Source organism: Onychostruthus taczanowskii, unplaced genomic scaffold (assembly GCF_017590055.1).
Source record: "Onychostruthus taczanowskii isolate IOZ18803 unplaced genomic scaffold, ASM1759005v1 scaffold37, whole genome shotgun sequence".
In the NCBI taxonomy this organism is placed as follows: Eukaryota; Metazoa; Chordata; class Aves; order Passeriformes; family Passeridae; genus Onychostruthus; species Onychostruthus taczanowskii.
The window spans coordinates 6,128,769-6,409,188 of record NW_024501126.1 but is presented as its reverse complement, the minus strand read 5'-3'; the positions used below and the strand labels follow the sequence as shown (position 1 = coordinate 6,409,188).

Here is a 280,420-nt window from a genome sequence, read left to right as displayed (position 1 = left end):
GGGGGAGGCTCCGCGGGGCCGGTCACCGCCGCCGGCCCGGCCCGGGGGAGCTGCCGCCGCCGCGGGGAGCGGGGCGAGGCTGCGGGCGGGCAGGGCGGCTCTGGGGAGCGCAGGCAGCTGTCAAAGTGCCGGCCCGTAATCCGCTCAGCATCGCTGTGAGCAGATTGGGGCTGGGGTTTAGCGGCGGGGCGCGGTGTGCGGGGGGAGCTGCCGCGGCTGCTCCCTGCGGGCACCGAGCTGCAGGTGCGGGACCCAGCGCCCTCAGCACCCCTGGGCTGGGCTGGAGGGGCCCCGGCGAGCCCGCCCGCGGGGGCAGAGCGGGAGTGGCCCCGGCTGGCCGGTCCCTCAGCACCAACTGCGGCGTCCCGAGAGCCGCCACTGCAGCGATGTGCGCAAAAACTTTTCAGGAATACAGCCAGCCCGTGCGGAATTCGTCTTTTGAAATAAATACTGAAACTAGGGGGAATGGCTGCTCGGAATTTCCGTGCTTCGAAACAGAGCTTTAAAAGCAAGTAATTCATTAAATCAGCGCTGACGCTTTACCAGCTGTAGAGATATCAGGCACTTACTTTTTGTGGAAGGCATTGGAGATTAGGTTGAGAGGAATAATGCTTGTATAAATTGAGTTCCTGCTTTGTCACAGTTCCTCTAAAATCTCTTTTCCCTTTCAAATGCCAGGGATTAGCACTGTTCTCTGGCAAGAAAACAGTGGGGAGAAGTCCTTTGGCCAACAAAATAGGATATTTGCTTTCTTCAACATCTTTTTGAAGTGAATCTCATATTTGACATTCTTCAGCAAGTGAATGTCCAAGGTCCAAGTCCCTGTCTGTCTGATGGGAGAGAAAGGAGGTGGTATTTCTGCACGAGGTGAGGCAGAGTATGAGACACATCTTTTACACTAAAAGAACATAGGAAGGAAAAGTAAAATGTAACTGTGAGTTAAGGGGCCCCAAATAGTGGGTGTTTACAAGAAATCATTTGTGTAAACCAGACATGATGGGTGATACAAAGCCCAGCAGCTTCTTGCTGAATCCTAACTGGCAGGGTTATCCCAGTGCCCAGCAGGAGGATATCTGTAAGCAGAATTAGTATTAAATAGTTCCCTGATTGGCTGCTTCTGCAAAGGAGCTAAACTGGGAAAGAAGGAGATTAAACTGTCCCCTCACCTCCAGACACCTCTGAGATCACAGTGTAGATTACCAGCTATGCTCATGCTGCCTGTCTCCCATTATTTGCTTGGGTAAATACAAGCCCTTTCTCCACTGCTGCTGGGGGTGTCTGCTCCCAAATCAAACACTTCTGAGCTGTCTTCAGCTGCAGCATGGCAGTGCTGTAGCATTCACTTTCTACACTTGTTGCCTATCCATTTGTTATGTATTTGCATTCACAGACTTTAAGGGCTCCATTCATTCAACTTTTTGTTTTCTTCTCCGTAAGTGTGGCCAACGAGCTGCTTAACAGAATGCAACCTCTCAGAACAGCACTTGTATTTTGAGAAAACTTCATTTTTGCCTGAGATCCTGCAGCTGGTGGCGAGCATTTGAGTTTTCTCAACCTGAACACATCAGAAAAGCCCAGAAAGGCTCATGGCTCTAGTAACTTCAAATGGCAGAAAAAAGCCCCAAAATAATTCTACTACATGGGCACAAAGGGTTTTTTTTTAATGAAGATTCAGCTCATCTGTAAGAATTCATTAATCAAATATACTTGCTTTGTTTCTTTCTTATAAAATCAATTCAGAAGAATAAATATTTACTATATTACCAGACTGTTTTTTAAAATGTTATGTGGAATTTATTAGCAAAGAGGCAGGGACCAGTAACTTTGAATATAAAGAAAACCAAAACCAAGAAAAAACAACCTTGAAAAACCTTAAGGCTAACTAGAGGGAAAACAGTTATACAGGAAAAAAAAGTTTGACTCTGGAAAGTCATCCTTTTTTTTTTTTCCCCTCTGTGTTCAGTTTACCTTATCAGCTTATTAACAGAGGAGAAATGAATCAGTTTTCTCCCACAGCTGTAGTAGTTCTGCAGGGACCTTGGAGATGAAAACTGTTTTCTCTTACCTCAGCCTGTCACTTTCATCTCTTCTCTCAAAAAGCAGTGCTATACTGCTTGAGCTTTCAAAGCAAGGTGTCAGGCTGGAACAGGACAGACATGGTGTTTCCCCTTGAATTTTTCACTTTTACAACGGGTATTGAGGCTGTATGTCAAATTATTTAACCTGCATGCATCTTGACAAAAAAGCTGGTGCAGTTAATAGGGTGTAAACTGTTACCTGACTCCTTAAGATGCTGATGCAGCCATTTATTTTGTCACACACAGGTGCCCACCAAGGCTGCTCTGCTTGGGCATGGTCACAGATGTAAAGCAGATGATGTCTGGTTTCTTGGTTCTTTCAGTGACACAGCTTGTATGTGACAAACAGGGCTTCTTGTCACTTGTGCTTCAGTGTGTAAATCAAAGCAAAAAAATGTGAGGAAAGGCCATAGAGTAAGTATGTGGATTCTTTCAAATTATCCAAAAAAACCCCTGTTTTCATGGCGTTTGTAAGAGGACAGCCTCAACCTTTCACCTAGAAAAGAAACCACTTAATATAATTGAATTTAAATGCTAGTATTTCTAAATTTTGTATCAAAAGCAAAGCAAAACTAAGCTTTGTATCAAAATCTCTAAACAAATAGCCCAGAATTATGAGTCATTATCATCACCATCCGTAACTCATTAAAATCTATTGCTGGGAATTACCAAGGCAAGAAATTAAAATACTCAGAGCAGATACCTGGCCCTGTGCAGACAAAGCTTCCCTTGAAGAAAACCAATTTTTGGAATGACTATATCATGGGATCCCCCCTGTTTGCCTTACTAATATTTGTAAGCCATTGCATTTATAAAACATTCTGAAATTAAGATTTAATGAGATTTATATGCAATATTAAAGACAAGAGTAAGATAAATAGTGAGACTCAATGTGTTTCATATCTTCTTCTTAAATTCAACAATTTAACTTAAGGAAAAATTTCATAACACACTGAAAGCTATTTCAGTATTCTTAAAAGATGAAATCTAGTCATTTCAAAAGCATTGGTTATAAAATAAAATAAAATAAAATAAAATAAAATAAAATAAAATAAAATAAAATAAAATAAAATAAAATAAAATAAAATCTGTTTTCATGGCGTTTGTAAGAGGACAGCCTCAACCTTTCATCTAGAAAAGAAACCACTTAATATAATTGAATTTAAATGCTAGTATTTCTAAATTTTGTATCAAAAGCAAAGCAAAACTAAGCTTTGTATCAAAATCTCTAAACAAATAGCCCAGAATTATGAGTCATTATCATCACCATCCGTAACTCATTAAAATCTATTGCTGGGAATTACCAAGGCAGGAAATTAAAATACTCAGAGCAGATACCTGGCCCTGTGCAGACAAAGCTTCCCTTGAAGAAAACCAATTTTTGGAATGACTATATCATGGGATCCCCCCTGTTTGCCTTACTAATATTTGTAAGCCATTGCATTTATAAAACATTCTGAAATTAAGATTTAATGAGATTTATATGCAATAATAAAGACAAGAGTAAGATAAATAGTGAGACTCAATGTGTTTCATATCTTCTTCTTAAATTCAACAATTTAACTTAAGGAAAAATTTCATAACACACTGAAAGCTATTCCAGTATTCTTAAAAGATGAAATCTAGTCATTTCAAAAGCATTGGTTATAAAATAAAATAAAATAAAATAAAATAAAATAAAATAAAATAAAATAAAATAAAATAAAATAAAATAAAATAAAAATGTATGGTTTTGGTTGTTTCCATTACTGAGGTGTCTAAAATTTCTGAATAACAAGAAGTCTGGTTGTTTAAGGTTTTTTACCCATCTAACATCGAAGCACTCAGTTTTGAAATTCAGGGTGTATTTTTCTCTTCCTTAGTTGATCTGCCTGTAAAAATCTCCTAGGTAATCTGAGGCTGAGTGGGCATTTGTTGGTAAGACATTTAGGCTGTTTAGGCACCTTGCTGGTGTATTTCCACCAACTGGCAACTTCAGCCACTTCAGTGATCCAAGGGTTTTACAAACTCTTGGTGGCACACCAGGCAGGTTTTTTCTCACTCGTTGCTTTGTAGGTTTGTGCTGGGAGCAGGTGAAAGGATGGAGCAGCATCTCGTTACCTGTCAGCACCTGCAGTAGCAGCAATACCACAGTGTTAAACATGACAGCCAGCTCACTTACCCCCTTCTCTCTGTAGCATCTTGTAAAAACTCTGAGATGCACAGAAGGAGTTTCTGTGGACGCTGCAGCTCTCTTCCACAGCATTTCCGCCAGCACCACTAAAGGAAGCACTCAGAGTGCAAGGAAACCTCTCTTGAGCAGCCTCCTACCTTCACCGATGGGAGAGGAGCTGAAGCCCCCAAAAGGCCAGCGTGGGGAGTGGGTTTGGTAGCATGACCTAAGTCAGCATCATCCCAGTGCCGACCTGGTCCATGCCAAAGGCCACCACAGGTGGTCCATGGAGGAAATGTGGGCACTGAGGGAAACAAGGTGCTAAAAGAGATAAGATACTGCTTTTTACTGACAGCATCCTTTGGAATTTTGGGGAGAGACTTGCAGAATTACTGCCTCCAAGCCTTGCATTGGTCCTCAAAACAGCATCTTCAAAAACTGTCTGCTTGGAGTTAATCTCAAGAGAGTTTATAGGCATGGATGTAAGCAAACTGGTTCCTGGGGTTGCTGAGTTCTTGGCTAGCAGGCTAATAAATCCAACCTCTTGTTTATTATGCCTAATAATAATATATTTTTGATTGGGGTGATTTGCTAGGGCTCTAGCAGGAGTAAGCAGGCTAGCTGCTGTGAGGCATCAAAGTGCAATTAACCTAGTCAAAAAACATCAGGTGGTGTACTGTTGGCAAGGTATGTGTGGAAAAGGCATTCAAGGTAAAGAATTAAGCTGAGGAAATTATCAAGAAAATGTTCCTTCTCAACTATAAAGAGCCAAAGAGAGATAGAGTTGTTTTCATATTTACCTGATTCGAGGCGTTGGAGAGAGCATTTATAAACAGATTCAGCAGCACTTGCTAAGACTTCCCCACTTAAAAAGTCCTTTGGAATTAGAAAGGTTGGAGTCTCAGTTTTCCTAAACTCTGGCCAAAACTTGATCCAGGTTGATCTGAATAGTAACAGCTGGTAAGGAGCAATGAGTAGAACTTGCAATATGTTTCCTAGAAACCAAAGGCTTGGGCTGAATGATAAGAGCAGAGCCAGAGAATAAAAAATACTAGCAACAATCTTGTTAAATGTTAGTGTTTTCTCAGTTGCTCGTGTTTTCCAGCACTTGTTCAGTCAAATTAAATGCTGCTTAAAGCATCTGTAGTACCAGCTTATTGGTATCTCTGTGCAGTTAATACAATAAAGGGACATAAGGGTATAAATGTAATACCAGTTCATTTAATTTCATTTACTAGCTATGACTGCAAATAATCGATGTTCTGCTTTCAGTATGAACCTGTATTTTGTTTGCACTGAAATCTAAAGCACAGCCCTTTCCAGAAAAGGAAAACTTCCTCAAGGCACGTTCTTGGGTTTAGCTAATCTCAATTTAGTTGTAGTCAAAGCTTGCAAGCCCTGTCGGTGCTGAGCTCCCCGGGGACAGCAGTGGCTAGTTGCAGGTAGGTCTGTCAGGGTAAGCTCTGCTAGTTCTGGGCAGGTAGGGCAGTTTCCTGATAGTCAGGGGCACCTGGAAGGTGGGCACCTACCACCTAAGCACTGCCTGGTGGGGTTCAGCTTCACTGGAGAAATATGGAAGCTACTTAAATATTTTTGGATTATTTCCTCAAGACTGTAAAGAACAAGCAATGTAGCATTAGTAAGGCACACCAAATATGCTAATGGTCTGCTTTTATGTGTGGTTTGATATTTTTGAATGTAGTAGGTAGAAGTGGAGGAGGCTGTGCAAGTGAAGAAGGGAGAGATGGAGAGTACTCTAGTTCCCATAGAGCTGCTCTTTTCAAATATATGCTGCTGTAGACTGTGATGCAGAAGATCCTTGAGGATTCTCAATAATTCTTCAGCATGGAAAATCTTTTTTCATATTTGTCTCAATTTCTGCCTTAAGGAATTTCTTGGGAGAAAATCTGTTGTTGTTCAGATGTTGCTTTATTGATGAAAACCAGACATTTACATAAAATCTTTGTCTGGGAGTCTTCCATCTCTGAAGAGCAGATTTTAAAAATCACATCTTCAAAATAATTCTTTTTCCTTTTAGCTTTGCATATTATTTCCTAAAATGCCACAAAAACCACATAATAATGGGGAAACAGCCATGGCTTGGAATATCAGTGGATTTCTTTTTCTTGGAGGAAGGCTAACAAAGATTGAGAGAATGAGAGAAAAATGTTTCTCAAACCAAAAGTTCAGTTTTATTTTTCTGTATTTTTATATCTTTTACCAAAATAACACAATACTAGATACTAATACATGTATAAAAATTATTAGGGAAAATATTCCCATATATATTCCATTGCTAGGTTATAAAATTATCAGGTCATTGGGACTGGGGGTGGGGGTTGACAGGATTAGTGTACATGAGAATGTATTTCTGAATAGTTATCTTATTTTTGCACTCTACTGCAACAGAAGACTCCCCACATGTATATATGAAAACGTGTCCCTCAGTTGTGTATCTGGAATAAATAAGTAATGTTATTTTTATACCAAAATCTTTTGTTCCTCCCTAAAGGAATTCTTTCTACATACAAGGGATAAACCATGTATCTGCTTCACATTTTTCTAAAATTATTCCTCTTCCTTTATTGTGAAATTATGCACCCAAAAATAAGCTGGTTTGATGCTGGTATGAGTAAGCCTGCTGCTGCCATTCCATATGGAGAAAGCATGTAGCACGTCTAAGCTTCCACTTCTGATCAGTTCATTCCTCTTCTACACGGATTTCCTGTGTGCCTGTGAGAGCTTTAAGCCTCTCCATCCCTGAGGTTTTGCTCCTGAATAACAATAATGGTGTTTCTCTCTACTTCTGGTAAGTTTGGGACCTGAGGACATTGCTGTTTGATAGAGTTTCTGATGGTGTTTGAATTCAAGTCTTGAAAGTAGCCCAGATACGTGATCATCTATCCCTACTGTTGCCCTGCATCAGGGAACTGTAAAGAAGTCAGTGATAAATTCATCCTCATTTTAATCTTTCTGACAAACCCCAGAGAAAGCCTTAATATGTGACCCAGTTTCTATTTCTGAAATATTATGGGTTTAATCCTCTTTCCATTTCAGTTTTGTCTAGTTCAAACTGGGGATTGGACACTGCTATCGAATGCAGTCCAGTACTGGAAAAACATTGGTACAAAAGCAGAAACAGAAATATTTTCAAAAAGCAAAGAAATTAAAGGGAAAATCTAGAATTTGCTGCCATAATTTATTAATGTATACCATTTTATTTTATTATCCGCTCTCCTGTGAGAATTGGGAGTTCTTTAGACTTTAGCTTGCATTGAATGACAGGTTTCAGCAAAATATCTCATGCTGTAAAAGTGAATGTCATAGCCATTTTATAGATGCTGAAATTGAATTGCAGACTACTCAAATGCAGCAGAGCATTGTGTAATATAATATCAAACATACAGATGTCTTATTTTGGCATTACTCAAATGCTTTAAATGACTTGTGGTTCAAATGACTTACCCATATACCTATATAATTAGGCAAATGGGGTATATAGGGTGTGGTTACCAACAGGGACCATTAGAGAAATCCATCTCAGTCCATGTGGTGTAGCTCCATCAAGGGCCACAAATGGTCATCTTGGAACTATTTCTCTTTTTAGAACATAATGAACACTGGCCAGAAAATTACAAGTAGCACTTTAGGACAAAGAATTATTGTAATCAATGCATTGAATTTTTCTCCACCTGTTTCTTCTACACTCTAAAATATAAACCAGGACACTGAGATACAAAGTGGTCTCCAGCAAGGCTGTGTGGATACAAATCCAGTTTATTGCCTTAGTATGGGATTTCAGAGATTGTATTTGTGTCTTTGTACAGTATCAAAATAATAACATCCCATATTAGGAAATGTGATTCCTTGTATGTGCAATGAGTCATGCTAAGAGGATTTCTTATTTTTCCTCTCCCACCCCTTCCTGAGATAATTGGTCTCTCTGGTGTTAACTGATGCTTCACCAGACTATATAACATGTGAATAACCAGAGGCTTTCATTGAAATACAAATATACTTACATATTCTGGAAAAAGCTTTGTGCTTGTATTTAAGTGATTTAAATAATTAGTATCCTGATAAGATGTGTGTGGTTTGAAAACATGTTAGAAACTCACAGAATAACTGTGGGGCTATTATTGTTTCCCTATTGTGTGCATTATCTATTAGGTTTCCTTGTCTCTAATAGGATCATAATCATTCTCATCTTTGCAGAAATGCAATGTTCTCCAATGAGATTATTTAATATTATTCTGAAATCATTAAAATTGCCACACTGCCAAGTTAAAATAAACAGATGCTTATCGAGCCCAATGGTTCCATTGTTTCTTGGTGTTTTCATAATGTGATTTTCACAAATCACAAACATCAGGGGATTCATCCCAGGAGATGTTCAAGTGAAAGTAGATTATCAGTAAAACGTTTCCCTTTAGAAATCATACCTCCCATGTGATAGTCATTTAAGCAATTTTAAATATCCTGCTCCCTCTGTTTCATCCATTTTTATTAGAATTCTTCCACTTAAGAAAATATATTCCCATTAATTTGCTAGAGAAGGAATTAGTGGGGTAAGTAAGTACCTAACTCTGACTGCATTGTGGTGGTAAATCCTCTGCAGTTCCATTTCAGTTCTGTTAGTGCCCTTACCCCCCTCTGTGCATATAGAATATGGAACTGAAGAGCTGCCCCTGCTCAGAGCATGTTCTGCCACAGAGGGCAGGTATGGCGGGTCCTGCTGACCCCCTCTAGAGTGTTAGCTAACAAGCAGTGCCAAATGGAGAGGGCAGTATCTCCTTCCTGTGATGTTCTCATTGCCTGCATTTTCTTTACAACTCTGTGTAGTCTGTTACTGATTCAGTAAAGGACACAGATGTTTCTGTGTGGTTGGATTTTCTTTGGAAATGTCCTATGGGTCCAGCATGACTTCTTTTTGATGGCTTCTTGCATGTCCAGCAACAAGTACATTTTTTAACTTCCCCTGTAAGAAGGATGGCATCAAGGGATGACATTTCCATAGTCAAGCCACTTCAGAAGCAGCAATTAACAATCAGAAGACACTGAGATAGGTAAATATTGTTATCTCAGCTTTTCAGCTGGTGAAATTGAAATAAGGAGGTCAAGGTCAACATCTTCCAATTTAAAATTTATAGTTGGACTTCGGTGGCTAAATTAATGACATGAATTGCAAACTTTTGAAGCGTACAAAATCAAAAAGTCTGCATATTTTCAGGAATCATGGAAATCTGAACACTTATTTATATGCCACAAGTGTTGCGACCATGTTAAAAGTTCTTGTTTCAATTATTAGGGCAATGTTAAGTCATGGTCAAAGATATCTTAAATCTTTTTAGATTTTAGAGTTTTGTCTGATGTACAGCTGCCAATAACTGCATTTGCATTTCCCCCCTCTGTTTATTTGCACTTAGGCAGTACCAAAATCTCATGATGAAATGTTCCTTAAATACCGTGGCTTCTCTTAAAGTTAAGCTGTACTTAGATTTCTCTGGTTTGCTTCACTACAGTCTGTCTCACATTCATAAAGGAACTTGCACACTAAGTGAAAGAAAAATTACCATCTATTCCGTGGGTGGTTGTGGAAAAGATGAAAATAGGCACTTTCCTCATGAAAAGGGGAAGGAAAGAAAGAGCATCTTGCTTTCCCAGAGGAGAGTAGTAGGGAAGGGACAGGGCCAGAGGAGGTATTTCTCTAGAAGAGGGTTTACACTTGACTCTTCTCCACATCCATGCAGTCCTGTTTGAAGGGGACTCCAGCTGTGGTGGCAAGTGCTGATGCAGCCCACGAGCTGTATGGTGTGCTTGCACCACATACGGGTAATTTGTTAGTGAAGTGCTGACCAGACGGCCCCCCAATGGCATCAATGCATCGATTTTGTACTCATCAACTCTTAAAAGTTGAGAAGGGGGAAGTTAACTGCAACACTTTAATGTTTTGCACCGATTGGCCCTTTTGGTTCTCTCCCTCACATTAAGGCACATGGCCAAAGCAGAGGTTTTTTCCATTTTCAGCACACATGGCACAGAAAATACAGATATGCTGCCTAATTTAATAATCAGCAGTGGAAGAAGACATGTGCTCTAACCTAGCACATGATCTGACTCCCTCTCATGCTGTACATTTCTTCTCCTGGCAGAGGAGTGGAGGAGTCAGGTCAGGTATCTCCTTTCTCATTAGTGCCTGGAGGAGGCACATCCCGCCTGGAGGCACTGATCATCCTGATCATGTACTGCCCCACAGGTGGCCAGTCGATGAGGGGAAGCACAAGCTGGGGAATGCTGCTGAGGCAGATAACTCTCACATCAGAAGCCTGGAGATGGTGTTTTGGCAGCCTGGGAAAGGTACACGCTTTGCCTTAATTATGAGCACAGTTAGTTATATTGCTCGTGAAAGTTTCATTACACTAGTTAGCATATTAGCATTACAAGCAACATAATGAGGCATAATTGGTACAAGGGTTCAGTGTGAACTAATTGATCTGGAAAAAAATGACATTTCAGAATACAAACAAGAAAAATAAACCTTGATGTTTCCTAGAAATTTCCAGGAGGGATTTTATCTATAAAATATTGAGATAGAATTGAGAACTTGCTAGCAAGCTGATTTAATTTTTTTGTTGATTGGTTTATAAAAATGGCATCTTGCTTATCGCCCAGCAAGGAGATTTACCTGCAGGGACCTCTATACTGAGCCTTGTTTGATTGGAAACTGCTGAAAATGTTGGTTTGGGAATAAGAGGATACATCATGTTTATAAAAGATAAGTTGCTGCTAGTTTTTATTGTAAAGATAAGTACATTCAAGTAAGGTTACTGAGAGAGGGAAAACCATTCTAGTTACAAAATAACTGTCAGCACAGATATAAGGTCTTGTTGTACACTTTGCTAACTGCAATAGATAAGTTTTTGCCAATCAAAAATAGTGACATGGCATTCAACTTAAACCCCCTTCTGTTGCACCTCTCTCTTGTTCTTAGCTGCATTAAAAATATCTTTTCCAATACTGAAAAAAACCCCATGGAGATCTAATATTTAGTTTTGCAAATTATCTTTTTAGTTACCCATCTCAAACCTACCCTTGGAACCTATAAACTTTTCCTTGTGTCAGAGCCAAAACCAGCTCCTGTGCTTCTGTAAAAAAAAAAAAATCAGGGTTTACAATTATAGTTGTGAAAGTTAATGAAATGTCCTTTAAAGAGCTAAGAAATATTGTCATTTAAATGAGCCTTGCTACTAGCAATTTTGGTGAGAGTGAATTGTTTTTATGTGTGCAAGCACCAACATTTTTCTGAGGAGAAAATCCTTTGCTGATGCCGTTGGGATGACTTCTGTAGCAAGAGGCAAAGGTATAAAATGAGCAGAGTCTTGTTTAATGAATACAGCTTGGATCAAATGCATGTTCTCAGCAGGTGCCACTGGTTTTATACCACACAAGGCAGTGGTAAATATTTGAATAGCAGGGCCCTGACACTCATATAGGGAGCAGAGTGAATGAGCTTTCCAGGTGATTTCACAGCTGGGAGGCTGAGGAGTGAGGCCAGCACCATTCCTCTGCGGATGGGGAGGAAGGCTGGGGGCTGGCCTGGGTGAGGGGCACTGAGAGGAGCAGAGCACATGCACCAGAGGGGAGAGCTACATCACCTCACTGGTCTGTGCCCATCCTCCTTCTCTCCTGGAGTGACAGCAGCCAGCATTTCCTGGGATTCAGAGTTCTTTCCAGTGACATCCTGCATGCTCTTCACCCCATTTTATTTACCTCTGCCTAGTAAATCCCTAGTCAGGTAAGACAAATGTATTAATAACACTTTAAACCACTTCAGCACTGCAAGAAACACAGAGCTGAGAGCTGTGACAGCCAAGTTCAACACATAATTTGCCCATTTGAAGGTTTTGCAGTGAGTCATTTTCGGGTGTGTGTGCCAAGTGCACCAGCATCAGTGCTGCAAAAGAGGCAGTGTTTCTTCCTGCGGGGTGGTGTCAGCTCAGCACAGATGGTGCAAATTCCCAGCAGAATCACCAGGTTTCTGCAACAGGTGGGTTTGCTTCCTTCAGGGAGGAAGGATGAGCAGGAGGGCAGGCTGAGTAAGATCTCCCCTGGCCAGCACTGCAGCTCAAAACCACACCAGGCAGTGACTCCCAGCAGGGTATGAGAGAAAAGGAATTTGAACTTTTCATTAAGTCAATAGCTACATGCTGTTTAAATTACATTTTGATATTACATCAGCATTTGAGCTAATTACAAATGTGGAGCAGGGGCACATTTCTCTGGTGGTGCTCCTCTGGTCTGACTGGGAAGCAAGGCACGGTGTGAGCAAAGTTCCTCATTCCTCTGGAGAGTGTGAGGAAGATCAGTGCCAACAATGTGCCCAGGCCAGAGACCATGGAATAGAGATTACCTCCCAGGTCCACATCGCCAGGGCAGCTGCTGACACAACTGGAGGGTTACAGTGGAAGTTTTAGCAAAGGCTGCTGAAGACACATTAAAGGGCTTGGAACTGCTTTGAGATGCACTGGGAGCCGCTTTTGAGAAAAAGGTGTATACTGGTGGGAAAACATGCTATGAATAACAAGAATAGACCATGACCCTGAGTAACCAACTGTCTTGTTTTTTCTCATGATGTCTCATAATGTTCCCATTTTTGCTGAAAGTCAGAGCTCCTGAAATCATCTGCTTAGTTCTAAATGTCACTTCTAAACTAGAAAGATGAGTAAAAGTAATGGTGAGTCTGTTACTTTGCATAGCTCATGATTTTGAAGGTAAACTAGTGATTTATGTTGCTGAATACAGGATCTTTGAAAATTTGAGTGTGGCAGTCCTTGAAATCTGTAAATCCACTGTCATGCATTTTCTACAAAACGCTACACAAATTGGGAGCAGTCCCCAGGCTCATCACCTGTCTGAACTAATTTTTCTGCAATCTGGGGTACAGATCCCACTTTCCCAATGCTTGTTGGTGGATGAAGTGCAATAATATCTCAATAACTTTACAAGCTAGCAAATAACTAGTAAAAACTCTGCCTAATTAGAAATTTTCTAGTTTGGGATCAGTGTTTTGGAACCTCACTGATAAGTGAGGAACCTGTGAAGTACATGGCAGTACACCTAACATGGCAGGAACATGTTAGCAGTACAAGAGGCACTCCCACATTTTATTGCCCTATTATTCTTATACATAGTCAAAATAATCTTTCAGAAATAATGGACAATCCAGTCCATAATCCAACAAGTTCTTGGCTACTTTTCTGCATGTGCTTTTAAATTTCTTTCCTGTATTGGAAGCTTTTCGTGTGTGATTCGAGGACATAATAAACTGATTTCATACAAGAAGTCTCTCATTAGTGAAGAGCCAGCATCATTAGCTGTAGGCCTGTGCTGGACTTTAGGAGAGAAGTTTCTGCAGTTTGTGATCAGTATCAATCTTCCCATGACAGAGGTTCAGCCACTTGGGGCCTGATGTAATTAAGTCCGATTAACACTTTCCCATTAAATGGAACCCTGTACTGTTACTTAAAAGTTCATGACACTTAGAAAAACTTCCTTAGATTTTTAGGAAGGGTGCTTCTATGAGTTTGGTTTTGTCTTTTTAACTAATTCATTTTGCTACATTCAAGAAGGGAAAAAACAGAACAATTGTGTGTCACTATCATAGTTTCTGGAAAAAATCCCTTCGCCAGGATTTTTCTGCTGAGAAGCCTCAGAGAAAAATGTAAACAATAATTATCTGATTTGCTTCTCCTGTGTTTTACTGCTTTAAAAAGTAGTAGGTGATTGTTTCGTTGGTTGCATGTGAATTGTTTTTACTTATTGGCCAATCAGGGGCCAAACTGTGTCAGACTGAAGAAAAAGTCATGAGTTTTTCTTTAGTATCCTTCAACCTTCTGTCTGTATCCTTTCTCTATTATTTAATATAGCTTTAGTATAGCATTCTTTAATATAATAAAATAATAAATAAGCCTTCTAAAAACAAGGAGTCAAATCCAATCATTCCTCCTTTGTCCTGAAGACCCCAAAAATACCACAATTGTGCTGTTGTGGCATGTTAAAAAAAAATGGAGTCATCTCTGAATGTGGTTATTCTGTAAATATTATGATAAATTCTTTTTTTTTCCAGCAATATCATATTTCAGCCCTTTGAACAAAGCTGACTAGTGATCACCAGCTGTGTGTTTCTGGTTTTCAGAGAGCCTTGATTTCTTCTTTTCAAAGTCCTTGATCCTTTTTTCAAAAATGCTGATCATTCACTACTGCAGCTGAAACATACCTATGCTGGACAGAGAGAGCACCTGTGAAATTAATAAGAGAAAAGTGCAGGTAAATAGGCACGTGTATTAGGTATCTGAATACATTCAAATTGTTTGCCTGCTGTGAATTGGCACCTCCTGTGGTGTGCTCTAAATTAGTAAACACTCACAACTGTGCATCTCCTTTGAAAAAGCTTTTTTAGTGTGCAAAAAGAATTATTTCACAGTGTAGTATTCTCTTTAAAAAGTCAGATTTCACTTCTACTTTTTTTTTTTTTAAGCCAGGAAATATGAAAGTTAAGTAGAGAAGAGTAGTAAAGCAGTTTCTGGACTATCTTAAAAAAATCTGAATTTCTTCCTGACCGCCTTTACTTTTAGCAGACTCTAGTTTTTAACAGCACCCCTGCCCTTCAAAAGTGTTGCTTGAAACATTTTTTTAATCATGATTCCTCATGTGCTTGGCATTCTGCTGTGGTACCTGATGAGGCAGTGACACGCCATAGCTTTTCCTACCTGTGCTGTGTGCAGCAGAGATGGGGCACTGCCAGGGCTCAGCTGATGGAGGACAAGCTAAGTAAAGTCTTACCCTCTGTGCAAAGCAGCTTCTTGGGGAGGAGGCAAGCAGGCACCACCCCTCCCTCTCCGTTACACAAGAATTGGTGAGACATCTGTAGTTCACATAATGGTAGCCAGCGTCCAGGCAGCGTTTCTCTTCAGTAGATAATAAAATGCTCTTTGAAAAAAAAAAAAAAAAAGAAAAAAAAAAAAAAAGTCAGTATTATCATCCTCGATTTATGTATTCTGAGTCTGACTTTGAAGAAAGGGCATTTTTCTCCTGGTCAGAACAATGGTAAAAGACAAGGCAGCTTGTGCAAAGATTTAAAACACTTGAGCAATGTGCCTGAATGAGCAAGGCTTATCTATTTGGTGCTTAAGGCCTGTGGCTGAATCCAAAACATACATCAATTATCCTTGTGTAACTTTGCAGTCATAAAATTAAATACTGCTAATTACCTTCCTGTCTCTGATGTGTTATGTTTTGGGTTGCAGAACAAGCAGTACATATAGATTGATTTGCTTAACACTTCACACTAAGACCTTATCTTTAGTTGCATGTAGTCTGTGTGTGTGCACAGCTGTGCAGGTTAGGATTTTCTGTCTGAACAGCTTTATCTTTAAAGACAGCTGATCTTGAAAAATCTTTTAAAGAAGTGCTTCTGTAAAAAAAATTCAGCACAAATTGAAGTTTGGGGGAAAATATTTTTAGGCACATCATGGAGGATTTTCAGTCTCACCCTGACACTGCATGCAGGCTTTAAAATTGCCACTCTTATTTCTGTGCCTGCAATCCTTGCATACCCCATTTGCACAAGCCCTCTGCTTTGGTTCTGCCCCTGTAAAAGGAAACAATAGCACCTTCTTTTTGCCTTTTTGGCCTGCAAATTCTTGAGTCCAGAATGCCTACCTTAAATATACTGTCTGGCTTTTCCGGACCCAAATGTTATTCAAGAAACTTGCTGTAGCTTCACTGCAAGAAATTTGTACTAATATAATATTATTATAGGCTTTTCGATCAGAATTTCACAACATAATAAAAGAAAAAAATACATTTAGGAAGAGAAGTGTATATTGTAGGAATGATCATTTGTTTGACCTTAATCTGTCATTGACAAAGCTTCCAGGCTGCACTGTATTAGCAGATGGATAATGGGCTCCAGCTGAAATTACTTGCACAGTTAAGTACTTTATTTTCTCATTTTTCCTACAGTGAGAGTCTCTAAGAACTGGGCTGGCATATAAACACACCCATACATTCCTGCATAAACATGTTGGCCTCATTGTTTACACTGTTTCATGAGAAGCTGAGCTGCTGCCATCTCTTCTCCAGTGCTTTGTGTGAGGAACAAAAGCTGGAGCCAGGTAGTCACTCTTGTTTCCCTTGGGGACAGTGGGGCGCCTGGCACAATAGTGAAGCACCTCATTTGGGACAGATTCCAAAGGACAGGGGGAGGGATGTTTTTCACAGACTTCACTGGATTTTGGATCGTCTTCAGACTTTTTATCTTGGAATAGCTTGCAAAGCTTCTCTGTATTGAGCTTTTCAGTGATGTCTTTGTGCTGTGTAGAGAGAAAGTAATTAAAAGAGAAAATTTACCTCAGCAGTAAACAAAATTAGAAATCACGAAGTTCAGAGGAAATAGGATTCAGGGGATAAACCAGAGAAAACAATAGAATGAGCACTCATTTTGCATGCATACGATCTTATTGCCTATAACTTTTGTTAACAGGTTAAGGAGAACTCTTGCAAAGATTTTTATTAAAGTGTAAGCAACATGAAGAACAAAAATGATCAAGGCTGCTAATTACACGTCTTCTGATGACTTTGACATCTCTAGAAAGGAATTCCTCTCACCATGACAGGATAAGATTTGCATAGTTTTTGTCAAGATGACTACTCCCCTAAATGATTCAAATATTATTAGAGCAGAATTAAGTGATGTGCAATTCCTGCCTGTGAGCCAAAAATAGTTTCTCATTTGAACACCAAGATGTAGAGGGTTATTGATTATAAATTAAAATATTATGAGCAAACCGTGCACAAAGAAAGGGGTGCATCCAAGGGTTTTGTTCAGGAATACTGCATTTATTTATTCCGGAATGATATAAAGAAATTTGCATCCATAAGAAATTTGCATGAATGATAATAAAGATGCTTAGTAGTTACCGAAATGTATTCTTGTTTTCATGTGGTAGGAAATTGTCATTTGAAGATGGCTTCTTTCCTTAGCATATAAACCTGACATAACTGTTCCCAATGACACAGGGTAATTTTAATGAAACTTAATTGAAAGAAATTGAAAGGCAGGTTGGATTTGGTACTCCCATTTCAATTATATTAATTCTGCTTATATTAAACAGAGACAAAAGAAATTCATTTAACTATGCTTTACTCCTAACAGAATCATGGGCAAATGACATTCAAAGAAAATTGAAAAAAAGAGCTGCTTTGAGTTGTAGAAGCTGAACAGAAAAGGTTTGTTTTTTGTTTGTTGGGGTTTTTTTTGGTTTTGTTGTTTTTTGTTTTTTTTTTTTAAATAAAGAAAATATGTAGCAACCAGTGAAATAGCCATAGATTTTGCAGGTCAGATGGGGGTTTAGTGATGTCTGGCACGTCCCTGGTGGGGTTAACTGTGGGAGCACTACGGCCAAGTATCCAGTGGCCAGTCTAGAGGCAAATAAATCTGGAAAGAACTGAGCCTTGTGGATGTAGAGCAGAAGCAAGTAAGCTTTTGCATGAAGTCAGAAGGAGCTACAATGAATGCTGAATAAAAAACTTATTAGATCAGGAGCTACAGGTTTTTCAAAAAGAGACACAAAGCTTTGATCAGTTTGATACCCCTAAAAGACTTCCTACCCCTCAGGTGGCAGAACCTGCAAACATAGAAGCCTGGAGTCTTGCTTGGCCAGTGGCTTGCCCACACCTTTGTCACTCAGTTACTCCAGGCCTGAAACAGCGTGGTGCTGTGCCTGACCTAGTGGAACCTGTTAAATTGGGACTGGGATACAGGGCTAGAGCAGGAGTTTAAAATTTGCTCTGAGGTTGTTTTCTCTGCTTGCAAATATGTATGTTTTAGTGAGGGCAGGGCATCTGCAACATTTCTGCTACTGCCATGCAGTGCACACAAATCAGCTCCAATGACAGGTGTGGCAAATCCTTCTAGATTGCTTGTGCTACACAAGCAATTGTTGATAATACAGCAGAGGCAGATGGGATATTTTTTATTTAACTTAGGGAAGCAATATGGGTTATGTCAGCTTTAAAAATTACATACTGTCTTGGAACAACCCTAAATGTTGATGAGCTCCCTAAATCTGTGTTGCATGAAGCTTTGGATGACACAAGGCCTACAGCATTCCTGTACCCTTCTGACACAGGGAGGGAGGTGGGGTGCTCTCTGTCCACATCAAAAAACACCAGGGGTGTGAGATCCTTACATGTACCTGAGACAGTTGTGTGGCCTCCAGCTGCGGTCAGTGGAGACTGGGTGTGTCTGCTGTCCACTGACAGCATTGGATGGATCCTACACCTGGCCCAGATAGAGCTACTGCATTGTGGCCACCCAAAATTCAGGAATAAAAGCCCTACCCAGCTTGTTAGCAGTTAGCCTGAACATTAAAGCTCTACCAAGGCTGCAGAACTCATTGGCACAAAAGAGGGATAGTTACATATTTCTTGTACAATTGGACATTGTCTTATTTGAACACTACTGTTGGTCTGAGCTGGTCAGAACTCATTAAAGGGTAGAGAGAAAAGGTGCTAAAGATTACACATGTGAGCTGTGAGTGAATAAGAGGTGGTGAAGCTGTAGAGGCACATGGAATTTAATTTTATTTTGAAAGGTTATTTTTTTATCTTCTAGCAACCTTCTAGTGTGACATCTGTTGACCCAGTGTAGATAGTTCTATTCTGAGTTCAGGTGCTGAATCAGGTGTGAAATCATGAAATTATTTTTGTTTGTTCTAAGCTAACGTGTGTGAATGACAAAATTAATTGCAAAAACTGTATAAAACTGCAGTTTTGTTGGACTTCATATTTACAGGGAATGTTTTCTCTAGTTCTGAAGAGTTCCCAGACTTTGTATAAATCAGCAAGCGTTGGTATTTTCTTAATGTCACTAATGACATTTTGGCCAAGAGGGTCTCAGCTGACTTTATTTACTACAGAATAACACAAGGCATGTCCTGGGGGGAATTACTGCATCACTGGGTTTGTTTACATTACTCTTTAAGCTGTCATCCCCAGCAAGTGTAATTAGCTGCCCAGTGAAACAAGATCTTTCATTACCATCTTTCCTAATGCTTAATGTAGGAATAATTCTCTGGGATGTTTGTTTTATATGGAATAAACAAAACATTTCCTTCTCAGTGGGGTGAATAAAGTTACCATTGTCAAATGCTGAATGACGAAAGACAGAGTTTGCCCAAAGGCACTGTTTTGGGGGAATAACTGAGGAAAACCAACATTGATCTGATGCAATGCTGCCAAGGTTATTATATGGCAAATTTAGCAAAGAACATATTATTCCAGGCCCTTACAAAATTATATTCACCAAGGGGCCAGTTAAGAAAGTGAAAATCTCTTTCCAGGAGAAAGAGGACCACACTGAATATTTGATAACAGCTGTGCTGTTACTCAAGTGATGGTGATGGATTAAGCCAAGGTTAATGCAACATAGCTGAACTCAGAGCTACTGATACAAAGAGGAGGGAGGTCTGGTGACAAGGCTACCCACTGTACTGCTCTCTGGAGAACAAGCAGAGTGTGCTTACTGGAAGAGCTGTATGCCTTAATCACAGCATCCCGACAAGCTGATTGCTTTTGGTGTCAGTATTCAGTGTTTTGGGGATAGCAAAAGAGTATAAAGTGCTCCCACAGAGTCAGAGAGGTTTTAACAAAATACCTAAATCACTTATGAACCAGATTTGCATTATTACTTGTGGGCATAGACCACTTCAGGAGTGCTGTGAACTTGCACTCAGGATATCTGGCCTCCTACTAGCAGGGCAGTTCAGCCACAACTCTGAATGTGAGCAGCATTTTAAGACAGTGTCATAGTGTTAAATATTCCACCTTAATTACTTTTTTCCAATGAATGTATATTGTCCTCTTTCTTCTGATCAAGTCAGTCTCAGCCCAACTGTGCTGCTACACAATGGTGTCTTTTGCCACATTGTACTCCTAAGATGTTGACATCTTATTTCTTCACAGCACAGGCTGTGTTAGGGCAAGGTTGTGTTAGCCCTGATATCCCATTGGTCTCAGAATAGCATCATTAGAGGGCTCAACATAATAAAATGTGCTAAGAGCCAAGGGATGTAAAAAAAAAAAAAGTATCTGACATGTGAGCAAGGCTTCAGTGCATACAACCTGTGCTTTCCATGCTCCATAGAGGTTAATTATTTGTCTGGCACAAATATTGTCTCAAATGACATGCTCCCAGGAGGTTAAAATTCTCCCCTCTTCAACAGGGTTACTGATTCCCTTTTCCATTATGAAAAATTGCATCAAGTTTCACTGGAGAATAAGGTAGTGGTAGAGGGGATGAAACTGCTCATCAGTACAGGGACCATGACCATGATTCAGCTTCCACAGGCAGTGAAGGTGGAAGAGACAGTAAAAACTGAGGAGGGGTGTCAGAAAAAAAGGAAAAGCAATCCTGACATTTCTTTTCAAATCCAGATGGTGAGCCAGTTCTCCATGTGAGAGTTGTTTGACTTAGAAAACATACAGCTTTGTTAATATTTTTGGGCAAATGAGTAACAGGGATGGCTCTGTTGTTTTTTTTGGTTTGGTATTTTTTTTTATGGTTTTTGTTTGTTTGTTTGTTTTGGGGGGTTTTTTTGGGTTTTTTTGTTTTTTTTTTTTTTTTGTATTTTTCTATGGTTTTTGTTTGTTTGGTTGTTTTGGGGGGTTTTTTTGGGTTTTTTTTGGGGGGTTTTTTTTTTTGGTTTATTTGATCAAAAAGAAAGTTATAGAAGAACAAGTAAACAAACCATGACTTTTATCAGGCTGACACCAGTGCAAAGAAAGGTGGCAATTAGATGCTGACACAAACAGATTACACCAGAAGAGAGGTCAGTACAATGCTCCTTTGAAATGCTCATCCCTTCTTGTCTGAACCTAGTTGCCTGGTTTTCCTTTGAACTGTTCAAGAAGTGTATGGCAGTTGGAAGAGACTGGAGGAAAGACAAGTCATCCCACCACTTGAACTGTTCATCTGCAGTGGTAGAACCCATGGCATCCAGAGGTGTCACTGTGATATTTTATGAAAATCCTTTGCTAGGATTTTTCTCCTGAGAAGCTTCAGAAAAGAAATATAAACAATAACTATCTGATGGCTGTGGAATGTGGTCTGGAGATGGTTTACCCACAGGTGCATCTTTGATTGGTCTCATGTGAATTGTTTTTACTTGATGACCAATCATGGTCCAGCTGTGTTGAGGCTCTGAACAGTCAGGAGTTTTTATTATTCATTCCTTTCCTAGCCTTCTGATGTATTGTTTTCTCTATATAGTTTAGTATAGCTTTAGTATAGCATTTTTAATATAATATAATATAATATAATATAATATAATATAATATAATATAATATAATATAATATAATATATCAGCCTTCTAAGAAATAAGAAGTCAGATTCATCTCTTCTCTTGTCCTGGGACCTGCAAACACATTGACACAGAGGTGCAGCCTGGCCAATGGCACTTGGTAGAAAGAGAGAAAAATTTGCCTTGAATTGTGCATCACATAAAAGTAAAGCAGTCCCTGGAATGTTGGTGTAACATAGAGAAGAAACTAAATAATTCTAGACCAAAAACAGTTTAAACATGCTTCAGAGGTATTAATTAACTATATGTTAATTAATAGTACAGGTATGCAGAGCAATTGTTCTATAGAAACACAGAATTGTTTAGGTTGGAAGAGAGCTCAAAGATCATCAAGTTCAACAATTAACCAGGACTGCAAAGCCCTCTGCTAAACCATTTTACACATTTTTTTTTTTAAATGCTTCTAGGAATGATTTCACCACATCCCTGGGCACACTGTTCCAATGCCTGACCACCCTTTCCATGAATAACGTTTTTCCTAATAACCACTCTAAACCTCTTCTGGTGCATCTTGAGGCAGTTCCCCCTCATTCTGTCCCTTGTTAATTTTCAGAAGAGACCAACCCCCACCTGGCTACAGCCTCCTTTCAGGCAGTTGTAGAGAGCAACAAGGTCCCTCCTGAGCCTCCTTTCCTGCAGGCTAAACATCTTCAGCTCCCTCAGCTGCTCCTTAAGATTTGTGCTCTAGTTTCTAGTTCCAGCCAAAAAGAGATTAAATAAGTGACTCATGGTCCTGCTCACTGCTTGTTTTCCTGAAGCCCCTGGCATTTGTGTTTCTTTTCTACAGGATGAGTATCTTGCCTTGAATAGCAGAGGTGGAGGTCAGTCTCAGCATTTGCATGTCCTTCATGCCATCTCAGGATTTTGTCTTAGCTGGAGAGCCTCTTGTGAGGAAGGGCTGGGCATGGTGCTAGCCTGACACCAGGGGAATTTTCAGAAGACCTTAGATGAGCAGTAATCTAAGACCTTTCCAATTACTTATATCTGTTCAATATTGAAACCTACATGTGGAACTGAAAAGGTGCACCAAAAGAGAAAAAGCTCTTTTTAGCTTGTCCCATGTTATCTCAGATACTTCTTCCTGATCAGGGGAAAGATTCCTCACACTCTTCCCCTGCTCCAGCCTTGGATCCATCTCTATGGTGCTTTTAATGTTTTAGTTAAGAAAGCTTAATAAAAATCAAAAAGACTCTGACATGCACAATAAGTTAGAGTTGCTTTTTTTAACCCTGTTTTCAAGAAAATGACTGATGATTCAATGTTAACCTGGTCAAAACAGCCCCGCATGAGAGCCAGGATCCTGATTTTTGCATTTATAAAGAAGTAAAAATTTTTTTTTGCAAATTCTTGTCAAATAATCTTAAAACACTATATAGAGAGAGAGAAAAAAAACAACCATCCACAGGTATGGTCCTTTGTTTCTTGGCAGAATACCTGGAATGTGAAGGAAAAGGGTTTTTATAATAGAACATGCTATGTGATGTCTTTCCCAAGCAATTATATCCTTTCACAGTAATGCTTTCATGAAAGATAATCTGATGAAATACCTTTGGTCAGGAGCCTATTTTTAATTAAATACCCTAAGGATAGCTCTTTTAGCTATTTAACTTTGAGCTATTTAACTCACTTGGGTTTAATGGCTGTCAGTAAACCCTGAGTAATTCACATGTTCAAAGAAGCTGAATTTATGACTAAATCCTAACTCACCTCAGCCTGAATCTGTGCTTTGACAGCGGGTCATAAAGGGAGTTAAGGAGTCCCTCTGTGGTACACAGACCTCTGGAGACTGGGGAAGCACCTAGCTATCCAGTATGGGACACATTCAGGTGAGCCACTGGTCTGATGCCATGCAGCTATTCTGATGCCTCTATGCCTAAACTCACTAGTTTCACCTTTTGCATACTCAGCCATCTTGGAGCTCAGATGTGCATTCCAGAATTGTTTATGCACAGTTCCAACAATAAGCAGTCAAACACATCAGGGAGACCAATCAGTGAGTAAGGCTGATAACATCTCAAATACAAAGGGGAATGAAATTTATACAATAAAATTGAAGGCTATTCACAGATTAAATGCATACTTAGGTGCAGCCAACAGAGGCAGCTGTTTGGGCAGCAGTCTCTGCATTCTGCTTTGGGAGGTTCTGGACCTTCCAGGGACAAGGTCCAGGATCACTGGATACACCTGGGAAATGCTGAGACACTACAGAGTGCCTGCTGCTGCCAGGCAAGAACAAGGGAAGGGGAGCTACCAAGGGTGGGCTAAAGGAAGCTCTGGCAACTTCTAATGATCATGATCAGCTGCCCTTAACCCAGCATGACTGGAGCCTTTGTGGCAGCTGCCCATCCTTAGAAGGGTGAAGCACATTTAGCCAGTGCTCGGGTGAGCACTACACAAGAGTCCTGGCTTGGAGCACAGATCCAATTTTTAGTGTTGTGACAGTCTCGGCTATGGCAGTGATGAGTCACAGGGCAGCCTGCCTGGCAGGTGTTGGAGCAGCTGTTCCTGGCAGGGCAGTGGCCTGAGGCAGATTCTGGATAGCAGATGAAGGCCTCCAAGCCCTGGGCTGCAGCTTCTCTCTGATGCCTGAAAGGGCAGTGGCCTGAGGCAGATTCTGGATAGCAGATGAAGGCCGCCAAGCCCTGGGCTGCAGGGAGTACCTGAAGCTTCTCTCTGATGGCTTGAGAGATGGCCTGCTGTCCTGCCAGATGTGTGCAATCTTGGAAGATGTGCAAACCAAATGGAGGAGTTACAGGTGGGAGTGAGCAAGCTGTGCCACATCAGAGATACCAAAAAAGGAGATAGATTAAAATTTCTATTAAAAAAAAAAAAAAAAGGAAAGATTCTTCTCAGTAGTGTGAAGAACCCTAGATTGCAAACACAGCAGAGAAGCAGGCAGTATCCACCACTAATATTGAGGTAAGTGTGACTGCTGGAGAATGGGAAGGATGGAAGTTCATGACTTCTATCACTTAGGAAATGTTCCTGCCCCCATCTAAGCACTTAAAACTGGGAGATGCCTTCTCTGCCCTCAAAGCTGATGAGGAATCAGGTATGCCTTCAGGCAAAGAATCTGTTCCCTCTGACTCTAAACCATGCAAGACTATGGGGATGAAATGGTGAGCCCCGCTGCAGGGGACAGAGGCTGCCATGTGCTGACCTGACCATCACCTAGAGTGGTCTGACGCCTGTGCCATGACTGGGGATGCCATGGATGGAGTGCTGAAACTCCTCCAGCCCTCTGGCCACTATCCTTTGCAGACCAAGGGAGGTGATTCTTCCCATCTGCTCAGCGCTGGTGAGGCCACACCTGGCACACTGTTGGTCTGAGCTCCTCAGTGTAAGAGGGATGAGACATTGGTGCATTGGAGAAAGTCCATATAAGGTCCAGGAACAAAGATGATGGGCTAGAGCATCTCTTAGGAAAGGCTGAGTGAGCTGGGACTCATTAGCCTGGAGGGGAGAAGGCTCATGGTTGAATTTATCAATATGTGCATATAAATACCTGGAGGAAGGGTGTTAAGAAGGTGAAGTGAAACATTTTACAGTGGTGCCTGGTGAGAGAGTCAGAGCAAAGCATAAAAACTGAAACACAGTATGTTTCCTCTAAAGATCAAAAAACACATTTTAATAGTGAGGGTGGCTGAGTGCTGGCAGAGGTTGCCCAAAGAGGTGGTGGAGTTCCTGGAGATATTCAAAAGCTGCTTGGAAATAGTCCTGGCCAGCTGGGTCTAGCTGATCCTGTCTTCATAGGGGTGGGGAAAAGTTGGATGAAATTATCCTCAGAGGTCCCTTTCAGTCTCAGCCCTTCTGTGATTCTCCCTATTATTGCCACAGGGCTTTCTGATGGCAACACTAGAAACATCTAAATATTACTGTGATATTTCACTTCAAGTTTTTCACTGCATCAGAAAAGTAAATTTGCAGAGTGGTACCTTGAGACAATACTCTAATGAGAATATGCTCATTACAGATGGAGCTGTCTGAACCCATTAATTGCAGAGAAGAGCGTGTCTGAAAAACAGTCCTTAGAGTATTTAAAAAACCTTTGCCTAATTATGGCACAAGCTCAGAGACAAACCCAGAGGGTCAGCCTCCCATGTAACATGCTATAGATGGCCACACCACATCAGATGGGCAGCCACTCAGCAGCCCCAGTGGCCTGGCCGTGGTTAGTAGAGGGATGAACTCTATCTTACTGTGGTACACATGTAATTTTGATTAATTCAGCAGCTGGAAAGGAGGCTGCGTTGTATGGCACTGAGAATGCTGGCTGTGCACACAGTCAGCCTAAAAATAGAGGTGGCCATATTGTCAGTGGTACAGTGAGTTTACTTTAATTTTGGGCTGACACCTGGGGCCAATATTAGCAAATGGAGCCATGTTAGAAAAATATACTTGATTCAGAAGTAAAATGACACATTTTATCTGTTTAAAAGTTAGTTTCATATCATTATGCTCCAAAATCTTTCTAAAGAGGAAGGAAATAGCGCTTGAGTAATCTACCGAAGATTTCTTTTGTATACAGGTATTGATTAAATAACCCCCACTGTAAATAAAATATTTATTTAATTTCTTTGAGGAAAGCAAAGCAACTTACAGCATAATGTGCTCATCAGGTCATACAATATATCAATTTTCTTCTCAGAAATACAGATAAAACCTATCCACTAGCTACAAGCCCCCCTTTCCTGAAAGTTCCTTGAAAAAATAATGTCTGGATTGGAGTCAAGCATTTTTTTTAATCTACCAAAGCAAAGCTTGTAACACCAACACAGGCAAGGTTTGAATGCTGCTAATAAGCTAATCAGTAAATCCCCATTTCTCCTGATCTTTGATGCATTAAAACAATTGACATGAAGTTTCTGATTAAAAAGTACTTGTTGGAATCCTCACTTCAATCAAGCCCACTTGTTTTTTACTAAGCTTGAACAAATGTTCTGATCACTGTCAGTTAACATGCTTTTATGTAAAAAGAATGTAAAAGACTTAATTTAGGATACTATTGAAAATATAACTAATTAATCTTAAACATTTTAACAATTTATTTTTATTATCTGTGGTATGATATTTCTTTACCAATATTAAGAAGAATAAATGAGGATTAGGATTTAACCTACAGTGTTAAAAAACCCCACTTATTACAACCAGCCACACCCTGAAAATGGTCACAACCAGCAGACTGACAGTCAAATTGGGTTGTTTGGTTGAACTGCTGCAGTATTGCCATATTGTTAATCACCAATTTCCACAGCAGCAAGTTTTCTTTCTGGTACTGTTAATGTTTCCCTTGATTGTTTCATAGTACTCTGGTTGTCTTTTAGGCATAATACTGTCTTGTTAAACTGTGCTTAACAGTCTATAATGGCTGTTTCAAGCATTTTTTCCTCTCCATAATTTTTGCAATGTGTTTAGGAATAGAATACAGTGCAGTGGTTACAAAATGCATTTATGTCCAGCTTGGGTATTAATTAGGAGTCTCAATACTTACCCTGTTTCAAACCACAGTTTCTCTTTGAAAAGCAGTCCTTTGCCTAATCCATCCTTTTACTCTGTGCTTGGGGGTGGGGGGCTCAAAATGCTTGCCTAAATATAAATCTTTGGTCTGGATGTTTGGGAAGTTGTCCCAGATTTGAACATCTGGGAAGCTGAGGGCTCCAGTCAGGGTTTGTGTGCTCGTATGTGATGAGCTGAAAGGAGGGAGTGCTACTGTGCATTGAGACCCACAAGCAACATCTGTGAAGCCACTAAAACAGGTCAAGTCCTGTTTTCTGAGCTGAGCTGCCAGGCACACGCTTCTCCCCTCCAACACCCAGAACCACGTGGCTGCATCCAGAATGACACGAGCAGCCCCCACTTGTACCTGTCCAGTGCCTGGCAGCGCTTTGGATAAGTGATGTGCAGGAGCTTTGCAGGGCTGGTGGCTGGCACTGAGTAGGGAAAATCATAGCTCCAGATGCTGTGGATGCTGAGAGGCTGTGTGGAGCTGGCAGTTTGGGAGCAGGCACAGCAGCCCAGAGCAGCCAGCTGCAGAAGAAATACCAAGCAGAGTGGGTTGATGAGGTGAATTAAACTGCTTGCTAAATAATTAAGCTCCCCCCAGAAAGTACCTTTTAGTAAGAGGATGAAGAATGCTAGTATTTGGGGGTGTTTTCTGTGTTTGTTTTGATTGGTTTTTTAACAGGGTTTTAGTGTTCTGTATTTGTGCCACAAATTAGGATGGCAAAATAAAGCTTTTTAGGAACTTTAACAACCAAGATATTTTCTGAGGAAATTTTGGCATAAATTATTAATAATACTGTAATGTGACCATAATAATAATGCATATTAGGCTATTTTATAATATGCCTCGAATTTTTATTATATACTGTATATAACTCCTGCTAAAAAGGGCATTCTATCCTGGAGAATTTAAAGTCTAAGGTTCTAGTCCTGTGATTTGCAGTATATGAGTGCATTTCTTAATCTGTATGCACTGCCAATGCAGTCAGTTGCAGGGGAGCAGTCAGCCACAGGCTATGGTTTTCCTAGAGCAGAACTCAAAATTGTTTGGGAGGACTCAGTGGGTTTTTTTTGGTGTTTTTGTTTTTTGTTTTTTGTGGGGTTTTTTTGGTTTTTTTTGTTGTTTTTTTTTTTTTTTTTAGTTTAACTAATTCATCTTATTTTCTTGTGAAGTTGAGGCAGCTTTCACTTTAGGAAGTGCAGGGCAGTATAGGGCAGCTCCCACTGTGATTGCCAAGTGAATACTGTTGTGATGGGTCTCTGTAAATCCCAGAAGGTTTCTGGGATACACTATGCCTTTCCCTTAATATGGAAACAGTTATTTACAGCCAGCAACCACACTAAGTACAAAGAAATGAGCAACTCACCAAAAGTGCCTGTAGTTTCTGCCCTCTGACTGGACAGACAGAAGCCCCTAAAATATTGACCTTACTAGTAGTCCAAAACCTGTCATTAGCAAATATTTACCATAATTTAGTTGTACCAACTTTACTGCAGGATAAATGTCTAACAGAAGTCATGCATTTTGTTTGTTCATAGTGGTTAATGCTTTTGGAGGCCCAGCACTCTGCATTATTTTATGCTAACGAGCCAGTGGCAGTAGAATTTCGTCATGTGTGACCTGATGTTTTATTTGTCAGGTTTTAAATTTGCAATAGCACTTTGCTAGACTGTCACCCCAACTTGACACCAGCTGAATGAAGCCTCCCTTGGAAAGGACAAAGAGTGAGCCAGTGAGGATGGTGTCTTTCAGGGCTTTCAGTGGCAGACAAAACCCAAGTAGTCCCATTCAGCAGTGGTGTTTATGGCCCAGCCTCGTGGTCCCTCAGTTCATTCCCTTGTTTTCCTGCCTGTGTGAAAACTGTGCAGTCAAGTCCCACAAGAACCATGAGCACTTCCTTGTGTATTTTGGGATACAGAGCACATATGCACAAGAAACTTTCTTTCCCAGATGCCTAGTCAAATAGTTTATGACATGGAAGAATAAATTCTATTTATTGCTGCTGTTGTAGATAGCACCAATTACAATATCCCTTGGGAATCCCGATCTTTCATCACTCAAAAGTCCACCCTGTTTACTTATTTTCTTGTTCTTTTAAAAGAGATTGCTTGCACATTCTTCTTTCCTCCCCCACCAGGAAAACTTGACTTCAGTAAATGGTATTTCCACCATACTAAGTATCTCATGCAGCTATCATGTGAAAATAAAAATTACTTTCTGGGATTTTCCACTAGCTCTGAATGTACATAGCTTAAAACATAAGACGTGTGAGGAGAAGAAAATAGTGTCTTTATTTCTCACAGAGTTTTTTGTTAATCTACTATGTATTGTAAGGGTTTCTGCTGTTCTAGATGTGTGTGAGATGCAACAACACATCTTATTGACTCTTTCTTTTAACATCGGGTATCATAAGACTTCTTCAAAACTGAATTGCTGCCAGCTAACCTAAATTAGGACTCTACTTTGAGGAAACTGATTCCCTAGCAAGCGTGGGTGTAGCCTGTTGAAGGATGGCAGTTCTTCCTCTCTGTCCATCTGCCACCTGCCTCAGCCCACAGTCTGCTTTATTTTCAACAGGCAAGTAAGGAGCTTCAAAACTTGGACAGCAAAAAGTCAAATGTATTTTGAAATAAGTAAGCCATTAAAGCAGCAATTTAGAAAAAGCCATCACCTTGGTCATCACAGCTTTAAAAGTGCAAAAAATTTTGTATTTCTTGTGCTATTTACAGGTGAGATAATAATTCCAGGGCAATTTTCCTTCCAACATGACCAGTGAAAAGTACACAAAGCAACATACATAGTAGCTTAAACTATGGGCATTCAAAAGAAAATAAAGAGTTAAGATGAGCATGAAGAATGGTGAAACAGTTTGTTCCTCCATGGTCTTTTCATACAAGTGTAGGTATAATACCAATCTCTGTTTCCTCTGAAAAATCTACTGCAATTTACTTTGTACTACATGGTGATGTTGTATCTCATTCTTTCTAGGCACATATATATGAACGAGGGATAAAAATATTCTTTCATACATTGACTTTTTTCCTCTTTTTCATAACTTAGAAGTTATTTGTACTGCTAAATACGTAGGAGACAAGATCTGAGTACTACTTGTACTGTGCAATATTTTGCTTTCTTCTCTGACTGGTTTTCTCATTTCCCTAAGTCAATTCACCCCGTCTCTTTTGCTACCAAAATATCTCCTTTTCAGTGTGAGATAGCCAGAGTGTCGCTCTGTGTGGAGCAGCATGGGAGGAATAGACTTTGACAGCACTTTAACTCTGTATGAATGACTCATTTGCAAAACTGATAAGGATATTTATTGTCTATGTTGGTGGCAAATGTTGACCAAGAACTGAAAAAGCATGTGATTTTTACAGGCACTCATGGTGGTTTTACTCAGAGCTGCAAAGGGAGGTGTAACTCACCTGCACTGGAGGCAATGCCCCCCAGGAGAGCTCCACTCAGTTCAGACTGAATTCTGATCCCAGCTCTGCTGCCCACCTTCATCACTGCTGTCAGCACACTCTGCTGTCTCTTTGGATTTCCTCTCCATTTGTCAAGTAATATTAATTGCAGTCATATTTTCTTTCCTGCTATGAAGATTAGAAGGATAAAGCTAAGCCTATCAGTGAGTGACTCGGCTGGCAAGTTGTTAAGAAACCATTTTGATGGCTTTGTGGCAGTCTTCTTTAGCAATGCACGGTCAGATAGGTATGTCCCTGGTCTCCCATGACCCTTCCCCAAGGGCATAATCTCATTGGCTAATCCATGTGGGGGCTTCTTTGCATTTCACTTGCAGTATTTTGCAGAAGATCAAGGAACCCTGTCATCAATGTCTGCACAGAGGAGCAGCACAGTTATCTTCCTCGTTACAAACCACATGTGAAATAAAGTAAGGAGAACAGACAGTGGTTGATCACAAGCATTCTGTTACCCTCTAAAGGGGTTACCCTCTAAAGGGTTTCCATTTTTAAAAAATCCCACCCGATTTAAAGCATTGCTTTCCCACCCCCGCCCCCCGCCACCACCACCCCATCCCCTCCAGAAGTTTATTCCCTGATGCTACTCTCAGATTTCTACAATACATGTTTTTTGTCACTTTCCTTTTTAACCTCTTGCAGTATTTTGCAGAAGATCAAGGAACCCTGTCATCAATGTCTGCACAGAGGAGCAGCACAGTTATCTTCCTCCTTACAAACCACATGTGAAATAAAGTAAGGAGAACAGACACTGGTTGATCACAAGCATTCTGTTACCCTCTAAAGGGTTTACCCTCTAAAGGGTTTCCATTTTAAAAAAATCCCACCCGAGTGATTTAAAGCATTGCTTTCCCTGGGGTTTTTTTTTTTTTTTTTTTTTTTTTTGCAGTTAAGGGATTCTCTGACCCCCTTAAAATAGGCACAGTGGTGCTATCCAGTTACCTGAATAACACTGTGCTGAAGCAGAAACACAGATCTACAAAGACACTGCGCTCTGACTACCAGCTAAAAGCAAGAATTTCCATGCATAGCTTGGAATGTTGTCACCCTGTTGGTTGGTTGGTTAGGAGGTATCATGAACTCCAGGATATCATCTGCCTGAGTACAGAAGAAAACATTACTGATAAAAGTTTAGTATTGAGCTAAATTTTACTTACCAGTTTCTAGCACTGGAGTTTCCACAGCCTCTCTGAATTCAGTTTATTAGGATCCATTTTGTTTTTGAAAGACAGTGTTCAATCTAAGCATATGTCTCCTGCAGAGGCCTTAAAAATGCTCAACAGAATGCAAGAAATACTTGCAGGATTACTTGTCAGTCTTGTTCACTTATCTCCAATTTGCATGGTCCTGTATTGCACAGCAGTCTGCCACAGGCTTGTGTTCAGCTCATGGTCCACTATAAACTCCAGAAACTGTTCTCCAACACTTCCTAACTATTTGGTCCTGATTTGGTCCTGAAATTAATTACTCTTGTCCAAGGGAAGTGTTTTTTACTTGTCTTGACAAAATTTCATAATATTTTTTCTCTGTTCCTCTAGTTTCTCAACTTCAAATTCTGCCTCTGGTATATTTGTGGGAAGGAGGTAAAACCAGTGATGTACTGAACAGGATGACATTAACACCACATCCTTAGGAATCTGGTAACAATTTCAACAAGAAGAGAATTCAAGACTTGGCATTTTGCACTGACTGTCCTACATCGGCAGTAGGAGAGAAAAGCTGTGACTACAAACTTCATCTAAAAGTTGTGTCCTCCACCACAGTCAGTCATAGCTGAGTCCTGCTTTTGTTCTTGGTTTCCATGCAGCTCAAAGCTCTCCCAAGAATCTTGGAACATGAGAGCTTGGTGGGCTACACCCACATGTGCTCCAGCCTCTGCTGTTAGTGTGTGGTTCTTCCCAATGATTTGAACTATAAAGCCAGGTCTGCTGGAAGCTAGTGCTCATTTCTGCTTTGCTAGATCAGGGCCTTAATCTTTAGATGAGGTGTGCACACAGGAATATAAGTAAGATGAACTGCAACCAGATTTTCCTACCTTCTAGCAAGAACAAACCAAGCATTTCTTGTTTTCACACCTGTGCTGAAAGGTCAAACTAATATGTTACAAAACTCACTATTGGTGCTTGAACAGGAATGCATGCTTTTCATAAAGGCACTCATGGTAAATTTGCACAATAAGGAGGTTGTACTTTTTAGCCTTGCTTTTAGCAGAAACATTGTGTCATTTACAGATACAATTGTATCTTTGATAGTGATTCCAGTATTTAGCAGCAGCTATTTTTGCCTGTTTGTTTGGAAGCCTCTAATGACTTAGTCCAGTTGAGCTCATTTCATAGCTTCCCCTATCTGTGGGCCATCTGTTATCCACTCACTTTTTTTTCTTTCGCTGATTGGTTTCACACAAGCCCTTTAGTTCATTTTAATTAGGGTAGTTTGTAGAAGATCATACTATAATCTGTAGTTGTGTCATGTGTACATTGTCCCTGTCCCACCCCACTCATTCCCCACAATTAGATGAAAAACATTCCATGAGGAAGAATGGTGTTGAATTTACCAGGCCTGGTGGAAAAAGACTCTGTGGGGATTTTCTCCAGAGCTTGAGGATTTCTACAGGTAAGCCTATAAAACCTGCAGAAGAGGGTAATGACAAAAATCTAAAAATAGAAAAAAGGAATAGAAAAAAAGCTAAAAATTTTGACACTTTCTTTAATCATACTGTTGACCTTTTATGTATATCTATGCATATAAATAAGTATATATAAACACTGTTGACCTTTCAAATTTATACATAAATAATACATTGTTTATAAATATACGTTATATATTTGCATGTAATATAAAAATATCTATCTCACTTCCTTGGGGAATTTTTCTTTAATTTAAAATTTTTTGGCTTCCAATTCATACAGATCATGAGTGAGGCTGGAGAAGTATAAGGGGAATGAAGAGATATTAGAAAATTCTTAGAAGCCTCTTGAAATATATCTCGAGACAGATGAACCTGAAGGCCTCTTTTGCTTCTGGAAATTGTGTTGTAGGTTGTTTTGGTGTTTTTTTTTTTTTTGGGGGGGGGGGGGTTTTTGGGTTTTTTTGGGTTTTTTAATGCATAATTTCAGACTCTGAGCAAGAGTTAGAGAATGGTGGAATGGAGAATTGCTGCTGTAGGGAATATTTTGGAAGCAATAGTTCAGAACCAGAAGGGCAATGTCAGGTTGGAGGAACCCTGTCTCGCTTCCCATGTCTGTTTTGTCATAATGAAGAGAATCCTGTGCAATCCCCTGGGTTTCAAACAATTCTCATTTCAGATTGAAATGGGCAAACATCAAGGAATAGCTGACAAGTTCTAATATCATCTGTGTTTTTGCAACAGACTTGCAATAGGCCACACCATTGTGAAGCATAGGAGCAATCTTTATTTGAGATATTACCTTTGAAAGCACAAACTCCTCCCGCTGGCGGCAGGAAACAGGGATTTTGCAGAACTGCTCATGGCATGTTATTGCTGTGGGCTTTGTCTGAGCAATAGCTCTGCCTGCCTTGTAGTGCTTTCAGTCTGGGCTCAGCACAAGCTTCTCCAGTTGAAATTTTCTTCTATCTTTATTTTGTAGCCCCAGGGAGGAAAAATGCAGACAAAATATCAGCCTGGAAGCCTTTCCACTTTGGCTGGGAGTGGAGCACTGCACGGCTTGGGCTGGCAGGGGGCTCAGGAGAGTTGCTCTGTCTCCCCTGCCCACACTCTTGCAGATGGATCAGAGGCATCAGCCTGCAGCCCTGGCCTCTGCCATCCTTGCCTGCTCCTGGAGCCCATGCGAGCACCCGGGACAGTGGAGAATGAGAGAACTGAGCTGCCGATGGGGGAGGAAAGAAGGCGAAGGTTCACAGGATTCCTTGTGGGGTTGGTAAAGAAAATCCCTAAATAAAACTGGGAAAAGGCACTGTGAAGGATGTGCTCCAGGTCTACAACGGGAGGACTGTGAGGGCTTCCCCTGGTGATGTAAAGACACCAGCCCGCTCTAGGAGCTAAGGAAAGGCTTCGTGCAGCCGTTCCATTACTGAAATATCACGGCGTCCGTGCTGCTTGCTATCCCCGGCAGCGGGGCGGAAGATCCCGAATCGCTACCCGCAGCGGGCGTGGGTGCGACAAGGAAGAGCCGGGGTCGCACGGCAAAGCTGTGGACTGCGTCTGTCTGGGGACAGGGAGCCCCTCCGTGTTCCCGGTGCCGGCCGGTGTACGGGACTTCAATGCTTTCCATAGCACCACCTGGTGTCGGGCGGCAGGGAAGAGCTTCCAAAGCTGCTCCTATCCCAAAACCTCCCTCTGCCCAACTCTCTGTGCTTAACAAAACTGCTTCCCCGGCAGGCCTCCCGGGGTGCCTGGTGAGTACCACCGCCTCCTGCCTGCCGTGGCTCTGCCCCAAGAGCAGCGTTGGTACCCGCCACCTTTTACCTTTGCAGCTGCCCTGTTCTAGAGTGGATTTCTAAGAAAGGATAGATTGGCATTCGGGTATTTTATGCCAAGTATCACTTACTGGGATAAACTGTTGATGGCCTTCTCATTTATCAGCATGACCAGGCTGTGAGCAGTGACAAACCCCTGGTACCACCTGGAGCATGCAGCTGCACTGCTGGCTCACGTGGTAAAACAAATGCACCAATGCAGCCAACCAGGCTCGCTTTCTGTGGGCAAGAGCAGTCACAGCTGAAGGCTTTTATTAGTTACTGTGTGTTTACAGCTTGTTGCCCTGCTGCCCCTGCAGATTCCAGGCTGAGGAGACAGGAGGTAGTCAAGGAGCTCTCTGAATCCCACCCTGCAGCTCCTGCCTGCGTGATTGCACCTGAGCAACCCCATGAGAAGCCAGGGGGAAACCTAGGTATCAGGGAATGGGTTCCTGACTCTTCAGCTCTGGGGTACATGTCTGCAACCAGAAAATAAAGCCTAGTGTGGAGGATGCTGCTTTTTTCATTGGTACACAGTAGCCATTGTTTTTGTTTTTTTTTCAATACTGAGTGAGGAACTTTCAGAGCAGAGATAATGCTACTATACCTTGCACTAGTATCTGTTTCTAAATCAGTGATTCTACCCAACTTCTCATCTGGTTCCCTGTGTAGCCACCTACAGACAGGGAAAGGCAAGACTGAGCTGAGGTGTTCTGACTTTCCTGGTTGCATCTCCATTCCTGTACGTTGTGTAAATAGCCTTCCTCTTTCTCTTTAGCAGGACAGGTTTAGGGTGGGAGGTATGGCTTACAGAACAGCCTCAAATCCCCCATGGTTGCCCCGCAGAGGCAGCCATGAAGATCTTCAGAGGAAGCCCTTTCAGCTGTAGGCTCCTGCTTATCCTGTTTCTAATCATGGCTGTACCCATTAAGACTCTGCTGCAGGAGCCAGGAATAGACCCGAGTAATCCTGGTGCCCAGCATCCTTAGAGAGAGTTTTGTAATTCCCAGCCATGTGTGTGCCATCTTCACTCAGCTCATTCTGCAGGCATTGCCTTGTGCAATATGCACAGGTACGATCTGCTGCCCACCCACCAGGCAGTGTTCTTCTCCACGTGTGCTGGAAGTGTGAGAGGCATCAGCACCGCCTGCGGGCTCAGCTGCAGATAGAGCTTTTCCTACACTGGGGTTTGCAGCTTCACCCATGTAGTTTTAAACCAGCTCTTTTTACACAGCTTATGACTCTGTGTGTGTATTAGGTTGACTCTGGATTGATTATTGACATGCTTTGATTTTGCTAACAGCTTTTTGCTGATGGGAGTGGAGCTGTTTGCCTCCTATGTAAGATATGTGCTATTAGTGCTTCTGTACTGCTTCTGCTCTGGTGGGCAAGTGATAGATCTGAGGCGAGGCACTTCACTGCACAGTAGTTTGACAGGCACAGAGAACAACACACACAAAGTTCTGCCTGAAAGTCTGGAAAGTGAAATAAACAAGTGCTCAAAGAAAATAACCTAATTCTTCATGCACACTTGCAGGGAGGTATGTGCCAGGCTGCTGTGTGCACTGGGATGGGAGATGCACCTGGAGAAGTGGGTGAGGGTCGGTGCTTTTCCTCTGCACTGCAGCCAGGCTGCTCTCTGCCTTGCAAGGCTGAGCAGACAAAGCATGTGCTGGGGACAGGCAGCAGGATGGGTCAGATCTGCAGACACACTCCTGAGCAAAATGGTTTTCAGTGAAGGTTTTGGGCTTCAGTGAACAAAGTCAGAAAGACCTGGGATTGTGCAGCTTCTGACATAATGGGTGGGGATGCCTGCAAAACCACAGATCTGACTGGGGAGGAAATGGGGGAAAGCCTGCAAAGAAATAACAGGATGGAAGGAAGCCTGCACCAGGGGACAGCAGGATGTGGAAACCACAGTGTCTGTGGTGAGTGCAGTACTTCAACTGCAAAACTGTAATGACTTGTGTGTGTGCAGAGTTGAGAGAAACTGGCCAAGGGGTAGAATTTGACATTGTAATTGTGGCATTCACAAGTGCATGAGGACCACTTCTGACCGCAAGCAAGCAGCACTTTTGCTTTGTGTCTCAGATGAGAGGCTGAGCTTCCAAATGTGATGACACTGGGATACATGGAGTTGTGCTGATGAAACGCTATCACTGATGAGCTCAGCAAATATGCTGATCTTGAATTATGAGTCCCTGTGAGAGCTAAAGCCATCATGTGTTCTCCCCATTGGCAATTACTGAGCAGGATCTGTTTCTCCCCTGCACTTGCCTTCTCCTCCCTGCCCCCATGAGCTTGGGAAGCTGCAGTGTGTGACCACTTGAGCATATGCCAATCTCTTCAAAGATTCTCTGTAATCCCCTATGCTAATCCTCCTGGAAGAGGAAGGATGCTCGTAGGCAGCACTTGCAGATCCACACCCAGAATATTAAGCTTGTTATAACACCTGGCCTGTCCTTGCATCTGCTGACTTGTTTCCAAGGAAATTGTTGTGCATAAGTTCCTCCTTACTTTGAAATGTTCAGGTAAAAGTAATATTATTTGTTTTGCGTATGAGAAGAAATGGCAGCATCCAGGGACAGCCATCATTATTCACTGCACTAACAGTGCTGAACATGAGAGGCCACATTTTTGAAGTGACCTCTAAGGCTGCACAAGTCTGCAGTTACAGCAAAAGCAGGTGGTTTGATCCATGTGTCCAAACACTGACCATGAGCCTCGTGCCAAGGATTCACCTTAAGGGATACACTGGGGCCCCAACAGAGGAGAGGAAGTTCCCTGGACTGGTGCAAAATGAGGTACATTTAAGACATGCCCACATGATAAATCCAACAGGAACTTTAGCACAAGCTGAAACATGAAGTTAGCACAGGACTTCTGTGCTGCTCTAAAGCTTCCCAAGTAGTGCAAGTGCTGAGAGCATGGCAAGGTCTGGGCTGTTTCAGCTCCCTTGCGTGGCAGGCATCAATTCAAGCAGGCATCAATTAGAAATCAATAGCATGCTTTTAAAAGAAAACCACAGTCTCCTCTGTGCTTCCTGGCAAAGAACAAGGAGTCCTGTGCTGGAAAGGATCTCCACATCTGTGGCAAGCAGGGCACTGGCACAGCTAAGAACAAGCAGGGGCCAAGTCACCTGCCAGAAATTGCCACTTTTCACAGTCATGGCCACATGTTAGTTTAGCTGGTTTCCTTCTCAGCAGTATTTGTGACAAAAAGTATGGAAAAGGCTTTCATTCTTCACAGGGATTATGTTTAATCACAACAGGTGTTAATGATAAAATAATTACATAAATAATGATGCCCACCAGACCACTAACAACCAAGGAGGAAAAGGCAAGGGACAAACCTTGACTCCAAGCAGGTGGCAGGCACTAGCTTGTTGGAAAGCTCACAGCAAGGGAAGGGCAGAGAAGGGAGTGGGCAAAGAATCAAGGGTTGCAGGGCAGCAGCTGTGAAGGGCTTAAAGAAAAAAAAAAACCATGAAGGCTTCAAAATACGCGTTAAAACTTGAGTGTGGAAGAGTGCATTGGATTTACTTCAGGTTTTTTAACAGTGAACTCCTAGCTCCATCAAGTGAGAACACCATGCTTTATCTTTAGAGATGAGAATGATACCAGCCTGATTAAACTGATCTAAATCTGATGAATCCATGAGAGATCACAGAGAGATACAGAGAGAAGAATCAATAAGGCATTAATAGATGCTAGAGCTGCTGCCTGTAAATCAATTTGGAATTGTCCGGTGCACTGCAGTTCATAAAATACACCACAGGCTGTAATTGTGAACTGGACTAAATTACAAAGGAATAAACATCCAGGAGCTAAGGAGTTGCAGCAGGCTCTGAGTGCTACACAGCTGAAGCAATAAATCAGCTGCACTCCCCCAGCAGAGAAAGCATTGAGGTCTGGGCATTATCTGAGTTCTCTGCTTGCCATCAGCACCTGTACTGCTCCACACTGGCACTTTTGGATGAGCTGGAGGGCAACAAAATTAGAACTTGGACAGCAAAAGGTGAAAATTAAACTCTTGTCAGTGGTCTGGTAAAGGCAATTTTGGAAAATATGCCTATGGCATAAATGATACTTCTATAAATTGATTCTTATGTGCTAGAGAAGCTCACCTCATGTCCCTGTAGATAAAAAGGCTGGTTCAGCTGAACTGAGGCTACAGATTTTGAATATGGCATCTTTGCTGAAGTCTAAGGTAAAAGTGAATAAAACCAACAGTGACCAAAAAAGAATGAAATTTAAGCATCTGAAATTCAAACTTCATCTTCACCAAATGTCTCTCATTTTTGCAGAGTGACACAGATGCTACCAGCCTGGATGGATATCACAACTCCTTCCCTGGAGAAAATGAGGTTGACATGCGGGCTCCAGGGGCAAGGGAGAAGAAGTGGCAGCTGCCAGAGCTGCTCTGAGGTGAGTCCAGTCAATCTTAGCACCAGGGTGGGACCCCCAACCTTCCTGTTCAACATCTCCTGCTCCTGCAGTCCAAGGAGTGAATGTTAATGGAGTGGCTGCAGTTTAAACTGCCCTAGGGATCTGCATGGCATCTGTCCTGGCAGAGTCATTCCCTGCTGCAGGTCAGACTGTGGTCTGCCAGGTGCTGGCTGATTACTCCATATCCTTCACAAAGATGCACAGATCTTGTTGTAAATTTGCCAAACGTGTTGGGGTGGGTCCAGCAAAAATCTGTCACAGCTGGAGGTCAAGAGCTGTTTTTTCTATCTCCCAGGCCTGCATGGGCTGTCTGGGCCCACAAGCCAGGCTGCTTCCATTTTAGTTTTTGGGTAGTCCCATGAGGTTTCTATTCATTCTACAGCTTCTTTTGCCTAGCTCCATGGCCCTTTTCCCACCCAGAATTGTGCATGCTGAATGTGGTAAGGATTGAGACAACTGTTACAAAGCTTATTTTATTTCTCTTTACCCAAAGCATGTTTTAAAAAATTAATAAATTGAGCTTTCACATTTTTTTCCTTGTTTCTAGAGGAAACAGTGAACACACAATAAAACTGTTAAGTAGTGCTTTGAATCTAAGGAATAGAAGGAATGCTAAATATGAAAAATGTCTTTCTTTCATGTTAGAGAAAAATTCAGTATACTTCTAAATAAATATCAGAAAGTCTGCAAGATTTTTTTAGTAGTGGAGGAAAAAACTAACACAAGCCATGGAATGCTCTTCCCTGTGTCAGCTGTGTGGGGAAGGGTTTTGCTGCTCAGGAGGAGCTTCCCACTCCTCCTGCACATCCATTAGGAAGATTTAGGCCTTAAGAGCAGTGCAATTTCAGTGTGGTTTCAACCTGGCACTCTTGGAGGTACCAACTTTGTTGGGTTGGGATCATTCAACCTAGGTTAAGCTTTGTGCCCCAGGGTATGGTCCTGAACTAGGTGGTTCCTGATGTGCCAACAGCTGGAGAATCTAGCAATATAAATTCCATCTGAAGGAAGGCACAAGGTGGTAGGTACATTTCAGGAGTTCTCCAACAGCACTGTATGGTCTTTATGATGGCTTAATGTATACAATTCCCTGCTGTACCTTCTGCTTGTCCAGCAGTTTAGGACTGTTCTGCTGCGCTGTGAGGATATTTGGGGCTGATTTCCATAGAGACTTTCTCCATAGGTCAGTGCTGTCCAGAAAGAGCATCTACAAAAGCACCACTACTACTTGCCATGAATTGCAGCTCTGCAGAGGTGCTGGACTGTATTCAAGTACCCCTGCTGCAGGATGCTGCAGTGAGGCAGCATTCCTGTCTCAGGAAATGCAGCTGTGGAGTTTCCTCTCTCCTTCTCAGAAGGGACCGTGAGACTGAGTGTTAAATTTACTTTATTGTTACATTTACATTATTAACCATATGTTAATGTTTGATGACAAAGTCACAGCACTGTTGGCAGCAGCAGCACAGTGCTGGGTGCAGAAGGAGGGTGTGCCACAGACTGGAGACAACAGCTGGGATAAGAGTTTTAGATGAAAGACTGTGACAATCCCACTCTTTGCTTGATGGAAAGCCAACCTAAGTGTGATTTTGCCTGGAAGGAAAAGTGACGCTATGAACTTTTGTAAGCTGATGATCTTTTTCTCCCATCCAGTCAGTTTGCTCCTGGAAAGTCTGTAGCCATGATTGTTCCATGATAACAGGAACTGGGGTTTTATACGGGAAAAGAAGGCCCTAAGATAATTCTGAATCATTCAAAATGTTGTTGTTTAGCCGAACAAAACATTTATCCTAATTCTTATCAATTTAATTTATAAGTAAACAAAATCAATTTTTTGTTTAATCTTTAGTCTTAAAACAAATCTGCTTGGATACTTTGTTGAACTTGACTTTCATAATTTTGAGTATTTTTTTTTTCCAGTGGAGATGGTCAAAACAGTTTTGCACTGATTTTCTCAGTACTCTTTTGATAAAGGTGTTAATGCTAGTTAGTGAGTGCACTTCAGTACAGCATGGACGAAAATGCAAGGGCAGCTGGGAAGTCTTCACAACAAGTATTCTGTATCATGTGATGTCAAAGATCCCCAGGCAAAGGTAGCTAGAGGCACCAAATCTCTCAAAGGGCTAAAATCCCAGCTGAGTCTCAAATTCACTGTGCAGTAAGGGCTGTAATCTGCTAATGAAAAGCAGATGTACAAAAGTCATTCTGGCAGCTGCATCTGTCATGCTGCTTCTCCCCCATCCACTCTTCCATCCAGTCGTGTGCTTTTCAGAGACAACAAATAGGCAAGCACAAACATCAATCAGGTGAAATCTATCCCTTAAGACAGTCATTCTTTCCTCATCCTGCCTTACAGTCTGATTGAGCCCTATTGCACCTATTCAGCCATGCAGCTCCCCAACACTGGCAACACCCCCGTGCTCCACGAGGGGACAAACCCATCCTGGTTCTGCACTGCATATCCTGCTCCTTGGGGATCCTCTCACGATCCTGCGGCAGGAGCCTGCTGTCGGGCCTGCTGTCATCTCGCACCACATTCCTCCTGTTCCAAGAGGGAATCGGGCCTCAGGGCCTGGATGGCGATACGGGGGCTGATGCTCCTCCTTCCCCGCCACGATCAGGGGGAGCTCTGGGGCACCCAGGCAGGCAGGGCCGGCGCCCAGGCGAGCAGCCCTCGATGAGGCCAGCGGCACGCAGGCCTGTGCGCAGGGAGGGCAAAGCCCGCTGCCCCTCAGGGCCGGGCACGGCGGGGGTGTCCTGCGGCCTCCGGCCGGCAGGCGGCACCGCGGCATTCCCGGGGTTTGTTCCCGTTGGCGCCAGGCAGTCAGCTGGGGGTGAGCAGCACGCGGCTGCCTCACCGAGCGCCGGAACTGCACGCTATTTACACATTTCAGCAAGCAGGGGCAGCAGCAGTCACTGGTTGCAAACTACGCAACTTTTGTGTTAATTGCTACTCAAGCCCCATCTGCTGGCTGTGTCTCCCGCTGCTCATGTCGACCAGTCCGCGGCGCGGACTCATCTGAGCCCGGCGTCCGTTCTCGGTGAGATGTGGCCAGTGAGTCGGTGGTCGCGATCGCCCACTGCCGGGATTACCATTCCCCAGTTGCTGCTCAGCCCCGCCGACTTTGCTCCTGGTGGCTCTCGTCCGGACAGCCCATCCAACTTGGGATTGTCTGCCCTATTCCTTAAAATTCTAACCAAGCATCCGCTGCTCGCAATGCAACTGATTAATGGTAGTCGTCCACCTACCGGATGCTAATTTAGAAGGATAAGGTTGTAAGCTTGACCCAGATCCCTCGGCACGCCCTGCAGGGCCGGCTGCCGCCCGCTCTGAGGCGGGGCCGCCCCTCCGCGGTCACGGGGCCGCGCGCGCGGCGATGGCGGCGCCCGGCGCAGCGGGGCTGACCCGTGTCCCCTCGCAGGTGGAGTGGGTGCTGTGCCCCTACGACGTCCATCACCGTGTCCCCCGCGCGTCGCTGGAGAGGCACGCGGCGTCCTGCCGGCTGCGCAGGATGGGATACTCCGCCGAGGAGGAGGTGGGAGCGCGGCTCGGGAAGAGGGGCGCGGGGCTGGCGCTGCTGCCCTGGGCTGCCACCACCGCTCGGCAGCCCCGGGCCGGGCCTTGACCGAGCCCTTTGGTCCCGCAGGCCGAGATGTACGACTCCAGCTTTTTCTACGAAAACCTGAAGGTTCCCGCCATCGCCATGGGTGAGCGGGGCAGCGGGCGGCACACAGGGCTGGGGCTGAGGAGGGACACGCGGGGAAGTGCAGAGAATGAGGGGCTAAGGGGAGATCGCGGGGAAAGAGCGAGATGTGGGACCAAGGAGTCCGGGTCCTCACGGTAGCACAACTCCGCTGCCTTGGCAGCTGTAAACTCCTCAAGACCTCCTGAAAATCTTGAGTGTTTCAATCAGTAGGTTAGTTATCTCAAATTGTGGTTTGCAATTTGCCTTATTTTACTGTTTTTATGCTTCTATCACTGTGTAATTTTACTCTGTAGATCACTCTTATATTTTCATCTTAAAATCCAAGGAGGATCAGTTTTGTCCTCTTAGGATTTTCTTCCTGTGTTCTTAGTCCTCACTCTTGCATCAAATCCAGAAAGTGTATTAAAATGAATGCTTAGAAGGTCAGGAAGCTCTCTGTAGAATTTGGAGATAAAGCAGTGGTACAGAGAACAATGTACGTATATCCATTTCTTTTTCCATATCCTTGTAACCCAGGAATATGTATTTTTTTCCTTAATTTTCTCCCCTCATTTCAAATATGTAATAAATGAAAATTACATTTTTAGTTCAAATGTCCACTTGTACATGAATGAAATATGATGTTCTGTACCGTATCATAAGTCTCATAATAGAGGCCGGGGAGTAAAGAGTAATCCAATCAAGTACTCAAGAACTTGATGTAAAAGTGGTTTGATTTTATTTTCTTCTCTGCCTGCAGATAAAGATCTACAGTTTCACATTGTTAAGCAGGCTAGAGCCCAAAGTGCAAAGGAAGGTGCAGGCTATAGTGAAGGTAAGGAGCAAACAGATACTGACGTGATTTCACCAGCCTCCTGTGGAGAGCTGCCCTCGTTTCCCTCCTTGCTGCTTCCTTCATTCCACTGAGAACTGCTGTGAGGAATTTAATTTATTTTGAATATTTCCCCATGCATATCTTGGAGCATGAGTTCTTTCTATACTTGGGGCAACTAAGTAAAGATGAGAGACTTTGAATCTGTTGTGCCCATATCTCTTATTGTCTTCAGGACTGAAAAAACTAAACAACATGTGTGTTACTGTGTTGGACTGTTTCAAGACTGAACTAAAAAGTTGTACAAGAACTATGCTGGCACATTTGCAAATGTGATGTTGTCCTTTGTCACTGCTCCGAGCTCACTAATTCCTTTATGTTTCATTTTTCAGTGGGTTTTGTGACCACACAGGGGACCAGGCTAGGATGGAATCTTCAAAGGTTCAGACTTAGATCAGGTAGAAAAATAGGGCTCCCTCTGGAATCTGTAGAGCTTTAGTGTATGGTTGAGAAATTACTGCAACACCTGAAAGAACACTTGCTCTCTGTAGACTTTGGTTTGTTAAACACGTATAGACAGAAGGAAAAGTAACACTGAAACTTCTGACAGTGAAATACAGCAGCACTTGCTCAGACAGCTTTTCATGTTTTCTTTGTTTCTCTGGCATAGCAAATAGAGGCTTAATGGACAGTTGCTTGGAAAGGGCATGTCCTGGGATGAGCACTGTGTTTTGAGCATGTCAGGTGCATTGTCTCTGAAGGGAAGTGGGAACTCATTAATTTGACATAACCACATGCAAGTAGAGAAGCAGCAGATGAAACCTTTGTGGAGTGGTTCATTGCAAAGGTGCATCAGTGAGCCACTAGATGCCAGTGTTCACTGCCCAATTTCCCTGCAATTTTGCCTTTCTCTGAGGATAACACTGAAACTGGATCAGTGGTTTTCATTGTTGTTGTAAGATTTACTGACTTGTTCAATTTAAAGTCTTTGGCAGCAGAAACAAATGAAAAATAATTTTTCATTGTAAATTTCCTTGCTGATTCCCGGGGTGAGTTTTTCTTTGTTTTCTTTCTTTTTTTTTTTTTTTCAATTCTAACCATATTTAGAATATTAGCATAGCTACATTGTTGAACACAAAAATTTGTCTCAATCACAAGTTGTGTAATTCTTCTAAAATCACAAGCTTGTAATTATCAGTGCATTTTTATGGACTTCTGTGACACTGTAAGAACAGGACATTTTAAAAAGAGACTTCTAGTTTTTGTGTTTAAATTCATTTGTTCATGTTAGAACAGTTCTGGTTTAGGTTCCAAGTACAGTAATGATGAAGTCTTGTATTTTAGGTTTGTAAAGTTACTGTGGTTTCTCTTCCTCTTCTTTGGTGTCTTTAGTGATAGTAGGATGTGAAAGATTGCCCAGTTTCCATTAAGAGCTGAATAATCTGGAGAAGCTCTAGGTTTGCTGTTGTTGTGCATACACCCTTCTTATGTGTTGGCTTTGCTGTCTGCCTGGGGATGTGTGGGATTGTGCTGGGGGAAGCAGGATTATGGAGGTCAGATGAATGGTTGCTGGAAAATTGAAAGTTTTTTACTAAAATGGTTTTTTGCTGTCCATGTCCTAGAGTATTGCATCCTGTATCTTTGTGCAAGTCACTTAACTGCTGTTGCAATGGATTGAGAATGGATTAATTTGTTTGGAGGCATGTGTGTTTTAACTGGGGAATGGGAAAGAGGAGTGTTCAGGCAGTGTGTTTGTTTCCACAGCTTTAAGACAGTAATCTGAACCGATCTGCAGCACTTTGAAAGTGCCTTTGTAGTCCTTTTGGCTATAAATTCCTGTGTCAGTCTATTGTAAAAGCTCTGAAGAGAAGGTGACAGTGTGAGTGAGACTGATTTACACAGTCCTTGGTTATCTAGTGTCCTAGAAGCTTTCATTCTTGTTGGCAGAACAGGTATTTTGCAGCTAGCACTTTATGTAACATTTTAGGAGTAAGATAAACCCACAAGTTAGAGCTGCACCCTCTCTTGATTTAGCTTGTAAGTCAAGAGCTGAAACTCATGGGAAATTACAGAGGTCATTTTGATCTAATCTAGTACAATTCCTTCATAGCATATGAAAACTGTATCTGTGTAAGCAATCAGGAGGGGTTTTACAGCCTTAGAGGGGCTTGGGAGGGATCTTTGAGCAGTTTTTATCTTTTCAAATTACAAAGGTTGAAACTTCTTACAGATACATAGGGGAAGGATGAAAACAGCCTGGGAATTTACTGCATTGTTTGTTTGTTGAGCTTCTTGGTATTTTCCTGCATAGTTATGCTACTTTACAAGTAACAGCTCTCTGTCCAACCTCCAGGATCTTACTCATTACTGCCCGTAGAAGTTCCTCAAAACCACAAGCGTTTCACGTGTGACCTGACCCAGGCTGACCGCCTTGCTCTTTACGATTACATTGTTGAGGAGACAAAGAAACAGAAGTCCAGATCCCAGATAACGGAAAATGACAGTGATCTCTTTGTGGATTTAGCAGCAAAAATCACCCAAGGTTTGAAGAATGACCTGTTGTTGAATTTATGGCTCAGAACTTTCAGTTTGTCCAGTTACATAAGTTTTGTTGATAGCCAAGCAGGCTGTGCAGCTTGGAACAGTTATTTGCTGTGGGACATGATGAGATTAAAGATTGCTTAAGAGCAAAAGCTGAACAGGAGAGGTTGACAGTCATCCAGGTGGAGCTCTTGAGCAACATACTTTGGTGTTGGTCTGGGACCTCTCATCCCTGTTGAGTCATGCCAGTTTGTAACTACCAAGTGCAGCGAAAGCATTTGTGTCACCCCGCAGGCCCTGCTGTGCCTAGGAGGTGTGACAGTGCTTGTCATCTATGTAGATAACTTTCTAACAGAGTCTGGCTTTCTCCTTCTGTACCTTACTGTAATACTGGCTTTGAAAACATGACTCATACTTAGAAGGCGTTTGACCAAATCACAAGCCTGTATACTGGTGTGGATCACAGTTTGGAGACTGAGATCACATAACAGCGTTTGCTTGCTGCCTTTTTACTTGTGTGTAAACAGCCAGCAAGAAGGTTGGAGGAGGAAGCTTGAGATAAATTCACCATAGTTACTAAATACAGGAGGAACTTGAGACAGAGCACGATTGTTTTATGTTCCTGAATGTACAGGCCTGCATACCTGCAGGTGCTAACATCCTGCTAATGACTGTTTGTTTTACTCCCAATTTTTTGCTAGATGATAGTCAGAAAGGTCCGAAGTCCCATCTTGAAATTCTGGCTGAAATGCGAGATTACAAAAGGCGGCGGCAGTCATACAGAGCTAAGAATGTTCATATAACAAAGAAGTCCTACACTGAGGTGAGATTGGGGAAAAAAAAGGCTTTTTTGGACAAAAGTGCTTGCTATATATCAGCATAAACAATTATATACTTTTTCAAAGACAAATCATGTGTCTTTCTCTGCCTCTTGTATCCTGCTTTGTTATTGTTGCAAACTATAGAGGATTGGATTTGGTTTGTTGCAGCAAGTTACAAATAATGAGCATTTCTAACTGCTAAGTTTTGAATGTGAAAATGTCAGCAACATATAGCTCACTATCATAAAATGGTGCTATTTAAATTTATGCTGAAAGATTTTTCTGCAAATAAGACTTTCAAACATCTGATGTACAGTGTTTGGGGGAGATTTTTGTGAGGTTAGAGTTTTTTTGAGATGTTTACACTTTGTTTAGTGCTTGTTCAGGCACTACCATGACATGTTTATTTTTAACATATCTTAATCTCCAGGTGATTCGGGATGTGATTGGTGTGCATATGGAAGAACTCAGCAATCAGTGGCAAGAGGAGAACAGGTTGGATAATGCAGAGATATGTGAAGGAGGGAAGTCAAAGTCTTCAGGAAGGTATGCCACAGCTGACAGCTTCTTCAGGCATGAAGCAGATTGTAATTTTATCTTACCACCTTCTTCTAATAGCACACACCAACATTATCTGAGTCATGTGCACGGTTTATTTTATACTAATTCTGTTAAGTCTTGCTTGAGAAACTATGTGTGCGTGAAGGATGGAGAAACATTAATAAGTATCTTTCTTTCAGAGGCAGGTAGGTTAGTTGCAAGTGATTCAGCTGAACAGGTAGTTTCTAGTGGAGCTGGGGGATGAATAGTGCTCCCTCTGTGCCCAAATATATATATATATATATATATATATGTTGTAGCTGGTTACAGAAGGACACTTGGAAATACAAGTACACAATTTCTTACCCTTCCCTACCACATGACATATGCTAGATATATTACACCTCAGAGTAAAGGTTTCCAAAACATAGTAAATGTGGGGAGGCTTTACAGTTCTTATCCCTGCAAATGCTGCTGTGCTAATTGGGAGGGTGTTTTAGCTATACATATTTTTGCTGTGTCAAGCAACACTGCACACCCTTCCAAATGTTTGTCACTGAAGTAAACATGGAGTCATGACCTAGTGGTTTCCTATTTGTGCCTCTTCAGCAGGTCTTTGAGAGGAGAATATTTTTGAAGCACACTATTAAGTGACACTCTGTACCCAGCATTAAAATGAATATGTCTTCTGTCTTACATCAGTAGTAAGTCACTGGAAACAGTAGTGTGAAACAGTAGTATGATACTGGAAACAGTGAGTGTGAAACTGTTTTTACTGATTAAAATCACTTAAGTTTATTTTCAGAAGGGAAGACAGGCGGTCAGCTTCGGTGGACTCACGGCAGTCTGGGGGAAGCAGTAAGGATACGGAGTGCACGAGACACAGGAGAGACACCAGCAGGAGTCCAAGTAAACGAAGGAGGAGTCGGGAGAGAGGCAAAGACAGAGACTCTCGGAGAAAAAGAGAGAGGTGAGCAGAAACAGTGACAGCTGACTCCTGCTTCCCAATCAGGCATCTGTAGCCATTTTGTATGAGAATTTAGTGCAGAGGTTGAGCATGTCTAGTCCAGTTAAAAAGCTAGGCTAACCTCACGTGCAGTATGATAAGCCAGTGGTATGAGGCTACTAAACAGAACATTCTGTGAGATCACAAACTGTGATCCAGACTTCAGAATTTACAGTCTCATCTGAAGGGTGGCACTTTCTGCAGCATGCTTGCAGGGCTGCAACAGTTCTGTAACAGGCTGTTGATTTTACTCCTTGATCAATATGGTTAAAGGGACAGTATGTTTCTCATCACAACTACGTGCCTGTCATGTCTAATGCTGATTTCTGCTCTAGTTTGCTCTAGATCTTAATAAATAGTATGATTTGTTTCACTAGTATGCAAACATTAACTTTTCCATATTAGATGCTTCAAAACAATGCTGTTGCTCTTCAGTACTTCTGGACATACAATTTAGCAAAAGAAAACAAATCTAGGCCACACCTTGTAATACCATCAACAAAGACATTTACATCTGCAGGACCACAGGTGTGTGGGACCCTGTGTTTGAGCAGACACGAGGACTGTTGTGCACAAGAAATGCTGCCTTGCCCCTTGTGTTTGGGTAAATGCATTACATAACTGCATGGATGGCAGTGATGGCTTGTCTCAAAGCTGGCTTCATTTCTCTGTGATGCCATTCATCCTAAACTAATTGGCACTCTGGCACTGCATGGCAAGACTTGATTAAAGCAGCACAGAAAAGAAACTGTCTAAAAGCAGTTTACTTTCTTTCCTTAGAGGAGGACATGACTACATTTAATGAGAGCTTTCCATTTTCCAAGTTGTTTTTTTCTCTTCAGACTCTCACTCCGAGCCTAACAGCCCACACAATGTTTATGTTTTTGTTTCAGGGATGAAGACAAGTATTACAATCACAAAAGAAGAAAGTAGGAACAAGAACCTGATGATTTTGTTTGTCAGCTGTTCAGAACATAACTTCCACAAGAACTATTGTTACTGCTGTTTTGCCCAAGACAGTAAAGGTGTGCACATAATATTGGTGTTGCATCACAGCTGTGCTGCTTGGAGACAAAAAAGTGCTACAGTTTGTCAGGATGGAAGCAGTATATTCCAGGTAATGTGTACATCTGGAACATTTATACATCTGTTAATAAATTATATTGATCTCTCATGTATTTGAGTTATTCTGACAAGGCTGAATAATAAAATTTATGAGAGGTTGTACTTTTGGCCTTCCTGGCCTGTAAGTAGTGGATATAGAACAGAGCTAATCCCTGGAGTCCAGATCAGTTACACAGAGGGAATGCACAAAGAGAGCTCCCCCTCCTACCTAACGTTGTTACCCCTAGTTGACATTGCCTACTTACAGCATGTACCAGAGGGCAGATTTCAGAGTTCTCCAACAGGATAAAACATCGTCAACTGTAGCTGGTGTTAAATGGACAATAACACAGAAGTTACTGTGCCCAGGCTCATGCTCAAAGAAAATTTGGATCAATACAATCTGGAAAAGGTGATGAGAATGTAGCTCTCCACAGAAGCTAGGGGGAAGGCACCAAGGACACTTGGAATATTGCTGAGTACCATATTCAAACAGCAGGTGATTTTCCTTCCAGCAATAACCAGGAAGGCTTCCCATCCTGTGGACTAACATACAAATGTTTGTGATAGAGGTTGATAAAACAGACTTAAAACATGCAGATAGATATTAAGGATGTACAGTTTGTTAATTCCTCACACAATCTACTTCAGCAAGGTCAGTCATCATCAGCCAAGCTTCTTGATTCAACAAAGTAAACAATTATAAAAGAATCCATCTTTCCTAAAATACTTCTGTTTGTTCAGTGTGCCAAGAGAGGGCATTTTGTGTTGCTCCTGGTTGTGGCCTTCTCAGTCAAAGGGAATCTTTCCAGTTTTACTGTAGCCTCTAGTACCCTTTCATACCTCAGTTGTTTCTGTAATTAAGTGTGATTATCTGTCACTAAATATTTGGTCTAGTTTTCATGGATTTAGGCTTCTATACCTGCTACAGCAGTCTAACCAAGCAACTCTGTGTCAGGTATTCCTCACCTATGTGACAAATGCAGTAGCTTTACCTGTCAGAAAACAAGATATATTTTAAAACATCTTTATTTAGACAAGTTTATCCAAAAATGAAAAAAGGTATTTAAGTTCTGAAAGGGTTCTAATTAGAGGGAAAACAATATGGAACCGCTGCAGTCCTTGCATTGGTTTTGTCTCCCAGCTCAGCCACAGGGTTCTCATTAAGTTCTTTCAGTAGGGCCTGGTACAACAGTTCAAACAGTGCATGTCCAGGCAGACAAGGTACTCCAAGGATCAGCTGTATTTGTGCCAGAGTCAAAACGAATTCAGAGCTACCAGAAGCATAATGAGAAATGCTCCAGTTACAGCTGCTCTGGCTTAACTCAGTCCCATGTTTTACTTAATCAGTTATCAAATGTAGTTAGGAAGCTCAGTAACAAAACAACTTTTGCTCAATTCAATATAAGCAGATGAGTGAAGGGGTCTTCCCTAGGGGTGTCTGAGAGGCTGGAGAACAATAAAACCATGTATTATTCAATGAATAATCCCCTGAAGGACCATCTCAAGAGCAGGACAAAGAAAAGGAAATGCCAGCGAAGAGGCTCATGTTGTTCTGAAATGTGCAAATTATGGTACTTTGAACACAAATTATTTTCTTGAACTTATTTATTCCTTCTTTTATTTTTCCTCTCACCTCATGCTGAAGAGTAGGACTGATCAATAAAATATGAAGGAGTATGGCAGGAAGTGTCTGATCAGCACCATGCCAGAGTGTTTGTCCCTGGAAAGGAATAAACCAAATTTTTGAAATGTCACTTTCACAACATAGTGTGTTGGAAAAGATACAGTTTAGGGCTATATGAAATGCAAGAAAAAGAGGCAATGATTAAAAAGTGGTTCTTACTAAAAACTGTCAATCTTATAACTAATGATGAAAAAGTTCATTTCTATACTCTTGTTTTGGAGCTCCCATGAACTTGGAGCTGGTGGCAATCTAAGGCAGTGTATGGAGTTTGCATGGCAATGTTTTTTGGGGGGCAGGTGGGGGTCACAGTGGTGCCCTCTGTGAACTTCTGAGAGAAGCTTCCCCCATGTTCTAGAGAGCCAGTGCCAGACAGCTCCAGGACAGACGCGCCGCTGGCCAGGGCTGAGCCCAGCAGCGATGATGGTAGTGCCTCTGAGGCTGTGTCAGCCACCAGGCACAGAAAGAACAGTTCCAGAGAGATGGTGGGAACAGTTAAGTGTCTGTATGCAAACATGCTACACAGGCAACACGTGGAGGACAAGCCTGTTACAGATATTTTTTATTTGGTGTAGTGCATTTTGTGTGACCTATGTGTGACTATGGATACAATTGAGAGAGCTCCCAGTCTCTCTCTCTGATTTATGATCTATGTTCAATCAAAGAAACAGCCCAGAAGACGCTGCTGGTTCCAGAAGCAGAAATATGCAGATGTTACAAGCCTGTATATAATAGCTTCCTACACAGAAAATTATACCACCCTACAGAGACTTCAGTATTTCAGAGAAAGATGGATAAATAACAATTTGTCTTTTAATACTGCAAACGCTCAAGTTGACAAAAAATAACTCTGCATATTTTTGATACAATCTTAGTCAATCCTTACTCCTGCCATCATGGCTATGCCCAAAAGAAAATGGACTATTCACCTGAAATTAAAGGTTTATGGAGAACCCAGAGGCAATTGATACGTTAAAATTCCTTGCACAGATTTTTACTTACGCTTGTTCTTTAATTCCATCGAGGAATGCATTAGTTTCCATCTCTGATATCTCTCCATCAATACTGGCCAAATACGAATAAAGGAATGAGAATGTTTCAAAGGGAATTCGAGCTGCACCGCCTTCTGGGTCTCTTGTTAAGATCTCACAGGCCTGTTTCATTGAACTCAGTAAGGACTGCAGGGGGTTCCAGCAAGAAATGAAAGGAAAAGTGTCAGAGCCATGAACATCCTTGCATATCATGGCAAAATCCACACTGTGAGCCATTAAAAAGGAGGGTAAATGAGATGAAGGTGTTAATCATCATTGCCTAGCTTTAAACCCCAAATTTACTCTCTAATGCAAGCCCAAGGATGAAAACAATAATGTAGTTCTAGTAGAAACAGGAGTAAAAAACTACCAGAATCTTGTGATGGTTAACGATTGCACAGGGTAATCTGAGCTCTCTCTCCATTAGGGCCAAATTGCTCTGTTCTGCTACTGTAAAAGCTGCAACATCACTGTATCTAGTAACAGATCTTTTTGTGTGTGTATATTACCTCAATGGTTCTAAATGAATTCTCAGCAGCAGTTAAGACACATAAGTCTACAACGCCCAGCAAATAAATAGAGATTTGGTGATTTTATTATGCTATTCTATTATATAATTTTTGGATTATAGTTTGGCTGATATTTACTGTTTCCGCTATCTCTATGCAAGTTCCATTTTAACAGACAGCAGAAAAAGCACTGAGGCAAAAAGCATGTAAAGAATATTTCAGTTGAGTCAAAGGCCAATAACATCCGAGTTGCCTTTAAAACACATGCCGCAAATTATTAGTTCCAAATATACTTTGAAAAAATCCTTCCTTTAATATGGTATTGACAATCCAGTGCCCTATGCATTCTGAGCTATACCAGGTAAAGTGTGGAAAAATTCAGCATAAAGTTTCATTCAGTTAAAGAATGAATTGGATGCCATTAAAGAAACAAACAAATAAAACCACACGCACCATATATATCCAAAATATAAAAGCACAAAACCAAACCCACACAGGCTTTCTTTAACCTAAGCCTTAATATTTTTCACTGCAACTTTTTCAAAATTTACTCTTACATTTTCATTAACAAGAAAGCAATGTCTGTGTAAAAAGACAGTATTTGATAACAGTAGAATAGCAATACTTAAATAAATTATCTGTTTAAGATCTAGAACACAGGCCAGAGAAGTGTCATCTTATAATCCTTTAACTGTTTTACTTAATGTATCTCCTCCCCTGGAAGGCTTCTCAGGGAAAAGAGAGGCAGCTGACTCTATGTTGGCCAACTCTACATTTTGCATTTGGCTGCCCCTCTACTGCCTTTTCTGGTCCTGCCACCCCAAACTGCCACGGTCTCTCTCTCTCACAACACAGCAAAGTTATTCATATCCATTTTGCCAGCTGTGACAGACAATTTAGCAGGCTGCCTGTGTGGTCATTTCTCCTTTTGTAAAGGCTTTTGTAAAAATGCATTGATGCTTTACAAGAAAGATACTTCAGACTGGTGCTCTTAGTTCGTATTTGTCTACTCTTATATCTCAACCATGACCCTACTTGACTGTGAACACAATTTACAGCTGCAGGAAATGAATGTAAATTTCTCATGTCTGTCTTTCTCTCTGGTTTAGGAAACTGAGATCTAGGTTTCATTATATAGGACTGAAATCAAATAATTCACTTAATATCCAAAAGGAAGGTGAGATGGTGAAATTTAATCTGTCTAGCTCCATCAGAATGATGTTCCTGTGACCCTGATTTTGGTTTTGGTTTATTTGGGGTTTTTTTGCAGGACAGAGGGGTTGTTGTTTTTTAGATAAGTAATGTTGCTGTTACTATTTTCAAATTAAGAAAAGAGCCCAAATGACAAGATCATTTTGGGAGGAAAACTCGAATCAAGAAATATGAATTTGAAATAAAGACATAAAGACAGACAGATGGACAGACAGATGGACAGACAGATGGATAGACAGACAGACAGTTGCACAATTGCATCACCAGGCCACGTTAACATTCAGGACTTCCAGATACTGCAACATTCACAAAATATTATTTCACATATATTTTCTTTTTAGTACCTCTTCTTCCCTACTGTAGAAATCATTAGAAGTATTATACTTTATAAGAACATCAGCTTAATGCATTTTATAATCTTTCATTCTGTTAAAATGCTCTGCTGAGATTTTATTACTGACATTAAAAAAATTAAGTGCAGCTGTAGTAACATTAAGTGCTGCTGAGAAAATTTAATTGGCTACACAATCAATTAAAAATTGGTTCTTTAATTTCTCCCTTCAGTTCTCCTCCATGGACATTTACACTGATGCCATCAGATTCATTCCTCCATCACCCTCTCTCACACAGTACAAGCTCCCTGCAGACACACTTCTCTTCTACCGAGGACTTAGCCATCCTTCTGGTTAAGCTCCCCAGACCAAAATCTGATGGACAACTGAAGTAAACACACATGCCACTTTACCAGCTGCTGCAAAAGCAATCACTATTCCCCAAATCCATCTGCATTAATTGTTCTATGGTCTGTCTTGGATATATACAGATCCTAAGCAACCACTTGTGTTTGGATATGAGGGCTCCTGCTGTGAACGTACCCCACCAAGCATGCTGCACCCAAGTGCCAGAAACTTCATCCATTCCACCTGCTTGCCAAAACTGTCCAATTGCAGGATAGCTTCCAGCTGCTCCTCTGGCAAGCCCAAATGCTTCCATTTTTCCCTCAGTTCTGCAATGGTCACCGTGCCTTTGGAAGAAAGCTTTGAACAAAATCATGGTACCACAATAAGAATTCCAAAAACCAGAACAAATTTAAGAACACAGTGTCTCCCCAAAATACTTCAAATACTTGACAGTCTCTCTCCCCAGCCATTCCCAACACATCAGCATTCCTCAATAGCATTGTGCATTTGATAAAGAACAGCTTGTACCTGTTTGTGCAAGACCTTAAGGAGTCCTGGGGTCAAACCAGCATCTTTTTTCCCTGTTGTTAATGGCACTTCAAGCCTTTCCTTCACAGGAAGGGGTTCACCTTTAGATAAGGCTGAAAAATACCTAAGTGAATGGGAAGAGCAACACACCTCAATGCCCATGGCCATTACAAACTGCTCAGAAGTAAATGCTCTTACAGTTCAGTGTAAGAATCTGCAGGCTCCCCCACAGGAGCAGCTGGTAAGCTGCCTACAGTGCACAACTCCCATATTCCTGAGCCCAAATCCCACAGTCTTTAGACTTCACTTGCTCCTTTTCATTACACTCTAATAATTCCTAAGGCATTTAACTTATTTTGTGCATGATATATTCAGCTCTTTTGATTGATGAACATGAGGACTTACCTGTTTAACACTCCCCTCGTGCACTACCCAAAATGTACATCTGCCTATTCACACTGCAACTCTCTCCTCAGCATTTCTGCTATTTCTGCCCACTCAAAATAAAATTTAAGAGCAGAGCATAAAGGGCATTGGATGCACATCCTTTTAATTATAAGGCTGCCTTAAGAGCTGCCTCTGCCTTAACTGGCCAGCAATTGAATTGTGCAAGAAAAACTCAGTTTTTATTCAGGTGCATCTAATTTACAAGTTTTTCCACTTGTCCTGCCTCATCTGCCCTGGTCATCCCTGTCCATGTCCAGGCTATCCCATGCTGTGCAAATACTTGCTAAAATACACAGCAGGCAGCACTCCAGAACTCAATTAGTGTGACTATAAAAACAGATGCACAGTATGCATGTACAGATAACACCAGGGCTATTTTTCAGCCAGATCCAGTTCCTCATCTGATTATTCACAGGCACAAACACTACAACACTGACAGAATGTGTGAAGCTGGCTTTCTCCAACACTGCAGTGGCAACAATTCAGCCTCAGATTATTTTCTTTTTAATAGACAAGCCGGACTCTAGCCTGGCTTGTGTTAACAGCCTCCCCTCCCTCACACAGTACAGACGTTTTCCAGTCCCACCAGCTGAGAACAACTCACAGATACCTTTCAAGAGCTTGCCCACACAAATCATAGGGCAGGAAAAAATTATAGTCAGCAGCTGAGGTAAAAGAAAAAAAATGTTAAAGGCGAAACACTTAAACATCTAAATCAACTTTATGGCAAGAGATTTATTATGCTGATTATCACTTCAAAGGTGCAATTTTTCAGGCACTTTTCCCAGAAAGAAAGAAGAGAAACCTAACCAGGCTTAAGAATTAGAAAGCTGATGTCTATTTTTTCCTTTAAATTCCAAGAACTGAATCTCAGATGAGAGAAGAAAAAGAGGCAATGATTAAAAAGTGGTTCTTACTAAAAACTGTCAATCTTATAACTAATGAAAACCAAACCAAACCAAAAGGAAAAAGAGCTGGTCTTTCAGACAGAAAAACTAATAACAAAATCAAATTAAGATGCATTTTTCTGTATGGAAATCCAGCTATTTCAGAAGTAAGCCAGCCTTAAACCTCAAGTAAACAGAAAATAAATAAAATACCATACTATTTTTAAAAGGCTTACATGCTGCATTAGTATACAAAAGTGTATATGCAATGTATATGCTGATGCAATATTCAAAGCTATGTCCAGTATACAATAGAGAGTGAGGTTTTGAGGGTCCCTATACACAGCTCTCTGTTGTTAGGTGAACATCATACTTACGCAGCTGCCCACTGCAAAACATCAAAAGGCTGAGTCCTAATAGCAGCTTTAGTAAATTGCTTCAAAATATCAGGAAGCTCTGGAGGTATTTTGATCTGCTGAGCACAGAACATGGTTTCTGGAAGAGGCATGGTGTCCAGTCACAAGGACCTGAAAGAAATAAACCAGCAATTCACAGAAGCAGAATGAGAATGAAAAACTGTGTGTGCACATGGGAGTGAACAGTGCCTGTCCCCAGATTCCCTCCTGTCCTACTCAATAGCTGAGGCTGCTGGAGACCTGACAGACTTGGAAGGGTAAACAGACAAGCCCTGCATGGCTCTAAAAAACTTCGTGGCTACACCAAGTAAAACACATCAGCTTGGGCACCGATACCAGCTGGGTAAGAGCTACTACTTTAATGGGTGACTTCAGCTAGTTTTAAACTGATTTTTCTCCTCAAACCTACCACAACAAAAATTTGTAAAATGGGCAGTCCTGACAAGTCACATCACACGTGCCAACACGAAAGGTATCTACATTGACAACTCACTACTGCACACCAAGGAAAATCTTGGCATTTTTGTACAGATGCCAGAGTATGCAGATGACCAAGCTTCTACTGTGTTTATGTATTGAAAAATGCTGTAGCAAAAAGTTACTAATTTGTCCTCATGACAGACTTTACATCAAACAATTACAGTGACAAACAAAACATTCATGTGTGCTGCAAGCACATATTGCACTTTGCTCATACAGCTGTGTATGCAGCAGCTACAGGTGTGTCTGTCTCAGTCAGGATGTAACTCATCTGTTACAAGGAATCCTGTTCCCCAGGATCCAAAATAAGGGACAGAGATAGGCTATTGTATGGTTCTTCTCCCATAGTGATGGAGCGCATTCGGTGGGAAACTCTTCTTATCATTTCCAGGACAAACTATTGCATGCTTAAGTTGATTTAGCAACAAGAACCTAAAATGGTTAGTTATTTGCAGAAAGGAGGAGCAGTAAAAGCAACAGCATTAAGAAAGTAATCAGGAATCATGTAGCAGAATCCTTGATCACTTTAGATTTTTTAAAGTTAAGAGTACCTGGTGGTGGCTTTCTCACATGAATTTTCCTGTAGTGGAAAAGAAAAAAATTAAAAGTCAGCAATAGAGCAATGGAACTGCTGTGACTCAAGGCTCCTTTGAGGATCAAACCATATTTAGAACTTTATTTATGGAGAAATGCAGACAGGGCAGAGCATCTTCATCACTCCAATGCAGCCAATTTGCATCAGGAACAGACTTCAAGGTGCACATTTAATTACCAGATTGGTCACGAGCTTTCAGTAATGATTCAAAAACATAGCTCTAGCCAAGGAATAAAGCTGAAGGCGAAAAAGCTGAGGATTTCAGGACAACAGAAAAACTCTGAGGAAGGAATACAGCTGTGTGTGCATGTACTCTTGGGAAGTACTCAAATAAAAGAATAAAAATAAAATCGGGAAAAAAGTGCAGTGCAAGACCTGCTTTTCCACAGTAAGCCATTAATCACAGAGTCTCACAGAAGTACAGAGGTGGCCAGAGACTTCTTGGAGGTCAGCTGGTCTGACCCCCGGCACTGCCTGTGAGCAGGGTGCCAAAAATCCATGTCCAAGTGTGTTCAAAGAATCTCCAAGAATGGAGACTCCACACCCTGCTGGGCAACCTGTGCCACTGCTTGGTCACCCTCACAGGGAAAAAAAGTTTCATGATGTTCAGAGGGAACCTTCTCTACATACATACACACACACCTAATGGTCAAAGAAAAGCACAGCTAGGTCAGGCAGCCTCTGCACCCCTTCACCATCGTCACTTTCTCATGGTTTACTCTCGCTAGAGACAAATATCAGCTCATCAATTTCACTTCCTCTAGTTAGTTCTAATGTTCTATTCTTTTCCTTCCACGCACCCCAAGCCAGCCCCAGGTGTTCGGGAAACAAGGCCAAGGCGTGTCCGCACACAGACGGGACTGGCCGAGCCCCGGGCGCCCGCGGCCCACCCGCCCCGAGCTGCGGGCAGGCAGAGCCGGCAGGCAGAGCCGGCGGGCAGCGGCCCCGGCGCGGCCCCTCGTAGGCCGGAGGGAGCCCCAGGGCCGCCCACGGCCCCGGCCACCCCCACGGCGGCCGCCCCGGGGCTCGGGGAAGCCCGGACACCGCCCCCCTCACCTGCCCCGCTCCGCGGCTCCGCTGCCACGGCAACGCGCAGGGACGGGCCGGGGCGGGCGCTGGGCGGGGGAAAACTTAATGGCGGCGAGGTTTAAAGGGCAAGAGCAGCGCCTGCTTTGTACAAACTTCCGAAAAGGCCCAAACCACGGATGAGGGGATCGAGTCTACCATTCGTAAATTCACAGACGCAGCCTGCAAGGTGGGTCGGAGTAGGCTGGAGGGTACAGCGGCTGGACACGAGCCAGCAGTGGGCCCAGGTGGCATCCTGGCCTGGAAGAGCAGGAGCATGGGGAGCAGGATGAGGGAAGTGATTCTGCCCCTGTACGCGGCCCAGGTGAGGCTCCACCTCGAATCCTGTGTCCTCTCAATTCAGGGAGGAACTGGAGGGCGACAAAGCTGGACAAGGGCCTGGAGCACAAGAGCTATGAGGAACAGCTGGGGAAGGGAGGGGTGTTTAGCCTGGAGGAGTCTCAGGGGTAACCTTATTGCTCTCTTCAGCTGCCTGAAAGGAGGCTGTGGGCAGGTGAGAGTTGGCATCTTCTCCCAGACAACCAGTGGCAGAGTAAGGGAGCATAGCCTTAAGCTGTGGCAGGGGACATTAAGACGTTTTGCTTGGATATTAAGAAGAATTTCTTCACAGAAGGGGCAATTAGACAGTGGAAGGGTTGATCCAGGGAGGTGGTAGAATTACTGTCCCTGGTGGTGTTCAAGGAAAGGCTACATGTGGCACTTCGCACCATGGTCTAGTTGCTAGGCTGGTCTTGATCTCAGACATCTTTTCCAACTTGATTAATTCTGTGAACATCTTGGCACCATGTAAGTGCCAAGTGGCAGAGCCCATGGCGGGGAGGCTGGTTCCTGCAGGTGCCTGGGTTCCCTGTAGCCTGCTGGTCCCTGCATGGCCACAAGGATGCTCTAGTGGGTTAGCAGTGTTAGGGTGGCATGTCCATCTTGCCTCTGGCATTCTTGCACCTCTTTTCCTGGCTTGGATGAAATAAGAAGAAATGCTGAGTGAGCTGAAAATGAGATGGGGCAATGTATCCCCAAAAATTCCCTTTACTCACAACAGCTCTTGCTTCCAAGGACAGTTCAGCCACAAGCAACCTCTGGTTGACCAGTACTGTTGGTCAGGCTCCACAGTCCTGGACAATCAGGACAGCAGCACCACTGAGAGTCTGTCACCACCAAGAGCAGCACAGCCAGTGCCCGCTGCTTCTCAGCAGTTGCTGGTCCAAACTGACATCATGAGGAAGTGTGGGCACTCCCACTGCTCCAGAATGTGAGGAACCAAAGTGCCCTCTCTGCCACAAAGTCTTCTTTCCACTGCAGATAAAGACAGCACCAGAGGTAACCTGACCGGCATCAGGTAAAGACACCAGGACATCTCTTGGTTACAAAGCAATACCCCTCCTGTACCTTCTAACATGGACTGTACACAGCCTGAGCACTCAAATCAACTTGGTAATAGGATTATTCACTTCAGAAAGCCTTCACAAGCCGTTGCTCCAAAGAAACTTGGGTGCTGCATGCTCCAAACAGGCCAAGTAGTTACTGCAGAAGCACACAACCTTATTTGAAGCCAGGCCTTTTTAATCCACATTATGTCCCTGCTGATGAACATGCAAGGCCATGCAGGACAAAGATAAAATGGTGTGCTCTGGAAAGCAATAAGCACACATTTTAACAACTGTTTAATCTTTCATAAAACAGGAATACTTAGCATTAACTACAGGCTAATTATTTGGCCTCAAAATACTTTGCAGATTCCTCTAACTAATGAAAACAGCAAACTTCTGACATACAATGACATTCATTTCTATCCTTTAGTTGTTTTAAAGCATCTACTCACTTAAGAATACTACAGCAAGAAAAACATGAAGAAAACATTATCCTGCAGGAGTTTACAGAATGTAATTCAATTAAACTGACTTCACAGTGCAGTTTTTCAAAGTGATAGTGATAACAGATAAACAGCAAGATGCATATTATCTCTCATCTGTGGTCATTGCACACACTCAAAACTATCCCTAAAACGCTCCAAAAGTAGATGCCATACTCTTAATTCTTCCAGCAATTTGGTCCAGTGCAGTGAACTCATGCATAAAGCTGCCACACTGTATTATGGGAAACAGCAGCATGTAGGTAGAAAATTTTTTTCTGTATTAAATGAAATATATTTTCATAGAATCACAGACTGGGCTGGGTTGGACCTTAGAGATCACCTAGTTCCAACCCTCCTGCCACAGGCACCAGCACTTTCACTAGACCAGGTTACCCAGAGCTCCATCCAACCTAGCCTTGAACATTTCCAGTGATGGGACATCCACATCTTTTCAGGGTAACATCACCCTGTCTGACAGCATTCCAGTGTCTCATCACCCTCACAGTAAGGAATGTCTTCCTAACATCTAATTAAACCTACTCTCTTTCAGTTTGAAGTCACTCCCCCCTTGTCCTGTCACTACATGCTCTTGTAAATACTCTCTTTATATGAATCTATGCTGCTTCCTAGAAGTATTTCCTCCCACTGCATAATACCGAGTCTTGTATATAAAGAACATTTAAAAGCATATCCATGGATGCAATTGTTGCTTTACAGCAGCACTGCCAGAAATGCTGCTATAAAGCAGCATACCTTAGAATTTCTGCTGCTTCCTACTTCCATGACTCCTACTAACAGCTAGTCAAAATATCCCATGGACTCTCCATTCTAATCCAGCAGTATTTTTTAGATCCATCACCATTCCTTACCTAACCCTAGCAAGCCACTTAGGCAATTTGTATCTGCTGAACAGGCACACCAGTGCAGCTCTGCACTATTGAGGTTCTAATACAGAAACTCTAGCCAATATAAATAAAAGAGCTTTGCAGTATTCTCTGGCTTGGTAAGCAACAAGGAATTCTAAGTAAAACTAGTGTCCTTTTCCAGGAATACAAACAGCTCTTGAAAGGCAAGTAATGTTAAATACCATCCCCTCTTCCCACACCTGATGTAGACATCTCCAGATGTTTGACTTCACCTTATATAGGGGAAAATGCCTCTGCAGCTTTGATGTTGGCCAGTACTCAACAGGTAAGAGATAATAGCAGGTAAGCAGATAAGCAGAAAAACTGATATGCAGGGCTGTGAAATAATTTTGCCATTGCTCCATCTCTTGGTATTATACTGAACTCAAAACATTCAGTTTATTTTGAAATTGTATTTGACCTCTAGAAATACAATCTTTAAAAATTTTCCATTATTGAGTAACTTTGATTTCTGCATATAATTTCTCAATTTATGGTTACTTCTTAATGAAGAAATTAAAACCAGATGCACAGTTTAAAAAAATTGCTGTTAACTATGCAATTCTTTAGTTCCAGCTACTAATTACGAGAGCTCTAACTTACCATTATGCTTTGTAAAAGCTGTTTCCTCATCTGTTTCAGAAAACAGCTTCTTTTATTTTGCACCCTGAACTTCATTACACTACCAAGATTCAATTCCTTGTTTAATGTTTTTATTATTTGTATCATCATTTCTGCCAAGAACCTCACTCATTGCCCAGGCTGTACAGTGGCCATTATTCCCAAGGCAAGCAGAACAAGAACACTGATCCTACCACAAAACCTTTCCAATCTGGATGTAAAAACATGGACAGTGACGTCCAAGGAAACAAAATGATGCTGATCAGCATGCCAGGCAATCAAACCCGAGTCATTTGTGCTTTGTGAGGTACAGGCCTTTGTGAAGCTTTTAGAGTTCTGAAGAACACTGTGGCTGCTGTGAAGATTTTTATGAAAACCTTTACACAAGCATAGGGGAGGGCAAGGAAAGAATTAATGCACTCAGCAGAAAAGTGATGTGAGCGCTGTAATAGGTTGGAGTTGGCATCTTACTGAGGAAGTCACTGACACAAAGCAGTACAGGTACTGAAGGGCCCTCAGAAACAAACTCAAGTAACTTTGGCTTCACTCAATAGAGAAGGGGCAGACAGAAAAGATGCAGAGTTTTAACTATTTTTAATCAATATAAAATAACCTGTGTAAAAACAGTCAAAGCTATGCTGCAATTAACTTTTTTCCATATGCACAAGGTAGCTACAGAGCCATCTGACAGTTCTTGGATGAAGGCCTGTGGAACTAACAGTATCAATTCTCAACATACAAAGGGGATACAATTGAGCCAGTACACACCTCCAAGCCCTCCAGTCAAGACCAGGGTCAACACAAATTGTGGTGGAAGAGTGCACACACACACACACACTTTCCCACTTGAAAAGTAACAGGAGCACACAGCACTCTGCATCACTCCAGCACAGATGGAAGCCACTGGGACAGTGCTCATCAGCTGTGTCAGAATCAGCCACTTAACTTACAAGCTTACTTAACAAGTTCTATGCCAGGGGAGTACACAGCACACAATAAGGCAAACCAGTGAAATTTAAAACAATTTGTAAAGTACTGTTATTTAATTCCTGTTCTCTACAACCTCCATATTCTTTTGAAAAATAAAATGAAGAGATGAGATTTCTGAGAAGTTCACAATGGACAGTTCTGGAAACAAACTTCACCTGGGATCTGTAAAGCAGTGCAAATGCCAGCACAACAGTTGGATTCGAAACCAGTTTTCCATTAAAAAAAAAAAAAAAAAAAGAGGAAATACAGATACTGTAAGCTACATCAAAATAGCTGCAGTTCACATTGCATGACTGGCCTGATTTGCTATTTTCTTTCATGACTTGTAAAATACCAGTAGTAAGAAACAGCACAAAGGCTTTTTCTTAATAAATTTTAATATTAAGACCAGTTTGTCTGGATAAAAACACAGTTACAAGTACCATACTACTGCAAATTCTGTGTGATGCATAGTAGTGCTTGCAACATTTGAGTGGCAAGACCATTTTGCAACTGTTTGTGAAAGGTATGTCAAAAACAGAATCTTGGCGTAAGTAAGAATGTATGTTACCAGTCAATTTATTATTGTGAAAATATATCTGTCCCACAATGTACACCACTGTAAATAATCAAATGCAATATTTATGCACATCAAAAATATATGGGGCGAATATATACTCAGTTCCGCATTAAATCAGCAACAATAAATGAAAAAAAATATTTTGGCTATTTTTCTATGATTTCATTTCACTGGAAATTTTCTAATAAATCACTCCAAAGGGTAATATTTGTGGTTCAAAACCATCAGGACAACAGTAATTCTGAAAAATAGTACAGATCTGAGAGTGACAGCCCAATCCTCCTGCCACTAGATTCAGATGCATTTGGCTTGTGCTCGCTGCCTTAGAACATGAGTCCAGACACCAAGAGAACGAACTACCCCCATCACAGCCTGGACCGCACTAGCTCATACCACGTCAGATCAGAGATGCAACATCAATAAAAGGAGATGACACTTTAAAAGCACCTGCCAGATTCTCAAGTATTCATTATATACACACATGGTAAAGTACAGAATACTGAAGGAGAGTGAACTGAATAGCAAGTTAAATGTTCCATCCATTTTCTCATTACTGCAATGGATATTCACATTTACCACATTGGTCCAGGAAAGATACTGCAATCTAAGCATGTGATTTGATGCTACTTAAAGCTTTGAGATACTGTTACGTGTTTTCTTTATCTACATAACCCCCACCCCCAAATATTACTGCAAAAGAACTCTATCTACATATAGAAATAACACAGACTTGGTTTGGTGGCTCTTGTTTGACTGTGTTCTTGCAAAGAAATCTGCTAACTTTTCCTTGCCTGTTTAATAGCATATGTATTTCCCTGCCCCTCAGGCCATAAATGGTACATGATAAATCACTTCTTCAGTATTATTCCTGTAAAAATTCACAGTGACCAATTCTGAGAGAATTTTTTTTGGTTGGGTTTTGTTTTTTTTTTAAAAGTAATTGTGCAATATAAAATTCATACTACAATTTTCAACTTTGGTAACTTGCAGAAAAAAAGATTTCACACTGTTTAACTAAGGATCAGGTCAGGACGTTGCTTACACTACACTCTTTGTGCTGTGCAAGCACATCAGTTAAGGTTAATCCCTTTTCTTGAGATCCTGAAAAATTCTAATATTGATAAGAAACTGGCTACAGTTTAAGCTGTGAACCTATTTAATTTTTCTTGGTACCTTTAAATACTTCCATCACCTAGCCTTAGTAAATTTTTCCTTACTGTTTCAATTAATGGAATCCTGATCCCAAAGCAAACACCCACCTAACCCCTTCAACCAAACAGAAAAATCCAGCTGAGCCTCAACAAGTACATCTGAATTCTCAGAAGAGGAAATATTTTCTTGATTTAACATCAACTGTACAATATTACAAACTCTGACACATGAAAAACAATCAGGCAATAGAAAAATGTACAACAGCTTTGGTGTTATACAAAATAATAAAAAAGACTGGACAGCAAGATACATAGTTCATTATGTTCTCAACATAGCAACTTCATTGCTGACTGTAAGACAGTTATTTACTTTTGATATTCTCTACGTGGCCTTTCCACTCATGAAAAATCATACTGTATTACTACAATAAGAACTGTTATGAACACCATAAAGTAAGCTCCAAATTTTATAAAAACATCTTGCCTCTTTGCACTATTGCTTTGTGGCACATTGTCGACAGAACAGCAGTCCAAAATAAAGTGACAACTAGATTTAATAAATTAATATACTTTTTAAAGATGTACAATGCACATTCTTTTTAATCCAAGGTTTTAGGGTGTCAGGACACTTCTATATACACATATACAGACCTCAGACAGCATTTACAACATCAGAAAATGCAGATAAGAAACAGAGCCTTAACTGCTATCTGGATGCTACCAATAGAAGCCAAAACACTGCTGAGAGTATTATTGGGAGAGATATCCAAAGACGAGAAGAGTCTATGAAAAAAGGACATGTAAAGGCAAAGGGAAGGTCAAGATGTTTAATATGACCATCTATTCTTGTGAAGACTGAGGTGGAGTTGTTGATGTGCCTGGTTTACCAGACTTCCGTTCGTAATTCACAAGTCGCTGTCCAACAAGGTACCTGGGATCGCAGTAAAAACAGAAATGAACATAAGGTAATGCTATTTGGTAACACAAATCCGCTCTATCTCCTTTGCTGCTGAAGTAATTGTTTCATTTAAATAGAAAGTTATTCTATAAATTGTAAAGGAACAACTTTAGCTAGTCCTTAAGCTTTCTTGAAGGGAAAGAAAGTACCCTGATGCTACTCCATGGAAAGCTTAAGGGCTGCAAGATTCCTTTAGTGTGATATTGAAACAAAGTTAACTATCTCAGCAGCTTAACTTTTCATACCTTTCACATTATTCCTTTCTTCCTCTAGATCATTGTTCCACACTTTTTGCCACCTAAATTCCTTTTCATGCTTCCTATTTGCATGCTAGTTCTGCGTGTAGAAGAGCTCTACACCATGAATTAGCTGCTAAGATTAGTTGCTGATCTTCTTAATAACCCATAAAAAAGGTAATTAGGGTAACACCACAAATAATGTAATAATGCAAAAAAAAAAAAAGGTTCAACTAAGCAAGATAACCAGAAAACAATAGGAAAATAATTATTGTTATCAGGCATGTGAGTAATACAGAGTAATAATAACTGAAAACATCAGAAAACCACACAAAATTTGCTAAGGACAAACTATCAAAACAACTGAACATTCTTTAACAGGTTAGCTGGACTAATAAGTAGAAAGAGTAAGAAAAACAGTTATGCAGAAAAAGTAAAAGAAATGGTTTTATAAGCAGCAGCTTGAGACATGATTTTAACTTCCAGGTATGTTGTAATTCATCACATGCATTTGTCATTCAAGACTACAGAAGTCATGTTAGATTCAAGACTTAGATTCATGTTAGACATAGGCGTGTGTCTTCCCTTTATAAAGACCGTCTATTCCTGTGTTTGTCTACCTGAACCACAGATTAAACATCTGCCAAGAACAGTCTGTCTGTCTTAAAGAGTCATCTGTCTAGAAAACTTCTTAAAAACCCTTGTCCTAAGTATCTACAACACCTGAATTCCACCTGAAGTACTCACATATATAGATATATATATAAAGGGAAAAAATTTAAAAAACCCCACTATATACTCACTTGTCATTTTTAATATGTTCATAAAGGCGCTTGAACTGGCGGACTTGGAAGGACAGAATTCCCATCAAAACCACCACCATAAGCAAAAAAGGATAAATACGTCGCTGAACAAGATTCTGCATTTCAGCAGTAACTCCTACAAAACAAGACACAATCCTTAGACATTGTAATATTGCTGAACTAACTCACATATTTCTGCTTCTCTACTTGCTTCCATACTTTTTGTTATACTGTAACTTCAGTAGAAGGGCTGTGAAATAAATGACACATCCATTTACTTCAAAGATTCAATGTGACAGCTGCTGTTCTTTTTAATCTGAAGCACGATGAGTGGAAAGTTTTCCATTAACAGAGTGAAAATCCACAGTAGAAAAATAAAAGAGCTTATCAGTTCTTTTTGCCTATTAGCTTCTGTTTATCTGCTCACTGACTTCTCCTTATGTCAGAAAAGTCAACACAATAAAAGTCGGCATTCAAGTGAGACTGAAGAATAAAATGGGATTTCTTGAACATGTTACATCAAAACTAACTAGTACAAGACAATTTTGATGAAAAAACTTATCTACCCTGGTTCTAATCAAATTATTCACCTCAATTTATGTGGAGATAGGAAATCTGAAAAAACCCCATGTATTTAAAATTTACATTTTAACACTATTAAAACCTTAAAACAAACCCAGGATTTTCACCTGTTCTAAGCTTCATTTACAATCTGACAAGTCAGAAAAAGATGGCCTCAGCTCAGTATACCTCCTAGAGGAACTAAAATCAAAGGCTGATTGTACAAAGAAGAAATTAATTAATCATTCATTTCCCAAACTAGCGAGATACCTAAAATGCACAGAGAAGAAATCAGTGTCTGCCCCTCCTCTTGAGTAAGAGGAGGGGCAGACACTCATTTCTTCGTTGTGGTGACCAGTGACAGGATCCAAGGACCAGCCTGAAGTTGTGTTAGGGAAGGGGTTGGGTATTAGAAAAAGGTTCTTCGTCTAGAGAGTGGCTGGGCACTGGCACAGGCTTCTCAGGGAAGAGGTCACAGCACCAAACTTGAAAGAGTTCAAGAAGCATTTGGACAATATTCCTGGAACATGGTGTGATTCTTGGAAGTCCTTAAACATTTACATTTGTCAGCAGAAAAGGAGTTTTTTGTTTGGGTTTTGTGGTGTGGGGTTTTTTTATTTATTTATTTTTTTAAAAATAAACTAAAGCTTGAAGTTTTATTTCCACAAACATATTTACACTGCTGTAAACCACGAGATGACAAATAGTCCTGAATGCATACATACCTAGTAAAGGTACAACACCAGAAGCTATGATGTACGGCACACACAGGGAAAGTAAGAGGACAGAGATTACGGGTGCTGCCAGTTTACGGATGATGAAGTGCAAGTCAATGTTACGAATCCCATTTGCATATACCTAAAATTGAACAAGTTTAGAAGTAGAACAGATCAATTAAGAAAGCCTTGCTTTGCACTTACAGTAATAATTAGAAGGTTTTACACAATTCTTCTTATGAAAGGAAATGGGTGTTCCCATGGCCACAGATGAAGAAAAAACCCTACCAATTTACATCATGAAGGTTCCAGGAAATAATTTAAATAATGTCCAAGAGACCAACTTAATCTGGAACAGAGTCGTGATTCAGTTGCAGGAATACAAGAGACCATCTGAAAGATCATTTAATAGAGCTGTGGACAATGGTTCTGTGGGTGACCTGGGATCACTTTGTGCTGTTAACTTACTAGAAGAGGATCCTGGATATGCTAATAGAATAAATGATTGAATTTTGTAATGGGCAGAAAATAGCATCCTATTTTGTACTTGGTGGGGCAGACCAGAGCCTCTGTACATAAGAGTCTGTGCCTGAAAAAAAGGCCTCCACAATTCTTAAGCTTCTGCAGTTACTACCAGAAGCTAAGGTCAAAGTGTAACCAGATTAAGCATGGGAAAAAACCAGTTTTGAATTGCTACCAGCTACAGCTAAACAATGGCCTTCGTCCCACAGCCTGGAAAGCTCAGGAGAGTGTGTAAACTTCCCATGGAGAGTGTTCAGAAAGGAAGAGGGAGCTGTGGTATGCCATCAAAACATACTCCCAGACTATATATTTCTGCAGCGTGACAGCTGAAGTGATTTAATAATGGACTATGTGCTAGACTTACTCATGAGAGGCACCTTGAGTACAGAGGTAGGGACATGCACCACAGGCATCACATACAGTGCAGGGCTGAAAAATTACCTTCTGACAAACAACTGAGATACTTCATCGAATGACATCTATGGAATTTTAACAGTTATAACCAAGAAAAGAATACTTCTAACAAAACAAGAAGCCATGTAACTCTGAACTGCTCAGAGATACTGTTCTGTGTTGCTTAATAATCAAAAGGGAACAGAAATTGTGTCTTTCATGTCTACTGATCTATGAGTGGGGTAATCCCTACAGCTGCAGAGAAAGCAAACTTCTGTGTTCTTGTAATGTAGATGTAAATACTGTCCAATATTTGGACAAGTATTTGGACACACAGACTTCATCTGAAGAAATACTCACATTTCTTTGTCACTTAATTACAAACCTGAGAAAAACGCATACATGTATACAAAGCATTTTCTTGATTTTGGATTTCTGATATTTTGTTACTGTTTTATTTTTTGTACTGTTAAGTGTACCTTAATGGATTAGGCTATACAATTTAAAAGGTTTTCACTCGACTAGTTGAATTCTACTCAATTACTCCATTACTGCAAGAGCAACACTGTTTTCTGACACACAATGAGAAACACAAAAAATATATTATACAGATAATTCACATGAACAATTTTTCCCTACCTGTTCAATAACAGTTTTCAGCCACCACTGGGGACCCATCAGTGTTATGGCAGCTATTATTTTGGCATGCAGTACTCCAAGAGCCCAGTCCTAATTTTGTAAAAATGTATAGTGTTAGCATTAACATATCTTTAAAAAGTCTGACAACCAAAACTTTAAGAGCAATGTGTTAATATTACTTATAAGTGAAAATATAATTACTTTTCCATTTACATGGGACATTGATCCAAAGAGATGACATCATCTACAAATTCCTATGAAAAAGAGGATGGTCTCAAGATTAACTGACATCTGTAAATTTAGCTCCCTGGGACCAGGAATATCACTATTTCTATATCCCTGGGACCAGGAATATCACTATTTCTAAACCAAAGGCAAATAAAAAATAAAAGCATTAGACTTAAAGCAATTGACTAATATTCTGCTTAAAAACTAATTTACATAAAAGGAAATTAATTTCCTTTCTATACAGAAGAACAGAAAAAAAGATACAAAGATGTTCACATGCATCAGGAAACAAGTTCTTTTGAAGTTTAATTATTCCCAAAACCCTACCGAATGTAAGAAAGCTTAAAGCAAGACAATGCTCTTAACAAAAGAAGTCATACTCTTTGGTGGAAAATTTATGTTTTAACATAAACTGAAATTATTATGGCATGGAATTAGGACACTGTAACTACTGGCTTCTAGTAAACACTTCACATCATAAGTTGATACTTTCTGGATTACAGATATTTGTAAGAGATTTTCAATAAAACCCGCTGAAAATAGAATGCAAAACATAGGCTGATAAAGTAGAATAAACAGCTAAGAACTGGTCAGACTTGGGACATCATAGACTAAATTAACTTTCTTAGCATGCTGAGGAAATACATTTTATTTAACTGATTATTTAAAAAGACTACTTTTGTTAATGTCAATTCTAAAGGACTTTAAAAAATTGTTACAAAAAAGCACCAGTGTTAAAGTTGATTCATGTTTATTTAAGGATATAACCTCAGCATAACTCTTTTGGGAAAAATGGAAATGAGTCTCAATTTAGATAGCTCCTTGTTGATTTAGAACAAGTCTCAAATCCCACTTATCCTGTATTTTGAAGTTCTGCTACATGAAAATAAAGCTTTTCAGTATACTGCTTTTAAAACTTTTAAAGAACGAATATGCAAGAGTAAAGAATTTTTATAATCTCTAGCATTACAAATTCTTTCCAAAATTGTTTGGAAACCATGATCATCTACCACTGTAATTATATGATGCCCTGATTTTCTGGTCATCCTCTCAGCTCAAAAACATACTTGGATTTAAAAAAAATGGCCTAATTAAATTAGTACTCGAATTCTTATTTGTATTACAGCTTTCAGACATTTGGATATTGAAAGTAAGTGAAAGCTTAGGCCAGCTTAGAAAGTCACTGTCCCTGAACACGTTCTTGTTATTTAGTAATGGCATTCTAGATGCTCTGAGTTACGGTCCCCTCAGTTGGGTTTCTTTGAGTTATGACTTCTTTCATAATTCAGCCTAGGTGATGGTAGGATTTGTCATTCAATCCATTGTATCTTCATTTTGTCTCCCAACTTGCAGGACAGAAATTTGCATTTAGCCTGTGAGACTTCACTGAAGAGCAGTAAACCATAACTACCTCAAAATTTTGTATTAATGATTTGACAACTCAGGCCAAAATCAGCATGACCCTAAATAATTTAAAAATTACATTGATAACGTGCCTCATCACTGAATTAAAATCTTACAATGAAAAAAAAAATTACCAGAACCTCTTGCTGCATAACTGTATGCAGAAAGCTTTCCAGAAGGATTAGAGTATGTACATCTGTGCATATATACATATTGACACACTAACTTCTTACATAACTTTACAATTATGCTACTGGAAAAAGAGCTGATCACTGAAATGCAACCTTTGATGTCATCTCACAACAGTTCATCTTTTCATAGTTTAAATTCCTCAGCATATCCTTTTGGTTCAAATAATTCTCATGTCCAGACTGGCTGCCTTTTCTCTGCCACATACAAACATACTTGTGGAAAATGCTCTGAAGCACCGAATCCACTGACACAAGGCAGCCCATACTCCTTACAACAGCAAAAGAATGGGAGCAACTGACCTGCCAAGGATAGAAGAGAGGTGTTTGATCCAAAGGAACTCTCAAAGGTGCGACGATGACCAGTTCAAACAAAAGACCAAGCAAAAGTGGAACCACACCAGCGAGCAGTATAGCCACTATCAGTGTCTTCATTATCTAAAAAACCCAAGGCATTTAATTAACATGCTTACCAAAGGATTCTTTGTTTAAACTCAAAAATGTCACTTGAACTACATAAACACAATCCTGGTAAAAAAACCCCCAAAGCTACATAGTCCTGTATTTCCCACATATACATCCCCTAGAAACAATTTTTATGACATGAACAGTTTTGCAATGCAAGTTTTCAAGATTGGGTCCTATTCCATAGGAATAGGAATTCCAGAAAAAAACATGACTGTGCCTACTAGTATTCATATAGTTCTAAGCCATAAAATCACATTGACTGTTATCAACATGGAATACTATCCAATGGCACTTCAATACATTGCATATGCTCATATATTGGGAAATTGAAAAATTTTCCCAAAACTGCTAATTTTTCTCTGGAGCAAAATAAACCTTAAAAATTCAGTCATTATGGAATATTTACTTAAAACGGAGAACTCAAAACACTGTGCTTGAATCTTTATTTAATATAAAATTCTCTTAATTTAACTGCATCACACAAAACTAGCCTGACAATTAACATGATAAGGAGAAGGAGCAAAGAACAAGTAGAAATGATGCTTTAGCTCTGAATTTTCTTGAAGAAGCTAAAATCAAAATGATGGATGACGTATTTGGGAAACATGGTAGTACCTGAAGAACACATACAGTGTAGAAGTTCAGTAAGCACATTAAAATGTTTGTAACAAGATACCATTTATGCTGTCAATGTTTAAAGGAGCTAGCTAGAAATCTGCTACAGAAATCCTCAATATCAAAACCAAAATAAAAAGGTGGGGCAAATATATTTATTTGCTTTCATAATGAGAATCTCAACTCCTCATAATTAATATTTTTTGGGAAAATATATTTTATTTGAAAAACAAGTTCAACAGCTGGTAAAGATCTTTCTGAAAATATGCATCAAGCTACTTTGTAGAGACATGGTCATCATCATCTATCAGCTTTATTAGGTTTTTCCATTTGAGAATTTCATGTAACTAAACAAGTAAACAGTTAAGCTTCCAGGTTTACGTGAAAATGTAAATGTCTTTGAGAGCGTAACACATAGGATAGTAATGCAATATATTGACTTTTAAAGTAAAACAGAAAAATATAGACATATATATATATTTAAAAATATATACACACAAGTATATTTACACTGATTGCCTTCCAAAAATACTTAGCCTATGCAATGGGAATGTAAGCTGCAAAAGCTTCAAAAGGGTCTGAAAAGCAAAATGCAGTACACATGAGAGAGTAAAGCCTGCAAGCAAAAAATGAAACAAGCCACATTAGCTAATTTTTTGATTATTCAGTAGAACTTTTTCTCAAGACTTACCATGAGAGACCATTCTCTGACCTTCTGGAAAATGACTCTACGACCCTGCGGCATCCAGGCAACCAGCACTGTCACAGCTCGGATAGTCAGCCAACAGACATAGAGACCACAGGCAGCTGTGTACAGTTCGTGGATTTTGGCAGTCCCCGTCCAAAAGGACATTAACCACCGGCCAGCAAACACTGAAAACACAAGCACTGTTACATACAGTAATGCTTCTGGATGTATTAGCGAAGGACACTTACCACGAAAGTACTTATCAAATTTATCTGAAATATCCCTGCATAAATATTATTCACCATAAAATAGTTATTTTGGTACTATATCCATAATGCATAAATGTGTGAAGCACTATGCAAACAGTTTCAAAAATGATGCCAAATAAGCACAGAGAAATCCCTTTTCACCTAAATTTTCATTATGACAGCACTGTGACCTGAGCTACAGCAAAACAAAGCACTGTTCAGAGCCTAAGCACTGATCTTCAGAACTGCAACAGCGATCATGCATTAGTGTGCAAGCTTGAACTTAAATTATATGAGCTACCTTTGGGTTGTTTCACTGCCTCATGCAATTTTTTACTTGACTTACTGATGGGGCTTCTGAACTTCTCTGACAGAAATGGGAGACTGATTTGCTACAGTTCATTTTTTAACAGTGTTTTAAGTTCCCTACTATTACAGTGGGGATTATTTTATGTCCTACTACTAAGAACAATTGCAGAATGTGTAACTTTGATCTCAACACATTATTGACTTTAGGATCATTAATATAATTCCATGGTATTACAGCAGACAGGCTATGAAATTTACGCTTTCACATGGCTTCATTTACTCCAAATTATTTTGAAAAACACCAAGTGTTTTTGAAATACTTATTCAGACATTTTAAAGTGATATACATGCCACTTCACAAAATCTTTTAGTGACATTCCAGATCACAGAATCATAGAGTATCTCAAGTTGGAAGGAGACCCTAAGGATCATTGAGTCCAACTCCCTGCTCCTCACAGTACTCAATGACACCTTCAGAATATTTAATTAAAGAAAATACTGTAGAAGACCTGGAAAAAAAATCTACATATTTTCCTTCTTGAAACAGTAAAATAGGTTCAAGAGTTCCAATTCTATTTTTCACTCAATACTACCAAGACTGAAGCACCTGAAGCCCTGTCCTCAGAGGAAAAATATTCCACAACAAAAAGGGAATGGCAATCTGTCATTTAGATTTTTAGATTATTATGATTTGATGCCAAATTATTAAAAATTATACTAGTTTTCATATTTTTGCCTTTTGACTTCAAACAATGGTTTCAAAACATCTGCCATGGTTGGGCATGGCAACAATACCGAGTTGTTTTTAATGACAGTTTACCATAATAGACTCACCTGGTAAGGTAAGGCAGATGAGACTAGCAATCAGTAATGTTATGCACATGAAAACAATCAAAAGAAATATCTGAAAAAGGGGAAAAAAAAAGAAGGGGAAGTTTGTAAGAAAGTTATTTAACCAAAGCCCAAGAAACCCCAGTATAAAAAAATACATCATCCTGGAAAGGCAGTTAAACTAGGATGTTCAAATAATAACTGATGTTTCACTGTATAAATAAATCAGCAAAAAGAAACTTAACCACAGTACATGCAGAACACCTGCAGTGTTGTGTATTTCTGAGACTTTGCATCAGCTGTTCCTACAGTAAAAAATAACATTTGAATCCAGAATGACTTAAGTTCTTTGTTATGTTACATAAAAAAGGACCATCTCTTAATTTCTGCACTGAGCAGGATGACTCCCATATAATCCTAAAAGATTTCTAGCTCTGTATGCCATATGTGCAAGACAGTGGTTTCATAAGGAAAACCTTGCTGACAAAGTTCTTCTAGATATGCTCAGGTTCTTTGTGATCAGAAGCTGACAGTGGAGCTGGTTACTCCTCAGTCAGATTTTCATCTTAAAATTACCAGGAATTCATCTTAGAATTACCAGGAACTTGACTTTAAATATTTCTCAAGCACCAGGTGCTATGAAGTTCTGCTTCACTAATCATCAAAGCCACACAACAAGCAAGCTTGCCATGGGAAAGCTAACACCTTATCCCAACAGACTACTGAAAGAAAGTTAAATCTGGAACACGCTTTCCTTGACGAGACATTTGGGTATAAAGGAAGGAACCTTCAGATGCAATACCACAGTGACCTAATGTTAGCCACTACTTCCATTCTTCAGCTATACCTGAAACCACAGTATGTGAGCTGTGGTGAAGTTTATATTTAACTCAGAGTTCTGCTTACAACAAAACAGTTATCTAGTTTAAGCTGTTTATTATTCTAGAAATGTAAGTATTTGCCAATAAAATTTCCTTTCTAATTTTAGGGATTTAGAACTTTCAAGTATTATGTAATGCCTTTCTATGTTTAATACAGATGCAGGAAGAACAGAAATTCTCTGTTTACTTTCTTAATAAAGCAAAATAGTTTTAAATACACTTCAGCTACAAGACCAAAGTATGTCCCCTTGAAAGCCATGTCTTGTTAGAGGCACACCTGAACTACCTGTTTGAGAAGGGCTTATTGTCTTTCTCTCCATTACTTAAAGAAAATAAGATATCAACTGACACATAATACTCAACATATATGGGATCTATAAATAAAATTGTAATTGAAGGTCTTACCTTACAGGTTGAAAAAAGCCTTATATGACTTAGAGTTATGAGTTGCAGTTATGTCATATAACTGCAACATAGAGTTGCAGTTATATGACATAACTGCAACTCTATGTTTTTGAAAACTGCGAACCATGTAAAACAGGACCCACCATGTGACTTCTGACAACGTGGGCCAAATCTTTCTTAGAAAAAACCAACTTCTCAAATGCCTTTTTCTTTTCTCTTGATGTGTTAGGTATACATACCCTGAGTGGGAATTTTAAAGGCCTACGATAAGGCTGGAAACCCACAGGTCCTCCTTGCTGAAGTATGGCTTGATGGGCCGCATGGAGACCTTCTCCCACAACTGGAATGGCGTTATTATTGCGAGCATGCTGGTTGTTAGGTTGCTGATTTGCATTGTTTTCATTCTCTTCCTGATCACCAAGTAGGTAAGAATGAAGATCCCTGTAACAATCAAAATTTCAGTTTTGTTCTGTTTGATATAAATGAGAAACTTATAGAAATATAGGCCTACTCAGAATCCATACAGGTTGTACAAAACTAACACAGGAGTACTGGCAGTATCTTGATTAAGTAAAATAAGCCTTTTTTGGTAACATACTCAATGTCATCATAAATACAATTTAGAAGAAAAATGCTGGTGTGGATGCAGTTAGAATACAATCACAAGGAAAGATCACTTATCTGTTTGACTGCTTTAAAAATACCACGTGGTATTAAAGGTGTTGTGCACATGAAAGGAAAATTACATGGATATTTCAGTTCATGTAAGCACACGGCTCTACTGACAGCTTTTATGTCACTGTCACTAAGCTCTACAGGAAACAAGGGCCTTCAAACCTAATCTGTACAAGGACGGTGCTGCATTGCTATGGACCTGCTGTCAGAAGTACAGAGGCAGGCAGAGTCTTTCAAGAAGATTCTAAATTGCTCAAAACCTGTTCAAAACTTTTTAAGAATATCAATCATAGGAAAAAAACAATTTACTTTAAAATTATTCTGATGATGTTTTCCACACATACAATTAGCACAATGTGAGTCTGATTAAAAATGAGCATTTAGAACTTAATTTTCCTCAGCTTTAGCAGAGTAAGATTTGTGCAGATATTCTATTAGCAATGAAATTTACCCAACAGTTTGCTTTTTGGGAACAACAGAGCAGAAGATTTTCATCCGTGCTAACTAAAATTGCTGAAGAGGTAATTTGCAATTGTCCTAAAGGGCTGCAACAGTGGAGTGAGAAAAGCCATTTCTATCATCATCTCTAAAACTGTCTTGTTACACTATACTTAAACACAATTAAAACTTGGAAAATAATTGAAAACTTCTTCAAAATGCAAAGAGCAGAGTTTCCTTATGAGAAACTAAAACAAATATTTTGGGTTACAGTGAAGAAAAAATCTTTCAATTCATTCACTCACTTTCTCAGACATAACTTGGCAAAGAATAATTCTTAATCTTAAGAGTGCAACATGGTGGGAGAATGCCAATGTACTTTCAAGTAAAACTGAAAACTGTACAGAAACAAAATCAACCATACTTTTTTCTTGACTAATTTGGTAAACAACAGATGAACTAAGAAATAATTTCAAGTGCTAGAACTCTGCCTTATCACTACAATAATTTACTTTATTTAACAAGAAATTGTTTTATCCTTCTCTAAAGTCTGTACTTTTAACTTGAAAACGCCTAATTTAAGTTGCTTCCTTCTTCAGCTCAACATCCTAAATGATTTTTCTTTTTTTTTTTTCCTCTTCTAGTAAGAAATCCACGAAATGCACATGAATTTTATTTAGATGATTCATAGAAACACACTGCTGACATTTATCTCCTTATTTTTATATAATAGGGAGTTAAAAAGATGTCAGTCATACTTTTACAGATTTCTTTCACTAAGCAAATGCTGTAATGGTGTACCAAAAGAATTACTTGTCAAAGGCTTGTCCAGAAGTACATACATCTACTGCTTAGAAAAAAGCAATCACTATAGAAGTTTTTTATAATGTATTTACCCATAGAAGAGCTATTAAACCTGCTTGTTGGGATAACCTTCTGGAAAGCTGCCTTCATGTTTAAAGGCCAAACTGGGCACAGCGTTGTAGCTGATTTTGGATTTCTGTACTTACAGCAAGTATCCAGCAGTAACAGTCCATGCTCGTACAAGACCTTTCAACCACTGTCTTGTATGTCCTTGCTCTAGCAAAGCTGGAAGCACCACCTGAAGCAAAAGCAGCTCTAGGGAAAGTTCACTTACTGGAGCATCACTGGAAACAAGAGGAAGAGCACAAAATCAAACATAAAGAACATTCTAAGAGAAATCTTTTACACTGAATCTTATTAATGCCACCACAATACAAAAATACATTGGATGCCAAAAAGGAAAATTCTTAGTTTTTTGCTAAGGTTTTTCCCTATATACTACCCCGAGCAGAGAGGTTAGGCACTTTGGCATATAATAAAATTAGGAAAAAACATTGAGAAAGACTATATCTAAGAATACAGTATGCATCTCTATTTGCATCTATCATTATTGTTTGAATTATTATTCAGAAATAGGAAAAAACTGCCATAATTTAAAAAAATGCAGTTACAGATATTATTTTAGTCCTGAAGCAATGACAATCAGGAATGAGTGTGTTAAAAAAGCAAACACAAAAGGAACTTCACTATGAGAAAGTTGAAATGGGAAGTGTTTTGAGGGCATAAAGCCCTGAATGGTTATCTTTATGGAAGGAATACAAAATGCTTAATTTTTTCAAGTAGCTTTTAATTTGTCACATTGTATGTTGTAACCACGTCCTTTACCCTTTACTTCTCTTAGAACAATGAAGATTAGATTAATTAAAAACAAAATAACATAAAAAGTGACACTTTAATGTTCAGAGAGTGCAAATACATTTTTTCCAGTTATAGAAACACTGAAAAAACCCTGTATCTTTTTAAAAATAAATGCTTACCTGTAAAGCATAACATTATATGGAAGAAAGTTAGGCAGGAGATACTTAATAATGCGTATAGGAAGCCAGAGCATGAGCAGTACAATTGATCCAAAGACAATCTGCAATTATAAAGTAAACAAGTTAGTCCAAATATTAGAAACTACCAAACCTAGGTTCCCACCCACCTCTGACATGTTCCCTCGGTGTGGTGGGCTAGCCCTGGCTAACAGCTAAATACCTACCCAGCTGCTTGCTAATTCCCCCCTCCAGCTGAAGGGGAAGGCGAAACAGAAGGCAGGCAAGACTGGAATAACAGCAATTTAATAGAGAAAGCACCAAGTATGCACTCAAAACAGTAAGAAGAATTCACTCTCTACTTCCCAGCAGCTGACAATCAGCAATTTCCTGGGAAGTCAGGAAGACAAACACCATAGCCATGAACATGCCCGCCCCCAGCCTCCTTTCTCACAGCTTTTAATGCTGAGCATGATGTCATATCCCTTTGGTCAGTTTGGGGCAGCAGTTCCAGGAATACCCTCCTTCCAGCCTCTAGCTTATTCAGTGGAGGTGAGGGAACAGGGCAGAGCAGCAAAGAAAGTGCCTGGATGCTGTGCAAGCACTGTCCAGCCATATCCAACAGCTAAACAGTGTTAGCAACACTGTTTCAGCTGCCCATTCACGGTGCAGAAGGACATTTGAAGACACCATGAAGAAAATCAATTCCATCCCAGGCAGACCAGTTGGCTACAATGCCCTCACCAAATACAACTGCAGCTGATTAAGCACCAGAATAATCCTGCTGACAGCTAGAGCAACGTCAGAGGGTTCTTTCTTCCCCCTTCCCCAACACTAGGACTGCTTATTTTGTATTCCTCTCTTTTCTAAGTGGCTGACTTCTTAAGCAACTTGCTGAAGCGTCAAAAGACTTTTCAGTTCCTATTTCTTCACATTTCAAATTGACTGAAAGACCAAAATTCAGCAGGGGACATCAAGTGCCTGAAGACAATACACTTTTATGAATCCTGTTTCCTTAAGGAACCACATGAAAAATTAAGTAAATTTTAAACACATTCTTACATTTCATATAAATGAAATAGAGACTAAAGATGTGAAAAAAAACTTTGTTTAACTATGTCAAAAAGAAAAACTGAATCCCATTCTTCCTGAAAAATAATAGTTTATGTCATACACAAGACATTTCTTTAAAATACAGAAAGATAAACAGAACTTGAAAGGTGTGATTTATTCTTTGAAATGGTAAATGATTACCATTCTGGATCTCATATTCTAGCATGAGGCTAGTGAAAATTCTGAATTAATTGAGCAAGTCCAACACAGTGTGACAACGTGAGACCATGAGCAACCAGTAGATCTTGGCTTGTATTTGGGCCACCTGATGTACCATGAAATTTCAAGCAGCTGAAGAATGACCATTATGTAAGGACAGAACACTCAAAAAGGTGGAAAGGTCAACTCCACTCAGATACTGAAGGGCTCTCCAACAGAAACAGGATCTCTCTGAGCTTTCAGTGCTCAAAGCACCTCTGGGGTAACAATACAGTACATCAAAGAATGTTTCTGGTGTGTCCGTTTACACAGTTCATGTAACATTTATGCCAAGACAGTCTGTGACCCTTCCTTCACTGCATGCTCAGCAGTGCTCAGCAAACCTCAGAGAAACAACTACAGGGAAAAAACTCAATGTTTTCACTATCTAACAATGATAATCTGGAAACAGACACCACTGGCTACAGCAGCAAAATCCAATCCAAAATCTATCTAGAAAATGACTCTCCCCTGCTACACTACTTGGGCTGAACTGGACACTCAAAGTTTACTGCAGTAACTGAGTGCATCATGAAAGTTATGGGATTTACAATATCCATTAAAACAAACACTTGTTTATAAGTGTTTGTGTATAATTATATTATAATTAATATACAGTTTCTTGGACTTTGCACAAGATACTTGGTTTAGAAGAGAGCTCTGAAGTCCAACCAATTCTCCCCAAACCCCTGTTCTGAGCAGACCCAGATACATCAGGCTGTTCAGAACCTCATCCAGCTGAGTGTGAGTATCGAAAGGTGCAGATTCTGTTGGTAACCTGTTTCAACAGCAGTTCACTTCCATGGTGAAAATGTTTTTCTTGAAATACACAGTACATATGAAGCTTTATCTCCAGATAAAGAAATCTTTCTGGTAAGTCCTTACCACTGATAAGATAAACCTCCTGAGATGTCTATAGATGGGCAAGTGAATCATTTCCTGCACAGGATTGAAGTCTGGATCATTCAAATTCCTGAGAAACCATAAGACACCAGGTCTCAATACCTGAAGTAGGAAATAGGAAACAATTTTGAGGACAATATAGTCTTTGTATTTATTTTTCATTTTGAACAACACTGCTGCAGAAAATAAGTTTTACCGTAATAGGGATATTGGTTGAACAAGATTCACCAAGATCGCACAGAAATAGAACAAAGAAAGTATTATCACAGAAAACTAGAGAACCAATAACCAAATACAAGCTTAATTTTCAGGTACTGATTGCTCTTAAACAACTAAAACATATTTGGATTAATTTGAAGGCAATGCTCAGATTTAACAGCTAAACAAAAATCTCTAAGTAAAATGTACTTAAAATCATGATTTTTCCACTGCAGTACGTACCAATATGGCCCTTTTTACATAAAACTGGATCCAATATACACACAAAAAATAGTAGCAGCAATACTCACTCATGAAAGATTTAACAGCTCTGTATGTAAGCCTCTGTGTTACATACCAATCTTGTTCTTACAGACTCACCTCTCTTAGCAAAAGGATGAAGGATGCAAAATAGAAGACGTAAACCATTCCAACCAACCAATGCAGAAACATCGTGGTGCCTGGGGCAGACTGAAAGCTCAATTCTCTGTCTTTCAGAGTGGCATCAAACATCTCCTACAGGAAGGTAAGTAGTAAACAAATTTGAATAAAGTTTGGCAAACATCCACAAGTACTCATTTCGTTTACCATAGTTCATATAATACTAAGCATAATTGAAATGTTTTCTTTAACACATAAATACACCATTTAATTACAGAAAAAAGGGATTACTTATGATAAGAACAGCAAATAAAGATCAATATCTGATCAATTTATTTTTTCTGACAGAAAGAAGAAATATGTCAACTCAATCACTAACGGACTCTAGGTAAGTTATAAATCAATTCAAACAAAGTGGCACTATGATGGAAGCAAATAATTCCTAACTAAAATTCTATTTCCACCAAGGCTGAAAAAATCTAATTTTGTCCATTTCAAATTTAGCACTCAGTATTTTTCAGGACAGAAAAACTGTCTTCAATTCCAAGCAAAAACTGTCCTCAATTCAACAAAATGCAGCAAAGATCTTTTTCAAAAAAGAAAGAGACTGGACAACTTAAAATATGAAGTCATTACCATTCCACAGAAGATGGCTACGTAAAGAAGTTGTTCAGCACTCAAGTTTGCCTATAAGTAAGCTCATTATCACAGTGGTCTTGTAACAGCACTAAAAAGGATTAGGATCTTGTTATTTTAGTAATAGCATGTTAACTTGTATTTAGTAACATAAAAAACCCCAAAATTAGCATTAGGCAGCACCTAAAAAACCATGGAAATTTCCCTCTAGAAATGTTGTTTATGAAAACAGAAGAGTGCTGTCAAACTCATATTAACAGCTCTCTTCTCATCAGAACTTTTTTTTTCTTCAAATAGGAAGAGTTACAAAAGATTTCATCGTTATTTGTTTCTGTTCTTACCAAGGAGCATATATCCAACCACCAGCCACAGATGAGAGGAAACACACCAATTTCAACCACCACTAACAAGGAAACCTTTAGGAAAAGAGAGAAAATAACATCTCACTAGTTTACCAAAAATTGTCAAGAAAGTTATAATGTCAGTTTAAATTGAGAGGGTTTTTTTCCCCACACAAAAAATTAGGATTACCTTGACAACAATATAGCAAACTCCTAGTAAACGACGTGATCGCTGAAACTTAACAAGAGCTGCCAAACCCTGAATAGCTTTGTCAAGAAAATAACACTGGAAAGCACTTTGTAACAGTCTAATATCAAACACTATATTATGCTGCCTTTAGCAGTAGGAAATTTTATAAAAGACAAAAATTAAATACTAAGTATGTGTATTATCAGGCTTCTATTTTCAAAATTGGCTGTGACTCCAGTAGTCACAATCTGGTGTGCTGAGTAACATCCTCAAACATGCATCTAAAGTAAATAAATATTTACTAAAACATCTGCCACAAATAAGTAAGTTAAAAACTGCAGGCCTACTTTAAATAGTAGCTCTCCCTTCCCTGCTGTCTAAATCAAATTCTCACCTTTTCCAAGGAAAGACAGATGCAATTGCACTTTGGGAGTTTATTTTGGGATTTTTTTTCAGGAGGCAAAACCTACATGCTAATCTACTAATGTGTTACACTTGCACTGCACACTGGTATACTGATGTAGAAAGTCGATGTTAACTTCATTTACTTTTCAACAGAAAACTGGGAACAAGTACACATTCTTTCAAATTGAAGCTCATGTAAAGAAATATGCAGCTTGAATGCATATAAGCCTTCTTACTTGTGACCAAATAAATCCTTCCAGCTTCCAGTACTTTATTTTCCATCACTATGAGAAAGTAGTTTTCTCTGAAAGAGTAATAAGGAGAAAGAAATTCTTGCTGCAAACTGTCAGTAGTTCAGAGACGTAACAAAGAAACTAAAATAATTCTTATTCAAAAAATCTGGCAGGATCAAAAATATTTGAATAAATTTCCTGTCCTACCTCCTTTTATAATCTCTCTGCTGCAACTACAGTCCACAGCAGAAGCCTATGGATAGTGAGGAAAAATTATTCTACACCCTTCTCCTCAGACAGACCTTCAAGCAAACATAAAAGCCTTTGATTGTTGTTAAGCATGTGAAGTATTTGAAAGTAGGCAGTCACACTGACAACTTCTGAATCTCCAAGAGAACAGCAGAGACCTTTCCTTCTAATTTCACCAAAAGAGCAGAGAAAAATGGTGAGTTAAGGGCACCTGCATCACGTCTGCACCTCCACAAAGCACAGCCAGAAAAAATTATTTACACATAAATCTGAACCAGGTAACTACTGACAAAAGGATACATGACAAACAATTAGAGTCACTGCTAGAAGAACATATCCCACGATAGTTGTAATCAGGCCTTCAAAGTGAGATGCTTGGACCTGGAGCAAAGAGGAAAAAAGGTGGAAGTTTATCAGTCTCTTAGAAGACTACATCTCCATTTTGTGTTACTAAGATAAATTCCAAATTTCAACTCTTCAAGAAGAATGACAAGTTTCTCTAGTTTTTACATACTATTTTTACTACTATTTTTTTACTCATCAAAAATAATGTTTACATTTACATTACAACTACTTTCTTCAAACTCAAAACAATCTCAATATATGAAACAAAAAGTGCCACCTTACACTGTTTTGTTTATCCCCTAGTTTCCCCTACTTAGCATCATCCACTATGAAAATTAGTAAACAAGTTTAAAATGTACACAGGGAACAAGAGGCTGTTAAAAACCCCTGAAGACACACACAGTTTTTACAAACAGTAAAAACCTTACTTGAGATGTAAATAATTTAGGAAGTGGAAAAGAGTGTGACAACATTTTTAATCATATACTCAAAAAGGTTGAAAGACTAGCAAGAAGACATACTCAAAGTTACTTTTTCAACCTCAAACGGAAGTGGAAAGATGCTACAAAAATGTTGTGATTGAATAAACAGTGGTAGTTTATTTTTCATTTTGAAATTATAAAACAGTACTCACATATTCCTCAAAGCCCAGGCCAACAATGGAGAAGTGACCAATGTGGTATGGACAAAATGCTGAATAATGTAAGCAGAAAGGAGAAAAAAAGGCCATGAAAACTGGTAATGAAGCCTTATTTGCAGGATGAATATTGCACCATGGTATTATTCGGCCTCTCATAAATTTTATGAAAAAAATACAAAAATTAATTTATGTGCAAATATTTGCAAGAGTTAGATTCCTATAATTTTATGAACACTGAAAATCAGAACAGAATTTGTGCTTAAAAACTAAAACAATATAAAACTACACAGAATAAGAGGACAGCCTTTTCCTTCTTACTTCATCTTGTACTCTGTAAATTAATTCCATTTCTCAGTGTTATGTACTAGGCTGGCATCTGCCCCAGACTCCTGTAGCAACCTATGCTGTCTATTCATTCTTTCCCGTGCACTAAAAGACTTCAGTAGCCATTTTACAGCCTGGTGAGATGGGACTTGCTTTAGCAAGGCTTCAGTTCTAGTGCTTTAATTCTTAGGAAAACTTAAAATATTGTGGAAAATGCAAGCCCTGCAGAAATTTTCAGAGGGAAGAGGAGGGGGAGAAAAATGACACCCAGTGAAGCGATGAGGAGCAAAAGAGAAATCTTTTACTTTGAACTGATGTACTGAAAACTGCTCATTATTCCTAAGAACCCACTCCTGACCATTCTGAGGTTTCAGGAGAAATGCATTAGAAAACACAGCACTTCCCCATTTTTAGAAACCTGCATACTTGCAACAAAATCAATTTTTTAGTTATTCTATCTTGCTCTGTTGTTGTCTTCCAACCAAGTTATGAAGGACTACAGAATTCAACATCCATTTTTTATAGGAGTGGAGTGCATCACTATAAAGTGAAGGGGCTGCAGAAGTGGCAAGCTTTTATTTTCACTTATATTGTCTTCACTACATCATGGTAGCCCACCCTGGGAACTACTACAGGCTAAAAATTCCCTCAAATGAAAAGTGTGATGATTTTCTCTCTCCTCATTTCCGTATGACCAACATTAAAAAAAAATCCAACTTCAAAACCCAAGAAGCAAACAAACAAACCAACAAAAAAAAAAAAAAAACTACAGGAAAAGATTTAGCAGGATTCATATTACCCTAATCAATGATAAGAAAAGTTTTCATGTCTCTTTTAGGAAAACCAGCAGTTATTGGGAAAAGCAAACATGTAAAAGATAAAGGGAGGAACTGAACTCTCCCTGCCCAGTAAGAACAAGAGACAGAAAAGTGAGATGAAAAAGATCACAACTCCTACAGATATCAGACTAATAACTTAAAAGTTGCATTTTTGTAATTTTATGAAATTATAGTGCACAGTTTGTCATGTTTTTTAAATAACATTATTTAAAACATTTTCTAATGGATTCCTTAAAAAAAAAAAGCACAAAAGAGTACAAACTCCTCTGTGAGTACTAGAATGAGCTATAGAAAATATTAATTATGTTGAAACGAATTAATTTGTCCAAAGAGAATTTCTGGACCACTAATTAATGTTACAAATACTTTCCTTCTGTTTTATATTTTAGCAAGTACTATAATTACAAATTACTAGAGATTTGGCAATTGCAAATTAAGCAGTGTTACTTAATGGGAAAGATACTAAAAATAGGCTTGAGAGGCACATATTAAATTCCCAGACCTCTTGCTTACTTAGGAAAGTCATTCTCTTCTCCATTTGCGAGTTCCCCCTAGGCAAGGCAGCTACTGAAAATGTTTCTATACGACAGCCTTATTAAGCATTCTTATTACTTCCTTATTATTGAATTTTAATCTATGGTTTAGAAATTCCATGGTTATTATCTACTTAGTAAAAAAGCTTACTTATTATAGCAGCTAAAAAAATCCAATTATCTTATGATAACTACGTGTTAAAATAGAATAATTATCAGAAAAAAATAATTCAAGTATTTCCCACCTCTTATTTTAGAGCAGTTACAGTTTCTTGAGAATTAAACATACAAGGTACTTATGTTTATTTTCTTTTGATTTGCTGTGCTGTTTCAGTATCTAAATGCTCAAATCACTGGTTCAGTGTCATGAGCTTTAACTTTGTAAAAACTTATCTACAGTACAACTTCAGCTTGGCAACCTCAAACCCTTCTGCCAAGAAAGACCACTGAAAAAACACCAAAGCAACATGAAAAATTCTTTTCTAAACTGGTCATTCAGAGCAAGTGAAAGTTTGTGGTATCTTTGTCTGGTATTTTTTGAAGTGTAAAATGTTTTATTTGTCACTAAAATGCTACATTCTTGCACACCTGCCTCCCTTTCAGTCTGAGCTCCAAGAATGGATTTTTAATGGAAAAATTTGTATAACTCTATCTAGTAAAAACTATGAAGAGAAAAAAAAAATCTTAGCTATTCTGCAAAGTACTGCTTTTCCTCGCAAATTAAATTCCCTAAGATTCCTCCTTTAATTCAACAATATTAGAAATAAATATTTTCTGTGCTTTAGTTGACATGGTTAAGGTTCTGCTAGGTTTCCTACTTTAAATCTCATCACTTAAAGAAATGAAAATGACGAAACTAGAAAATAATAAATATTTATTATTCATATTGCCAGTTCATTTTTGGTTGTTTTTAGAGGTCACATCTTCATTTTTCTAGAACAGCCTTAAAATAGACCTGCACTACCAATTCACAAAGAAGGATAATTTTAAAACCTAAGAGCAAACAATACTTACCAAAGACAAGTATGAACAGTGTATTTAAAGACACCACCCAAAAGACATGTTCCTGTAAGGAGTACAGGGGAAAGAGGAAGGAAGATGACAAGAAATATATAAATGTCAGTCTTTTAAATAAGTGACTTGACTTTTATATCAACTTCTTATTTCAATAGTCTATTATCACCAGAACTTGCACATTTCACATTAGAGCCAGGAAGTTTGTGCTCCAACATACAGCTCAGTTACATTCATGAACATTTATCTAGATAAGTACACTTACTCTTGCTTACATTTTATAAAAGTAAGCTTTTATTTTAAAATCTATACAAATAGTTCCATCTTTTAAAAAAATTACATTAAATGTGTGTGGATACTTTTTTTATAAATGAGAAAATGCTCATCTGAACTTTTAACAATTAGTCTTTGTCACAACAAACACATTAACAAAACTGACAGCTCTGACTCCAGAAATGACAGCATTTTTTAATATTACTTTTAGCTAATATGTGACCTCAGACACAAGTACCCTGGATTTTTACTTCTTTTGATATTAATATTTAAGGTAAATGACTAATAACATAATTATAAACCTAAGGCATCACATTTAAGGAAGAGACATTAATGACCTTTGAGGTATTTTTCAAACTTAATGATTCTAAGATGGAGTATTTTGAAAATAGAGTCAACTGAAGATCTTAGATTTTAAAATCTAGGCTACACTAGATGTAGTGGTGTTATGGTGGTATTACGACAAAAAATATATTTGAATGAGAACTGTATTTTAATTATAACTAAGATCAAAACATAAGGTTAGAACACGTATGTCTTTTCAGTGTGTGCTTTTTAAAAGGTCTAGTTTTTATTTACAGTGGAGTAAGTGATCCAAAGTTATCTACGTCTTTTAAGAAATTCCACTTTTATGCCACACACACACCACTAATTTGTGAAACTCCTAAAAACCCAGTTTGCTTGAACATGACATCATATGAAACTCTCTTTAAAGACATGTATATATGATATGAAAAAAAAGGACTTCAAATACAATTATGCATATTAAAAAAATACAGGTACTTCAAAAAATCCTTCTGTACAAATTCTTGAAAAGCAAGATTGTACTTACTAGGAAAACCAGAGATCCATCAAGTCCAAGCATCTGTGAAGATAAGAAAGTGATTTTTACTTATTAGAAAAACTAACCCGAATCTAAAATAAGCCTCTTTCACATTGACCTTTATTGTCCAATGCAGTCAAGATTTTTTTAATGGCTCAACCAACAGTACCAGCACATAAACTCTTACCGATAAAGAGAGAAACAAAGTTCTCATTCAACACAGTAAACTCAGGTGTTCAAAGGCAGTGATATACATGTGGAATATCTGAATACACATGTATCTATGTGTCAAACCAAACACAGAATCAATTAACTTATAAGCTGTTTCTCTCCAGGACTTGGAAGACTTTGACAAAGATTTTGTATTTACAAAATATTGCAGTGACTGAATGGCTATTTAAGTACATGTTTAATCAACTCAGTATTTAAATAGAAGAACAAATTTTTGTTTCATCCTACTTGCAAAATACCAGTTTATGCTGCACTGAGAAAAGTTAGTATTTTACCCTCGATGTATAAAAGCAACAACTAACAGGGTAATTTGCTATACTGTATGCTATTAACTTTTGAAAAGAATTGTTTTACATCTAGGGAAGATGGGAAACAAATTCTTCATCACTCAGCACAGCTGTTAAGGGAAGTATCCACAAAGCAGTCAAAAATAAAGCATCCATTACACTCAAAGTGGGGGGGGGAGATTTTTTTTTTCTTTGTATCTTACTATTTCAATCCAGACACTCCTACTCCACAATTACTGCTGTAAAGTTCCACGTTCAAGGCTCTTTTGTACGAGGACTTTGCACTAAGTTCCAAGATAGAAGAGTAGCACATATTTTACAAATCAAACTGAGATGCAAAAATGTTTGAAAATTCAGAAAATTTGCATGGTATTTTTACAAGATGACATAATAGAAGAGCCTACCCCCATTTTGATACTAAATGTCAACTACACATCTATTGCCTATGTCAGCACATAACACTGGAAGTGGTTATGAAACTGACTTGTATATTCATGGAAAAGCATCAAAATATCATCAGTTAGGAATATATCAGCACTTTCTAGCAAATAAATTTGGTTCAGAAATACAGCACTTCCATCCTGAAATAAACAACAGAGTGATTCAGGAACCTGAATTTATGCATGTCCTTTTTGATGAAATATCTTTCAAAACACTCCAAGAAGCTTTCGGTAGATACAAAACAAATATCAAGATGTGCCACTCATGATGAAAACTGTATTTCTGCTCCCCTGCAATCAAGGCAACAACTCTACCACAGCCTAGTAGTGATGCTGGTGAATCACATGAAGCTGCTGCACCTACCATCAGGCAGATTTTGCTGCATGTGGTGAGCTTTGAACTCAGAAGTTGGCTACTTCTAGACCAGCTACAAAAACCTAATTTTCAAGTCTCTACACTACTCCATGATTACAGTATACATGCATGTCATGCTCTAATTATGGAATTTGTGATCCAAAAACAATGTTACAGAAACATTGTAACATTAACAGAAACCATGTTACATTAAAATGCTTCACCATTTTTAGAGAAACACATTTGCTTTTTGCAAAGAAACCTAAACTTCCATTTCCCTTCTCTTTAGTCTAATGCTTCCATGAATACAAAGATTAAGCATTGAAGTGCATCTAATGCAACACCTTTGCACTCCTAATCTGGCCCAGTGTCCTCAAAGCAAGCTACAAGTCAGCTCTATACCTCACCAAGTGGAAGACTTCAGAAAAGTCTGCTAAAACATGTTTTAAGCTACTACTATATACTTATAAACTGCTACCACACTTAAAATAAAAAAAAAAAAGCTTTCTTTAATGGTTAAGAAGGAACATAATAACATTTTGTTTATAATGTAACAACTTTTCTGGGTCACTAAAGGCTCTTGCAAAAGAATGATTTCCAAATCTATCCCAAATGCATTTTACCACACCAATACTACAAATCACTTCAAGTATGAGCCTAAATTATTAAATTCAAGAAAATTATTCTTACTCACTCGCTCCCAAGTAAGCTCTTCTGCTGCTCGATCCCATTCCAAAGCATTCCAGTTCATGTCATCTGAGGAGACAATGGCCATTTTTAGAGCTGTTAGATCACTCAAAACAAGATGTAACCACTCCACATCATGTTCTAAATGAACAAAAAGACTTGAGTGCATAATATTCATCTTGTAACTGCTGACAGCTTTTCAGCAAGCAGATGCTTCAGCACTTAAAATGCATGAAATTTGCAAAGGCAAGATAAATAAGCTGAAGTGGGAATTTACACAGCTTCCTTCCATTACGACAGTTTGATATTCAATTAATTTATATTTAGTAAGAACTAGAACATTAATGTTTTGAGTCACCTGTTACCTTGTGCTCCATTGTTTGCATCTGCTGCATCTTCTACTACAGCATCCTCTTCATCTTCATTATCTTCCTCCTCTTCATCTACTTGTTCCTCTTGAATTTCAGGGTTCTCACCTACAACTACATTCTCAGCAGCTGGGTTAGCAGGTTGATCAAGCACAGCATTTTCAACACCTCCATTTACAGCAGCCTGAGCCTGCAGAAACAGGATTTAGTACTAGATTAAATTGATCAAGCTCTCTTCATGCTTTTATCCTGTATATATATGAAGCCAAACAGTATTAAAAAAAAGTCAATAATATATTTTCTAGATAAGAATTACACTTGGGAACACTAAACCTTTAAAAACAGGAAAAGAAATATTCAGATAACTTTACAGAGTAGCTGAGGTAGCAAAGGGCCTCTAGAGATCATCTAGCCAACCTGACTACTCAAAACAGGGTCAGCTATGGCAAGGTCAGTGCTGTTTCCACTTGGCTTTTGAGCCACCTTTTCCTGAGGTGGACATTTTACAACCTCTCTAAGCAACCTGTTCCAGTAAGTGATCACAGTAGTAGTACATGAAAAAAAAAAAAAAAAAAGCAAAACCCCCCCTTTTTTTTTTTTTTTTTTTTTAATCTAAATGGAATTTCTTGCATTTTAATTTAATCCTACTGCCTGTGGTCCTGTCACTCAACACCACAAGACAGCCCTGGCTCTGCCTTCTTTACAGCCCTTCATCAGGCTCTCATACAGACTGGAAAGGTCCACCCTGAGCATTCCCATTTTCAAATTAAATCCAGTTCTCTTAGCCTCTCATCATGTCAGATGTTCCAGTCCTTTAATCATTTTTGTTGGCCCTTCACTACACTCATCCCAGTCTGTACATGCCTCTTTTGTACTGGGGGACCCTAAAACTGGATACAGCACTCCAGATGTGGTTTTACCAGTGCTTAATAGAGGGGAACTCTCTCATGGAAATTATCATTATATGACAAAGATGATAATTCAAGGCCAACTCAGTCAGTCACCAAGATGAGAATCTCTGTCTTTTAAAAACTGACAGTTACTAAAACGAAAACAACATTTTGAATTATTTCTTCCCTATGTGTGGATTGCTTATATGATCACTTCTTCACCTAAGAGGCTCCTGAAAGCACTGAAGGAGTGCACACGCATGTGTGGGGAGTGGGAGGAGGGCAGAGAAGCTCCAACTTCAGTGATGTCAACAGAACTTCCAATTGCTTTGAGAACAGTGAATTGTTACCTCATGAACTACCTGCATACTTATGAAAAAGACGAAATAAAAGCAAGCTGCGTCTTCATTGACTATGCCTGAGAATTCAGCTTTATGTGCATAAAATTATCTTAAAAATGGTAAAGATACAGAGCTAAGAATCTATGCAATGCTACACAATAAAACAACTTTAAAAGCATAACAGTGGTGTCAGTGAGTTTATACAGGAAAAAGTGTTCAACTTCTACTAGCAAATAAAGGTACCATGAAGTAAAATAACATCACTGCATTCTGATAAAGTATTTACTCCCAGAAGTACATTTTCTAAATTAATTGTGAACTAATGAACAGTAAGTTTTACCTCATTTTGTTGACCAACACCATTGAGTGGCTGTTGTTGATTTTGTTCCAACCACTGTGGTGCTCCTCCATGGACGATCTGTTCACGTAACCATACAAGGCTGATAAATGCACACAGAGTGCATGTCACCACAAAACAGCCCTGCAAACAGTCAGCCAGTAAGTTCTCCCTGTTAAAAAAAATTAATAAAAACAACATTTTGCTGGTAACACTAGAGAGTAGCCCAGAAAAAAACAATCTTCCAGAACAGCAAAGGAATCACAATAGTCACTAAGTAAATGGTTTGATACAGTAAGAGGTTTGCTTAAATGGCTAAATATCCAGTCCACCTCAGCATTTTATCTGCTGAGCTACCTGAACCAGAAGAATGGAACTGTAGGGTTTCCCTTCAACTGCTCTACACTTCAGGTAGCATTTTACCTCATATATTATCTCTACACCTTAAAAATCTTAATCATTCAGATCATACATAAGTGTATAGCCGCAGCAAATCAAAGTTCAGCCAGCCAACCAAAACTAGGGTTTCATGCATTATAAGAGGTACTTAAATAATCCTAAGCAATTCTCATCCCTAATTTCAGGTACCTCCTTGTAAAACATACTGTAAAACTACAATATCTTCTTAAAAATAAGTAAGAAACACGGCACCATAGTACTCTGCCATCTCCAAACAAGTCTCAGTCTGGTCTCCCTTACACACTTGTGCCTGCACAGCACAGTGAGTACCATGGGGACATGAAGTCCAAAATGAAAAAATGACACAAGAAGCTACTGTAATTGGCTCTGCGAAGAAACAAATGTCAAAACACAGTTTCACACATCATTAAAATCTGACAAATAATGAGTCCCTTATTTTCTCCCTAGACTGTAATAGACATGAGGTACTCTAGGTTCAATTGTTTCAAATTCTTCTCTGAAAAATAAAAATAGAATCTACACCACAGACATAATCGGAAATACACTGCTATTAGACTGAAACAAGCATTTCTTTCCAATAATGAAAATAAGTTAAATGCAACTTGACCTGATTTCTCAAATCAAATAGCCCAATTGAGATGACTTAGCTGAACCATAGAGAACATTAAATCCAAATTTGCTTGATGTGCAGATGATTCTACTTAAACTCAGTTTCAGTTCCTTGTGTTCAACATAATGAGAAAGTAAGAGGCTTGAATTTAAGTAAGCATGGAATTCTGTTGTTTGGTATTTACTAATTCTTTAGGCAAAATTGATTTAAAAAGGACAAGGACAGACAATGTGCAATAGCAGATGTTGATTGAAGCATTAAAAATCCAAGTATCAGCTAGAAGGAAATCTGATAAAAAATAATCCCTCTCACATAAGAGACTCAGAATAGATAAAATTAAATTCAAAATATAAAAATGCAACAAAGAAAACAGAAAGTGACATTATTAGCAACACATTTCATAATATTCTACTAGGTATCTGATTTAAACCATAAGAAATTGATTTTTTTTTTAGTTATTAAGTGTAATTTTGCATAAGTTTTCCTGACATCAAATACAAATTTTCATTAACCAGGGCCTGCTTTGTGAAGTCAGTTTTCCAGCTCCAAAGATCTTGAATAATGGAACTCCAAAGTGAAATGATTTCTATCGTAATGGTGTTGTCCATACACCTGGTTGTGCAAAGGGTAATGGGTAGTTGCTTATTATGATGGTAGAAGATAACAAATGTAACTGGATGAAAGAGACATTAGGTTCAAAAGTTACTGTTTTCAGGATAATCTGACTAAAACAGGTTTTTGTATCAAACTGCTGAAGCACTTACGTGGACAGAATATCTAATGGCAGTGTCAGTAGTGAGCTCACAGAGCCAGTAAACAAGCACTTGTAGATACGACCTGCATGAGTAAAGAGAAGTTTGATATAAATTCAATTTTGGCTATAGCTTCACTTGGAAAGAACCCCCCAGGTACCCTCATTCTACCGGGTGTCTAACTAAATTTATGACACGGAAGAAAATCTCAACTTTCAATGCATGAACAGAACTCAAGATCATACACAACCACATGAAACAAAGCTGTATTTTAGCTGCACATCTTTAAAAGTACACACACAAATACTGACACAAATGCCATACTAGATTAGACCCAAGATTCACTGGTCACGCTAATGGATGCCTAAGGAAGAATATGGAAGAAGGTTAAAGATATTTGCTGTGATACTTCTTCAGTACATTCTCATATGCTTCACTTCCTATTCCAAAATATCTCACAGCTGATTAATCCTTGATGCAATTTTCCCCCTTTAATTTGCTCAATCGTATTTTGAATGTGTATAAACTTCTAGTGCTATGATATCATGTTGCAAGGACCATCACCATTTCATCATCTGTTTTAAGTAAATATTTTATGAATTAATAGTTGATGCTCATAAACATCAGCTTTTTATCATGATGTGTATTTAAAAAGTAGGTCATCAGTATATGTGGTCTACTTCAGAAAATTAGGTGATGCCAATATTGTGCTATTCTCAAACTACAGCCAGCTGCATTTATTTTATTTGTGCCAGCTACAAATAAAAACATAGAACATACCTAGAAACTGTTTGGGGAGATGCATTTATTCCCTTGCTCTTTTGTTCAAGGGACATATTATGGTTTGTAAAGATGCACTTCTAATTATTGCCTTGACTGAACACTATATTCTTTCTGCCTTTCTCCATTTTCTGAGTATTCTTAGCTTGTTGAAACATCCATAGTTCCTTTTCCATCTCTATATGGAAAGTAAATTTCAAACTGGGTACTAGAGTAATTTAAATGTGCGCTCTCTTTTCTACTGAATTCCTTTACTACTTACGTGACTTTGAGATTTAAGAGTTTCACAAATCAACTTGACCATGATTGTAAAGGAATTTTACTTCTCATATAAAAACCCCCTGCACTTTCATTTAGAGATGGTTAATAAAAATAGGACAACCCTTCTATCCTAATATTAATAAATAAAACCTTTCATGTAGATTTTAAAGAAAATAATTGAGAAGAGGCATTTTATTGGAGTAAGACATTTAAAAGCTCTTTCATGCATTCTCTCCTATGTCTTAAGATCTTTTTGCATTGCACTACTGGCTTAAGAGTCAAACAGGTAGAATTTCTCAGTGAAAATAAATGAAATAGCATCTTTGATTTTTTTTTTTTTTTAATGAACAATAATGGTCTCATAAAACTTTGTTTCAGGAAGTGGCACATTTCCCTGTGTATAAGAGCGTTATGTACAGAAAATCAATACTTACATGCAGTAAGAGGTACTACTCCCAACCATGCAAAGGCCACAAGTGTATAATGAAACCAGTATCGTATTGCTGTGCCAATACTTGTAACCAGTCCAGCAAAGATGTCTTGGATTGGAAGCCGTGAAGGCATATCTGGGGAATAAACTGTGTAGAAAAGGCACTTAGGAAACAGTTTGTCCTTTAGAGAAGCATTTATGTAAAAGTCCTGCCAACTACAAACTGCATCTGACAAAAGCTTACTAGAAGAATAAGCATATTTTATATTCTCAAGAGACAACTCCAAACAAACAACAAAAAAAATTCACATAATACATTTGTTTCATTGTGTACTGAGAGGAATAGGAAAATTAATAAGCTCCATGCCAGTTGTTGACCTAAGAGAAGTTTTTTTAATAGTTTTATTTGTTAACTGTAAACTCCAATTACCTAAAAATAAGCTCAAAAAAAAGCAGATTCTAAAATCAGTATCACTCTCACTCAACACTACCTCAAAGATTCCTCTGTCTGTTATTTATAAACCTAGTTCATGGACGTGGCATGAGGAGCAACAGCAATTAGCAATTTTGCACACTATCCCTTTGCTTGTGCTAGATATTTAGATCCTACTTGCCATCCAACAGACCAAAAAAAAACCCCAGCAAAATAAAAGCAGCACACAGGGAGGAAAATTGAAGAAAACTGATTAAGTATCCACAGACATTGAAATTTACACACCATGACTGACTTTCAACAGATATCTGTTTCATATCTGGCAGAATTTCTTGTAAGGACGCTCCTATTACACAGCACAATCCAAATCTCTCATCCTGCACAGATATTCTCATATACTAAATTTTCTTGACTTTTTAAACTCAACACCTGTATGTTGCATAGGCCCATCCCTACTCAAAAGCCAAGAAAAACAGTTGTGAGGTCTTCTTTTGCAAACAAGTAGAAAACATGCAACAATTTCATTACTAGTACTTAGTTTCTACACATTTACATGGATACTAAGAAGCGGTAATGCACAGTTATCAATAACAGATTTGAAAAAATAAGATAATTTGGGAGCTGCACAAAGACATTTCTGCCTGGATGTTTGTTATGTTGGAAACATCTGTGCTTGAAGACTTCAACATTATGGACTATCTTTTAAAACTTTACCTACTTCTAACTACATAAGGAAACTCAATTTTTATAAGAACAAATAGAAAGAAGTTTTCAATTCCTCTCATGAGCAATCCTTTAAGAGTCTAATACATACTGCTTTATGCTATCTACCTGCAGCCCTTCACCTACATTCCCAATCATCCTTTTACTAGTCTCAGAGAAGAAGCCTCTACAGGAAAAAGAAATTCTCTTCTCTCCAGGGCTATTTCCCTCAGATTCTGTACTGTAAAGAGAATTCAAGAACACACACAAACAGTATCAACATCCAGAAACAGTCAAAGAATGGGGAGAGACTGGTGCATTTCAGCAATATGTGGATTATAACTGACACAAAGTAACAACAATACAGCACCCCTGAGACAAGTAGTGACTGGTTTGAAATTTCAAAGCTTGTTATTCACCAGGTATCTGGCAGGGAACTGGAATTCATGAAACAAAGGACTAAAAGTATAACACTGGGGAACTGTAGCTGTGAGAACACAGAGCAGTGAATTGAAAGCAGGACACAAGCATACTTCGACATCATCTTACAATTTTCTTGTTACAGAAACAGATTTAGTAAACAATTTGGAACCATAGAAAATGCCACCCGAAGTCTAACTAATGATCTCAGCTCACAATGAACAAACATTCTGGAAAATTTCTGCCACAGGAGACAAAAAAGCTTTGTCAAGGGTGCAAAAGAATATCTATTTAGAGTATATCTGTTAAATATTTATGGTACCACTCATACACAATTCAGCAGATACTTTGAGAGCTTTCTTGTTTTCAAAAAATGTATTTTGATCAATATTTTTCAACAAGGACTACACAGAAAATATTAACTATGTATTAATGATTTATTTTTTAGGGACAAGTTGTTCAGTTGGAAAGATTTGAAATTAAAAAAATTTAAAAATGCACCTTCCAGGAATTACTGAACACACACAACGAGCTACAAGAAAGAATGCCCATCCTAACTTAAAGCAGAAAGTGCTTATAAAAGTTGGCATTTTTGCATGCTCACTTTTCTAAAGGCTTTAGAATTACAACAGAGGTTTTTCAAATAAAAGCACAATGTAGCTACTAAGAGAACACAAGCTATATTCCCCAAATTTTAACAATTTGGCAATTTTTGATGATATCAGAAGCTGAGGGTGGAAAGAAAGCTGTTTTACCTGTGCACTGTCCTGTGCACACCTCAAAATTTGTACAGCTTTTTCCATGAGGAGCTTTATGATGATAAGGTAAAATCCTTCTATGTCCTGCAACACTCAGGTGCATGAAATGCAGGAATTCCTAGTATGACAGGAACCCCTGGTGTTCAAGCACCCTGCACCACTGAAGCTTGCTGCCAGTGATTTTCACAGCTTATCTCCCCACCTGTGTCCTTCACCCAGCGCCATTTTCTGTCCACACAGCTCCCTGTACCCCCTCCCCACTACCACTTTGAGGCCTGAGACCTTGACCCTGCACCACAGCATCCATCCATCCCATTCGCTTCCGCACACGCATCTTCCTCACTGCACCTCCATCCCTTACTTTCCATCCCAGTAATCTTTCCTAACTCAGTTTGAGAAAGCAAATTCCTGCATTATTTACCACAGTTTCTCCAAATGAAAATCTTTCTACTAGAGACCAACTGAAACAATATCTTGTTTTTTTTTTCCTATTACAGCATGAAATCCAAACAGACTTTGGGTGAGTTTTTCATAGGTTTAGCTCAACTTCTTTGAGCTGTACAGGTCATAAAAAACTACTAGAAAGCTTTTTGGATACTTAGGTCACACCTATGCAGTGTAACTGCTAATTTAGTTGTGAATCCTAAATTTAGGTGGGATTTTTTTGTTTGGTTGGTTGTTTTCAGGAGGAGGGGTTTTGTTCTACCCTCCCCTCCCCTCCTGTAAGCCTAACTTTTCCAGGAACACAATTACTAATTTTCCTTCTCCAAAACAGATAATATGACAAAAAATCTGCTATTACACTGACACAAATAAGGTAGGGAAAACACAAGCCTACCTTCAGAAGCTGCCATTTAACCTACTTCACAGAATCATCACACTTGCAACCCTCTTACCCATAGATTCTTTATTTACTACTACATTTGCAAGCCATTTATATGCCACCTCAGTCACCCTCGTGCACTGATTGTGCAATAAGACTGTGTAACTTATAAGTAAAAACCATATACTTGATAGCTCCTGAGTGTTTTACACCCTCCAAACACATGCAGGCTTTGCTTCAGACCACTAAGGTAAAAGGAGAAAAACTCCACTCCTTCTCAGGCAAGTACAGCTCTAACATATATATGAAACAACATTCATATAAATCTCAGCTGTGTGTATACTCTGCACACTCGAGATGGCAGAAGACACACTGAATTCTGTGTCAGCACGTAGTATTTTGTTCCAGAAGTTTATTTTTTGAAATTAGCCTTTCTAGAAATTCTGAAGGTATGGACTACTGTGTTAAAAGTTTATCAAAACAAACAGGTAAAGAAATCAGTTTAATATATCCCTCAATAATGTAAATCCAAATTACATGATAAGGAACACCCTACTCATATGGCTTCCTTTAGTTTTACAGCCTGTTTTAACTAAGCTTGTGACATTGCATGAATCACATACCAGCAATGAAGCTGCATAGGAAGTGCAGAAATGAGCAAGTACCTTGACAATCAAAAATTGTCAAAAGCTATTTTTTTCATAGTTGTATTAATTCTTAACCTGTAGAACTGCAGAAAAGGAATTAATTTTAAAACATTAAAAATTTAGCTTTAAAGAATGCATTCGAAATTGAGTAATGTACCTACATGACTAAACACATTTAGAGAATGATGCTATTATTCAAAAGAAAAATTTGTTCCTTTGTAGTCCAGCCAAAATACAAGTTGAATCTTCTCCTTTTTCCTTCCTTCCAAGCAATAACTAAGCTAGCAGTTCAGGTGCTAAAAAAAAATCCCAAAATGTTACAGAACTTAGAGAATAATGCACTAGAAATAGTTTATAAATTCTCCATACATGAGAAGTTACACTAGCAATGGTGCATTTTTAACAGAATGACAGCAACAGCCTTAGCAAGCAAACCAAGCTAAATAAGAGAGGAGTTGCTGGTATTACTGCACTAATACTCTATTACACTATTAGTGCTTGTCTGCTGGAGCACAGATATTAATTACATGCAAGTGTTTATGTGACCACATCCTGTGGTGAATCGACTTATCTGGAAATGTGTTAGACCTACAGGCCAGATCCAACTTTGCTTGAGATGACTGGCACATACATAAGTCCCTTTTTTTTCTGCCTTATCATTCTCTCTCTAGCACCTGTGACTCCTTCCCTGCTCCTACAAGCAGATCCAGTTCCCACACTGGACAGCCACATTACCTTCCAAAGAAAGAAGGATAAGAGAAATTAAGGAAACCATAACTGCATGAGTATTGGGTACAAGGGAAACAATGAAACAAGACCCAGTGGGTAGGGAGGGCACCAGGAATCTGTGCAGGGTACCTGACCTGCTACCATTGTGTGAAGCCTGGTAGGAAAAAGCACACTGCAACGTGGAAAGCTGAGAAGGACACCTTATCAGCTGAGCCTGCTCAGTCAGGGGAGTGACAAGTGTGTGGCAGAGGATAAGCAGACCTTTACTAGAGGCTGAATGTGGAGGACACACTCCATGAGGACACATGCTTGAGTAAGAAAGAGGTTCCTTATTACCAATTTCAAAGCTCCTATGGAAAATGGTATTTTTTTGAGCCACAATAACTTAACTAAGTTTTCTCCCCTGTCCATAACCGGCAAGTACATTACAAGCTGTGCTGGCAACAGCAGTGTCAGTAAAGAATTAACTTCTGCAGGAATACTTCTGTCGATAAGGGCAGTAACTAAGCTTCCTCTTATCAACAGTAACATACATATAAAGTGTATTTAGTTTAGAATCGCTCATCCTCTTTTCCTAGATCCCAAGGAAAACACTATAAACTTTTTTGATCTGCTTTCTTATTTTCATACAAAACTAGGAAGTCTTCTTTCTTAACTAATAAATCACTGAAATGCCATTTTCTGGTCCTGCATGCTGAATTCTGTAGAGGACCTAGTCACAGTATGCAATTTTGAAAGTGGCTAATTAGCTTGCAGGGAGATTCAGAACTGCATATTACTTTTAGTTTGTGAAAGTTCCATACAGAAGTAATAGAATGCCTTTATAAAAATATATAACAAATAAAACCTGCAAGCAAATGATCTCTAACATTCCTCATGCAGGCCACTGCAGCATTTAAGAATAACTGGAAAGCTCTGCTGTGTTCAACACAAAACACACTATTACCCTCCCAAGACAGAGTTAATATTACATATTTCACTGATGGTCTAATGTGTTCAATTAACTGTTGGCAGAAATACATTATACCAAGGTTCAACATATAGAAAGAAGGTGCATTAAGGGATTTTTGGAACAGAAAATACATGAACTAAACCACCTTAGCCTCAGTTTTCTCTACCACAGCACAAAACTAGGAGGAAAAAAAACCCAACACACAAAAAAGGTGAGAGGAGAGCAGGAATAAATCCGTAAATTTAAAGAGAAAAATGTAGCATAAAACCCACTTTACCTGCTCAACAGGCAATAAACTGACAACACTAAATAATACTAGCCTGCCACCTCACCTATTCCCACTACAATCAGTTAAAATGTAATTAAAAATCCTTTCAGAACTATATAAATATTCTTCATCATAAGTTGCCTAACCTATTTAGTTGTATCTAACATAAAAGGCAATTTAATATGCTAACCAGCTAGTTAGCATATCTTGACTGAAATGTAAGTGGAATAATCATAATTTGTATTATCTGTCAAGATCCCTTGAACTGAAACTGACAGAAGCCAAGTATTAGTGCTGCAGGTAGATCCTTTGAAGGTAACTGAAAACTGCCTTTCAAATACAAATTTTGCCATGGTTTTACTTTACCATTCAGACTTCCAAAAACTCAAATTTATCAATGAAGCTGAAAACATGCAACACACTGTAATGTTGGCAGCAAAAGAATGGGACCAAGGCTGTCAGAAAAAGGCACAGAATAATACTTCTTTTATGTCTCACTTAAGATTATGAAGGAACCAAATTATCCATTACTTAAGCAACTCACAGTCTGCAATAACATGCGTAAAAACTGCAATTAAAACAAGAACACAGAAGTTATACCCCAAGTTTGTATCTACTACACTGAATGAAAAAGTAATCACTTCACAGATATTACATGAGAAAAATTCTGAAAAAAATATGAGCAAGTAAAACATACTTACTTGGTGTGAAAGCAAATCTGTGCTTACATAATTCACAGTATTCTTTTCTGCTGTGTTTAAGCCACTGAACTAAGCTGCAATAAAAAGTGATCACATTAACACACGCTATACATCTCTCAGCCCTATCCCTCCTTTAAGGAAAACACACCAATTCTCTGCTTTCACACTTAAATCAGGGTATTTGTACTGTCAAGCAGGACTTAAATTAGCATGATTATCAAGTCCATTTAGGCCATGAACTAAGTTTCAAACAGTAGAAAAAGGTAAACTGACATGTGTCACAGTGTTGATAAAGAACATTCTTTGTGTACATTATTGATCAGACATTGTGGCACAGACATCCACCAGTGACACCAGTTCTTATAAATACTTCATGTTATGACATATAGATGCACACAGCTAAGATTTAGAACTGCTGTATTTGTGAAAGAAGGACTATTACAATACCATCAGAAATGACCATATAGACCAGAACTACAGTTTTTACTTTAGCACTTCCTGATCAAACACACCTCAAAATGACAAAAAAGCAGAAATGACCATATAGACCAGAACTACAGTTTTTACTTTAGCACTTCCTGATCAAACACACCTCAAAATGACTAAAATGGTGTTGTTTTTTTTTTTTTTTTTCCTGTGAGGTTTGATGTTCCTTCCGTTCACAACTATAAGTGGGCAAAAAAACCCCAACATACCGATTTTTCTACTTAGTTTTCATAAATCTGACATACAATCAGAACTGCAGTCCCAAACACAAATAATTATCAGTGGTTTCTTTCCATATATAATTACTAATTTTTTCCTGAATTGTAATGAATCATCATGTAAACAACATCAAAACCCCAAACACGTTTCCACTGAAAATTGAGGTTTTTTTTCCACTAGTTAACCTGAAGACTTGAAGTATTTTTAGAAACATGCTAATATGTTTTCATCAGAAAAAAAAAATTAAGAAACACACATACACAGAACTCACCATTCCTGATGAATAAATTTAATACTGCCAGTACACACACATGGATGATAAAGGGGTTTCTCGGGAGTTCCTTCCGACCGACAGACTCTGCAGATATCTGCTGACAAGGACAAAAAGCTTATTACACTGCTGCTTAAAGAACTCGAATTTTCAAGACAAATTACACAATTACACTCTAGAAACTTCACCATGTAGCAAAATGAAGCCAGAATAAATTGAAAAGAGGATGAAAGACAGATTTCATCTGATGCAAGACAGAGACTGGCTTCACCATGTAGCAAAATGAAGCCAGAATAAATTGAAAAGAGGATGAAAGACAGAGACTGAGAGATCACCAAAAAGAGCAACAAGAACATTATCTGCCTGATCATGTTACATAAACTCAAAACACGTCTTATAAAATTTTAGGATTTCTAGGAAATAGACACAGTAAAACTAGAGGAGGATGTGTTTTCTGCCTAAAGAGTTATCACTAAAACAACATAAGAACTGTTAAAGGGTAATTTTCTTGAATGTCGATACTTTGAAATAGAAAATTTCCATCTCAGTTTGGAAAAAGTTAAACAGAGGCTGAACAGAGGATGTTTAATAATGTCCAACAATGACTCAATAATTTGCTACTATTTCCTTGGTGCTCTTGATGGAAGGAAAAAAAATCCAAAATAACAGACACAGGTATTTTGCAATTTGCTCCCCAACTTGGAGATTGCCTATTGTCTACTAAGAAAAACCACTTTCTATTTCTCATTTCATCATTTCAGTAATGCTTCCATATTCCCACGCCTTCTTTATTTCCTCTTTTTGACATTTTCTTGCAACTAATGGTTGCAAGAGGTTTTGTGAATAAAGAAATGAACATAAACCTTTCCCTCTAAAAACCAGATGTCTATTTTAAATACCATTCAGTTAGCCAGAGCTCTAAACACACAATTAAATACAAAAAAAAAAAAAAAAATAATCGAGTTTTATCTGTTTATTGACAGATGCATGATATCTTCCCTTGACTCTTCCTTTTACACCTATTAGGGAAGTGAACATAAAATGTTGATTTTTATAGAATATATGAGTTTGAGATTTTATCTTTTGTTAATTATTTCTCTATCAACCACTATCTGGCAAACATGCATATTTGTTCCAGTAGAACACATGCATATCAGAGATCTTTGTCAGAAAAAATACCAGCTGATGTGAGAATACTGAAAATATGCAATTCCAAGTCTGGATCACCTATCTTTGTTCTTGGCCAAAATCTTCAAAAGTTAATGCTTCTCTAGAAAAACTTCCAAAAGGCACCAAAGACTGATTTTTTTTTTCTATAAAGAAGTCACATTATGACCATATCCATAGTTTATAGACCATTAGGACAGTTTCTACACATAAAGCATAAGAATTCAAATTATTAAATTCGAACAATTTCCTATCTATGAAAGTGTTGTTTGAGTGAATTCATTATGCAGCATGAAAACCCAGAACTAACAGAAACAGGTATTCAATATCACATCAGTGATGCTACACAGAGACATAAAGAGCGCTTCCATCACTGCCATGTGTAGCAGCAATGATTTGCAGTACTGCTGCAAACATCAGGAGTCTCTGCTGACCAGAATGATCAGAACTGCTACTTCACTTAAAAAAGGATTCTTTTATCCCAGAGCACTTCCAGATGGCCGCACAGGACAGGACTCCCACTGACAGGCAGGCCCTGCCCTACCCACTCGCTGTGGCATGCCCACCTCCCACCACATTCTTTCCAACAGAGCTGTTTCACTGCAGCAAGAGGACAGCTTTGTAGGCTGGATCAGCCTCACAAGGGGTCAGACAAGCATGAGACAGCACATGAAACCAACACTGCTTTAAGGATCCTCTGGCACCAATGCAAGCAAGCTAAAAGCACACTGTTCCCTGAAGGGTGCCCACTGCTCTCTGAATCTGTCCATTTAATGGCCTGTTGACTCTCACAGCAAACTGTTCACTTATAGTCAAAACGTTTGGGAAAAAGCAATTTGCATTCCTGTGAGCAAAAGAATTCTTTACTTGAGAAAAGAGTGCCTGTTACCTTACTAAAATAAACCTAAATTTTATTTTTTCAAAGCTATGATAATTTCTAGATATTTCCACTTGTCTTATAAAGCCAAATAAACATATTATGAGTGTAGTTGTTTGGACTGTTAAGCAACTGATAGCTTCAAATCAATAAACTCTGCTGAGGGTCAATGTGTTAAGCTATGCACTTTATAACCTACAGCCATGGTCAAAGAGAATTGCACAGTGCAAGAGCCACTATTTTTCTATGTGCACACACACTTCGCATCCTGTTCTTCAGGCACATGTTTTGGAAAAAATGACCTTGAATAATAAGTTCTTTCCTGTTCCCCACAAGAATGATTCACTGCCTATTATCTCTCCAATTGAATCCAACACTGGAATATCAAAAAGTGAAGATTACGTTATTTAGCAACAAGCTGATTTATCTAGAAAGAACCAGAATTACCTCTCTTCAGCAAAACCTGGTATCTGGTGCTTTCAGGTGCTGCAGAGAAGCAACTTTCACATTCGTTCTGAGGTGAAGCAGCTTCCACTGAGGTCTGACCATGACCCCAGACTGCCTCTCTTATCTAAGCTCTCACCATGCCGTTCAGTTTTCTAGCTCCACAATACAGCTCAGTCAAGCACAAAGCCCATCAGAACCACAACAGCTGTAGTACTGTTATCAGACAATCACCAGCTCAGAAAGTCCACCTGACACTCTGCAGCAGAAGCTCAAGCACACAATAATATCATATTTCCTCTTCCTCAAGGCACTAGGACAGTCTTTGCCGCTGGTGTTCAGAGCTTTCTAACCTTGGGAAGTCTCTTCAGCGTTCTGGCAAGCTGCATGAAGTTCTAATAGTAGGATCTGGGGTTTGAAACTGTAGAAGAAGTTGTAACATTCTAGTGGTATTTATGGAAAGTGCGTATATAGACCGGTTACTCTCATGCTACCACTGGGAGCTTTTGAGGGCAACATTGATAAGGCCACAATATAATATCTAAGGCTGCATATGTATCTGCCTTTGTGTGTGCTTGTATATAAAACCAGAAAAGTCAAAATTTCAAGTGTGGAATTTAACACAAAGATTTAGTTAAAGAAGACAATGCTTTAAAGATGTAACTAAAAACCTCCTTTTCTTGGCCTTGCTGATCTGTTCACCTACTTAAGTCAGGTATGATCAAAGTCTACCACTGGTAACAGCCTGTAACAAATTATCAACTATGCTGTTTGAATTAAATCCACTGAGATGGATTTACCAGCTACTGGAGTGTTGGAAAATCAGGAGGTCATTTCTGAGTATCCACTTCACAGCTTGCAAAAAAACCAGTTTTTCTGGGCAACCAGAGGACAAGCGATCAAAGTTTCACTTTGTTGTTGATTTTATCACTGTAAGTGACTTGGTCTACAGAGCTGCAGCAAGCAATTTTAATGTTAGACTTAAGAAACACTAATATTTTGATAAACCATCAGTGATCGTGGGTATTAAAGATGTCTACAGCACAACCCAAAGGACACTACTACAAAGGCGTTGTCTTATTTCATCCAGTGGTTCATGTTTTTCCAGCGTTTTTTGTTTAATCCTCTCAAGCAGGAAAATAAAGTGACATCTGATAAAAAGCTACATTCAAAATACTGCCAAAGTAACAAAAGCCAAGATGCAAAATGCTTTCCTTGGAACTGCTTTGCTACTGCAATATGTATTTGCACTCATTGTTTGAGGCAACAAACAAAGCTCAAATACTGCAAGAAACAGCACAACAAACATGCTTTATTTAGTTTGGTTTACGCTCCAATATGAAGTCCTGATCTGTCGAAGTTCTTCAGTACCTGCTTGAACTACACAGTCCCTCTCCCTCTCTGGAGACATTCAAAACCCACCTGGACACATTCTCGTGTCAGCTGCTCTAGGTGACCCTGCCTTGGCAGGGGTCTTTGAGTAGATGAACTCCAAAGGTCCCTCCCAACCTTAAAGATTCCGTGATTTTGTGATGATCTAAGCATAACAAAAGCGCTGACAAAACATATCCATGCTTGATCTCAAATAAAGCAATACCCTTAGAAATGGATACTACACATACAACCGACCTCATGACTATGATATCTTTGACAATTCTTTTTTTTAAAGTTAGATAAGTGACTATGTATTACTCTGTTGTAAAAGAGACACATGTCAGCTGCTGCGTATTTCAATTTTTCAAGCAGGCTGCCCAGCACACGTAACAAAGTCGGCTTTGCGAAAGGAGCAGCTATTACTATTCAGCTAAACGCGGAAATGTAAGGCTCCCTGGGCTACAGGGCCGTGTCCGACAGGGTGACCGGCCAGGAGGGAGCAGGGGGCAGTGCCCTCCTCGCCGCCTCTCCCGCCGCCCCGCCTGCTGCTTTTCGCCCCGGGCTCTCATTTCTCCCCCGAGCCCCCGCTTTCCCAGGCAAAGCCGCAGCCAGCGGAAGGTTCCGGCGGGCCCAGGTGTCCCGGCACGGCCCATGCCAGCCCCGCTCCGGGTGTTGCCAGCACCGCCCCCCTTTCCCCCCCCGCTCCCCGTTCCCCGTGGTTATGTAAGGGGCACCCGCGCGCGCCGCCTCACACGGGTCCCCCCTCGCTCCGGCCCGGCCCGGCCCCCGCGGCACGGCGGGCCCGGTGCGGTGGGGGGGGCGCGGGGCCCGGGCACCTGCAGCTCCGGTGCGAGAAGCCCCTCCGGGCGCGCACAGCCCCCAGCCCGCCCAGCGGGCCCGCTGACATTCTCCTCCTCCCCCGCGCCCCTCCACCCTCCGAGGCTGCCCCGGCAGAGCCCCTCTCGGGGGCTGGCGGCGGGCGCGGGGCGAGCGCCGTACCTTCCTCAGCGGTCTCCATCTTGCCGGGCTGACGCAGCGCCGGCCGGGCGGGTGGTGTGACCGCGGGGGGCGGGGCCGCGCGGGGGACGGAGCGCCGCCCGCCCGCCGCGAGCGCCGCCTGCCGGGCACACGGTCTGGGAGGCCCGGGAGGGGGCCGGGCCGGGCCGGGCGCTGCTGTGGGTCTGGCCCTCTCTCATCTACAGAAACACGGGGTCAGCTGTGCTGGGAAAGACCTCCGAGATCATCGGGTCAACCTACATGTCAACTAGACCATGGCACTAAGCCACATACAGCTTTTCCTTAAGTACTTCCAGGCACGGTGACTCCACCACCTCCCTGGGCAGCCCATTCCAATGCGCAATTCCTCTTTTTGTGAAGATATTCCTCATAATGTCCAATCTGAACCTTCCCTGCTGCATCTTGCGACTGTGCCCTCGCTCCTGTCATTAGTTGTCTGGGAAGAAGGTGCCGACCCTGACCCGGCTACGTGTGGTTGCACAGAGTGATAATGTCCTCCCTCCCCTGAGCTTCCTTCACTCCAGGCTAAACAACCCCGGCTGCCTCAGCCGTTCCTCAGGGGACTGGTGTTCCAGACCAGTCACCGGCTTCGCTGTTTCTCTCCGGACACTTTCCACCACCTCAGTGTCCTGAATCGAGGGGCTCGGAGCTGGACACAGCACTCGAGTTGTGGCCGCATGGATGCCGAGTACAGGGGGACAATCACTGCCCTACTCCTGCTAGGCACACTGTTCCTGATCCGAGCCGGGATGCCACTGGCCACCTGGACACATGCTGGCTCATGCTCAGCCAGCTGTTGACCACCACCCCCAGGTCCTGTTCCAATGGGCAGCTTTCCAGACACTCTTCCCCCAGCCTGTAGCGCTGCCTGCGGTTGTTGTGACCCAAGTTCAGGACCCGGCACTTGTCCCTGCAGCTCTGCCAGGGCCCGGCCCCGCTGCTCGGGCCGGAAGCGGGTCCGTGCCGAGGGCAGCGGCCGGGCGGGGAAAGAGCCCCGGAGCCGGACAAAATGTAGCTAAAACCGGTTCCAAGTTCTACTCCAAACCGGAGAGAAACGCTGCATCCCTAGGTGAAGCCGGCCAGATTTTAAGCGGGTCAGTGTTCCAGGGATCAGGGATGTGTAAGCCCTGGGAACAGCCGTCCTTCTCAAGCGGCTACCTGTGTGTTCGTCAAATCTCACCGCCCCTTCCAGAGCCGGGGCTTTCCAGCAGAGCTAATAAACCGCTCAGCAAAGCACAAAATTCTCTCTTAGCTTAATCATTTATGTTTCCATGTCTTGCTGCCCTACATAGCCGGGGCAGCACACATTAAAACTTTGTACTCTGCCACGTGCGCTGAGAGCTGTCGCTCGGGCCCTGCTGAGTTGGCAGGAATATTGTTGAGGAAGAAAACAATTTAATTTTATTCAGGGTAGAGAGGAATTCCATCCTGATGAAATGTATGCGTGCATTGTTTTGTTTTAGTGTTCCATTGTGGCAGCTGTTTCAACCCCTGTAGTTGATCAATGAGTCGTAGCATCCCTCAGCTCTCTTTACCGTATGACCTTTTGTGTCCAGGGAGTCATTAAATCCTTTGCATTCAGCCTTTGGGCTCGGTGTCAGCAGCAGAGAGGCTGGTAGTTCAAGTCTGCACTTAAAGAGCAGAGGTGGCACGTGCCCAATTTGCAATTTTATAACTCTATTTTCCCAAACTGCAACCATGTTAGTTCCTTCAAAATTACATTTTTCAAGCTGGTGGAGTGTATGATACTGGCCTGCATAACCAAAACAAAACAAAAAAAAAAACCAAAAAAAAAAAAAATAAAAAAAAAAAGGAAAAAGTGAAGGCTTCATATGGCTCTCCAATAGCTGAAAAAGTACAGTAAAGTCCTGCAATAAATACACTTGGGCTAGACTACCATACTCAGCTCTTCCTGTGTCCCTCTGCTCTGAAAGGCAAGGTGGAAAAATTCCCACTTAAAAAAAAAAAAAACAAACCTGTTTTTTTTTTAAAATAAGCTCATTTCTGAGCTTCACTTTGCTCAGTGTCAGCAAATTATCTTGGCCTATTAAAAATCTGCCAGCATAGTACTGAGGATGTGAGAAATGCTGTAATACTAATTTTGCCAAAGCAAGGAAAAATCAATGGAAAAAAAATAGGAGAAAAAGCCAATAAAGGGAGAGTTTCAATTTCCAAGTATATTCCTAATTCCCACTCTTTATTTTCCAAACATGTAACCATTCTTTGTTACAATATTGTTACTCTGATGTGATAAATGTGAATTAAATGTCAATAAAAGTGTTTAAATTATAATTCACATTCAGAGACTGTGGCAAGATTAATGTATATAACTCTTCAATTTCAGTCTCTCATGGTAGGCTTCTTTAAATTTAATTAAATCTTTTGAAAGGAGCTGCTGTATGTTGCCAGTGAATAATTTCATTCCGTCTGTATCTGTCCAGCCATTTAAATTACCGACCAAACATTACATGCGTACCATCTTCTTAGCATTTAGAGGGAATTTATCCCAAAATTTTGCTCATACCTAGTGTTTCAATATAGGCTATACAATAGCTTACCAGTAAACATGAGTTGGAGGCAGACCATCATAATTTAAACAGTAAAAAACCCCCAAACCTGTAGTATGTTATTGTAGGTCAAATTAAATTAAGCATCTCTCAGCCTTCTTGGTATTTTTGGCAAACATGTTATTAACCCCTGTTTATTTAGTAATATGTTAGGTGTTTTTTATCTAAGAAATACCCATGGCTTAGGTAGCTTTTAATTTTTGGTAAAGAAGGACATTAGAAGGTTATTGTTAGCTTTTGACTCTCAACAAGGTCAAAAATTACTGCCAACAGGTGCTGAACAAATATGCTGAAAAAACAAAGTCTCTGATCCATATAAGTTATTAACTAGATAATGGAGGAAATATGGTAACTGTACAGGTGTAAACTGAAGACAGTAGTAGATATAACCCCAAATGACAGAAGGTTATGGCAAAAGGAAAGGCGTGGATAAGGGTGGATAGAAAGAGTAGAAAACAAGACAAGGTTCTTTTCAACATGGTCTTGTTTTACATGACTAAAATGCTTAGATAATGCATTTTTAGTCAAGAGTTCTATTGAGAGAATACAAAATAATAATTGCAAAATGCAAACTATCCAGCATTTGTACTCTTACATTTCCATCTTCGGTTATTTTAAAATGGCTTCATAAAAATTATTCCCTTATACTTTTTGTTATTTTGAAAGTTCAGAGTGTTGAAAAAAATCAAACAGCAAAAGCTACTGCTTTTCAGTTTTTCTGTAGATGAACACTTCAAAATGCATTTATTTTCTTAACCAGTTGTTTTGGGGGCTTTTTACAGTGCTGTCCTACTTTTTTCCCTCAGCTGCTCACCTGACTCTCACTGCAAAATTGGTTCAGTTAGTTATGAACAGCAAGTTGCAGAAATGTGGAAAATATAGTGGATTATCTTAAGTAAAATGATGTGGATGTCAGCTTATATTGACAAACCATGCAGTATTTGGAGTGAGCATGTATCTGGTTCCTAAATGATGCACCATCACTAGGGAGGCCCAGGGCATCCATGGCAGGAGAAAAAAAACCATCAGAACAGGCTCTTTGGTGTGTTGCACAAAGAATGGCAAACAGAAAATTGGCCTGACACAATCAGAAGGCACAGAGGTCTGTGGACTACAAAAACACATGGTGAAAAACTCTGCCAGTCTGGATCTTCCCTGTGCACTGCAGGGACTTTAGAGCATGTGCTTCCTGGGCAGTGGCTGTTCTGCCGTGACATCTCCTGAACCATCCCTAACCAGCAGGTAGCTGCCGTGGCCATGGGTTCCTGGAATGAAGGTGGAGAGAAGCCCTCTCAGAAGTAATGTGAATGCAATGGCGTTTGCTGCTTCACCAGGAGATTGGCCTAGGCTGCTGCACTGTGCTAAATTCTGACTCTGACACTTCAGTATATGAAGAACTGAACAATGTGTTTCCCTTCAGCTGGTGCTTGCTTCTTACTAAACCTGGGCTATGATTAGTAGCCAATGGAGGAGTCAAGCTTCCTGAATGAATATGTGACTTGTGGTTCATGTTTGCACTATGAAATGTGTAGCAGTACTGCACCAAACATAAATTAAAGGATGAGCATAATGGCTGAGCATCATCACACACAGCCATGACATAGGCTCCAGACCTATTTATTTCAGAAACTGTTTCTGAGGAAATGCTTGGCTATACACTGGGGTTTGTTCTATGGATTATGAACATTTCAATCAAGAAAAAAAAACCTATTTCCACTAGCATTTTAAGTGAGAGATGAGGTAAATAAACCCAGTCTAAATGATGCTACTGTTTAATGAGTCTCACTGAAAAGACAAACAAGGCTGTTTATATGTCTAGATTTTAAGAACCTAGGCAATACTTTGATAATTAACACAAACCATTTCCATAGAGTAAAGAAGTATTTGCAGAACTTCATGGCTCTTTCCAAGATCTGCAGAATGTTCTTCACCAAATTATTTTTCTTAAGCACAACAGGGATCTTTTCACACATGTTGGAGTGGATTTTCTATTAAAAATGTAGGCCCTATCAGTTTGGTTGGGATGCTGCCATCATGCTGAGAATGGAGCCAATGGCTGCTATTAATCTACTTGGGATTCAGTGCTCTGTGGCTGTGGTTACTTGGTGGAGGCCTCCTGCCTTTAAAAAAAAAAAAAAAAAGGCTGTATTGGTCTTTCAGAATATCTAGTTACTAATAACTGTCATATCATTTGGAGTATACAGTTCTTCACCTAAAACACTTTCATCATGTCCAAGTGAACCTTTTAGATAGTTAGGTATTTGTGTCATTAGATTAGAAAGATCTTTTTTCCTACTTCTAGAACTTTGATCTCCTTGGTAATAGAGGGTGTGGTATGAAACATTACCATCGTCAAGTGAATGTGTATAAGTGCTTCTGAGGACATGTTGGTTCTCGTGTCTTTAAAATTCTGTGAAAATATCCCTGCAGATGACAGCAGTTAGGGATTATTCTCAGTATTTAGAAGAAACGCTCTTACTTTGCCAGAAACTTTTATCTTGACCTTCCAGGCATTATTAAACATTATGACTGCCAACCAAATTAAATTTAATTCCTCAGGGCAAGGTTCAGTTCTACTTCATTTAAAACCATGAGTGTTGCCAAAAAGAAAATATATCTGCTAGGGAAAATGATACACGTAGTCACTATAGTTACACATTCTGTAACAACACCTGTGTTACTGCCTGCACTTCTGCAGCACTGACTAGGAAAGAAATACAGAAGGGCTTAGATTTGTAATGACTTTGTCATTACTTTTCCTCAAATGTTTGTGAGGAATGGTGTAAAGGTCAGAGTTATTACAGGCTGATCTCAGTCAATGACCTCTGTTTTGTGAGGTTGTCTGATTTCTGTGGTGACTTTCACTTCACGGTAGCTTGCACACTGAGAATGTGCATCATGGGGCATAACCCCCAGCTTTTTCTCATTTCCCTATGGCAAGAATGTATTTGCTGTGTGTGCTGCCTTCAATGCAGGGTCAAATAATACAGTGAAGAAAACACTCAATGTTTTTGCTGTCTAAAAAAATGAAGTAGATTTTTAGTTGGGTGACTGACATGGAATGTCAAATATGCTTACTACTCAAAAGGTACATTCTCTTCACTCTTCTTTGTGTATAAATTATACATTGTTTTTAGACTTATTTTTTAGTGTAGTCATGTAACATGGGCCTCTGCCAGGACCTCAGCCAGGTTAGAGGTGCTAAAGAAAGGGAAAATTAAATGGCAGTGCATGATATTTCATTCTGATGGCCTAGTACTCTGAGGGTCTAAGACTATTTAAGCAGCTGCATTCTGTATCACCATACAGCTTCTGAGAACAAGCTTGTTTGGAATATGCACTTTTTAATTGAGAACATCTGGGAAAACCCCTACTTTAAAAGTCATTATTGAGTTTATCACTGTTTAAGGTAGAAAAGTCTTCTGAGAACCTGTCTTTTCTGATTCATTATCACATGTGCCCTGAGAGCAGAAAATGCTGTCAAAAATTTGTACCAAAATTTCCAGTAAGGTCTTACATATTTAGGGTAACAAATTGGGTTCTCCTCTTTCATTTTTCTCTGGAGCTCCAAGTTTTGTTCTACGCCTTTTACCTCTTCTTTTACTGATCTTCTACAGGAAGGAAATCAGGGGTCTTCAAATTATTTATGGATTCTTGAGGGGATTGATTTATCTCTGCTTTCCTTGCACTCCTGGTCATGTTGAGCCAAGTTCTTGACCATGATTCTATGGAAAGGCAAGGGAGAATTTTATACAGTAAAGGGCAGGGAGTTCTTTGGGAGGCCTCAACCTCACAGTAGCTTCAATGAAAGCAAAGGCTCATGGACAACTCCTTTTCTCCCTCAAACTCACTCCCAATGAGAGTAAACCAAAGCTGGGCAAATACAATGTCCTCTGTAGACAGGGGTGCTACCATGCAAGAGTGCAGGAAGAACAGCCAGAAGCTAGAGAGATGCATAGTGGAAAGGTTCATGGTGAATAGCATGGCCAAGATGAGCAGGGCAAGATGGGAGGAGTGTGAGTGGGGCTCAGAGAAAGATTAGAAAAGTTTGCCCAGAAGATTTGTGGATGCTCCATCCCTGGAAGTGTTGTTCAAGGCCAGGCTGGATGGGGCTCTGAGCAACCTGGTCTAGTGAAAGGTGTCCCTGCCCATGGTGGGGAGGTTGGAACTAAATGATCTTTAAAGTTCCTTCCAACCCAGACCATTCCATGATTTTATGAAGTAAAAAAATGGTAATAGGGAGAGAACCTTGGAAACAGGGAAAAGGGAAGTGTCACAACAATTCTCAAGGCAAAACTAGAGAATTCAGGGAACTACAGGTCAGTCAGCCTCATCTCAACCTACAGCAAGATTCTGCAATGTGCATTGAAAGAATCTCATGGCAATAGGGATCTGGACAAGAGGAGCAGGAGCATGGATCGATCCAGAGAGATGACAGAGCTCCAAGGGTGCCACCAGAGGGCACCTCTACTCCAGGCCCAGGAGGAGTTTGGGGACCCTGAGAAGAAGGTGGCAGAGGAGATAGAGCATCTCTGGGGCCTGCAGTGGCCAGTCAGGCAGGGACCAAGCTGGGGCCACCTGCCAATTTGATGGGCCATCAAACAAGCAGCTGATGATTTTGGGAAATGTACTGCCTTGAATGCTGCCACCTGATTAAGGAAGACTTTTACTTGAGGGGCTCCAAGGCATTTCCAGGTGTCTAAAGCTTTCAACACTTGCAGCAGCATCCTGCACAGCTGCTCTGCACCTTGCTACTAGCACTGGTGGCAGCTGAATGACTGAGTCACGAGGGGCTGCCAATCTGCTGTCTTGTCTCAGGCTGCCATATCTTCCTGTATCATCACTGGAATAGTTCCCAGACCACATCCCATGACTGCCAGAGTCCCTTGAGCGGATCAGTCACTGCCTGTGCTCAGCTGGGGCTGGAGTGGTTTGGGAGAAAGATGTGGGGACTTAGGATTTTCCCTTGGAGCCCAGGGGGTATGTGACAGTGGCTGATGATTTCTGCCTCCCTCAGCTGCAGAAAGCACTGCACTCCTTGAGACCCCAGTGGTGACCAGTCCTGGCTCCTATACCAAGGACCAGCCCTTAACCCTCTGTTCAGGGGGAAGTGTGGAAGAACCTGCCAGAAATTTCTAAGCTGGTCTTATTGATTGACCCAGGTAACTGAGTAACTCAGCCCAATGACACTCAGTGAATTTTGGTCTAAATCTGGAAAATTCTAACTGCTGAAATGTCCTGTCTGCAGTATCAAGCAGTCTGAAGCCAAGAGGAAAGAGATAGCTTTAGCTCTCCACCAGGAAGGGGACAGGGGGCAGGAAGGGGTAGGGGAGTGCTTCAGCACTGACACACCAAATGGTCTCATGCAAGGAGCCTGCTGTGTGAGCCTGGACATAAAGGATGTTAGCCAGTCCAGCAGCTTGTCAGCCCGGCCCTGTGTGAAGGACAGCATGCCTGTGTGAATTGGTGTGTTCTCACCAGCAGCCTGCACCTTGCAATAACAGGAGAAAGTCCAAGAGGCCAAGAGAGGTGACCCAGAACTCTCCAATCATCTGAGCAACAAGGATCTGTTAATGTTGGTGGGATGGAAATCTGTACATCAAGAAGTGCTTACGCTTGATTTTCTACTACAGATTTTCTAACTGCAGTCCAAAACTTGGTGTTGAAAGTGTGTACTTATGTTAAATACTCTGATTTTGCACATCATACTCTGTTCGCACATCTTCAATGACTATATCTGAAATATTCTTAGACCTGCAGCATGCTTCAGATAGGCTTCTAGATTTTGGATGTGGAATCAATTCCAGAGCAACTATCAAAACAAAGAAAAAGTGCAAATTTAGATGGTCTCTTGACACATGAGAAGGAAGACATTAAAGATCTCTTTGTTTTTGAAAACCCATATTTATAACACACAGAGCAATAATGTCCTATGTTCAGTATCATATATAATCACAGATATTTAATAAGATTCTTTGCCTACTCATTTTCAGTTATTTAATATGACCACATTTTAATGAAAGTTGAAAGTTAAAAGTTCTCACTCACCTGGATCCATTGTACTTAGAAATTTGCCACATATATTTAGTGCTGTGCTCATGAGCAAATCAAAGCTCCCCCTGGAGCCCAGGAAATAAAATCACTTGGACCCTGGGCAAGTGCTGTGTGTTGTAGAACGGGGACCTATGCTGGCTTGGCTTTTCTGAGCTTGACTTGAACATGGTTTCTTCTTCAGCATCCCAGTCATGTTTGTGTTTTTTTAAATCTGGAGATAAAAAACTAGAAAACCCCACATATTTCTTGTTTTCATAATAAAAATCAGAAAAAATGGATTTTCTTCTTTGTGAAATTTGCATTTAAGATAAAAAGAGAGCCATTTAGTGGAGAGTCATTTAGTAGAAGAGTAAAGAAAGTTACAAGTGTGATGAGGAGGTTATAGTTGTTGATTTTCAGCTGCTGTTGGGAGAGCACTGAAAGAAGAATTCCTTGAAAAGATACCATACCTAAAGAACATGAAGAATTCCTAACAACCTTTTAAAGAAGTTTGCAGATACTCTGGGAGGTTTCCAGGAGTAATCAACACAACTGCCAGTAGTTAGCTGCCTGAAAGATGAACATAAACACAGCAAAAATGACTTTGAAGTGTACCCAGGTGAAACGTGCAAGATCTAGATTGCATTTAGGGAAACCAATTGTTTCCCAAACTTCACAAAATCTTTTTATCTCATCAAAGCAGGAAACAAAAATAGGCCTCTTAACAAACCTTTATTATAACAACTTGCATGGTAACCAAGAGCCTTAATTACCACGCCAAGAAGGAACCTGTTTAATTTCTGATTTTCTGTTTACAGAAATAATTTACAATTTCATTGAGGAGTGTATAGTTTCATTGCTGTTCTTCTGAGTCAGGCCATGCTTGCTGTTTGCACTCAATTCACATATGTAATTGTCCTTGGAAATTAATTTAGCTCTCAGAGGTTTAAGTTTGAAAACATTGGCATTTATGTCTTTTCTCACAGGAAAGAACTTTTCACAATTGTTGAATAACATACAGCAATGGTTGTGCTCAGTTAAATCATGGGGTTTAACTCTTGAGGAATTGAAATGACCTAGATGTGATTATTTTAGGATGAATATGCATCAGCAGAAAAATCTACATAGTCAAAATTCAGTTTTGGTGACACTTTTGAACAAATTTCTGGAGAAGAGATCTTCAGCAGGTAGCAATTTCTGCTTAAAACCAGAGAAGGAATGTTGGAATAGCTGATACTACTGGTGTCTGACTGGAACGAGAGGAATCAGGTTTCTGATTCTGGCTCACATAAAAACAGAAGTGGCTGTACCAAGGCAGAGTCTTCCAGAGAAGACAGCAGCAGAGAAACTGCCATGTGGGTATGGCAGTTTCTGCACAAATGAGCATGGTGGAGCAGTAGCTTGAGCACAGATCTCTGACCTAGCATATTTATGTTAAATCTTCAGGTCTACACTGAGGGCATGTCTTAGGTAGAAAGTCCTGGGTCCTTCTTTCAGAACCATCCTGCCCAAGACTTCCTCTCATAACATTACTCCCATCTGCTTTATATCACAGTTTTACATTTTGTATGGACATTCAGACAAATGCTTCCCATTTGAATGATAGAATGCCAGTCTATCACTCATGAGAAAGAGTATGTGATGGTAGAGACTCACTATGAATTCCTTCTGCAGAGAAGATGACTAATTTCTCTTTGAAGAGGCAGGTGACTGGGGATTTGATTTCAGCTTGAGGCTTAGGGTTTGGATTGGTTTTTCCCCCTGAACCAGGAGAACAGGCTGTAATGAGCACCTGAGCTTGTCCTGAGGTCTAAGCTGCAGCTCAAGACAGGTCTTTGGAAGGAATCTGCCTTATGGTACCTGCCGTGTCAAGTAAAGACAGGCTATCATTTCTGCAGCTTCCAGGGAGCAATGGAGAAATCAAAGCACCTTACAGATGAATCTTGTAAAGATTGAATAAGGTGGACACAACTTTTTGTCTCATGGCCTATACCATCTCAGCTCTCTGTGATCTCATTGTAGGTCTATCAGGAAACTGAGATTCCATTTCAGACCAGAAGGAAGCAGCATGCTGGAAATTGTGAAGTCTGAAAGTGTTAATATCAGCCCTTTAGAGCAAATCTGATCAGGCCTTGAATTTCCTGCTTAAGCTCATGTTTTCTACTTGCTGTAGCATCCAGTTTGAAACTTGCTAGTTCACAACCAAGCTGAGGAAGAGCAAGCCTGGGAGTTCACTCATGCCACACCTGCTTCGGCACACACAGCGCTAGCAAACGTTTGAACTCTCTGGGTGAGCAGGGGAAGAAAACCTCTTCCACACCATGATGTTTGATGCCACAATTATCTGAACCAAGTAGGGTGGGCAGTGACTGCAGTCTGCTTGGCCTACCTGGCCCAATTGCTCCCTTCCCCATGAGATGCACATTGCCTGTGTGCCTTCCTGTACCTGCACTGGGCAGTGTAGGTCAGCATTCACATGGGAGGCTGGTTCCCTTCCTGCCTGGATCCCTTCTGTCTTCTGAGATGTCCCATTATATGTTTACAGCAGCTCAGGGAGTCTTAGAAACTCATTTTGTTCAACTGGAACAGACTTAGAGTAGTTCCAGCACAGTCTCAAGCATTTGCAGGGTTACACCAAAATGTATTTTTTTTTTCTGCTAGGGCAAAGTTCATTATCTCATTTTAGAAAAAGGGTGAGACAGGTGCTCTCTGCAAACATATTTAATAAAGCCCCTTGATTGCTCTGAATTATGTATGGTAATTATCTTGTTATATAATTAGAAGCTCTTAAATATACTTTCCTTAAACTTGTTGCTTTGATGTTGCACTTGGGCGTCTGTATTACTTTGTGGGACAGAATCCAAAGCTGTCTGGATACATTCCAAGATTACTAATGCATAGACATATTTGCAAAACAGGACTTTTAAAGTCATGTTTTTAAAGAGCAAACTTGGATAAAAGTTTTTTTTTTTCCCTGGCACTCTGTTTAAAGTTTTGGAGTTTAAAACACTGATTAGTATAATAATTTATGCCAGATTTGTTCAATATTCAGTGATAGTAGCTATCACTGATTGTTGAACAATCAGTGTTCCTGATTGTTTCCCTCTCTCCAGTTAGGAAAAAAAAAACCCTCATGGTTAATCTGAAAGATATATAACCTGTAGGGGATCATATGCAGGTGGATATTTTGGGGTCCTCTTGGCTTTGGAAAGGATGTCTTGGAAAATCTCAGGCAAATGAAGCTGTTCAGGTGCACATCGGGAGTTTACAGCGGAGAAGCCAGGTTTCTACACATGAAAGCTGCCTCTTCTGAAAATTAAGATAAATTCTGTGGGCACAAGGTGCAGCTTTTTGTCCAGGACAGCTTATTTGTACTGAAGACTGAAACAGTATTTACATGTCCATGCAAATATGGCCTCAATTACAAGGAAACAAAATCACTCTCTTCCAGCTGATTAATCCCAGAAAGTTCCTGAATGTTCGTATAAAATGAACATTAGATGAGTTTTGTATGAGACAACACATACCAAATAAAGGAACAGGAAAAATAAAAGATAAAAGGACCTATGCCATAGAATAAAACTGATCAAACATATCTGCTTTTATGGGAAAAAAAACTGGGTATAAAATTCTGTTTCAAAGACTAAACACATTGAATTAATTCACCATTAAAAGTAATACTCTGAGTGGTGGATAACTGGAAAAAAAAAGAAATGTTTTTTAATAATTACTGGATTTTAAATTTTTGTTATTTTAAAGGAGAAGACAAAATATTTTGTAAGAGAAAGACAATAGACATATTCTTAAATCATGCACAAAATAGATGTTTAGTGTTTTAGAGGAGGAAATCAGTCCTTATTCCATGCTGTCCATGTACTCTTAATTCTATTGTCTTGCTCATGTCTGCATTTATAGTGTTCAGTGAAAACCAGATGCCACTTTTGGTCTGGGGTACCTGTTTTTGAGCCATTGCTCCAGAATATAGTATTATCCCTGTATACTGTTATTAATATTCATTATTAGTTGGAATAATTTGCCTCGTACTGAAAATCCATTGAAAGTGTAACTTAATAAAGTGAAGAGCAACTGAATAACCTAGAAACACCTGTACAGTGATAAGTGATTTTAATACCCCTTTTTGCATGTCACCCACAACATTAGAATAGATTTCCTGTTATTGCTTGGCATAATTAAAGTACTCCACCCAATTTCTATAAAGTTCACAAAGCACACCCTCTGTAATCCCACAAACTCTTTTAGGAAAACCAGAAAATTTGAGAATAACAGTTTATTAACAGTTTATTTTTCAGTAAAAATTAGTCCAAGACAGGCATAAGAAACCCAGAAAGCTGTTGGGTCAAACAATTCTACACCAAAAACTAGCAACATACCTATGGAAAACTATAATTTCCAGATCATCCTGTGGTGAAAGTCATAATATTGATTTTAAATAGACAAGTGCTTGTATGCTTTGAGAGCTGACCCTAGCCTACCCCAGAAAAACCCTGGAACATTGAAAGGGATAACCAGAAACCAACTGAAACCAGTGGCTTCAAATAACTTACATAAATGGAACAGAGTGGAACAGGAGGAAGAAAGGGTGGATGCAATGGGGAGATGGCCAAAAGGAGAGATGATGACAGATTGAACCTATTAGTTTTTAGCAGCCAATAAAATCCCAAGGGAGTGGAAGCATGGTGAGAGATGTAAAGATTTATGGTGAAGAAGCAGCAATCACCCTTGTCCTGGAGCCCTGTGAGGAGCAGCGGGTGCTCTGATCAGTGCAGGGAACATGGTCATGCCTGCCAACGATGCACCAGATGGAGCAGATAAGGTCACTCACTCCCACAGAGGACAGACTTCGGAGCCTTTCTTCTTAAACACATGGGAAAGCATGGGAAAGAGTGGGGATATAGCTCACTACTAACCAAATCAGAGGATTTCTTGGAGAATTTTTGTAGTGCTCCAGGCTAAGGCAGCTGCCAGCTCCAGAGTACCATGCTAGGTAAATGGTAAAAAGCAAAATTGTAAGTGCAAGACTAATTCTCACTGATGATAAAGAAAGTATCTGTACATGTAAACCTCCTGCCAAGCCTTGATTTGCAATAAAAGAGCTGTCCTGATTTCCGAGGGTCTTTATTCAAACACTGACTGGGCATCCAAGAAAGAAGCCTGGAGTATTAAAGCAGATTTGTTAAAAAATTTTTTTTCCTTCCCATATGATGACTCAGTAGATATCTTAGGATACAAACCATTTTACTGGATGGAGGGAAAGGAATTGGGTTAACATACAGAAAAGAAAAAGCATCCAATTTACAAATTGGATGCTCCAAATTACAAACTCACTAGTAAGGCTATTCTTCCAGTGAAGCTTTATTAGAAGGAATGGCTATGCTCCCCTCTTGAAGAGAGCCAAATCCCAAAGGATTTCTCTTGCTATGAAGGCAGATCTTGGGTACAGAGTCACCAGTGTCATTACAGCTGGTTCCCCAGAGCTGCATTTTGACTCTATCCCACTGTACCTCTGCTGTGGTCCTTCCCAGGAACCTCCCCAGTGGTTCCTCACAGGGTACCTGGGCAGTGGTAACCCCTTAAAAAGGCTGCTGTTGCTGGCTGGCACAGGGTAAGAGGAGAGAGGAGCCCTGCTGTCCCTCTTGCCTCGTCTGCAGCCTCTAGGCTGCAATCCTGTCACTCAACAGAGTTGTTTTGAACGGGTTTTTTCACAACATAAATACAACATTTGTAATGATTTCAACTTCCTGGCAAGTCTGTTGTTACCAGCAGCACTCCAAATACTGTATGGGGTGACTGTAGATTGGGCATGCTTAAGCCTGCTCATTGGTTTCCACATCTGAGTGTTTCACTTCTGCACTAGATGCCACCAGAGTACCTGCCTATCTGGGTTTTTAGATATCAGTAGTCATCTGAGAGAGAATATCTTTCTATTTTGCCTCAGGGCAGCAGGCTTGCATGCCCTAGGATCTTGTTTCTTTTATTGACATACAATTAAAATTGCAGCCAACAGCTGAGAGGATTAACTTTTGGGCTTTATTCTATGCCCATTTCTGTAAAACCAGGAGGAGCAGATGGAGAAGTATTGGTGCAAGCCTTAAGGAGCAAAAGAAGTCAAAGCAGCCAAAAACCAGCTGTGTGTCTCAGGTGAATGAGAAATTCCACCACTGTGTGTTTGAATAAGTAAATCTGTTGTGCTCGTTCCAACTCAGTTATGTGTCTTCTTTCTTTTTATTTTTTTAACCCTAAAAATAGAAATGTTCACAGCAGGTATAAAAAATTAAATACACAAGTTCCTTGAGACTGTAGGAAGTTCATGTATGCAATGATCTGCATAATCCTGAGTCCATTACATAGGTGATTGTATCACACAGGGAAAAAGACAGTCTCATCAAGTATGGGAGATGTGAATGATACAGGGTTTGCAGGTCAAACATAAACGCCATGTGCAGGCAAAGGCTTGCATTAGAGCAGAGTGAGTCCTTTGCTCTCCTTTTACCCTAACCCACTCCCAAGGCTGGGTACCAGGACACGGTTTGCAGTCATGAGATGCTTGTGGGATCAGGTACATGCTTCTGCTGGCCCAGTCTGTTCCAGGGGACTGCAGCTTGGATGAATCCACCTTCTGTGGGGACAAGGTACGAAGACTATACTTCAGTCTTCTGGATCTAAGTACAAGACACCCACCTGGGAGGGGTTACACAAGGTCAAGCAAGATGCCATTAAAATCAAAGTACAAACCGGATCTTTTCAGTCAAGACTCCCCACTCCCTCCCTTGCAACACAAGCAATCTTTTTAATGGTTTCTTGTACAAACCTGATGTGCAAATCCACTGACAGGTGTAACAGGACAAACACCCTCTTTCTGGTCATGACAAACCTTAATTTTGAGTTGTGTCCATCTGCCAGAGCACAGAGAGGTAGGAATCTTTTGTCTGGGTTATTAGGCACTCAGCACAGCAATCTTATTGCACTAGTTGGGTCATCTAGGGGACTACCTATTTTTATTCAAAAAAAGACACCCATGGAGTGTAAGTCATACTCTAAATATTGATGACACTGTGGGAGTGTAGACACCTTGCTGACATGAAGACATCATCATTGTAAATGTCTGAAGTTTGGCGAACTGAGTCCATCTATCACCTATTTAACCTAATCCTCAGATTATGGTCCCTACCTCACAGAGTACTCCTGAGCATCTGCTGGGTGACTGGGGAACTTGTTTGTTTTATACACCAAGAATAAAAATTTCTTTACTGACCTCTGTCATGAAGTTACATTATAATTTTCTTTGAGCTCTTTTGTCTCTCTCGTTTGCATACCCCCCCCACCCTCCAACATGCACACACACCCAGACCATGTGTACACCAGAGAAAATGAGTGTATGTCAGACCGAGGGCTCAGTTAATGTTCCTTGCATACAGTGCTGTTGTGGAAATAGGAATGGAAAATTTCAATAAGGCACCACAGACTCCAGTCTTTCTCGCTTGTCAAATGCAAGTCTAATCACAAATAACCTGGAACACTTTTCGACTTGTTGAGAATAGTTATGGGTGTGGTTGTAATATGTTGAATGTGTGTGCTACGGAGACTTAGTAACTTTTTTAAGCTGCAAGTTTGCCAGGACAGATTCATCTTAATTCACTTCAAATTTCATTAAGGACATTTATTATAGTCAAGAACGTATATGAATATTCTTCAAGAAAATGCATCAGCAAACACACCACTGATGCTAAATGTCTCAGTTATAAGTACTGAAGTCTAAAACCTCTGCAGTGTCTTAAATGTCTGCACCACACACATCAAAGTGTGTTACAGTGTTTGGGTGCATCTTTCCTTCTAAACTCCTTTGATAACAAATAAATGAAAGGTGGAGTAAAGGCAACTGATTTGGAGCCCGCTGCAGACTGCCTCTCTGCATGATCTGTCCCCACCCCTTCCGTTCGGGATGACTCTTGAGTGAAGCCTCTCCTCCTCACTTCCCAATCCCAAAATCTGCAGAAGAGTTGAAGAGCACCTGAAAACTGGATGGGCAGCACCAGGAGCAAAACTGTCAGCAAGAACTGGTTTTCTTCTTTTTCTCTTTAGAGAAATCTAGCTGGTGTCTCACTGAGCAGAAGAAGTGAGCTGGGCTGAAACAGGATCCTGCACTCCAGGTATGTGAGGGCAAACTGGTCCATGCAGATTGAGCTGACAGCAGAAAAGGATAACTACTTTTACCTGTGCTGAAAGGGAAAATCTGAAATTGCTAGGCAAGTAGATACAGCTTTTTCAAAAGGCATGAAACAATCAGCAAAACCTATGCCTTTAAAGAGAGACCATTATTTTGGTTTCAATAAAAAAATGCACAAAAACAAGTATCAAGGGGCAGATAAGATGAAGATAAAGGCCATCAGCTTTGAGAAAGACTAAATTTCATTTCAAGTCTTTGCTACAAACTCTGGTACAGCAATAGTTCTGAGGACACTGATAATTTATGTTCATCAAGTATCAAGTTCACATTAAAGGACTAGAATATTTTTTTCACCTTTATGGTAATGAATTTCCATTCTTTTCCGTGTTTGGTCCATTAAGCTCTTAGCATTGAAATGAAATGCTGCTGTAGCTTAAAATGTTATCACTCGACCTGGGAAAAGGGCAGAGATGTCACATCTTGGCATCAGTAGTCCAAGGTCCTGCCAAACAGCACAGCACTTCAAGATCACGTGCTCATACTCACTTTCTGAGAAGTGGAGATTGTCCTTAGCAGGATCTTTGCCTCTGTTTAACCTGATTGTGTTTTAAAATATTATTAACCTCACTTTTCAAGTAGAGACTTGTTTTTTCCTGATGAAAACTAAGACTCACCAGAATATAACTACGTGATTTGCTGCTCCTAGAAATGCAGTAGTTCAGGTCTGTCCTACCACCTTTTGTGGAGCCCACCTCTGTGTTGCATAAATAACTCTCCTCAGTTTTTAAGTTACTTGCATGAAAGCTGAATGATATCAAGACACCCAAGGAAGGGCAGGACCACTGGAGAGAAGGAGAAGGTCTAAGAAGCCTTTCTCTTAAGGAGCAGTAGGGTGTTACAAGACTCATCAATATCTGTGGTTTTCCCCATTAGCAACAGTAACTTTTCCCCCTGTTCCCAGCATCTCCTGCATCTCCTCTGTGCTGCAGCACAGTGATGCGGAGCAGAACATAAAGGCGAGATGCTGCCTGCTTGGAACTGTGCCATGGGGAAAGCAGGAAAAGGAAAAGTGTAATGGATGAAATTGGTGGGAAGAGGGAATGAGGTGAGACTGGAAAAGTAGGAAATATCCTGGCGTGTTGCTTTGCCACGCCACATTGCGTGGGACAAAGCAGGCGGGAGTAAATAAATCTTCTGACTGAACAGGATCCCATCAAACTTCTAAGCAGTTCAGGTGTGGCTGACTATTTACTAACGTTCTCTGCTGCCTGGAAAAGAGCCAGCTGGCCTGGCCTCAGTCAGCACAGGCAAAAGAAATGGTTTCTGGGAAGCAACCAATGGATAGGGAGGAGGCTGATTCACAACTACTGCAGAGCTTAGTGCCTCCTAAGCAGCACTTCCTTGAAGGGGACACAGGCTGTACCCTTCTGAACAAAACACCACAGTGGAGTAAGACTGTGGCTGCCATCTCAGAAGGCAGCAGTGTTAGCTATCTTTGGGAGTACCTGTGGCTTCTCCAGGCAGCCTCTTGTACTTCAACAAGCTCATTCATCTTAGGTTATAAAAAAGAGAGGTAGGGAGAACTTTTGTATGAACATACCTCTCTCTAGCATTTTCAGGCATTTCAAGCATTATGGTGGGGCTTAAATTAGGACATAATCTCCCATGTGTGACAAGCCTTTCACTTTCATATAATGCCAAAACAATGGAGGTCTTAATCCTGAAGATCAGGCTACTTCGTGCTTCCTAGAACCAAGCCTGACAGATGTTGAGAAAGGTGGGATGAAAATTACACATGTAATCAATTCTCGGTTATCAGCACAGGGGATTACTGTGATGGTGAGAGATCATCCATCTCATGGATTTATCTGAATGAGCTTGATTAGAGAATAAAGCCATGTCTGCCCAGTTCCTGTATGTCTACATCACTATCAGCCAGGGTTATGGTTGTAATCAAGCATATTTGTTCAAACTCAGTCCTGGCCCTGCCAGATCTGGTGACAGCAGCCCCAGGCTTGGGAGAGGATGTGGAAGAACAATGTCTCTGCACTATGCATTGGGGAGCATTTAATAAGTTTAAATGCATATAAAATTTGGGTTATCTTGGGTATAAAGCAGTCTAAATGCATATAAAATATGGATCCTTTTATTGAGCCAGAATGAATCATACAAACTGGGAAGTGTTATGAAGGGCATAAGAAAGCAGTGAGTCTCTGTGGCATCAACTCTCTGTTCTTCAGTCTGTCCATACCATGGTTCCAAATGTGTTCCTATTGCCTGGGCAAAATTTCCCATTACTCTGTGAAATGTAGCCCTCTGCCGCTCTAGTTAATGGAGGACTGAGGAAGACAAGCATTTTTACGGGAAATTGCTGCCCTTCCATGAAGATTAGATAGTTTTATGAAGTACATGTTACAACGCAAACTAAAATAATAGGTTGATGTAGAAATGATGGAGACAGTCATAGTGTAAGTGCCTGTGTACTGCACGCCCAAGGACAGTTTCAAAGTCAGTACAAAGTCAGTACATGGCTAGGAAGTGCTACTATTATCACTGCTCCTGCAGACTTAATTGGATTCCTTGTATAGTTGCATTGTAACACCACTTTTAATTACAGGATCACAATCTACTTTTTGCACAGAGTCCATTCCAAGCTCCTGACACAGAGAGTCAGAGCAACTTTTGACTTTAATCTGTCTAGCACATCTACTGGCTCATTGTCTCTAATTGCTACTTTTGCAGAAGGGACAAAACCATATACTCTCAAATATTCTGAATGAGGCTTGCACATAAACTTGTTTTCTTGCAATCCCTCTCAAGGTCATAGGGGCACATGGTATTGGAATCTAGTTTACAAATCCATACTGCAGCTCTTCGCTAACTGTGCCCAGTACTTCTGCTCTCAGAAGAGCTGTGATGCTGCAACAGAAAGCCCACATGAGCTACCAGGCACCAGCACTAAGAGAAGCACTGAACACTACACTTCAATGCAGAAGTTGAATGCTGTGCTCCTTGCAAATAGTTCAGAAGAGCCAGCACAGGATTCCCCATGAGGACATGGATGACGGCGCCATGCCTCAGGAGAGAGTGACTTCGGGAGCCATAGTGCTTCACACCAGCACTGACAGAGCCACATGGCAGCAAAACACATGTGACATGAGTGTCGAGATCTACATGTCCAGGTTGTTTGTAGTTTGATAACTTTGATTTTGGTATTTCTCTTTATTCTCAGCTTAATAACAGAATAGGCGAAGAGGCATTCTGCACTGGAACATTGCTTTTGCTTTTTTCTACTTTCTCTCTTCGAGGATATCAATGTTATTTACAGAAGTTACTAAACTACTTTTGGAAGACCCTATTTGCCTTTTTGCCCTAAATGATTTTTGTTAACAAATTATTTTCACATTCTTGCTACATTTTTATTCTTATTCTTTTTTTTTTTTTTTTTAGGTTTTCAAATGGCTGATCCTTTTCTATACAATACTGGAGAAAGGTCTCACTATGGGTGCCTTGGCCATGAAGTACAAATTGAGTACCTTAAGGCATATGTTTGCAGACCATCTTTTTCCACGGACAAAGCTGTGATTGTGGTTCATGATGTATTTGGATGGCAGTTCCCAGACATTAGATACATAGTCGATTTGATAGCAGGTCATGGATATATGTAAGCAACTTTCTTTCATGTTTTCCCCTTAAATGCACTGATAGATCACCAAGCCCAAAGCTAGGCATAGCATATGATGTTCCCAACAGACATAAGACAACCATACCACTTCAGTCTGAGCAAATAAAAAAGAAAATGGACAAAATATTTCCATGGAGCCACCAAAGGTGCTAAAACTGACGCAGGAAAAATGGATAGCTGAGCACAAAGGCACATGGAGTCTTGAAGTGCCCATGTTTGTGCTTATGAAGCAGCATGGGTGATCCAAAGAGAAACAGTGGTATATATTTGAAGTTGTATAAGCTTTTCAGAACCAAACCTTTTGAACACTTGCATTAGCTTGTAACAGCAAAGACATACCTATGTGTTTATATAGGATCAGGAGGTTTATTTAATCCCTTTATTTTTGTATAAAGTATTCTGATTACCAGAATAGGATGACAGTGATCATGTAAATGTGCACTCTGGACTAGAAGATATTCAGAGACATTTAGACATTCACAGTTTTAATGAAAATTGACTGAATTCCATATCTCACACAGAACTATCTGCCCAGACTTCTTCAAGGGGACAAAACCCTGGACATCTACTGATCACTGGGCTGACTTTCCTGACTGGATGAAAAATCATGATCCTATGAAAGTAGACAAGTAAGATACATATTTGTACTTGAACTTTGAAAAGCATCTAGCAAACAAGGAGAATTTATATGAAATGTTAGAAATGGCACCTCACAGCAGGGCAAGCTGGCTGCACAACCACAGTTTCTTGTTCTTGGTGATTCTTCTGTGGTTCTGGGCACTGTCTGGGATTTGAAAAAGATCATCTGCTCTGCCCATCACTCTGCTTATTGTCCCCATCTTGTTTTCCTGAGCCCTTTTCTGACTATGTTATACTGGCCACACAGGCTCACAGTGTTTCACAGGCTACCCAGCACTCTCACCCACAAGTGCTGATTCTGCACTCAGTCATCAAGACAAAGAGGAAAATTCTTCTACAACTGCAGATATTATCTGCCAGTTGTTACATGCCCATCTTGCTTTCTGCCTTGCAGATTATGATAGGTACTGACGAGACTCTCCTGAGCAGCACTGCATAAAAATTTGCAAGACTGACCACAACCTAAGATACATCTGATCAACTATTTTTTTCAGTGTGAAATAGAGGGATCATTATCTGTATAATTTAACAGTGCCTGTAACAAGGTTTCCCTGAATTATGGGAGGCATTGCTGTTTCTTCAGCATCTCTCACCACACTATCATCACTTCAGATGATAGTGAGGCAATGGTGACACCCTATTACTCAGCCACCACCCTGCAAGCCACAAGTATTCTTCTGACCCTGTCCAGACATTCAGCAGCCACTGGCTATCTTCAATGTCTCTCAGAAAAGATTTTGACCATATAATTCCAGAAGCTGTGACCAAAATTTTTAAGACACAAATTACTAACAACTATAAAAAATCCTACTCTGAAGAGGAGCAGATACTGTCTTAAAATTAAGATCTCAGGACATGCCTTTGCTGTCTTCTGAGGGATCACTTGTAGGTGAACATTCCAGTTCAGATCCATTCCTCTTTCAGAGAACATGGAACCCAGCATATCCATGGCTTTCTGAGTATCCTTTCAAACAAACCAAATTTGAGAGAGCATGGCCACGAGCCTAGGACACAATGTCCTCTTCATGTCACTGTCATACTGGGCTTTTTTGGTCAGCCTAACCAAACCTGAATGACCATACACCTCTACCTAATGTTTGAAAATGCAGTTAATAGTTTATGAACTCTGCATATAAACTTAATTTAAAACTCTGTAGGTAATGAAGAAGATAAAATTATTGAGACCTCAGAAGTCAGCAATTGTAAAAAAATTTACTCATTCTCACCTACAATAAAAATATTTTTTTTTCATTGCACCTCATACAAAAGTTATTTTTTTAAACACTGTAGCTACTGACAATGTAATTTGAGTAACTGCCATTGTAGCATAACATTCTTGCATGTGCGCTTGGTAAGATATTTTAGTATCAACTTGTGTAACAGGAATAACAGGAAAAATCTTTATCTAAATAGGTGAACTCTGTAGAGATAGTACAGTGAAGCTTATCTATTTCTGCAGTCCATAATGCAAGATGTTGTTCTACTTGCAGATATGTCTTGTCTTTAGTTGTCCTGTCCTAGACAAAGTGATTCAAATAAAAATTTACTAATTTTGAAAACAAAGGAGCAGGTGACAATTCAGGTAAGTATTTAAGTGCCTACACCTGTACTTCCCTAAACTAGGACCAGAGATGTTAACTCTCATTTAATAATGGAAGCCACTGCTCTAGCCTGAAATGTGCTTTTTAAAGTAATCTCTGTTTTAAATGATTGAAGGTTCAGACACAGAAAAGATACCATGTATGTCTTTTAATTTACTTAAATTGTCAAGTACTGGCTCTGCAATAGATTCCTTAGTTTACTTTTCTTTATATGTCTTAGGGAAGCTGATGTTGTCTTGAAGTATCTAAAGGAACAATGCGGTGCAAAGAAGATTGGTATCGTTGGGTTTTCCTGGGGTGGAATGGCAGTACATCACTTGATGCTGAAAAATCCTCAATTAGCCACTGGGGTGTCCCTCTATGGTAGTGTAGAACACATGAAAACTTACTTGGGTTCACGTGACTATGCATAGTTTGTAATTCTACTTATTGCTTTGTAACAATTTCTATAAATACTCAACTCAAAGGTGAGTTGCAGATTTTAATTATGGTTATTTCAGCAATAGGCTATAGTGGTATAAAGATATTAAGGATACTGTAAACAAAAAAATATTCGTTCCTTGTTTTAGGAAAGCAGGGAAATACGCTTTCCAAATGCCTATTCTCCATCCACATAGCCAATGTCCTGATCTAAATAATGTACCTAATGAATAATCTTAAATAGAAATGTTCTCTTTTAATTATCCATTTTTCTCTCAGGAATGCTGACTTCACTAATCGACTGTTTCTCAAAACATTACAGGAATAGTTAGAGACTCTGAAGAAAGATACAGTTTACTAAATCCCACATTTTTCATTTTTGGTGAGAAAGACCACACTATTTCTTTGGATCAGGTAAGCTGTTTTTCTGGAAAGACTTATTTTCCCATAGCTCTTTTATCCTACACAGAAATCCTTGTTAGAAACCATTTTCACATATAAAAAATTAGGCAGGTTGGATAGTTCTGTTTATATTTCAACTTCCCCTCTATCTTGTTTAGGTTATTCAAAGCTTCTTTGTTGAGGTAAGAAATACCGTAAAGAACAGTCATCAGTCTCTGAGTGTCTAGATAAGCAGAGTGTGAAACTGGGCAGGGATATCCAACTTAATATGAGCCAAGCGTCTCAAAAACTTGTATGCTACTGCTATGGGTGAGAAATCGGATAGCTGAACCACTGAATTTGGTCACTGAATGGGAAAAAAAAAAAGTATTTTCAGCTTAGTAATGGAACTTTCTGATGGTGGGGACCCATGACTAACTGCTTTTGCAACAGGAAGACAAAATGAACTGTGTCAAAAGAGTGGGCATGAACTTTAGCTGAGACAACAACAACTTGTAGACTCAAATGTTTTGACTCCTGGCTGCCATCTATGTTCTGATATAACCCCTACTGTAAGCATATGTGAGAGGCTGGATAAATATATGGGTAGGAAACTGGTGCCCTCTTCTGTGCATAAATTATTTTTCTTTAGTGACAAAACATACCACCTGTAGCACAGCTTGGTTTTAGGGTAGGGTGTGACTGGAGAACTGGCAGTGAGCTCTAGGAATGCAGAAGTCATTCAATATTTACTTCTAATTGCATTAGTCAGCATATTAATCTGTACCTCATATGTGTCTCCTCTGCAGAGGAAAACAAATCCTTCACCCCATGTCCTCATTTTATGGTGAATGTGTTTTTCTCCCAGGGGCACAATTTTGGCAAATGCATTTTTTCTGTCACGTGTTACCCATTGAAACTACTGCCTTTTCTCCTGAAGCTGTCTTTCTGTGCAGATTGTATAAGTAAAAAATCCTGCATTAAACAAAAAATAACCCTCAAATATGTAATTTTCTGTACTGAAAAAAAGGGCTTTATAAAAAAACCCAAAGCAAAATATCAAAAAAACCCATGAAAGAAATTACAATTCTCTCTCTAATCTGCACAATGGATAGAAGTAAGCTTGTGGGGCAAAATAAGTGTTCTATTTTCTGACTTTCAGTAGAAATAAGCACAAACTGTGCCAGCAAATGTATATAGGTACATGAACACATTGTTAGTACTTTGTATACATACTAATCACCAAAACATTGTGCAATAGCAATGTTCAGTTAAGAAAAGAGAAAAAAAAAGCTCTCCATGTCTTCTTAAACTCTGTTACTAAGCCTACCAAAATGTTTTGGACTGATGATCACTAAGGTTTATGGTCCATGCTCTCTCAAGATCAGAGCTTCAAGCGTAGGTTACAAGCCTGAGTCTGAACAGAAATCTGTTCCTTTATGGCAATGAGATTTACCAAACCATCTTTGCTGCAACTGTTGACGTTCTTAGACTCATCCATACTTAAAAAAAAAGGTCAGTCTTACACTCAAAGAGGCATTTTCTCTATGAGAATCAGCAAATTTGGTAAACTTAAAAAACCCCCATAAGGTAATGGAAAAATGCGTTGGTTTTTTTTTTTTTTTTACAGATCTTCTTATTGGAGGACAAGCTGAAACAGTATTGCAAAGTTCCCTATAAAATTAAAGTTTATCCTGGGCAAGTTCATGGGTTTGCACAACTGAAGCCAGAAGATATGAAACCTGATGATAAACCTTATATTGAAGAAGCTAGAAGGGATATGATTGATTGGATCAAAATGTTTGTTTGACAATAGCAGAAAGAAATGCTAGGCTTCAAGATCAGTGACTGATTTAATTTGAGAGAAGAAAAACAGTCAAGGGAAAATTATCTCATTTTGAAAGTTGTCATAAACTAAAATAGGAATGTTTTAATTTATAGCTTTAAATTATTTTTGACAATATTTACAGAAGATTGTGAAATAAAAGTCAGACTAAAGGATGATTAGGCATTAAAAAGTCTTTTGAAGTTTTCTTGCTTTTTATTTGCTTCATTATTTTACATTATGACCTTGATACTCATGATAGTGTTTATCCACTTTTGTTTGCTTGTAAGCATGACTTCATCATGACTTTACTTGAGTAATTTCAGGCTTTATTTTGGTACGATGATTGGTGGCCATAGGTGTTCACATGGAAGTATCCTGGGTTTGCATACAGACATTACCTTTTATTACCTGCAAAGTATTTTTCTCAGCTTTAGTGGGCAGAATTCCCCATGCATGAAACAAGCACTTGGCTATACAAAGGAATTAGGAAGAAATGATGTTGTTAAGTGACACCCTCCAGGTATTCCCTTGGCAATATTAAGAAGGATATTTCCGGTATTCCTTCATCAACATCAAGGAAAAACATAAAAACACAGTCCCTCCTGTGGAAGTAGCCCAGACATGAACACTGCAGAAACATTGGGTTTGATGTCGTGGTGAAATTGTGGTGATCAGGCACAGGGCTCAGGCAATCATGATTATATTTTTTGCTTCACATTATATCCTTGTTCCTCTCTAAAATTCTTCCCCTTTATCACCCTCGTATCCTCCCAATAACATAATATATTTTAAAAAAAAGCATCCCCATGTACACTCTGCCCTTGTATGTTTTTTGAATTCCATTGCCTTGGTAATGACTTGGAAATTAGTGTTTACTCAGAGATTCTCTAAGGAACCCATCACTCTTTTTATCTTCTACATCTGTCAATTTCTCACCCTGTCACCTTGTTAATGTTGCCATAAGTTAAGGCTAGCTATAGCTACATTAATATGACTTTCCCTTTGCTATCAGGCAGTCTGGCAGTTTCACACATTGCTGTCCTGTCAGTGCAACTATATGGTCACGGCATGCTGGTTATCCACACACCTTAACAGACTGAGTATGTTGCTCAATGAACCTCTTAAAAGGGTTTTTTTATGTACTCTGAGTTAGATGCATGGGACAAATACCAGCAAGATAATATCAAGAGGCAAAAGCAAAAAAAACCAACCTTCACTGGCAACTATAGAAAAGGCAAAAGTTTTATAGCAGCATTCTATCAATATAAAACATCTCACAAAGTGTTATTCACTTGTCTATTCAACATACCAAACTCCAAACCAATCTAATTTTAAATCATTCAAAACTCCAAGAAGAGGGAATTAGAAGAAGAAAGAGACAAAGACAGAAAAGATATAGAAAAGAACAAGTATAGTTACCATTCCTAGTTCCATCAGTGTTCAGTCTCTCACATTTGCATGCCCAGCTGTATTAATGCATTTAAATATTTTAGAGTCCTTATTCAATATGTCAGTAGCTGGTCCTGTTTAATTACAGGGAAGGTGCCATTTCTGTGTGTGAGATCATAATTTTTGATAATTATTCCTTTTGATATGAGCAGGAGTTCCTCTAGCACTCTGTTGCTTGCAAAAGAGCTGACATTGCAGTACGCTTTTCCTTGCACCCTCTATTACCCAGACACCCAGACACATTCTGATCCATATGCAATCATCTTGTGTGGGTGTGTAAAGAAATATCACCTCTTTGCCATAAGAAATCTGGAGAACCTTGTCTCTTTAAGGAATAGAACCCTGACAGTGAATGAATTTGGCAGCAGTTGCCTTGCCTTGCCTTGCCTTGCCTTGCCACGAAGCTGTCTCTTAAGACTATTTGCTGCCTTTATCTTTGGTGCAGATGGCGAGCCATTCTGGGTAATTGTAAGCAACAGTCATAAAAATTATATTGTGACACCACTTCAGATGGAAAATATTTATATCCATGAACTTTAACTAATAGGGGAATCTGGGCTGCTTATTTCCCAAGTCTGAGGTTCAGCTTTGCAGTCAATGAGTTTTCAGGTGGAAGAAGAAAGGATTTTTGTGTGTGTATGTGTGTAAAAAAGGGCATTTTAAGGTATGCGAACACAGGCAATTTTATTTTCAGTTGTATTTGGGATCTTTAAATCCATGGCACAATTGGTTATCACTTAAACTCAAGGACTGACAAAATTACACAAACAAGGTCATTGCTGTACATTAAAATGTACACTGTAAGGTATAGTACAATACATGTATCATCAGTGTGACTTGCTGCTATTTGCCATCCAAAAAATGCTGGAACTGAGGCTCCTTTGCTCTTCCAGTACTGGTAAACAAGCCTGGTCTACTGGCTTGTTGTGCATGACAAAGAGTTAGGACCGAAGACATTATTAATTTATGCAATACTTGCATTTAGACAGTCCACAGTCATGCAGGGGATTGTTAGATTTGTCTTCCTTTAGATTCACTACATTCAAGCACTTAAGCTTTTGCTTCTTACTTCTTAGGGACAGCATAGAAAATGGATGCACAAATTTTCCAGACAAATTTGGAACAGAATGTTTTCCAAAGGCAAAGGAGATGAATATGCCCAAGATGACTGAGAAATGGGTGCATACAGACGTGCCTAAATCACAGTCCTAGGACTAAGCAAGCTTAACTAACTGCAAAAAGGACACACATGTCCTGAAATGCTCCTGACTTGCCCTAGGAAGATGGTGGCAGTGTGTTGACACAAATAAATAATTTACTAGACCTAGCCAATGGCTCCCTTCATGGTTTTCAGGAATGAAGGAAGGCATCAGAAGCAGGTTATAGGCCAAAATAACCTTGGGACCACCCAGACGGTAAGAGGGCTGGAGCACCTTTCCCGTGGAGACAGGGTGAGAGAACTTGGGGTTTTTTGGCCTGGGTGGCTGCCTCTGTCTTCACCTTCCACGGGTGCATTGGAGAAGGTCATGTTGGGAGAGCACAGGGGACGGTAAGGAGGCAGCAGGCACTAGGAGAACCATGGAGCTCTGAGATGTTTCACAACTTCTCTGGGGCAACGTGCTCAGAGAAGTGACAGAATCTCCCTCTTTGGAGAGGTTCAAGACCTTCAGGGTGAGTGAAACTTCAGGTGGTGTGGTCTTGTTTATGGGAGATTGGACAAGGAGAGTTCCAAGGGTACCTTCAATCTCCAACCTCCTTTGATCCTCAAAATCCCCATGATGACCTGATCCCCAAAATCCCCATGATGACCTGACCTGGTGCTTTCAGTCCAAGTCTGTTACCCACGTCCCCAGAGGTATCTCTGGGCCCCCAGACAGTATCCCCACAGCTGTATCTCATGTTGACAAACATCGAGGCCCCAGTCCCACAGTGTTTCCATGTGAACCAAGGAGAGCTCCAGGCCCTTGGCACCACTCCTGTGCCTACATAACCTCAGAAAAGTTCTCAAAGTGTCATGGCTTTGTGAAGGTAGCACCATACGCTACGTCAGTTGTGTAGGAGACAAGGGACGAGCGTGATGAAGGTCTTGGAAATAAGAATTTGAAGGACCTGTGAAAGCAGTGCCTGCTGTAGTTTGTCCTGAAGTGAAAAACACTGGTTGCATTATTGGTGTCAAAACCTGTTTTAAATGGGATAGAAACTGTCTGTTTTCCCAAACACTAATCATCTTCTTAAAAAATGGCATTCATTGGGGAACCTCTTTAGGTGACACTTGTGCCTATGATCCAGGTGTTGTGGGTGTGGGATAGCATGTGTGGGATGCAGCTGCACGTTGTGTAAACAGATTTTATAGGAGAGACATGAAAGCCTGCTTGTACTCTTCTCCAAAGGCACCGAGACATGGGTCATCAGGGCTGGCACAGAGTGTCTCCAGCTATTCTGGGCATCCAGGTTCTCGGGCTGCTCACAGCATGTGGCCACATGTGCCATGGCCTCTGGGGTGCCTAAGAAATTGTTCCTTGGGTTGGTTGGTTGACCTTGCTGGTAGTGGATGCCCCAACCTCATCTCTGCTCACCCTCCTCTTTTCTCATTCCCGTTCTTCAGTGAGCAGGTAAAGAGTTTGTAAGTAGTACGTAAAAGTGTCCTTCAGGGCTTTCTTTAAAAGTTGTATTGAGGCAGGATGCCTCATACCTACAAGATGGTTTGCCTTGAGAGAAGAAAATGAGGCTGGTTTTGCACTTCTCAGCCCAGACATAACACTGGTTTAGGCGAGATCTGCTGCAGTTTGTTATCACAGCTTGTTTTCAGTGCTGCATTAACAGCACCGTGGTTAACAGCTTCACAGCCAGATCATACTTGCTCCGGGAAATGTCCACAAGATGGGGCCCCTTTCCTTGACAGCCACCAAGAAGACTTTTAGGGACTTTGGCTCTAATTACAGTAATCAACACTCTGAATGGTCCCTGTCAAATCCTGCAGTAAAAGTACACCAGTGTCAGAGGAAATCTGGCTTCCTAGTAAGTGGAAGCTGTAGCAACAAAGCTGTTGAATGCTGTCTCTGCACGCAGCCAGGCACCAGCCTGTTGGGTTGTGATAAAAGACAGAATGTCATCTGCTCGTTAGGAGTCTGTAGTTATTCAGAGAAAACCCTGGTTTGCGTACAGCATCATCACACTACTGAATATTCATCAGTTTATCTCCTCTATGTAGCAAAATCAAATTACCTTGGGATAACATTAGAGCTTGATAAGCCAATAAGTTGGAAGAAGTGTGATTTGAATTTTAACCCAAGGGTATTCTCCTTATGCTTGCTCATCATGAGCCAGACCTTTCTTTTTCCAACATAAGCAAGTATAAATAGAGTTACACTAAGCTGCTTAAAGAAATTTTAACTGTGGCAAACAGTATTAGTTCCAAAATGCTGAATTAGTCTCCTTGCAATTCTCTGTTAAACGTAATTGGCCAAATAGTACAAAATCACTTTAAAATTCCTTGGGAAACTAGAATGCAATTGAGAGGGGCAACCCAAATATTTATCACTGGAAAAGTAGTATTCAAAGAGTAGCAAGAGGTAAATCTGAATTTCTGCCATCCAAGCATCACCAGTGCTCAGGTAGGAGAAACCTCTGCTACAGAATGAAGTATTGTGGAGACAGATTTGTCTCTGGCACCCTTATGCTGCATGAGAAAATGGGGAGTAGCCACCTTGATGACAAGCCACAGAATAAAACTGGACGAGGACTGATGAGCAATGGGTAGAATAAATAGATGGATGAAGGAGAAGGCAGAGAAGCATTTCAAACTAGTGCTGTTTGGAGTCTTATTATCTATTTCTGTGTTGATGCTATAGCTCCAGGCTCATTGCCGTGGGTGGAAGAACAGCAGAGATGCTGTTATGCTCTGGCTGCAATATTAGGAGTTCACAGATAAGACTCTGCCCAGACTGGGTCTTACCCAAATTGTTTTGCTATTTGGTTTTATTTTCTAGAGAGGGTTTTTGTGATAAATTAATCTTGAAACTGTTTTTAATACCATTTACTGCATTACAATTGTAGCAGAGAAACTGAAGAGGGATTATTGGAAGTGTATTAGAGGTCTTATTTAGTATCTATTTTCATTAGTTAGAAAATCTATAACAGGATAAGTAACTAAGATATATTCTGAACAAAAACCAGTTCAGCATTGAAGAGCACGTTTGATTTTTATTGCCAGTGTGCTGCATTTCACTTTAGTAAAGGGACCAGCCAGACAATATTGTTCCAGCACATGTATTTGCATGGAAATAAGCAAAAAGTTCCATTTTGATCAGTTAAGAGTGACAGCAAACCAAGGTTTTAAACAGCTCCTCAGACTAGGGTAAAATAAATGCTATTTGTATGACTACCTAATGACTGTGAAGGGGAAGAGGAGGGATCACCAAATGTTAGTTTGGTTTAAAAAGATGCTACAGTGGCCTGTCTCCTGTTGAAAGATACAAGGAACTAAACTGAGCTTGAGGGTTTCATCTGAGAAGACCTCCTAGGTCATAAACTCTATAGAAGCCTTTCTTCACTGGAGGATAAATGGAGTAGTTTCCAGCTTGTCTTTTAAAATGCATCTCTCTGGAGAAGTTATGCATCTGTGCTGTCTGAAGATGTGTTATAAGCACAGCACTGGTGTATGTCTCTATTCTTCTGACCACTCTCAGTTCAGATTGCACAGTTTATAACTTTGCAAAGAAATCCTCTGCTGATTTACCTTCTTCAAGTTGACTTATTAGTACCTTTAGAGATACCAGTTAATGATGGGTTTCCTGGGAAAGGATTATGTATGGCAGGGGATACAGGAGACCAGCAAAGTGCACGTAGGAAGCAGCAGCTTTGGAGTCCCTAAAGAGGAAGGGAAAGGGGACATACAGAACGAAAGTTTGAAGGGAACAGTAGTCAGAAAAACAGCATGATGACAGTGGGGTCCCACAGGAGTTACAGCAAGAGGTTACCAGGTGCCAGTGTGTGAGGAGGAACTTTGAGACCACATGAGAGGAGTGGTTATGAAGCAGTGTGTGGGGACATCACATGGAAATGTAGCTATCACATGCTGAATTGCATTGAGTGGTGGACTGACATAAACCCTTCCTCTGCCCTTAACACTCTCAGGGGTTATGCTGACTGACCTGAAATTTATGAATATTTATGTCATAAACATGTCAACAGCCTGTTTACAATAAACACCTGGAATTTCTCTTCCAACCTTGCTGTACCAAGTGGATATCATTACGTGTCTGGAGGGGGCTGGGGAGGACTGCATGAAGATTGACTCATAATCATAGCTCTTACTGCAGATAACAACTGGTTTTCATTTCTGCTTTCCTGCAGATTCCTAGATGGCTGATGAATGAGGCCCTGCCCGTGTGATACTGGATTTGACTATGAGGGTTGTGGGGCAGGAAGTGCAAGTTGAGCACATCAAGGTGTACATTTGCAAACCACCTGCCAGCACAGGCAAATCTGTGATTGTGATTCATGATATATTTGGACGGCACCTCCCAAACACCAGATACATGGCTGATATGCTAACAACTAATGGATACATGTAAGAAATCTTTTATTTTCCAAGAAATCCCACTCTTTATGATTTCTAGCCTTACATTAGAACTGTTATATGTGGAAGGAAACTATTACCAGGGCAGTTTGAGCAATATATTTCCATAATATGGACCCAAAGAGGGAAATTGCTGTGTAGCATGGCAGAGTATAGCATGATTCCTTAATTCTTTGCTGATTACAGAAGAAGTGACTGCACACATAGAATGTGTAGAATATTGAAAACATGATGCAGTAAAAAGTGATTTTGCTTATTTTCCCAGTAAAGTGAGATGACTTTTTAAAATAGTGTGTTCTGAAACACATGTATGTGTTCTGTTTTTGCAAGCCTTTTTAAAATAAAGTCATTCCATCTGAGTTATATGATGGGATTTTTAAAAATTTCCATCAGCAGAATATGAATGAATGTCATGTATTTTACATACGGGTATAAGAATGGTTCATATGCACCCATGGTTATTAAATACAATCTCCTTCCCCCTTCAAAGCTTTCCCATTCATTTTCAATTCATGTCCTATGACAGTTAAATTCCAAAATGCAGAAAAATCTTGCAACAACTGGATATGATGCAATGTACTCCATCTGCTTTATACATTACAGACATTCATATGGGGTTTGAATAAGCATGCAGTACCAAAAGGCAAACCTCCATACTATTCTGTAGAAGTCTACTTTGGAGAGATAATGCCTTCAATGCCCTGAGCCTATGGAGCACGAGGAAAGCCAGATGTCACCAGACAGGTGTGGTGTGGCTGAGATCTGTCTGTGGAACTGCAAGGAGGAGAAACTGTCTCTGTGGAAAAAGCCTCAACCTTTGCAAACATTAGGGTTTCCTGATACACTGGAACAATGCAAGGGTCTGTTGTCTGCTCCCTGTCTTTCCTGATGTCCCCTATTATGCTCCATGTTTGGAAGTTTGTTTGTCTTGTGACCAAGTGAAGATGTTGTCAATTTGAGACTGGACACACGCCCTTCATGCTGTGCTGGATGCTGGCAAATCACTGCTATGGCAATGTGCTGCTTTGTTACAGCAAGAGTCTGCTCTGTCAGAAGTGCCCAGTGTCTGATCAATTGGTATTTTTCTATACTACCTTGCAAATTTTCCCTATGATTCATGCTCTGCCATACTTGTTTTTGGGATGCCTTCTTTCCCTCCACCTGAAGTGTTAAGAATGCAGTGGTCAAGGGAAGAAGGCTTCAGGAGAACTGAGCGTTTTCAGGCAGCAGTGTCAAAATGAAGAGAAGCTGTATGCATCTTCTAAGATGCTGCTGAACTGGTTCATCAGTGCTTACTGAGAGGAAAATAGACAGATTTTTCCTAGTGCAGTATGGGATGAGGAGCTATGGGAACTCCATTTCAGAGATTATATTAAGCCTGATGACTAGTATTGCTTTATTAGATCAGTTTGAGTGGGAAAACCTGCTCTTCTGCATGGGTTTGTGAAGCTTCACTTTCAAAGCACTATGTGTTTCTGACAGATTCTCATGCAATGGCTGCACAGTTTTGCCCATACATTTCGAAATACATTTATGCTCTGGGTGTCACTGTTTTTTTTTTTTTTGGTTTTTTTTTTTTTTTTTAATAGCAATTATAGAAATGATCAAACAAGGTGAAGAAAAATAAATGATTGCAACATACTGATTTAGGCCAAACTGATCCAATCATTTCACCATGTTCAACAACATCCATGAGGTGTGTCTGAGGATGGAGAGAGCCAAAGACATTTTAATAAGTGAAAGATGATTGCTGTTTCCCAGGGATCCCACTGCTTCCAACTGGAATGGGCTTGGGAGAACACACAGCAACACCTGGTGGTGACCTAGTGATGGCAGCCTCCAGAGTCCCTTCTGCACGAGGAAACTCTCTCCTGCACTGGTGAGTCACAACTGCTGCTGGACATGCAAGACATTTCAGCCAAGGTCATCCCGAGCCAGGCTTTGCATCCCGTGATGCAGGAGCTCAGCCTGAGTGGACTCTTACTGCACTTTCCTTTTTCCAGTCACCAGATTAGTAAAACATTACTCCCCTTCTTCGCACGCAGTTTCCCTTCACTTGTTCTTTGCTGACCTCAGTCCATCAGGCGTCTGTTGTTTTGGTTTTTTTCTAGCTCATAAGTAAGACATAACATAAGTAAGCCTCACCATGCACTCTGTAGTAAACAACTATTTAATGTAATTGTCTTAGTTTACATGGAACCCATCAGTGATGGATTTAGGTTGAATGCTTTATGTTGTATGCAAAATGTAAACTTTTTGTAATCAGGACAGAATTTTATCATCTTTTACAAGATCATGCATTGCTTTACTGTGTATAATTTCAAATTGTGTACTCAAACCCAGGAAAACCAGGTGAAATACCATGGATAGAGTATTAATGTTTTCCAGATTTGTATCACAGAATGTATTTTGTGGTTTAATCATTGAAAAAAGCATTTATAGGTATATTTAAATGTTTTCTATTGCTCATAGGTAATTCTGTGGAATAGGTAACAATGTTATTTAAAAACATTACTTTTTCAGGAAAAAAGAGATCAAAATAATGTCTGGATAGAAATCTTTCATGCAATGAAGGGCCAAAAGAAATCTCAGTTTTTGATTAATTAATTCAACTTTGATTTTTGTGTCTATGTGTGCAGAGCCAGCTACCCAGACTTTTTTGAGGAAGAGAAGTTTAGACACTTTCCGATGAGTGGTCTGAATTTGAGGATTGTCTGAAAACTTGAGATGGCAGGAAAATACCAAGTAAACTGTCAGTGAGCTGGATATCACATTGCTTGCTGCTGTCAGAAACTGCCTTTCCCCACTTTTTTTGTTTGGTTTGGTTTTATTTGGTTTGGTTTGGGCTTTCTTTTGTTTTTGTTTTGTTGAGATTGGATGCAGCTATTTAGCCACACTAGGAAAAGTGGCCTTTTGAAATTATTTCCTAGAAATGGATGGAATCAATAATTTTGCCTTGAAGAGAATTCAAGGCCAACTTTCTTAGTGGTGGCTTGGTGAAGAATTTTTGTCATCTGCTGTTGACAAAAGTTGCTTCCTCTGCTTCAAAAAGCCCAGTTAAAAAGTGTTCATTGACTCAAATAATGAGAAACCATAACTCTGATCTGATGTCTCACTGAGTTTAACAGACTGATCCTTTAAGGCGTTGTATGGAAAGAAGAAAGGAGTTATTGATTGTGCCGGAGAACTTTCCCAGCATCACGTAATTGCCCCCAGGGAGGTGATGGCTGCATCGCCAGGCAGAGTGAGGGCCAGTGGCTCCCTAGGAAATGTGGAGCTGGGAGCCAGGAGGAGTATCACATCTTCCCCTCCTGTGTGCAGCACTGCCCGCACATTTATCAGCAAAGACCTGTCACCAGCAGGCTCTGCTGCCTTAATAATAGAGAGGGAAACTGCTGGCAAGACAACCCTGAGAAGGGGTCAGACTAATTAGAGGCCAAACTAATTAACTTTCCTGGGAGAGCAAATATCTTGGATTATTGGGAGTAGCTGCATCGAACGTTGCTGAGCTTGGCTATTTGATGAGAAGGTTATGGGAGACATAACTGGACCATTTCCAGAGTGCCTCTGTCTCACAGGGGTCAGTTGTCCTGGAAACTTTTTAGCTTGGAATCTGTCCCCTGTCTGCTGCAATGGGAAGGCAGGGTTGGGTGCTGCCGGGCATTTCTTACAGGCAATTCACACGTTTCAAGTGTCAGCTCCAGTCAGGAAAGAATTTCTTGGCACTTAATTTGCTTGTTGTGTGTTTGTGCGTTGGCAGATAATGTTGTGTTTGCGAGGCTGGTTTATTGGGGAATTTCACCGGTGCCCAAAGGGGTGAGGAACTGGGGCTGGGAGCAGCCTGGAGGTAATATAAAAGCCTGAAATGCCACCCTGCTCCCACCAATACTTTCTTTTTACTGTCTCTGCATGGTGACCTATACTACAGGGGTAAACGAGTGTTTTCAGAGCACAGCAAAATGTATTTCAAGCTACCTTGTAGGTTCTGAAAACATCTACCATGTTTGTTACATTGACTTCCCTGCAACAAATATCCCAGACAACAACTTACAGTTATTGTCAGCATTTTCACTGGCTAATAAGTAGTATTTGCTAGAGAGGTTTTTACTACTTTTCTATCAAAATTTACAAAGCAAAAACTGGTCCAGCTTCTCCCAGAATGGTAGGCTTTTTTAACTCTTAGGTAGGTGTTTAATCAATATCCATCCTTTTCCAATCCATCCTTTTAGGTTTTTCTTTGATGTAGTTATGTTGCTTTTTTTATTGAATCCCATTGAGATGTTTTTTTCCTCTTTCTGAAGATGTCAGATTAGCAACCTCTAACATTTACCTGAAATAATTAATTATTTAAAGTACGCAGAAGAAAATATAGTAGCAGCATAATATGGTGACAGTCATATATGCACCTCTGTATTTTCATGCTTTCAGATACTGATTTTACTATGGCTCCTCAATTTGCATTTCCTTACATGTTCCAGAGAAGATGCTGTACTCAAATACCTAAGGGAGCAGCGTGGTGCAAAGAAATTAGGGGTCATGGGTTTTTGAGTGGGTGGTGTTGATGTAGGTCACCTGGTGATCACTCACTTGGAATTAAAGGCCGGTGCATCTCTCTATGGTAGGTAAATCCAAAAATGTCCCACGAGCAGGTACACATGCATAAGCGTATAGTGTAGCCTAAACACTTGGTGCAGCATCATTTTTTCAAATGAGGCTATAACCTGATGAAGAGAGATATTTTTAGCAGAGTTGGAAGGATACTATGCAAAGAAGAGGGTGGTGAGGTTATTCGTTCCTAGTTTTGGAAGGGTCATAGCAGACATGTCCTTAATTTGGATCTGGACAGACATACATGTTGTCCTTGGGTCACTTTCCCAATTTAGTTTCCTTTTTCCTGTTTACTACTGCTCTGCATACTGCAGAGCCAGAACTTCACCCAGGAGCAGAGAGTGTTATTTTTGTTTTTGTTGCTCTGTAAAGTTAGATTGCAGATATTTTAACATCAGCTTTCCTTTTGTGCTCTGCTTAAGAAGCTGGGATAGCTGAGCTGCACTTTCCTGATGTTCTCAGAATGTACATTTCGGACTGATTACTGAAACATTGTTTTTTTCCCAGTCAGTTTGAAAGAACTCAGGCTTGCATGCACAGAAGATATCCTTGATTCCTTAATTCAGAAGATATCCTTAATTCAGATATTCAATCTATACCCAGAATCTCATTTAAAAAGTGTTTTATTATAAAAAGGTATGTTTTGAGGTGCCATGATACCAGTAGCTTCAGAATAAAGCTAGATATTATGTGAGATATGAAAATTTCTCACTGCAGAAGCAGAAAGATCTGTTTGAGTCTGGATTTCCCCTAAAATGTCAATTGAAGATTTTGTTTTCATGTTTTCTAGGACTAATCAAAGATTCTGATGATATATTCAATCTCATGAACCTTAAATCTTGCATTTTTGATGAAAAAGATTACTTAATTCCCCTTCATCAAATATGCTAATAGCCTCCATCATCTTTGATTTCTGCATGTTTTAATTTCCATCCTAAATTGTGAGTTAAAACTGAGCCTCCTAATAGTGCTTGAAGATTAAAAAAAAAAAAAAAAAAACAAGCAGAAAAATAGAACTAGACATAGAAGGGCTAATGTAGCCTAGGCAAAGAATGAAATATCTCTCTCTAGATATTTTTAAAAGTCTCTTTCTTTTGTAAAAGTATGGTTACTAACCCAAGTAGAAAAGTTTCATCAGAATTCCACTGCTGTTTTTGATCACTCTACTCAGGGACCTATCCTTTGCTGTATGACACTTTTTTCTATCAGTCCTAGGAACCTGTAAACCATGTAGGATGTGCCAAATTGCACCCAAATGTGTCTATTAGAGGCTTTTTGTTCAATTATAGTGTATGTGGCACTGCCATATATTTCACATACAGAAAATGCCTTTGTTATGTCCATGTCTTTGCAATTGGGAGGCCACTTTTTAACAAAATTTCTAGGATCTGAGTGCAAAAGTGGATGTAATGCTTTAACATGCTTTGAAATACTTTCCAGTTCCTTGAGATTCATATTAATGTTTGAAGTTAGACTAAAGGTAAATTAATCTATGTATTATGGCCTTTGTTCATCTATGTTCCAAATAAATCACAAGCCCAAAATTTAGGAACACAAACACATAGCTTGGTGAAGCTCATTTAGAGACACGAAGCTTTTTTGGACTTGTATCCTGGAGGCAGATGTGTGTTTAGCAGGTGATGTAAGAGAGCACACAATTTGTGCCTAAGATTATTCAGAGGGGGTTCTACTTTCTTGTATTCCCTGTGGCTCAGTGAAACACTATCTATTCCTAAACTGATCAGTCTAGGAATTGAAGTGTGCAATGCAATCTGCAGACAGGACATTTTAATGTGATGCTTACAACCATGGCTGCTGCCTGAAGAAGAAATCTCACATTTCAAAAACAATCTGTCGGGATGTGCCCCCTGTTGACGGAGTGACAAAATTATCATTTGTCTCCTTAAAAAGGAAAAAAACCCCAGAAGTTTCTCTCCTCAGTTAGGTAAAAAGACACCTCATAGGGCCTTGGGGACATCACCTCAAACTTAAGGATAGCAAATTGGACAGAAGCCAAAAAGTCCTGCCTAGGCAATTTACTAGAAAAAGAAGACAACAAAGGAACTAATTACTTTTGTGAGGTGTTTTACCAGGAGCAAGAACCTCTTGCCTTGGCTCGGTTTTTCTCTGTAGAGCTTTGTTATTTTGCTTTTTATTAAAACTTTTCTATTTCCAGCACTGCCACAGAAGCCACCCTACTGATTTGATGCCATCTGAGGTGGCTGAGGTATCTTGGGTGTGATATAGATCTCCAAGAGCTTATAAGACCTGGCTTGAGGAGACGCTTATATCAACAATCCATGTTTTTGCATGATGTATCTTCCTTAGTTTTTCTGTCAGTGATATGACAAAATTCTCCACGTCTCATCAGCTCAAGACTGTATCCTCCTCATCACCCATCCTCCATTTGTGGCCAGCAGTAAGGAATATCCCCCCCTGCTAAACATCCTGGCAACCTGTGCTTCAGGATTTCTGAGCTAGAAATTTCTAATGCCACTCCTGCAACTGTGTCAAATGGCCACTGGTGGACCAAGAGTCTGTGGATTTGCCAGATCCTTTTAGCTTGCTTGAACTGCTGAGCACTAGCTCACCTTGTGACTTCCACGGTTTAATTATGCCCCATAATTAAACAGGGAGAAAGGCTTGTGATCATTAGTTTGAACGCAGCTGCCTCATATCTTCATCATGCTCGTACTTCTAAAGCTATAAGAAAACCAAATATGAGTGTATGTCCCTTTTCACCTTTTCAGTGCTGCAGATAAAGACTGCATACCATTTAAATGGGGAGAAAAATGTAATTTAGGGAAGTCTTAATTTTACTAATGACAGTCTCTCAAATTAAATATACCATCAGAGAAATATTTATTGTGGTGTCTCTCAGGTAAAGATAGCCAACAATACTAATGACCTGTATTTCTCTTAATGGGATTGTTAAGGTGTTCCTACTTTACATGCTGCTAATGGTCCTCCATCTTTCTCATGGGGAGGTACTGAGAGAATTCTGACCTGAAACTGCTGATTAACTGCTGATTTCCGTGTGACACCACCTATATGTAATGTATAAATGCAGCTGTTTCCTGGGTGATACAGCTGTCATAACACATATTTTCCTGGAGAAGAATGCAGAAGTCTGGAAGTGTATTGTGCCTTAATTGTCCCAGTGTCAAACACGGATAACTCCACATTAATGGTGTTCCATTAGCATTAGAAGGTTTGTTAATGTGGGAAAGGACAATCAGGACATCTATTTAGAGAACAGCAGTCATTCATAAATTCTGGAATGGCATGTGAACTGCAACACTAACATTGTGACTAAGCAAAAACAAAAAAAACCAAACTGACATGCAGTACTTTCGTGAAATTAAAGGGTAGATAGCTACTGAACCATATTATCATAGTTATGTTATAAATGTGTATTTTATATGCGTATATTTTTAATATACATGTAATATATTTTATATATATATATATATTATAGTTCATACAAGTACAGCCAAATATTCATGATAAAACTGTAAGTCTCTGAGTAGGAGCTGGAAATGTGAGATCTGAAAGAGGCAAGTGTTTACATTGTGAAGTGCAGCCAAATGCATGCACATAGATCGAGGAAGCATTGAATTAAGTTTTGACTTCTAAGTGAAAAATCAGCATGGATTACATAACAAGGAACATGAAACAATAGGAAATCAAAAGCAGTTTAGTCTCCAAATTTTAATCTTAAGGTAAAGTGGAATAGTCTTATGTATAAAGAATTATTTCCACATGAAAAAGAAAGGTGGAAATGTGGTTAAACAGCTCTAGTGGAGAGAAGGTTCTGCAAGCATTGCTGCCATTTTTGTTTTCTGGGAACGATGAAAACTCGCAATTGTTCTCTTATTTATTTGACTGCTGTTCTCTAAAGTTGATATGGAGTACCTAATGTCCTTGTGTGCTATAATTTGTGGCGCACAGATGGGAAGAGCCAAAAAACATAAAACAAAAGGGCTGGGTTTTGAGCCTTATGACTTTGCTCTGGAATTCTTGGAAGGGCTTTTTTTCATTTGTTTAGCTTTATTTTAGGGATTGCAAACAAAGAACACTAATGAAATCACTTAGAATATGAGAAAACACCTTACATATGAGGACTAAACTGTAAGACAAAGGTGTGTTAGATTAGCAGCCATTTAGTCTACTTCATAGATGCAGCTCTGAGGAAACAGGGAATTTTGGATTGCTAATATATATAGCTAAAGGTCTTTAAAAAATAATCCTAATAATCCCATAAAAAGAAAATCAGGAGAATGAGAAGGATAAAAGGGCCAGCCAGAGACTGAAAATGAAAAAGAAAAAAAAGGTATAAAATATCCTGTGGTAGGATAAAAAAAGTCTGTATTTTAAACATTTATTGTATAGCATAGAGGTACAGGAATCTAGAAAGTTATTATTTTCTTAAAAACTAATTATTTTCATTCTGAAGAGAAAATATTTTTTCCTGCAGTGTATGACTTTGTCATGTATAGAGCTTTAAAATGACATTTCTACTTCACTACCTCACTCTGCTGATGACTTTAAATATGACTTTTACCCATGGATAAAAAGTCTCAGGAACTAATTATGCCAATGTAGTGCTTAAAAGTAGTTCGACACCAACATTTAAAACCAAAGAAACAATCTTTAAAGAAAAAAAAAAGAAAAAGAAAAAAAAGTAAAAAAAAATAATTTTTTTCTAGGTGGATTGTTCAGCTACATCAAGATGTTTTGGAAACGGAAAGAAAAAGCCCTCCGGGGGCGAATACCATTTCGTGCAAGTTCACAAGCGGGCTCGGCGCTCAGCCCCGGCAGCACAGCCCGCCCGCGGAGGAGGCAGAGAAATGACTGAAAGGAGCAGATTTAAAAAGAGCGGCTTCGTCACCCGGCGAGGCACGAGATAAAGGCAGGGCTTTTATGTAACTCTTTTAAAGGAAGTTGATCCTGGCGCTCTCCCCTTTCCTTTTGGGAGTTAGCACTTTGGGGATCCACTTCAGCCACGCTGAGCTCCTGCATCCTGCTTCTGTTCTCGGACACAGCCGCAGCGCCACAGGTATGTGCGGGTCTGTTTGGGCTTTTTAAAAAACCCTGGCGCTTTTTTTTTTTTTTTTTTTTTTTTTTTTTTTTTTCCCCCCCTCAGAAACGTAGAAAAAGTGCTTGCGAGGTATGACTCAGCATGTTCGGGAGACTTTCATTTTATTTGCAGGCAGAGTGCAAGCTCATTTAAATGAAATTGGGGGTTGCTTTCTTCCCTTTCTTTCTTTCTTTTTTGCCTTTTTTCTTTTTGAGGTGATGGTTCAGAAACCTGTTATTTTCCCTCCAGAGGTGGGGAAGACCTCGAGGAGGAAGACTCAGGAGAGTGTGTTTACAGCACACAGTGCCACACAGCAATATCCTTATATTTTTACTACCTCTAGATTCAAGTATCTGAAAATTAATTCTTGTTTGGCCTTCCAGTAAATTCTCAAGTGCTTGCAGGAGGAAATGGTGGTACACCAAGGCTGTGGGTTTTCAGATGCTCCTAAAACAATAGCTTTGATAAATGTAAGAGGGCGAAATTCATTTTTAATCAATGTTTCAATAGCATCTTAGGAATGGAAAGAGATGCTGTTTGTATGTACTACAGCAGATGCAGAAACACTGAAGTGTCTTGCCTGTGCTACAGAGCTTGCAAGTCTATATGGCTTATAAACCATACAAGCCAATGCTATCCCTCACAGTCCTGCATCTGGAGATGTTTTCATCAGTGAATATATCTACATCTTTAAATATTTCATGTTCTGTGTGTTGATTTACATTTTATCAGCTAGTATGAAATGTTTTCAGTTAAAGCCTTTGAGGACATACCAGTAAGGGCATTGTAGTTGTGTTTCTGGAGTTCTGAAGTATATGTTTCTTTAATACTTAATCCCTGATTTTCTTATATTTTCTGATTTAGTCTAATCAAAAGGAAACAGTTTGTGAATGAAAAATTAGTTATGAACTTCTTCCTATCATATATTTGCACTGTGTTTTGCCTTATATGCTCATTTATTCATTCATTTTTTTACCGGTAAACATACTTTAAATTAGAAGTCCTATATGTCAGACCACAACCTGTAGAGAAAAAAGGATGCTTATGGGTGTGGCTCATTTAAAAAAGAAAAGGTAGAATACTCATATAGATGTGTGCCCAGAGATAATACAGCTTTCATATATGACACAGTTTGTCTTCAACTGATCTGCAAAAATGAAATCTCCTGATATCTACAATCTAGCTCTGGTGATACTGCTTGGGAGAGTCTGAATTTTAAAGTCTGCAAATCCAGAATATATTGCCCTCTAGAATTCTGTCCAAATTTTCTGGCTGCCAAGTTTTTTGCTGGCTTTCCTAAAGCTGTCCCTTTTCTGCCACAAATCTTTAAGTCCCAATTGTCCGGGGACAGTTCAGTAACTTTTTACTTTTTGTTTTACTATTTCTCTCTGTATTTTTGACACAGTTGAGTTTGAAGGTCCTTGTTTCTTTACTAGCAAAGTTTCTACAGCAATACACATGTTAGAGAGCTTGGGTAAAGCTTTATCTAAATTCTTTTTGTGTTCTTTAATAATTTGGAGATGCTCTGTGAATATTCAAAGGAGTTAGTCAGGTCTGTTCACTCAGTTGGTTAACATAAGCTTGATGGCAGAAAATCATTAACTTGAGTCCCAGGAGCTATCTACAGGTGTGTTAGATTCTGTTGGTACTTTTTGACCTTTGTGAATTACTTGTTTATTTTCATTTAAGCAATAGTTTGAAAAAAATTAACCATACTCTACTCTTACCTTTTTGATAAAAGATTTGGCTCAACTTTAAGAATTCGGTTTTTTATGTTCAGTGCTGGTACATTTTTTTGGCATCTTTCCTAAGTATCCTTCTTCAAAAATCTGCAACATCTGAGGCTACAGCAGTTTAGAAAAAGGATTTATTGACACTGAAAATGTCAGCTATGTAATACTTTAAGTCCCGAAATTATAATGCTTAATCTATGTGTAGTTATATCTTTCTACACAGTAGCTGTTGGTTTTTTCTTTCAAAATGCTGAGTCTTGTATTAAGCCTTTACTGTCTACTAAAGAAAGCTATGCATTCCTGACAGGAAATACACATGATGAAGAGTGGAAGGACTGCCTTCATCGCTATGTAAATAGTTTGTGATGGTTGCCTTGCTGCTTGCTCATAACTTTATTTGTATTGTACTACTCACTGTAGGGCATGGAAATCCTAGCATGTACCAGGTCCCTGCTGAAGACTCCATAACATAAGAAACTCTAACAATAATCTTACTTACGTTAAATAACCCAATGGGTTTATTGACTAATGCTTCATTTTAGATCAAACAGTAATGAGTATGTTCACCCTATTACTGTAATGATTAAAAAATTCAACAGCTGATGATACTGCTGTCTTCTGATTTTTTTCCATGTGGTATGCTTTGGTATTCACTACTGAATGTTTTTTGTTCCTTAGTATCACACATGGCCAATGAATCGAGGCCCTGCCCGTGTGATATTGGAGACAGGTTTGACTATGGAGGCCGTGGGCAGGAGGTTCAAGTTGGGCACATCAAGGCGTACGTCTGCAAACCTTCTGCCAGCACCGACAGGGCTGTCATTGTGATTCACGACATATTTGGATGGCAACTCCCAAACACCAGATACATAGCTGATATGCTAACAACTAATGGATACATGTAAGAAATGCTACTGTTTTCAAAGGGTCTTTTTAATAGGAAAGTTTGTTGAACGAACTGTTACTTTTTTCATATAAAGCATACAAGCACAAATAACTTCACAGTCTTTCTTTACCCCTTTCTTCAAGGAGCTTACTGCTAAAACAGTGAAAGAAGTCTAAAATAATTGAGTAGTCTTACCATAATGAGTTAGTAGCTCAGAAGAAGAGGGGAGAAACAGAAAATTTTCTTGTTCTGCGTCTTTCATCTTTCATAAGCCTGTAGCAGCCTGCTTCCTCTGTGCAACTTGGCTGTTATGGTCAAAATGCCAAAGAAGCTGAAGATCTTTCTGTGAAGGGAAGGTATACTAGTTTGTGCCAAATAAAGAAACAAATTCTCAAATATGTGAAAAGCATATTGAGTATCCTCTTTCCTGTATTACTGGGTTAGTGTTCCTTCGAGGCTAAACGTACCATGTAAATTGTAGTTTCTTTGGTTTGGTTTTGGATTCCTTTTTTTAAGTGCGGTAGGAAACCACCAAGGATTTTCAGTTGCAGTTAACTATTTATCAAAATAAGTAATGAATTTTAACAGGGTAAAATGTAACTGAAAATTATACTAAGTCTCCTTATTAGATGTAGAAACTTATTGAGGGTTTGGTGTGGGTTAAGTACTATGTATTCAGCAAAAGAATTTGTTGTGTAGTACATATGGCCTTCCCTTTAATTCTTTTTCAGTATTATTTCATGGACATAAAATATTCTCATTTTTCTTGCAGAGCCATCTGCCCAGATTTTTTTGTGGGACAAGAAGCTTGGAAACCTTCTAATGACTGGGCATCTTTCAATGACTGGGTGAAAACACGAGATGCCGGCAAAATAGACAAGTACAGCCATTGTTCCTCGTCCACCAAGGGGACATCTGTATCTCATAGGAATTTTAGCCTCAGTAAAAATGTAAAATTAGATCCTAAATTATTAGTGGGTCAAATATAGCTGGATGTCCACAAATACAAATTTCATGCTGCTCATGGTTATGTGAGTGGTGCTTTACAGATGAAAGTAGACATTTGAAGAATAAAAGTTCCCAGTGTTTGTCTGTACAGAAAGTAGAAGAAAAATGAATGAATGAAAAGGAAAGAACCAGCAAAGGCTAGAAAATGCAGCTCACTCTGGCCACTTGGATCCCTCAGGAAGGCACAAATTCCATAGATTTTAGATAGGGTGCAAATGCAAACACTGTGAAATGAAGGAACATTTCTTCTGCTGCCCATCACAGCTAGTTCAAAGCATAGTGCTTTCCTACTTATCTGTATTTTTCCCATTTTTTCTGACATGCTTGATTGCATAACGTAACTGCTGGTTTAAAAAAAACCAAAACAATTGGAAATTTACTTCCACAATTTTATAAAATATTTTTCATCCTTGTGAGAGATGTTTTGCATAGAAGTCACATTTGTGATAACAGGATGCTCTTGACTGGCTGTGGGTCTCAAACATTTATTTGTGTTTGCCTATGTGATAACTACTGCTCTTTGTGAAATGAATTGGAATGCTGTTCATAAAATCACCTCATGTCCTAGTAACAATTATCTAGGAAGACTGATTTTCTCATTTTTCTTCTCCACTGGAGTTTGTCTTGTATTTTAGAAATGAATAATAGTAAAGTAGTATTGTGGGTTGACCCCAACCAGCAGCCAACAACCTGGACTACCACTCAGTCACTCCCACGAGAGGAACAGGGGAGAGAATAAGGGAAACAAAGCAAGAAAATTCATGGGTTGAGATAAAGACAGTTTGATAAGTAAGGGAAAGAGAAAAACCATGAGTGATACAAAGACAATCACTTTGTCCCAGAAGCAGACTGATGCCCACCCAGACTTTGAGCAGCAGCCACCAGAGAGTCCAGAGAAGCAGGCTAGAGCCTTAATTCACTTTCATTTCATGTCTCAGAGAAGTTGATGTCGTCCTCAAGTATCTAAAGGACCAATGTGGTGCGAAGAAGATTGGTGTCATTGGGTTTTGCTGGGGTGGAGCGGCAGTGCAACATCTGATGCTGAAAAATCCTCATTTAAAGACCGGAGTGTCCCTCTATGGTAAGCCTGAAATACCTGCTGCATTTTGAGCAGAATACCAGTGCAGGAAGCAATTCTTTAAGGCTATTGCTGTAACAAAATTCAGTGTGACTTCTAGTGGAACAAGGTGATTTTATTATAAATAATCTATAAGCGATTTGATTTTGCGCATTCACATTTTTACACTTAGGTGTACCCAGCAAGATCTGTGTATTTAAAGAGTGGCATGACAAGGATCACAACTGTGAACATAGTGCTAAATGCCATGGCCTCACTCATTTTGTGGCGATGACAAAAGGGCTTCTAGGCACATCTTTTGCGTCTTTTAGACAGTGATCCCTCATTACTAATAGAACGCATTTTTAGCTCTCTGTTTTAACCCTGTAGTCTCACACATTGCTCAGTGCATTTGTGCTGCCTTTGATATTTTTCTTATTAAATTCTGTACTTCTACAGAACTCAGACCAACTTAATTTAATTAGAGGTGAAAGCAAATGGAACATATTTTTCCAGAAAGATTATTGGGATTGTTTTGCTGCACTGATAAGCTGATCAGTTGAGTCCATTCAACAGTGTTACTTGCTAATATTTTACTTTTTTGTTGTAATAATCTCAGGAATGAAAAGAGTAGCCAGGGTGGCAGCTGGTTAGTTCTACTGTAACTTTTATTCAAATACATTTGAATAGTCAAAATTACAATGTCAATTTGTTATGAAATCATATCAATGTAAATATATGTACACTGATATTGTAACCATCTATGTGGAATGATGAATAGTAACAATTATCTTAAAAATGGTCTTCCCAGGCCAGAGGTGAGCAGTTCCAAAGTGTCCATCTCTCACAGAACCCTGTCTCTGACAGTGGTCAATAGCAGTTGCTTAAAGCAAGCCACAAAAATGGGGAAAATGTAACAGTTCATTCCTGATTTTTCCCACAGAACTGGTCTCTGGTTTTTCTTTTTTTCACACAACTGATATTATCTTTAATGACATTGCAAACATTCAACAACAAAAAGAACTTTTAAACCGAGTGTGTTAAATTCCACTACAAACTGATCAGCTGTAACTGATGAAAATGTATTGGAAGTTTCATTGTACAGATTTTGTAGCGTTTTAGCTACTTTAGATAGCATAACTTGTTGTATGTATGTTTTCTTCTTCCTTAGGAGTGATTAGCCATTTTGAGGACAAACACAGTTTGCTGCATCCTACCTTCTTCATTTTTGGTGAGAAGGATAACATTATTCCATTGGAGCAGGTGAGTTTCCCATCATAGATATTTCACTTCTTAATGCTTTTCATGCTTGTTTTGTAATTTGGTTTTAATGAACACAAAGTAGACAACTAATTTGTACTTTCCTTTCTCTTTCACTAACTCTTACAGTACTTCTACACAAATTTTTGTTGTTTATCCCCAAATCAAAAAGTTTTACCATGACACTAAAAGGATTTTCTCTTCCTGTTTGAAAATTTGGGTGATTTTCAATTCCTTGGAAAAGCGCAAGAATCCAGAGAAAGCCTTCCGACAAGTTTACGATAGGAGACCATTTTTAGTGATACCAATGGTCCATAAAATCTGCCTGTTCTAATGGAATCACTTATAGGAGAATTAAAAAGACCCTGTGGTATCCTTTTCCTTTTCCCCCTGTCCTGCATAGGTTCTCCTTTCTGTCACTCTGTCAACATCCTTTCTCTGCAGTCTGAGTGGAGAATGGTTGGAGAAAGATGATTATCTGCTAAGGGGATCAAAGGGAAACACGTTTTTGAGTGATGTTGGCTTTAACTTTCATAGCAAAAATTCCAGCCACTTTGAACTGCTGATTTTGTCTCCGCCCCTTCTCCCTCAACTTCTAATTCAAATTCTTGTCCCAATTTTTTAAATTTGTGGTCTATCAGCAGCAACTCATACGGTGTTCACTACATGATAACCTTCTCATGATGCTGACCAGTAGGTTTTTCACCTTTACAAGTATCAATAGTAATCCATGTAATATTTTTTTTACATTTTATGCAGTCACATGCTGGTATTTTACTGGGGAAAAAAAAGCCTAGTTAAATAAACCAAGTGCAGTAACAGAAATGCGTTTAGTTATAAAATTAGTAGAAGAGAAAACAGTGCAAGGATAAATTACTTCTATCTTTCAGAAAAGTAAAAATTGAGGACAGTTTTGGGACTGTAAATATATAATGTGTTAACTTTGTACTCAGCCAACATAGAATGTTCTGTGTTGCAGGTCACCTTGCTGGAGCAGAAGCTTAAACAAAACTGTAAAGTTGATTATGAAGTTAAAATTTACCCTGGACAGACACATGGGTTTGTGCATCGCAAAAGAGAAGATATCAATCCTCAAGATAAACCTTACATTGAGGGAGGAAGAAAGGATATGATCAACTGGCTGAATAAATATCTTTAGGTTAAATTAATGCCAATAAACAAAGTTAATTGTGGTAGGAAATCAGGAAATAATACAGACTGTATTACTTAAAATGTTCTTACAACCATAAAACTATTTTGTAAAACTCTTCTGCAATAACACTACTTATTTGCACTTACCTTCTAAGTAGGGGCTTAGAAATGGCTTTTCAAATGCTGAAATCTATAAATGTAAAGAAGGTTTTTAACACTGATCTTATATATCTTAAAATTATTAGAATTTCATGTGGCATATTTTCTGGCACCTGAAAGTTTAATTTTTTTTTATCAATATTAACATGATTAAAAATCATTGAAGCTCTGCCCACACTTGAGAAATTGTCTCCTTAAAGCTGTGTTCAGCATTGTTTAGCTGTGGGATTTTTAGCTCCAAGATTTTAGGTAAATATTGTTTACCTAAACTATATTAGGTAACTATTATTTAGTTCTGGGTTGGAAGACTGGGAGATTTTCTTGGAAACAGAATATCCTCTTCAGAATTCATGAAAAGAGAGCTAGTAAAGGGAATGGGAAAGACAATGGAAAGAAATATATGTGAACAGAAAGGGAGCTGCAAAAAGTTGGGAACCAAGACTGAAGTTAAGAGATTAGAGGAAATCACATCATTTCACAATTATCTTGCGGCGAATCCTTCATTTCTCATAGTTTCAGGCAGTTGCCCTACCTACTGAACTCAATTCAGAGTTTGATCTAAACCAACCTCCAACATTACCTCCTCAAATCACTTCTTTAATATCAGGTTTCTCTCTGCTGTGATTTAATTGGGTAAGCTACAGCCCATTCCTTGCGACTGGGGGAACATAACCCTGTTTCAGCTCCTTTGGGTCCTCCCAGTAAAACTCCCAAAAACCATGTGGTGAGATCTTGCCTGTATTTGTAATGCTGAGGGAATAGCTATGGCTAAAATACTGTACTGAATATTGCCCATTTTCCCCTCAGGGAAATAAATGTGTGAGCCCAAGGAGTTTTCAGAGAATACTGCCTTTCTAGTTGCAGCCCCTCCATGGTTTCCATTGCCCCACAACATTTTTTCTTTTTGAGTTTGCTGCTGCCAGCCATGCCTGACAGCTCCTTCAGGAAGTCACATTCCCTCTGGTTCTTTCCTAGCTGGGGACCTAAGTAGTCTGTGGTGGAGTTGTAGCTGCATGTGTATCTGAACTCTATGGTGTCTCTTTGGAGTCTCCCACAATGTGGGATCAGGTCCCAGATCCCCAGCAGTGCGTCATCCATCCCTCCATTTCAACCCCTTTCCTCACACCACTCCTTCCTTCCTGCAATGCACTCTGTATGTCCCATGAGAAAGTAGTTCTCTCTGCAACACACTGGTTGGTATTAATGAAAATTTCCTGTCTTTCAAAAAGATTTCATGCCAACCTCTGAGGCAAAAATGCAAAATCTTCCTTTGCTCCTTGGTCAGTGATTATTGCTATTCTGTGGTTTGGACACTGCACATTGTGTTTCCATCTCCTTGCTCAATTATTTTCAGAGAGATGAGCCTTCAGTTCTTACTGGGTCCAGCCAGTGCAGGGAAAACCTTTTCAGGTCTGCAGGGCATTGTTGCCAACAGTCACGCTGGAAGAAATAGTCCCTCCACACTGGAGAAGTTCCATGATGCCTCCCCTTATCCTGCCCTTGTGCACAATCTGTGCAGACTCCCAGTGACTTATAGACAGAAGGAAGGGCCAGACAGTGACTTCTGTGCTTCCTGCCTGTCCTGGCATGGTTCTGTTCTCAGCAGGCAGAAGAGGAACAGTTTCCCAGGAGAGAACTGCAGACGCCTCTGTGCACTGGTACAGGCACACCTGAGGTGTGTGACTGCCCACCTCTAGGGAATGGGAACATAACAATGCACAAACCTGCCTGGAAGGAAGCAATGTAGGTTTGTGGTTCAGGTAATCTTTAAAGTGTAAATTCAATTCCCAGCCCTGGATTCATGCCCAGTTTATCAGGGTTGCTATGAGAACAGAGAGAGATGGTGAAACTGAACTCTCTACCACTATTTTCTCATGTGGATTTTAAATAAAAGAGCCTTGGTTTTTCTGAAGGTAATGTCTTGGTTGGCAAACCTGTCCAGCTTGGTTTTTTATGTGAATGAACAGATGTCTTAGGGAATAGGGCAAAGTGTTGCCAAATTTTCCCTGAGATAGGGAAAGACTGTAAAACTGAAGAGTATTTTGCCAAAATTAATTTTCCTTGGAGAATTCAGTCTCTTGCTGTAGGACAGGTGTTACATTTTATTATATATTTTGTTTCATAAGAAAAAAACCAAAAATGGGTGCATTACAAAAGGTCATTGCCAGCAGGTCAAGGGAGGTTATCTTGCTCCTCTATTCATTCTGGTGAGGCCACATCTGGAGTGCCGTGTCCAGTTCTGGATTCCTCTGTACAAGACAGACATGAAGCTCCCAGAGCAGGTCCAGCGGAGGGGCAACAAAGATGATGAAGGGACTGGAATATCTCTCTTACAAGGAGAGGCTGGGACAACTGGGTCTGTTTAGCCTCAAGAAGAGATGACTGAGAGGGGACCTCATATGTGTCTGTAAGTATCTGCAGGGAAGGGGTCAAGAGGACAGAGCCAGGCTCTTCTTCATGGTGCCAAGCAATAGGAGAAGAGGCAATGGGAAGGAAGTGGTGGAAAGTTCCACGTGAATATGGGGAAGAACCCCTTTACTGTGCAGGTGACCATGGACTGAAGCATATTGCCCAGAGCAGCTGTGGAGTCTCCCTTACTGAAGGTATTCCAGGAGTGTCCGGATGCAATCCTCTGCAATGAGCTCTGGGATGACTCTGCTTGAGCAAGGAGATTAAACCAGATGACCCACTGTGGTCTCTTCCAGCCTAAGCAGTGGTTTTGTGATTCTGTAAAATACACTATCTAAGATGAAAGACTCAGAAAACTCAATACTGGCACAAGCATTTTGATAGAATCTGTTATCTTTAATCAGTTTAATATTACACTGGCTTAACTTCTACTCCAATTTGCTTACATTTTTTACATGCTGAATGGGAGCTTTTTTATGGGTTTCAGTTAAATATTTATGGCAACAGTTTTTAATCTACAAAATGCCTCTTCAACTCTGTTCCTTTTTCTGCATTGCTCTCTGCCATGTTCACATTTATTGTTGTGGGGTTTTTCTACTGTGTTGTCTAAACCAGACAGCCACTGTTTTATCTTGTTAATTTTTCTCAGATTCTTTGACTCCTAAATTGGAATGGGCTTTTAGTGTAGAGGCCATAGTCAGCAAAGACAAAGAAAAGCAGTCTTGCTCCCCTCACTCACCCCCACTCCGCCCCTGCCCCAGACATACATATGTAGCAGTGCCAATATTCCCATAAAATAATGTGCACTCAGTATAAAAAAATGCCCTCCACCTTCTGGCCTGTGGGCAGGAGGACATCTATGATTTATGGTACATTGTAAGAGACTGTGCACTTACTTTAAGAATATGTCCCTCTGTACAACACAAATGTGGGGAGCAGCTCTTCCTCAGCTGCAAACTCTGACTCCAAGGAACTCTGCTGCTGGGTCTTGAAAGGGCTTTTTTGTCTTATTTTTTCTTCAAAGCAGGCCCTAGGGAAGGAGCTGAATGATTGCTATGCTGGATTAGTGAGGCTTCAGGGCTAGAAGCCTGACCAGAATTTGAACTTGATGGAATTTGGAGAATTGATGGAAGATGTGATAGAGATGACTACACCAATAGATCCAGGTCCAGTCCATCTGAATGCCTTGTTGTAAGTCATTTTGGCCACGTTCACAGGCATACTAAGTTTGGTATTCAGGACTGTAGCTGCCTACACAGGTTGTGATCAAACTGGACTCCCTACCTTTAACTAATGAGATGTCAATATGTTTTGCCACAGACCAGGAGTGGTAGCTTAGGCTCTAGAAAGGTGCACTGAAGACACAATTTTTTTAGGTAGGTTGTTTTGTCACAGGGACACAAAACAATCTAGTTTCATTTTATTTGAGGTAAAAAAAATAAAGGTAGACCCACTGAAAGCACTTTAGTCAGAGCTCCCATGGGAAGAGCAATGGGAATTTGGTACCTGCTTCCTCTTTATACCTTCAGAAACCTCCAGCACACTTCACTTATTTTGTGGTTTCTAATGTTTGGCACTGAAATTTATCAAAGCCCAGTGAATAACAGAATGCTAATTTTCAGAAAGTGAGGAAGGGAATGGGCTAATGAGGCTCCAAAACAAAGTTCCCCTTTCAGACCATCAGTGGAGCAGATGGTGACACCTGTGGCAATACATTTTCTTTCCTTCCTTTCTTGCCACTGATATATTAAGAGCTTATGAGGAAATTTCACATCTGGGCTGGTAGTTTGCCCAGAACTTCAGCAAAGCTATGCTAATGCTATTTGTTAGGGGGATTGCAAGTCATTCCAACTGCACTAATAAACTGTTCTTCAGTTTTACTTCCAGGTGTTGAGCTTATAGATTGTTGATGATTTCTTTAAAGTTCTTTTTATTTTTCCAGAATCCTTAGAAAAACAAGAAAATTGCTAAGAAACTTTAGATGGGTGGCTAAGCCAAAGTAAAAAACCTATGTCCTTCAGTAAAGAAAAAAAACTTTTCTTTTTCCTCTGACTTCTTTGAGCAAAAAGCAGAAGGTAATTTTTAGGCATGGGTGTTTGCAAGAAGAAAGAGATGTGGGGGGAAGGGATAAGCTTGCCTGTTGTTGTACGTATTTGCAAGAACTGTAGTTTGCAGTGCTCTGTGATGCTGCTTTGGAGAGCAGTGAGCTGTCAGTAGGACAGCAGTGGGGTAGCAGCCCAGGATACTTTAGCAATGCAAGGTAAGTTGATCCTGTTGGATGGCTTGAATAGACTGAGAGCTTGTTATTGTCCTGCCCTTCCCCTGTTTTCCTCACCCAGCTGGTTTATCCCCAAAATCACTCAAAATTTTTCTTTCTGAGACACAGACATACCCTGGGTGAAAATGAAAGGGACAGACTCACTCATGTGTTATCTACTACAGATGAAACCAACTTCTGGCTCCACAGGGAAAGTAAAGTAGAGGTGGCCTTCTGCTCAGGGGTGCTCCTGATGTGTACAGGCTGTATATCACACCTGTGTTTTCAGATGTGATAACCAGAAGAAATATTCCCTCTTTATAGTGATGTATAACAAACAATGCCAGAAAAGCTAAATAAATAAAATGGCAGAACTTTCTTTGCTGATATAACTGTGAAATCATATCATTAAAATCCCTCTAAGCTGGAAAAATGGGAATAACATTGTCCTGCAGCAACATCATTTGTTGCTGCTCCTTTCCAGCCCACCCTTTGCTGATGCCCCTTTGCTATGTAGCACCAAGGCAGAGGTGACACCACTGCTGTGCCTGGCTGTCTCAAGGCTGTTGCAAAAAACTATGAACTTGTTCTGTCACAGCCCGAGCTGGGCTAAAGCTGCATAGCCTTGTCAGATGGGTGCTTTGTTTAAACAATCTTGGCAGATTATGTCAGCTTGGAATCATTATTCATAGCAAAATGGGACTGGGCTTGTACTGCAGTGACTGGCAGCAGGGCTAGAGGGCAAAAGTTCTGTCTTTTTTGCCTCTGCAAAACACTGCTGAGGCCCAGACCTAACTAACTTTCTGCAAAACATCTCACTCTCACACATTTGTCACTTTTTGCAGATTAAATATTGTGAGCAGCTACCTATGGCTACCTAAGTGACTCCAGTGACTCCTTGTGGAGCAGCAGAGATCACAGAACAAGAAGAGTTTTAGGATCTTTCCAGTAGGCCTGGGAAGAAGGAAGCGGGAGGAGTCTGACCAAGCTGGAACAGACAAAAAGTGAAGAGTTACCTGGTGGGTAGAGGATGGTGAGCACAGTTGGCTGTGAAAAGGAAAAGTGTGGGAGGTAGGCACTGAAGAGAGCAGACAGTGGTTGTTTAAAATGAGTTATGGCAAAGTAGAGTGTTCCAGAACTTCAGCGTGAAGCAGAGGTGACACTGTGAACAGAAGAAAAGGAGGCCTGAGACTGACCCTTGTCCACATTCATCGTACCTGTGTTGGTTTTCTTTACTAAGAGTCTGTTGAATAAGTCTCTGTGAGGGCAGCCCGATGGAAAATGGGCAAATAAAAGGTAGTATAGAAAAGAAAATAGAAAAGCAAAAGGGAGAGGTTAGGCACGAAATGCAGATGTGGGATGCTCAGGTGGGGAAAAACACTGGCAGTGATGGTGTCTCCTGAAATCACAGGTATCCCATGCCTCTGCTCCACTTTCCTGACTTAATGAACCAGGAATCAGCCCTGACTGAACACTATATAATGTTAGCAGAGATGTCTCCATTAAAGAGGAGCAAAAATTCAGCAGTACTAAATGGAAGTAGAGCCTCCCTGTGGAGAGGGATAAAGGGAGATGTGCTTCAAAGGAGAGGAAGTGAGTCAGCACTGGAGAGGCAAAGCAGGGGATACTTCTATAGCTGGGTGCCCAAGAGATTTCAGGAGATAAACACTTCTTGCTGTCACTAAGCCTTTCCCCATCACTCTGTGAGCAATGGCACTGTAGGAGACAGGTGGTCCTCTGTTGCTTCATGGCTGTTGCTGGGTGATTTGTAGATCGTATGCCAAAGTTCAAAGTTAAATTCCCAGGAATTGCTCGACCCAAGATAATGCCAGGAGTCAAAATTGGTGAGATGATGGAAGTTACTCCTCAGTATGACAAAAGGTTCTTGGGGAAAAACTGCCACCTGGAATTTTTCTCACCCACCCCTTTCCCTTGCTGAAACTTCCCTTCCCTAGTTTCATTGCCTCTCCAAATGCACTTTTTCTGCTGGGCTGATGCCAAGTGGGGCATGCAAAGGGGGCTGAAGAGAAACATGTCAGGATGTTTTGGTAGAAAGTCAAAGTAAGCAATTCAAAGCAAGACGTAAATGAGGAAATAATAAAGGGGAATAGTTAATTATTTCTTTGCCCAGGTAAATTGGGGACTGGTGAGTCTAAAGTCAGGAAAAGAGCTGGAAGAGAAAGGAAAAGAAAGACATCTCTATTGGTTCATGCTGTACCAGTAAGAGGGAGCTGGGGAAGGCTTGGCAGTTCCCTGCAGGCTGATGGGGTGGAGAGAGTACCATTCCAAGCCTTATTGCTTTCCAGCTGGCTCAGATTAATGGTGTTTGCTATTCCCATGATGACTCTGATAGCATCTGTCTGATGTACTAATGACAAGATGCTTCATTCACCACTCAAAAGAGGGATTAGGGCTCAAATTGCCATTCCAGCTTGTCACTCACCAAGGAATTAAAATCTTCTTTGAATGTGGAATTTACTGACCCTGTGAGAGAGCCTAAGACTAAGGAAATGATGCTTTAAACATGAGATCACTGAAATAAAATAACTCATTAGCTGAAGAGTGTTCATCTTTCCAAAATGTGGTGGAGAGTTACTGGACAACATTACACAGGCAGCACTCTCATGGAACAGCCAGATCATCACAAATATCCTAGACATTTCCTTCTCTGAAGAAATAGCAGAGTATAGTGCAGGAACACCAAGAGATGGCTTTTAAGGAGTTTATGTGGTTGTTATAGAAGAGGCTTTGATCTGTGTCTTTCCTAATGAAGCAAATTATCTGCATCTTGTCCTAATTTGTCACTGACAGCTGGCCATGGTCACAAATCTAAATCAGAGGCTGTGCAGAAAATCACTTTTAATTTAATCTGAAGAGAAGACTGATGCTGATAGCAATGCCTTAAATGAATTTATATAGATGTGCCCACATGGGAAGACAAGTGTCCTGTAGTACAAGCCTGTGATCTATGCTAGTTCAGCTGTGCTATGAAGTTTTACAGAAGAAGTGAGCTGGTACTGAACTAAATGTGCTCAGTGGTGGAGAGCAGCAGCATCTCAGGAAACTAGGTGATTGGGCAATGATACACAGTCACTCTAGGTGCTCTGGGTTCCTCCAGAAATTACTGACATCTGTGGTTTTAGAAAGTCTGAGGACACTGCCCTCCTGCTCCCCTACCTGCTCTCCCCCCACTCCTGGACCCACACCCCACCACCCCAAGTTTTTGAAAACATGTCTTTAGAATTATCCAGGAAATAAGATCCTTTAAGAAATTAACAGTGAATTCCAGGTCTTACTAATTTGCATTGGTTGTGGGGTTTTTTTGGTTGGTTGGTTGGCTGGTTTTGTTTTATTATGTTTTTATGGGTTGGGTTTTTTTGGCTATGCTAGGTCTAGCTTCTCTTCATACTACACATAATTTTATTGGAATGATTCTGAACTTATCTCCTTTGGAATATAAGTACAATTGGAGCTAAAATACGCTGCAAGTTGAAACAATTGTGTTGTAGTTAGTGGAATGATGAACAAGATATGACTCAAGGTCAAAAGCCCTTTTGGTGTTTTTTGGGGGCTTCTTCCATCTCTGGAACAATCCCTGCTAACATCTTCATACCAGTGTCTCTCTCTAGTGCTCTAATGATGGAAGGCTCTCAGCCTCCCTTAAGAGAAGCCTGTTTCCATATGATCAGTGAGGCTGATTAAATCTCTTTGGAAGAGTTAAACTCTCTCTTTGGAAGACTCAAACTGTGTCTGAGCTCCCTTTGGAACGAAGCACAGCTGGGTAACCTAGCTTGTGTCATGTCCACAGATCATCTCTCAGAAGGTAGTTCCCTGGATGCAACCTGAAAGATCTCCAGAGCCCACAGCAACTGACAGATCCTACACCTCCTAGAGGGTAGGATAAGAAGGCAAGTCCAAGCTAGCAGAGGTCACAGTCCTCCTCAAGTCAGCCACAGTTGTCCTGCATCCTTGTTTCTGTGGAGAAGAATTGTGGTTGCAAGGATGTTGAGCTTGAAATCCCTACCCCTGCCATGTGTGTCCATCCAGGTTAAGGAGATTTTTCTGCCTCTTTAGATTCCGCCTGTGATGCCTTAGATTTTAGCTTTTATATTTTTCAGATTCTTTACTGCTGTTGTATGTAGTTCTGAGCTTCATATTAAGAGTTGGTAAGCTCTCTTCACAGAGTAGCTAGACAAAACAATTCCTTTTCTAGCTTGGGACCAAGGTAAACTGATCCAAATTTCAGTCCCAAGAACATACACAATGTGGACTGAAGAGAGAAAAACAAGGAAGATGAGACTTCATAACCTAAACTATAATTGGACAATTAACTCCAATATGTAAAGGGAGCAGAATTGATAAATGTGTGAGACCCCATGAACAGTTGTCCATTTTGTGACCCTTTTGGGTTCGTCTTGGGGGCAGCCCTGGCTGGGCTCTTGTGCTGCCCAAGGTATATCCATTGGGGCCTTCTAATAAATTCCTACTTTATTCTTTAGCTCCATCTAGCCTCTGTTCTAGGTCAGCCTTGACAAGGCATCACCTGTATGTCTGTATGTCTGCCTGGTTGTCCCAGGTGCTCAGCTACTCATATACCTAGGTATTCACTTAGTGTTAACTCCCACCAGAGATTGATCATTGGACCACAGTGGCAAGGGAAGCTGAAGCTCAGACTTTAGAACGTCCCCAATTCAGAAAAGTGAAGTCTTGAAGGTGTTGAAAGTAACAGGTCACTTCTGTGGAACTGAATTTCAAAGTGGCTAAATGAATCTGTTCAATTAATGTGCTTTTCTTTAGTTTAATATCATCCCCTAGTGCCATTTGGGTCCAGTTTCCACTGTTATATTTTTCCAAACCAGTCTTGACTTCTTACCTCCTCCCCCAGTAACCTTGCAGATGTAGCAAGAGACACGGCAGCAGCCATGGTCCTGGGAAAGTGACAAAGAGGTATTTAGCTCAAGATGTGATTTTGTCAAGATGTCAGATTTTAAATGTTTATCCCAAGGAGTTGAGGAATTTTTAAAGCTTTCTTTTACATCTGTCTGGAAGTCAGACATCCAGCTACATTCAGACAGTGATACAGTTGTAGAAGAAGGTAGATACAGAATCTACCTTCCAGCAGTGGAGTGCAATGTTTGGTGGGAACAATTTCACTCCTGATGCCATATTTGTAGTAGATTGATCAGAGGGAACAACTTAGCTGGAAGTAAGACCAGACAGATACTTTGAATGTTAATAACTCACTTGGACTGCATGACATTTGCCTGAATGTCCTGAAGGAATTCAAATGTGAAACTGCGAACTGCCGGCCGAGCTGCATAACCTGTCTGTCATTAGTATCTCTGTGCCTGAGCACTGATGGATTGCTGGTGTAACCCATTCACTATAAAAAATTACTGGTGAGTCTGACTTCTATCCATAGTAAGAGAGAAGTGCCTATTATAAAGGATAAGACTGAAGAATGGTCTCAGTGATTGTCTTGTGATAAAAATTCAGTTTGGCTCCTCTAAAGGGAAATCCCACATCATTGCCATGCTGGTTTCCGTGAGGGCCTCAACAAGCACAGGAAGTTACTAAAGGGTTGGAGGAAAGGTCTTTTTATGGAATGAAGCTGAGTAAAGGACAAGAAGTAAAAAGGGAGCATGGCACCCTTCTCAGAGTGGGGAAGAGGAGAAGAGAAGAGAGAGAAGAGAAAAAAGAGAAGCATTATCCTGTCCAACTTCCTGACCACTTAAAGGTCAAAGTTAAAGCATGTTATTAAGGGCATTGTCCAAATACCTCTTAAACACTGACAGGCTTGGCAGCAGTGGCCACCAATCTAGGAACCTGTTCCAGTGGTTTACCACCCTCTTGGTAAAGAAATTCTTCTTCATGACCAGTTTGAACCTACCCTGGCACAGCTTTGAACTGTCCTGTCACTGGAACCAAGGAAGAAGACATCCCCTTCACTTCCCCTCCATAGGAACCTTGAGAGAGCAGTCAGTTTTTCCTCCAAGCATAGCCCATGTATTACTCTTAGGAGTGATTTTATTCAGCAGCTTCATGGATGACCTAGGGGAGTGACTGAACTCCCTGCCTCCCTTCCTTGCAATTTTTTGGACAACCCCAGAGGAGACAAGTGCAATGCCTTGACATTAGACAGATAGCAACACTGGGAACAGTGTCCCAGCAGCAATTGTCCCTAGGAGCTGATTGGTGGAAGATGTTTTGCAGGGTGCTGGCCTTCTTTGTGCAGATGAAGCTGTAGAAATGAGGTAGGATCAGCCTTCCTCAGGGAATGGGAGCCTTTGCCTTCCAGACCATTACTAGAGGCAGACAAGAAGCTGCCAAAGAATTGAGAGGTAGGCAGGAACCATCATTTTGCCTTGGTTCAAGGGTAATGATAAGTTTTGATGGCCCTGACCAGCCTCTCCTGGATCGCCCACCATAACATCTTCCCATGGGACCAGGAACCCCATTTCACCTCAGCCCTGGGCTTTTAGTCCCTACCTGAGCTGTAATGTGGTCTATCTTTCCCAGCTATGCATGGCCATATGCACTGTTCATCTGACCCTGGCAACTGAACAGACTTCCTGGCTTGACCTGGCCTGGCAATCACTGGACTGGCACTGAATGCCACCACCAGGAACGATACTAACCTACAAACCAACTTCTCACCTGGACCTTGGACCTGCTTCTTTGCCACCACAAGCTCACCTGATGATCTAGACTCTCAGTTGAACCCAGTCCATCCCTGGGCCTGCCTGCTCTCCCCTTGTAGGAAACTGGGACAAGACTTGGCTGGAGAGACCTTGTTCTGCCAGCCTTTTCTCCCTTGCCTCCTGGATCCCAGATGCTTAGGAGCAGTTGTCCCATCTCTCTGCCCTGACAAAAGAAAACTTTCCCAGTAAAACACGTTGTTTTACATGTTTTACACACCCCACCACCCAAGTCCACTCTTCTTCTGCAAGTCTATCCTTTTTTCCTGCAAGACCTCACTACAACTCTTCCCTTCCCAGTGTCTGTCATTAAGCCACCTGGAGCCCCAGCCAACTCAGCCTCCTGGGGTGGCACCACCTTACCAGGCTAGGGTGGGAGCTGCAAGCTGAGTTGCCTCCTGAACAGTCCTACCTGTACCTGTGGTGACAAATAAGCCATTAAGTTTCAGGGAGAAGGCTGATGTACACCATGGTTACAGGATATTTTATATTGTTTTAAGCACTGGAGGACAGGCTGGGAGAGATGGAAAAGGTTAAAAATACAGCTATTGTACATCCCTGTCCCTGTGCTGGGTTGGAAGAGCACTGCCCCAGCAATTTCTCTGAGGCACTGGGAGCAATGCTCATGGATTCACTGGATTAGCACTGCCTCTTGCAATCATTCTCCACCCAATGCACCCAACAGCAACATGAAGGGAGTAGGCTGAAGAGGGACTGAGCAGAACGCTTTGATGCAGGTGTGGTGTTCAGTGGGTGACCAGAGGTTTCAGGTGTGAGGGATTTTGACAAAGATGGTGAACATAGCTGGGCAGCACTGGGGAGCAGGCCCCATGCTCAGTGTGCCTGTTGTATTAGCTGGGAAGTGAGGTGGGACATTGTACGGCACTGTCAGGAAGGCGGCCAGCAGATTGCACAGTGATGGGGTAGCACTGAATGACCTCAGAGCACAAATGGTCTGTGCAGCTGGTGGACTCCTCTGAGCACCCTGCCTGTGCCAGGGAGAGCTCAGGGCCCCAGCTCTCCTGGGAGGCAGCCCATACCTTGTAGTACCCTGCAGAATGGCCTGCCTGCTGAGGCTGGGGGGAGGAAGGTGTTGGCAGCTCACAGAATCATTAACAGAAGAAGCAGAAGGGCAATGGGGAAAGTCAAAGAGTGGTTCCCCAGCGTCAGGCACAGAACTGGATCTGAAAAAGCTGAGCAAAATTTAGCACTGGAAATGAAGGCATTGTGACTGCTCTGAAAAGCTGCTTTCACAGATGTTTTGAGTAAATGCTTGTGGTCAGTTTGAAAATACAGAGACAAAATGAACATTGCCATAGACTATAATATTAAAAGAGCAGTGTCATTTTAGTCCCTTTACATAAAGGAGCCTGACATTCATATTTCAGCAACTTTCTCTCACACATACCCCTGCTGATAAGCCTCTACACCTTCACTCTTCACAACCCAACTCTGTTGGGTTCAAATGGCATCAAATCTACTTCCCCCTAAATGCTTTTGGAGCCTCTGATAATATAGAATGGGAACTAAAGAGCTGTGTGGGGCTGGGTAACCCTGAAACAGGAGTATAGACCTCACCCAGCTGCTGTGGAAATCATCAGAGTCATTAGCCAGGGACATTGTGAAAAAGGGTTCACACTAAAGCCAGCACTTGAGAAACTAAGTGTCCTGCTGAAAGTGTGTTGGGAGAGCTGGTTTCCTCCATGGATCTTAGGGTACTTGCTGGAAGATGGTGGATTTCTCTTTGGAGGGGCACTATTCCTTTGCAACCATACATCTGGCATCATCTGACTATAGAGCACTCTCTATTAGGAGATCACACCTGATCCTTTAGAGCTGTGTATGCCTGTACTTGAAGAACTGCTGCTGTTCTGATGTGAGTGAAACAGCCTGCTGTGTGTACGCTGAGGATGAGCAATAAAGGGAGAGAAAGAACAATGAAAAGGAGAGCCCTTCTTGACTATGTCCCTTTACTGCAGTTACTTTAGTCCAGCTGATCCAGTTGCCACTGCTATGACTTTGTGATACTGGCTGCCATGTCTGGCTCTTGGCAATTTTCATGCTCTATTATTTTTCTGTGTACTGCCTATTCTGAGCTAGACGTGCAGGAGACAGAATATTCATCATGCTAAACCAGCCATAATTCAGAGGAGGAAAAGGATGCATCTTCATACAGTATTTGTTACATATCATAGACCATCCCCAATGCTTGTGTGTGTCACTCTAGTGAGTTGAGCCGGGCTGGATGTCAGACACCCACCAAAACTCCTCTATCACTCCCCCTCCACCACTGGACAGGAGAGAGAAAATATAATGAAGCGTTTGTGGATTGAAATAAGGACCAGGAGAGATCACTCACCAATACTGTCATGGACAAAACATGATTGAATGTGAGTTATTAATTGAATTTTTTGCTAACAAAATCAGATCAGGATCATGAGAAGTAAAATAAGACCTCAGAAACCACCTTCCCCACAACGCCTTATCCTTCCTAGCTCTATCTCCTCCACAGCCTGGGACCAGACTTTCCAAGACACTAAGGCAGTTTTGGTTACATCACATGTCCATATTCTAACAGTGTTGACTTTGACCAACATCTTGTTTGCCAGCTGGACAAAATGTGTGCAGTGTGGGTGAGAGAGGTGAGGGTGTTAAATTACAGAGGTCCTGAAATGCACCAGTGTGGACTTGATTTGCAGTGCAGCAGCTCTGGGGCCTCCAACAGCTGTCCTGTGCCCAGTGCTCAGGGAGTGGAGGTCAGGGATTCTCAAACATGCATGTGATACACAGTACGTGACATATTCCCTGCTAATGAGGAATGCAGGACAAGACCTGTGGATGAATGGCAGGTCAGGAGCAAGCCCTCAGTGGGATTGCTACTTGTCAGTGCACTCCAGGTAAGGCTGTGAAAGAGATCTCTTCCCTGAACCAAACCCCTCAGCAGGTGCCCGTCTCAATAGGAACAGATAATGTAGGGATTCTGTCTCTCAAAAAATAAACTGGAAAATTAAGGAAGACTGCTGTATTGTGTTCCTATATCCGAGAGCATGTTTAAGATAGTGATTGGAGAGAAGGAGAGAGGGACTGGGGGAGTCAGGGAGCCTGGGCAGCTTTCCCAGCACTGTGTTGTTACTGTAAATTATAGCAAGTCCCCAGAGACATTTTTCAGTTCTGACTTATCTCTCAAGTAGAGGCAACAGTCTCACACTTTCCACCAGAAGATGAGATTATACAGGGTCCCTGTTCCTGGAGAGCAGTGGTTACACTACACTATTTATCCCAGTGCTGAGTTCTTGGATACTGGATAGGTTTCTTTGGTACACTCACATCACCCCTAGCTATAATGTTCCTGCCTGTAGGGACTTTGCACATTGAAGGCTGTTCCCAGTCACACCTTTCAGAGTGTGAAGGCACAGCCTTGAATGGCAAAAGACCTTTAGGTCACCAGCAAAACAATCTCACTCCCCACCTCTTATCCAGAAGCACAGGGACAGCTGGGAGCCTGACTGTGCTACTCCTCTTGCCCTCTGATTTGCACCACCTCTGAGTGGTAGCAGACTGGATCTTCACAGGCCTGTGCCAGCAGTTGAGTGCATCACCTTGTTGCCCCTCTGTGAGGGCAGAGTACTGAGTGACAAACCCTTGGCATAATTATTCTCCCTTCTGAGATCAGGTGAGAAGTTTCAGTCCTGTGCTGGAGACCCAGAGTATTTATGTTTATGGGAGCTAGTCTTTTCTCTTAGGCTGTCTTTCACCTCTCCCAGCCCTCCTCCCAATTCTCTGACCCCAGAGAGTACCAAGGCTCATCACTACAAGTGCCCATCATGGCTCTGGCTCTAGGGAACAGGGAACCCATGTCACAGCTGCTGACAGATACACAAACTGATCCACTTCCTTAAAAAAAAAAAAAAAAAAAAAAAAAAAAAAAATCAGTGTTGAGAAAAAAAGAGCCAAGATGTAGGGCCTGCACGGTGTCCATGAATCCAGGAGCTGTTTTCATCTCCATGCTCAAGTGACAGAAGGAAGACCTTGGCACAGGAGTATGCTCTGGGGGCAGGTACTGAGAATAGGTAAAATGTTCACAACTCATCACAGTTATCATTAATAATTTCAGCTTCACCACCATGCTCTGCAGTACGGGTGTGTGTGAGGACCCTGACCCACTGGGCCCCAAGAGGGTCCTTGAGCCAGCCATGGTTTGTGCCTGATCTCTGATGCTCACTGGCATGGGCACTTTTGGTAGCCAAGGACAAGCACTAGCAGCCCATGGTCGTTCTGATCCCGGCCATCAGGAACACACTCCTACTTGGCACAGCCCTGGAGCAAGGACCTTGCTCCAGCCCAGAGAGCTGCTTTGCTCCATCAGCTGTAATGAGAGCCCAAGCTGCAGCGAAGAGCTGAACAAGGTGGGTCTGCCAGTGGATCCCTGGGGGTTTATAACGCTATGGCTAGAGCAGAAACAATCCCATCCCGACTCCTGAAACACATCCCCCTCCATTAAGAGGGTAGAGGGATAGTCCTTTCCTTCTCCCTTTCCCCTCTTTCTTCCCTCCCGGAGGTCACCTTCAGCAGGGAGGCAGTGTGCCCCCAGGCCCAGAGCCATGGGGACGGGGCGGAGCGTCACGCTGAGCCCCGCAGCTCCTGGCAGCCCCCTGCGGCTGCTGGCGCAGGCTGAGCCCGGCGGCTGCGGCGAGGGGAGCGAGGCAGTCGCGGCTGGCTGGCTGTCCTGCGCTGCTGGAGAAGGTGAGAGGCTTAGTACAGGCGGAAGGGAGAGTGGGAAGGGAAGTTACAGCAGTGGCAGGATGGAAGACACTGGACAGGCATGTAAAGTGTCTCAGACTGGTTTTGGAGGCTCGAGCGTGGTGTGCCGGCACAATGCGGAGCGCACCCACTTCCCCCAGAGATGGAGAGCTCGTTGGTGGCTTTGCCATGGAAGGTCGCTTTGTGTCCACTTGTGTTCGGTGGGATGGTGCTGCGGTCCTGGCGGGTTGGTTGGGAGAAATGTGTGATGTGGCTTGGTCCCAGTGCGATTGCTGCCGGTTTCTGTCCGAGGAGGCTGCGGTGCGGAGGCTGCGGTGTGCTGCGGGCTGCGGAGCGCCTTACGGGGCTCTCCCGGGAGACTGCTGGGTGTCTGTGCCCGGAGCGCAGCTCTGCTACCGGCACAGCCATGCCACTCTCTGCAGCGCGATTAAGCACTGGCCTCCTGACCACTTTTAGAAAGAAGCTCACAAATCTACCAGAATAAGACCACAAGCAAACGTTGCGGTAATCTGTTCTTATCCCTTGTTGTATTAAACATGGTTTGCACCAGAGCGGACCTTTTAGGGAAAAAAAAAAAGGATGCCATTCTTGAACCAAAAGTTATGAAAATGGAAGGATATTCTTCCACAATGTTTGATGAGATTTTTAGGGGCAAATATCCTTCTTCACAGAATCTGCACCACAGCGGAGGTCTGAAATGGCCTTACTTCAGCTTCACCTATTGGTTTTATTATAATACTTTTACCTAACTGGGAGAGCCCTTTCTAGTGAAATTCCAGTACTCAGAAAAGTGTATACAGATGAGAGAGTAACTTCACTATCTGTTTGATAAGCAATGAAGACAGTGCCCCTGTAAGTTTCCTCTGTAATTTTCAGCCCTCTTGCCACTGTCGTGACGTTCTCTTGTCCTTTTTCTGTCAGACTGGGGACACCAGAGGTAGCTTGCTGAACTGTGGGCTCACTGATATCATTAAAAAGGTAAAAAACATCCAGTAACTGGTTCTGTTGATCTATCAGCCTCCAGAAGAGTTCAGGAAATTTACCCAGGCTTTCTTCATATCAATATATTTTTAGCATTTCAAGAAGCATCATAAAAAGATTGTTAAAGAAGAATACAAAGCAGAGCAAACAGAAAAATAAATTTATTATAAAAATACAAATTCCACTGGTATGTGATATCCTCAGTTGTAGTGCAAAAGCTGTTAACAGGTGGCCAGCTCTTCAGAAATACAGCTTCCCTAACTCAGCTGATTTTTGGAGATTAAATTTCAGACTGTCTCATTACATCTGTATGTAGGAACCTCTGCAAAAACCAGAGTTCACTGTAAGAGGCACATTGCCTCAGAACAGATCTCTTCTTTTGTTACAATCATCTCAGCCTACGTGAAACTGAACAGCTGTCTCTATTTTTTTTTTTTCTTGTTTGTTTTGTTTTGTTTACAGTGAAGCTTACTTTCTTAATTTAGCATCTGGAAAATGTTAGTTTGCCTCTCACTGCTGATGTTTCCTGCATCTGAATCTTTTCAGGTGTTCTCTTTAGCAGAGTGAATGCAAAAGTGGAATCTGTAGCATCAGTAACCCTTGTTCTGCTCTTGCTATGCTCTTAGGCTTGTATCTGTAGCACTAAGATGTGTAACTATATCACTGTAGACTACTTCTCCTGCAATTCTATATCATCCAATGTCTTAAGGCCTGCAAAGGTGGTGAGGCTATACCAAATCTACATTTCTGGATCTACATAGTGCCCATTAAGCAGCATGAAGAACCTGGATGTGTCCAATTAATAAGACTTTTTTTTCTTTTTCTTTTTCTTTCTTTTTCTTTTTCTTTTTCTTTTTCTTTTTCTTTTTCTTTTTCTTTTTCTTTTTCTTTTTCTTTTTCTTTTTCTTTTTCTTTTTCTTTTTCTTTTTTCCTGTCACCCATCCAGTGCCAGACTAAAATCCTGACTTCTTTGGCTTCTTTGGTTATTTGCAATGTTTTTGTATCTGTGTATGTGCATGCACTAGTTTTACCAAGCAACACATTGTCTACCCAAATCCTTTTTGTGCCCTTTGCAAATATTTTTCTGGATTATTTCAGTGTTTTCTTCTAGACTATTGACAAAGGTGAAAGTATTATGACAGAGTTAGTATTGAAAAAAATTAATTGTGTAGGGTGAGAACAACAATAAAATACGGTGTTTTCCACTGTATACTGGGCTTTTAAATAATTAATTAAAAATATGTGGCTTCTGGGTTTAGACCAATGCCAGGATGAATTTGTACAGATAACTTTCAGGAAATGACCAGTGAGTGGGCACATTTTTGGCAGGTGCTATATGAACCAATACCAGGATGAGAACTGCTTCAAACCAGCAATTTAGAGGTTGGTGGGAGGGACCTGCAGGTGGGGTCCTTACACAGCCCCTAAGCAGAAGTGTGATAGCAACTGGGTGAAGTGATCTGAATTACTTGGTACACTAAATACATTTGAGAAAAATGTGCTTTCCTAAACATGGTGCAAAAATATTCATGTAGAAACCAGTTAGGCAGCACACATAAAGGGACATGAAGAGGAACTTAATTTCTTCCCCAGCATTCCCCAGTAATTTGGAAAAACTCTGGATTCATAATGGATGTATAAGGTAGTGCAGCCTGTGTGTCATTCCTGCAAAAAGAGATCATGAGGCCACAGCATGAGACAGGGGGGAATTCTAGCTGAATGTGTGACAGGAGGCATTCCCCCCAAGACAGTCAGGGTTTAAGTGTGTGGGATGGGAGGAGAAAAATTATGAGGTTTTAAAAAAGAGCCGTGAAACAGATCTGAGAGCTGGACAACCTGAGAGCTTGGTTTGACGATTAGACAGAAAGGTTATTTGAAGGCATTGAATCAATAGGAAGACTAGAGGTGTCTTGATCAGAGAGCATAGAGATGCATATTCTCAGTTCAAAATGTGAACACATTTTGTGATAGCATCACATCTGTTTTTCAACTAACTGATGCAAGCACTACAGAAGCACAGTGTGACAGATGCTTTGTGAAGCTTAAGTAAAGCATCAGTTAAATGCATAGCCTGAGCTTCAGCCTTATACTTTTACACAAGCTAATTAATTGAAAATATGTTCTCATAGCCTGTGGTCATACCTCTGACCACAGTGCATATAAACCCTGCAAGAGTCTGGAGAAATTTAACAGGTATTGGAAGCCTCATTTCTCTATCTGAGAAACTTCAGCAGCAGGTTAGGTAAATTCACATTAGGTTATCATATGAAAACCTAACAGCAAGAATGTTTACACCGGCATTTGTAATTGACCCACTGTCTTTGGATCAAGCCTGAATGACTTTTGGAAAGAGATGCCCCAGATGCTATTTGTTATTTGGTTTGTGTTAAGGCCCTGTAGAAGGTCAGACGAGAAAGTGGACCCCACATGCCATACCATGCTCAAGGCCATTTTTAATAGAGTATCTTTGATATGAGAAGAGGCTGAAACAGCTGAAACTCTTCAGCTTGAAAAAGAGAAGGCTCAGAGGGGATCTTATTGGTGTATATAAATATCTGATGAGGGTTAATGAAGAAAAGGGAGCCAGAATCTTCTAAGCAGTGATCTTTGAGGGGAGTCTCCATCTATCTTCAGATATTGAAGACCTGGCTGAACACCTTCCTAGACAACCTGCTTCAGTTGCTGCAGCTTGAGCCAGGAACTTGGATTAGATGATCTCAAGAGGTCCCTTCCAACCTAAACACCTCTGTGATTCTGTTATCTGTCTCTGTTATACAAAGATCACACTGTCATTGGCTTTTGATGTATGAAGTGCTTTTCTGCACTAAATATATTAATCATTTTGGTTGAAAAACATTATAGTGGTTTGGTATACCATTATAATGGTAATATTATTTGGTTGAGTAACATTACCTGGACTAAGACATTGTAGCTCCATAGGCTAGATCTCCCTCAGCTTCTCAGGTGGTTCAGAAGTATCTCGTGATGGTGTAAAAGGTGTGAGCTTTTTGCTGCTGTAATTAGAGATTCTTTTGAGGAATTACAATTTCTCACAGTCAGCAGCCTGGAAACAAGAGCTCTAGCAGGGATGAAGCATGGAAAGGATAGTGGAGGAAGGAACAGGTTTGAATAGGACTCTGCCTGCTGCCTTCAGTACAGCACAGCCAAATGGTGAATGCATCCTGGCCAGGGCCCTGGTGACCTCCTCTTCAGTGCTTGTCAATCCCCAAAAGGAAAATTATGCTTTAGAAGGTATCACAAGTAGTTGCAGAGCACCCAGGCACACTCTACTCAGCAGTGACCCAAATTTGATCCTCACTTACCTACCTAGCTAATTGCAGTGGCATCTTAAAGAAAGACCTGGCAAGGTCAGCTATTTTCTCAAGTATGGACTTTCTCTTGTAGTTAATGACTCCAAGGGCAGCGAGGGCCAAAGTCGGCAAACTGTTCTGGAGTGACTGCCGCTGGGGCTTCCTCCATAAGGAGCCCTGATCAGACCCACATGTCACAGGCTCTGAAGAAACCCTACCCATATCCTGTGGATGATCTGTTCTTCCAAGCTGTCTCATTCACTTTATTGCTCTACTCTTGCAGAAAAGTAGGGCCAATTGCTTGGCACTTCTGAATTGGCTAAGATTTAGAAATGCAATCTAGGAGAGATGGAAGGGAAGAGGAACTTCCCCACAAATAGTCCCAGGGTCCTATCGAAATCCAGCCTTGTTGTAGATTTCCCAGGTTTAAATGATTCCTTTTTTCCAAATTTCTTTATTTTGAAGAATGATGTATTTAGCAGCAGTGAGGTTCCTTTGCAGAAGAGAGATGTGGACATACTGGAACAAATCCAGACTGTGAAGACAGTTAAGATATGGGAGTATCTCTCATAGGAGGAGAGGCTAACAGAGCTGGGACTTCATCAGCCTCAAGAACAGAAGGTTTGAGAGGATCATCTGATTGATGCATATGAGCACCTGCAAAAACACACAACCAGGTGTATCACAGTATCAGATGATACTGAGTGACAGAACAAGAGGCAGTGGGCCTGAAACAGAATTTCTATTTAAGCATGAGTTAAAATCTTTTTTATCACAAAGGTGATTGAACACTGAAACAGGTTACCCACAGCAGCTGTGGAGTCTCCATCCTTATGGGTGTTTAAAACTGGGCTGGACACTGGACAACCTGCTCTAGTTAACCCTCCTCTGAGCAGGATGTTGCAGTAAGAGGTCTCCAGAAGTGAGACCTCCTGGCATTTACTGACCTTCTGGCATTTACTATCCTGTGACTGGTTCTGTGACCTTTCTCCAAGCCCAGGAAGAACTCCCAGGTCGTAAGTGTCTTGTTCAGAGCACAGGGAGGTAGACAGGGAGAGAATGCTGCCACAGAGGCCTTAAAATGCTGCCTTGTAGCTGTCTGGGAAAAATGAAAAAACACTTCTCTGAAATGGGTCTGAAGCAGCTGGCTGTAGCTCAAAATGCCATTGATGTCCTAGGTTACTTCCTGTATAAGTTACTTGGCTGCACAGATGCGTGACTTTTGGTCAGAAATGTCATCAGGCATGTGAGGTACTGAGCTCCCTTTGGCTTCCTCGGGGCACTCTGCATTTTGTCACATGCTAGCTGTGCCTGTGCCTAAGGGACAGGTCTGTCTCATCTGCCAGCTCAAGGACTTTCTCCAGTAAGCAGTAGAGGTGGAATTCTGAGTAGAGAGATGAGGTCTTGCTGCATTAGGCTAAGGAGAGCAAGGGCAGGTGACTGGGTCACACTTGAAAATCTAGGACTCTGCTAATGTTTTGCCTGTTGTCTAATATAAGACAAAAGGATTAGGGGGCTGGAGGAGGTTCCCTTCAATACAGAGACTTTTCTATGATGAGGGGCTTTGCCAGAGATGTGCTGTATAAAAGTGCAAATTCAATTCTAGCACAGCAGCAAGAGTTCTCAGGCTCCAAGTGGCAGAAATATGCCCTGCCATGGCGTGGTTTGTGTTGCATGTTTGATCTGGCTTTCTCTGTGCGTGCTGTGATGTTCCTACTCTGGCTGTGGTGTTCCCGCAGCACCCAGCGATGGCCGAGAGCTCAGCTGTGACCACAGCAGTGCCAGAGAGAGCAGCACCAACCAAGCTAGAGGAGCTCCTGGAGATCACCGCTCAGAGCCTGGTGCGCGCCGAGGTGGCTGAGCACTATGAGGTTGTTCGGGAGCTGGGCAGGGGCAAGTATGGCCATGTGATGCTAGTGACCCACAGGCAGAGAGGTAAGGAACTGACTGTGCCCTGTGAACTACTGTGCCTTGTCTCCTCTCCACTCACCAGGGCACGGGGCATGGGGTGGGCTGGTGGCACGTTGGGGACAGGCACCAGGCATAGCAGGGAGGATTCCCAGGGAGACCAACAGGATGGGGACCTCCCCAGATAGGGATCATCCTATTACATCCAGCCAGTGTCCAGGTGATGCCAGGGGGCAGCCCAGAACCTCCAGCAAGATTAAAGTGATAAGACAGGTCCAGGGTCAAGCTGGGAAGTTAATCCACAAATCAGAATCAAGAGAGTCCACAGATACACACCAACATGCATGTGATATAGATGGAAACAGCAGTCCCACTACAGGGCTCAATCAAGGAGTCACAAGCCTGATCTGAAGTGGTGCCCTAAGGCCCATGGACAGAGGGTGTGATTGAACATCCTGGGTTGGTCATATGAGTGCCCTGACACTGCTCTTCCCCAGTAGTCTCAGCTCAGACTGATGGGTCCAAGTGTCCTGAATGTCTCTACTCTGCCAGGGCTCCTGTGCATGCTCAGGGCTCAAAACTCACAGTGCCTGTTCTCAAACCTGGTGTCCACAGGGTATACCCACACAGACTTTGGACTAGAGACCTCCCTGTGGCTGTGGCTGCCTGGGTCTGTGGCTGCTCTGTCTTGCCTTAGTGTGACTTCCAGAGGACTCAAACCCACTCTTCCCATCCCCAGGGACTCCTATGGCTCTCAAGCTGCTACCCAAAGCCAGTACAAAGCTGCACACATTCCTGTATGAGTATTGTGTTGCACTGTCCCTCGCCACCCACCCTGCCATCATCGGCATGTTCGGAATTGCCATTGAGTCCAGCCAATACTATGGCTTCCTCTATGAACCAGCACTGCACAAAGACCTCATCTCTATCATCAAACCCCGCGTGAGTGTTACTGCAATGACGTGGGGACTGGGCTGCAGCATTTGGCCCCTCTGGAGGCTGGCTGGGTCAGAGGGAGGGAGATAAAGGCAATGGCTCTGGATCTGGGGTCTGCAGCACTGAAGCAGCCTTGGGCTTGCAAGGTGAGAAATGCAAAGGTCTTTTCCAGTGCAGAGCACTGAGGTGAGAGCCCATCTCACAGGGCAATTGAGGTGCCCATGTGTGCCATCGTGCCTTTCTCTCTCCCTGCCCAGGATGGGATCCCTGAGCCGGCCGCAAAGCAGTGTGCCAAGCAGCTCGTGAGCGCGCTGGAGTTCATCCACAGCCGGGGGCTGGTGTACCGCGACATCAAACCCGAGAACGTGCTGCTTTTTGATCCCGACTGCCGGCTCGTCAAACTCACTGACTTTGGCCTCACGAGGCCCAAGGGTACCAAGCTCAAGCTGGTGGCCGGGGTAATCCCCTACACTGCCCCCGAGCTGAGCAACACTGCTGATGCCCAGGGGGTGCCCATCGACACCAGCATGGATGCCTGGGCCTTCGGGGTGCTGCTTTTCTGCCTGCTGACCGGCTACTTCCCCTGGGAGCAGAGCCTGCCAGAGGACCCATTCTTTGAGGACTTCATGCAGTGGCAGGAGACAGGCCTAGAAAAGGACGTGCCCCGGCACTGGAAGCGCCTGACAGCAGAGGCTGCCGGGATGCTGCGGAGCCTGCTGGCTCTAGATCCCGCCAAGCGCGGCCCCGTCAGCGGCGTGCTGCGCTACGTGGACTGCCCTTGGCGCCTGGAGGATGGGCGCAGTGAGGAGGCTGCCGTGAAGTCCTAGAGCCTGCTCCCCACAGCGGGAGGGAAGGAGGGTCTCAGCCTGCAAGGGGCTTCAGGGTTTGGGCATCAAGGTGGCCTGGGTGTGAGAGGCCGAGGTGGCCCAGAGAGCAGCTTCTCTGCAGCACTGTCCCTGCTGCCACAGAGCCAAGCTCCTTCCCCAGCTGATGGCCCTCACGCCATGACTCCGTGCTGCCCAGCGCCGCCTCCTTGTGGCTTGAAAACATATTTCTCTTGGAAATGACTGTGTGGAGCACCCACTCCTTTCCTAGCCACAGGAACTCCCGGGCTGCAGTACCTGCCGTGCCTCAAAATAGAGCAAAATATGTACTTTTGTGTTTCTGTATGTGGCTCGTTTTCCTTCATAATAAATGACTGTTGGGACCCCCATGCTGTTGGAAAGCAGGGAGCATGTCAGAACTTGGAGCTCTCCAGGACAAGCTGTCCAAGGCAGGGCCCATCTGTGAATGCTGCCTGTGCCTGTAGCAGGACCCCTGGAGGGTGGCTTCAGGCTGGTGGGGTGGAGGGGCTGGGGAGATCCCAGCACAGGCCATGGATGATGGCTGGGGAATGTTTATGGTGTTGAGGTTGTCTCATGCCAGCCCAAACACATCTTTTCCCTTGTACTGCCTTCAGGTCCTAGGACAATGTCCTTCATGCTCTTTTAGATGCCTGGTGACCCCTCTACAAGACCTTTCTTCTCCCCTTTCATATCACCTCTTTAACCCTTCTCTAGACACACACCTCTCCTAATGCCCTGTTATCCTCCTAGGTGCACATTTTAATTCTGAAAAGGAGTAGCAAAAAGGGAATTATAGTTTAGTAGCCACTTTTATACCTATTTTCAATCCTCAGGATTTTGCTGTTGGTAATAATCCCTTCCTGCACTTAACCTGGCCTTTTGTTGGAAACATTCACAGCTTGTTTTCCACTCTCAGGGGCTTCATAACTTCTAAAAATTTAGTGTCCCAGCACTAGACTTTCTAGCATTTCAGTATTTTTTTCAGGTCAGACCCTTTCCTGCACACACTCTTTCTTCTATGCTTCCCCAACCTGCAGCTTCTTTTTTTCTTTTTTTTTTTCCCAGCTTCTTCTCACTCACTGGCATTTTATATTACGTAACTTCTCTACTAACACTACCCATCACCTGGTAAACACCTTTTGCTCATTCCTCTGTACTACTATTTTGTGGTGCTCCTGCTCCCTACATCACTTATGTATTGAGTCTTCCAGCTCCCCAACCTACCTTACCAAACAGCATTATGCTCACACTGTCCAAGATACAGTTTTCTTCAGCTTACTTCCATCACTTAGAATCTTTCATTACTTGAAATCATAATAAATGGTGCTCAACTCCAGGCTGCTGAGATTTGGCTTTAATTACTCTAGCAGAGGAATGTTAAGGTGCCAACATGGTTCCTGCATTTAAAGTGGAGAACCCTTAAGACCAATGGATCTAAAGGCCAGGTAGCTGGCAAGTATCCAGTGAAAAATAATGGAAAAAGCATTTGTTACAGATGTTAGCTAATGGAGAATTATGGAATAGGAATGTGGCTTTTTGGAATGAGACATTCAATTTTATAATACAGTTATGTTTGATACAGTAAATTCATAGCATATGGTACAGAGTTTTTGTAAGGCATGACCTATTGATAAAAAGAGAATTATGGTATGTTGTATTGATTCAGAAGATGCAAAGTCCATAAAATATAGATTAAGTGAATTGAGAATTTTCAATAGGCAGAAGAGATAACTGTCTGCTTGGAATGCTCTATTTTGTTTGGTTTCTGCAGGGATCAGTTGTTAAATGAAAACTGGTTAACATTTCCAACCATGATTTTAAGGAAAATACAAAGCAGGTAAAACCCTACAGATGACACAAGCATGAATAGGGTGGTAGCAAGAGGAACAGGCTACTCAAAGAGATCTAGATAACTTGATAAGTTGAGTATATTCAAACAAAAAACATTTTCTTATAGGCAGGAGAAACATAATTAAGTAGGAGCACATAAGAATAAAAGCCATCCTTACAAAAGGACCCCTAAAAACTTGCCAAATCACAGAGGATACACAAGATTACATGAGTTCTTACTGTGTTGTCCTGTTAAAAAAGGCAAATGGACTCCTTGCATGGCTAAAGAGGGGTAGAGAGTGGGGATGGTCAAATCTTCATCAAAAACAAAATCTTCCTGCTGTCCTAAATATGAGTGTGGAAAGTAGGAGTGAGCAATCAGTTTTTTATACCTCATAAGGAAATCCTGGGTATGGTGCCACAATTACAGGCAAGCTGGAAAACTGGAGACAGCTGAGGAAAAAATATGGTGGGACTGTGGTTTAAGGCTGTAAGAAAGCCTTAAAGAAACTGACAAGTGAAACTATCTAGAATAGGAAGACTGGATGGTGAATTAATTATGGTGTAGAATACTGAGAAGAAAATACCACCTACTAATGACCTGTTTTAATTTGGGAGTGATCCAAGAGCAGCCATGAGGTTGAAGCCAAACACTCCAGTAGTGATGCTCTTGCCTACTGAACGAAACCATCATCTGAGCAGAGGCTGAGAGAATGCGGAATGTTCAGCCTGCAGAGGGGAAGAGTCAGGGTGGATCTTATATCTATTTACTCTTCCAGGCATAAGTATAAATTGAGAGAGGGGAGATATTTAAACAAAAGAAAAATGGCTTCATGGTGATGGTGGCCAAACTTTGTAACATTGGTTGTGTGTCTATGGCTTTGGAGTTCAAAAGATTCAAAAAGTTTGGATAAGGCTCTGGTAAGCTTTCACTAGTTGTCTCTCTTTTGAGAAGGAGATTGGTGTAGGCAATCTTCATGTGGCCTGTGTAGTATCAACCATGCTGTGATTCCACAACATTTTTCATTTTGAAGACACTCTGTGTTGTAGCTAAGGATGTTTAGGGCTCCCAAATGTCTTCTCCTTTGGAATTGCTCAGCATAGTCTTGGCAAAGCTGTGTGCCAAATGCAAAAAAGGCTTGACAAGAAAGGGTTAGCAAGATTTTAGGATTTATTCCAAATTAAAGTAAACCTGAACCAATGGAAAACTGACATCTTTGGGGAAACAGGTCAAGCTGCCCCATGCCATCAGAACTTTTTTTTTGCAGGAGCCAATTATGCCAAAGAGGATGAGGGATTCAGTGCTGCCTGACAAAGACAATGTGACAGACTAATTGCAGTAAGAAGTGGCAAGACCCAGGATTGTTTCTCTGTCTCCTTTGTCACAGAGCCTTGAGACTTTGGTAGAAGGGGTTTCTGCTGCCAGAAAATTCTGTGATGCATAGTGAGGTGATGAAATCAACATTGTGACTGCAAAATGCCTGTGGTGGTGGTGGGGACAGGGCTGCAATGAAGCAAGCACAGATTTGAGCACAGTGGCAAAAAACTCTGCCCTGACTGAGCCAAGTCCCCAACTGAGGCTTCTTTTCTCAGTAGCTTATTCATAATTGCAGCTGGATTTCTTAAATCGATGAGTAAACAGACCTGGCAAAGACTATCCCCAGGGGGTCTGGAAAAGGATCTTGTTGCCCCCATCACCCCCGGAGCAGCTGTTGGGAGAGGCTGGATGGAACGGAGCCGTGTGCAAGCACGCCGGCCCTTTGCACGCGCAGCCTCTGGCTGCCGGAGGGCTGGCCATGTGCCCAGCACCATAAAGGGCAACACTTCAGCTAATGTAGGCACAAGGGATGGGGTGGATCTGGTGTCATCCCCAAACGGGCATCAGGTGGCTCTGAAGAGCAGGGGAAAACGCGGTACTTCGCTCCTCTCTGGGATGGAATGAAGAGATAAATCAGGTAATTACTGAGCTCACCACACTTTGTGAGTTCTGGCTGCAGGTTGGTCCAAGGAGTGTGAATCCAGGCCCTGGTGCCCTGATGCCTGCAGCAATCTGCATGCACGGGCTGGGAGCATGGATCCCATGGCTTTTGGTGGGATGTATGCTCTGTATTTCTGGATTCTCCTGTGCACCTCACTGTGGATTCTGTTTCCGCTTCTGCACTGTACAGTCCACATGGCTCCTCAATAGTTACACTCAGCAGCAGCCCAGAGAATGTGGTGCAGATCAGAGACTGCAAGGAAAGTGTGTAGGAAAGGTGTGGACCAGCAGGTGGAAGGGTGATGGGTTGAGCCTGGATCTGTTAACTGAACAGATAGTTTGATTGTAACTCTTCTCCCAGTTAGGTGTTGTTAGGAAGAAGTGAGAGTGAAGGCTCTTTGCTAGACAGAGATATGAAAATTCAGGCAGCTTTGAAAGCGATAACCTAAATTGTGATATTGGTTAAACAGTGCCCCAGAGGGACTGTTTATTTTAATCTAAGAATTAAAATACTGAATGTTAAAGAGAGCCTTTAGGCAAATTATTTGGGCTAACCACAGATCAGCAGTGTCCCCAGCACAGAGACTCTTTTGTTACACTGCCTGGACTTGGGACATAAAAGGTAGGGTAGGACCAAATTGCATAGTGGAGTCAATGTCATCTCTTTTTTCTACAGGAAGAATAATGAAAGTCACTCTTTTGAAAGCTGGAGCAGTCACTAAAGGCAGGGTAGAGACCCAGCCTTCAGGGATTTAGCAGTTAGGCTTCTGGAGTAATTTCTAGAAGCTTGCATATAACTTTCCTTCTGCCTTTTCAACTCCAACACTATGTTACTTCCATCCCTTCCCACTTGAACCCCCTTTAGTATCAGTACTGTGACTGAATCATTTCTTAGGAAGGGTGGTATTCCCCATCATTCTCTGAACAAGACCACAATGTTGACCACCCTGTGTGACCTTTCCCACTCTGCATGCAAATGTCAGGACTTGAGACTGCAAAAGGACTGAGCAGTTACCAGTTACCAAAAAATGAGTGGGGAAAAGCATCTCAGGCCAGGGAATATGAGAGGGCAGATGCTAGATGCATGATATGTGAACCTCACTCTTCCCACACTGCTTGTTCTTGAGTTTTGACTTTCACTTCAAAGACAAAGCAGGCCAGAGCTTTGTTAAAAGCCATAAAATATGGCCCTGTTCTGAGCAACTCTCCTGAGCACAGGGATGGGAACAAAAAGTAACTAAGGAATAAAAATGGTGGAATTTGTTACCTTTCATTCTTACTCAGGTAGGGACATGTTGGTGACAACTGCAACCCAGCTGATGTCTTCTAGAGCTGTGTGTAGCTGAGCAGCCATGAGAAATCATAAAATGCCATTGTCATGCCAGAGAGTTGCAGGATTGAAAGTGACTGGAGCATAAGATACCTAGTCCCTGACATGGAGTATCAGCTTTTAGCCTTTCTTTTACCTCCATCTTGCATCCGTGGATGGAGATGCAGAAACCATAGGGAAATACCTTAGACAGGAAGACGAAAGAAACTTCCTCAGTGTTTTTCACATCCTGTAGCTTGCACAGGATCTTGCTACCCATACTTTAATTTTAGTTTCCCCTGTGCTATGCTGTATTGCTGCTGACCACAAGAAGTGACCACTACTAAATCCCCTAATGGCCAGTGTCAGCCAGCATCCTAGACTTCCTTACTTAGGATGCACCGAGGTCTGACAGCCAGGCACACCAGCCAATAATCTGGGCTTGCCCATATACAGGTCTGCCTGTTGCTGTGGTGCATTTGTTTTCTTTCCCCTGGGCTGATAGGCAGCTGGGCATGTTTATAAGCCCTGTGCCTTGGCTCAGCTTTGTGCAAGAGCGGGAGGAAAGGGGATTTGGCCTGGCCCAGGGTGGTGACAGAAGGCGGTCACGGCTGTCACACAGACTAATTGCACTTCTAACCCTCTCTGCTGTTTACAAGCTGCCCCCCACCAAGGACTCGTGCCTCTGACTGGCACCTGCATCTCAGGGTAGACTCACAGAAGGCTCCAGCTTCCCTGGTAGCCACCTTCTGTGTGCTAACTCAGAGTGCAACTTCCACCTGTACTTTGCTGACATATTTCTTAGGGGACAGCATGTTCATGACTGAACAGATTTATTTAAGTGAGGTGCTCAGGAGAAAATTTATCTGAAGTGGTAAAAGACTAGTTTTTTTAAGTGTGTATCTGACATCTAGATATACGGACCTGGCTTCAAGCAAAGCAGTCATGTTACTATGATTAAAGGTGGTGCAGATGTCTTCAAACCACTGCTTGGACAGTCCTGTGTAGTTGACTCCAGTGTTGCCCAGTGCCTGGCACAGCTGGTTGTCCTCCCTTCCACTGGCAGAGTAGGTGATGGAAGCAGAGTAAGGACAGAAACGTCCAGACATCTGCTGAATCTGCTCTTTCCAAATCCAGGTAGAGAAAAAGTGGCAGCTTTCACATCCCCTTGTTCTGTCACTAACAGTTGTTGCAGTTGACATTTGCTTTGAGATATTATTTTATCTTCGTCTTCAGGACAGTAAATCTCTCAGAGATTGCCAAATGCAGAGCTAATTCACAATTGTCTTCCTGGTCAGGCTTAACTGCTGACAATTCCTTCAGCAGAGCCTCTCTTCTGCTTTACCCTGTACCCCTTTCTGCAGTTGCTTCATGACTTTTGGCTGCTGAGCCCTCTTGGAAGAAGCCAAAACACATTTAATTGTTCATACCTTTATGATCGATAAGCCCTTTGTTGCCTACAGGTCAATTCCCTGAGGTGTGGATTTGTTCACCTGTCCAAAGCCTTGGAAGTGAGCAAGATGAGCAAATGGTAGACCTCCGTGCCTTTGAACTAAACAATACAGATTAAGTGCAGGAATTTCACAATACACCAGATTTACATGATGGATCAAACTACAGACAGACACATGCCTGTCCTAGTGCAGGACTCAGCACTGTTGTGTACAGCCACACATGCATCATGGAGGCATGAGAGGAATAGCTGTGCTGTCCTCAGAGGTACAGATTATCCCAGGTGAGTGCTGAGAGCTGCTCCATGGATATGAGGCTTTTGGTAAAATTACGGTGCTCGTGCTGCTGTGGACTAACATCTCTTATGCTGAAAAAAAGGAAGTTTCCAGGGACTCTTTTCCTCCTCCAGCTCTGAGGAACTTTCAGGGATTTTCCTTCTGTGGTACAGTGTGTTTGCTCTCCCTTTCTTGCATTTTTTTCAGTCTTTCTCACTCTTTCAGCCCTGTTTCTGCATCACTTGCCCATCCACATTTTCCCCTTGCTGAGGTCATCCTGGTGGAAAAGAAATATCCCTTTGTACCAAAACCTGGAAGACTTTATATTCTCAAGAAGCAGCACAGGGCACTCACTATACAACTCAGTGGTTCCTTTCACTGGTTTGGGAGAGGTACCACTCATTTGGATCAGTTCACCTCCTTGCCCCACTGATCTGGGGGCTGCAGCAAGTAGCAGCATGCACTCGTGTCCTCAGGTCCCCTCTCTCACATCCATACTGCTCATAGTGCTTCAGAGAGGGCTGCAGTGCCTTTATTCCATCAGGACTGTTTATCCCTCAGCTGGAAACATAAGAGGACACTTGCACAAAGAGCAGCTGCTGTTTGGATACTGCTGGTAGTGGGGTAGGAGGGGACTTCAGCAGGCTGGGTGGCTTCTATTCCCAGCACTGGAGGAGGTGAGTGCGGAGGGAAGCTGGATCTCCTGGCGATTCTCTGCGTGTCTTTGAAGGTATCCATTGCCTATCTCTGAGTTTGCTGTTGCTGGGCTGCCCCAGGGGCTGCTGAACTGATTGGTCTCTACTGCTCCATAATGGAAATCTGGGGATGAAGTGCGAGCCATGATAGGCAGCCATTCTGCCCTACCCCTGCGCAGCCTGCCACCCTCCCACTGGTTCCTGGCTACACAAGGGCATGTCAGGAATTGGATAGGGCTGGCAGAGACCTCCCTGTAACAGGATGCCCCTGTCCTTTCCTTTCTTTCTGTGACAGGAGAGAGATGAGTTTATGGCATGTGGTGTGTGGGGTGCCAAGTGGCACTGGTGGAAAGAATGGTGGCACCTCAGGAGGGTAGCTTGCCACCACCACCACAGATCTGTTTGGTTCAATAAGTGGAAACCTCACTGGTAAGCACTTTGGATACAAAGCAAAGTCTTGAGCTGCAACATGGGTCACCCAGCAGGCTGGGTGATAATAATCCTGACTTCAGGTCTCAGTAATCATTAGACATATCACTGTTCTTCCAGAGTTAGGCAGAGAATTGCAGGTCCTGAACCTGACTGCTCATTTTCCTTTCCACTCATTCCCTTCCTACCTCATATTAGGGAAAGTAAGGACAATAATGTCTGTGTGGTCCCAGGTCCTGTTTCCTGTGTTTCCAGTTTTTGGCATGGCTACTCATTTTCCCAAGCTCTGTTACAGATTTTGTTGTTGTTCTTTAGTGGCTCTTGGGACTATTTTCATCTTGCTAGCAAGGAGAGGATGGCTGGGTATCATCCTTTTGTTAGAATTATGCAGCAAAGAGGTCAGGACCAATGCTCAGGTTGAATTAGGCCGGATTTCTCATCCCAGTTTCTAAATTTTCAGCTTCTTCTTAAGGTTTGAGGAAAATGGCATGGGGAAACTGCTATTTTCCCATAGGTAATCCTAATTAGATGCTAAAGAAAAAGAAAGAGAAATTAGAAACTCTTTGCTGGAGAAGAGGAACCACTCATTACCAAGAGCAAAACCAGAGCATTTGCAAAGCTGGCTCACTTTAAACTGGATACTGTTCTGCTCTTTTTTCCAGCTCTTCCCTTTATTCTGGGGTCTCCTGGGATACTGGAAGAAATCTCCATGCTGTCCACAAAGCTGTTGTTTTGCAAACCTCCCTCATTAGCTTCAGCTTCATTGTCTTTGTGTCTTGAACATGTATTTACTTCAGAAATAAATTTGGTCACCATTTCATTGACAGATATTTTTCTTCCAATTAGGAGGCAAGGGCTACTACCTGGCAGGCTGCAGGCAAGGGAAGAGCTTATGAAGACACATATTGCTTAGATTAGAGAAGATAAATCTCATCCTTCTGTATAGCTTGTCAGGCAGGCATCAGCACACCTGTCATATCTGAGCAGTCACTAAAGCAGACAGTTTCTTGCCTGTTTCATGGGGCTGAAAAGAAGCATTTAAAAACAGAAAATCGGGCAATACATGCCTTGAGACAGACTTCACAGCCTCACAGAAGAAGAATTTATTGGATTTTCTTCATACTCACACATTTTCGTTCTTATAGTGCTGTCACTAGGCTAGGGATAAGGGAATAACTGAGAGTAGTTGCTGAGAAAGGGGTTTACAGCCTTCTCAAGCCTTCTCAGCTTTTAGGCCTGCAGTTTTGCCCCAAGATTTAGTTATGTTAGTATGCAAAGAGGAAAAATGTACATGTTTATTATAGGTAAGTAAATTGAACACTAGATAAATTCAGCATTGGATTAGGAGCTGGTAAGCTGTGGTAGCATGTTAACTGCGGTATGTGTAAATTATTTTCTGCACACCCTTTCCCTGATGGAGCACTGCCTGGGTGTGCACTGTTACTGGTCACTCAGGTCCTGACTTCCACAGAAATCCTGGCACACAGAGCAGAAGCCAACAGGACCAGGTCTCTGTTTGGACAGTCAGGACATCAGATCCACTGAATTACCCACCGTGTGCCCAACAAGACCTCTGCTACCTCATCTGTGGCACTACTTAAACCTTCATAGGAGCTGGCCCAACTTCCTTTAATGACCTGGAGCAGAGACTGCAACTCAGATCTGGAAGAAAGGATTACACTCCCACACCAGCTACCGATGGTGTGTGGTTCTGTCCCCATTCTGCTTTATCTGCAGAGTAATTTCTTGGAGTGAGGTATGGTCTGCTTTTTGCATTACCTTAAAGGGACTGTTTCACTACAGGAATTCTCACTGACACATCTCAGTGCCTTGGATGCTCACACTGCTGCATTGCAGTAGCTGAAGCTTCCAGTGCTGGGAGGGTGCCAAGGATTCAAACACTCATACCCACTATAACTCCTGCCTCAGGAATCCAGATTTGCCTGGGACTTAGTAACATGACCTGTTTTCCACCAGCTCTAAAGTGCTCCCTCCAGAACTGAGTTTCATCTTCTCTCATACTTAGTTTCAGCCAAGGAATGAAATCACTGTGACAGCCTCTGAAATTTGTTGTCCCTGTTAACTTCTGCACTTCTACTGAAAAGCATTAATATTCACTGCTCAGTTTTGGAATAGGTACATCCTCTGTTCTCTGCTCTTCCTAAACAATCAGGAGCTGGAGGTTACATATTTTCTATATTACCAAAAGAGAAGAAATTGTGCAAACTTTCTTTGTCAAGGAAAAGAAGGCAAGGCTGTGATGATCTGTCCATCTCCTGGGCACTCAAATGATCCCTGCAGGAAATAGTAAGAGAAAGAGCTTGACCCAGATCCTGGGGAGTCAAAAATGGAGTTCCCATGGGATTTGTAGCAGTAGCTTTTCTTAGGAGCGAGTCAACGTAGCTGAAAAGTGAGGCAGCATAGTGAGTGTTAAGAGGATGTACCATTGCAACCTGGTATTGAAGTTACTCAGCTAAGGATGTTTCCTAAGTGGATTTTCAGTCATTTCAGTCACTCCTTCTTCCCAGCTTTTCAACATACATCACCTTCTGTCCCTCTGTGCTCACTCCCAGTCACTAGCACTTGCACTCACTTAACCTTAACTATTAGTGCTGCCCTTAAATCAAAGGCAGCGTTGGGTACTTGCCTTTTCCAGCCTTTGGCCTTCTTCCAATTACAGCGGACGCGTTAATGAGAAGACCTCATATCTAACTGTCTAGTCAAGACACTTGCAAAATGCCAGCCAGCACAGTAGCTGGATGTGGAAAACAGAAACCAGCTAATGTCAGCTCAGAGCAAGACTCAAATTCAGAGCAGCAGAGAGCAGGGAGAATCGATAACCATTGGGGGCGAGCATATCATGACATGGTTCAAAGGTCCTTGGAGTGTTATTTTCATTGCAAATCCCAGCTGAGGGTGGAGACTATCGGCTCCTGCTGGTGGGTTTTGGGTACACACACCTGGCAGCAGACAGCTGGGGAGTTAGTGGTCCACACGTGGGGGAATGGTCAGGAGATTGCAGAGGACTTCTCATTTGTGAGCTGGGTGATGAGAACAGTCAGTGATTGATGAGTACGAGCAGCTGGTAGAGAATTTCACCTCGAGACAGTTCAGTTTAGAGAGTGGGAAGTCAGCAATTTTAATGTTGGGCAGTTTTTTAATGATACTCTGAGAACTAGGTGCCATAAGGCACATAAATCAATCTTGAAACTGAGACAGTGTGAGACCCTGATGCCCTGAGATCAGAGCAGCTGAGGTGATACTAGATGATTCCCTGTGTTACATGGGCTCTGTTTGTGCCAGCAGGGAAACCACTCCCTCATGATCTGGAGTGAAAAGATAAATGTCATTTTTTAGGACTCAGCTTGGTTACTTGTGAGTTTTAGAGAAACAGACAATTTTCTTCACGTTATAAAAAGGCACCAGACTGCGTGAGAAATCACAAAATCTTTAAATTCAAACCAGATTTTACAACATTTGAGTTATATTTTTTTTTATTTTAAAACCAAATAATTTCAAGTTAAATGTGAATTCAAGGAAATCTTTTCAAGATCGTCCATTTAATATCCAACTAATCAAAATATTTTAAGAGGGAAAGCAACCCTGCTTCATTGGCATGTCTGTAAATTTTAATGAGTTTTAAGTTTTTTTGTTATTGAGCTTTTACAAGATTGACCAAACATAAAAATCATTTTTTTTTTCTCACAGACATTAGGCTATGGGCAGAATGCACTTTTCCTGTAACTTTGGACTGTGCTCCAGGAAAAGAGGTACATCTAAAAGTCTTAGATGTACCTCTTTAAAAGTCTTAGCTTCATAGTTTGCCTTGTGAGACTCAGAAACAATCTGCCAGTTCCCTGTTAGGCAGTTACTCCTTGCTCTTTACATCAGCTAAGTTTTATGTATAGCACAAAGTTTGAAGAGCTTGTCTCAACATAGTTATACTTCCACATTAAACCAATGATTTAACCTAATCCAATATCCTGTATTTTAAAAAAATAGCTATGAGAACAGGGCAAGCATATAGTCACAATTCCTCCAAGACACTCCCAAGCTTTCAGTGGATTTTGACTTAGGAGTCTGTAGCTAGGTGGAGACTTTAAGTGTAGCAGTCCTTAATAGATTTTTTTCCTCCCCCATGGATTTGAGAATGACACTACATATTGCAGTCCAGGGGAGGGAATATATATATCGTCCTTGGCATCACAGCTGGTTCATGCAGAGGAGGAACTTCCTCATTGCTGCTTTGTCTTTAGCCATCATATTGGAACACTTTGAAGATTATACTGAAGAAGTCATCATCTTTTCTTGTCAAAAACCACTGTACCCCATTACAGGCCCTACTTCAAACAGAAAAGGAGAATACCAAGTATTTAAAATCCTGTGTTACTCAGCTGCTTGACTTTTCTGGGAGGGAGAGAGCGCTTCTGCTAATATCCCATCCATCAGAGCTGTTGTCTTTAGAAGTCCATGATAGCATTACTCATACTGACATTTTCCTAATTCTAATATATTTACATCCTTACTGAAGTTCCAAGTGCCTACCATTGCACGTGATCAAGTTATCAGATTGTGCTGATTTCTTTACGGTTTCCCATCTTTCCTTTGCTCACTCTGCTTTTGCTTGAACAGACCTTCTTGCTTGTACACTGCAGGAGAGCCACCTATGCCAAAGAGTAACAACTCCTTCAATGGCTGTCTGAAATTCTCTTTCCAGACTTCTGGCCACTGTACTCTTCCAGAGCTCCTTGGCTTCAATGTACCCAAACAAAGAAAAGCAGAGCAGGTTCAGTCACAGTGACCAGGGTCAGTGAAAAGTCAAGGTCACCAGGCAAGTCCAACTTGATAAGGCAGGACTGAGGGTAAGCTAGAAAGTCAAACCAGCACCAGTGTCAAGGCACAGGTGTAACTGAGACATAGTTCAGGCAAGGAGCAAGGGCACAGGCTTAGGTTAAATGCAGCTCTGGAGCAGAAGAGTGAGAGCTTCTCCCCAGCTCCCTCTCACCCCCAGTATTTTCCCAAGTTCAGTGAGCACCCAGGCACCAAAGAGCTGGCAGAGACCTGTTTCTCTCAGTGCCTGTGCTACTGTGAGCCAAGAGCCTCACCACAATACAACTATGGTCCCAAATAGCTCAGGGAGGAATTTCACAAGGAGCACGTATTCTAGTGCATGCACACCAGACAGGAATCACAGTGCCCGTGTCTTACAGAGAATGTACTAAAGCTTTACTCCATAGTCATTGGAGTTTAGCAAAGTGTCTCTCTTGTGTCACACAGATGAGTTGCTTATAAAGCAAACACAGTCAGTCCACTTAATTAGCTCTTTAACATGGTGAGAAATGTTCCCTGGCAGAGAGTTCCTGGGAAACCCTCCAAGATGTGACATGGAGAGGTACTTCTGCGCAGGGAGGACCAACAAAGCTAGTGTCCCAGACCCAAACCTCACAACTGAATCATTGCTCCTCAGATGATGATGAGACCAGAGGGTGTAATAACCATCCCCATGGCCTAGGTAGCAGCAATTTCTAATATGTGAGGGACTGTCCTGCCATCCTGCCACAGAGCAGAGCAGCTACCATGGTGCCCCTTGTCTGTGCAGACTTAGCATAAGGACATGCAGCCCAGGTAGGTTCTGGAGCCACTCAGATTAATTAGGTAAGTAGGTATACTAATATCCAAACATCTTGATAGCAGAGGGAGAGCTAACAGACCTGTGGATTAGCAACACCTTTCTAATTGCTCCACTTGACTTGCTCCACTTAAGATCCTATCCCTAAACTGGTCACATTGGATCACTGGGATGGGAACTGTTCACATTATAAGGCGCCTTTCCTCATGCAGTATGCAGAAATGATCAAAAAGCAAGTTTTTCCCTCAACAGAGGAAGGATGCATTTTTATTAAAAAGTGTCTGTAGAGAAACAAGAAAATTGCTTCACAGCTCAGCTTAACCCCTATTCCTGAAAAAAATCTACTCAGACTGTGGTGCATCTGAAGTCAAAAGCTCAGTCCTGAATGCAGAGCCCGCCAGCTGCTGCAGTCTGAGGGAGTGAGAGGAGCCTGTGTGCTGTGCACTGTGCTCCTGGCAGCCTTGTCTTGTGCCCCTGCAAAGACAAGTGTGTCAGTACAGAGGTGTGAGATCAGAAGAGGAAGGGAGCCCGGGCTTGGGAATGCAGCAGGAGAGACCAACAGACCAGGCTGGGAAAAGGCAGCTGGTAACAGGGGAACCAGAAGTAGCAAGACATACAGGCAGAGCCAGGTTAAGAGTCCTGTGAAGATGTGAAAACTTGGATCTAAAAGGACACATGGAACTTAGTAGTGAAATTAGCTGAAGTAACTGAGCCCTTGAGGGGAAGTCATAAAGATCCATATCTTACTGATGACATCTGTGTGCTGTCAGTGATGTTGGGAAAGACATGCTGGCTGCCTTAGCTATTTAAAAAAATCCAGATGCAGTCTGCTATGGCAGTGATGGGTGGATGTTGCCCTCCCGTGGTGAACCCCGCATTTTCCTAGGAGTCATAGAGCATGAACAGTCAGGCTCATGGACCTCACTTCCAAACACACCATCAGGCCAAGCATTTACTCCCAGTGCTTAGAAATGGACCATGATTAATTTGAACATCAGTATTTGCCTCCCCCAACCTTGTTGTTATTCAGATGTTTCCGGTTTTGTTTGACCAGAGCCAGACAGCACACAAATTATCAATATGGGTATTGCCACTGTTCTGTCAAAGCACAAATTTAATTACTCCTGCTGTGAAAGTGCACCAGTTTGTGCTGCAGTTGTCTCATTAATTTGGTTTAATAGTTCCAGTTGTATGTTACATGCTGTTATGTAAACCATTTGTCCTCCAGTTGCCTCTGCAGCACTGACTGATGGTGCTAATGCCATAAATTTGTTATGTTGAAGAAGTACAAACCCCTGAAAAAATTAACCATGTCAATTTCTTACAATTTTATCAAAGTTCCATTATCAAGCTTCAGACTTCCTATACTAAGATTTAGTTGAATATTAATATTTGTATACAGAGCACAAAATGTTTATTTCCTGGAGCCAGATCAGTAAAGCCATAATTTCAATTTTCAAAGTAATTTGTCCTGTGTTCCTAGGGGCAGCTGTTTACAGCCAAAACCTGTAACTATATAGGGCCTAGATAGCAAAGGGAGTTCAACCATGCCAAGGGGCAGAAGATGAAACACCAGTAAAATTGGAAGAGCTGTTTTCTCACTTCCCTGCTATCACATGTACAACTTCACTGTGAGATTAAATTAGTACAAGTACACTGCTCCCTTTTAAGTTCTAGCTACAGCTGTTTTCCTTTTGTATTAGCAAACAAAGTGAGAGATAGCTCTACATGAGCCCAGGTATTTATGGGTTTTTAGTCACACTTACAACCCTGAACAGATTCAGAATGCCAGAACCTGGCAGCAGTAAAACTGATTAACTGTTGCTATCCATTGAACTGCATCTAAATGAAACTAATTTGGGAAGAGGTAAAAGAGGAATGATGAAACGCCCACTACTAATTTTTCATCAGTGACAATAAAGCTTTGCATGATTTATCCTCAAACAGTTCTAGAAATAAAACCGGTCCTGTAATGAGTAAACCTGTTGTTTCTATCCTTCTTCCTCTATCAACACTCACTGAAGGTTTTTTTTTTGACTCAAGCAAGGTAGTCACAGCAAAAAACAATCAGAACATGTCCTGCTAGCAAACAGTGGCCAGTAAAGAGCTTCTTTTGCCCTATGTAACACAAGTAATGCTGAGCAGGTGTTTGTAACACTTCCCTCACTTTTGAAATCTTTCAAAGAAACTGTAAATTAGGTCTGGTCTACCACTTGTTTCTTGCTGATCGTTTCACAGGCAAGGCACCTTACTAAACAATTTTACTCTACCACTCTCAGATCATACTGGGGATCTTTTGAGTAAGTGTGCTCAACTGTGGTACTCCAGACAAAGTTCTGGGAAAAACCCTCACTTGGCTGAATGTGTTTGCCCCTGGAAAAAAACCCTCTTTAACCCTCATCAATCAAGAAGAGGACAAGGAGAAAAAAACTGAAGCAACTGGATGCGTGGAACACAGTTCCTTTAAATCTTCAGACTGAAACTTCATACTTAATATATTTAACATATGAGAATTACTGGAGGCTAAATTAATTGGTTAATATTTAATTAATTTGTTTAAAAAGTGACAGACCTCTTAAAATGAGAATCTGTGGGCCTTCCCCATAAGGAACAATGGAAAATTACCCATTAATTTTTATTGCTGCATTAGTTATGTTTTCCCTACATACATTCAGGAAGTATTTTCTATGAATAGTTACACCTGTCTAAGAAAAGATGCAATAATACTTCTGAAACAAGCCTTGAAATCACCAGTGCTAAATTGTTTTATTTCCAACAACTAGCCATTACAGTATGTGAAACAAAAAGTGTCCAGAATAAATAGCAGAAGATGAAGCATCAGGATACTACCGTCTTCGCTACTGCTGTGGCCCCTTAATGTTTCCTGCTTTACAACCTTCACTCTTCAGATTCCCCAGGCCTACGGATATCATCTATCTTCAGGATCATTCTAACAACCTGAGTTGCCAGAGAAATCTGCTGCTTCTTACCAATCAAGGTTTCTATAACATGCTGCTGCTTCATATCTGCCAAAAGGAAGCAGGAGAATTAGACACCCTCATGAAATCTAGATATAACACTTAACCTCTAAGTGTTAGTAATTAGTAATAGTAAATTCCAGTAGTAATTTCAAAGAACATTTTGAAATTACTACTCTTAGCCACTGTGGTTTACAAACGTAACTTGCAGAAACTAGAGTTTTACATCTGGGTTCTTACCAAAGATCCTAGGACATTAAGATACAACTCTTTTCCCAACTAGATTGTGCTTTTCAAAAAGTAATGCAGAATGGTGGAAAGCTAAATTTCCATACACATACATTAAAAGCACCCTAAAGGCTGAGCAAATGCTGAAGAATTGAAAGATCAAATGCCACAAACAGGAACCTAATCAACAAAGGGTTATGAATGTACAAATTACAATTTACTACATTCTTTTCTCAAAAAACCAACAGAGAAGTAAGAAGGTGAAAAGTATAGATCCAGAGGAACCTAATCAACAAAGGGTTATGAATGTACAAATTACAATTTACTACATTCTTTTCTCAAAAAACCAAGAGAAGTAAGAAGGTGAAAAGTACAGATCCAATTGAAAATAAGGTTTCATACACTGGCTTCTTAGTCTTCATGTGTTTGCGCCTGGTTTATATACGCAGACATATTGGTGTGAACATCATTGTCTACAAATATTTCCAGCCTTTTGCTTGCTTCTTTCACAAGCTGTTTCTCAAAACAACTGTTTTTAGGACTCCAGTGTAACCTGGATCACTAAAACTGCAGTATTTAAAGCACAGCTTCCTTGCCTCATCCTAAGAGCAGCCTTCTTTCCTGTACTATCAGTCAACATCTTTAACTAATCTTGCCACCAAACAGAGGCTGTGAGACAACTATGCATTTTCCTCATGGTAGACATACATATACTCTCCTCCAAGCACATTCCCATTTATTATGGCAAGGCACAAGAATTAGAATAAACCAAGTGATACACAGGTTTAAAAAAAACCCACAGTGAGCATTTTGACCTTCTGAGAAAAAAGAGCTTTTATGCTCCTCCTTCTCCATGCTGCAGTTCTTACCATTTGTTCCTTTCTGCAAACAGTCAATGCCCAGAGCAGGATTATTTTCTTTCACCTGCCTCGCCCGCACTTCGGTCATTGTCTGTATTGGATTCATACCACTGTTCTCCGAGAGAGCCATGGGAATTACCTCCAGGGCATCTGCAAAAGCTCTCACAGCATACTGCTCCAAAGATGGGCACTAGAGGAAAAGAAATTCAAATTCATAAGCTATTAAACTCCAATGTTAGTAAAAGAGATGGTCATACTAGAGATAAAATACATACACACAATAAGCAGATTTTATTTGGAATATAGTACAAATACCTCTGAATGGTAACTACTTGAAAATTAAAAAAAATTAAACTGCTCCTAGCACAGAAGGAAAAAAATAGTGGTAATTACTTTTTACAGTCAGGAAGGATAACTTCTAACACTGGTTATCAGGGAATGTCAGAAAGCACATGTTACGGAACTTTCTGAAAAATCTTTGAAGTTCTTCTGGAAGGCTCAATCTTTCATACACTAAAGAAAATGTTAACTGTTCCTTTCTTACCTTATCTGCTGCCTCACTGACTGCCAAGGCACAAGATATCTCAGCTGCGCCACCACCGTACACAATACGATTGTCACGAACGAGATTCCGAATTACACACAAGGCATCGTGAAGAGAGCGCTTTGCTTCTTCGATGATCTGGAATTACAGAACAGCGTGTGTTTGACAATACACACATCCGAAGGCTGTGAAGATGTAGTTCCTAATAGAGATGTGGAAACTGCAAAAAAACTTAAGATTTTTTTATGGCTCTAATACAGCTCTACTATTGCTATGTTATACTACTTAAAAATAATGTTAGACATCCAGTGGCAAAGAATAAAAATATGCACAAAAATACACTGTTATTTGTTGAACCACTAATTTGAAAAAACAAAAGCTTACATGAAAAGGTTCTCCATCTTGCATATTTACAAGACACAAAACACTGAACTTGAAATGCCAACATTATTGTCAGACTGCAGTTTCTGTCCACTTCTCATTTGGACAGATGTAGGAGATTTAACAACAATGCTAACTTTTAAAGCAGTATTCCTGCTTCCTTACGAGAAAATTTCAGACTACAGTACACTTTTTGTTTTCAAAGGTTTTTCATTTAAAATAGGACTTCACCTATAGTAAATGTAACCTAACATTACCAGTGCAACCAAAATCCAGTTTAAGTACATAAGCATTTAAAGTGGTCTCATTTCAAGGGGAGTGGGGGATACAGGGTGTGGGGATATACAGTTTGCAGTAATTTGGGGGTTTTATTTGAAATTATCTTAACTGGACTAAATCAGAAGTGATACAACTAGGTCTACAATAAAACCAAATCTGTCAAAGATGCTAATATATCTTTACTCATAAAAGTGACCCTCTCATGAGAAAAAATAAATTAAGAGCATCCACAGGTAAAAGCATTTCTGTATTTATGAACTATACGGTCTAACAGAGAGAAAAGTAAAGTTTTAGTTTAAAACCACAGGATGCAAATCTAACAAGTTACTTCTGACACACGGTCCTGACTGCTTACAAGACTTACCCCTTTCCTATTTGCCCACAAAGCAGGGGAAACGTAGACAAAGTCAAGAAGAGCGTACTAATATGCTTTACACATTCTGCAACTACGTATCAAAGCAAGCATCTCACCATTTTATTTCCTCCTCTAATGAAAATGGTCACAGCTCTGGAGTTCTGACACTGCTCGATGAGGAGCATTCTGTCCTTGGTTGTTCCAAAGGAGATCTCTCGGACGATGCCCGCAAAGCCCAGTTTCTCTGCCGTGAGCTCGCAGAAGCGAGGCACGATGCGCCCTCCCGTCGCAATGGCGATCAACTGAGTTAAACAGACACGAGTTACTTGAACAGGATTTTTCCATGGTGTTTTTCAGAACATAAAACTAGTGGAAAAGCATCTGTGAAATGCCTACTCCAAAAGGTTACCTTCCCATCACTTTAAAGTACTTCAGCCAATGTTTTCTTTCTGCCAGCAGCAGGACTAGAGCAGAAACTTTCCCAGACACCTAAAACTTTTGTTAAGTAATATACATATGCTCCAATTATAAACCATAATCCCATCCCATGGTAGGTTTTTCTCACAAATCCCCAGTGATTCTTCTCCAATACCCACCCATATACACAATTATGCAGTGATACCCAGAAAGCCTGAACTTTTAACTGGTACAGCCTACTACTTGATAAATCTTTTAACAACTGGTACAAAGCCCAGTTTTACTTACTTCTATTTCAGGTCCACCAACCCAACGCACAGCGGGCAGCTCATTCTGGAGCAGCAAGTGATTTGCCTCATCATCAAAACCCCACTGGCAAATGGCAAGGTTTGCACCAGTGTCTTTTATCTAAAAGAAACATAAATCATCAACCATCTGACCAGAACTAACAAAAGACTGAAAAACACTCTTCATGGTTTTAATTCTTCCAATTTTCCCAAAAGACAATTCTCAAGAAGAACCCTCTGGCACACACAGAGATCAAAACATATTTTAAATCAAGCCAGTATCTCTTTCTTACATTACATTATCTTTGATTCACAGCACTACAACTGCTTGTATGTTGGTTCCCACCAGGATTAGCAGCTCATTTACAGGAATAAATCAATGCACTATGATGTTTTTTAATAAAGGCTATGAAAGAAAAAGAAATCAGAAAGAATCCTAAAGGCTACCTGTTTCACCATCTCTTCAAACTTTTCTTTTTCATATTTCTGCAGTGCCTTGTAATCATCCACAGATGTGACATCAAGCTTGTGTTTGGTTTTAGGCTTAGGTGGTTCAAATGGACAAGTAAGGATTGCAATTTTAGCATCTTTTAGCTCCTGGGAAATTAAAAAAAAAAAAAAAGCATGATTTTGACCTTATTAACATCTCTTTCTTGTATTTGCAAAACATACAGATGTATCTTTATAAGTACAAACATATAAGCTAACGTGAAGATCATTTAACTTATTCTAAAGTTAACTAAATATAACTAAATAATTCTATCAATAGTCTCAATAAACCACTTAGAACAAATTACATAGCTTCAAGACACTGTTTAAGTCCTTAACAATCTTTACCAGTCATGCCTTTTTAGGGTTTAATGTTTAAAAAACAAAAGAAAAATTCAATTAAACTATCCCTATCCACTGTGACCAGTGAGAATATTACTTATCTTTGTAACAACTTTTCAGCTATTACATGACTTATTTTCCACTCGTCTTCCTTTCTACAGGATAAACATTGTTACCTGCTAGATAAATATTTTAGAACAGTAGAAGTTTTCTTGAAGTACACTGCCAAAAGACTTGGGAGACCTTACCTACATCAAACATAAAACAAGGACAGTTTCTGGGGTGTTCCAAACAGGACAACACGGCAATTCATAAAAGTTAAGTAGGAATCTTGGCACTGCATTGCACTAAGCATATTAAGCATACCACACACCGTGGATAATTATCTCTATATAACACAGAATCCTGCACCTGTCCTCACTTAGCAGTACAGTAATTCCTCCCTTCCAGCACAATTTCTCCGTATTTTTGTAAATTCTGACTTAATTTCTACCAGTAAGAAAACTTTCATGTTCCTTGCCCCTTCCTCTGTTGGTCTATTGGTGAAAAGACAAGCTAAACCATAAGACTGTGTAAATACTTAATAAACGCCAGGGCGACATTTGAGGTAGGCTAGAAACTCTTATTTAAGCCATTACACACAAGAGAAGCACAAGGACATCACTTACTTTAGGCATCTGTGGATGACTGAAATCTTTATCCACAATCACTCCTTTAACCAACTGTGTATCTTCCAGTCTACCACCCACTTTGCCTTGCACTTTGATCAGCTCAAAATCAACATCTTTACGTTCCATGTCTGCTACTGTCAGTACAGCATTCACAGCAATCTCTGCCATTTGCCGGTGACAGCGGTTCACTCTAGGTTTGAAAAAAATACAATCAAGTTGTACTTCATTTCCACCATTTGGAAGAAAAAGGTGATTCTATCAATCGCTCAAACAGCAAGAAGTACCATTACAGCAATCAACTTTTGCACACTGTAGTAAAAGAGGGGGTCCTGCTTGTTTGTTCACAGAAACAAAAGGTGCTGGCTATGGCAGAAAACCGAACACACAGTATGGCTGGTGTAAGGAACCTTTGGCAATGGAGTCTCAACACAGATTTGGAACAAGGCAGAACTATGCTACTAAGGAACATTCAAGAAACAGAAACCACTCCAAGCGAACTCTGCAAGGGAAGCCCTTCCAATGTTTTAATTTATACATTTACACATAGAACCCAAAAATGAAAAAGAACTTCTGGAACCATCCTAAGTTAAATTTTTTTTAGCGTCAAAAAACCCAGAAGATGACACATTATTATTTTGAACAGATTCACATTACTTTTGGAACCTGCTATGATGCAGAAACCTGGAACTAACAGGTTAGAATGAAATTGATGATGCAGCTATTTAACTTCATGGATTTGACCCTTTGGAGAAGAAGGATTCACAATTTCTTATCCTGAGACAAGAGTCCATGGAGGAATTAGCCAAAACAAAACACAGAAGAGCCTTCAGCTGCACCCCAATAAGACCAACAAAACACCAGGATTTCTTCTTTCCATGCAGAGGGTTTTCAATGGAAGGGTAAATATTCATTTAATATTCAGTTTTTGTGACTTACACTTTAGACCCCAGAGTTGTCTTTGCTGTCTGGATCAGAGGCTCAATGTTCTGTGGATCAACTGGGAAGCTGTCACTGATTTTGTCTAGATGCTCAATAGCAATGCGTGCTGCCTGCTCATAACCATCTGCTATTCTGATGGGGTGAATGCCTCGGTCCAGCAGCTGCTCAGCCTGTTCCAGTAATGCCCCAGCCAGAACTATTAAAAAAAATTATTCTTGATTGGACCATAATTTTAAGTACATTAACAACAGAACGGTCCAGCAGCTGCTCAGCCTGTTCCAGTAATGCCCCAGCCAGAACTATTAAAAAAAAAATTATTCTTGATTGGACCACAATTTTAAGTACATTAACAACAGATTAAAAAACACATTTTCTGATTTTTCTGCAATATTTTTAGAGTTCAAGGTTTCCTGAATAACAAACCATTAAAACCCCTACTTGCTTTGCTTACCAAGAAAACCACATTATGTTAAGACCAAAATGAAACACAGGCATGAAGGCAGGACAAGGAGACTACAGAAGGAAATTATGTAAAATAAATTCTGAAAGTATCAAAGGGGCTCTCCGCACTACCTTAAAATGTAACCAAACTTCAAAAAGACACAAAAGACTTCTTCCTGATTAGAAGACTTCTCACACAAGAACTGACAGGAATACTACAATAATAAATACTCCAAAGAATTGCTACAGAAAAGCTACTGTTATTTCTCACAGGTTTTTTTTAATAGCTGAAGCAGCTTGATTTTTAACTTGAAAAAGGAAACTACACTTAAAAACACCTTCTTACCAACAACTCCAGTAGTTCCATCCCCAATCTCATCATCTTGAGATTTAGCCAGCTCCACCATAAGTTTGGCTATCTGGTGATCCACATCCATCATATTCAGGATGGTAGCACCATCGTTTGTCACAGTCACCTCACCATCCTTGTCCACCATCATTTTATCCAAGCCTAAAAAACACATGTTCAAAGAATGAAGGAAAATTTTGAAAATTCCCCCACAACAAGTACTAACAGAGAACCAATAAAAGTTTTTCATTGTTACCATTGGGCCCAAGGGATGTTCTCAGAGTACTTGCTACAGCCTTTGCTGCCATTATGTGAGACTGTAAAACAAAGGATAACAAAGACAGAAGTTAAATCATTATCATGTATTCTGAAATCACAATATTAAGCCACAGAAAACACAGCCAGTAGCGCAAATGCTGTAATTTAACTGACAACAGCTATGACTGAAAAAGAATCAGTATGTAATTGGTCTTATGACAGAAACATTTCCCATGCCTTTTCTTGCATTGCTTGTGCTGGCTCTGCTAAAGCCTGCAAAGCACAGCAGCCAAATGACAGCCCTAACACACAAAGCAGGGAGGAACAGAAGCCGGCAACGCTAAAAAGAGAAGGCAGGGCAGAATCACAGAATCATCACAGGATGGTTTGGCTTGGAAGGGACCTTGAAGACCATCGAGGTCCCACCGCCTGTCAGGGGCAGGAACACCTTCCACTAGACCAGGATGCTCATTCAACCTTCCCCTGAACACTGCCAGGAATGGGGCATCCACAACCTCTCTGTTCCAATGTCCACTCCCATCTTCCGTCGGGATTTGCACCACCCACACTCAGCCCCGGCTTTCCTCCAGCGGCCAAGCTCCAGGCGGCCGTCTAGGGAAGGGGGCACTGGGGAGCGGGGCAGGAGCCACGGGGAGGGTCACGGCCCCAAAGCCCCGCAGCTCGGGGGCGGATCCTCGCCGTGCCGCGGATTCCCAGCCCCGGGGCGATGCCTTCTCTCTTCCTCCATCTCTCTCCCGCTTACGGGCCTATTCCAGACTCCATCCGCCTCGCCCCAGGGGTTCCATCCTCCCGCCGCTCGCGGCAGCATGGTGCGGCACAGCACAGCACAGCATAGCATGGCGTGGCATGGCACGGTACAGCACGCCACAGCATGGCATGGCGCGGTGCGGTACGGTACAGCACAGCACAGCACAGCATAGCATAGCACGGTATAGCATGGCATGGCATGGCACGGTACAGCACGCCACAGCATGGCATGGCGCAGCGCGGCGCGGCCCAGCCGGCGCGGGCCCGCGGGCGGCCCCGGCAGCCGCCCCGCTCGCTCACCTTGAGCGCCTCCAGCCCCATGAGGCGCGTCTTGCGCTCCTGGTCCTTCAGGATGAGGAAGGGCCGCCCATACTCGTCAAACGCCAGAGTCCCCATGGCCGACATGGCTGCACCGCCCGCTCCGACCGCCGCCGCCCGCGCGCACCGCCCGGAAGTCGCCGCGCCCGCCGCGACACCGCACGCCGCCCCGCGCCTGCGCGGTCGCTGCACCCGCGCCTTATTTCGCGGACGGGAGCTTTGTGGCGCCCCCGGCGGAGCCTTCTGGAAGCCGGCCGGGCCGGGGGAGGAGCGCGGCCGCAGGGCCCGGCTCTCGGGGGCGGGAGCGAAGGAGGAAGCATGTACCGAACGGGGCCGAGCAGGTCGGCGGCGGGCTGACGTGAGGGCGGAGGAGAGAAGACAGGCGCACGGTGGAAAAGCGTGCGCGGCGCTTCTCTCCAGAGCGCCTTCGGAAAGGTTTCGGTCCCCTGCACCTTCGCAGCGCCGTGGTACTGCCCTGCCCTGTGACTGCTGCAGGCCGAGCATTGGGCTGGGTTGCTCATTGGCGAGCTGGGGTGTGTGCTGGGTGTCGCAGTGTCCCAGGGAAAAGCTCCTCGGCGAAGGAGGAGCAGTAGCTCCAGGACGTGTTCCCGTGGCCGGAGGTGCCCCCTGCGCCGCCCTGGAGCTGCTGCCCGCCCGCCTGTGCGGGGCCAGGGCTTTATATGGGAACCGCATTCCTGCCCCCTCGTGCCTCAGCTTTTCAGCAGCTGTAGCGTTTCCTTGGGATCGGCTGAAGTGTAGGGTGGTTTTTTTTTCATCTCTTACGTCGTAGCTCTTTGCTACAAGACACAAATTAGTCTCAAATGGGCGAAAACACTGTCTGTCCGTCCGCAGGCGCGATGTCCCAGGAGGTCCCGCAGGAGGAGGGCTCGGGCGGCTCCCGGAGGAGCGGCTGGGGCCTGCTGGTCACGGCCGGTGTGGGGGGCACCTTGGTGGCCCTCTATGCTGTGGCCACCCCCTTCGTGACCCCGGCCCTGAGGAAGGTGTGCCTGCCCTTCGTTCCTGCCACCGCCGCTCAGATCCAGAATGTGCTGAAAATGTTGGAAAACAGAAGTGGCTCCCTGGTTGACATCGGTAGCGGGGATGGCCGCATTGTAAGTTATGGATGTTGCCGCTTAAAAAAGTGCCCAAGTGCTGGGGCTGCGTTTTCTCACATTTAAAAATGTGTTGTCTTTGGCATCCGATGGTTGTGTTTGAGCCTTACAGAAAGGATCAAATCTGAGAGAGGTTTACACTCAGTTTTGATGAGTAATAAATAGTTTTTTCTGCAGTCTTACCTGTAGCTTGACCAAGGTAGTGGATAAAATGTCATTGTGGTGACTGGAGGGAATCACAGTGTGTTCGCTTGAAAAGATACAATCAGAGTCTTGGTACTGATTGACAGAGAGCTGTGATTCCACAGAGGTGTGTAGCTGCAGCAAGTGAGGCTGTGAGATGTTTAATGTATGAATGCAAAAAGAACCAGGCAATGAGCGATGGATTATAAAAATAAAAATACTGATGTGGTTAGAGCTGTAGTCTTCAAACCTCTCTGCAGTGCTAGCTCCCCTACTTCCAAATCCATGTGGTGAAACTAGAATAAACACCAAGAGAAATGGTGAGAATCATGAAAGAAAAAGTGATGCTGTGTTTCCATGGTATTGCTTGAGCCCCAGTTTGTGAAATGTGGTGAGGATATAGTGGGAAATGGTGTGGTTTGGTTTTTCTTTTGTTGCTGTGATGTTTTGTGTGCTTCTTCATAACATCTGCTTCAAGTCAGAGTTAGCAACATGGTGATGGTTTTTGGTGGAAACACGTGTTCTCTTGAGTGCTACCTTTGTCCGTGTTTTATGTGAATAAGTCAACTATTTGTCCATGTAAAAAAAAATTGATTTGGAACCCCAAGTCTGTGAAGATTGCTTAAATTGTGCCTGGGTAGGAAACAGACTAAGAAACTTAGGCATGAGATAACTGCAGTTTCTGATGCCCTCTCTGTTCATCATTGTGGCTGCTGACTCTCATCAGGAGTGTTTAATTTCAATAGATACTGTGTCATTAATTCGGATATATATGTGCCTAAATGGAGACTGAAGATTATTTGGAAAGCCAGGTGCCTAAAAATGAATGCTTAGTGCTTCCTTGATGCATCTGTCCTGAAAAAAGTGTCTTCAAATGCTTCTAATTATTTAGCACTTACTCAGGTGTAGTCAGTGGATAAATATGAAGATATTTACCACATTTCCAAGTGTGGTAAAAATGTCAGATTCTTTTGGTGAATTTACAAGTGCTCTGTGTGTGATGGAAGATGCATTATTTTAGCAGCATGAAATATACAGTCCAGGTAAAGCTGTTTGAGAAGTTCTGTTAGGTGTACTTTGATTTCACCTTGCTTGTTTTGCAATTGATAGTTCATCAGGCAGTTGCTGATCAGAAGTTCACAGTAGCCTTTTAAATTTTGTCTTAAACCTTTATTCTAGAAATCAGTGCTTTTTTTTTTTTCAATGTAGATCACAATTGCTTTCACACTCTTTCTATTGGTATGTCATTTTGGCTCTGATTCAGGGGTTGCTCAAGTACCTATCCCTCACTGCTTTTCGAATAAGTGGTCTAATTTTGAGCATTTTTCTTGTGAGTTTCACTGTTCTCTCTGTCATCAATGTTGGTTCTCTTTAATTCCAAGACACTGTAATGAATGTGTTAATTTCAACTTCTATATGGATCATACATGTACTGCAAGCTCACAGCTTTGCCCTGTGAATGTTTGTTTTCATTTTGCTCGCCTGACTATATTTCAGTCAGGACTAGTAATAATAGTAAAACGTAGTTTTGAGGTTTTTTTCACTATACAGCTGATCTGTTGGGCATTAAACCCAGGGTGACTTAGGAAAGTGCTTTCCTTTGATTTATATTTTAAATAAAGCTGTGTGCTTCCCTTTAGGTGAATAGACTTTTATGTTTCAAAGTGAAGATTTATTTTCTTCCTTGTAGGTGATAGCAGCTGCAAAAAAGGGATTCCAGGCTGTCGGTTATGAATTGAATCCCTGGCTCGTCTGGTACTCCAGATATCGTGCCTGGAGAGATGGAGTACATCAGAACACCAAATTTTATATTTCAGACTTATGGAAGGTGGGTAGTGAATTATGTAAGAATGGATCTGGGATGATTGTGAGATTTTATAAGTTTGGAAATACTTTCAGGAAAGAGCTGAAATGCTGTCTGACCAGAAGGTGCTACACTGGGCTTTGAGCAGAGTACTTGTGCTGGGAATCTTTGAGCTCAGTATGCTGTTCTGCTGCTTTTGTGCTTTATCCAAGTGCTTCCTCTATCAATAGAGGCTCCTTGAGCAAGCCTGGGCCTGATGAATTATGCGGGAGGGTTTTTTTGGCTGTGGGGTTGTTTGTGTTCTGAGAGGAACATAGGAGAACTTCATGGCACTGAGTGAGAACTCAGTCATTAGAATGCCTAGGAAATTTTTATAGCTGGCTAACCTTTAACAAAAGAAGGGGTGAACTTAAAGCATGCATGATTTTATCATATACAGGAGTTGTGAAAATATCCTTTTTGTTATTAATAAAGTCATGTAGGTATTTTCTAAATTAATGCTTTCTGTGCTTCTAGAATTGCTGTTCCATATTGTTGGCCAGACAGTAGAAGTTTTTTGCTGTTCAGCAGTATAAAGTTTTCTTTATGTGGAAATTTTTGTGATGAAAAGTTGGTAAGGGATCTCCTTACGTATTTTTGGTCTAAATCCCTATTGAAAGAAGTGCAGCTAGAGGGATTAGGAGAAAAGAATGGTGAGGATTTCTCTAACTATAAATGCCATTTGCAATAAGATTTGTTCTCAAATTTTATTTTAGGTTTCTTTTTCCCATTATAGAAATGTTGTTGTTTTTGGAGTACCTCAAATGGTAAGTTTACTATTTATTTTTTTTAATTATATATTATATTTTGTTTATTAAACCGTTTAATTATTTGTTACAATGCGTAATTATTTTAATGCCAAGGCATTCAGTGTTAATATATTAATCTGTAAAATCAATCAACTGGCAGATGGTCAAAAGTAGTCAGTAATAATTATAGAATCATAGATTATTAGGGTTGGAAGGGACCTTAAACATCATCAAGTCCCAAGCCTCCTGTGCATGGGATACCTTCCACTAGACCAGGTTGCTCAAGGCCTTACCCAACCTAGCTTTGAACACTGCCAGGGTTGAGGCATCCAGAAACTCCTTGGGCAACTGTTCCAGTGTCTCACCACCCTCACAGTAAAGAATTTCTTCCTAATGCCTAAATTTCCCCTTTCATTTTTCCATTCTCCACTGTCCTATCTCTATGGTTCCTGATGAAGCGACCTTCTCCAGTTTCATTAGGAGCTTCCTCCCTGTAGGCTCCCTTCTGATATTGGAAGGCTGCTGCTATGAGGTCTGCACACAACCTTCTCTTCTCTAGTTCCAGCCCCCCTGCCATGAGCAGGGACACTTTTGACTAGACCAGGTTCCTCAGAGCTCCATCTAACCTGGTTTGAACAATTCCATGGCTGGGGCATCCATGACTTCTCTGGGCAACCTGTTCCATTGCCTCACCACCCTCATGTGAAGAATTTCTTCCCAATACCCAATCTAAACCTACTCTCTTTCAGTTTGAAGCCCTTCCCCCTTGTCCTGTTGCTACATGTGCGTGTGGAAGGTCCCTCTCCATCTTGTAGGCTCCCTTCAGGTACTGGGGGCTGCAGTTAGGTTCCCCTGAAGCTGTCTCTTTTCCAGGCTGAACAAACCCAATTCTGTCATCCTGTGCTGTATTGCTTGTTCCTTTGCTAAGGCATGCGTGAGATGAAGTGAGCGAAGAGATTTTTGTGATGCCATACCATACAGAGTACACTGAAAACATTTCTGCAGCAGTAACAGGAGGCATAATAAACCTTCCTATTCTGTGCTTTTTTTGTTTGCTTGTTTGTTTTTTCAACGGCACCAGAAGTAAATCTCTACTTCAGATTCCAATTGTAACCCGTATTGGAAACTGAAATGGGTAGGGGTGGGAATTAGTGAGCACCAGGATATTCCTCATGCTGCCAGCCCTGGGTGCTCTTTTGCCTGAGTTCCGGCAGGGGGCACTGGGAGCGTTTGGATTTGCGGTCAGGAATTCCACCGTTGCACCGGAGGGGAAAAGTCCTGGTGAGGAAAGCTGGCTCAGTAAACTAGGAATAAATAAATGCCTTGGGAAAATGTGAGTAAACCCCGCAGAAGTACTGAATTAACTTTTAAACGTAATAAAGCAGGATACATTAGTAACAGCTGTGGTAGAAAGGGTAGCTGTAGGGCTCAGAATAACTTTTGTACATCCAGTAAATACTAGATTAAATTCTTTCAGCAAAAGTACTGTCATAAATGCAACAGATGCAAACATATGAACCTCTGTATTTCCTGAGCATTTGTTTGCTTGTGATCCCCTTTGAATTTACTTTGGAAGTTGTTAATGCTCAGCCTCCTGAATGACTAAATTAATTTTCTAGAAACCTTAATGCATTTTTTTTTCTTTTTTACTGAGGAACAATAGGTCTCTTTAGCTTTTGCAATAATGCTGGCCTGATTTAATGCTTTCACACAGTGCTTTTATTTCATATCCAAGATTAGCTTTAAAAACCTGCATTTACTGATCTTCAGGGAAGACTAAGACCTCTCTTGTTCTTGCAAGCATCTGGGGGGAAGGTGTGTTTGTTTCTGACTTACTGCAGAGAGAGACGTACTTGTTCAGGGGAGGATGATGGAATTCTTGCCAGGTGTTCATGTTTGCAGCTCCTGTGTATTTTAACTGATTAAATACTGTACAAAAGGTTTACTAAACTATGTATCTGTGTTGACACATCAAAAAATTCCCCCAAACACTGGCTTCACATAAAATACAGTATGATTTGAACACCTAATGTAACTGATATATTTAGCTTAAAGACTAGTTCAAGGATAAAATTCTTTTTGGCTAAACTTAGCTGAACTATTTATGATGTTTTCTAATTTGTGCTAATATGGATAGGCAGTGTTACTAATTTTCATAATTGCTTCTAAAAATTAGTATATAGTCTATATTTGTATTTTCTGTAAAATTTTTTTTCTGGTGTCTCAACTCAGTTTCAGATAACAAAGGGGGCTTATTCTTCTAGTTGGGTGAAGGTGCTAGTAGGCTTATTCTAGTTGTTTAAGGCAGCCAAAATTTAAAAAAGCATTTGCAGTGTGGATGAAATCAGAGCCTTAAAAATATCTGGAGGTAACTCTTTGGTATATTAGATCTATGACTGTAATTTTCCTAAAATATTCCATTGTTAGCTTAATGTAGCTATAATTGGATATTATATCAAAGGCACACCCTGAATGTATGTGATAGCGAAAGCTCTTTGCAGCTTTTAGAAAATACCTTTTCTTTAGTCAGTGTTATTTTCTAATAATGTTCTTTTTGGGGTTTGTTTCTTTCATCTTTTTTGTGAAATTTTATGTATTTTTGTCTTTGTGACTTAAATTCAGCTACATTTGTTAATAACTGCTGTGCTTTTGAATGTTTTAATGTTTAAACATTACATCATGATGACCAAAGCAAATAGTGTTTTACATGTAACATGTAGCGTGTAGAGTTTGCCATTAAAATTAGTCTTTCAGACAGATACAATATGTAAGAATAAAAGGAACTCCAAATGGATGTGCACTGCTAGTCTGCTTAAACATACCCTCTAACGTTTCCAAAGGACAAAAGTGGCTAAATCTGTTAAGTTCCTTTTTTTTTTTTTTTTTTTTTTTCCTTAGAACATAATCACTATCTGGGATAGAAAGGAAATTTCTTTTAAGTCTACATGTGTTAATTTATGTCTCACTTAGTCCGTGGTAGAATTTGCAAAGCACTTATTAGAAAAAGAGCATCTGTCTGGTCATGGTGTTACTCTGTTCTGGAAAAGTAGTGATATTTCCCGACTTTCATGTCCTCTCAATTTTTGTGAATGGAGGAAAGCTGGACTGTAGGTATTCAACCAAGGAGAGTTGGTATGTGACACAGTTCCCCTCAGCATCCTGCTCTCTACACTGGGGAGAGATGGATTTGGTGGATGGATTATTCAGTGAATAAGGAGTTATCTGAATAGCTGCATTCAGAGGGTAATGGTCAATGTCTCAATGTCCAGATGAAGGTCAGTTACAATTAGTGTCCTTCAGGGGTCTGTATTAGAGCAGTCCTGCTTAATGTCTTCATCAATAGCATAAAACAGTGGGATTGAGTGCACGCTCAGACAAGTTTGCAGATGCACCAAGCTGAGTGGTGCAGTTGATGTGCCTGAAGAACAGGATGCCATCCCGAGGGACCTGGACTTTCAGAGGGTAATGGTCAATGTCTCAATGTCCAGATGAAGGTCAGTTACAATTAGTGTCCTTCAGGGGTCTGTATTAGAGCAGTCCTGCTTAATGTCTTCATCAATAGCATAAAACAGTGGGATTGAGTGCACGCTCAGACAAGTTTGCAGATGCACCAAGCTGAGTGGTGCAGTTGACGTGTCTGAAGAACAGGATGCCATCCAGAGGGACCTGGACAAGAACTGGGCCCATGGGAATATTACCAGGTTTAACAAGCCTAAGTGCCAGGTGCTGGACCTGGGTGAGGGTAGCTCTAAGTACCAACACAGGCTGGGGAATGAAAAGATGGAGAGCGGCCCTGCTGAGATGGACTTGGGGGTGCTGGTGCGTGAGAGGCTGGGCATGATCCAGCCATGGGCACTCACAGCCCAGAGAGCCAAACATGTCCTGGGCTGCATCCAAAGCAGCATGGCCAGCAGGGGAAAGAGGGGATTCTTCCCCCGTCCTCTGCTCTGGTGGGACCCCACTTGGAGTACTGCATCCAGCTCTGGGCACCCCATCACAAGAGGGGTGTGGACCTGTTGGAGTGGGTTCAGAGGAGCTCCTTTTGTGAAGGCAGGCTGAGAGAATTGGAGTTATTCAGCCTGCAGAAGACTTGACTCTGGGGAGACCTTGTTGTGGCCTTTCAGTACTTAAAGGGGGCTTGTAAACAAGATGGGGACAGACTTTTTTAGTAGGGCCAGTAGGGACAAGACAAGGGTGATAGTTTTAAACTAAAACAGGGCAGATTCATACTAGATATAAGTAAGAAAAATTTTGCAAATACAACGGTGGAACACTGGAATGGGTTGCTCAGAGAGGCAGTAGATGGGGACTGGATGGGGCTCTGAGCACTTTAAGATGTCCCAGCCCATGTCAGGGGTGTTCAACTAGACTACCTTTAAAAGTCCCTCACAATCCAAAGCATTCCATGTTCTACATTCTCTTTCATGGAATGCTGCTGAAGGGATTCATATTCATTCATGTTAACAGGGTATGGATTCAACTAAGCTCAATTTCAATATTATTTAATGTAACAGTATTTTACCATAGAGTGACAGAAGAATGTTTGCTTTGGGTTGTTGTCTCTGTGATGTTTTGAGTGTCCCAGGATTGGTGTTGGTGTTAGTCTGTAAATTTTGAGCCTTTGAGTATCATACAATAGCTCATGAACCTTGGGGTGTCATAAATAGCATAAATTCAGGGGGCTGAACTTTCACTCCCTCAGAGAAGAATTCCACTGAAGAGAATTGTGAATTGGAGCATGCAAAGTCTTTGCCCAGCACTTTTAGTTTAATTTTTTTTTTTTTAATTTAAGGGATAATTTATGTGTCTTGATATAATTTGAATTTGAAAATAAAACCATTTTCTGGTTTTAGATATTCTTTGTCAAGGCATCAAAGCCACAATATCTATTACAAATACTTTCCTAAGATTTAAAAAAAAATAAAAATTACTCAAATCTTGGATTTCTCTGAAACACCTGAATTAGATTCTACAGAGAATGCTCCTGTTTTTTACTGTTTTTGAGAGGTTTTTCTTGTAACTCAACAGATGCCACAGCTGGAGAAGAAGCTGGAAGAAGAACTTGAATGTAATGCCAGAATCATTGCCTGTCGCTTTCCTTTCCCTTGCTGGATTCCAGATCATACTACTGGAGAGGGAATAGACACTGTGTGGGCCTATGATTTGAAACATTCTAGAGGATTTGAAACAAAAAGCTTGGAAATTACACCAGAGACAGAATCTTAAACACTGAGTTTGGTTTCTTACAGAAATTTTTAGCTTTGACTGGACCTCTTGAAGAGAAAATTAATGTGGAGAGAGCCCTGGCATATGAAGATGTGTATTCACTATAAGAACTGAAGTACAGTGGCTGTCTGAAAACACATAAAGGTTACTGCAAGGTGTAGTTAAATGGCTTAATACGATGTCCTGGTTTAACTCCATCTAGCAGTGGAGTACCACACAAATGTTCGTTTGCTGACCCCAGTCTGCAGACTTCCCCAGTGGCATGGGAAAGAGAACTGAAAAAAAGGTCGTACCCATGACCGTGGACTGAGATAGGAATAGTTTAATAATTGAAATAAATTTACTACTAATAACAACAACAACAACAAGAGAGGAGTAAAACCCAAGAAAGATGAGTGATGCACAATACCCTTGCTCATCACCCACTGATGGATACCCACCCATCCCAGAGCAGCGACTGCCAGCTCTCCCCAATTTATATACTGGACATGATGTTCTATGGTGTGGAATATCCCTTTGGTCAGTTCTGCTCAGCTGTCCTGGCCAGGCTTCCTCCTGGCTTCTTGCACACCTCCTAGTTGGCAGAACATGAGAATCTAAAAAGTCCTTGGCTTGGAGTAAGTACTGCTCAGCATCAACTAAAACCATCAGTGTATTATCAGCATTAGTCTTTTCTAAATCCAAACCACAGTGCTGTACCAGCTAATAGGAAGAAAATCAACTCCCAGCTGAAAGCAGAATATGTTGTTAGTCAAAATTATGAAAAAGTTTTTATAGAAGAGGAAGACTTCAATATGGAAAAGGGTTTAGAACACCACTCACTACAGTTAAGGGGAATATATGTATGAGTTCAAATGCTCAAATTTGTGAACTTTATATATATTCTTTCTGACATTCTTTCTGACCCTACAGAGCATTTGGTATTGGTGTTGGAACGATGTGCAAGTGTCTGCTCAAATGAGCTGTATTTCCAAACTGTCTGAATTTTTTATGCCAAGTACATAGTGCTGCATACACAAAACTGGTCCAGATGGAGTATGATGACACCAATGTTTCACAGGACGGCCTTGAATGTGTACTTTTAAAAGTATGAAAAAATGGGCAAATATAATAAGTTGTTTGTTCATTAATACAAATGCTGCCTCTGATTATATTAATTTTTTTTAATTTAACTTGTGTTCTGTTTTAGCATCTGCTGGAAAATAAACTCCATGTAAGCCACTCCCCTTCTCCTTTACCTCTTTCAGTTAAGGGTGGGGCAAAAGCAGAAATTGTGAGTTGAGGTAGCAATTTACTGAAAGCACAAAGCAAGAATAAGACATGGCACAGTAACAACAGCAATATAAATAGTAAAAGGATACAAAAAGAAGATGTTTTAGTTACAAAAATACGTGTTCACCTGTTGAGGCGAACACTCCATGTGTGGAGATGTGAGGCTTGACTCCATTTCTCAGAAGGCTGATTTATTATATATTATACTGAAATACTACATACAACTCTACTAAAAGAACAGAGAGAAAAGAATGATCAGAAGGCTACAAAGAACAGGAATAGAAGAGAATAACAAAATCTTGTGACTCTCAGAGTCTGATATCGGCAGCTGCATCTGTGATTGGCTCTTAATTAAAAACAACCAACATGCCCCAATCACAGATGCACCTGTTGCATTCCACAGCAGCAGACAGTTACTGTTTACATTTCTCTCCTGGGGCCCTCAGCTCCTCAGGAGGGGAAAAATCCTAGCAGAGGATTTTTCATAAAATATCATGGCTACATTCACCACTGGGAACAAGAATAGTAGACTGTGTCCTCAGACAGAAGTAGCATGATGGCTGGACAGGCAAAATGGCCAACTCCCAGTGGAACACCAGGGTTTTCCTTTGGAAACCATGCCCTCCACTGATGGCATGTATGGTGCAGAATAACAACCTGGTCACAGTGCTAAGCTCTGACCCCTTTGTACAACTTGTTACAAGAGCACAAAACTGCAGGAGGATGCCCTTACTGAACTCCAACTGGTGAAGGCTGTTGCACATGACCATAAATTTTCTTAATCTTTCTGATTCAGGAAGGGTTTCAAAAGTCTTACTTCTCAGTGAAGTGCCACCATTTCTGTCTGCTCAAACTTTAGATAAAGATACGGATGAGAGTTGTTCACTTGAAAGCTGTCTCTGATTGCAGGGCTAGTTGTTCTGGCTAGTTTGGTTAAATCTGATTCAACTTCATTGAATTGATACTGAGATGAGAAGGAAAGTTTTCAGTCAGGCTTGTTTTCCCTTCTCTTTTTTCATACATCTGATAAGATCTCAGAAACTCATGGTATCACTGTGTGGCTTTTCCTTTTAAGTGAAGCAAGTTCTCCCTGTCCTTTTGCTGATGCTGGTTAGCAGTGGAATACTGTCACTGCATTGATGTTTTCCTTTCCTGTTACAGTTACAACACCTTTCTGTTCCATTGTGGTCTGCTTACTTGTTCTATTTATCTGGTTGTCAGGTAAAGTTTTACTGTTTTCACCCATTAGCAATTAGTCAGAGCTCAGTCAGCCTCCTCTAGGTCCCAGTTAGCGTACAGCCTGTTTGTTAAGCAGTAACTGTGTAAGTTTGTCAGATCTTTGCGTGTATGCTACTCATGGAAAGAAGCTAAACCAAACTGGGCAATTATCACCTGACTTCAAGGCATGTCACCGTGTCCTCTTAGTGTCCACTTGGCCACTCCCGACCAGCTCGGACACAGTGGATGGCAGGGGACACTCCTGTGCTCTGGGGTACAGGAGGGCAGCTAGGGTTGTTAGCCCTATGGCAGAGGAGATGCGGCAGAGGAAGAAGGAGCCAGCTCTTGGCAGGGGTGCAATCCAAGGTTTATTCCAGAACTCCAAGGAGCTTGGCACTTCAGGATGACCAGCTGTGAAAAGCCCAGACTGAGCTGCGATAAAAACTTTTAAAAGGAGGTGGAAATGAGGGAGGGATTCACACATCAGCCAGTGGGGGAACTTGGGGGTGTGGAAACCGGGGAGATAGGCATGAGGGGCTGTGAACTGGGAAGCACTTGCAGGGAGCGCCCTGGCCTTTGGCCAATCACTCAACACCCCTGATGGAAGGTTCTGGACAGAGGGGATGGGAGGCTGAGTGACTGATAGAGGTCCAGGGAAGAGATTGGAAAATGGCTCAGCAAAACTCGGGGTGGTAGGTGGAGAGTAGGGAGGATTGAGATGGGGGAGGAGGGAAACAACTTGGGGTAAACTATTAGGAGGGAACAGGGGTACAAAGACAAAAACATTACAAACAGAAACAAGGGTAATGTAAAACCACAATGCAACAAAAGCAGTCATTACCACAACTAAAATTAGTTCAGTCCAAGAGAAGTGCTGATACCCTAGAATTTGAGGTAAAAACAAAGTCTGACATTTTATCAGGTGTTGGGAAAGCAAATTTGGCTGGTCTGTAGAATCTGACTTGAAGAGAGGTTGGGTGCTATTTGGGATGTGTAGTCTACAATGATGTCTGTACCCATCACTTTTTGTTTTTGATGTGAGGGGACAGGAAGAAGTTAAAATATAAACCTACACTGGGGATTTGAAATGGAACATGGTTTTGTCCTGAAAATGTACACAAAACAGGAGAAGACAGGGGCAAATGTGTCTGTAGCGTGCAAAGGAGAGGTGATTTCAACCTTGCATGGCAAGGCACAGCTATGAACATGGAGACTGTGTGTACTGAAGAACACTAGTGTCTGGTAAGCAGTTTGACAGCCTGCTACACGAATGCATAAACTAGCTTATAAAATTGCACTAAATGCTTTCTATAATGATTTAAGTGTTTCAGTCATTACATGGAGATAGAGTGACAGGATAGGGATAGAGTGACTTATCTGAAATGCCGGAATTTAATATCCCAAGGCCATAAAACTGGCATCTCAGACAAAGTACATCTGAAATAATTTCTAACTAAAAGAGACTAGCAAAGGGGAAATTAGCTAATTAAGCAAAGTTGTTCCCTGAATGATCATAAAGGAGAAGAGGAGGCAAAATATTTTGATCCATTGAATTGTGTGTGGCTCATCTGCAGTGCAGTGCTTTGACCCAGGTTTCTACAATCTGCTTTCACTAAATTTAGTTTGTAGGAGATGAAGCAGTTATTTACTTTTCTCCTGTGTTTGACTATGTATTTTTCTATTGCATTAACCTTTGCCTATTAAAATGTAAAACTGAATTTCTCATTTTTGTCTGTGGTAAAGGTTTTGGGATGTGCACTTCCTAGTTACCACCTATTGCTCCAGAAATACTTTTTGAGGAGGGCACAATAGAATTAATGATATGATGACCTGACCTTTAGGAGTACTAAATGCTGTCCTCCAGGCAAGGAGAGATATATGATTGTTTTAAAGTAAAGCAGAGGGCTGTTCCTTGCTCTAGCTATTTACTTTTGGGGGCCTACACTGAATTAGGCAGTAGTCTGAAGGTTTGGGATTCCTTATGATATAAGGAAATGTTCTGTATTTCCTGTTTCCACAGCTTAAGTGTGAAATGGAAAGCAAAGTGTTCTAATTTGCACAGGAGGACTGGGAAATAAGTTTGTTGACATACTGTCCTTTTCTATCACTTGCTATATTCATTTGATAGTTTTCGAGATTAAATACTTAACTGTGACTTCAGTTATCACTGTATGGATGATTATGTTGATACACTTCCAATTGCTAAGGTAATGTATTATGATTTTGTTGATATGATACTTCAGAATGAAAACTTGTTTCTTCTGAAAACCAGGAAAGAGAATTACCATAATCAAATTACAGTGTAGGTCTGAAGCCAAAAGGAGGCAACATTCAATCTACATATGCTGTTCAATACCAAAGTAATTTAGATACACAGAAAAAACTATAGTTTATCTTTGTTTGTATCTTCTAGTAGAATCAATTGCTTTTTGAGACTTGTGCTATTTTTTCCTTTACCTGTCAGATTTTAGCAAAAAAAGGTGTTACATTACTGAATGACTAATGCTTTCCTGAAATACTGTAGAATTTAATTTGTTTGTAAATAGTAAAGGTCAGGGTCATACTTACAAATTTTTTCTTTCTTCTTCCCCCCCCATTTGTTTTTTTTTTTTTTTTTTTAGTGAGACACATTATGTCCATACAGGTTTTGTGATGCAAGATGAATTGAACAAATGCAGCATCTTAGTGGTGCGATTCTAATTTTGTAGTGTTCCATTTCCATTTTGCAGAAATTGGCTTTGAAGGAGTCAGGTATGGCTCGTGGCAAGACAGCTATGAGATAAGCTTTCTCAGTAAACTGCACAGTCACTACAGCCACACAGCAATGTCAACCAAATGTGACCAGATTTGTTTGAGAAATGTACACTTATTTTGTGGGTTTTAGGCATTTCTGTATTACTGAGCATATTGCAGTTCTTGATTTATCCTCTGGTCTGATTATATGCTGCTACTTAATCTAGTACTGCTCCAAGCAAGTTAATCCTCTGTCTCTGAGCTGCTGTTTGTTTCTGACTCATGAGTTGTAGCCAGGTAAGAAGATAGAGAATCCAGTTTCAAATTAAGCACAAGCCAGTTGAGTGAATATGGTCTGTGGAAAAAGAGTTCCAAATCCCAGGCTTTGGGGAAGTCTTTTACCTTTCATGAAGGACACAGCTCAGAAAACAGCAGAGTTCTCCTGAATTCTGCATAATTTAACAATGACTTCAGCTTTGCTTTTACCATCTGTGTGTTCTGCAAGAAGTTTGACTGCTGTAATACCATTGTAAGATCTAGATGTAGAAGTAAGCAAAGGCAGCATATTGGTTACCATTTATAGTTGGAGCTGAGGGAGGAAAGGAGAAAGGGGATCTTATAGCCCAAGCAGGGCAATGGATTTTGATCTATTAGAAAAGCAGTTTGACAGATTTGCATCATCTGTGTGTACTCACTGCACTGGAGAATCCATGCCACGGCTGGGCTGTGATGAGCATTCACTCAGAAGTGGGTTCATGTCTGATGCCATTGCCCTTGGATGAACACCACATATTGATAGATGGCCTCATACATCTACAGTTTCACTGTCCATGGTTTACAATTACTGAAGCATTTATTCAAGAAAGAATGTGAGTCCTTCAAATTCATAGTTGAATTTTGGATTGTCCTGTGTGGGGCCAGGAGTTGGAATTCAACGATCCTTGTGGGTCTCTTCCAGCATAGGATATTCAATGGTTCTGTGATTGAAGAGGGCAGCCTAACATCAGATTTAATGCCAGTAAATTCTGCTGTGAGTGGGTTATTTTTCTTTTACATCTGCCAAGATTGCAGTTCTGTAGTTTTAAAATGTAGCCCCCACTTGCTTTTCAGAAATAATATACATTTCTTCTAGAAGATTTCTTGAATTCTTGGTAAGACAGTGTGGCATCTATGTTTAACTTAAAAACCACCCTTGAGCAAGATTAATGAAAATATTAATTCTGCAGCTTTTTTCTTTGAATGAATATCTTTCTGTTAATCCTTGTACATTTTACGGGGGGAGACGTGGATAGCTACCACTTTCCCCCCATTCTTTTCCTGAATTCTCCCTCATATTTAAGTATTTGCTTTGATTTTTCATATTCTCTTTTTAAAATTTCACTGACTTCATAAATGAATCAGTCTTCACATTTCCTTTACATTTTTCCCCTGTAAATTGGTTTCCTTTCTTTTTTTTCCTAGCCACTTTGCAGGAAGACTAAATATGTTAAGGACTGTTCTTTTTCTCTTTAACATTTTAGCATGTATTGAACTAACCTTGATTTATTTAGCAGTCTCTGCTGACATAGCATGACTTTTGTTTCAGTATATGAAAGAAAAACACATCCACACCAATGGTATTCAGACTGAAAGATAGCCTTGGTCTACAGTTCTGGCTATTTAGTAGTTCTAAGCACCTAATTTCACATTTTTATTTTATTTCATCACACGGCAAATGAATACAGGCCTTTTATCCCTTTGGTAGTTCTTTGGATTTGGGTTATTTTTTCAGGTGTGACTTTTGCTGATTTCTTTTTCCTAGTATAATGTTGGTATTTCTATTAGAGGCTTTGGTTGAAATGTCAGATGGATGTTTTTTCTGCAAGTTGGTGTGTAGAGCTGGAACAATCGCTGTGATTTACTCCTATGAACAGCTGGCATGGGTAAAAATTATGAAACCTGCTTACCAGTAAATGCACAGGGATATTTTTCAGCTTACTGTGTATGTTGTGGTTTTTAAAAGTAAAGGAGGTTCTTGAAGATCATATAAAACTTGTGGCACAAAGAGGTCTTTGCAAGGTCAGAAGTAGTAAATTACGGGCTTTCAACCTGAGGTTTGTGGCTACTTTCTGAGGAATCCACGAAAAGTAATTTAAAAAGTAGATCTACTCTCAGCAGATATATTTGCTACCAGTGGTTGTGTTCTTCCATTGGAAAATGTTAATGTGTCTGAAATGATAATTTGAGAATACCTGAACTAAAAATATGGGTTTATGTAAGACACTAGCTAAGTGGAAAGAGCTTATCAAAGTGAGGGAAGTTTTTTTCTTCTTTCTGTTGTTGCTTGCCTGGATTGTTGAGCTTTGAACCTCTGCAGTGTATGAGCCTCTCTGTCTCTTCTGATGAGCATGTAATTTCCTATACTGCTACGTGAAAGCAGCCTCATAGTTTTGCACGTTCCTATTGCATTCTAATAATTATGGCTTTTCAGGTAATTATATTTTTTGGCTTAGGATCTGCTTAAATATTAAAATTACACCTTCAAAACACGTGATGAACTGCCACTGAAGCCTGTCTAAAAAGCCAACAGAGCCCGTGGAACTCCTTAATGCTGTAATGTCAGCAGCTGTCCATGCCAAAGCTTTGGTTCAGAGAGGCAGAATGTGTGTCTCTCTTGCATATGCTCTCTTGATTTTTGACTTTTTTTTGAAAATGTAGGTGTGAGGAGAAAACACAAAAGGAGTTATCAGGAGGAGGATCAATGGGAGCCCTGTGAGACAAAAAAATATGAGTGGTGAGTGATATAGCCAAAATCTGTGCCTTCTCTGTCCCTCCAGCCCTTGAGGCTTAATGTCTTTTTTTTTTTTTTTTTTGGTGTTGCTCTTCTTTAAAGTGTACCTTTCTTTCTTTCTTTCTTTCTTTCTTTCTTTCTTTCTTTCTTTCTTTCTTTCTTTCTTTCTTTCTTTCTTTCTTTTCTTTATTTATTCTCTTTATTTCTTTTCTTTCTTTCCTATCCTTTTTTTCAAGTATTTCAGAGTGTACACAAATCAAAGTAATTCTGCCTCCAAATGTGCCATTCTCTCAATTGTGCACAGGAACCCTCATCATGTATATTTTATTGCTGCTTCCTTCTTTTCAGTACACAGAAACCAGACTTATACTCTGAATACCTTTATGTCAATATATAAATAAGCTTTGTGGATGTGATCAATACCAATTAAGTTTATTTGCAAGCACAGGTCTCATACTGAATCAATTCTAAAAAGAGTTTGAGCAGGACTGGGACAAATAGTGGTCATCATGGGAAAATACTAGCGTTACTTAGAGACAGTGATGGTAGAGTCTTCTGCCACTGAGGTACTTTTAATTTCAGTGGGCTGTCTGATGTGTCAAGCCAAGTCAGGGAATAAAAGGGTAGTAGCAAAACAGCACTGTGTGGGGTGCTTTAAAAGAAATTTATTTTTAAAGCTGTCTTCAGAGGCTGCCTTCTGCCTTCATCTACGTTTTTAAGTACAGTTGTTCTGATAAAGAGTATGTTGGTAGGAGAATATTATTGGCTGAGCTGATATAGCTAGTAAGCATCTTGAGGTGTTTATACTGTAAATAAATAGAAAAAAAATTCAGATAATTTTTTACCCTTTCCCCCACCCCACAAATGAAAAAAAAAAACAAACAAAAGAATCAGCAGCCCTTTAGAGTGACAACTTTGCTGAATTAAAATGGAAACTACCTTTATCATCCTAGAATTAAATATAAGGAAAAAGCTTTTAATATGAAAAAATTTTGTCAACCTCAGCAGCTGGCTCTTTTTTACCAGAGAGCATTAAATATAATGTAGGTCAGATTCAGAATGACTTAACAAATGGTTTAAGTTACTTAGAGTTATTGCTTCTTGTGAGTTTCCTGGACATACACTCTGAATTAGGTTGTTTGCTTATTCTAATAAAAACACTGATCAAATAGCAGCCTTTTTAGGATTATTTGTCTACTGCAGGAAGATTAAGTAGTCTAGGCACTTTCCATGCACAGGGAACCTGCATGCTGGATCTGAAGTTTTATCTATAGCTGTTTTCTTTATTCTTGTCTGTACTTTGGAAGACTCTGAACATCAGATGATTGGAGTGGGGACATTTTTCCACTTGGGTCATACTTGCATCATTAGATGCATGCCTTTAATCTCTTTCAGACTATGTGATCAATAGTGATCCATTTTCTAGTATTATTTTAGTCTGAATGGTAAAATTTTCATTTCCACAGGCATAAAACCAGATGTTGCTAATCATCCATCTTTCTATTCTGTCATATGCTTGAAGAATCTATGTTGGCAATACAAGTGTATTTCCATTTCTGTGCAAAATACCCAGGAGATGTTTTATTGTCCTTGAGCACCTTTATTACTGTGGTGAGACAGTGTTTCCATGCTGGTGTCGCATATGCAGGTCATTCACTGTCTGAGCCGGTAAGTACCTGTGTTGTGCATGCTGCTGCTTTCTTGTTGGGGTGCTCCAGCAGCACTGAACCCAGCATACTGCAGCTCAAGCTCCACAGCAGATAATCCAGTAAAAGTATTGTACTTTGCTTTGTATTTATTGTTGTTACACCCTCCCTGATCACTACACCCCATCCCTCCTCCCCTCCCCGAATAAACAGCCCTCACTCCAACCTCACCCATCAGAATGCATTTATTTTTTGTTCAGTTGCTTGTACAAATGAGCACGTTCCTTTCCAGCTTTGTCTAGGCCATGGGCCCATTGAGACCTGCTCAGTTTGTGATGTAAGTAGGCTCAGTTTTAGCTTCAGCTGTCTCAGTCAAGGGTCTGCCTAAGAAGTCTTCAAAGCCTTAGAAGGCACTGAAATGACTGAGCTCAGGGTGGTGAAGATTTCCTGGAGCTTGCTGTCTTAGTATGATGGAACATAGCAGCAATGTAGGCACACAGATTGTGGTAATTGGGATTGGGGCAGTGGGAGCCTCATCCCCAGTGGGTACAGCTGTGCAGGACAGGCAATGGGATATGGAGTGCCCAGCTGCACTGACCCATCGCCAAAGGGTGCAGAGGGCACACAGGTGTAAGGCATGTAAGATGAAGGGTATAAAAGGTTGGAATGACAAGCAATAAAGAGCAGCTGCTTGGAGCTTTCTGAAGTGGTGTGGTGTTACTCGGTATGGGTAGATGGTTTCTGATAGTGTATGGTGATTCTCTGTGTATTATGGCTGTCTCAGTTGTGACATGTGCTGCAACACACTGATGATTTTCATAGGCTTTTATAAAGAGTGCTTTAGTACTGCTGAATTTTCTCCCTCCCCTGGTTTAGGAAATCTGCTAAGTAAAGGATAAATTCACTTTACTCTCTGACTAATAGTGGTAGAATACAGTTCTTTAATTTTACATTGCTCTTAGTTTCTGGCATGGTCTATTTATAAACTTTCCTTCACTGGAGGGCAAGACCTTGGAATTCTTCTATTCAGCACAAACTTACAAGCAAAGCTCTTGAACTGAGGGACTTCCCTTTCTCTTTGGAAAATCTCTCAGCAGAACAAACATCCTATACCAGTAGAGACTGGAAGGCTTTCTTTATAATTCCTGTTGCTGATATAGATGTTTTTTGTCAGGACTAAAGTTAAGAACATCTTGATTTTTCCACCAAGATTTTGTAAAATTACTTATGGCTTCAGGTTAGTACAAGGGGGCTGATACTGGGTCTGGTATGAGGTCTTGGAGTAGCAGAACTTGGTCAATTTGCCTTTTGGGGGAATGTTGAAAACAAAGTTTTGTTCCTCACAATACCATAATGTCTTTTATATGTCAGTAAATATATCATAATGTATTGATACAGTGAAAATATAAGAATAACCCCCTGATACTAATACTCTGGGAATAGACTAAGCTAAATGCTACTGAATAGAGATTTCTAGGTTAGAGAAAGAAATTTCTAGGTTTCCCTTCAGTAAGTATAAGTTAAGCCTATTAACTTTAGGGAATTTGTTTGCATATATTTAAAAGAAATAAAAGTACATGCAGAAGATAGCAGTTGGAATGCTAGTTATTTGTTTGCATTCAGCCATGAAGTAAAATGCAGTGTTTATACAGCAGTATTTATTTTCAAACTGCTACTGAATAATAAATCTGGAAACACTTTTTTTTAGGATTGGCTCATATTATCTTCACCCTTTACAACTGCAAAAATTGTGGCAAAGAGCTAATTTGTTCTAAACCACAAAAGAAATTGGTGGCAATGCTGTGATTAAAATGAAACCAGCAACTGCATGCCTGTGTCTGCAGCTGGAAGAATGTGCTTTTTAAATTGCTGCTCCTGAGGGTGGCAGTACCTGTGCACTTTCACAGCTGATGGAGACATGGAAAAGGCAGATGCTCACTTAGGCACGTAGTGCTTTCTTACTGTTTACAACTACAAGACAAACCACCTACAGTGGTTGTCTCTGTCAGATTCATCATCCTGGTTTTGTTTCTTTGGTCTTATCTTTTTATAAGCTCTTAACAGATTTGATGTCTCATAGTTACTGCTTTTAACTGCATTTGAATCCTTCTGTCCTTGTTTAGACACGCTACTTCACAGCTAAGCTTATTATTTGTACTGAAATGTACAACTGTGTTTTGTACTACATCCTGGTCTCTTTTTTTGTCTAAATCTTTTTTTAGATTAGATTATTTCTATCTTTTGTGACAGAAAAGTTCCAGACTTAAATGTTGTTAATGGAAGTATTAAACATAAATTGTCTCCAATCCAGCATAGGTGTTGTGACTTTTGTATATTACTGTTTTACTTGCGTTATAAATTTTTTTAACCTTTGTGCATGGGCTGTGTCTTAATTCCCTGAGGACACTTCATTATACATAAATGAAACATGATTTTTATGCAGTCATTAGATCCGTCATGACCTATGTTAGTAAGCCTACATGTCCTTACTACTTATTTTTATTTCTATATTTGTTCGTGGGTACAAATGAGACCATCTGAGAGAAGAACTATTTTCCTTAGGCCTTTAATAACTTTATCTTTTGTCAAAATGGCAGGTGAAATAGAATGAAAAATTTTGTGTTGGTGTGACTCATCATTTTGTGTTGGTGTTACTCTTGCTGATGTAACTTTCCATCATGACAATCCCAAACTCATTCTTACCTGACATAAGCATCGTTTTTAAGTACAGTTACTATCTTGTTCTTCTGGTTCAGAAGTGATCAGCTTAACCATCACAAAACCAGCCCTTGAAAAACAGGCTGCTGACATCATGTGTGGAATCTGGCTAGATTATTTGCTTTTTCTGATTTTTCTAAAATAAGAAACAACAATTTGACACAATTTCTAAATCTGAACAAACTCAAGACAAAATACTTTCTTTACCTTTCCCATGAAAATGCATACTGAGCAATGCATTAACAAATACACTATCTCTACCATGGCAATCAAATACCCTGTCTATTAGTTAAGTAAACATAGTCAAAGTTTGTTAGTGCAGAAACAATGCAGTAAAAAGTACTGCTGATTTCTGCATCTGATCACTGAATCCCAAAAGTAATCACAAAATCAGATCAGTCATACCAAATAAAAATGCAGATCAGAATGGATATATAAAAATGCTGCTTGAGACTGTCATGAATTATTTGATTGGGGTTTTTTCCCCCAATTGAAAGATTAGTGACAATGCTTCTCCAGCCCTGAGACTGAAAGACTTTCCTCCTCATCACCTGATGCAGCATACCACTTTTGTTCAATATGTTAAAAAGTGTAATACCCCTAGAATTACAATAAAAAGTTGCTGGGGAGATGAGTAGTTACTGGCAATTAGGTGGTGTTATCCAGCCATTGCAACTCTTGGGTGTTCAGTCTGTACTTCATGCCACATCGGTACAGCCAGAGCCCTAAGATCGAATAAAAATCAATATGCTTTTTCAGCCAGGGCCAAGAGTGGAATGAGGAATGCAAAAAGGCCAGCTGAATTGAGAACATTAAATCTTCCCTGAAGAGCAAGAACCCTCTATGTCAAATGTTTATTGAGTATTGATAGAGAAGAAATGTGTATCTCTTGGTGTAACAACTTTGTAATAAGGAAAACACTTTAAACTATCTATTATATCTATATGCTTTAGGGAGTGTCTTTTCTGAAGACTGCTTTTATAGTAAGTGATTATGCTGATAAAAATTATTTGGAAAAAAATGTCATACAGTTTGCATTAAAAAAATGCTAGAGCAGCTGTAGCCGTTATATTTTATGAAAAATCCTTTGCTAGGATTTTTTTCTCCTGAGAAGCTGAGGAGCCTCAGGAAAGAAATGCAAACAATAACTATCTGCTGCTGTGGAATGCAACAGGTGCATCTGTGACTGGTACATGTTGGTTGTTTCTAATTAATGGCCAATCACAGTCAGCTGGCTCGGACTCTCGGGGAGTCACAAGCCTTTGTTGTCATTCCATTCTTGTTCTTTGTAGCCTTCTGATGAATCTTTTTCTCTCTATTCTTTTAGTATAATTTTGCTATATCATTTTAATATAATATATATAATAATATAATAAACCAGCCTTCTGAACCATGGAGTCAAGATTCAGATCTCTTCACTCGTCCTCATCTCCTCACACAAAGCATCAGCCAGAAGCAGCTGAAAGCCTCAGTCCAGCGCATATCCAAGAACTGAGGAGAGCGCATTTACTCACACAGGGTTTTCATTCACATGGGCATCTGGCTCTTCTGGAAGGATCAAGTTCTTTTAACTGCTGTCTCCTGCTATTTTCTGAAACAAGCTGGGTGTGTGTCAGCAGGCCAAATCCAAACACGAGATGTGTTTACAAATACTACAAGATATGATGAGAAGGCTCAGCCTTCTCTAAAGTCCATGCAGCAGAATTGGCTACCAATGTCTCTGTACTAGTGGGTTCAGAGCCTTTTTCGTGCTAGTGGGAAGACACATATAGTTGGCAGTGTTCTTGTGACTTACAAAGGAGAATTAGCTTTCTACCTCCTGAAATAAGTCTAGGTGGAGGGAGTCAAGGTATTAATTAGCCTTTCCTAGTGATAAATCCCCCTGAAGTGTCATTGGTCTGGACCTACTACTCTTTCATATTTGCTGGCTTTTAGCTGATTGAACAGTTCTTTGTCCTTTGGCCTATTGAAATTGAAACGGATCTCAATACACAGCTCCTGTGTGTAAGGATTTACATGATCACATGCAGCTCTGCTGAATCCTACTGAGTTATAGTGAAGTCCTCAAATTACTCTGTCAGGGTTCAATGAAACCGTAACAAATTGGAAATCCCACATCTCAGTAACCCATACTGAAGGATAGCTTTGGCAGAAGGATCCTAACCAATGATGAAGTAATTTCTCTGCCACCAGAGGAGTAATCTTCTTTCACCCCTTGTGTCCCCTATGTTCCCCATATTTTCAGCAGCTCAGGGCTGTCCATGCATTATTGTGGTGTAGAAGGGATATGAAAACTTCTCCATCCCAGAGAGGCTTTGCTCCAACATTTCCCAGCTGAGGAACTGCTGTCTGCTCACTGTCATCCATCATGTTAAGGAAACTTCCCTGTCTGAACATGCAGGAATCATGCTGTCAGTCACTCTTGCACCATCTGACTGGTATTAAGGCTTCTTCTTTACTACACATCCCACACCCACACAGGTTAAGTTTCCTTATCTGCTCAACCCCAGGTTTCCCTCAGCAGAGTCTCAGATGTCCAGATCCTTCAAATAGCTTAATTTGAGGAGGGTCCCAGAATATAGAGCTACCTGCACTACACTTATATATCAAAACTTCATTCCTGTGGTGGGTGAGGTATGCAGGAAAAGGTTGATGCCAGCATTGGGCATGGTTGTCTTTGCTTTGTCCAGGTCTCAGGTTTTAATGATGCCATTGGTGATGAGGACAAACCTCTTCCTGAGCCTATTTACAGAGCACAAGCTCCTTGTTCTGGCTGTGTGAGGAGATTCACAGGATCACAGAATATCCTGAGCTGGAAGGGACCCACAAGGATCACCAAGTCCAGCTCCCAACTGAATGGTCCATACAAGCATCAAACCCACAACCATGGCATTATTAGGACCATGCTCTAACCAAACCTGTTCACTTTTGGTCTGTGAACACGTTAGGCAGCACTAAGGCTTCGATTTCTGTCATAGTAAATCTTTCATTTTTGATTTAAGTGACAAACAAGAGACAGATAAATGTGTTGCTGTCCAGTAAAGTGTCACTTTGGATGATGCCCCAAATCCATATAGCTTTGACTACCAATTATGTGGTATGTTTAAACTGGAAAAGTTTCAACTTTAATTTCTGATCTTACGATATGAATAAAATAGTCAATATGAAAACTTAAATATGGAACATTATTATAAGGTTCTTAATATGCAGTCCTTTATGATGTGTTTTATTTCACAGTCTCTTGCAATGCATAACTCAGTAGTGCATTCTATTGTAGCACAGTGAAAACTTGCAATACCATATTCATACACATATTGTAGTCCACTATATTTTAAATATGTGTTTTCTTTCCCTTTTGAAATATTTTATTTTTTTAATAAAACTAAACTAAATAACTAATAATAAACTAAAACCTGACAAAACTTTTACTACTACGGTGTTACACCTGAAAACATTGTAATTTCTGGTAATTAACTCAAAAGTGTATGTTAGTTCATCTTCAAAATTATTTGTGATACTATCAAATATCTGACTAGTCTTTTATGAGGCAAGAGAGTGATTAATTTTGTTTGAATATGCTTGATTAGATGTAACTAGGGTGACTGTTTGTTATTTACAAAAATTTGCATCTTATATTCGTACCAAGAAGGTGAATGAAGTATTTCATATTTCATGTAATTTACTTGAAAACTTTCAACAGTTGGACATCAATTCCTTTCCCCAAATTGAATTCAAAATCTGTGATTGAATGACACTCAAAACAATGATGTTGCTTTGTAAAGATGGATGTTATTTGAAAATTAATAAATCCTGATGCTAAAGAGAAGAGAGTTTGAGGTAAAAATTGAAAGAATGAGAAGTGTGTTATGATTTCAAATTGCAGTTGTATTATAGCAACGAAGTGACTCTGTGAAGCAAACAGAATTTCAGAGTAAATGTGCTAGTCACATCAATGTAAATAAGAGAACAAAACCAGAATAACACCAAGAAGGTTATAATTTAAAAATAAATCTTGCATCTCAGTTCCTGTGTGCTGTAGTGCTTGTCATTTCTTATGAAGTGTTCCTATGTAAATCCATTTGTAGCATAACTATTTTCACTTAATTTGCTCATCCTGACAAAGACTTTCTCGTTGAGCATTTGCGCATCATGAAAAAGCAATGAGGATTTTTTTACAGAGTCATGTTTTTTGCTGCAGTTATTGATAAAAGTTTGCAGTTGCAAGGTTTTCAAGCAGTTACGCTTTCTGGATTGTTTTTCTTTAAATGGAATGTCAGTAAGTGTAAATGTATTTCTAAAATAGAAGAACTCATGCAGTTTATCTCCTCATGTTTTAGTCTTCTGGTAAACAGCTTTTTCCAAAATGAAATGTTGAGGAAAACTTTGCCTTAACAGCAATGATCTGAGGTTATGTACACATACCTTGCAAAAAGTTGATTTCAACCATTGCCTGCTCAGTTGCATTTTTTGTAGTTTATTTTCTATGAAATTGTGAAACCACATTGACATCAAACAATTTGCTGCATTCAAATATGATACATCTCTGTTTTGAAGCTGGTGCAGGGAAACAAAGGATTGTTATTCTGAAGAGCAATTTCAGTAAGGTGATTTTTCTGTCTAATGTTAAGTTGTCCTTGTAAGCACAACAATTGGAGACAGTTGTTGATTTTCTCTCTGCAGAAAAATCAATGGATGAAACTTGAAAAAAGGTGAAGTTTAAATATCAGCTTCCACATGAGATTCCTTTATAATTTGTCAAGTTTTTGTACTTTTTCAAAAAGTTCTAAAAAAGTGAATGGGCAATAACCGTAAAAAATAAGGATGACATTATAATGAGGACAAAAATAAGAACTTTAAGGCTTTATCCCTGGAATGATGGGAGCTTATCACAATATCTTCTAAATAATGCAAATTTTATAACACCAGCTGTTGTTTTCTTAGTAAGCTTGAGGGTAATCTTTGATATAACCAGAAATCAAAGTTTTAAGTTGTATTTTGGAGATATGAGCTTAGCCAGTGAGAGATATCATCTGTTTTTAACAAAATGGATTTCTGTCAGAAAACAGTTGTGTCTGTGTTAATGCTCTATACTTTCATGCAATCATCAGAACATTTCAAACATGTTTAATCTTTGAGTGGAAAAATGCATACAAGTAAATAAAGAGATAACTCTGTGAGGTTATTGGAAGAGTGAATGGAGATTATAATCTGAACTCAGTAAACTGCCAATAAGGTGTATGAATATTGAGTTTGTGTTTTTTTTTCTTATTAGTTTAATTTATTTTTAAACATGAAGATAGAAGATTACTTTATGCTACTGCAGGCAGGTGAATGCACTTCAAATAAACTGTTAGTAGTTTTCAGACGATTACTGAGATAGTGCTATGTCTGGCAATTTGTAGTCTGAGAGGATAAAAATTAGTAATTAATTAAAAAATATAATTACTCTTCATATGTCTTGAATTTAATTATGTAAGTATGGATAAAATTATACTGAAGTTCTTAGGTTCATTATTTTTTAAAGGCCTAAATTTCAGCTGTGGGGCAAATAACTCCAAGAAGCAGAACAGCAAATACTTAACTACTTGCATATGTTTTTGTCTTTCATTTTTTAGAAGTTATCTTTGACATAGTTCTATAAAAGTCCAATGTTTTTCTTATGCACTCATTAATTTATTTTACTTGGACCTCTGTTAGGATAGTTGGCAGTTCTTTGGACATTGTAAACTATAGTGGTACTTGCAGAAAAAAGGGGAGAACACAAAGGTTATTGAAGGTTCAGCATCCTCTTCAGGAGCCGTAGCATTAAAGGAGATTTTACAGTAGCTGTAAACTCTTCACAGTACCTCTGACTGCTGTAAAAAAATCTGCATAGGCATATCCAACATGAATTACAGGTATTTCTTTGGCAACCATTGGTTTGTGGTGCAATTTCTGTCAGCTTCCTCTGTGAAAGCCTCTTGCTTTGGTCATTTAACAATCTGCTCCAAAGATTCTGCTGCCCCCTCTTTGATACTGTTGTGCTACCATGGGATATGTGGAGAGCACACAGCCTGTGACACAGATTTTTCACAGATGTGAAAACAGGAAAACTTTGGGACACTGGGCTTAAGTGTAGGACTGAATGGTCTGGCAATTATATTTAGACAAGCATCTTCCTGTCCTGATTATGATATATGTTAAATGTTGTACTTGGCTTAATTTTACACACCACCAGGAGCTTTATGTTTTGTCAAGTACTTAGAGAGGCTGGAAGTAATTCTCACCTTTTATTGAGAGCTGTGTATGAACCGCTTCGAAGGGATGAGAGTGCCCCAGCTTCCACTGACATCAGCTGAAACTGTGAAAACCAATACTCAGTTTTAAATGTAACATATTTTACAAATTTTACATGCCCAATGGAACCAGGTTCAGGATTAATTTGAATAGTCAAGAGGAAGCCTTAGCAAACAAATCTTCAATTTAAACATGGGCATCTGGAAAAAAAGTCATTTGGGAAAGCAAAACCCATTGCCTCAATATAAAATTATTTCCCTAAATGTATAGTAGATAAATTCTGATCTGTTACCAGCAAAATCTAATGATAGACATTTTACACAGTTCATGCATGTACAGTTTTTGTCTAATTACTTTGATTTTTTCCTTAAGACGGATTTTCTAACACCATTTCACTGATGTTTTATTAAATTCCAAGTAATAGTAATTTAACTGCAAACTTTTTGCCCTTCTCTTCTTATATCATTCTTCCTTGTTTTCCTTCTTCACTGAGCTTGCCTTTTACTAAGGAGCCTTCAGCTCTTCCAGTGAGTAACCAAGTATCTTGTGGCATTACTGCACATCTTGAAACAATGGGACAGCTACAACCAGTCCAGGCCATGGCCATTTGCCAGGCCTTGAAGTCAGTGGTAAGACTTTGTGCAGTGTCCAGCAATGACTTTGAAGAAGCCAACACCAAAGACTGCCAAATGCATTTAAATATATATGTATATTGTTGTTTGTTTGTTTGTTTTGCAGATCCATTAGTCTGTTGTATGTAGTCTTCTGTTAAGAGACTGATTTTAGCAGAAGCTTTAGCCCAGCTCAGCTCTTGCTTTTTCTTCTGAAGATTGTCATGGGAAGGGGAAAGGTTCTTGAAATTCTTTGCAGCTGGAAGTTGTGCTGTTGAAATGTTAAGTGAAATTTTCCTCTTAAACCTAGAATGTTCTAATTGAGTTTTCCTTTTAAAGGTCTCTAGAAAGATTTACTAGTGGTGGTGAGCATGAGACAGAGCAGATGCATACAGCTCTTTGAGCCATAGTTCCATAGGACCATAGGACCAGAGAATGACAGGATCTTGCTGGCATCGACTCCCACAGCATATCTATTTTGTAGTAATTAATACAACACTTTCCATTTGGTTTTCTGTCAGTGCAGTGCTATTGCCTGAGGCTTCATTTGCCTTGCTGCTCAGCGTTGAGAGCAGCTGCAGCCCAGCTCACAGCCTTCTTGCTGCATTTTTCTGATCACTGTTTGTGGGACAGGAACGGGCTTGCAGAAACCTTGAGCTCTTGAGAAAGGGTAAATTTATACTTGGAAAGCAAACTCATTTTTCTGATTTAGCTTCCTTATTTCCCCTATTCTTATTTTGCTTGCAACCAGCATTCAGCTGGAACACAAGGAGACTTGTCTATTTATTTGAACTTTGCCTTTCCTACAACCCTTTTTACTCCTGGGTTTTTATAGTATATTCCTGTGTTCCTGTAATTTCTATTCCTACTGGTTTCTATGTTCTTTGCTTAGATTCTGAATCTTGGTCTTCCAAAATGCTTTGTTTTCTCCAAAACACTTACAATTTCATCTAAAAATTTCTCTTGAATACTTTCCAGTGTCCTGCTTTCTAATACACTTATGTGTCTGTGGAGAACATTAAATTTTTCCCTCAGGTGTTTGTAGACCTCATTTCTTCATCATCTCTGTTTGCTTCAAGTAAGATAATGACACTAGTAGAAATGTGGCTCCTAAGTTCCTCTACATTTCAAAAATCATGTCTGTGACACCCACAGTTGCAAACCAAACCAGGAGTTGCCATTGTCTGGCACCACAAACTGATTGCTGAGGAGCACAACATGTTAGCATTGATGGTACAAATGACAATGTTAGGTGAATAGAATATTTTTTATACCTCCAAAATGTCTAAATTCCACGAAAGGTTATGTTTGGTGTGAGATTCATCACATGTGATTTCAGACTAGCGTCATGTTTCTTTTAAAATTTCCCCGAAATTTGTTCATCTTTCTTTTCTCTAAATAATTGCATTAATATGGATTCATGGGAAGAGGTAGGGAAGACTTACCTCATTTTTTTGTGCTCAGGGAAATAAAAAATTAAATTGTTTGGAAAGATTAAAAGGTTTGTGATTTGAGCAGGGGAAGGTTGGGTCATTGTATCATCACATTGTATTCTGTGAAAACAATGTATTTTGGTAATGGCTAATTGCTCTTATGCAATAATATATTTTTTTGGCGTAAAACAAAGGAAACATGCATAAAACATGCACAGTTTTCCAATTAGGTTAATGCATAGAATCCCAGCATGTTTTTGCATAAAAAAATAATATTATTTGAACATTACAGTACCTTCCAGATTTCCCATAATTCTTCCATTTCTAAAGAGACAGCTCTGATAGGTAATATAAATTTATCAAGCTGATTGTGTGCTGAATAATTGCTTTGCCTATTTCAATAAGATGCTTCTTTGAATGATCTTTCTGTTGTATGTCTCTGTATTGGATTGAATTTAGTGTGCTGAGGGTCAAGCCAAACAAGGCATATACTTAATTATGTTTGCCTCAGCAGTTTAGATGCAGAACGTGGCCTTTGTGTTGTGCAGCATGTTGTGCCAGCTGATGGATCAGAAGGATAAATATCAAACCATCATGCAGGTATTGGAATGCAAACCAGTAGCTGTGATGAATGTGCTTTCTGGCATTTGCTGATTAATTTAGCTTGTAGTGGTAGTAGTAGATTTGATTGGCTTGCAGTTCTCAACGGTAGTTAACTTCATAAAAATAAAGACGTTGTATAAGAGAATGTGAAAATGGTGAAGACTAAAGAAAATGTGATTTTAAAAAAATCCAATGAACGTTTTCCAAATCACATTTAGACCCCATGGGCAGATACGGAACTTTTGATATTGTCCCTGTGGGGAATGTGTGATGGATGGTATCACAGCTTACACTATTTTACCTTAAACTCCTTAGGAACCTCTTGTCCCAGCTATTGAAATTCACCAACAGCTCTGAAATGGGTAAAGTGCTTTCTGTAATAAATATGGCAACATAAGCAAAGCCTTTTTTAAAAAAAAACTAAAACCCAAAAAACAACCCCCAACCTTCTCTATTTCAGTAGTATTTTTCCAACCTAAAACTTGTGTTGATTAAAGCTAAATTACAATTCAAACCTTCAGTTAATTATTAAGCATAAGCAATGCATCTAGTACCAATATTAGTGGCATTTATATAGCTTTGTATTATGGGCTTTTTGCTTATTTGTCTAAAAATTTCAGTTTTCAACTTGTCATGGATATTTGTGTTTACAGCCAATAATTACATTTTAGTAACGTAGGGGGAAAAAATATAGGCTTCTGTAATTCCCGGTATGGGATTTTGCATTCACAAGGTCACTTAATGCTTTTGACATACTTTTCCTTTTCTCTCGGAAAAGAACATAAAGGTGTTTTATGACATCAGGGTACTCTGAACTTAATTTCCTATTCTGTAAAGTTTTAAGTGCACCCACTTGCCTGTTCTTCTACAGGCTAACATAACAAATGGATGTGTTAGTTGTTTGTGCTGAATTATCGGCCATAAATTTAACAGCGCAGAATGGCACTGCTGGTGCTGTTAAATTAGCAGTGGAATACAAAGCTAACATTATATTCTGTGCTGAGCAGATCAGGGCTATGTAAACCTTGCTCTGCTCTCATTCCCCAGTATCTTTTCAAGGTGCAGAAGTTACCATTTTACTTTAAATGTTCTGTGCTACATTTGCAAGGTTCTGTGTGCAACCACTTAGAGTTGCAACCAGCATTCTTTAGAGTGCCACTTACAGTGAGACAAACACATGACCAGGCTGCTACTAATTGGCATTGATGGTGCTTCTGTGTGTCTCTGATTTACCTTCAGAAAGCTGTTGCATAGTGGCCAATATGTATTATTGTGGTCGATCACTACTCAGTTGTGTTGAACATAAAAAAAAATCTGATGCACAGATAAATAGTCTCACAGCTAAAATATGATTCCACTCTAATTATTGTCTTGAATACAAATATTAGGAAGATACAATGCTTTATGCATTAAGGGAACAGAAAGCCTAATGATGTTAGATGTGAATCTTTACATAGCCCAATGTTTCCCATAAAGAAAGATCTTGGACATTTTTAGTTTATTCAGTAAATTGCTTCTTTTGCTTTTAAGTTAACTCGAACTTCTTCTGAGCTATCTGGAGAGACCATTACTCTGATGAGCAATCCAGGGCACTTACTAACATGCTGATATGAAAAGGGGAGAACATGATGGAAAGGGAAGATCAAGGTCTATGCCGCCCCAATGAACTATTTATGAACTATTTCTTTTTTCTAGTAGAGACAAACACATGAAATACCTCAGCTTGTATATGAATATGTTTTATTGCAGTATTAACCTTATTTTCCAGCTTTGGGGAGATAAATACAATTCCCTGCTGAAGGTAGACTACAAACCCATGCATTAAGGCAGGTATAGCAAATTTTCCTAAGTCTGTACACTGTAAAACAAAGTCTGTGAGTCCCTGAGAAAGCTAAAGAGGACTTAGCACATGGTTCGTGGGCAGGGAATAGGAATGATTTCTCCAGTTCTCCACTTCACTGTAATGGTAGGGTTGGACATGCTGGAGCCAAGCAGTTTATTTGTGTTTGATCCTTGGTTTCTTGTACAATGGGAAATGCACTAAAAATTCCCTTTATTCCTTTTTCTTTCAAAATTTCCCCTTCTCCTTTCATGTAAGTAAAAGGCAACAGTTCTATATAAAAGTATTTTTTCAGCTGCATAATTAATTCTTTTTCGTGAAAGGATAAGTAGAAAATGGATGTAAGGTAAACTTTAATTCTTTATCTTTCTGTGCTGAAGATGGCTAAGAATGTTCATGTAATCAGGTATTTTATAATGCTGTGATATTGTATATGGCTTATATTGGTCTAGATCTGTATTAAGAACCCTGTCACGTGTTCTTGAACAAATTTCCACTCCTGACATTGTTTTCAGCAGGAGCTAGACATCTAAGGCACTTAGATCCAAGTCCTATTAACTGTCTGACTTCTACTGGTGCTCCTGTTGTTGATTATCTCATTAACTGTGCTTGTCCTTATCCAGAATTATCAGTAAAAACACAGAGATATAAGAAAGGATATTTGGAAAATACTAAAATGCAAATTATAGTAGTGAGGAAAGCTATTTTGAGATGTTACACACTATATTTTGGGAAATCTCATTTTTGCCCATTCACAATAGTCTAACCTTCTATTTGGATAACATGTCAAATAAATCTGAGATTTAATTGTTTTTTAAATAGAACAAGAAATATTTTTATATTACTTTTATTTTTTTACTTGAAGACCTGGGAAAATGTATTTAAATTTATTACAAGATTACAGCAAATTGTGACCTTTCCTGGAGCATTAATTCTCCTGGACAAAACATAAAATTAGTTTCTTCAAAATATGCAGGACATAATAATAAAAAAAAATGGAGTATTATTTATATAAACTCACCTTTTGTAGGTTTATAGTTACCTGTATGGACAAGTTTTTAAATATCCTGAGACACTGTCATGCCTAAGTTACAAGGGATTTGTTCATCTATCTTTAGTTCAAGAACTTTTAGACTTAACAAGTGGGGGATTTTTAAATTTTTTTTTATTATTTTTTGCTGTTCTATGAGATCCCCATATGGTCTTTTACAGGCTTGAATTACTTAAAGAACTGATTATTAATTTTTCTACAGAGAACCTGGAAATGGCATTGATTCATTGATCCTTGGTTGAAGCCTCCACTCTCCAAATAGTAAAACCCTTGGGCTTTTGTTACTTTAGGATTAGGGTTTCCTTATTATCTGAGCTCAAAAGCCTGAATCAAACCACACTCATGTGAATGTGATTAATTTGTTTGTTGCATGCTACCAGTGGGTTTCATGTTATCAGAAAGACCCTTTTGTTGTCTGGGAAACAGACAAATCTCATAATCTGAAGAAGGAAAATGAGATGGGAGATACATCTTTCTCTCCAAAACCAACATCAAAATCTTGAAGAAACTTCTAACAGGGAAAAGATTTAGAGTATAATGTTGCATTTTTATTTGCTTGCTGAATTGGGTGTTTTGGGAAGGAAAGATTCATTCTGTAGGAATTTTTTTAGACATCTCCATTTCACTTGCGTTCTGAGTTCCAGTTGCAATTTCTAACTGCAGTTTTACTTTTCCTATGAGTCCAAGTTCCTCCTTTGCTCAAAAATGTGACAGTCTGGTTAATTCATGAATTGCTGCTGAGATGGAAGTTTGGGTTGAGATGTATTAGTCAAACCACATGGGAAAAAATGTGTTTTCCCTCCTTCTTCCTCTCCTGGTTTTGCGTGAAGTTTTTAAAAGCTGACCAAACTCCTCTGAGGCTGCAGGTAGTCCCAGACACTTCCTTTGCAAAAAGGGGATCCAAGCAAAGCATGTATCTTTTCTAGCAGGCTGTTCAGTCCCACTTTCAAGATATGCTTTCACATCTGAATAAAATATAAGAATCTCCAGGAGACTGCAGAATACAGTTAGGAGAAGACTGCTAACGAAACAGATACGTAGATCTAATCTATACTGACTTTACTAGCAAAGTCTACTGGCTGTGGAGGCAGTTCATCCTTGCCAAGAGATTCTTTTCCCACATTGCACAAATACCTCAGTTACTTGTCTAAATACACTATTAAACATTGTTTGTCTGGACTGAAAAGCAGGGGGGCTTTGGGGTGCTGGTCTTCCTTTTTAACTTCTTTGGGTCCATGTGCTTGGTTTTCTTCATTTGTAACTTGGAGGGGAGAGGAGAGAAGGGCCAGATAGTTGTACTTGGGTTACAGCTTAACATGGAATAAGGACACGGTAATTGCATCCACAGTATAAGTCATAGTCTGTATTTGCCTTCAGGACTTTGGCATATAAATATTTGAGTACTTTCACACTGATGTTATGCCAAAACTTTCACCAGTACAGTAAACATAGTTTTGAGTCCTGAGCACAGAGGTAGACAACTAATGCCTTACTGGCAGATGAAAAAGAACAATATTAGAAAAGTATATTTGGACTAATGACTAAATAATCTAACAATGCCATATGTTGTTTGACAAATAATAAATCCTCTCACCAAAAATAAATCCCAAAAACTTGATAAATGAGTACTTGCTGTTCTGAATTTGTTACTCAGTCAGAATCATACCTTTGTTCATACAGCAACAGAGACAGTAACAAAGAGTAACTAGTAAAACAGACATTTTCTTAACCAGGTGTGGGATCTAAGTTTAGGGGTTTTTTGTTGTTGTGGGAAAAGGTAAAGCAGCCAACCAAGCAACCATGCAGAAAAACTTGCATATAGGCACACCTTTCTTTAAACAGTTGTGACCTGATTACTAAAATGCCATGTGCTCCATTTAAAATCAGGAATTTTTAACTGGATGGTTTTCAGCTATCCTCCATAGCTGTTATTGCCACATAACTTTCCTAGTGTGCTGTTTCCACACGCTTACTTATGCAGGCAGAAACTTCAGTGAAGCCATGAGCAACTTTGCTAAGTATAGGAAACTGAGGGTGTAGGTCAGAAAATGTCTATTTGAATAATAAAAAATGCTCAAGATGTGCACTTTCTTGGGTGAGTGCATTTTATTCCCACTGATACCTCTACAGTGAAAGAAAAAAAAAAAAAAAGCATTTTTCATTCAGGGCATTAATTTACAAATATCTTGAGAGTTTTCCCTGAAAAGGTTGTGTGAATTCTCCTAATCTTGTAGGACTTCATTTTATCCTGGAAACTCTCTTAGAGAGTCACATGTAATTCTTTGATTTCTCTCTTTGCTTAAGTGTTCAGCCATTGCAGTTTGAGCTTATGCCAAAGTGGATGAAAGATTTATATTTAAGGTGTGCTGTGCAGCTGCTTAAGGCATGACCAGCTTAAACAAAAAAAAAATAAGAGCTAGATTTCAAACATTTTAGTCTTGCAAGCAAGAAGGAGGAGTAATTCACAGTTGAGCACTGCGTTTTCTGAAGTAAGCAAGCAAGCAAGCAGGTTTGGACTACTCTATCACTATGATCACAGGAAAGCTTACCCCTTCAGCACAGTTTTGTTTCCTTTTGCATATCAATTCCTTGCTCCCTGCCATGTGTTCCTGTAATTATTTTTCATGGCAATTCTGAACATGAAGACAACATTTCTTTGGAAAACTAAAAACAAACTGAATATTCTTTCCGGTTCTTGTCTACTGGAACATTTAAGATTTTTTCTTTCAAATGGGTACATTGATGTCTTGTCTTTTCTTAACTCACAGGATTTGTGTTTAGCAAGCCAGGCTCTCATTTTTATAATTTCATTTTTATCAGAGCAAGTGCATCTGCCATATTGGAAAATAATTTCATCTTGGGATTTGAAAACTTTGCTATGTTCCATCACATTATTTTTATGGCACTAGATCCAATTCTTCCTTCTTTTAAGAGCTTTTATCATAGTTGTCACTGGCAACAGAAACCCTGGTCTTTAATCAGTCCTTCCAACTGCTGTGTGGTAAGTAGCTGGAATGGACATATAATTTAGACATGAGTAACTCAAGCAAATGTGATAAATGAACTGTTCATCTTGAAATCTTTATTGGCAAATGTACAAGTTTTAATTGAGATGGGATGAGTAGGAGAACATAAATGTGAGTTACTGTGAAAGCTCAATCTGAACTTGAAACTAAAGTCAATAGTTTTATAATATTCCAAAAATATTTTTCATTTCTATGCCCTTTTATATCTATTTTTTTCTTGTGATATAAAGCTTGCTGAGCTCTAGGACAGCATAGGGACAGTGTAAGTATTAAACAACTAGGAAATATAGAAATGAAAATTAGTTCAGCATTAGTATAATGTTGAAGTACAAACCTTAAAATGTTCAGCAAACAGAAGTGAATTTTCGGCACTGATAGTTACATTTGAATGGGCAGAATTAAAAAAAAAATATAGCTAACCCTCTGTAATTCATCTAGTTCCTTATTTAATGCATAATTCAAATATTCTCCTGAAGAGACAATTTCTAAAACTGTTTCCTACTATAGAATGAGTTTCACAAGTATCATAGAGAAGCAGTGAAAAGAACATGCTAACAGAGGAAATAACCTCTCTTCATTTTACAGAGCATGAAGCAAGGTACAAAGAGATTTAAACCTAAAATTGTCACATTCTCTAATTCTGTATGTAATTTTAAATGCTCAGAGTACTTTGAATTATTTAATTTTTTTTCTTATGAAAATTTACTTCCTAGTGTCTTTGGATTTACCTTTTGGCACGATCAGCATTTCTGTAAATCTGGATCTCAGCAAATGGATGCACAGAATGTCCAGTGATCAGCTGTAAGTTTAGTTTGCTGAAGAGAGCTCCAAGACTGAGGAGGTAAAGACCAAATCAGTCAGGTCTTTGAGGAAGGCACTGAACTGCCTTAGCCATACCACCATCCTTCTGTCTCCTGCAGTCCTGGCACCCATTTGGTGCAAACATTCCTAAGTCCTGTAACCAAGGCTGTGGTTATCCTGCAGTTAGAAGACTACAGCAATGGGTGATTCCCAGGAGACAAATCTTTCCATCTTGTGCATGGAAGAAATCAGGCTTCCTCTGGAATGAGGGAGAGTGCAGAAAAACTGAGTGATACTTCGTTTGAGTTGAATGCAAGAGTGGGAAGACCAGAAACTGTTAAGAGATTGAAGCATGGAATTGATGACATGCAACATGGAAATAGTTTGAAGTTTGATGGTATTTTATATTGAAGTGAGAAGGGAGGGGTGTTTCAGCTAAAAAAGTGTAGCAGCCTACTTGCTTTTTGGCCTATCTTCTTTTAATCTTATCTCTCAAAAGTAGACAATTTTTAGTTTAATTATACATTCATGGGAAGTGCAATGCCCAGGGTCAGGAGGTGAACCCAGGTGTCCTGAGTTTTAGACCAGAGTTCTGTCTGATGGAGCGCAGTTGGGAGCCACATACAGATGAGTAGTTGCCTATCTACTAAACTGTATTTAGGCTGGCAGCCCAGTAATGCTATGCTGTTATTCCAGGCATAATTATCAGTTTGACATAATGCTAGTAAATGAGTGTAAACTTCTAAAAAATTAGAGATTTTTCTGCATAATGCACTGCACTTTTATAATTCAAACTGAATTATAAAACAGTATATTCAAACTGAAGTATAAAACAGACACTTGGTGTACAGGGACAGTTCCAGATGACAAGTACTATCTCATGCGTGTTTTTTGAGTAACAGTAAAGTTGAGAGCCTGTAATCATTAAAGAGGTACACTCTCTTCAAAGTTCAGATAAAGAGATAGATTAGCACTGTCACTTCATTGATTAGCGCTCCCATTTGTTTGACTTTCAATGCTGAAATGCAATAAATGAGATGATGCAAAGAGAATAGTGCATTGTAGTGGCTGTAGTTTTGGTCTCTGACTTTATGCACTTACACAACAATGCTCTGGTACCCAAGAAATTCTGCAGTGCAATTCAAATGCTATAAATTGATCTGAGTTTATTGTTTCTTCTTATGTCCAGGCTCTTCAAAATGAAAGCTGAAATGTTTTGGCAAGAATTTCCCCTGTAATTGGTATATTGTGTTTTCTGTTTAAGTGCAGTTTACTAAAATATTCATCTCAAGAAAACACTGTCAATCTCTTCTGATGTGTACATGAATTTATTGAAGTGCAAACTGGGGAAAATATCCTGTCACCCAACACTCTCTGAGGGCCATGGCATGCTTTGAGTTTGCAATATATCTGTCTGGAAAAAAAAACTCCCCTTCTGCATTTTCAGTGTACTCAATTCTACATATAACACCTATGTGAACAGCCTTAAAATAATGCCTGAACTCTCCTTCACAAAGTTATTGAGAGCATTATCTTGACCTCCCTGGGACCTTCTTTTCCCAAATGACATAATAACCACAACAGCCCATCTGCTGAAAGTGGCTCATCTGGGATGCTCTGTGGGCAGTTCCAGCCAGCTGAGATTGCCAGCTACCTTGTGAGGAGAAATGAAATAATGTGGCTGCTTGCAGTATTTATTTTATTTTACACCAGATTCATTGGACTTAATTGCTGTCAATACTGATGCAACCAAGAATTTTGCATCTGCCCAGGCATCAGGTTTGAACCAAGGGATTACAACGTCTAGTGTAATGTCCTGCAACGGTGTGCAGTGGAGGTGTTGCCAGAAGCCTTCTTGCTAGACCACATTCTGAGGGAATAGCCTCAAATAGCACTTTAGTCCTGCTGCTTTCAGTCTTCATCCCAGATCTCTTTGAGAAAAGAGGCCAATGGTACCAGATTCCTGCTCTGGACATCTGAGGGAAGCAGTGCCTGGCAGCCTGAATATCCGTGGTGGCTCTGGGTCTGCCCCTGGTCTGCTCTGATGTGTCCTCTGCTGGATGGCAGCCTGGCTTCCCTACCCATCCTGGATCTGCTTCTGCTGAGCTGCCACCTGTCCTGCTCCTGAGGGCTGCTCCCTCATGAGGTGTGGAAAGGTTTCATCTTTCATCCATTTCCAGGCCTTGCTTGTTTGCTTTTTCATACAAGGAGATTCTTATGCAAGAGGGCAAGCAAATGTTTATACGCATAAAACTGATAGTTATAAATGGTTGGGGTTTTTTTTAATTGTTATTTTTTTTCTGTTCTTTGATGAATAATTCAAAGCAACAGAAATATTGGTGTCAATTTTCTCTAAAAGTCTAGGTCTTCCTAGAAGAATATGCAGGAACTCCATTAATTTGTTGAGCTCTCTGGCTGGAAACACCAAACCTTTTTTATGGTGCCACAGTGAAAATTTCTTCATTCCTGCACAAGATTCAAATATGTGACAAGAACTCATTTCAGCAAAAGAGTGTTACGGAAAGTGTAAAAATCTGCCAACTTTTGCAATTATATTTTCACCAGCACTTTCATCCGCAAGATCGTCTGGTTTTGGTTTTGGCTGCAAGGATTCTTATCTTCCCACTATTCAGCAGCCCCTAATATTGCTCTGAAACCTACAAAGCTAATAGAACATTTATCACAGAGCAGGATGTGATTACTTTTAATTCCAGTCCCAGTTGTTCTCACTTGGATCTTCTCACCAGGAAAATTGCATACTGGTTTAGTGTAGCATTTTAATAGATTGCCTCCTTCTACCTTTTTCCCGCCATCTTTATTTCCTTCCTGAATTTATCTGCTCTTGTTTAGCTGGCTACTCGTCTCACAGGAAGGGCTATTTTTTAAACGAAAATCATGTGGAGACAGTAGCTTGCAATTTGTAATTTAGGCAGAATTTATTCCATTCCCATTAACTGTGAATGGGTCTATCATGCCTGTGTAATTGAACATAACTTGATCAGAGGAGCACTATTAAGTTTGCATTCCTTTTAGGTTTTGAAAGAGATCACAGCAGTATTAAAATTGTAGTTTCAAAAGCTAAATAGATTAGCTATTAATCCATTTTGTATATTTTAATAAAGAGACAAATTAAACACCCTTGGACATGGTTTTGTTTTCATTTTAATTTGTGTTACATGAGACTTCTTTCCTATTAACAAAATGTAATTTTTTTGTCCTACTTGAAATAGCTCCTTGCAAGTCTTCTGTATTTGTGGCAGAGGTTATTTCTTGCCATTTCAATTTACAGCTTTTTAAAATAACTAGTCTGCAACAGCTGCTATGTTGTTGATTCTTCAGATAGCACAATAAATTGAATTTTGTGTCTGAAATATTCCTATATCTATTTTTAAAATTCATGCTGTTTCACTGACATTTGTGAAGTTCAGTTTGTTCTGAGGGGTCTTTTAATCAAAGCTAAACACTCATCCCTCTGTCCCCCATTTGCACACTTGTCTGTTAGTGGGACAGATTAAAACATTACAATGTTTTTTACAATTTTTAATCATTAGAAATTATTATTAGCATAATAATGTAGCATAATATGAAATCCTTTTGCTATTTTCTTTCTTCTCATTCATATATTGTGGTTTCATTACTTCCTGAACAAACTTATTTTCCAGAGCTACATATACTACTTGTATAATGACACAGGGGCCATTCTGTTAGAAAATGCAATCTTTCAGATTGTGGTTTCAGCAAAGGAATGAATTTTGCTGGCCACCCAAACATAATACATCTGTTGTAGTGTGTCTGTCTTTTATTTATCAAGGAGTATTGGAATGGCTCAGCATTTAGCTGCAGGGCTTTTAGTCTCAGAACAATTTGTGTATGTGAATACAGCGATTAAGTCTAAAGGAGAGCAATGGCAGGGCACATTGGACACCACAATCACTTAAGCATCAGAAGCAGTTGTGTTTTGGGGGAAGAAATGGATGTCATTTACTTAGAATGTTGTTGAGAACTAATTTTTATAACAACTGATTAAGAATTCCATCCTAAATTAACACACTGCAATCAGAACTCAAATCTCAGTCTTAATGTGCTGCTGCCCATGAGTTGGACCTCAGCCAGGCTGGATCAGGGAGAGGATGTGCTGCAGGCACCAGGGCAGAGATTCTCCCACAGCCCCTGGCACAGAACATGGTGGGGCAGCTGTCCCCCTGCAGACTGTGGGGTTCCGTGGGGAGCAGAGATGCTCCTGCAGCCCCTGCAGGACTCCACACCGAGCAGGTGGGTGTTCAAAGGAGGCTGTGGCCCTGTAGGAAGCCCACGCTGGAGCAGGCTCATGGCAGGACCTGTGGGCTGGTGGAGGGAGGAGCCCCGGCTGTAGCAGGTTTGCTGGCAGCACTTGTGACCCTGAAGGGCACTCACAGTAGAGCTGCATGTTCCTGAAGGACTGTGCTGCATGGAAAGAGACCCACACTGGAGCAGCTGCTGAAGAACTGCAGCCTGTGGGAAGCACCTACACTGGAAAAGTTCATGAGGAACTGCCGTCCATGGGAGTGATCCACGCTGGATCAGGGGAACAGTCTGAAGAGTCCTTCTGCTGAGGACAACGGAGTGGCAGAGACAACACGTGGTGGAGTGACTGCTTCCCTGTCCTCCTGCTCCGATGGGTGAGAGGTGGTAGAGAATTTGAGAGTGATGTTGAGCCTGGGAAGAAGGGATGAGTGAGCAGGAGAAAAATGTTTTTAAGATTGGGGGATTATTCTTTTTATCCTACTCTGATTTAATTGGTGATAAATTACACCAATTTTCCCAGGCTGCATCTGTTTTGCCTGTGGTGGTATCTAGTGCGTGATCTCTCCTTGCCTTTACCTGGACCCCACAAGCCTTTTGTTATATTTTCTCTTCCCTGCCCAGCTGAGGAGAGGATGACAGAGCAGCTTTTGGTGAGTAATCATCATCTAGTCAGGGTCAGCCCGCCAAAATAGGGAAGTGCTTACCATTCTTAGAAGCCAACAATTGTATTTCTCTCCATGTTTCTACCAAGAAATCATCTTGAATTTATTCAGAGTGCTCCTGTGCAATTATATATTCTTTACTTCTGAACTACAAGAGTAAACACCACTGAATTTAAAAGTGAAATGAAGCACATACTGTAGAAAATGGGCAGAATACTAGTATATTTTAGCACAAGATCACAGTACAGAAGTGCAGCATTGTGACTAAAATGTAAATATACCAATTCTAGTTTTATCTCAAATGTATGTTTACTTCACATTTCAGATGCCCAGCTTTCTGATTGACTACTGAAAGGAATGATGTATACAGCATATCAATGTGCATTGTGTCTTAGAAAAGTGATGTTAGTTCTGTTACTTGATTGAAGTTTAATTAAAACACTAGAAACTAGTATGTTAGAAATTAAAAAATAAAGTTCTTAAAGATATCCACAAACACAAAAGCTACATGAAACAGATATTGAATCAAAGATAGCTTAGAAAAGTTTTAATGTCATATTTTGTACATAATATGGTGTTAAATGGTGAACATTTTGCAGGGCAAGTTGATTAATTCCCTGTGGAGGTTTTCTTTTTATTTTAAATTCTGTAAACTCTCCACCAGTTTTCCTTGTCATTGATTTATTGGACTGCATTGTTACTATCATAAACAAAACACTTTTTTTCTACACAGGCATTAGCAAGCTCAGTTTTTGTACAAAAATTCAACTCTTTAGATCTTTGTCCTTTTAAAATTTGTTTCCTCAGCTATACCTTCCCCAACGTTTAGGTGCCGTATTGAAATTTAATGTACATATTGTCTTCTACAAACTCAATGAGACAGAAATATTTGATATGATGGAGCTCTACCCCCCTTCCCTCTTACCCTTTTTTGTTTTTAATGCTGCATCTGACCCAGCCATACCTTACTGTTGAAAAATGGTATCTGCAGCAGCCATTACGTACCCCTTGAAGGTGACAGATAGCTGCCTTTCAGCACACAGGAGAAGAATCTGTCTTAACCAATTTTCAGGGCACTGCTTCTGCAGTGTTTCTCACCAGGTGTCTTGGTTTTGCTCTGTTAAGTGGTTTGGGTTTTTTTTCTCTTCCCTGTTTTCTTAAATGTTGTGCTGTTTCTTTTATCATCCTGTTCTGCCAGAGGCACAGGGGCCACTAAACAGTACAGCTCTGTGGATGAAAGCAGATCTGTGCAGAAAGTGCTCCATGGAGTATTGCTTTTGGCTATGTTTTTGGGTCCCACCATGAGCCTGCTTGCTTCTGAGAAGACCTAAGTTTGATATTGCTTCCAGGCTATCTGGTTGAGGTGGGTAACTTTTGAGATTTTAAGTCTATGGAATGTTAATCAGAACAAGTACCTTCAGGTTATCTCTCAGTTTTTGAAGCCAGTCTAGTTTAATTTTTTTTCTTTTTTATTAAAGTGCCTTCTGCTGCCTTGCTTGCTAACTTTCAGAGGCAGAAGCCTCGAATGAAGTCTGCAACTGAGGCATGCTGAACTCATCCATCTTCCTTCCTCCCCTGTCCCTTGCCATTTTGTGGAGCACAAGCAAAAAGAGCAGAGAGAGTGGAACAATTTGGGGGCCCACTGGCAAATAATAAAGAAAATTTCTCCCTCTTCTTCAACATTTAGTGAAGGCAGGGAATTAGAGGTTCTGCTAAGGCCTGTCATGACATGGGAGAGCACAGTGAAGAGTCCTTGGAGAAGAATTGAGGCTGAGATTTAGTCAGAACTGTTGAGTTAAAGTCAGGGTTCAAAACCCTCAGAGAAGTTTGGGATAGGAACTAGGCAGGTGTGCAAACCAGAGTTTAGAAGGGAATGGTTATATAAAAAAACCCCATTTATATTACTTATATATGGAAAAAGTAGGTCTGTTTTGGAGGTTTGGCAGTAAAATAAAATGGTTGGCAGGGAGCTGATAGTATTTTGACGCTATTGGCAGTACTGAAGTTGTATCAGGCAGCCTTGTGAAAAACTGTGTGTGTGCAAAGCTTTATGATATATTGGGGCTGGCAGCAGGCCCATGCCCTTGGCTGGGATGAAATAAGCCAAACAGAGCCCATATCCCTGTGTGTCTGTGCTGCGCAGCGCTGTTAGTGAGGCAAGCAGATAAATCTCCTCTCTGCATTTGGCCGTGGTTTGGTGGTCAGTCTGGTTACCTGCATGTGTGGATTCACACAGCATCCCCACCAGCTGGAGAGGTGCAAGGGAAGAGCTGGCCTCCCCCAGCTGCACCGGGGCAGGATGCAGAGATGGGTGAAAGGCAGCCTTCCCAAAGCGCGGCTGGTGAACCAGCAGGGAACAGGCAGCGTATCCACCCGTGACAACCACACTCACCCAGTGACAGCCTAAAGCACCTCCCAGCTTGGCAGTGCCCATACATCTCCACAGGCAGCTGCTCCCACACTTCCAGAGCCTGCTGGAGCAGCAGGCAGCGAAACGTTCATTTGTCTGGCCCTCTTGTTCCTACCAGTGCTCAGCAGCCAAACCCTGTGTGGCCTCCAGTGTGCTGCTCAAGCCTCTCTGCTGTGTTTTGTGGCTTTTCCATGTGGACTGGGATGTCACACTAGTGCATCCATGCAGCCAGAAGACCCTGGGTCTGGCCTGCCTCTCTGTTGTTATCCACAGTTTACAATGCCCACGAAATGTGTAAATGCCCTCTACATCAGGTGGTGTGGGGAAAACTCCTAGGAGAGATGAACAAATTTTTAAAATAAATAAATAAAAGGAGGAATAACAAGATTTGGAGATTCCATTACTTAACAGATACTTCTGAGTCTTGAGTAGGAATGTTTGTTAAGACTGCAGAAAATGCTGTCCAAATAAATTGTGTTGATTGCTTCTCAGGCACTTAGTGTTCTTTACTCTGCAAGAGGTTAGTAGACTGAAGGATTTTTTCTGAGCTTCATCAGAACTAAGAAATCCTATGGGCCTTTACGTGTGAGAAGATTAATATCATAATTATTTTTATATGCCTGTGGGTCTTTTTTTTCCCCTAACATGTTTTTCTTTGTGTCTCTACTCATTCGTAGGGGCAAAGGGGAGACACGTTTACAGAAAACCCAATATTTTTCCCTTAACATTGGTACCCATATAATAAGATTTCTGTTTGTATGGAATATTTTTATGTGTGTGCTGCTCTGGAACACAGCAAAGACCTAACTTGTTGATGATGGATTTTGACTTGAAATGCGTGTCTTGTATTAGTCCTTCATAGATGTCTTCCTTCAACAATTCTGAATCATATAAATTTTAATCATTTGAGTGCTACAGATAAACCTAAATTTCAATTAGAGTCTATTATTTAGTGTCTGCCATAAGGTTCTTATGTGGTTTGTAGAAAAAACCTTCATGTGAATTATGCTTATGATATTGTGTAATTCATTATTTTCCTAGATGTAATTCTGGTGAAACACCATAAAATATAGTCATTTTTATGATTTAGATTTTAATTTTGTTTTTTTTTTTTCATTTATATTAAAGTCTCACTTTAAGATACTTCATAATAATTTAATTGCAGTTATTAAAATGCATTTTGCTAAATATAATTCCTGTGCTTTTGTCATAACATATTACCTTTTTTATGTTGTTAGGGTTCTCCTAAATTGCATTTCCTCTGTATTTTTTTAAGAAGAAATCTTACACGCCTCAATAGAAAAGACTATTTTTCCTGTGTTTTTCTGTACTGTGAATTCTTGAATCAGTCTCTTCTTTGAGAAGAACATCAAAAGCTTAGACCTCGCTTAACTGATTCCAAGTCTGTTTCTAAGCAGAAAGAAGTCTGTTTCTGATTTTGGTCATGTTGGTTTGAATAAGGACCTCTTTTATCCCAATCAGTGATGCAACTAAAGGGAGGATATGCTAAACTAAATGAAAATACTATCAAACCATAGGTTTCCTGTCTAGTAGTTATTTTTACCAGGTAAATCCAAGGTTTTTGTCATGGGACAGTGTAATTATTTTATGAATGGATTGCTTGGGGGTTGTATGAAAGACATGGTAAAGACAAACCAAAATTAATGAGGTGAAATAAAAAATAGTTTATCTAAGGCTGACAAAATGATTTACTAAAATTTAAGTAGTATATTGTTAGAGATTTCTGTTGTCTTGTGCTGTTCTGGGGCAGTTAAGGTACATGATAGACTTTGTGTGGGTTTTTGGCAGTGCTTTGTTGAGAAACAGGATATCGCAATAGGACGCAAAATAAAACGACACGGACACTGGAACTCCAAGGTAAGAAGAAGGGGGGTTTATTTCCTGACTCCAATATTTATAGACTTTCAAAAGTGACAGTGGATTGGAGGATGAAATTGCCACCTCTCCAATGACACTGGACAAACCAACAGTCCATCAAATTTCTCCTCCTCCAGTAAAGAATGTAAAACAATAATTATTTACATAAAAGTGCATGAGAAACACCATTACAAGAATGTAAACATCAGAAGGCTTAGCAGAACTTAGAAGAACAGAGCGACATCAGGATTCCTGTCCTCGAGTGAGACTGTGTCTGAGGATTTCCAGTGTTATCATCCAGCCACAGTGCTGACTCTCTCGTCAGTCTTTGTACTCCATGTTACTGATTGCAGGATTCTGCTGCACCTGGTAATTAACAAAGTTACATATTAACTTGTTTCTTTATGTTATCAAGAAAACAATTCTTAAAGTTATGCAGTGGAACAGGAATTTATTGTCAATAAATTTACAAGCTGCTATCAAAAGTAATTTAGCAGAGAGAAAGTGGCCTTTTTAGAAGCTGTTTATAAATTTTTTGATAGCAGCTTCCCATCTATGATGCAGCTGGAGTAACAGTAAATGAGCTTTACAGAGATCTACAGAGTAGAATGACCGTAGGACACAGATTTGCTAGATTAGGCAAAGGAAAGCATTCCTGTATGCTACACAACATGGATATTACTCCCTAGAAAACCTGCAGACTTAGAGGTGTGTCTTGGAAGATGCTGAGGATTCTCTCAGAAGTGCTGTCAAGCTCCTTTTTGTCCTATTAACACTCATTGGTTTGATCTTTGGCTGTGCTCTAAGCATAGTCAAAGCAAGTCTTAAACTTGGTGTGAGAATTCCTTTGTGCAATAGGAAATATTTGGTTGACATGGTGATTTAAGTAAGTCTATTGCCCTTTCCTCGAGATATCATCCAGATTATGGGTGCCCAGTAGGAACACTGGTATATGAATTTTGTCCTGGCCATTTAGTTGGTGATGAACGATGTTTTGTGAAAGCCGTTTCCTCGCATTCACAAAGTCTGTTTTAGGACTTAATTTAAAACATTGGCTGCATACAGTTTCTTGTGTGCACTTTGCAGTATGTGTACTGAGGCCAGAGTGTGCCTTCTGGGTAATAAACGCAGAACAGGAAAACCTCCTTTTATGCTTCTCACTGTGTTTTTGTTCTTCTCTTCATCAGAGATGATCTCAGTGATTGCTTTCATGTCTTCTATTGGCTGCCACAGTGCAAACCTGAGTTGTATTTTCTAGGTAGTTAGGTCAGCTCAGAACCTGTCACTTTATGTCAAATCTCTTTACTTTTTCCATATACAAAACTTTACCTTTAACTTTACTTTTAATTTTAGAAGTGAATGTTGTTTGCCATGTAACTCTCCAATCTCGTAAGGCAGCTGTGTGAGGACAAAAACAATGTTGAACTGTGTGTCCTTTACAGGGCTTGTTTGGGGGGCATTTTTTCTTATGCAATCATGCAAGCTGTTTTTTAGAATTGTCCTTCCCCTTCAAGGTTCAAATGCAATTTATTTAAGAGACCCTCTGCCCCATTCCTCTTGAGGCTTACTCTCCAGTTTCCTAACCTCAATGTTAAATAATTAGTTTTGGAAGGCTGAGCAGAAAATAAAACTAAATTAATATATGCATTTGAATGGTAGCTTTGTGCAGTTCCTCTTCTGCAATTAGAAAATTGTATCAAGTGCTGGTCTACCAAAGGTAATTATGGGCAAAAGGTTGAGTTCTCTTTTTTAATGAGTTCTGCCTGCTGTGGAGAGGAAAATCTAGTCTGGTGCAGAGTATATTCAATAGTGCTAATTAAACCATTCCTCCCACTTACTTTAAGTCAAATTAGTTTGATCCAATTGAGAAAGTAATGTTTCACTAAGGCAGGTCTTTAAGACTTAACAGAATAGCTCCATGTTACCTTAAATGAGAGGGCTTCTTTTGTGAAGGGACTACCAATCTCCATTGAGTGAAATATAGGTTTTCTTCTTTTCTTTTTCTTAGTGTTATAAGCGAAACACTTGAGTAGCCTCTGCTACTCAAGTGTGGAGATGCCAATTGGAATTCTGGATGTGTTGCATTTTTTCCTCATTTTTGCATAGAATAACTGTTTTTTATTTTATTAGAAGGAAAAGGAAAAAAATCAAGCACTTTTGGTGCTCGTTCCTAACTCAGAGGCATGACTTTTTTTAATCTACTTACAGGAAAGTAATAAAACTTTATTATCAGAACTTCAGGAGATGACTTATTGAAGGCATCACCCTGAAAACTCTTCAGGGTGTTAAGGACCAGAAGTTAAAATGCTTGGCAGTGTTGGATTTTTTTTTGAGGCAGTTAAACCAAGTCGTGTACTGCTTACTGAATTTCACTGCTTTGATGGGATTATGCACCATGAAGTATTTTTCTGTTATGATTATAGACATATTATCAGGAAGGGGATTGTTCCTATCAGTATCATGGACAAAATTTGCCTTTATTGCTACTCAGACCTGCTCAGGCATATTGATTTCAGGTAGGGGTGCTGCACTACTTTTTAAGGTACACTGTGCTGATCTGGATGTTCTTCTTTGGGAGGACATGTAATGCTTCTCCTGCTGAAGTTGTATGCTTGCATATCCACACGGTAAAAATACTTCCCCTATGCCTTGCATCACTGGAGAAAAACCCTCTGGTGCGACAGAGCAGGGAATCTTGTACCTACCCCTTCACTTGTGGGGCTGACCCCCTGGGCATGCTCAGTCTTTGGGTACAGTTTGGGCCTGAGGAGGTGCCACTGAGGATCTCTGTCACTGCTGTGGGGGCTTTGCATCACCCCAGCTTCTGTTTCACAAAGGCAGGTTGTGAGCTGTTCTGTCTGTGTCCCATGAGCTCTAGCCAGCCGGGATTCCAGGGCTGGCCAGCAGCTGAGAGAAGCCTTTGAAGATCCCTGGCTTTTGAAGGCTGGACTTTGTGGTATGCCTGTGTTACAGCAGCTGCAGCTGGGGTGAATGAGTTGAGTTAGCTCGAAGCTGCTGAGCTCAGGTACTGTCAATATTACTGCTGCAGTAGGAAAGCCACACGATGGAAACTGGTTAAAAACTCTACCCACTTGGGTTGTCTCTTTCTTTCTGTGGCTGCATTGTCAGCAGTACAGTACCCGGGCTCTGCATTTTTGACTTATCAGGAATGTTTTTGTGAGCTGTGGTTACAGCAGTGAATGCCAGACACACTGCTCCTTGAAGGAGCAGTGTAGTGTTGTAATGAATACATGCTAAAGAATAAAGAGCACTGGAGAACTAATTCTGGAGTAAGGACAAACCAACTTGCATTGGTGCTACCTGATACCATCTGTGGTTTTGATATCCATTCTGATTCTGGGCCACAGGAGAGTGTAATGCTGATTCTTGTTTTGAACAGCTTTTTTGAAGACTCTTGTGCCTATGGTAGAAAATAGAATGGACCATACTGCATTTATGCATTCACAACACACTGTCCCTGACCTCTCTTATCCTGCAGACTGTACTTAATCTCCCACTGTCTGGGAGAATATTAATTGCCAACTGTTGATGGAGTATACATGTTAGCAATTAAACGTTACGGATGAGTGTAGGCTGGTATTTGAGCCCTTGCCTTGCCTTTAATTTATTGATATAGGCACATGCAGTTAATTCAGTACCTTTTTACGAGTTCTGAGTATTCTCTATGAGTTCCCAGAATTTTTCTATAAACTGTTTTATAATTCCACCACAAGTGGGTTTTTTTATTCCTGTTTTCTCTCAATATGTTGCTTTATAGACTATTGAAGTCAGCACGACTGAATGGCTGCTGCAGCAGTACTAAGTAGCTCATTAGCTTTGTTGAAGATGAGTGGCTTGGTTTAAGTGCAATGATTAAAAAGAAAACTGTTTTGCTGAAGGAGATAAGGTGGGTCCCACAAATTATGTGGTTTACATGCCAATTTATTTTTTTTTTATTATTTGAAAACACTGACCAACAGCAAGAAAAAACACTTAAGCATTTGGTGTAATACTGGCATATGCAGATATTAAATAATATGTATGGTAGGAGGCAGGCTTTTTAGCTGAGAGTTTGCCAGGACAGGCATCATATCCAGGGGTTTCCTTTATAGTAAGGAAGAAGAAACCAAATACTGCAAATTGATTTGCAGTTTATTTTTATTTAATTTATTTTATTTGGTGGCAGACCCTTTTCAGTCTCATTAAAAAAAAAAAATCCTGCATGGGAGAGCTGCCAAAAAATTGACATATTAAGGCTCATGATTCTTTTCTCTGGGCAAATATTAGATGCTTTTGGAGCTCCTGTGTTCAAGGTGCCATGGCAATAAATACAAAAATATGTTAATACATTATAGAAGGGGAAAGGCATTCCATGCTGTTCTCTGTTAAAGTCTAAGCCACATTCTGCCTGTGGAAAGCTGCCTTTCCATGTTGATTTCTAATTCAGTAAATGCTTGTTGTTCCTGAATAGGTGAAGAATTGTCATATACAACTTTAATTGTAGGTAATATGAAGGGAGATCTTACTGTTTTGGGTTAGTCCTTACTCTTATTGGTTACATTTATTCAAGAAACTTCATGAACAGAGGACATAATCCATAACTCTTCCAAGCATTACTCTAAAAACCTAATTGTACTTGTCACTGTGACTTTTTTCAAAACTTTTCACAAAAATCATTAAAATTTTGTTTGGACATGGCCCCAAGGAGGCCATCGAGTCCAGCCTTCTGCTTGAAGCAGGACTCTTATCAAGTCTGGGTCTGTTTTGTCTGACAACCTTGAAAACCTCTGAGGCCGGAGATTCCACCTATGTGAATAATATGCTATAGTGCCTGTCCTTCCATCTTCCTAACTGCAACAACTCCCCGCTGGCCCTTGTTGTGCCATTGGCCATATCTGATGAGAAGTTGTCCCTGTGGTCACTGGAGCTACCTGTCAAGCAGCTGTGGGTGTTATTAGCTCTCCCTCTTTGCCAGACTGAACAAGCCCAGCTCTCTCAATCGCTTCTAAGGGGCCAAGTGATGGCAGCCCTTGTAGCCTTCTACTGGACCTTACTCAACCCCTCATCGTCCTTCATGCACAGCAGAGCCCCACACTGAGCACAGCTTTCCAGACATAGTCTCTGCAGTGCAGGAGCTCCCTCGACCTGCTGGCTGCACCTTCCTCAGTGTGGCCCAGTACTGGCTTTCCAGCTTCCCAGGGAGACTGCCCCATGGCTCATATTCACATTGGCACCTGCCGTGGTCCCTGGTACTTTCAGCAGGGCTGTCAGTCAGGCAGCCACTTTCCAGCTGTACTTGTGTGTGAGGTTATTCTTCCCCAAATGCAGAACCTTGCAGCTCTGCTTATTAAACTTTTTGGAAATTCCTCTTGCTCTAGTTCACAGGTTTCTCAAACTGCTGTGAATTAAGACTCTACCACTCAATGTTTCAACTTTTCCTCCGTTTGGTACTGTCCTTGCATTTTCTAGTCAAATGCATTCTTTTTTATGACTCAGGTTGCTGATGAAGATGAGTAACAATGTCAGACCCAGAATAAACTCCCTGATTTTCATTGTATTATTGACTGATGTCTGGACTTTGAGCCACTGATTACTGTGAGCCCACAGTGTCCAGGCAGTTTTCAATATATCTCACAGGTCAGTCAGCTGAATAGTTTCTTAGCTTTCTGAGCTTCTGTGGAAGATTGTGTCAAAATTCTTATGAAAGCCAAAGTAGATCATACCCAGTGCTTTCCCCTGGTCCTGGGGATGCAGCTCATCATTTCATCATAGAACGCAATCGGGTTGGTCACGGATGATTTACACTTGGTAAATCTCTGCTGATTATTCCAGATTAACTTTTTGTCCTTCACATACTTGAAAAATCTCTTTCCTTTTATCTTAATATGAGTTAGTGGAAAAAGTATATGGTCTCTTTGAGACAAAGGTACATGAATGCAATGCTCTACTGGCAGCAGCAGAGGTATTTCATGTCCAGAGGAGAGAAGCAGGGATAAGCTGCTTTATTGGTACAGATAACATCTGTTTTAATGAGGAAGACAGATAACTGCATATATGCTAGAGATTAGTCATTGTTTCACTAAGGTAAGATTTATCCAGGAATAAAGTGATACCTTAGGAAACTTAACTTTGAAGAGAGTCCTAGGAGTAATATAAAGTCTGTATTTAATTCATTTAGGAAACATTATACTAGATGGTAAATACAGAAGAATTCATTGACATCTCAATTATAATTATAGTCCTTGCGTTGTGAAAGCAAAAGAGTAAATCTCCAGATCTTTAATAAGAACAGTGAAAACTTTCTCTATTTTAGGTGAAATAGTGGCTAGAGATCATGAAATTAAAAGTTAATCAGTTGTTAAGTAAATCATTTGGCACTTCAGGTGAGAAAGTGTAAAGCTTTTTGAGGGAGAAATATACTGTCTCAAGATATAGAAAGTTGTAATTTTATTCTGTAGTATACTTAAAATTCACCTTCCCAAGTAACTTTAGAGAAACTCCTAAGTCCTTCCTCCATATTGTTTAATTAATTGCTTTTTTATTTCCTCCTATGCCTGTATTAAGGTGAGCAGAAACTATCGTTCAGAATGTATGAAGATAAATGCACAAATGTATCAAGTCCCAGGTAACATTTCAAATTCAAAAAGTCTCGACCCACTCTGCTATTAGAGCATCCAACAGTTCCAGCCTGGGGATCCGTAGCATTATTTCCAGTTGCTGTACTTAACACCGCTACATATGCTGCAGATATATTTCTATGAGCTAAAAGAAACTAAGCCACTGAAAGTTTGCCTGAGACCAGTTCCATTTTGTTTCCCATGTGTCTTTGATTTTCCATTGCTTTAGTCATCTTGTGTCAGACTTCCACAGTCCTGAGGCTTCACCAAGTTTGTTAGGAATTCTTAATGTATTTTTGCTGCTCTTCAGATGAGACGATTGATTGATTTCTGTGTTGGTATTTGCAGGTAAAGAAGTCACTGGATGCTGTGGTGTTTTGTTTTGTTTTTGTTTTGTTTTGTTTTAAATAAAGGTTTCTGAAGAGGAGAGAAATTCCCTTTAATAGCAGAGTGAGTGAGAAATTTCTCTGCATACGTTGGTTTTCCCAGGAAACCTGGTCTACCTGACCCAAGATGAGCAGAAGGATTTGACCAGACATCTTGAGAGGTCCCTTCTAACCTTAATCTTAACCTTTTGCAATTCTGTGATTTAGCTGTGATTTCCAATTTTGATTTCTCATAGAGGTTGTATGATGTAGCATATTCTGGAAAAGATGTGCTTGCATGGAGTCCAGAGCCTTAATGCAAAGAGATTTTGAGACCTTCTCTACTGGATAGAAAATATAATAACAGGATAATTTATTTTGGAAGGAATCTAAACAGGTCTCGAGTCCAACCTCATGTTCAAAGTAGGATCACCTATGAGCTCAAATCAGATTACTTGGAATTTTATATACTTTGTATACTGAAAAATCTCCAAGGAGGGAGACTGCAACAACTTCTCTGAGTTGTTGTTCCTATGACTCTCTGCCCTTGTGGTGAAAGAAAATTCCCTTCAGCCAGTCTGTGTCTCTTCTTCCCATCATACATAATTTTGAAGAACCTGCCTCCATCGTCTCTGTGACCTCTGTGTAGATATTAGAAGGTTGCAGCTAGGTTCTTCTGAAGCCTTGTCTCCAGGCTGAGCAAGCCAAATTAGCTGTTTCTAATAATAGGGTGAATTCTCCTGACCCCTGAATGTCTTAGTAGCTCTCCACTGAGCTCTGCTGAACTTGCTCCAGTTCATCAATGTCTGTATTGAGGGGGGAAAATTGGATGTGGTGTTTGAGATGTGGTCTATGAAGTGCTTTCATCTACTAGCTATGATAATACAACCTAGGATGCCTTGACTTTTTTTGGTGCCAGGGTACACTGCTGGCTGCCTGCCCAGGGTCCTTTCCAGTACAGCTGTTTCCCAGCCTATCACTCCCCCGTCTGCCTTCATGCAAGGCCTTATTTCTTCCCAGGTGCAGGACTTTGAATTTTTCATTTTTGAAATTAATTAAGTTCCTGCTGGCCTATTCCTCTAGTCTGTCTAGATCCCTTTTAAAAATGTCCTGCTCTTAAGCATGTCAGCTTTTTCTCCTAATGTGATGCATGTGCAAACTTGATGAAAGTGTGTAAAGGCACTTACCTCCAAGTCACTGATAAGTATATTAGAAAGGACAAGTCCCAGGATAGACCTCTGTGGTGCTCTGCTTGTTGCTAGCCTCCAGATACAGTAGGATGGGCTATCTACTGTCTTCTGAGACTAATCATTCAAGCAGGTTTTCTCATATCGAACTGCCTACCAATACACATCATAACATCATAAATTGCATAAAAGAATATTGTGAGAGTCAAGAATATCTCTGAAGATGAAAGTAAATGACATCCACTGCTCTCCCTTCATCCCCAAATCTAGTAATTTTACCCTAGAAGACAATTTACGCTAAATGGATGGTCACCTAATTGACTTCATGTGCCCAGAAACACTCTTGAAAAATACTTGCTTTGTGATTTTTTTTTCCCCAGACGTCAAAGTAAGACTTCAAGTTCCCTTACCTTTTGAATTTTTGAAGATTGATACAACATTTGCCCTCCTCTAGTCATGCGGGACCACTTGATCTCTATGAGCTTTCAAAGATAATAGAGAGCAGCCTTGCAAGGATACAACCTGTTGGATCCCATGAGCTTGTGTGGGCTGAATTCTCTCAATTAATCTCTGAGTCCTAAGGGACTGCTGGTAGATCTCCATGATCCCTTTCACTAATCACAGGGGTATGGTAGATCTTAGTGAGACAAATGGCATTAAATACATAGATGTTATTTGTGCCTGCTGTTGCTAAATCACTGCCTCCTTCAGCAGCTCACATATTCCTTGTTCAGCCTTACAGCTATTTTTCTACTTCTAGGCTCCAATGAGACCTTTCCTTTCACGGAAACCACTGTAATCAATGCACTTCTTACACTAGAAAAGCAAATAAATGTGAGGACCTGTAACAAGATGTTACAGGGTTTGCAAGTAGCAAGTAAAATTTTATTAGATAGCTGTGAAACTTGGAAAATTTAAACCAAAAACTGCAACGCACTCCTTGTTTACAGTTCCTGCTGATGGTGTTGTGCAAGTTGTGGTGGCTCTAGGGGTGCGAGCAGCCTTGACTGTCCCTGCCTCAGTAATGCCACTGCAGTCTGCTTTCCAGCTCAGTACAGCCCTGCCCCGCTGTACCCAATCGTGAGCCCCACCAGGCTGGGCCCACACCCCAGCTCATCATTGTCCCATCTCCAGGGAGCTGCCCAGTGCCCAGACCTGGGCATTCCCTGGTGCCCTGTAGCTGCCCTGCTCGTGGCTGGGGTGGTGGGGTGGGCACACACAGACCCATGGGCAGCCACTGTTCTTTTGCCACAAGTTGTCTTTCTAATGGGGTCTTTTGGGGATCCACACCTATTTTCCTCTAAAAGCAATGAATTCAAACTTTTCTGAAAAAAACTGCTATCAGGTTCTGCATCTTCTGTCTCAACAGAGTATTTTGAGGACACTGCTGAAAATATCTTTCAGTTTTGTTTGACAGGTACTTTCTACCACCTGGGGCATATGCTAGCTGTTTGTGTCATGTAGAGAATCTACTGCATTTTGTATTCTTGCTTCTCAGTTTAGCCCTGTGCTGGAAAAGGGATGGAATCTGAACCCAGGAGAACTTGCTGAAAAGCAGCTTTTAATGCCTTCAGATCTTAGACTCCCTCTTGACTCCTTCACTTTCTTTGATGATGTCACATGTTTTGCAGTGTTAACTACAGTCCTTGTACTGTAAGCAAGGACCTTTCCTTAAACAGGTCAGCTATCACATTGCCTTTTTAGCACTCCTCTCAATCATACAGAGACATCTCAGTCTCTGGCAGTAGTGATGAAGGCAGATGGGCTGTACAGCCTGGCCTTTTCAGCTTTGAAAATGCTGTGCTATGACTACCATGCATCTCTCCTGCCCTTCCGATGGCAGTGCTTAACAGGAGATGGAATAAGGACGAGCCTTGTAGGATAGCTCCATTGCACTGTCCTTGAATGCCAAACATTCCATCTTCATCAAAGCTAGATAAAATAAATGTTTTTTCCATTGGGAACCTCTGCTGGGCCTGTTAATTTGCAGCATTAAGTGATGTGTTGCTTATAGAATAACTTTGCCAACCGTGGATTTGCTGCCTGTGTGCACAAATGGGTTTGTGATTCTTCTGAACTGCATTCATCTTGAGACAGAGGTTTCCTTCTTTTCTTCCCACCCTGCCCTGGGACTTGGCCTGTTTGGTACAGTGTGCCTGACTCTGCCCTCTGGAAATGAAACAGATGAAACCCACCAGTACAGAAATCTTTTTACACAGCTTCAAAATAAGGTCTTCCACCTATGACTAGGCTTCTGAAGAAGGATAAGCTCTGTCTCAAAGTCACAATGTCCCTGCAGTTTCTATTGATTTCAGCAGTATTTGTGGGTGCTCAGCAGTTTTGTTCTGCTTGCTGACTGTACATGCATGAGAGAAGCTATAGAGGCAAAAATCCACAAACCTTTTTGCCTTCATATTCTCTTTCAAATGCAAGTGAAGAAAAGTCTGAATTAATTAGTGGAGAAACTGCAGAACACCCAAGAACATGTCTTGATTCATTCATTTTAGAAGAGTTAGATGTAGAACAACTTATGCAGAATGACAGTGAAGTGGGCAGCTTCTAGGGAGCCAATACTAATTTTTCACTAAATGTTCAAAATTATGCACATTTGTAACATCTTTATTACCTGTATGCATTGCAGTGGATCAGAGCTAGGCTTCAATATGAGGATTGAAAAAATATCTCTGGTGGTGTTTCCATTTTTATTTGTTACGATCTCGTAATCTTAGTAAACAACACAACATTTTTTGAGTTTCTTCCTTCTTCCTCGTCCCCTGGGCCTCACATGCCTTCTGGACTCCTTCCCTACCCCTTATACATTTAGATATTGAAATGATGACGTTCAGTAGCTTGATATTTTCCTCATTAACGAGGCAGAAGGTATTGTAAATATTTCTCTCTGCAAAATACTGTGAGGTAGGGTCTATGCTCTCACTGCACTATCCATTTTGTAGCTTAGATTTGAATAAAGATATGTCTGAACACATTATGCACATGCACAAAGACCTCAGGTGATGTATCAACACAAGTCATTGAGTGCTCAGGATTTGTTGTTTTATTTGCTTGAGGTTCTTTTTAATAACAATAAACTGTGAGTAAATGCGTTCTGAGGTGCCAGTCTGATTTCAGCTGGCACCAGTGTCTTTAAATAGAGAGCGAAACTTTGGCAGCAGAAGTAATAAATATACTGTGGGTGTCTAGTATTAATCAATTAGGTGCTCATGCAACAAAGTTTTCTTCTTAAGGCCCTCCAGCTATGGCCATAACTTTTTCTAAAAAAAGCTATTCTACCAGCCAGAAAGAGGAGAGATTGTGATAGAGAATTTTACGTGTTGTTACAGTGATTGACAAGGGTGTTGGCCAACCAAATATCTCCCAACGCTGCATCCACCTCACTGGCCAGGACCTGAAGGGGTGTGGAATTCAAAGCAATGAGAACATCCAGACTCTTTCTTTCAAATGCCATATATAAAGGAGGGGTTGGAAAATATAAGCTCTCTGTGCCGCATGAACATCAGGGGTGAGGTGGTCTCTGTCTCCTGTGCCCCACCCTCCCCATCTCCAAATGTGACCTAACATTCTTACACAGGTTCCTCTGAGTTTTCTCTCCTTCCTTCTCAGTATGTTAATGTTCAGGGAAGGCGTTTTACTTTTTCTGAAGATGTCCATCATGCTCTGCACTTAATTCTAGTTTTCTGCCTATTACTAATTAATGTTCTTAATGATTAGCACTGTCTGGGAGCAGCCGTTGTCTTCTTAAGCCTTTATCAGATCTGATGAATTTAATGAATGACACTGAGAGTCTGTTTTTTCTTCCTACTTGGCGGAACAGGTTCTCTGCTATTTCCATCTCAGATAACTTGTTCTAGTTCCCAATCTGAAACTGGACTCTATAGTCATGTAAGTCTGCCTTGATATAAAATGAAGTCTATTTATTTGGTTCATTTTTCTTGCGTGGTAGGTTGACCCCATCTGGAGGCTGAGCCTCCGTGAGTCACTTGTTCATTAAGCCCGCTCTGGTGGGGGAGAGAATCAGAGGGGCAGAAGTGAGATAATTCAAGATAAAGACAGCTAAATAGGTGAGACAAAGCTGCAAGTAGAAGCAAACCAAAATAAGGTGTTCACTCACTACTTCTCATCAAGAGGCAGAGGTTAAGTCATTTCACAGAAAGCAAGGCTGTATCATGCTTAACAATTCCTGGGGAAGATAAATGCTGTAGCCCCAAAGATTCCCCCTTCCTCCTGCTTTTGCTAAGCTTTTACTGGGGGCACATGGTTATATGGTTTGAAGTATCTCTCTGGTGCTAACTTTAGGTCAGCTGTCTTGGCTGTGCTCGCTCCCAATTTCTTCCACACCCCCAGCCTACTTGTCTGCAAGAGCAGAGTGAGAAGAAGAAAAGGGAAAAAACCCACAAAATCCCTCGATGCTGTACAGGCAGTGCTCAGTGATAGCCAAAACACTGGTGTGTTATCAACACTGTTTTAGCTTTTAACCACAAATTCCCAAACTCAAAATACACCACTATAGAGGCTGCTATGAAGACAATTAAATCCATCCCAGCCAGGCCCAGTACAGCTTATTAAAGTTTTGAGACAAACAGTATGTGCAGATGGATTTAATTAAGGTATTTTTAGTTTGATCCTTAATAATGAGTAATTTCAATTGAAATTCAGCTTGCTTTTTTTTTTTTTTTTTTTTGATAGGATGTTTATTTTATGTTATTTTGAGCTAGATGGTTGACAAGTGGTATTTTTACTGAGTTTATATTTTAGAATTTTAGAATTTCTGGGAAAAAAACCCCATAACTTTTGTTGTTCCCTTCTTCCTTGACTGAGTTCACTAACTCAAAGATGCTGTTAAATAGATGTGGATCAAAATTCATCTGCAATCATCATTGGTCAGCTCAGCTATAGATTTTCTGGCCTTAAAAATGCAAAAATGTCTTTCAGTGCTGGACTCTTGGTAAAGAAATCACTCTGGCAAACTGAAGTAATGCAGCCAAGTTCTGGAGAGATCCTCATTTAGTATTTTCTTACTTCAAAAGTCCTCAGCAGGTGAAACAGAGGAAGAGAATACAGACCAACAGGATTTATCAGGCAAGAGAGAAAAACCTGAGCTTTGGAAGGAAGTAAAATACCATAGTTTGAATTAAAATATTAACTCCAGTATAATTTGTCCTGCATTTAATTAATGCATCATTCTGACTCTCTTGTGTTCCCTTTATTTAGGAATACATGGTTTACCTCCATGGCTTTTAGATTTTGGAATTAGAAAGATCCATAACCCTAAAGCAGTATTAATATTAGCTCTAAGGGAATGCCTAACAGTGCTTTCTGTGAGAGATATTCAGATATTTTGCTTTCTAGATGACTTTGTGGCTCACAAATTACAGAAACAAAAATGGATTCTAGTATAAACAGATCACGAACAGGCTGGGACACAGTTGCTCTTTTGATACCTGGGATATGTTGTAAAATCACTGTTCCATTTTGCATTTGTTGGTCAGAATATATTACTATTTTGTCTCTGAAGTGGGGAGAGAGAGAACTGCCCATCTTTCAGACATATCCAGAAAGCCACAGGTGGTGTCAGGGACGGAAAATCCTGTTGCATTCTCTTCAGCTTGATTTCATCAGGTGTTTTATTGTGGATATGAGCTACTGCATCAGCAGCTGAGGTAAAAAACAGGTGTTGTGGAGAGAAGTAAAATGAGTCAGCTTACATCAGCTGTGAAAGTATCTAAGGTGTTTTGCTTCTTTGAAGGTTTGGCCTTTATTTCTCAGCAAAACTTTGAGTAGCTGCTTAAAAGGTTGGAAGTCCTGCACAGCACCAGCATTGAAGGACTGTAAGCAGGACGGCCTCACCAAGGAAGTGGGTATTTGTAAGTATTGTGGACTTACTGGGCTTCCACAGGTGAGAATTCCTTTTTCTTCCCTCTCTGTGAGATGATGAACATTTTACAAAGTTTTGCTTTTTTTATCAGGAAAATCCCATTAATTTGAGCTTAGTTTCAAAGATATATAACCGGATGCTATTTGGTTTGATGATGGCAATTTTTGGTTTTGTTTTTAAGAAATTTTTGTAAATACTTGAATCTGGGATTTTGGGATGCAAGTTCTGTATAGTAATTTTTCCTTAAAAAATTAGTTGCTTAATTTGCCAGAATTGGTAGCATTTTGCATTCTCCTTTTACACTAATTCTTGATGATTAAATGGAAATTTGAATTCCTTTTATGTCCAAACTTTCAGCTTTGAGGTGCTTTTATTGTTATAAAGTAGAACACATGGTTTAAAAGCTTTAGAAGAGTTTCTGAAACTGTTTCTGTATATTTTGACAGAAATGCCCCAAATTTTCATTGGTAATTCACTCTTAATTTCAAGTCACTTGTTGCTGATAACTTGGGAAAGCTCCTAAAGTTTACCTTCTGTAGTAAAAACATCCCAAATTCTCCGTATTTGGTAAAGCCAATAGTGGTGTGTATTGGAGTAAGCCACAGTGTATTGTAAAACTATAACATAAAGCAGAGAAAATTTAAACTATTTTAATACAATAGTTAAACAATATAGATAAAAAATGTCAGGTAAATAAAAAATATAAAGGTTCCCATAGTAGCAATTGCTTGGCTATGCTGAGTGATTTATATAAAATTGTTGCTGTAGTAATACATGCACACAATTATTTGTAAAGTGTGTTCAGTGTGGTAAAATCAATATAGCTCTGGGAACAATAACTTTATATTATCTTGACTTCTGCATATTGAAATGTTTGCCTTTACTGTTGCACTAAGTCTGTTATAATTTTTTTGGATTTAAAAATAAACAAAATAGTGCTGAGGAGGTGGGACAGGGGTAAGGAGCAGAAAAACCCAGCTCAGCAAGTGACACAATTATGAATCTCAACAGAAATGAAAGTACACTAGGCTTTAATGCTGTAGGATTGTGTGTTTTGTGTTGGTATTGACTTCTCACTCAGTAGTTCCCTGATAGGTAAAATCATGTTGCACATGAAACACACAGGTCAACCAGCAACTCTGTGACTTTTTTTTTTTTTTTTTTAATATGGTGATGGATGTAGTAAATCTCTTGAAACCTCATCATTTTAAACTGTGTCATGATAAATGTCCATCATTTTTCAGTGATACTTAACTAAATTACTGAACTGGCATATGGGATGTCTAAAGGTGGATAAGAGCAAAGTGTTAATGGATTTGCTTTCAGTCTTCTAGCTGTGGTTCACACAAATTCATGTAGGGTCTACACTTGTATAAACTATGCAAAATTGTGTTTGTACTACTGTGTTCTTAAGTGTCATAGTTTTCCTAATGGTTGATTCCATGACCCTTAGATATGGTGCTTTTACCAACTGGATATACCTTGCCATTCACTCAAATATTTGTGGAATAAAGTATTTTTCAACCTGAAAAATGGTGCAGAACATTCCCCTAAGCTCATCAGAAGACATTGTCCTTTACAGCTTTACATTTTCTAGTACAGGTAAGAGAACATCTCTTACCTGTATCTTCAGGCAGAAGAGCAAAACAGAAATATTTTAATAGGTTGGTTTGGGTTTGTTTGTTTTTTTATTTTTGATAGAAAAATCTCAGTATTCAGGGATTTGTCAGCCAGTGTATTTCCCTATCTTCTCTCCCTTTTTGCTGTACTTATAAAACAGCCTTTTTTGCACAAATGGAAGAAGCCATCACAACACAGGTATCAACTGTCATGTTGATGACTGCTCAAATAAAGAGTTCAGTACCTCAGTACTTTAATATAAATAATATTGATTAAATGGAAGCCAGCCCTGCAATTTGAGCATTGTCACAGTAATTTAGACCCTTAGAAATGTGCAGGGTGAGTGGACATGTAGGGTAGAAAATGACAGAACAGTGACTCTTGAATTTTCAAACATTCAGATCCAGACCACAAATCCTTTCCCACATGTTACCATAGATCCAGAGTTTACAGCAAAATCAGCATTTGTGGTCTCTGATTCATCTTTGCTTTCTGTAGCAGAGAATCCTCTTCTGTCTCCTTTCCTCGGGGTGAGGAACCTAATATGCCATAGGTGACCTTAAAGCCAGCTTTCTTCACGAGGACAAGAATATGTGTCACTGGACTTGCAATCTCATTTTGATAAAAATCCACACAATTAAAGCAGAGAGAAGGGAACAGCTCCTGACTGAATAAGAATTTAGAGTCTTAAACCTTTAATTTTGAAGACGTGTGAGTTCCTTCACCTTCCATTGAAAGCCAATGACCATTAGTGGGTAATGAGCACAGAAGGCAGTTTTGGGGCAGGAGCTGGAAGGAAGCTGTGTTTGCCCTCTTTTGTTCTACACAAACACACCACTGGACTCACCATTTTATTCCATGTTATGTCCTGGCTTCATACTTAAATTGTTCCTTTGCTACCAATAGCCTTTGTTTCACAAAGAAAATATGTGGTCTTGCTTTTGAAGTTGCTTTATGCAGAGTGATAGCTGGCTCTGTTCTGTGTAGAGGACAGAGCTGAGGCTCTAGTTTTACTCAGGACACAATCTTTTTTTTTTTTTTTTTAGGACAGGCAGAATATTTTACATATTCAAAGACCACCACTGCCTATTGCATAATCTCCCACAAATAATAAAAAAGTTTCTTGTAAGTTATAAGGAAATCCTCAAATGAACTCTTTGGAGAAACCAGCAAGTGAGTGAGGTTGCAGTGACACACACAAAGCTTTGTAGAGGGATCACATCTTGCTTGTGATGAGCTCAAGGGATGGGGGCTGCCCAGTTTGTAAACTCTCTAGTAGAGTCATAAACTCTCCTATGGGACAGGGACTGAGCTTTAAGGAAGAAAGGAATGAGTTTGAGGAGCCGTGAGAAATGGACTGCAAACTCTTCCCTAGAAGGCTGTAGGTAGAATTGTGTGCATCAATATTTTGTCCAAGTCAGCTGCTGATGTAGGGTTTAGGACCCAGTGCAGTGAAGCAAAATGGAAAAAAACAAGCACATGGAAAAATAAATAGAAGCTGACTGGGAAATCAAGGAAATGCTTTGGTGACTGAAAGGTTTTTTTGCAACCTTAAACAGACTGTTTATTTTGTTTACTTGTAATAAAAGCAAGGGTAGTATAGCACTCCATGCCAGAAGCTGGAGGTGAAGGAGAGGCCAGTGGCCTGCAGGGAGGGGCATTGACAGATGTCTGGGACACAGAGTGTCAGTTTGGTGCTCTGTCCAGTTAGATTGGTATCCAGGCCTCCAGGGCTAGGACATGCTGGGTGTGATGCTCTCTGCATTACACCAGCAATGCATTGCACCACTAATGCAGTACCCAGGTGCTGCTGGAAGTCACTTTTTCACTGGCTCCTTAAACAGCCATCACATATGAGTAGGAAAGACTAAGCCCATTGCTTAAGGTTCTTCTGGAGGAATGAGAGATGTAGCAGGCATCTCTTCAGAGGGTAGAGAAGAGAATCCACACATCGCCCGTTAACAATGGAGCTAATGGGAATGCTTGTCCTCCTTAACTATAGCATTGAATCTTGCTGTGGATTTTTCTTATGTGACTTTTATTAGACTTTTCCCAAATAAAATATTTTGAAAAATTCAGACATTCAGAACATTAAAAAAAACAACCAAAAAAAACCCCACAAACAAAAACAAATAAACAAAAAAACCAAAACCAACCAAACAAAAAAAAAACCCCAAAAAACAAAAACAAAAAAAAAAAAAAAAACAAAAACCCCAAACCCTAAATAGTAATGGAAAAACCCATAAACTCATTGAGGTCACCGAAATTTCCTTCCGAGGAGGTTTTTTTTTTAAATTTTTTTTTTTTTTTTTAGTGGTTTTGTTGTTTTTTGGGTTTTTTTTTTGGTTTGTTTTTTTGGGTTTTGGTTTTTTTTTTTTTTTTTTTTGAGGGGGTAGCTGTTAAATTTTGTATTTGTATGGGAAGATTTTTGTTATGGACAGAAATTCTTTCTTTTATGTAGCCACACATTTTGCTTGAAAAAATGTTCAAATGTGATATGTAGAATGTTTTCAGTGAGATAAAATTCTGATGTACTCTGCTGTTTTCTCAAAAATTGTGTATCTATATTTGTTTTAGTAAAATTTTTTTACTCTTTCTGCTAAGGTCTTTGTTTTGCTCTTAGTTTCTGATCAAAAATCCAGATAGCTGAAATAATGCTTTGTGAAACATTTGGAGTCTTTTATGTTTCAACAAGAAGGAAAAATTTGGTGTTTAAATGTTGATAAGAAAAGGAGTGCTCCTGCTGGAATATGTGTTATTATTTAGTTTGTAGACCAAATGATGATTGACATTGTTAGATGTGTTTGAAGTAGAGCCTAAAACTCTGTGGCAGCTCTTTTGTGGTAGCATATCTTAATAAGCAGTTTTGTTTTTTTTGCACACCCTCCAGCATCGTTGATCTCTAGTCTGGCTGGGGACTTCAAATAAAATAGCAAAATACCTTGAGGGAACTATTCTCATGATGTTAGTTAACTTAGCTGAATTAACTCACCATCACAAAATGTGCTTGAAAAGGAGAGAAATGAAATATTTTATGACTACTGCATTCTGAAGAGTGCCATTAATAGCTGAAGGATTTGTACTGTTCAATAAAGAAGTAACCTATAGTTGTTATAATTGTGCATGGCACAATGAATTATGGTGAAGTGATTGCTCACCTAAGGCTGAAATTGTCAGTGATGCATTTCTTGGGGCAGCTCTTCCAGGAGGATGGTTTTTATAGGCACGTAAAAGATACCAGGTATGGGAGTAGCCACAAAACAGCGACACTGAGAGTGGTGTGCTGTCATAAAATGTATGAAGGAGCAAAGGGAGTGAGATGGAGATAGAAAAGGACCATTAGTTGTGCTGTACTGTTGCCAGAAGAACTATACTGATAGATGCATATAGCTCTCCCTTGCTCCAATTTGAGGAGCAATCAGCAGAATGCACTTTCTGGAAGTGTGCTTCTGTGGTGATAAGTCTGTTAAATTCAGAAAAAACACCCAAAAGAGAGCTGTGATTCAAAATGCTCTGCAGGTTATGTCCCTTCTGTCCCAGAAGCACCATTTTCAACACTACTACCGCTTTGTTCATGAGGCTATTAAACAGAGGAAAAAATCAATACATAATTTATCTTTCCACATGTGGCAGAGTTCAACAAAGTGAAAGAAACTGATAGCAACTGAAGAAAAAATCAGTGGTGTTGGTATTATGCTGTGAAGGAAATTCAGTTTTTATGAAATAGTTTTAATGTGCTTTTGTATCTGCTGCATATGTCAATGTCATGTGTGAATGTTGCATGCATACCTTTGATGGCTGGCTTTGTGCAGAGGTTTCAGGGAAAAAATCAGGACTGACGTGCACTACTAGGAATGGGAGGTGATAACAGCGACATTATTCTAATCAAGAGCACAAATTTTTGTTCCAAAAATGAAAAGGTCACAGTCAAGTCTTCCTCTGTCTAATGAGGCTTTAAAACTCATGTTTTACCTTCCAAGAAAAAAAAAATCATCTCCAGAGAGACAGGTTGTTTTTTTCGTCTTACATCTTTATTGTCCTGGATTCACCTCCATGAGTGTGATGTGGTGGCTGAGGAACAAGGTACAGCTCCATGGGAATTCTGTATGCAGGAGGGTTTCTCTGGGAAAGGAAATAAACTGGAGGATCTCCAGGTGACTTCCTCAGAGGCTTGTTGTGGACTCACGAGCTCCAAATTTCGAGGAGCTCCTGAACAACCTATGGAAAAAGGAGGGTTGTCAGCTCTCCAGACTTTTAAAAATCCCTGCTGCTGCTAGGAGAAGGGCTTCCTCATAACTGTCTGACAATGACTGTGCCTAATGAATGAGTAGTCCTGTAATTGAGTCTATTGCAGATGATCACTTCACTGCCAGCTGTAAAGCATTAGGAATCGTAGTTTGTGCACAGTGTGTGCTCTGAAGCTTGTTGGCTAGAGTCAAAATGAAAATGGTTTGTGTTTTGTGCAGCTCGTTGTACTTTATGCAGCAGAAATGTTTAACAGCATTTAGGCTATTGTGAAAAATGCTACTGTATTTATTAATCTTTGCATGTCTCTGACTGTTCAAGGGGCATGGGAGGCATATGTCTGGTGTATCTTGGAGTTTCTCTTCAGTTCTGGGCAGCTGGTGCTGCAAAAGTCAGGTCAGTTTTTCTGGCAGTCAGTTGCTATGACAGTATCACTTTACCTCCAGGATTTCCTATTTAGGTGTATTGTTTATTGCTTTGTGAGATCTCGAGAGCTCACTGTAGTTGTCTCTCTCCAACACAAATACTTTGACTATGAATCTTCATCCTTTTCTTGCAAAAACAATATGAAAGCTGAAGTATAATAGTTCTTTATGTGATATTATCTAATTCCTTCGCTGGTGTTTTGAAGGTAAACAAACTCATTAGACTGGCAAACTGATGTTCTGAAATAGGTCAGAAGCATGGAATTTATGCCACACCTTCACTCTAGGCCCTGGCAATGACCATGTTTAAATTTGGGAATTGTTTACTGGTTTGTGCTTTGCAGTATCTTGTCTTTGAGGACAAGATATTTACATTTGGAAATTGTTGGAATATGAACCAGTGCCTATACTTTATCATGCAGCCTTAAATGCTTGAAGAAAGAATTTCCTGCATTTCTCATATTTGCATTTAAGGATTTTTCAGATTGAGTGACTTGATGCCAACATGCAACTCATATTTATAGTTCTGCTTTAACAAAAGCGTGATCTCAGCTCAGTGAGTGCAGGGTTTTTTATTCTGCATGCTTGAGTGGCTTTCAGCCTCACTACTGAAGTAATTTAGACCTTCCAAATAGGCTTCAAATGTTTCCTGAGTTAATACCTATATTTACATAATTTAGGGTTGTTGTGGTTGAGTCCACTTAACTGATGTATGAGAAGAGATCTTCCTGTATCCAGCCATGATTAGAACACAATAGCACTTTCTTTTCCAATTAAGAAACTTACTGCCGTGAAATCTTCAAATTGGGGTTAATTGATTAGGTAGTGCATCAGTATGTGCCCCTCCAAGAATTTATACTGGTTTTCCTCTGTGTTTAGGTGTCAGCATTTTAAGCAGACAATAGTTGGACATTGATCCTGCTCTCTGAGGCTATGTGTACATCAGCAGTCAGTTATCAAGCAAGAAAATACATTTCTGAAGCAACCTTCCTGACTCTCTCCATTCACAGTGATCTTAGTTTTCAGGGTGGTCATGATGCACATGAGTTAGATATCCTTCAGAGGAAATTATTCCAGAATAACTCCTCAGACACTGGGGGCCCTTTGGAACAGCCATAATGGTCTAACCAAGAAATATGCCAGCTCACCATGAAGTACCTAACATAGAGCATGAGGTTCTTGAACCACTGAGAACTCCTTCAACATGGTGGAGATGTTCTTGCAGTGTATCAAGGACTAAAATCTGTCTGTATCTATCCTTCACCAGCTCACAGTGCTCTCTTTTGGCTGATGCTCCTTCCTCATCCCCCTACACTTTTCCTGGTGTATAACCTTCTCTCCTTTTGCCTGTTTTTACCTTCTGTTCCCCTGGTCCTTTGCCAAATCCCTTTTTAATATTCTCACAAATTTTAAAATTATTTTTTTTCTCCCCACTACTCCTCTTCTCCTGTGTCAAAGTCACATATAGAGTCTTTTAGTTGAGACTTAATGTTCAAAAGACTTAATATGTCACAGCCAGGCCCTATGACCTGTGTAATGCAGCAGATGAAAACAGACTGTGCTATCCTCTTCCACTGGTATGCCCTAATCTGGTTTACATGGCTATTTTTTCTGTTGTCTGATGCATAATTTCTCTTTTTAAAATTTTTTCCCCCAATAAGGTTGGAATGATTGTATCACCAAAATGTGTTACTCACACAACGTAATTCACATCATTAAATGGATGTGCTAGAATCAGGAGTGTGTCCATGTATGGAAAAAATAGGCTAGGTGCCCTCTGCCCTTTGTTTTATCCTAAGAAACCATGAGTAGCCTTTTCATTTGCCTAAATAATCACTGGAACTCTGCTGTTTATCCAAATCATGGTCTTAGAGAAGATGTAGAAGCTATGTGCTCCATTCTAAAGAAAATCCCAACCAGGCAATACTGGCAACTGAATATTTACATAAAATATTTATGCTGTTTTTTGAATCTTCTTGGGCCTATCAGTGAAACCTAAATAATAAATTAATGATGTTATAATGTCTGTAGGTTCTGTGTCTGACATGGTGAAGGTAAAAAAATGTAATGTCTATTTCCTGTGCAGAGAGAAAAATACTGGTTTGTAAGGGCTTTCAACAAAATAGCAGAGCCTACTTTAAAAGCAAGTAAGTTGGCTGATTTGAGATATTTTGTATGGCATCTTTGTAGCCCTTTGATTTCATACAAGAGCCTGCATCACTCATGGCAGTTAACAGAAACTGAGAGAGGCTGGGGAGAGCCAGAGCACAGGCAAAGTTTAATCAGTTCTGCCAAGCTTGTCAAATGTTGTTTGTAGGCATGCACCAGTTTAGTACATGTAAATGAGTTTTGAAACTTTTTGTCTCAGACATGTCAATTTAAGGCATGTGTTTCATGAGTGTGCTGCTGTTACTAATAGTCTTAAAATATTGCAGGGAAGGATAAATGTGGTCAGTAGGAGAACTTCACAGCCCTTACATATAGCAAATTGAGCCAATTTTTTTTTTTTTAAATAAGACAGCTATACTCCTCAGAAAATGTTAAGGTGCTTGCCATGCTGCTGAGCTGAAGTGAGCAAAACAGGAAAAGGAATGGAATTTTGTTGTGAATTATATCTGTGGCAGTGGGGTCGTGATCAAGAATGACTCCACCACTAGTAAATTCTGCTCTGCCAAGCTTTGACATTAAAACATAAGAAAGGCAACAAAGTTTTAATTTTACTAATATAACGCAAAGCAATACTCATTAATTGTTTGATTATTGTGAGAAAAATAAATAAATAATCCACTCAGTGAAGGTTAGGGGTTGGCGATTGCAAACTGTGATAAAAGATAGTGGTTCTGGAGGCTCTTATAGGTTCTTGAACCTTATTTTTCCATCAAACTCCAGGTACTTCTAGTACTTTGCTAAATTTCCTATTTAGTCATTGATGTTAAGACCCATTGAGGGACAAAGTAACAGAAAATGGTACAGGTGCTCTTGAGGCCCACAGAGGCAGTTTGTGTGGATTGTGGTGATCATGTGCATGAGAATTTCAGAATGTCAGTGCTCTGGCATGCCTAAACAGAGACACTGGCATTGTAGATGATTGCAGTGCTCCAGCTTTCACTGATGTTGGATGTACTGTGCTGCGGAGTATTCGAAAGGAGCCTCATTGTCTGCTTAGTGCTTGGAGAGAGTTAGAAGCTTTTCATGTTACTTCATTCTCAACAGCCTTCTCCACCCAAAATATAGCTGTAGGAAATCAGACTTTTAACTGCACATCTGCTGCTATCAGAGCAGATAGCTGTCAATTTGTCCTGGGTTTTTTTTTTTTTTTACAGTGCCTGGCAGTTGCTGACAGTTGCAGTGTTACTAAGATTCTATGTTACCATTATGTGAAATATGTGATGTTACTGTCTGAGTAGTAGGGCATGTTGCCTCATTTATAATCTTACATTTTTCTCCAGAATGGTAATTTTAGGTGCACTAGGGCTCTTTATGGAAAACTATATTAATAAGAAAAATGGGTGAAACCACTTTTTTATATGTAAGCATTAGAAGAGTTTATAGAATATTGATTTAATAAAAAAATGAAACAGCTTTTATGGCCTTTCTTTTGAAAAAAAGATAAAAATGCATTAATTGATTAGTAATTAGGAGTAATTAACACTTAAACATGCAAAACTCATTTATGTACTTAATCCTAATCACACTGCCACAGAGCATGGGATTATAGTTACAACTTCTCTACCTAATTATATGGATCCAGAATATAAAATGACAGTGCCTTAATCAGTATAAATGATAAGTGCTCAAGTAACTGACTTTCGTATTTTGACTACCTATAAGATACAGTAATGTCTGGAACTAGAAAGGTTTAATGGATTGTTCAAGCATTATTTATACTCTTTTCTATCAAATAAAGAAGGTGCTGGTTGTATGGAAGTTATATTATTCTACTTTGTTAATATCTAAACTTGTAAAAAACTCCAAAATTATATAAAAATGCTCCATCATCTTGTCTGTAGACTAACTTCACATTTTCTTGTTAAGTTTGAGCTGCTTCATGGTTTTTCTTTCTATTTTTTACCTTCTTTTTCACTCAGTTCTCTAGTTATTTCACTTTTGCAGATCAGTTGCTGATCTACTCTGTCTCACTTTTTAAAGTGTTATTCACACTTTTTTGGACTTATTGGCTAGGATAATGTAAAGCTGTGAGGGAAAATCTCATAATTAATTTCATTTTCTCAATCTGTTTTAGGCATTATTAGTTAAGGATGGCTTCTACTGCTGGAGACATGGCCAATAAAACTTGTGTCTAAATTAGCAAGTTGCAAATACTCTATGACAGGTTTTCTGTTTCTATTTGGTTATTTTACCAGTAAGGGAACCAAGAAATGTACCACACTTTTCCTATTTGCTATCTAGCCTTATATAGTTTTTACATTTTTGTCTACTCCAGTGAGTGCGATTCTTTGGCTTAAATTAAACCTGAAGAGTGAATGCATATGCAAATCCTGCTTGTTTATGTATAACCACCATGAACAGTTTAATAAGCAATTAATTAGATTTTGTTCTAACCCTGCAGCAGGTCACAAGCAATTTTGCTTACCACTTCTCCAAGTTCTATTTGAACATGTATCATTACTGCTGTACTGCATTTCATTATAAAGTATAAGCTGTGACTGAGTAAAAACATAAAATGGACTTGATCTGGGTGTGTTAGTACTTATCCTTATAGATATTTATTCTTACCTTGGATACAACATGGAGACAAGGAACTGAATTAGTTTAAAGTTTTCTTATTCTGTGCATAAGACTGGAGCTAAGAGAAAGCTTCAGATGCCTTAAAGATCTTGTTGATTCATTGTTTAATCCTATCTTTCCTTCATTTTACTTCTAAATACTAAAAAAAAAAAAAATCTAGAGTTAAGACCTTGAAAACTCTCCTCATACAAAAACTAAGCTATATTAGACATATAGAAATCTAATTCCCACTTTCCCAGATTAGTTAGAAAAGCAGTAAGCTTAAATGAGCATTGTGCAGTAGGTTTTACTGGTTCCCACAAATACAACTAAAGGAAAGTAGCAACAGCTAGGTCTTGAAAACAAGTTAGCTTTGGGAAAATGGGTAGCCACTTATCAAAGTGATAGATAGAAGATAAATGGGGCTGAGATTTTTACAATTGAGATATGACATAGGAAAACTGAAGAAAAAACAGAGTGGAAACAAATTGTTCAACATATTTCCCTATTAAAATATAATATGTTGATTTGTCCCGTGGGAATAAAGTGAATTGTTTCCAAATAAGGTTTACTATAAAATCTGGGTCTAAGGGCACTTTATGTTAATCAGCATAATCAATCCCTTATCCATGCTGGAGGAAGCTCAAACAGGTTAGACTTACACTCATTTTCATGGCCCTGAGTTGAGCATGTCATTTTGCTCCTGGAGAAAAGACCTCTCCTAAGGCTGGAATTTAGCAAGACTTCCTCATCAGGGCACAGAGGAGCACAGAGAAAAGTGACATCATCTGCTTTAGACTAAGACTGGTATCTTGTCTTCCAGCTAAAGCAGAAGCACTGTATAAAATAACTTTCTTTGAGTAGGTGTTCGAGATTATCCATAAATATCTCTTGATCCCTTATAGGTTTCAACAGAGAAGACAATAATTTTAGATCAAGTGTTTTTAGGCCAGTCAAATCTCCAGCTAATAAACGGGGTATATTTCTGCAGAAATGAATTGCACTTTTTTGCTCCACAATGTGCAGAATATCAACATTGCTTTTTCAAAAAATATTGAATAATCTTAGAACACTTTATCTTTTGTGCCTAGTTGAAGGCACTTAGAATGTACCCAGAAACCAAATGGTGATTTGAGGGACAAATAAATTTCTTGTAGTGGGGCTGAAAAACTGATTATAATAAATGTGACTAGACTAGATCTGTCAATCCTTACATCATCTGGGAGACTTTCCTTGGGGTACATTTCAAAATGGAGACACTTTGCTCTTGAGAATGGACACTTATTTGGTAACTTATGTATGGTGGCATTTGGGAGGATTCTGTGCTTAGCCAGTGGACATTTTGGTTTTTTACTCCTTGGGTTGTGGAGACTAGGGACTTACATCATGTGCTGTGCCAAAATTCCAGGCAGACATAGGAAGATTTGGCCGCTGTTTGTGGACACACAAATTATTTAAGGCTATCTGATCACATGACTTGGTTTTTCCAGGTCCTGCTGCAAGTTTTGTGTATGTTTGACAAATTGTCACAAGAAGAGGTCTCCAGGTTAGCTAAACCAACATTTTTCATTCATACAACCTCACCACTGCATGAAAGCATACCCTACTGAGCTGGGAATCAGTCACAGAAACAAAATGTTCCTAATATTTCTTGTGGCAAGGCTCTCCTTCAGCATTGTGTTTCCTTCATCATCAAAAAAAAGATAGGGCTAGAACACATTTCAGGAGGCCAAATAATTCACCCTCCTTCCAAAATAGATTTTTCCCCACTCTAAGTAGATTTCAGCTGTATGTTTTAAGCTAACAGATGATCAGCTGATTTGTTCTAGTTGTCTCCAATACTGGTGATTCTGACAAAGATTTTCATGCCTGAATATTCTTGTTTTTCTAATACTGAGACTGACTCTTCCTTGCTGTGGTTACTTATTTTACTGTCTGCTGTGGGCATAGAGAGAAGTTTATTCTGAGTAATGTTAAAACTGAGCTTATCTTTGCTGCATTTTTTTCCCCTAGAGTATGAACATGCATGCACATGCACATATACATATGTTTAAATGAACACAATTTAGTCTTTTGTCTAATCAGTCTTGATTTTTTTTTTCCCAGGAAGTCTCTTTTTAGTGAAAAAATGGTGAACAGTACTAGACATACTGCTCTCTTCCTTCCAATTCTGTAGAGAAGGCAAAATTTCGTTTTTCTTTGTAAATATGTCCACATTGGGACTGTACCTATATGTAA

General features: G+C 40.3%; 8 protein-coding genes across 15 annotated transcripts; 5 read left to right on the top strand and 3 right to left on the bottom strand.

The window, feature by feature from the left end:
• The first annotated feature begins 42,446 nt into the window (after positions 1–42,446).
• Positions 42,447–50,145, top strand: SNRNP48 (small nuclear ribonucleoprotein U11/U12 subunit 48). Of its 2 annotated transcripts, XM_041411763.1 has the most exons (9): positions 42,447–42,557; positions 42,939–43,052; positions 43,164–43,224; positions 43,963–44,037; positions 46,388–46,576; positions 47,277–47,398; positions 47,827–47,942; positions 48,731–48,906; positions 49,836–50,145. In XM_041411763.1, exons 2-9 carry the CDS (start codon positions 43,029–43,031, stop codon positions 50,123–50,125), a joined length of 1,053 nt encoding a protein of 350 aa, XP_041267697.1. In that variant the 5' UTR covers positions 42,447–42,557; positions 42,939–43,028; the 3' UTR covers positions 50,126–50,145. The 2 variants fall into 2 exon arrangements, with proteins under 2 accessions (XP_041267697.1, XP_041267698.1); XM_041411764.1 differs by lacking the exon at positions 42,447–42,557 and having other exon boundaries at positions 42,882–43,052; positions 48,742–48,906; positions 49,836–50,116.
• A 1,376-nt stretch (positions 50,146–51,521) lies between these two features.
• ROPN1L (rhophilin associated tail protein 1 like) lies at positions 51,522–58,500 on the bottom strand. Of its 2 annotated transcripts, XM_041411804.1 has the most exons (6): positions 58,472–58,500; positions 57,402–57,551; positions 55,691–55,814; positions 55,358–55,519; positions 52,733–52,908; positions 51,522–51,769 (listed from the first exon to the last, which is right to left on the bottom strand). In XM_041411804.1, exons 2-6 carry the CDS (start codon positions 57,530–57,532, stop codon positions 51,706–51,708), a joined length of 657 nt encoding a protein of 218 aa, XP_041267738.1. In that variant the 5' UTR covers positions 57,533–57,551; positions 58,472–58,500; the 3' UTR covers positions 51,522–51,705. The 2 variants fall into 2 exon arrangements, with proteins under 2 accessions (XP_041267738.1, XP_041267737.1); XM_041411803.1 differs by lacking the exon at positions 58,472–58,500 and having other exon boundaries at positions 57,402–57,784.
• A 5,056-nt stretch (positions 58,501–63,556) lies between these two features.
• Positions 63,557–108,908, bottom strand: MARCHF6 (membrane associated ring-CH-type finger 6). Of its 2 annotated transcripts, XM_041411685.1 has the most exons (26): positions 108,821–108,908; positions 103,960–104,056; positions 102,984–103,057; positions 96,555–96,698; positions 95,092–95,164; positions 93,301–93,469; positions 91,727–91,919; positions 91,369–91,430; positions 89,371–89,403; positions 88,266–88,317; positions 85,550–85,608; positions 84,871–84,951; positions 83,684–83,752; positions 83,494–83,568; positions 82,517–82,651; positions 81,920–82,039; positions 79,727–79,827; positions 78,896–79,033; positions 77,012–77,213; positions 75,490–75,559; positions 74,102–74,283; positions 72,631–72,765; positions 70,508–70,597; positions 68,963–69,095; positions 67,677–67,812; positions 63,557–66,610 (listed from the first exon to the last, which is right to left on the bottom strand). In XM_041411685.1, exons 1-26 carry the CDS (start codon positions 108,837–108,839, stop codon positions 66,520–66,522), a joined length of 2,733 nt encoding a protein of 910 aa, XP_041267619.1. In that variant the 5' UTR covers positions 108,840–108,908; the 3' UTR covers positions 63,557–66,519. The 2 variants fall into 2 exon arrangements, with proteins under 2 accessions (XP_041267619.1, XP_041267620.1); XM_041411686.1 differs by lacking the exons at positions 103,960–104,056; positions 108,821–108,908 and having other exon boundaries at positions 93,301–93,441.
• Positions 108,909–129,081: 20,173 nt separating this feature from the next.
• LOC121339745 (carboxymethylenebutenolidase homolog) lies at positions 129,082–134,159 on the top strand. The gene is made up of 5 exons (XM_041411820.1): positions 129,082–129,287; positions 129,830–129,937; positions 131,769–131,911; positions 132,291–132,382; positions 133,980–134,159. The coding sequence occupies exons 1-5, from the start codon at positions 129,082–129,084 to the stop codon at positions 134,157–134,159; spliced, it is 729 nt and encodes a 242-aa protein (XP_041267754.1).
• A 16,490-nt stretch (positions 134,160–150,649) lies between these two features.
• CMBL (carboxymethylenebutenolidase homolog) lies at positions 150,650–158,323 on the top strand. 2 transcript variants are annotated; one of them, XM_041411834.1, is made up of 7 exons: positions 150,653–150,874; positions 152,936–152,979; positions 153,307–153,529; positions 154,287–154,394; positions 155,461–155,603; positions 156,751–156,842; positions 157,819–158,323. In XM_041411834.1, the coding sequence occupies exons 3-7, from the start codon at positions 153,315–153,317 to the stop codon at positions 157,996–157,998; spliced, it is 738 nt and encodes a 245-aa protein (XP_041267768.1). In that variant the 5' UTR covers positions 150,653–150,874; positions 152,936–152,979; positions 153,307–153,314; the 3' UTR covers positions 157,999–158,323. The 2 variants fall into 2 exon arrangements, with proteins under 2 accessions (XP_041267769.1, XP_041267768.1); XM_041411835.1 differs by lacking the exon at positions 152,936–152,979 and having other exon boundaries at positions 150,650–150,874.
• Positions 158,324–173,847: 15,524 nt separating this feature from the next.
• On the top strand, positions 173,848–182,564 carry LOC121339759 (serine/threonine-protein kinase SBK2-like). 4 transcript variants are annotated; one of them, XM_041411846.1, is made up of 5 exons: positions 174,138–174,257; positions 176,203–176,264; positions 180,307–180,502; positions 181,215–181,417; positions 181,669–182,564. In XM_041411846.1, exons 3-5 carry the CDS (start codon positions 180,316–180,318, stop codon positions 182,236–182,238), a joined length of 960 nt encoding a protein of 319 aa, XP_041267780.1. In that variant the 5' UTR covers positions 174,138–174,257; positions 176,203–176,264; positions 180,307–180,315; the 3' UTR covers positions 182,239–182,564. The 4 variants fall into 4 exon arrangements, with proteins under 4 accessions (XP_041267781.1, XP_041267780.1, XP_041267779.1 ...); XM_041411848.1 differs by having other exon boundaries at positions 174,156–174,257; positions 176,203–176,238; XM_041411847.1 differs by lacking the exons at positions 174,138–174,257; positions 176,203–176,264 and adding an exon at positions 173,848–173,920.
• A 16,036-nt stretch (positions 182,565–198,600) lies between these two features.
• On the bottom strand, positions 198,601–206,913 carry CCT5 (chaperonin containing TCP1 subunit 5). Its single transcript, XM_041411696.1, has 11 exons — positions 206,740–206,913; positions 205,670–205,730; positions 205,411–205,575; positions 204,621–204,819; positions 203,682–203,874; positions 202,630–202,779; positions 202,184–202,303; positions 201,595–201,780; positions 200,464–200,601; positions 199,929–200,109; positions 198,601–198,879 (listed from the first exon to the last, which is right to left on the bottom strand). The coding sequence occupies exons 1-11, from the start codon at positions 206,842–206,844 to the stop codon at positions 198,752–198,754; spliced, it is 1,626 nt and encodes a 541-aa protein (XP_041267630.1). The 5' UTR covers positions 206,845–206,913; the 3' UTR covers positions 198,601–198,751.
• A 141-nt stretch (positions 206,914–207,054) lies between these two features.
• Positions 207,055–217,092, top strand: ATPSCKMT (ATP synthase c subunit lysine N-methyltransferase). The gene is made up of 5 exons (XM_041411697.1): positions 207,055–207,192; positions 207,610–207,869; positions 209,743–209,880; positions 210,612–210,662; positions 215,673–217,092. Exons 2-5 carry the CDS (start codon positions 207,615–207,617, stop codon positions 215,868–215,870), a joined length of 642 nt encoding a protein of 213 aa, XP_041267631.1. The 5' UTR covers positions 207,055–207,192; positions 207,610–207,614; the 3' UTR covers positions 215,871–217,092.
• The last annotated feature ends 63,328 nt before the right edge of the window (positions 217,093–280,420 follow it).

What these genes read in the sequence shown, in the direction of transcription:
- LOC121339759 (XM_041411847.1), top strand. Translation starts at nt 180,316, where the DNA reads ATGGCCGAGAGCTCAGCTGTGACCACAGCAGTGCCAGAGAGAGCAGCA. An exon ending in AGTGACCCACAGGCAGAGAG is followed by an intron (nt 180,503 to 181,214) that starts GTAAGGAACTGA and finishes TCCCATCCCCAG; the next exon opens with GGACTCCTATGGCTCTCAAG. An exon ending in TCTCTATCATCAAACCCCGC is followed by an intron (nt 181,418 to 181,668) that starts GTGAGTGTTACT and finishes CTCCCTGCCCAG; the next exon opens with GATGGGATCCCTGAGCCGGC.
- LOC121339745 (XM_041411820.1), top strand. Translation starts at nt 129,082, where the DNA reads ATGGCTGATCCTTTTCTATACAATACTGGAGAAAGGTCTCACTATGGG. An exon ending in ATAGCAGGTCATGGATATAT is followed by an intron (nt 129,288 to 129,829) that starts GTAAGCAACTTT and finishes TATCTCACACAG; the next exon opens with AACTATCTGCCCAGACTTCT. An exon ending in ACACTATTTCTTTGGATCAG is followed by an intron (nt 132,383 to 133,979) that starts GTAAGCTGTTTT and finishes TTTTTTTTACAG; the next exon opens with ATCTTCTTATTGGAGGACAA.
- ATPSCKMT (XM_041411697.1), top strand. Translation starts at nt 207,615, where the DNA reads ATGTCCCAGGAGGTCCCGCAGGAGGAGGGCTCGGGCGGCTCCCGGAGG. An exon ending in GTAGCGGGGATGGCCGCATT is followed by an intron (nt 207,870 to 209,742) that starts GTAAGTTATGGA and finishes TCTTCCTTGTAG; the next exon opens with GTGATAGCAGCTGCAAAAAA. An exon ending in TTTTTGGAGTACCTCAAATG is followed by an intron (nt 210,663 to 215,672) that starts GTAAGTTTACTA and finishes GTAACTCAACAG; the next exon opens with ATGCCACAGCTGGAGAAGAA.
- SNRNP48 (XM_041411763.1), top strand. Translation starts at nt 43,029, where the DNA reads ATGGGATACTCCGCCGAGGAGGAG. An exon ending in GGTTCCCGCCATCGCCATGG is followed by an intron (nt 43,225 to 43,962) that starts GTGAGCGGGGCA and finishes CTCTGCCTGCAG; the next exon opens with ATAAAGATCTACAGTTTCAC. An exon ending in TCTCGGAGAAAAAGAGAGAG is followed by an intron (nt 48,907 to 49,835) that starts GTGAGCAGAAAC and finishes TTTTTGTTTCAG; the next exon opens with GGATGAAGACAAGTATTACA.
- ROPN1L (XM_041411804.1), bottom strand. Translation starts at nt 57,532, where the DNA reads ATGCCTCTTCCAGAAACCATGTTCTGTGCTCAGCAGATCAAAATACCT. An exon ending in TTAAGGTCTTGCACAAACAG is followed by an intron (nt 55,520 to 55,690) that starts GTACAAGCTGTT and finishes TTTTGTTCAAAG; the next exon opens with CTTTCTTCCAAAGGCACGGT. An exon ending in GATGGAATTAAAGAACAAGC is followed by an intron (nt 51,770 to 52,732) that starts GTAAGTAAAAAT and finishes ATTCCTTTCCAG; the next exon opens with GGACAAACACTCTGGCATGG.
- CMBL (XM_041411835.1), top strand. Translation starts at nt 153,315, where the DNA reads ATGGCCAATGAATCGAGGCCCTGCCCGTGTGATATTGGAGACAGGTTT. An exon ending in GATGCCGGCAAAATAGACAA is followed by an intron (nt 154,395 to 155,460) that starts GTACAGCCATTG and finishes TTCATGTCTCAG; the next exon opens with AGAAGTTGATGTCGTCCTCA. An exon ending in ACATTATTCCATTGGAGCAG is followed by an intron (nt 156,843 to 157,818) that starts GTGAGTTTCCCA and finishes TCTGTGTTGCAG; the next exon opens with GTCACCTTGCTGGAGCAGAA.
- MARCHF6 (XM_041411685.1), bottom strand. An exon ending in GTTACTGCTGGATACTTGCT is followed by an intron (nt 77,214 to 78,895) that starts GTAAGTACAGAA and finishes TGATTGTTACAG; the next exon opens with GGATCTTCATTCTTACCTAC. An exon ending in CTTTAAAATTCCCACTCAGG is followed by an intron (nt 75,560 to 77,011) that starts GTATGTATACCT and finishes CCCCTTTTTCAG; the next exon opens with ATATTTCTTTTGATTGTTTT.
- CCT5 (XM_041411696.1), bottom strand. Translation starts at nt 206,844, where the DNA reads ATGTCGGCCATGGGGACTCTGGCGTTTGACGAGTATGGGCGGCCCTTC. An exon ending in TGGGGCTGGAGGCGCTCAAG is followed by an intron (nt 205,731 to 206,739) that starts GTGAGCGAGCGG and finishes TTTGTTTTACAG; the next exon opens with TCTCACATAATGGCAGCAAA. An exon ending in TTGAAGAGATGGTGAAACAG is followed by an intron (nt 202,304 to 202,629) that starts GTAGCCTTTAGG and finishes TGTTTCTTTTAG; the next exon opens with ATAAAAGACACTGGTGCAAA.